The following is a 288,358-nucleotide window of genomic DNA, read 5'->3' as shown; positions in this document are numbered from 1 at the left end:
TAAGCCAGTTCTTTACTTCATTATAGTAGGCTATAGATGACCAATATTTTTAATGTACTTTTATTGGCAAAATTGTACACTTATGATGGAACGTGATATAACAAACTATGGTAATTGCTAAAAATCAGCTGTATTTATCATATAAATAGTAAAGTAAGTATTTTGAGATGAATTTAATGAGAATCTATAGTGATATGCACTACGGCACTACACGACAGGACAGAAAGCTCTCCGATTGGCTGAATCTCGATACGTCAAACTAATCAGCCAATCGGAGAGCTTCCTGTCTTGACGTGTTGTCGAGGAACCGGTAAGGTGTAAAAGCTTAATCAAGACCAATCAAGTTGACAATGAATGGGTTGCATAGCACTCATGATGGAGCACAATTAAGAAACTACATACATTTTCATAAATCTCGTCAAAGTTGTCTGGAGAAAAAAACAAGATTACTTGGAGAACTGCGAAATCTAGATCCAAGACCTTTTTCCTCAGATCATGCATATTTTACTATATCTTTATAATCTTCGTTAATATTGAATTTCATACATCTCTTATCATAAATTCTCATATTATTCACGATTCTTGTCAATAAAATCCACTGATGGCGATGTCTTCACACCCAGAGAAATCCATGAATTAAAATATAGCATTTTGTTGGTAGATGATAGTAATTTTGTGCCACAATACATGAGAAATCGTATCCACCACGCGCCAACGTTCAATAATCCAATAGTATTCCATGTGGTAGTGATAGTATATTGACATTATGCAGGTGTAATGTTAATAAGGTGTCTTTCCTAAGATATTTTCCTAAAACTCATAATCACACATCCATGAATTAAACTTTTTTCCAGAATGTTCCACAATCCACATGAATGTTCCACATAGAATGCTTCACAAATTCAATCACGAAAATATAATATATTTTATAATATATTTATAATTATAATTTTTATCGCCAAAATTAATACATGTTACAATTCATACTTAGAAGATAGAGTATAGAATCATTCCATAAATTCAAATACATCAAATCAAAGCAATTCAAATACACTTGGCATCACCAAGCAAGGGAAAAATCCTGTCCGCCATCAATCGATGCATGGGAATTCCCTCTGATGCACACTAGATCTCATGATCTCTTTATCATGTGATATCCCTCCGTATTACGTTTCATATCTCCATTTATATAATTTCTCCATTTTAAGGTGAAATTAAAAAGATGTTGTCACTTCCACATGTAAATTCACCTTACCTCTGAAATGTTCTACAACCGATGCGAATGAATTGTTCAGCTTTGTTTCTAGCGGAGTAGTGGGGCTCAATAATTCGAAAAGAAGCATATGTGGTGATAGGTGAAGCTGAAATAGGGCGGTACAGAGAATGAGTGATGGTGGCCTCAAGTAGAAGCTGGCGTTGCGCGGAAATATATGACACCTTGGATCGGTTATTTATTAGCTGTCTGTTGCACTCAGTTCTCGTGTATACGCGCGCATAGAAACCAGATGCCTCGCAACCGGAGACGCTACAAACCGATGAATCGTTCGTCATTTCGATTCGAATCTATAGTTCGTCATAAATTGCCATCGTATCCTGTCATGTGAGCGCGTATCCAATCCTCCACCGAGAAAGGCTCAAGCTTTGTGTTCTCTCACAAACACACACTATACTATCAAAATTTATACTGGTATCAGTAGTATAACTACTGTTTGCAAGGCCATTTCTTTCAGAAAGTGGACGCGCTAAAAATTTTTGCTCATATTTTTTCTCTCTTTTTTCCCACCTTCTTCTGTAATTCTTCCCTTTTCCGCTCCTTTTCACCTTCATTCACTGTTATCCCCTTTACCTGCCTTTTACATGGGAAACCATAGTTGGCTAGGTATTTTTCCTCCTTTCTTTCTTTTCAGTGCACCCCACCATGAAGTCTGTTTTTGTATTTTATTAGAAATTAATAAAAACAATATAAAAATCTTTTAGTACCCTTTATTTTTTGAAAACTTTAAAATAGTTCAACAATTACCAGTTTCGACCCTAACTTAGGTCATTTTCGACTATAAAAATCTTGTAGTATACCCTTTATTTTTTTAAAACTTTAAAATAGTTCAACAATTACTAGTTTTGACCCTAACTTAGGTCATTTTTAACCTAAGTTAGGGTCGAAACTAGTTGTTGAACTATTTTAAAGCTTTTAAAAAATAAAGGGTACTACAAGATTTGTATATTGTTTTTATTAATTTGTTAAAAAGTAGCCCATGTGAGTGGAGTGTTTTTATTAGAAATTTTTTTTTGATTGTGATTCTTTGTATGTTGATTTATTTCATGTATATTGTGTTGAATTGAATAAAATTATTGATATTGAAAAAAATATTAGTATTGGTCTTTTATCAGTATAAGTGTAGTGTTGGTTCTCTTCAGTGTTGGTGTACTACAGTATTAAAATACAAGTTCATAATAAATACACTACTACAGTATAATACACCGCAATGTACATATGAACCCCATCTGTCTTATACACTATAGTATCAAAAACACTTCATTCACATGGGTTATTTTTTAAATTAATAAAACAATATAAAAAATCTTAAAGCACCCTTTATTTTTATTTTAAAATATGTATTTTATTTTTTAGTTGAACTATTTTAAAAATAAAGGGTGCTTTAAGATTTTTTATATTGTTTTATTAACTATACTATCAATATTAGTACTAGTCTACTATCAGTATTGGTGTGGTGTTAATTCTCTTCACTATTAGTATTGGTGTACTACAGTATTAAAAAAAACAGTTGTTGAAATATATATTTCAAAGTTTTTAATAATAAAGGGTACTACAAGGTTTTTATATTGTTTTTATTAATTTGTACAGTATTAAAATACAACTTTGTAAACAATACACTACTATACACCGCCATGTATATATAGACCCCATCTGTCTTGTAAACTATACTATCAATATTAGTGCTAGTCTACTATCATTATTATTGTAGTGTTAGTTCTCTTCAGTATTAGTATTTATGTACCACAGTATTAAAATACAACTTTGTAAACAATACACTACTAAACACCGCCATGTACATACAGACTCCATCTGTCTCCACTACTGATTTGATTCATTTCTTTAATTGACACAAAGTGTGCAGTATACATGTAGCCAACGTATTCACTATCCGTGCCTATCTGCCTGCCTATCAATACTACACTGTCACCATGATAGATTGATAAGTAATGCACACACTCTATTAAAAAACGATCTATATATAGTAATACACATCTATAAGATAGATTGTACTATACATATATGCTTAGTGGATACCATGATATACAATCAGATACAGAAGTGATATAATATGATACAGATCTATGATATGATATAGATACAAAAGTAGTGAATCATAATTTTTTTTCCTTTTCGTACTAAAAGGTTTTCAAGCGAAAAAAACTGTAACATTTTATATAGGGGCATGGTTTTAAAAATGCAGCAGTTTGGACGTGTTATTTTAATTCAATTAGTTCTTGAAAGTTGAAGTCTCAGAGTATGAAGTCATATTCTGGTACTTTGACAACTGAAATTTGAACAGCTGTTGGAAATTTTGAACTGCTGAGAGGTTGTTCACCCGTAAAACGACGTACTATTGAAATGGGAAACTGAAGGCAATTCGGGACACAGACTAATAATTATAAAAATGTTTCACATTAATGATTTCGTATTGTTTTTCCCAATTTGATTTCAACGGACTTGACGCCTATATGGATTTTACTTCTCAGTGATGATGTACGAATATTAGAAAATGAGATTTATTACCTTTCTGAATAGAATAAAAGTGCACCTACAAAAAATGATCTCTTTCATCCATTCATCATTCGATAAGTAACAGTAACCAGTGAGGATTGGAAGCAACTCAAGAAATGAGATGGATATTTCTGTAGTGCGGTCCACGTTATAATGGGAGTGGAGAAAGATAGGAGAACAACGTTGCCGATCCTCCGTCTTGTCAATGCCTTCTATAGACGGCAGCTGGTACAGGTTTATTGATGTGATATTAACTGTTCATTCTCGTTCAAAATAATCAATTATTAGGAGTGGCCGTAGTCGAGTGGATCAGATGCTGGCTTTATGATTCAGAGGCCCGGGTTCAAATCCCAGCCCAGACAAGATATTTATCTCGGGCCACTCCTGTGTTTCGGATGGACACGTTAAGCCGTCGGTCCCGGCTGCCTAAAAAGCAGTCGTTAGGTCATGTCAGAGGCCCTGAAATTGATCAGTTGCGACCTGAAAACTCTGACACCAGACCTGAGCCAGCCAGGCCACTCGACATTATTATTATCAATTATATTTTATTAACCAAGAAATTAAATCAATAATTTCATGATGAAGATGTAAATATTTTGTCAATTTATTATTACTTATACATTGTTAAAAGACGATCTGGCAACAGAGCAAAGCGAGAAAGAGATAGCGCTATCCGCTTTGTTGAATGATAGACAAGGATCAATAGACATAGATCAAACACTGCCATCATAACGTGGACCTCAATATAGTGCATAGTGCTCTCGAATACTCCAATCGTCATACTTACCAAACATTTTTCGTACAGCAATTATTTTTTATTCTAAAAGACATTTGATCGCCGTTTGTGAAACGGCAACTGATATTTTACTGTTAGATATAAATTAAAATCACTTTATATTTTTTAGTCGGATACCGAGCGACATATAGTATGCGAGTAGAATATTATAGTAAATTCAATAGAATTAAAGTGGTTAGTAAGAATAAATGTGAGCAAAAGTGTACATACTATAGTAGAGGATGTAAGTGTATGGTGAAGTATAAATAGTATTTATTAGCATCAAAGTATAGTGGATAGTATTTATGAATCTGAGCTGTATTACTAATATAATAAGATGCATTGATACAACTTACAGCATATACTATACGGAGAGCAGGATTAACACAACTGAACATTTGATACATCTCGGACAACAAATATCAAAATAGCTGTCCTGTTGAAGTTGTTTTCAAGTTAGTATAATTGCATTTAGCGTAGACGACAGCCAGAAGACCACCATAGTGCTCTAGAATTGGGGAATCTCCTGATGAAATTGTCAATACTGTCGAGAAACAAGTACGTTACTGAACAGCGTACAAAAATAGGTTTCCAAGTGGTTCTACACTAGATGTAGCTTAATACAGGTAATGCTGTACTATGCGAATGTTTAAATTAGTGGTGTTTCTTGTAATGTTGCTCAGTATTGATCAATACAGTGCAAGTAAAACTGTCCGCAAATAGCTGACTTTGACATGATGATTACATAGCTGAGAATTCAGGTATGATCTATGTCTATTGATCCTTGTCTATCATTCAACAAAGCGGATAGCGCTATCTCTTTCTCGCTTTGCTCTGTTACCAGATCGTCTTTTAACAATGTAGAAGTAATAATAAATTAACAAAATATTTACATCTTCATCATTAAATTATTGAAAAATATAATTTCTTTCTTAATAAAGTATAATTGATTATTTTAAACGAGAATGAACAGTTAATTTAACATCAATAAACCTGTATCAGTTGCCGTCTATAGAAGGCATTGACAAGACGGAGGATCGACAACGTTGTTCTCCTATCTTTCTCCACTGTTATTATAACGTGGACCGCACTGCATTATATAGAGGAGGCTCTATCGTTGCAAATTTCAATACTACTTGCTTCTTTAGAACATGGTACGAAAGTGAATCATATTTATTATAGAGAGAAACTATTAATCGCATGATTTCTTCTGAACTACACAATTTTTGATTCCACCTCCGCTCGAGCTTTCTTACTCTCAGCTTTTCCCATTTTAGTACATTTTTCACTGTTTTTCCTTGTCCAACTTTCTCCCTTTACTTAGAGATATCAATCGAATTTTTAACAATATCTTCTCATCAATACCAACTCTATCTCCATCAATATTTTCTATCAGTGCTATTGAGATCGTTCGATACTGTACTAACTTCACTTTTTATCCATTCTACAATTTTTCATCCTAAGTATTATACTAAATTAGCATTAACAATCGGCATAGGATTAGCGTTAGCGTCAAATTACAATATACATCGCAAGTCTGTACTGCGAAACAGTCGGTTTTAATAGTAAATCGTGTGTTGTATTAGAAACATATTATGGAGTACTTGAGGAAATAATAAATTACATAATATTCTATTATTATTTTGATGCACTTCTAGTATGATACTTCCATACCAATATGGTGTGTGCTCTTTTTCATCTATGAATCACTCATGTTCCACTCAATTGACTACTAAAATGAATGAACTATTAAAATTGAACATTTTAATTGCATTTCAGTTCATTCCTCTACGATTTCAAAACTTTTGATAATAGATGATGACAATAGGTGTAAATATAACAGTCTTGTATAGAATCCTCTTGCCGTTCGTAGTATGGATTCTTCATGAAAAACCAATAAATCAATCCAGTGAGACACCTTTACATTTTTTAATAAATCCCTCTATCTTATTTATGTCTTTTCCATTGTATATTGGCATATAAGCCAGCTAGTTTTATCAGAAAAGGTATTGCATTGTGACAGAGGGAAGTGTGTATATAGAGGGAGTGGGAAACGGAAAAATGAATGTGGCAGTTTTCTTTCGTTCTTCAAAAATTGCGACGCCCCGCGAACAAGGGGAGGAGGAACATTAGTCCCCTCTTGCCACCAGCCATCGGAGGTTATGTTGTGCGGGAGAGAGCAGGAATTGAAGAGGAGGAGAGCGAAGTATTGCGACTGATGTCTGTTAGCAAACAGAAAAAGTTGGTACGATAGAGAAGAGGGAATTCGTCAGGAACGCAAACGTATTGTAGGCAGGAAGATGGAAGATAGACGGCTCAGAAATCGCGTCAGTCGTGGGGTGGAACAAGGGTATTAAGATGGGGGCACGGAGAGAGAACTTGATTGATCATCCTCTCGGTCTCTTACCTTTTTTCCTCTTCCGGAAATCAATTACGAACGGTAAAAAATAAACACGAAATATTTCTCTTCCATATCTACATGAGCGGGAAGAAAAGTAAGGATTCGTTCCTACTCTTGACAGTTATTAGGACGATCGCTGGCCCTTTTTCATGATGCAATTCCACTATGTCATCTTCCTGCAAACCAAAGGGTGTCTCATCGATTTTCCCTTTCTCATCTCGTCAACACGTCGCCTCACTCCCAATTCTCAATTCAACTAATCACTGGAGGCTGAAGGGAGCCAATCTGTTAACGAGGGACGTGCAATTTTATAAGCACCAGAAACTCGCCGGGGTGATCCAACACCTGCAAAGTATTCATGTTGATTCGCTATTGTGCCCTGATCCTTCGCCAAATAGCATTATTGAGCATTCTTATAATTATTGGGGCTTATAATCTTGAAATCCCAATTTAGAAATATCCACTGTTACTTCGGCCTATTTTTATTGAATAAATTGAAATTGGTTCCATATTTTTATATTTTAAAAGGTTCATTATATTACATAATTGCTCCGAATAACTCAATCAATTAATAGTATTAATAGGCCTGAGGTAAGACATGTGGTGGTGATGGAATATGCAGGAAAACTTGGCAATATATATATATATATTTTTATTGATCAACTCACCGCTATATATAGTCCTCATAAAACCGGCCGACACGATACGACAACGACGTATATGTGTTATATCTCCTTCACATATGAAGCACGTTCAGTTCTCAGCACATCATCATAACATACACGACCCGACACATACACGACAAAAACTGATAAGCTTTTTTTCACCGCACTTCCGAGATGTGACGTCACACTCAATTGCCAAATTAAGGAAGGGAATAGGATGGGTGGTGAATATAATTTGATATTTCATTCTATTTCGAATTACTTTAATTTTTTAATAATTTGAAAAATACTATCATCTGTAGAATATTTATTGTTTTGGGCCGATCAATTTATCAGCTGTATTGAAGGAGCGCTCTCTGTTATCGGCAATAGGAGATAATGAACTCAGAGATTGGCGCCTACTTTCAAAATTCTTTTGATTTAGGCTGTTTCTATTTTTATTGGAAAATATGCCGTGACATAATGTATAATCCCAATCATTTCCATTATTTTTTCTCGCGTAGTTCACAAGCTTAGAGGTGGAAGTCATATAAACATATAAAGAAACTTGTGAGTTTCAACATTTTGATATGTGAGAGCATTGTAAGTGGTTTTCTTAATACACAATGCATGGAAGATAGCAGAAATACATTCAATGATGAGCTTTAATGAAGATGATGCTCACTGTGATTGAAAAAAGTAAATATTTCTCCTGAATTTGATTGAAATATTTTTCAAATTATGGATTGAAAGTACGTTCATATTACATCGGTGTAATAACTAAGTTGGCTTGGACAAGGATATCAATGCATGAAAACTTGTTACTCTGCATTAAAACTCGTTATAATTTTGTCTATTCTTTTATTTGAGGAATTTCTCAGTTGCCAATCTATTTCTTAATGCATCCAAGGCTATAACTTTTAATTTATTCATTTAAACCATAAGAAATATGCATACTGGATACTGCATTAGACTATAGGTTAGAGTTTGGATTAGAAGACTATATAAGTATTTTCCGAGAACATTAATCTCGGAAAAATTAGTTTATTTGAATGTATCCCCTATCAAATTCCAATCAATTGAAAGATTTCAAACTGGAATTGATATCCCTATTATTATCCAATACTAATGACACTAGTATAAACCCGAAACAATTACAATGATTACACTAGAGCCAATTACAATTATTTAGCTAGATTATTATTTACAATTATTATCAATTAATTAACTAGCAATTGATTCAAAACTTCAAAAACACTTCAAATATTTATCAAAAGTGTCAATTTCTATTTGCTTGACTGAAAATGTTGTATTCATTGTGTTCATTGCCATATTTTCTGGTTGTATTCATAATATTGCTGTAAGGTTATAATATTTCTTCTATTCTAGTAACGTTGAATATCAAGGTACTTATATAAAATATTCTTTTTAAATTTTGACTGTGAATTTAGGGCACAGTTTACCCCTTCAATTTCCATTATACCAACTTACCAACTATCTATCAGAAAAATTCTAAGAAAGAGGAGCAAAATGTAAAACGATGAAAACTATACGAATAAGATTAGAATAAGATGAGAATATAAGCTATAAATCAAGATAAAATATGAAGCTTGTATACCTAAACCAAATAAGAGTCACTTCATGATTTTTTTTCTTTTTTAGCTCCAAAGTTCTACAGACTGCTGCCCTTGGAGATAAGGCAGTGCAAGATGATCAAGGTTTTTGATAGATGTCAAGATATTTGTAATGTTGAATGTGATAGTATAGATACCTTTTTTAGAATTCTCATGTAGCCTTATAAACTTGTATATCATAATATTGTACAATATACTTCAAAGCTAAAACTGATAAATCATCGATACTGTTATGTAATATGAGTCACTTCATATGTGACTGCCGGCCTCAGTAACCACTTTTTAGCGCTAGTTTTGTAATAAATTTTTATATCACCATCTCAAACAGGTTTAGTACCTCGAGATGCTAATACTCAATTGGCATTTAATTTTATTTTGTAATAATTTTTTCACATTTTATAAAATTTGTATTGCTTTTATTATGTATTTCTAAGATGTTGTATATTTTTATTTCTACCAATAAAACATTTCAGATGAGAATAGATTAAGAATAAGATAAGGATTAAGATTAAAATTAAGAATAGATTATAGATATCAACCTTCAATAGGCTCATGTCGGAGCAGTTGTTACTCAATCAAGGATATTTCGTAGATGTGGTGGGTACTAGATTTGTAAACAAATATATGCCTATGGATGTAATAAATATTTAAAAAGTTATTTATTTATTTCACAATGGAAGCAACAGGTAGAAACCTGAATATGCTCCCTTAACATCACAATAATACAAGTACAATTCGTAATCAAAACAAAAATCACTAAACTAAAATGAGAAAAAGTACTTAGAAAAAAAACTACTTGAAGTTTACTAGAAAACTAATGCAGTTCAAGTATCAGCAAAGACTAAGGAGTTCTCATGCCATATATTTATAATTTGACCGCTATTAACAGTGATTAAAAGCTGGAAAATTCATAAATCTTTATTATTACACAAGATACACAATATGCTCAGTTGCTGGCTCTTCCAAAACCATGATATGTTTCTGAAAATCATGGAATTGTTGTTTTAATCATAGCAAATAGTTGAAAATTACATGCTATCAAAGTACAGTATCTGTACAATTTTCCAATTTAGGTTTTTAATTAATGCATTCTATTATATTCCATCATTCTCTATTAAAATTTGACGATTTCCTTATACAATACTTATTGTTTCGGTTGACTTGTGATGAATTTATGAATGTAATTGACTACCCACATCTACATAATATGATATTTCCTCAATCATAATTGACTGTTCTTGAAAGAACTTGATATGTACTCTCTCAAATAATCCGATTGTTCTCGAATAATACACAGGAGATAGGTCTTGTTGTAGACATTTTATGTGAGCACATCCTAAGCAATGTTCTAAAGTTCAAACTCTAACCACTGAAAATAATCAACGTGTATAGTCCAGGCAACGAATGCTCAAAAAAGGTATAGAGAGAAAAGTTTGGAACACAATTTTTGACCCCGCAGCTCTTTTAAGGATAGTTAGGGGGTAAACATATCAAAAGTCCTCATCCCAACCCCCTGTGCTAAGGGGGTGGGGTGGTTTGAAAGTACAATATTTTGGTTTTTTGCATATATCTCGAACAATATGCGTCTTTCGGAATTTTTGGCCTTCATTTTCATTTTTTTTGGCCTTATAACTTTTTAAAAATTGGTTGAAATAGTCCGTGCTAAGAGATGAGGGTGGTTTGAAAGTTGCGTTTTTTCATTTCTGTCTTACAAGCATGTATCTTGGAAACAATACATTTCAGCGACATGACTAACTGAGCAAAAATGAAGGTAGATAAATTTCCTACAAGTTTTGTTCAGTAGAGTTTTGTGAAATCTCCTTCAGTTTTCGAGATAACTACTTTTAAAAGTGTGAAAGACAGTTTTTCAACCAACTTTTTCAACTTTAAGGGCTTATTAGTTATTACTCAACAACAATGCATCGAAAAAATAGGTACTGAATGTTGGGTTGTAGAGGATTTGATTGTCTTCAATAAATTCTATATATTTTTTTTATTGCAGATAATGCCCACGGTTTTTGTTTGTGCGTGGGTAATTGAAAGTGGTTGGTGAATTGATCGTCCATGCCATTGACGGGATTCGAACCCAGGAACCAGGTGGTGCTAACAGACAGAAGTTCATAACACTCCTTACCACTAGACCAACCATGTAGACCTAGATATTTATATCTATTCATTAATTATATCATAAACAAAATAGATGAAATAGCTTATTTTTGATTTTATAAGAGTTATTGTAGAATTGCTTGAGAGAGAAACAACAACCATGGATAAATGGATAAATGGATACAAGTTATAAATAATACGTAGAACTTGATTATACTCTTCAATCACATACAATAACCTATATAATTATAAAGAAAAATAATTTTTTATCACAACATGTTTCGGACATTTATGCCATTTTCATTATAGAATGAATATATGAGATTTTTATTATTCTTTATATTTATATTACAAGTAGCCCTATACAGAAAAGAGATAAAACCTATATTATATTTGGATGACTTGGGACATAATTAGTGAATAGAAGTTTTGGGCAATAGCCTGTTTTTCCGACTACTGTATTGTTTGCTCTATTCAATGAATGAATAAATTTTTGGGTTTTCTTAATCAAATTGATCAACCTGTAGGAGAATTACGGTAGTTTAGAACAGGAGTAGTTAATGGAAGTGATCAGCAGTGCAAGTGGCAGTAAGCAGTGAGATGGGTCTGTGAGCGGAGGACTGTGAGTAGGAAGTTGGAGCAAAGGCAGGCAAAGGAAGGACTTGCCCTTGCCCTTGCCCTGTGAAGAGCGTGTGACCATCTTAGGAAGGGCCTGAGGCTCAGGGCACCTGTTCTTGGTTCGATCCTGTTTGGTCAAACATTCTCTCACGGAACAGACATCAAATAATCGCAAGTAATTCAGTTGTCTTACCGTTGGCATCTTAATTAGCAATCAAAGGGAGAACAGAGCTCCTTTGTGCCTCTGTAACAGTATTTTTACAGGGTAGGCTATTGCTTAGAGGGGTGTTGTTTATTTATGGTCGGTTAGTGCTAAAGGATGAGAGAGCTGTTTGGATTTAGAACAACGCAACAACGCTTTGGCCCTTACTGTTGCCATTGCCCTGTTTCGGGGACCTGCGGGTCGGTCGCAAACTTCTTCCCTGCAAATATAAATATAAAGCGTGTTGCTCATTCTATCCTTCTCACACCTCCAACTTCAACTGTACTACGTCTAGTGAGTAGTTTCAAACGGTTCGCTATAGATACCTTTATATCACATAAAATAAATAATCACCTGATATTCATTTATCATGCAAAATAAACACAAACCAATCTTATAAACCACAATACTTTGTGTTTATTAATTACTAGCAGGTAACCCGTGCTTCGCAAGGGTCTTTCTTCAAACTTGACGTAATGAAATCTAGAAGAATTCAAAATAGGCCTTTAAGAATCCTCGGTTGATTGAGAATTTATATGCTGCATTTCAAGTAAATCAGTATGACCACCTTTCAATTAAAAAAGAAGTTGGATTCAAAATGGCGGAAAAAATTTGGGTGTGACGGAAAACCTGTTTCTATCATTCGAAAAGGATCCCCAATCATACCTATCTTCTAATTTACCTTTTAAGAGAAATCTTCAAACCATACAAACTGGAAGCATGACAAATAATTGAAAACTTGACAAACTGAAAACTTGATGTAATCAAATCTTGAAGAATTTAAAATTGGTCTATAACCACCCTCGGTTAAGCAAGAATCTATATGCAAAATTTCAAGTTAATCAGTCCAGTATTTCTGACGTGATAATGCGTCAAACATAATTTCCCTATACTTTACACCTTTATAGGCTACGTTTATAATCGAGTTCTTTCCTTTATTATAGTATAGAAGATGATACATGGATGGATGATCATTCTTATTCTACTAAAAGATAGAATAAGTTGAATAGTTTCCCTTTCAGAGGGGATTTTGACAACCCACAAAATTCATTTTTCATTATTCCAATGTTAAAATTTTCGACTGACTGTACAGTGAGTCTTTCATTCTATCAGGGCTCGAATAATTTTGAAATTTTAATTAATTAAAAATTAAAGAATATAATTTCTTTATGTAAATAACAACACGTTCATTCAAAGACATATTAATTGCATGCGTTTTCATATTGCCGATACAGCATTGATGAAACTGTAGACGTTTATTTAGCACTTTGTCTCAAAAATTGTTCTAGCAGAAAAATTAATAATCCATGCCACGTGTAGGCCCAAACATTGCATCAGGAAAACGAAGTTTCAAAACTATGTTTCTCAAGTAGAACGCAATATAGAAACAGATGTTCCTTTTTTAATTTCGACCATATGATTTGGTGATTTTTTAATGAAATCGAATGTACCATTAATGAAATTTAAACATCAATTCTGAAAAATCTAGAAGGAAAATTAAAATTTGGGCTTCCAGGTGCACGAGATTGATATTTTTAGAATCTATGTGCAAAATTTGGAGATCTAAATCATTCCCGTTTTTCCGGTATGCAATCCACAAGTTGACATGTTTTGATGCGAACAAACGAACAAACGAACACACGAACACACGAACAAACACAACCCTACTCTCTCTTATTATATAGATGGAGAAGTACTACAACGTCACTCATATTACAACTATCTATAATATTTATAATAACTGATATTAACACAAATCTTCGATATGTAGATGAACTTATTGCAGAACAATGTATGAGTCTCGGTAATGCAATAAAACTCAGAATACAAATAAATGGAACTTTCACTTATTCTATAATCAAACTCAAATTGTAGTACTCAATAAACATTTTTATAATCTCCACCAGCAATGCCATTAATATTAATAAGAACTAGGAATCTGAGAATCTGTTCTGTTCTGTTCTGTATATTGATGACTAGCAGGTCACCCGTGCTCCGAAGGGTTCAATTAAAAACTTTATTTCTCAGTAACCAGCTTAGCAACATAGCTAAACGTTTTTTGGGTGCAAATTTCAAACAGAAATTCTATATTTGGATTGTTTTTATGACTGTGATAAATTACAATTTGAAGCAATTTTGGATGTTTGTAATGGTGAAGATAATTTTGAAAATGTTTTTTTTTCTGTGAAAATTGTAAATTAAGTTTCAACCTTCTTTAACCTCAAAATTGTTCCAGCAATCAGTTTTTTATTCAAACATGTGTAACGCTAGTTTGCCTCCATGGGTAACGCTAAATGGACTAGCATGACGGTCAGACAAACTTATGTTCTCCTGACCAAAAACTACACAACATCTTGGAGAAATTTAAAAAATATAGTGTATATGTAGACATTTGAGACTCATGAGCTTTATATGTGTTGTGTATCTGCCATACGCTTAATAAATAAATAATTAAAAACTTGACAAACTGAAATTTAGAAGAATTTAAAATAGGCCTATAGCCATCCTTGATAAATTGAAAATCAATATGAAAAATTTCAAATTAACGAGTACAATAGTTCAGACGTGATGATGCGTCATCCGTGGATTTCCCATCCCCCACATGTATGAGCCGATTCTTTCCTTTATTATATTATAGATTATCAATACCTTTAAAATTATCTGTACTTTCATTTGTATTTGATACACGTTGAAATTCTTGATAGCTGACACATTTTATTTAGCTTTGTTCAAACTTGACTTATAAATAATAAAGAAAAGCCAACATTCTTTTCAGAAACGTCAAGAAACTGTTCCATCGTGAACCAAAAACACAATATATTGTTAAAATTTGTTGATTAAGAATTGAAATTGTGGGATTTTTCCAAAATTGAAAAAACACGACTTCATTGTCACATCCACATTAATTCTCTCTTTTTTTGCCTTCTCTCCATTTCTTCCTTTTTCCAATACCCTTTAGCATCCATTCCTTACTTTTATACACTTTACCTGCCTCTTACATGGGAAACCATAGTTGGCTAGGTATTTTTCCTCCTTTTTTACTTTTCAGCACACCCCACCATGAAGCCTGTTTTTGTAATTTATTAGAAACTCATTTTTGATTGTGATTTTTTGTATTTTGATTTATTCTATGTATTTTTTGTTGAATTGAATGAAATTATTGATTGTTCGAAACAAAATTAGACTTGTACACAGGACTGCAGTCTCATTATGAAACCAATAAATTTGTCATTAAATTTTGTAGCTGAAGAGAGCTACTGGACTTATCGAGATATACCCCTTCTGTTCTGAAGGTAAAATAATACCACTCGCTCTCCTTTCTCCCTATGAGCTGCTCCTAATCATATCCGGTAATTATACCGAGAATAAACCCTGATGAATGATAGGACAATAAATCATCGCTCTCTTATAAGCTCCGATATCATCGATGCTGCAGCACTGGTGCGTGAGTGAAGACGTATATAAGTACAGCGGCTGTTATTTATGAAGTCCAACTCTCCGAGCTTAGCTACATCTTCGACCGGAAGATAATCGAATAAAGATATTTATTGCCGACGGACAGAAGTTCATTGGATTGCGAGTGCCTAGTGCCTTGCCTGATGAATAGGGAAGAGGTATCCGGGGAGAAAGGCACTCATGAAAGTCGCATAGGGTCCTCTCACCCCCCACTCCTCTTTCCCCAGTTCCACCAGGAAACATTTTTCATTATAGAATGAATATATGAGATTTTTATTATTCTTTATATTTATATTACAAGTAGTCCTTTACAGAAAAGAGATAAAACCTATATAATATTTGGATGACTTGGGACATAATTAGTGAATAGAAGTTTGGGCAATAGCCTGTTATTTCGACTATTGTATTGTTTGCTCTATTCAATGAATTAATAAATTTTTGGGTTTTCTTAATCAAATTGATCAACCTGTAGGAGAATTACGGTAGTTTAGAACAGGAGTAGTTAATGGAAGTGATCAGCAGTGCAAGTGGCAGTAAGCAGTGAGATGGGTCTGTGAGCGGAGGACTGTGAGTAGGAAGTTGGAGCAAAGGCAGGCAAAGGAAGGACTTGCCGTTGCCCTTGCCCTGTGAAGAGCGTGTGACCATCTTAGGAAGGGCCTGAGGCTCAGGGCACCTGTTCTTGGTTCGATCCTGTTTGGTCAAACATTCTCTCACGGAACAGACATCAAATAATCGCAAGTAATTCAGTTGTCTTACCGTTGGCATCTTAATTAGCAATCAAAGGGAGAACAGAGCTCCTTTGTGCCTCTGTAACAGTATTTTTACAGGGTAGGCTATTGCTTAGAGGGGTGTTGTTTATTTATGGTCGGTTAGTGCTAAAGGATGAGAGAGCTGTTTGGATTTAGAACAACGCAACAACGCTTTGGCCCTTACTGTTGCCATTGCCCTGTTTCGGGGACCTGCGGGTCGGTCGCAAACTTCTTCCCTGCAAATATAAATATAAAGCGTGTTGCTCATTCTATCCTTCTCACACCTCCAACTTCAACTGTACTACGTCTAGTGAGTAGTTTCAAACGGTTCGCTATAGATACCTTTATATCACATGAAATAAATAATCACCTGATATTCATTTATCATGCAAAATAAACACAAACCAATCTTATAAACCACAATACTTTGTGTTTATTAATTACTAGCAGGTAACCCGTGCTTCGCAAGGGTCTTTCTTCAAACTTGACGTAATGAAATCTAGAAGAATTCAAAATAGGCCTATAAGAATCCTCGGTTGATTGAGAATTTATATGCTGCATTTCAAGTAAATCAGTATGACCACCTTTCAATTAAAAAAGAAGTTGGATTCAAAATGGCGGAAAAAATTTGGGTGTGACGGAAAACCTGTTTCTATCATTCGAAAAGGATCCCCAATCATACCTATCTTCTAATTTACCTTTTAAGAGAAATCTTCAAACCATACAAACTGGAAGCATGACAAATAATTGAAAACTTGACAAACTGAAAACTTGATGTAATCAAATCTTGAAGAATTTAAAATTGGTCTATAACCACCCTCGGTTAAGCAAGAATCTATATGCAAATTTCAAGTTAATCAGTCCAGTATTTCTGACGTGATAATGCGTCAAACATAATTTCCCTATACTTTACACCTTTATAGGCTACGTTTATAATCGAGTTCTTTCCTTTATTATAGTATAGAAGATGATACATGGATGGATGATCATTCTTATTCTACTAAAAGATAGAATAAGTTGAATAGTTTCCCTTTCAGAGGGGATTTTGACAACCCACAAAATTCATTTTTCATTATTCCAATGTTAAAATTTTCGACTGACTGTACAGTGAGTCTTTCATTCTATCAGGGCTCGAATAATTTTGAAATTTTAATTAATTAAAAATTAAAGAATATAATTTCTTTATGTAAATAACAACACGTTCATTCAAAGACATATTAATTGCATGCGTTTTCATATTGCCGATACAGCATTGATGAAACTGTAGACGTTTATTTAGCACTTTGTCTCAAAAATTGTTCTAGCAGAAAAATTAATAATCCATGCCACGTGTAGGCCCAAACATTGCATCAGGAAAACGAAGTTTCAAAACTATGTTTCTCAAGTAGAACGCAATATAGAAACAGATGTTCCTTTTTTAATTTCGACCATATGATTCGGTGATTTTTAATGAAATCGAATGTACCATTAATGAAATTTAAACATCAATTCTGAAAAATCTAGAAGGAAAATTAAAATGTGGGCTTCCAGGTGCACGAGATTGATATTTTTAGAATCTATGTGCAAAATTTGGAGATCTAAATCATTCCCGTTTTTCCGGTATGCAATCCACAAGTTGACATGTTTTGATGCGAACAAACGAACAAACGAACACACGAACACACGAACAAACACAACCCTACTCTCTCTCATTATATAGATGGAGAAGTACTACAACGTCACTCATATTACAACTATCTATAATATTTATAATAACTGATATTAACACAAATCTGCGATATGCAGATGAACTAATTGCAGAACAATGTATGAGTCTCGGTAATGCAATAAAACTCAGAATACAAATAAATGGAACTTTCACTTATTCTATAATCAAACTCAAATTGTAGTACTCAATAAACATTTTTATAATCTCCACCAGCAATGCCATTAATATTAATAGGAACTAGGAATCTGAGAATCTGTTCTGTTTCGTACATTGATGACTAGCAGGTCACCCGTGCTCCGCAAGGGTTCAATTAAAAACTTTTCTTTCAGTAACCAGCTTAGCAACATAGCTAAACGTTTTTTGGGTGCAAATTTCGAACAGAAATTCTATATTTGGATTGTTTTTATGACTGTGATAAATTACAATTTGAAGCAATTTTGGATGTTTGTAATGGTGAAGATAATTTTGAAAATGTTTTTTTTTCTGTGAAAATTGTAAATTAAGTTTCAACCTTCTTTAACCTCAAAATTGTTCCAGCAATCAGTTTTTTATTCAAACATGTGTAACGCTAGTTTGCCTCCATGGGTAACGCTAAATGGGCTAGCATGACGGTCAGACAAACCTCTGTTCTCCTGATCAAAAACTACACAACATCTTGAAGAAATTTTAAAAATATAGTGTATATGTAGACATTTGAGACTCATGAGCTTTATATGTGTGTGTATCTGCCATACGCTTAATAAATAAATAATTAAAAACTTGACAAACTGAAATTTAGAATAATTTAAAATAGGCCTATAACCATCCTTGATAAATTGAAAAAAATCAATATGAAAAATTTCAAATTAACGAGTACAATAGTTCAGACGTGATGATGCGTCATCCGTGAATTTCCCATCCCCCACATGTATGAGCCGATTCTTTCCTTTATTATATTATAGATTATCAATACCTTTAAAATTATCTGTACTTTCATTTGTATTTGATACACGTTGAAATTCTTGATAGCTGACACATTTTATTTAGCTTTGTTCAAACTTGACTTTTGAATAATAAAGAAAAGCCAACATTCTTTTCAGAAACGTCAAGAAACTGTTCCATCGTGAACCAAAAACACAATATATTGTTAAAATTTGTTGATTAAGAATTGAAATTGTGGGATTTTTCCAAAATTGAAAAAACACGACTTCATTGTCACATCCACATTAATTCTCTCTTTTTTTGCCTTCTCTCCATTTCTTCCTTTTTCCAATACCCTTTAGCATCCATTCCTTACTTTTATACACTTTACCTGCCTCTTACATGGGAAACCATAGTTGGCTAGGTATTTTTCCTCCTTTTTTACTTTTCAGCACACCCCACCATGAAGCCTGTTTTTTTAATTTATTAGAAACTCATTTTTGATTGTGATTTTTTTGTATTTTGATTTATTCTATGTATTTTTTGTTGAATTGAATGAAATTATTGATTGTTCGAAACAAAATTAGACTTGTACACAGGACTGCAGTTTCATTTTGAAACCAATAAATTTGTCATTAAATTTTGTAGCTGAAGAGAGCTACTGGACTTATCGAGATATACCCCTTCTGTTCTGGAGGTAAAATAATACTACTCGCTCTCCTTTCTCCCTATGAGCTGCTCCTAATCATATCCGGTAATTATACCGAGAATAAACCCTGATGAATGATAGGACAATAAATCATCGCTCTCTTATAAGCTCCGATATCATCGATGCTGCAGCACTGGTGCGTGAGTGAAGACGTATATAAGTACAGCGGCTGTTATTTATGAAGTCCAACTCTCCGAGCTTAGCTACATCTTCGACCGGAAGATAATCGAATAAAGATATTTATTGCCGACGGACAGAAGTTCATTGGATTGCGAGTGCCTAGTGCCTTGCCTGATGAATAGGGAAGAGGTATCCCGGGGAGAAAGGCACTCATGAAAGTCGCATAGGGTCCTCTCACCCCCCCACTCCTCTTTCCCCAGTTCCACCAGGAAACATTTATCTGGATAAATCTTCCGGCTCCACTCGGCCTGGTAGCTTTGCTTCTGCCAGTGCACTGCACTGTTCAACTGGCCAGGCAAGCATTAAACGCCAAAATCCACACGATTAACGCCCAAACTGTACTCTCCTTCTCGACAACAAACAGTTCTGGGCAGATTGTTACATTTTTAGAGGTTTTTTAGAGCAGGGTGCCACTTTCTATGAACCTTTGGTACCGAATTCAAATTTTTCACGAAATACAAAGCGAAACTATATTTTTCTACATTGCACAACTTCATTCATGAACCAGGACTTGTTTGTTTCCAAAAGTGAAATAAAGTAAGGTTTATTTGACAAAACAGCATACAATCAGTGGGATCAGTCATTATTGGTATGCATCTATGAATCACATGAATAAATTCATGTAGTTTATTTGATCACATATCATTTATGATATTTTTTCAGTAGCATGCCTAGATCATCTATGTACTCTTGATACCAGATTCGAGTTGGTAGTTTAGGAAATGATTTCAAGTTTTTATCAAAAACCAAAGAAGCTCTATATTCTTGTAGAACTTCATCTTGTTCATGATTCAGAGCTTGTTGATTAGTAAATCATTGCTGATAAATTCGTCTCAGTAGTTTATGGTTATACATGACCTCTGGTAGCGAATTCATGTTTTTCTCAAAAACAAAGCAGCTCTATATCATTGCACTTCTCTCACTCGTTCAGGTTTTATGACTTGGTTTTTACTCAATTGTGGATTCGAGGCCTAGTAAAAAGGAATCCCCTAACAAGTCCTGAGAACTATTCTGCTTAGAAATTTCCGGCTAAAAGTCTCAATGTCAAGCCGAGTGAACTGCGAATACATCCTGTATATTATATACAACTCAACGGCGATGAATGCTTAAACATTGAGCAGCAGAATATATAGAGTGGTTGAAGCCCTAAGATAGTTCATTGGCTATCTACCAATAAAGGCTGAGTTCTACTGCTATTGGCCGAGACTAGAGACACTCAAGTATTCCAAATATTTTAAATAATATCCGTGTTTCGGATGAACACGTTAAGCCGTCGGTCCCGGCTGCCTAAAAAGCAGTCGTTAGGTCATGTCAGAGGTCCTGAAATTGATCAGTTGCGACCTGAAAACTCTGACACCAGACCTGAGCCAGCCAGGTCACTCGATATTATTATTATTCCAAATATGGTCATGAGAACCGTTGGACAACAACCAATACAAAGGAGCTCAGTAACTTATATAACCAAAAGGATAATATCATAGCCACCTCTAAAAAGGGACCGGCATATTAATCTGACGATTTTGTAGTAATTGTTATGTTTGAACAACTGTCATTGAAAAGGCGGGAATGTTGTACATCGACAGGTCTATTTTTGCCATTTCAGTAGCCAGTATGTCGTGGTCAAGTGGACATCAAGCGATTGGGATTGGAGCTTATTTTTGAAATAATGACTCAGTTATTTAACATAAACGTCGCAAACATTTCAATAATTTAAATCGACTCACGCCTGTTCCCAGTGGGAATACAATCTTATTGTGAGTGAAGAATTTCAGGAACACGTTGTCCGCTTTAAAAACGAAACTAACAGGACGAAAACGAACCGTGAGAACGCCTGAAAAACGCCCGAGTAGCTGTTACACGGTCTCCACGACTTTCAGCAGTTGTTGTTCTAGCCATTTCTGATCGAAGTGTACGACGAATTCTTCTTTCCGACCTAAATTTCCATCAGTATAAGATAATGTTAGTGCAACAACTTAATGCAAATTATTGGGCACATTGCAATGCCGCTTGCAAGATCATTCCAGTGTCCACCAGGATTCCGTTACTCTTTCAAGTGACGAGGAACATTTTCATTTTTCGGGATTTGTGAATAAACAAAATTACCGTTATTGAGCAGCCAATAATACACAGAACTAAAGTAAGTCATTTAACGAGAAATTGAAGCAATTCCACAAGTGATGATTGAGCGAGCAATGGCAAATTTTAGAATTAGGTTAGTGCGTGAAAAGTAACGGAAATCTTTGGATGACATAATCTACAAATGAAAAACTTTGTGTGTAATCTACGTAATTCACTATAAATTGCAAAATTTGATCTTTAATTTGATATATTATGTGATTTAATTGTACGAAACACACTTTAGTTACTATCCCTCGAAAGTCGTCAGGTTTTTATGCCGGGCTCTGTACAAGGCCCCGGCCTACGATATCTCAGCGTCGCAGTGTAGGCCTAGAATCTAATACATGATTGGTGAAAAAGATCAGCTGGTATTTTCTCAAATCTTTTTCACCAATCATGTATTAGATTCTAGGCCTACACTGCGACGTTGCAATATCGTAGGCCGGGGCCTTGTATTAGAGGTGGCTATGATAATATGGGAAAGTTTATGAAGAATATAATGTTTGGAAATCAGTAAACACGTAAATACAAAGACTACATAGAGAAGCAACGTTTTAATTCAATTTCGAAGAGTTAAACTAAATTTTTTGACCCTGTACCTGCTGCTATCTACTGGCTATAATCAGAGTTACAAACATTTTAAACGGCCGACCAATCAGGAGAAAGAGGGAGTGTTCGGTGGCATAGCCCACTTCAGACCTCGCTTGCCATTGGTCGAAACTTCCATGGCGTTTACTCGTACACGCACACTTGATACGAAATGAACAAACACAAGTTTGACCAAGCATGTTAGTGAATGACAAGTAGGATTGGCAGAAAATTAGCTTATGTGCTGAGTATTGTACTGAGTAAGTTACTTTCTGAATACTTCCCTGAAAATTATTGTTTCTATTACTAAATCTTCCTCCAATCTTCCCACATTAATGTATTGTAATTCTGTTCTTAATGATATGCAAGTCACTCTGAATGATAAACTACAGCGTTGCCAAAATTATTGTCTACGTTTCGTCTACTCTCTCCAACGCCATGATCATATCACCCCAGCCCACATTGCTAGTTCAACATTGAAGCTTCCCGATCAGAGGCTTTTTCGAATAGTCAAGCTTGTTAGAGATATCTTGAAATACGGTAATCCGAACTATTTTAAAGATGATTTCAAATTTGTCTCTGAAGGTAGGAGGATAGATGCTTCACATACTAGAACCGGAGAAAGTACTTTAAGGATACCCAATCATCGAACTACTATTTTCACAAAATCCTTCTTAGTCAGTGCCTGTCGTGCATGGAATACACTTCCTGTTTCTATCAGGTCTATCGAGAGCCGAGCAAGCTTCAACCTGACTTTAAAAAAACATATTTTGGAACAAATGACTGAAACTGTCCGGCCCTAGAACGATCACATGACAACCATCCCTCACCCATTCCACCAATATAAACCTTTAAACCATGTTATAGAACGAATTGTATATATATATATATATTATATAAACTCATGTTATTTCAATTATCCACTGCATACTGCTGTATATTACTGAAATTTGATAACCCTGATCTACTTTCAGCCTACTTCATTTTATTAATCAATTATTTGATCTTATCTACCTATATAATTATTTTACTTTATCAATTTTCTGTTTTTTCTCTTCAATATTCATATTGATTAAAACTTTTACAATATTTCCATTAATAAATAAATCCTTAGTTTAAATAACGAAATTAACGTTTTGGTAGAGAGTTAGTGGGGAGGATATTTTTAATATTCTTCCCAAAGAATGGACATTGATATGTCCAAAGCTCCGCCAATTTATGTAGATGCATAACAATATGATTATTATCTATAGTTATTATATTACAAATTGCTTTTTCATATCATATACAGTTCAATAGTTATTTTCTTAGTCTATATTATGTAAATTCATCTATAACTTTGCTGTATTGTAAGCTATTGTATATGAGTGTATAAGCCACATATATTGTAATCTACATAAATAAAGTACTCAATCAATCAATCAATCAATCCAAGATGGGAAAATTTTAATTGATAGTGATATTCTATTTGGAATGAGACTGCATTGGTTTGAATTGATTCAATCAGTGTATATAAGCATGGGTAGTCCAGGCCTATAGAGTAATTCAACTATTCAACTACATATATCAAAAACTATATTTATACTTTTTTCATTATCTGCTTTATGATGAATACAAAAACTGTGTAATAGTTATGAATAATTAAGTCATTCTCCACACTCAAACTTATGTTATGAATAGGGTAGGATAGAATAGAACTTTATAAACACTATATTAAGAATATTACATTAAAAATGGGAATCAATCAAATAAAAAATGAACTAGTTTTCATATATTGAGAAGAACCTTTCAAAGCTTCAATCCTCATTCCAAACCATGATCTTTCTCGTAAGGAATATGCACATAATGATGAAAGTTTTGTCTCGCATTATTGCATTGTACAATAATTGTTGTGGATAAGAACTGATTTGATTTGATTCAGTTAGGCAGAAGATCATTTACCAATGCGACTTGTAATTTCGGCTGGCGAAACAAGTTCAAGCGAGGAGAAATAACATGGAGAGTTGATTCGATTGAATATTGCGATCATTGAGCACTGAGCAGCCATGAAGGAATCAATTGCAAATGGTGGGGGGGCTGCTGGGGTAGCAATGCTTGCACCGAAGTAATCCCCCAAGAATAATTGAAGAGATGGCAAGCGGAGATATGCGAGAAGGGGCGGATTCAAAACACCGCAACAATCCTAGTCAAATATAATACATTTTCTTAATTAAATCTGATTTCAGCCCCTCGAAGGTTTCGGGAAGAAAGACGGAGGATTTCCTATTTGTAGCTGAGAGGAGAAGCTGAATATCTCCCCGGAGGGTTCAGGGCTAGAGCAGGCTTCGGGGTCAATATTTAACACGCGCTAAAGTCGAAGTCTCAAGAAGGAGCGAAGGAGCAACCAACCCTCGAGTCAGGCCACGCCACGCCACACGGTTTGTGTTTGTGGTCACTCATTCATCACGCGCCCCAGGCTCCACCGCCTCAGACTCCAAATCTCACACGGCCCGCAACCTCCAACCTCCAACCTCCTTAATCGAACTCAGTCTTCGCGTCCGTCATCACCCAGCCTATTAAACATTCATACCACTCCCCAACTCCCCACTCCGTCCTTCATCAACTGTTGTCACTACTCAACTTTGAATAACTTAATCGATGGACAGCTCAACTTCCCTGGTAAACGGTTGTCACAGTTTGAATAATCAAATCGATACACAAGTTTCTCTATCTATACACCAACTCCTTTATACATAATCTTCTCCAAGTTTGCTGTAATTCCAATAGCCGACACAACTTCCTAGTAAATCGGTGATAAACGATTGTCACAGTTCAACTTTGAACAATCAAATCGATACAAGTTTCTCTATCTGTACACAAGTTTGCAATAATTCCGGAATGACGCCGTGTTCTGTTTGATACAGCGAACTTTGAATCCTTGAATTTCGTTGATAATAATAGTGGCGAAACTTGTGAATACACTCTCAATGGAGTAATTCGGTGCCGCTAATTTGTACTTCGAAATCAATTAATGTGTTCTTCTTTTTATCTGAACCTCAGTGCAATTGTCAGCCAAAGAAGTATTACATAAATATTTCAAGAAGCTTATTTCGAATTTGTTTATTCATCTTTGTGATAGTTGTTGCTTTACATCAAACTGTAATGTATTGTGAGACACAGACACAGCAAATTTGTCAAACTTGTATCATTATCACGATTAGCATTAATCCACTATTTAGCATAACTCAAATTCTGTTCAATACTCTCCAGAAACTTAACTTGAAATATGAAAATATTAGCCCAACAAGAAAAACAAGCTACTCGCACTCAAATTGACTGTAAAAGCTTGAACCTGTTCTGAATTTTTTTGGAAGTTCGAATCTCTATTGGGAAATATTCATTCAAAATCACTCCGTCAAAGAAAAAGAATCACGTTGAGAAATGTAATGTGATTCCCTTCAAGAGAAAAAGAGGCACACATTTTATAAATACTAAGTTTCTTAAAAATCCAAAGTCGTAATCGAAATCTTTCATTATAGCAGCTATTGAAATGTTTCAATAATTCATATTGATTAGTGGAGAGCATTATCGTTTAGTAGATTCTTCCACCACTGTACTTGGAATTGGCTATTTTAAGAAACAAACTAAGTGAGGAATGTAAAAGAAATTTTTGAAAGTTGAAACAAATTCTGAACATTCTACATAATTTAGTTTCACAAGAATATAATTTGAGTTATACTTAAGCAATTAAGTCAGATCAAGAGAATCTCAAATCTCCAACATTCACGTTTTTGAATTGAATGATACATGAATACCATTTGATTTTTTTAGTGGTCATGAAAAAAATTTTTTTGACTGCAATTTCGAAGATGAATGAACAATTTTAGTTCCACTTGTGTATGAAGGACCTACCTATCAGTGGAAAAAACCAGATCAAAATAACTCCACTGTTTTTTCTAGAAAAAGGAACATGAGCTAACATGGTCAAACAGAGAAAAGTAGTCCCCTTAATGTGAAATAACATTTTTTTATTCCACATATCCTAAAATACCAAACTTATAGAACCTCAATATCTAGCTACTCCTTGTACGCTGAAGATGTGGCTCAGTGCCACGAAACGCGTCCGACAAGCAACATAATCGTGAAAACTGTTGTAAAAGTGTAAGATAATAACATAATGTATTATAATTAATATTAACAGTTCAAGTAGGATGAAGACAAAAGAAGAAATTTAATAAATTTACATTTTATTCAGTGATCGAATCAATAGAGAAGGAAACGGAAAGCAGGCATGGCTCATAACTTCTCCCTTCCAGATTCATCATTTGGACACAATTTCTGCAAACACAATCTGTTCCTGAATAGCATTAAGCAATCGTAGCCATTTCAACTTGTGGGAACAATTTGAAGTTGAAGCATTGTGGGTTGTTGTCGACTTGTGTTGAGAGAGTTCAGGTGTTTGGCGGGTATCGAATAATATGAAATATGTATGGCGGGTGTGCTTGTGAGAGAGTGGTGATGTTTGGGGAAGGGATTGAGTTGGAGCCAATACCCGACCTCAAACGGCTAAACTTCATCTCGCGAGGTGTAAGATCGGTTCTGGACGGCGGTTTCGAGTAGCAGAAACTCCCACAAGATTTTGCGGTATTTTCAATTTTCGTGGTTCCGCTAAACTAATTCGAGTAAACTTGTGCGCGTTGCGGAGTAGGAGAGTAGGAGAGTAGGGTGGCTCTCTCAACACTCTCAGGCAATAGTCATTTCTTCCTGTGGCAATGTTGCCACACTTCCCCCTTCCCATTTCAACATCTCACCGCTGGAATCATAAAATTCATCAACTTTGGAAAGACCAACTTTCAAGAGTACGCATTCTGTTAGAACAACACAGCGCGATTGGTTTTCTTTCGACGATATTACTCGCTTTGTTTTGCGCTTCTAGCCACGTATTGTTGCATCTCCATACTGCAGCATCTTCAAATTTCCTATCTCTCAACCCAGCCTCTCATTTCGGCTCCAGTTGATCTCCCTGGAACAAACAACAAACTATCACCTCATCTCTCTACAAGTGCACTTTCAAAAAAGACTCTTATGAGACGCGAAACTACTCACATATTTCGACAACTGATTAAATCTGTTTTAGGCGGATGCTCGATGCTCAATTCGAAGTTGAGTGGTAGAGAGGGCTTGAAAGTCCTAACTCCGCCTGATAGAGAAATTTTTCTTTTTTTTCAATTATTATTTGTTGTACTGGAAGATATTCGGTGTTTAATATTTCAATCATCTAAGTTTAATTCTAAGTTATAAAATAGCAAACAAGTAGAAGCATGATTTTAAAGAATACTCAGAGAACCTTCAAGTGATTGTGTGATACTTGGTTATAAGGGGTCTTCCAAAACATATTTCCTAACCGTGAGAACCGATTGCAACCAGTGAAGCTACAATCGTGGTATTAAAACAATGCTCTGTACTTATTTCGCATAAAGGCAATACCAACGAAGTTCGTGTGATTAAAACCCACTAGACTAGACTTTCTTAGATCATAGATCTATGGAATTAAACCACAAATCATCGACCTAGGTACTGAGTGTCAACCTTATTCAAGCCATCAATGAGAATCTTTCTTATTTTTGAACTTAAGCTGGATTTAAACCTCTGTTATCCAGGCCACAACGCGAAGCCAAGGTAGGCATTTAATTGACGTTGTATTCCATGAATAATTTTGTTATTTGGATAATAGATAGAATAGATCTCCAATACCAATTACAAAATCTTTCTTCATTAATCCTTGAAGATGTGAAGTACTCACTAGAAAGTTATTATAATACAATATGTTGGAGGAAATTTCAATAGTTAATACTTTTTTAAATGATAATCCCAGAAAATCAGAATCTTGAAACAATACTTTAGACTATGATACTCCACAACTTGAAGTGAGTTGTAACACTTGATAAGTCATCCATTGAACCGATATACGAGTGTATTTTTTCAACCTTCTATAATATAGATTATATTATTATAATCATAAAACACGGACAAGCGGTAGAGGTATGATATACACAGAGCTGAATAGTCTGTCATCCCCACCAAACACTCTGTGATTGGTGCGGTCAGATCGTCAATTGTTGTCAAGTTATAGATCTCGAAACATGGCCCCCTCAATTGAGCCTTCTGCCTATATCTGCCAAGTGCTAGTTGCGAAACGTTATTCGTTTTCTCAAGCAAAAGGCAATAGTTAATCATAAATCCAGCTTAAGTTCAATATCAAAGTTCACGCAGAAAACGCTATGAGGTATGATATTGTGTGTGTGAATTGTGAATCGGAGAATCAGAGACGTCAGTTGAAATGACTTCTGTAATCGTTGTGATCCATGACAACTCGGCCTTACAGTGCTGGTGCAACCAGACGGTTTCTCCAGCAAATCAAATGGTGTAGTTTTGATCATCCTCCATACAAACCTGACTTGGCCACTAATAACAGATTCTACCCAAACTCAATGCATGACTTTCAGCGCAGAGCTTCCAATCTAACGAGGAGCTCCAAAAAAACATCATAGCCCACTTGAACTTATTTTGCGGCAGCATCTTATGAAGAGGGTTGTGGTAGGCTGGTCCACTGGTATTATAATGCCTCAACTTCCTTGGAAAACATGATCAACAATAATCATAAGTGTGAGAAACTTTTAGTGTTAAAATGATTATTTCTCTATTCGTGGATAGTCGAAGGTTGGAAAAAAATGACCCTCGTATAACATCCTTATCGTGTAAGCCTAACTTGGTTAACACATTTGCGTAATATATTACTCCATCACTATCATTCCAATGTAAATATTGTCTGAACGTAACAGAGATTACAATAATTAGTGTTGGTCAAAATCTTCCAGTTTGTAATTTATGTTGAAGATAAAAGCTTCATCAATAAAGACTACGCAACTCTTTTTAATATATATTTTTAAATAAAAACAACAGTATTAAATAACTTTCCAAGTTTTTCTATGTAGAGTGTTCTCGAGGAAAAATTCAAAATACTGTAGTCCCACTATAAATAAATAATTATAGCAATCAAATAAGCCAACTATCTCATCATTATGAACACTTTTGCTGGCACGAGTCTTAAGCAATCTCTAAAGCATGGACTGTTAAACACAGAATGGTTCTCAGATGAATAATAATCTTCTCCAGGAGTGTGAGGTTTCCACTTAACTTTGAAAAGTAGATTTTTCAACAGCTCCTCCAAAAATTAACTAATTGTATTAGTTTGTCTATGAAAACAGGCGAATTACAAAGAAGGCTGAGGGATAAAATAAAAAAGTACAACGGGGACCCTGATGGAGGAGGATGTGCCAAAGCGGGCCTTGAGGGGGGGGGAGAGTTGAGAGAAAAAGGACAGCCTCATGACGACGACAGTCACAGCTTTATCTAAGAGGTTGGTGAGCTGCTTGCGAACCTAATGTTTCAAATTGGAGATTGCAGGGTTGTGGAGGGGGAAGTGCCGGCAGAGCACCTCAGTTGAGTAGTTATAACACTAGCAACTTCTCTCGTTAATATAAAGTCAGTTTTGCAAATGGCGATAATTTCTTTTTTCGCCGGCCGGGCGGACGATTATTTATGCACTGTTTCTGGCGAAGGCGCAAAAGCGGATGAGACATTATTTCAAAAGAGATGGTTGGTTATCTTTTTAACACGGTCATTTTCACTTTTAATTACACTAATGCATCAGCTCTAATTATAACGATATATTTCTCAAGCGCCGCCACTTGCTCTTAATGAATATCTTGCGACGGCTCTTGAAAAGAAGCGCACGCTGGCTGTTCATCGTAAATGTATTTGGCTTGTAATTGAAGTGCGTTTGTCAGAGTGAGTCTCTTTTAAGCCGAGATTAGTCTCGTACAACAAGCCTTTCTTCCTGAAATATTACAGTCAGATTAATACACGCTCTTCAGGCGATTTTTCGCACTTATCTTAGTTCGTTTTCCCTTTGAGCGGCTGCATTTCTTTGTGTCCAAGTTAAGGCGACGCCTCACTCACTGATCCTATGCCAGTACATCACTCCACCCTTCCCCCTTTCATTCGTCACTCTTTGATTTCACCAGTCTTAATCGTGTATTTCGAGTCTTCTACGACAAAATTCAGCTCCGGGCTCAAATAGTGATCATGACGTACGCCCACAAAAATATATAGAATTGAGACTTTCTCCGAAAAGAGTTCTAAGCGTCATGAGATAAGATAAACCACGCAACACCGTTCTTAAAAACCGGGTTTTGTAACGAAATGTGGCATAGTAAGGATCTGGGGAGAGAATGATGGAGAATGGAGATTACTTCGATACAATTGATGATGGCATCTCTATAACAAAATTTTCTTAAATCCATTAAATTTCTTGGCAAATTCCAATGAATCTCCCCTTTAACAACTCTTCATGAATAATACTCCTTTCCATAAGAGTACCTCTCAGCTACAAAGTGTTTTCTCTGGATTCCATCTATTATTTCTAGAATCATCATCATCATCTCAACCAAAATCACCATCAGTGATCACAGTGATTAACAATAATAATCATTGTTGTCGGTATCTTCATACATTTTACAGTACATATTCCACAGAATAAACGAGAAATAACAGTCTCCAACATAATATATGTATCCTATTGGGATGAATATTGTTTACAGAGAGTTCCACTCATAGCAAAAATGCGAAAAACTGTTTCTTAATCATGATTTATGAATTCATATATTATTTACATGACTTGTAACTTGTATCACAAAATCAATTTAAACATCAATATTGTGATTTATAGAGTATTTTAAATAGTGTGTACTTTGAATCTAAAAAAGATATGTTAGAGCTAACTTGAGTATTCATTTTGGTTTGTATTCTTGATGATCTAAAACAAAAACCAATAATTTTGAATGAGTTATTCTTCAAAGTAGAGTATAATCCCATTCAGTAAAATGTCACTCATTCACAAAGCAGCCGATGACGTTTGAAAAATAATAAGCAGTGCAATGGAGGAGGTTTACTTTATAATACGGCAGCGTGGATTAAACCGAAGATGGCTGGAATCTCTAATGATCGGAGAGATACAATATCAATGATGTCAGAGTTTGTGAGGTGAAGGCTTTTTGGGGGTTCGAATAAACGAAGACCGGCTTTTGAAAGACAGGCCTCTCTGTGTCGGCTTGGCTCCATTAGAGGCAAACCAAAGGAAGCACTGTTGGCCCTCAAAAAAGACACCTCTCTAGGTAACACTTTCACGTTCAAAGGAAACAACTTGCGGTTTCTCCCTCAGATATTTTTTCTCTCCATTTCTGTTAACAGTACTGCTTTCAACACCTTTCGTTAACTACACCATGAATTTAGAGGTATTGGAATAAACCCTGTCAATAGCGTGAGAAACTTTAAATGGTTCGTGTTGAAAAAATACTGAATTAGGAAACCCTATTGAAACTGGATTACTGAACACTGCTGATTAGGAAATAGAATCAATTGTCGCTCTTCCCCGACTAATTCTTCCATTGAAGTTGCACATATTGTATTTGAAACGACAAGTACTGAAAGTTTAAAGATATTAAGGACCGTTTGCACAGTATAGATTTACTTAATCGAGTTTAAGTTAATCTGAAAGTGTAAATTTGAATCGGTTTTCTCAGTGCATTTACTGATCCAGTTTAAGTTAAACTAGTTTAGCGTTAAGTTGGTAATAGAGTGACATCGTTTATAATATCAAGAAGGCTGATTTTTACAAGGAATTTGTTATTTGTTATTTAACCCAACCCATCAGTAAATTGAGGTTATGTAGCTACTATTTCGTCGTTCAAAATCCACAGAGCTGTAAGCTGTACGGTAATGAAAGAGAAAAGCGATCAAGAAATTCTTCAAAAAATGATAAAATGCTATATTACTGTTAAATACAAACTCATATTTAGTTGGCACCAAAAAATATATTTTAGAATTTATGATAAAAAAGTTATTTGTTACGCTTAAATCTACTATGATCTCCCTCCTTTATCCGAGATATTTCTCGGAAGCAAAATATCTCAGTTATCTGTTATTAAAAACATACTATCTAATGAAATAGCACAGTTAAAAATTGTGTTATTTTCCATCAAGTGGTTTATTTAATCAAATACTAAATTGGCAGTTGCTTTACTCAAGCAAAGCCGTTTAAAAAGTTCTTCATCATCCCAGAAATTGAAATGATTCGTTTTTTGCCCAATTTTTCCAAGTTTCAAAATTTCTTCGCAGTCATCTTTATCGATCACATTAAAAACGTCTATCAATTCCTCCATTATAATTATTTTCACGTTTGAATAGTGATTCACTATAACCTTAGAATTATCGTCTACAGAAGCATTAAAAACAACCTTCGAAAAATAACTTACTATCAGCTAATCTACAAAAATCAAGTTAATTCAAATTATTTGATTCAAACCTCCTGCTTTGAAGGTTTAAACTTTCCAAGAGTTTAAACTCAATACAGAGTTTAAACTGATACTGTGCAAACGGAATTTTAGTTTAAACCAGAAAAAATCCAGATTTGGTTTAAGCTTCAGCTTAAAATTACACTCTGCAAACGGCCATAATTGTTCCCAAGAATAGTTTAAATAATTTGACTGGATATATTATTTTTACAATGATTTGATTGACTTGTAGATTGATGGAGACTGGAAATTTAGAGTAACTCATATTTTATCACAGATTCTTAGGAAATATTAGATATATCAAGTAACGATCCCTTCCTCCTTCCTCCTCTATCTCAAAAGAGTCTATTAATGATTGTTGGCTTTGTCTACTGATGTGTATGAAGTCGAAACACTCTCAGGAGAATTGACAGTGTAATTTTAACAATGAGCGATAGGCCTGATCCAGTTCTGACAAAAGCTGGGGGGAAAATTCAACAATGGGAATATTTCCATCGTGTATAAATAAGTTGGCACTCACTGTGGGAAGAAGACGATCTGGCCAAATATCGTGATCAAGAGAGAACAAACGGTAAGAAAATTAAGGTGAAAAAGAAGAAATAGGAGAAGTCGAAGAGGAGAAACAAAGACAAGGAATGGGAGCATGAAGAGTAGAAGAAACTGAAGAAGAAGGTGAAGTCGAGGAGTAGTTGACGGGGGGGAGGTGGATACGAACCAATTATTCGTTTCCGTCAAACGGCTTTAATGCAAAAAGCTAATATTGAGTTTCTTATTATTGCCAGTTCCCTTTACCCTTCGTCCATGGATCAAACCTTGATCGGAGAGCTGAAAATTATCGTAGGTCTCAAGAGTCGTTCCTGCTCCGATTATATCGAACGCATTGCATTCCACCTTTCTGTAAGTTTAGCCGCGTAGAAAATCAGTTTACATTGGATTACAACGTACCTAGTTCCCATTACCTACCAAGTAACCAAGCACATTATTATTTTCCAGTCCAATTGAGGAAAAACTGATTAAAATTAGGACTTGTTGAGCACTTACATGAGCTGGCAGTATTCCAAAAGCATCCAATTCCCGGCTGACATTTTGTTTTGTTCTATTCATTACCAAACAAGGAAGCATATTCATTACTGAATCCATGTATTTTGAACCAGATATTCCCCTGAAAAGAAGACGAGATGAGAATGAGATTGAGTTACTGTAAGTTGAAAATTTTCGGATTAAATTTTATATTTATAGTATGAGATCTGTGAATCACTTTGATTCGAAGTGAGAATCATTTCATACTGTCGGCATTGGTGAACATTGATTGTATGTGTACGTAATGCTGACAGTTCAGTTTAAAGCATGGAATAACCAATCTATGTATTGGTACCCCATGGTTTAAAGTGAATCTCACTATAGAGCATTCCTATACTATAAATTTGAATATTGGAAATTGGAATATTCAAATCACAATCTTTTCTCAAGAATAAACATGTGTTGATCCTTGCAAAAAACCATTTCTGACACAACGAAAGCTAAAACAGCACTGATAGTGAGACTAGTAGTGAGATCACTAATGAGAGACTAGCTCTAATGAGAGGCTGGCCACTAACGGTTGAACATGCATGCACATACACTAAATCAGCGAAAGGCTTCCAACGTAGAATAAACAAAAAATAAACCACTGGAAAATTACAATTTTTAATTTACCGAGCGAAGTGAGGTCTAAGATTCAAGTCGACGGTTTTGCATTTCTCTTTATGTTTAAATGTTTTTATGGTTGAATGTTCATATGTTGCGCATTTACAGCGAAACGCAGCAATAGATTTTCATGAAATTTGACAGGTATGTTCCTTTTTGAATTTTGCGTCAACGTATACATAAGGTTTTTTAAAATATTGCATTTTAAATAAATAAATAAATAAATAAATTTTTATTGTCATTAAGCAACATTGGCAATAGACAAAGTCAAAACTATACTAACATTATGCAAGTCAGAAGGTTATAAGTTAATGTAATTGAAAGTATATACGATATACATATATTAACACATAAACATAACTACATCTAAAGTAAGCCCAGAAGAATTCAAATATTCATTACTATACAAACAACAGTACAAACAAGGCCCTGTCAAAATGTTAAAACAAGAAAGAAAAGCTTTAAGCAATCAAGGAATCAAACATCAATAATCATATCGGAATCCAAGAACTCTTGTATACAATACATTGGTGTTTTCACTAACCAGTTGAAAAGTTTCATTTTAAATCTATCTGTAGACTAATTTATTAAGCTTAGAGGTAACTTATTGTACAGTTTCAGACCAATAATATTGTAGCTATTCATTGACTTTGAAAGCCTTTGGAATGGTATATTCAGTCTATTCTTATTTCTTGTTGCATAAGAATGTATGGTATGTCTTGGAATTTTCTCTACCTTTGTTTTTACATGTATTAGAGCAGTGTATATATAAAGATTTATGATTGTCAAGATTCTCAACTTAATAAACAAAGGTCTACAATGCTCAGTACACTATTACGCGCATCTGCTAATATCCTGATGGCTTTTTTCTGAAGTAAAAGTGGGATAAAGTTTTAAGGATAATACAAAAGGAAAACGAGTTTCCTTCGAACACCAATATTACTGTAAAATCAGACTATAGAATTATTCATCATAAATCAGCTGTCTAGTGGACTATAATACTACCCGTTTAAAAACATCGAACATCTTGAAAATGTATCTTTCCATCAACGTTAGTAGACAAATGTCTACTAACTTTGTCTTTCCATAAGCTGAGGCCATGATTCTAGTTTGGAGTTTGGAGTTATTTATAGGAAACATTTTTTTTACATTTTTCTTTTTCAATTCGATGATTGAAATTGCAACAAATATTATTGAAAAGAAATTGATTTCTAAAATCATGAAAAGTGAGAAATGAAGTTTGTAGGAAATCAGCATTATGGTAGTCTATTTTGTTAATTTCAACACACCGATTTTCGCCAACACGACAACACAGATGGGTTGATTGGATTGGCGTATCGACAGCAGCAGACCTGATAACAGCGCTCACACTCACATTCCGGGACGACACGTCTCGGTACGATAGGACAGAAAGCTCTATGTTTATTTAGGATTTCTTCTAGACATTTTAAATTGATAAATTATTTATTAATTTTTGAGAAAACATAACAGATCAATGTAACTTACTTAGCGCGAGGTCTACTGTTCACAGAACTACTAGTGATAGGAAAATACAACCTCAAATAAAACCTGTAATAAAACCTCAAATAAATAGAGCATCGAAGAAAACATAAACATATTAGTACTATCCTTTTAAACTTCAGGTTGCGTCCTTAATGAAACACTTGTTCTAGTAAAAAAATGCGGCATTGAATGAAAAACTTCTACCACATATTATATAGGGAAAGACGTTGTTCATACTTCAAGCTACTACCTACCAAACCGGTTCAACTGTACTGTGTGATTAGAAGGGGCTGTATAGGCAACCGTGCATAACTGCTATACTGTAGCTCCCTCCACTAATATCAAGTTTGATGTAAGTTACTAGTAATTCTGTGAACAGTAGACCTCACGCAGTTTTCCTATCCAAAAGTATCTCATGTCACCTGTTCTAGTTGATTCAGTTGAATCACAATTCACAGTTGAATCATAATTTACTCTTAAAATCTGTTATTTGTTTTCTCCAAGATCAAAAACTCACTTATGATGTTAATAAACTCTGTTCACGTTTGAATTTGTATCCCATATGATGATTTATCCAGTTTCATGATAATCTTTCCATCTGATAAAAATATTTCTCAACTATTTAAATTTTTTTTTTTAACAAGAATATTATTATTTCTTCTGCATTATTCAGTTCATTTAATTATTTTCTATTTTATTTTCATTCACCTATTAAATTTGTTTTTCAAATGTGAGAATATTGATACTGATGGGCACGTAGCCTATCATTGAAACTCTACCTTATAGAAATAGACACGGCCAGACATCTGTGTAATGCATGCAATGAATAATCCACTTGTCAGCTGATTGAATATGAATAATTCTATAGTCTGATTGATCCTATCTTTAAAGTAAATTATATATGATTATCAGAGTATGGAGGAATTCCTCTTCTTTTCATATTACCCTTAAAATGCAAAATTTCAAAAAACCTTGTGTATACATCGACGCGCAGTTGAAAAAGGAATATTCCTGCCAAATCTCATCGAATTCTATCAACGCGTTTGGTCGTAATCGCGTTACATATAGACAGACAAAATCAAATTGAAACATAGACCTCACTACGTTCGGTCAATTATGTATTTTGTATGAATTATTTCATTCATGGATGAAAAGGAGTGAAATTTGTGAATGAATGTTGAAAAGTTTGACTAGTATTACAATTGTTCATTTACAATTAAAACTTTTTTTAGAAGATCTCGTTGTTTTGATTGACATTCAATCTTTCAACGAGTTGATTGTTAATGTTAGTTCTAATTGTTCAAAATTTTTCCAACTCTATTATAGGAAAACTCTTGGTGCCTTCAATCTTCTTCCTCTCTTAATTTGTGAGAGTCTCTATACGTGAAATACAACAAAAAATTCTCGGTTTACATTCCTCGTTATGTTTCTCAGCATTATCAATCAAGATGTTGAAATAACACCCTTCTATAAGGAAAATAGCGTTTTATAAGGTTGCTATAATAATTACGCAATTTTCCTTATAGAAGGATGCTATTTCAACAACCACCATTGTCCAATCAATCTTTTCACTCAGATTTTCCTGGTAACCAAACCCCATACTCGCATATGAAATAATCTGCAACGGAAAGGGAACTCTATAAGCCCTCGTCTCGCTGTATGCATTTAATAGAAAATTGATGCTTTTGCATCCATTCAGGGAAAAGCATCATAACAATACCCTTTGTACAGGTATTAGGGACTCCAGGAAAAATCATATACATGTTGTCTCTGGAAGACAATAAACGACTTCGAAGAACGGAGCACCGCCTGCTAGGGGAGATGAGACGTTATCTTTTTCACAAAGGATAAGAAAATGGATATGGATAATCAATTTGCGTTGATAATAATTCCTCATACTCTTTTCTTCCCTTGATCATATTCCCTTTGATAGACGATAGCTTTTTATGCGTTTTAAGACATTACCCTTGTAATGCTTGAGATGGCGCTCTTCAAGATGAGAAGACGAGGTACATATTGCCTTTCAAGACTTTATTCGTTTAGTAAAAATATTTCCCATCAAAGGCTTTTAAAGACGTTCTAGGCTCTTACCCTCTCTCCTCGCTAACCAAACACCCTCATTCTTTCTCTCTTTCTACTCAGCTATTGAATTATTATTATCAACCTGTTTTGCACCGTTAACAAAGAAGGACTTATTGTTACAGACGCTGGGGTGAGAAATTCTCACCTTACATAAAAGTTGGTGAGGTTTTCGATCGCGTCGTGGAGTCTTCTTGGGAAATTGATGGTTGAATCATTAAGTAACAACAGTATCTTTGTATAAACCAACCTTGATACATTAATAGCCAAAATTATATTAACTTCGACTCACTCCCATAACAATGACAGTCTGTTTACTGCGAGAGTACTCAGCCATCTACGTTGACAAGGTAAATTTCCTTTGCAGTTTTTACATTGATTGACCTGAGAGTCGAGTATCAGATATGATGAATAGATTAAGAAACCTATTTTCCATTCTTTCGATTTGCATAATCTACACAAAAATCTCCATTTCAAGATCTCTTGTAATACATTGCATTGTTTCAATAATTTTGTAATTCAGCTACTGCTGAGAAATATAATACAAAATATATTTTTCAATACAATGATTTTGTAACTCAGGTGGGGTAATTAATACTGAATTTATTATGCTGTATTAATTGTTATAGAGTTGAAATTCATGTTCATCGTTGCATTTTACTTGAAATGACTGGAAGGAATACTTGTAGAATCTCGCAATTCATCGTGAGTAAATAATATATAATTTTCATGTTCAATTATGAAACTTGAAATCCTACTAGATGCGGCACAAACAAATGAACATTTTAACACATTTACCTTGCGAATAGAATAGAATGATGAATAGAAATATGAATAAAAATTAATAAGAGATTATAAAAAGTGGTCAAACAGCTTATTATGAAGAAACTGCAACAAGGATCTCTATGACAAAAATGTATTGAAAAATGAATAGAACAGCCTGAATAAACTGACAACTATTGCTGAACGTGTATAGTAAGTACCATAAAATCGGTCACAATATTGGAAGAATTCAGTTTCAATTGATTTCAGTAAGCGTAATATGTTATCTAACAAAATGTATGGAGTTATCCACTCAAATGGGGAAAATAATGTTTCCTTGAATGGAAAACATTCTTCACTTATGAATCAGTGATTGAGCATATACTCTTTCATTCATTGATCAGCTTTCCAAATCACAAAAGAAGCTGTTCAAAACTATAATACTAAATCATGTGGAGAAAACACGAAATCCCAACGTTTTCAATCACACTTGGAAATTTGCAAAATCCGACAAATCTTCAGTTGTCAACAGACACTGACAGCGGAAGCCTGCCTAAACTACGTGCTTTTGTAGACGGCTGATTTCGAAGTTGGGTTTGGTTTGACGTTTCACCACCAATGATAATAGCGGCACACCTTATCGAATGTCGAAGCGTTGAGTTTGGGCAAACAATCAAACTTCTACACATGTCTGCACATTTGAGTGAAAACACAGGCGTCACCGATGATTCTATTTGCGTGCTCTCACACCCTCTCTCTTCCTTTCTCTCTCATGTCAGTTGCACAATGCCGGAATATCTTTATCGATTTACCCGAAGTAAATAAGAGAAGCCCAGCGATAAGCGTATTAAGGCGCTACCGATGATTCCATACGGATCGGTTTTCCCGCTAAGAAATTATCAGTAAATATAGGGCCTGTCATAGTGTACAGTTGTTTTTTATTCTTTAAACTATATCGTGACACGCAATCTGCTGATCTTCGTGACCACATATCATTTTGCCGGGGATCAATCACAGAAGTGTATAGGATGGATACGTTTTTTCGATTTCTTTTCTTTTCTTCGTCAGGTCGAATCACAAGCACGCGCGGCGTGGTTCTCCTATTCCTCAGCTTGTAAAGCAAATTGATTTATCGCTCGAGAAAGAAATGAAAATACTAAGGAATCAATCATGAAAGCATGATCACATCATTGTTTCATCGATACCAGTTATAATCCTTACACAAAGAGAAGAGAAGTCCTATAATTCAAGAGAAAACAAACTTGAAGAGGAAAGAGTCTCTTTATAGAATCAAGATTTTCAACGTTACACATCAATTCATCAATTCCAATATTCCTGGAAACCAGATTTACAATTTCTTTCTATATAGATCTGATTCGATAGATATTGTGGAGAATAAAGATTCATCACATCATTTAGCACAACTAACTCATAAGAGATATATTTATAGTAAAGATATGTTTACTATATGGTAGTTGTAATAAAATTGATAGAATTGATGGTGATGTTGTGAAATCTCTTCATAATAAGGAAACAAATATATTGTCAATTTCACTACAATATTGTCGATTCACTATTATAGTGAAATTGACAATATCTTTGTTTTCTTATTATGAATATGGTAGTGACGTACTGGAATTAATAAAAACAATACTTGTGTTTTGATATGAGAAGACTTCTTAACCCTTCCATTTGTTAGTCATTTTCGATTTACATGTGGTTAGCAATCATTTGAACAAGTAAGGAAAATTGCGAGATACTGCAAAGTGTAGCTTCAAACATCATCCTTTGTATTTATGAACAATGATCCAATCGATTTGCATTTGGTTAGCGATCACTTGAGCGAATGAAGTATTCTTCAAAAAGTATTTCATTAAGATTTATTGATACGTATTCACAGACGATAAATCCGAATGATTCCAATTTTATACAGAATGGTTAGACGAGGAAGAAGAGTGGAGCTCAATTTGGTGGAAACGAAGAGGCACGTCTTACTCGCGAAGCATACGGACGGAAAGAAATCGTTGAGAAGACAATAATTCGTCCCCTAAAACGGCCTGCAGGCCCCGCATAAGGAGCACAACGAAATCGTACCGATATTGACATTCGCCCGCCGCTCGCCATTCAACCGGGTCATTAATTTTTACACACTCTTTTATGCGAACTCTTCTCAAACAAGATCTGGCCGGGCAGGACTTCATACAATATTACACAATATCAATGGCATTTTGATCAAACACGGCAGTCCCGTCTTCGGGCTAAGTCGCTGCTTGCTGGGGAAAAATCTATTGATAGCAAGCCGATGGGTGGGGGAAGCTTTCATTCACTGTAATGAAACATTAAATATTCAACAGCGTCTGATTCGAGTTGACTCCCTACCGGCTCCAGAAGCATTCCTCTTTTCAAAGCCTCCATCTCTCCGGACTGTTTCTTCTTTGGCATAACATGACGTCGCTCTCTTCTCAAACAGTAAGAGTTAACACTTCGCCTACCCTTTCTTCTAATCGGTCCACCCCTCCGTCATCAATCCTGTGATCCTGTGTCATCTCCAGCATTCGGTCTGCTTCTCATCTATAATCTATCGACTAACAACAAGTTCTCTCCCACACTCCACTATCACGATCACACATGTATCTTACAAATAATTATATGAAAACGAATTTTTCCACTCCAGAATATGCGTATTACACAATTAAAAACAAATTTACATGTGGTTAGGAATCATTTGAACAAGTAAGGAAAATTAAGAGATTCTGCAAAGTGTAGCTTCAAACCTCATCCTTTGTATTTATGAATAATCGATTTGCATTTGGTTAGCGATCACTTGAGCGAATGAAGTATTTCATTAAGATTTATTGATACGTATTCACAGACGATAAATCCGAATGATTCCAATTTTATATAGAACAATTTTATATAGACTTATCTATAATTTTATATAGATAACTTGTAGTTTAAATGCCACTATACTTACTTTAATGAGATATTCTGAAAAATATTATACAGAGTGGGTGAAAAGTCCGAGAAAGGCTTAATATATCATAAACAAAGCTAATTTGATAGTGGGTGTGATTGGGAATCCTACTCAAATTGAAAATACTACTTTACAATGACTTCAAAAATCGGGTCCGCCATCTTGGATCCGCCATATTGAATGCAACTTAACTTTTTTGAATAGGAAGGTGGTAATGCGATACATGATTTCGATACGAAATTTCAAGAAAAAATGAATGGTGGAAACCGCACATCGATATCTCGAGCTGTTTAGATGATATTCACATTATTAATCAATACTATTCAAAGCGGGAAGGAGAGAATAAAGTATGAGAACGGCTTAGTATCTCATGAAAGATTGTGATTCCAAGGTGGGTGTGATTAGATATCCCTCTCAAAATGAAAATACTACTTCACTATGACTTCAAAAATCTGGTCCATCATCTTGGATCCGCCATATTGAATGCATTTTTTTAAATGGGGAGGATCTCATGCGATACATGATTTCGATACGAATATTCGAGAAAAAATGAATGGTGGAAACCGCACATCTCAAACCGTTCAAAAGTTATTCACATTATTAATCAATACCACTTATGTATTTCATTTCTGATATGCATGATATTGATTAATAATGTGAATATATTCTGAACGGTTCGAAATATCGATATGCGGTTTTCGCCATTCATTTTTTATCGAAATCATGATCGCATGACCACCTTCCCATTAAAAAAAATAAAGTTGCATTCAATATGGCGGATCCAAGATGGCGGACCACATTTTTGAAGTCATAGTAAAGTAGTATTATCAATTTGAGTAGGATCCCCAATCATACCCACCGTCAAATAACCTTTGAGTATGAGATATTAAGCCGTTCTCGGACTTTTCACCCATCCTGTATATACCACACATAATCAAACAACACATCCACAGTAATGTATGCAGAATAATTATCTGGAGCTCGATCCTCTTCAGGTGAAACTTTTTTTAAACAGAGAAAAATTTACAACAAAAATAATAGTTCGTGAATTATCTAGTTCAATAAATGAATAGTTTTAAAGATACATCATTTTTCAGTTTAAGAATAAGAATATTTATTTGCCATTAAATACATCACTGTACAATAGGTCGTCATTTTGTTTGGAAAAGAACAAAATACAATATATACACATATATAATCTATGCTGTCATTGAGTGTCACTAGGCATGTCAGTGTAGTTCATATATTCATTTAAATCATAAAATGCTTTTTCTTTCAGCCACTTGCATATAACTGCCTTATATCTTGGTTCCGGTAGTTGACTAATTCTTTGGGGCATCTTATTGAAGATTCGGAACTGCTGGAACTTGTGACTCTTGAAGGTCTTGCTGAGACGGATATGAGGTGTTGTCAGGAACGAACGCTGTCTTGTTGCGTAGCTGTGAATCTCCTCTTGTCGTATGAAGTTGGTTTCATTTTTTCTCATGTGCATCAGATTACAAAATATGTACATGCAAGGCAGTGTCATCTGAAGTTCTGGGAAGGCTTGTTTGCATGATTCATCATTCCTCATGCCAACGATGCATCTGATTGCCTTTTTCTGCCATACAAAAACCCTCAGTTTACAAACTATATGAGATGTTTTATAACTCTTGCTTTACAGTAAAAATTCTTGAAACACAATAGAACGAGGTTGTATTGTTGGTCATTTTTTTCACGGGCTAATCTAAGTTAAGCAGTGAGATAGCTAGATGTCGTCTCCACATTATTTATTTAACTATTCATACTAAACAAATTATTCACTAGACTACATACAGTAAATCTACGTATATTTAAAATTTGAAATTTAAAATTTATTGAAAATCACATACAAAATCAATCAATAATTTCATTCAATCCAACACAATATACACAAAAGAAATCCAAATACAAAACATCACTATCAAAAATAAATTTATATAAAAATACATAAAATCAAGAACAGAATATAACAGAAGAAATATAAACAATGCATAAATATCAAATACAAAGTAACAGGCTTCTTGGTGGGGTGTGCGAAAATAGGGTCATAGATTCATTATCAGATGAGAATATTATAAAACTTAGAAAGCTTAGAAGATATTATATAAAGGGAACTATAGAAAGCTGAACTAAGAGAAAATAAAAACTTTCAAAATTAGAATGCAATGAAGCTTTTATTCTATATCCATCTCTATCGTACAGTCTGTAGTATCCAATAATAGAAAAGGGTAGGCCAGCTCCATCAAAATCGATACACATGAAAGCTTTGAATGGTAGTGAATGTACTAAGCTTGAATTTGGAGTGAATATAAATGATATACTTCATAGGCCTATATCAACACAAAATTTGACATCATAGAATAAAGCTGTACGGAATAGGCGTTTGAAGTGGAATACGACGTTTCCCATTCACAATGTGTCAATTAAACACTATTAGTCATGAAAATGTGTGTGTGTGTGTGTGTGTGTTTATTTGTGTCAAATTTTTCAACAGACATATTATTAATATGTGTTCATACGGAAGCTTTCAGCAAGCGGAAATTCATTTTCATTAGTAGACGATCTAGACTTATAATGGAAAACTTGATTTTCAGTTTGGCAGCATTCCAGGGAAGTGAATAACACCTGTCAGGGATGATGAACGTCTGTGATAGGAAATCAGGAACTCTACGTCAGGATTAGTAATATCTATTAGAATGCGCGATAAACTTAACAAAAAAGTGCGGGCCCAACCTTTCAATCTCGATCTAAAACAAAGATATATTAGGTATAGGAACTCGCTTCACTCTTTAATAAAAAATACTGAAAATAACTTTTATAAAAAGAAGATAGATTCCGCAGCTGGCGATCTAAGAAAATTCTGGAAAATCGTCAATGAGATTTCAGGGCGTCCAGTTGGCAAGGAGGTATTTCCAGTCGGGGCCTTTGGGCACAAAACTTGTGATTCGGCTGCCACAGCGCTCGAAACTTTAAGCGATTCTTTTAACGAATATTTCTCCTCTGTGGGAAAACAACTGACAGAGGCTCTGAACCCAGTAGGACCTGCCGAGGTGGATGATGCTGATCATGCTACTCAGTCTGTATTCAACCTACAGCCGATCAGTCCAGAAGAACTCATCACCCGGGTTAGATAGTATACCTACTAAAATGATTTAAAATAACTTTAATGAATTACAACAACCCTTAATGCACATCATAAACCTGAGTATCAATACAGGAAAATTTCCAACATCATTAAAAACAGCAAAAATTATCCCTATCTACAAAGCAGGACCAAAGTCAATAATAAGCAATTATAGGCCAATCTCTCTTCTTACAGTTGTTAGTAAAATAATAGAAAAATGTGTTAAAGTTCAGCTCACAAGATACCTTGTTAGGGAAAATATTATTGCAGACGAACAATATGGATTCATTACCAACAAAAGCACCTCAGATGCTTTGTTTGACCTAACCGAAGAGATAGCTACAAAATTAGGAAATAAGAAGAAGGTTTTGATTACATTCTTAGATATGGCGAAAGCTTTTGATGCGATTGATAGGACAAAGCTTTACAAAAAACTAGAAACAATAGGAGTGAGAAATAGAGAATTGAAGTGGTTCACTATTTATCTAGGGAATCGCTCACAAATTGTCTCAATCAATGGATCTCTTAGCAAACTATTACCAATAGAGTACGGAGTAGTCCAGGGCAGTACATTGGGCCCTCTATTGTTCTTGAATTATATTAATAATATAAGCAAATTGAAAATTAAAGGGAAACTGTTCTTGTTTGCGGATGATATGGCTGTGGTATCTGAGGGCTGCACGTGGGGTGAGGCATACAAGCACGCATCCCATGACCTTGCCAAAATTAGAAATTGGTTTGACCATAACTCTCTTACAGTTAATATTGAAAAAATCAAACATCTTCCATTTATTGGTCGACAAGATATTGACTGTGATCGCTATGTGTTGACTGTGATGCACACCTGTGACGATCCTCAGTCGGAGGCCTGCGGCTGTGGCATAATTGAACGGGTTGCTCATTATAAATATTTAGGAGTCATCCTGGATAGTAAATTAAGCTGGGTTCCTCATGTACAAGGGCTGAAGAACCGTTTGAGAAAATTAATCTATGCCTTCTCACGGCTGGGCCAAGTGCTTACTGTGGATCGCTGCAGGACAGTGTACTTTGCGTATGTGCAGTCTTTGCTGCAGTATGGCATTCTGGCGTGGGGAGGTGCGTCATTGGCGGTCTTGGAGCCTCTGTCGGTCGCCCAGAGGTTGATAATTAAAACCATATTACAAAAAAACCAGCGTTTTCCCACCAATCTACTATTCAATATATTTCCAGTAATGAATGTTAGGCAGATTTTCATAAAAACTTTAGTAATTTACATTTTCAATAATAAGGACACTTTTTTCAGAGAGATTCAACACAGTCATCTAACCAGAAACCAAACAATGTCACGTTCATTTAATCCTACTATTGGTATCAGTTTGCAAAGGCACAATTCATTTTACATTTCGCAATGGCTGTATAGAAACATTCCTCCAGAAATAGTTGAGGCTGGGGCGGGCCGAGTCACTGTAGTGTTAAAGCACAGAATTTCTGAATGGTTAATGTATGTTGGATGGCAGGATGCAGAGAATTTAATCAAATCACCTTATGTTTGAAATTCAAATTTTAATCTGTTTTTCTTACCAAATACATTTTGCAAAAAGCGATTCCGGCTGTTCTGGTGTGATGAAAATAATAATTATTAATAAATTATAAAAAAGGTATTATTACAAGCCGATTGTCTAATTTTCTTCCAATGGGTCTATCTTTTCTTCCTTCTCAAATTCAAATTGATTTTTTTATATAATTAATCCTAAAAATATATTAAATATAATCTATTTTTATTTCATTTACCGTATGTATCTTATACTTATAGCCCAATATTTTTTATTGAACACAACTAATCTTAAGAACTGCTCCCACACACGGACGTATAGTCTATGTGGGTTCTAATATTCATTTTATAATTGTAATTGTGTTGTTAAAATTGTATGATACGTGAATAAAAATAAATTGAATTTAATTGTAATACGGAAGAGTGGTAGATATACTTCATTCACGTGAAGTAGGAACGATAGAAGTTGTAAGTTATTGAGAAGTCATACGAATGTTAATAACTATCATTGCAGTTTGTTCAACTAAGGGCCGAATTCACCAAAACGAAAACTTGGTTTGAGCATTAGTTGATTCTAAATTAATAAAAAATGATATTACAAAACCAATTCAAAATCATCTGACTTAGAACCAACTGCCGCTCAAACCTAGCTTTCGATTCTGGTGAATAGAAGACTTGTCAGTTCAAGGAAACAAATTGATTGGAGTAATACATAATTTGGTTCAACCATTATGTCTTCTAATTCTAAACACCACCTTTAACTCTAGTAGAAGCTAGGATTAATTATTCCAACACTTCAACATCCATGAATATTATTCATGACATTCATGCTACCACCTATTAACAGTATAATTCTGTTGAAGCTTTCAGCAACAAGCCGTCTATAGGCAATGTGAGGTGAGCAAGGTGGATTGCATGATAGTAAAGTTGCCTAGTTATTTGAGGTCTCAGCACATACATATCAGTGTGCTATCTAATTCTATGAGATTTTAATGTAGAAAACTTGAAGACAATGCTTGAAAGCAGAGAGATCCTATGTGATTATCAAGCGAGTGACACAGCTTTGCGAAGTATTACGGTTGTTCGTCTCTCTCTTCCATTTACTCTCCAAGTGGCGCTGTCTTTCTCTCCGTTAGGCATCTTTTTCTGTTGTGTGCTACTCAGTTCTAGTAGGTAAGTCGTCCGCAGTAGGCCCATTAGAATATGGGAAGGAAGCTGTAGTGTGTAGCAAGCCATGAATTCAGCGCTGCACGGAAGAAAGGTTAATAACAGAGTAATTGTAACTCAGCAGTAATGCATGTACACTACGACCTCAGGATGTAAGTGAGCTTGATTCTGTGCTAAACAGGGCAAGCAGTTTGAGAGACGATATCTGCATACGGCTATGTTTTCGTTTGAATTTCAACCGTGATGCTGTAAGTTTTCCAGGTGGCGCTTTCCAACACAGTGGCGTCTTACCACCCTTGACAGTATTAATGCCATACATGGACCGACAATCGCATATCACATGAAGGAAGAGTCTGTCATTTACAAACTTGGCGTTACCGCCGTTTTATTACTTCTGGTTAGGCGAATAGTGCTTTCAATTAATCGCTAGTTTGAGCATCGCCCAATAATCTTTCCATATTCATATAATATTGTTCATATTACAATTATGGTGAATAGTGAGCCTGTATCTTCATGTTAGACACATTTTGTCTCTCAAAAACAATCACCAGTAATGATTGTTAAAATAATAAATAGGAGTATACGTTGTCATTTAGATCAGATCATTTATTTATTTGGTTAGCACAAACAATACAATGATCGGAAAAGAAAAAACAGGCTATTGCCCAAAACTTTTTCAATTTCCTGATTTAGTTTCAAATTGACCAAATATTATACTTAGGCTATGTCCATTTCAATTTTCTACACCATATCACAATCTGAAAATATAGATTAGAATAAAACAAACAGTTTCAAATTTGGATAGATTGATAGTAAAACTTTCATAAAAACATGAAACATACTTCAAATTCACAAAATGAATAATAAAACCACTTGAATTTTGAGCTCGAAAATATCAAGTTCACCTTAGCTAACAGCAAACACTCATATTATGAGTGAAATTGAAACTTTTGAAGTCTTTCAATGATTTGCATTATATTCTCCAGAATAGGAATTTGTCTTCCACAATAATATATCTCCCAGAATTCTTTGACATTCTTTCAATACCAACTTCAAATATGATTTATCTTCAATCATTGGCTCATGTACTCTACTAATGATACTACTCTACTAATGATTGGCTCATGTACTCTATTCATGATTTATATTACACAATGATATTGATGTTTGATCTCCGCATTTATCATATTATGTCGCATTCAACGAAAGGTATGAAAATATTAATTTCTCTGTACATGAATAGTTAGTTATGTTTTCCAGTGAGTTAACAACTAATGTGTGATCAATATGTGAGCATAACCTCCTTTTATTTCAACTCGAAGCGTGTTTTCAAGGACCTGTAAACTATGTTATACCTATAATTCAAATTATTTATTCTTTCATAATTTCAAATATACATTTCATTTGGATAAATGTCTATGTGAAGCTTATGTGGTCTTATATGGTGGTAGATATTTATGTTCATCAGTAGTGTATAATTATGATACTTTTATAATCAGAAATTTCTAATTCCTGTAAAAACTATTCTAATTATATCCATCTTATAAACCTACATTTTATAAGAACTTCAAAAATATCTGTTGAGATTCAGAACTGGGATTTATTTCAAACAATCAATTATGTACTCGTATTTTTCAGCAAAGGAATAAATAATGTTTTGTCAGATACATTCTTCGAGTGTTGATGCTTTAGAATGAAACAATGATATAGTGAGCATTTCAGATATCACTAGGCTCACCCGCAGTCCAAATCGACTTCGAACGATATTAACATTTCAAATAGGATCCACTCGAAAAGAAGAGAAGAGACGTTGCAGTTGTGTGTCGAAGGCTTTCCTAACGTCTACAGCAGTCTCAAAGTGTCTTATTTTACTCGCCAAATGTTATAAGATACGTTTTCAAGTATCTTAGAAAGAGCGTTACCAACGAAATAAATCTATCTGGAAGAGGTAAGAGCTATACATCCCCAACTACTATACATCAAGGATGCTTCGTTGAACTGACACGTACAACTTCTTTTCGGCTGCTCCAACTCCACTGGCTCACTCTACCACTCCAGAGCTGTTCAACAGCTCTATTATCGATTCCATTCGCTGATGGATTTATCATTCTGTTTGTTTCGAATAGTATCGAAAGTAAATGTGTAGTCAATAATAGGGACATCATAACTTTTCTTGTTATATGGATTGTTAGGATTGAATTCTATGAGGTCCACCTAAAGGTGCGTACAGATATCCTACGCGCCGAGAAAATGAGCAATTCACTTTTAATCAGCTGATGCCAAGCTTTTAACTTACCGTTTCTGTAAAAATACAGATATAGTCAGCTGATTAAAAGTGAATTGCTCGCGGCGCGTATATCTGTACGCACCTTTATAATGGCAGTGGAGAAAGATAGATGAAAAACGTTAACGATCCTCTGTCTTGTCAATGCCTTCTATAGACGGTTGCTGATACAGATTTATTGATGTAATATTAACGGTGCATTCTCGTTTAGAATAATCAATTATGTTCTATTGAGCAAGAAATTATATTTTTCAATAATTTCATAATAAATTTACATAATTAAGATGAAATATTTTGTTAGTTAATTATTAACTCTACATAGTTGTTTTATTACTAGTTATTATCTTCCCACACACGGATTTATAGTCTAAGTGGGGAAATATATTTCCTTGATTTGTTTTTGTATAACTATTATTGTTATTAGTTATTTTGTATAACTGATATGTATATGATTTTTTTGAGGAAATAAAAATTGAATTGAATTGAATTGAATATTATAGTATTAGTATTATACTATAGTATTAGTTAATAATATTAGTTATGATAGTATTATTTTACAGTATTGGTTAATATAGTTATTCTATTCTATTCTATTCTATTTGATCTGGCAGAGCAAAGCGAGAAACAGATATCAGCTTTGTTGAATGATAAACAATGATAGCAATAGCACTGCTAATCAAACACTGCCATTATAATGTGGACCTCACTTTAGGTTTGAAACCTCTACTTAGTTTCAAGAGGTATTAAAAATAAATGTGATACTGTAGTCAGTAATAGGAACATCATAACTAATTTGGCTGAATTGATTAGTTTGATTAGTTTGGATTATCACTTTTCCTTTGTTTCAAAGAGTATTGAAAGTTGATACAAAGCTGTAGCATAGAGAAACAATAGCGTAAGTAGATATCACATGGTGTAGGGCGTTTATGTCGCAACTTTTACTGTTATCTCAAGCCGATTACTGTCGATTATTGTCGATTTTTACTGTTTTGACCAAGTAAGAGTGTATGAACGGTACAATATGAGAGACTACCTGCGTCATAAAGCGTCACAGGAAATAACTACGTGGACTATCAGCTTGAGATAACAGTAAAAGTTGCGACATAAACGCCCTATACCATGGGATATCCTCTTATGCTATTGTTTATCTATGGCTGTAGTCAGGGTAATGATTATTATATTATGAAAATCAATTTCTTTTCATGAGTTTTTGATTCGATGTCTTGAAAATTGAACAGACAATGATCTTGATAAATCTGTTTTTAACACATAAGTCATAACATAATTTGAGAAGTCTGTGCCAACTTATTAATATCCAATATTGATTTCAGTTCTGAGAAGTTTATTTTCTTCAATTCACGGTATTCATCAATCAAACACTCAAACTTACAAGTTATATAACGTCTTACAAGTATCGTGCAAAGAAATGTACCTTCAAAGCCACTCAATTTTTAAACTTTCATAGAGCACTTTGTATATTCATCAATGATCTTTATTGAATATTCGTTTTTCTAGGCTTTGTTTGTGACGATTGAGATGGTGATATTATCTAATTTCTCACTACTCAACTTGCGCAATTCCTAATTTCCTGTTTGTTTCCAGAAATTCAGTATTCTAAATAAATTAACATTAGAATAATATATTATTTTATGGATGATATATCATCTAGGCCTATTCAAGATTCTTGATGATTCTTCAAATCGGAATGTTCATCATTGATCAAACTGCATAATTAAATTCACGATAAATAACGAGATGGACGTTGTCACAGAGAATATTTTTTTGAGCAGACTCTTGGGAATTCGAGAAAACGATGTGAGTTAAAAGAAGTACACAACTACTCTCAGAAGCAATACAAACTAGCACACGATTTTCCATGGCTATTCAGTATTGGAACAGGGTTGGATTAAGGGAGAGTCTGTTGGAGCACTCTGTCGGGAAATATGCGAAGTAGTCGGAAACTGTACTCCTTTTAAAACCTTCGAACTTATACAACGCTTTTCACGCTTTTCGCTACTTTTTCTTGAATATCCGCTGCATTTTGATCCTGGAACAAACAAATATTCTTTTCAGACAGTTTAGGCAAATATATTTAATCATAAAAGCAACACAGATGTAACTTCAAGTCGAATGAAACTGAATTTGAAGAATAAGTTATTGAGTAGAACAGTGTCATGCGTTGAAAAAAGCAACCTAATAATGGAAGCTCAACTCATAAATGTTAAATCAAAATTTTAACAATTCATTGGCTACTTGAAGACTGCAATTTATGTGAATAATATCACTCATTACCTAGAACATGCTTTTGGATAGCTTAGAAATTATTATTCATTGTTAACAGTGGCCTCGGTTGTCTGATGTTACTTCAAGAAATGTCATGTGATCATGAGCACCTATAAAGAACATATTCCATTCCTTTTCATTTATGTGAACGAATTTGATATATTTAATCATGCAAGATTCAACCATTTTCAAGTTGGAAAGCTAATAACTATGAGGATATTACTGATTCCAATAATGGGTAAAAAAAATATGTAATTTAAGTTAATGGATGCTTACATTCTAGAATGAAGTTTCATAAATAGCACTTACGAATATTGTATTCAATAGTATTCCAAGTAATTCAACTCTGTAGTATTATAGGAGAAACACTATACTGAAAATCACCAGAGACCCCTCAACAGAACAATGAATAATATTATGTTAATTAACAATTTGATAAATTATGGCTCCCAAGAACCATACTAGTTGAAAAAAGTTGCATTGTACTCTTGAAATAATTTTATAGAAGTACTCGGAATCAAATCTTTACGATATCATCAGTATTAGAAAGTTGCAGCTGGGAGTTGAATATAGAGTTTTAAACTCTAATCAGTTGAATCAACACTATACTTATCATTTTGAAAAGATATATAATAAATAAGGAAAATAAATAAGATATAGAGAAATATATTATAAAAGAATAAATATATTGTATTGAACATAGAAGATCTTGGATCACATTCATGTTAGGCTTTGGAGATTATATTATATTGCTGTGTGATAAACACTATGCTTTCATTTGATGAATGTATCAGAAACCATCATCAAAAAATGGGGACCTTTGCTTCTTATAATTTATTGCGATAAATAGGAATGTAATTTGTTTCATCTGCACTGAGAATAAGAGAAAATGAGAGTTGACTAACATATCGATCGTCATGACAAGGAGGAGAGGAAGGCTGTGGGTAAGAGAAAGAATTTATTAGTGGGAAGACTGATAGAAGCGCGCGGAAAAGATCAAAGTGATACGTAAATATGGCGCGAAAAGCCACTTTTGGCGCGCGAAGATCCATCCTGTCGTTTTTATTCTACGTTCACCCACAAATCATACAAGTTCAGATGCAGTGAAAATGGGGTGGGAGGAACAGAAAGAGAGAGAATAAGTGGGTAAGAGAGTGAGAATGAGCACTCACAGACGCGAATGTCTGCTTTTATTTATTGGCGTTAAGTACTTTCTGCTACCCACGAGCCGAGCTCGGAGAAAGTAGCAATTCCAATAAAACTTGCAGCTCTTTCTTCATCATACTTACCCTCCATCATGTATGACTCCTCCCATATCACCGCAGCATCAGTTTTAGAACTTGAATTTGCATTATTTTAGTCGAAAGTTAGATAGTAAGAGACCTGTAAGAGCATAAATAAAGGAAGCAACTACATTAAAGTTACTTAATTTGTTTTATCTACGACTATATTGTAATTAAAAATCATATGACCATTTCACAATAATTTATTAAAGGATGAACTCTTGTCGTCTAATAACTATTGAGTGACCATAATAATGTATAATAATAAGTATTTGATCATAATAACACGGGTGCAGAATAAGAATCGAGAATTTGTCGGAAGTGTCTTAGCAAGAAGAATTCCAGAGCAGAAATCTGAATGAAACAAATATTGGTCATTCCACAAATGATTTATACTTTGGAATCAGAACTTTCAATATACATGAAATTATCTTCAATCTGGGCTTAAACTTGATCATCAACTTAAGAATTGAATTTTTATTTTGCTTTGTTGAATCCAATTGAAAGAATCGAACTGTTCACCAAAAAAATGAAGTTTGTGGTATTACCAAACATAAATTCCATTTATAGAAATAAAAAATTAAATTATTTCAATTAAAAATATATTTAATTATTTGATAATGGCATCATGGCCAAAACATGTCGTAAATAAACAATTTTTTTATTTTTTATTTCTAATCAAAAGTGGCCTTTACAAAAAAAGATAATTCCATTCATGGTATGGAAACGTTCCACATTCCTGAATTTAATGAAGTCAGCTGATTGGATCATTTTCACGCCAGCAAAAACAGTCTACTATTGATTGAGTGGTTTTAAAGTTTTATAATTTTAATCGCAGTTTTATATTATAATTTCATGGCTTTGGAGCTCCAATATTTGATTCAACAAACATTTTGGAAGTACAGTACAACAAAGATTAAATTCATAAAAAAACATAATTTGTTGTTTGGAAAGTGTTGGGAAATTCTTGAAAAAACGACAGGAAAAAATCTACGAACACCGTGTTTTCCGTTTGCATTACATCTTGGTCAGGAAAACTCACAAGATTGTCGTCCTTCTAACTTATTTGAATATTTCAAATATCTTACTTGTACTATTCATTCTTGTACTAATGAGAGTTTGATCTGCTATTAACAATTTTTCCCACTCGAATCTAAATATCAGATTTGGGTCTATGTTCTTCCGCTACTAGTCTGGATTTTCCATGAAATGAAATTTGGTCTGGTCTTGGTTAGCCTAGAAGGGAGTGTGAAACAAGTGAGCTAGGGATTGCATTACAATGTCACAGACTGAATAGAATATCCCACAGTTGGAGTGAGCCTGAAAATAACTGTTTTTAACTCAGGTTTGTCGAATGAGGTCTATACATCTATCAAATTAAATCGCGATTAACCGCTTTTTGAAGTATCAATTCCTTTAATTATTTGACATCAGCTATTTTCCAAGAGTTCATCTTTAACACCAACCTGTTCATTTAGTCGCATGAGAATTCTGTAATACAAACATTTACATGTTTTTACTTATTTATTTATTCATTTACAAAAATGGATACAGGTATGTGAAAAACAGGCATTATAGCCCAAAACTGTTCCCGATTCAATATCACAAATTTCTTCATAAGTAACATGAGAAAAGAAGTTAATGAAAAACTGAAAATTAGTACAAATAAGAAATAAAATAATAGGAAATATTAAAAATAATAAAGAATATGAGTACAAATGAGTACCAATAGAAGAAATAATACACAATATGATTTAGTAATGAATATGAGAGTACAATAAAACAGAATTTTGTTCCAATGGAAGCAACTTAGTTTAGAGGGAAATTATTGTAGAGAATCTTATACTTGTTACGAGCATGTTAGTCCATACTGTCAAACAACATTATATCCTACAACCGACCACATTTTGATTTTGTCCACTAGTTGACTCTATTGTGCATACATTTCTATAAATTTGGAATAATTTTCCAAGATTGATCAATATTTCCGATGAATGGATTTCCACCAGCAGTTCGAACTAGTGTTTGGAATGCAATCATATAATGTTTTTTGCTCACTGTAGGGGATCATATACTTTTTAAGAGCATGTTAGTCTTTGCTGTTGAACAATTATTGTCTATTCTACTTAGTACTTGATCTTGCAGCCCTATGAATTTTAAATAATCGCCAGATCGATCAATCTTGCCGATGAATGGATTTCCACCAGCGGATGAAGTGTTAAAGTTGACCTGTGTATACAGCCCTATGAATTTCAAATAATTTTCCAGATCGATTAGTCTTGGGTTTAATCGGTGTTGCCGATTATGAATTATTATGGAAGCTTATTAGATCGACTACCCACGTTCGGGTGCCTAGCAACTAGTTGCTCTCGGATCGAACTGACAATTATCAGTTTGAGAGCGTATTCCCAGCCGATTTCCGCTTTAAATAATGTATGCGCCTCAGTTTGCCGTTACAGACTGCTCGACGCGGCAAGTTTGGTTTATTCATGGCGGTGTTGAGAGGACGTGTTGTTATTAAACCGGCAAGAAAATACGACCAGGTTGGGTTAGGTTAGGCGATCCGATACGAAGACTGTGTTAATTAGTCGAGGGTATCAAAGTCGACAATAGCTTCTGGGTCTGCACATTATCTGGGTATTGCTTCTATTATGTTCACCGACGTATAAGCCGGTTTATTTACACCCATGCATCACTAACTTCTTGTGGCAATCCCCACTCCACTCGGCCTGCTACCGATAACTTAATCTACAACATTAACATAAACGATGCTCTTCCACTCTTCGTAAATATCTCATAGGCTGATAATAGCCTGATAGGATAGTAGCTGTGCTGTTGAAAACTGTATTCCATCTAACAAGTCAACTTATATTTCATGCACTCAAACTCAATAATCATATGATATCTTCATTTTAAAATTGAATTTGATGATAATTATGATCTATCTTCATATAAAATTAATATCGGGGCACCGTGCTTCGCTCGTTATTTTTATTTATTGATAAACAGAACACAATTCTCTAAAATGATCGTGTTTATATTTCACAGCTATACGTCATCTTATGAATTTCGGGGATGCGGTATTTTGATTTTTCACATACTCACTTTTTACTATCCACAGCTGTTTCAGCCAAGGATGAATTATCCTTTTAATGTCGTTCAGCGAGTTTTCCCAAGGATGCGACCTAGAGCAATCGAATATTTATATCATAAACCTACTATGTTCCAAATTTTGTGAAAATCGTTGGAGCCGTTTTCGAGATCCGTTAAATATAAATAACCAGATATAAAAATAACCAGATACATAAATACAAAAATTGCTCGCTTAATATAATAGGATATGAATGATATGAAATATGAAATAACAGGTTCAACCAATCTATTCACACCTCCCACCTTCACCCATAGTCTTTCCCTACCACAGTAACCCTCAGTCCAAACCATCTATCAGAGTTTGTTCAATGTTTTTAAATCAAATAATGAAATTCATGTTTTTATCGTATAAATTAACAATCAATGTCTAATTTATTATTGGATATAATATATATCACACAAATTAACCCCTTATCCCCTTATCATGAGTACAAAGTAATTGATGTCAATGTTGTTGATAATACAAGTATGTTGCTGTGAATAATATATGGTGGATTCAATCTGAAATAATCAATACACGGTTAGTTTTAGAATACAAACAAAAAAATACCGTATACATCTAAAACTGATGCTAACTGTTGAATTGAGACTGAAGATGAATTTGAAAAATATATTTCTTTCATCCACTTTATTATCCACAATGTTGAGATGGATCTCAATCTATTCAGAGGCATGCTGGAGTTATTGATTAGTTTTTCCTCTATTTTTCACATGAAATAATGTCTACACCCATTTTGATCAACTTGTTAAAATGAATGTAAGTTATCGCTTCCATAATATTATTCTGATGTGCAACTGCAAATAATTATTTTCTGAGAAGTTGTGAAGTTGATATTGTGGTAATTATCCATACCAAATAAAAAGACTAGATCTTGTCCAACCACAGATTTATTATAAAATCGAGATAGCGGTTTCGGTTGTTACACCAATATCAATCTCTGATAGCAATCAAAACCATTATCTCCATTTTATAATAAATCAGTGGTTGGTCAAGATCTAGTCTTTTTTATTCAGTATGGATAACTACAACAATATCAACTCCATAACTTCTCAGAAAATAATTGTTTTACAATTCTTTATATTCATATTGATATTTGGGCAATATCTAGTATTATTATGTTACATCATAATGATGCAACAACCGAAACCGGTATCTCATTTTTTTAATGAACCTGTGGTTGGATAGTATCTAGTATTCTTATTCAGTCAAGTAGTTACTGTAAAACTATACTTTCAGATGCAACTTCACACGGTAAAACCATATATTTTTTCCAAACTGTAGTTCCAAAACGATCTCTTCTCACATCAGTTCCTTTGTTATCGTGGCAGATTGTATTAATTGCTGTTCTGTTGGAGTTTTTCCAGGGGTTGTGTGTGTTGGAAGAGAGGGCTGAAGTTTCCAGAGGCTGAGAACGAGCCATGTGCAAGATTAGTGACGATACCTCGCCGAAAGGAGAGGACAATGGTGGACGTTGACAATGGCGAGGCTTGTGGTCTCGCGGCAGAAGAATTAAGCCATGACAATCGTTCATCACTAAAAGGACAGCGAGGGTGCTCTTAGCACGCGACTATTCAGTCGATAATCTTCTTCATCGTTTGTCAAGCAGCTCTGCAAGGAGCCATCTGATGTATCCATTGTAATAGAGGAGATCTTCGTAATCCAGGTTCATTAATTGTTTATCCTAATTCGATATTCTCTACAATTAATTGAGGCTATACAGATGTAATTATTCTTACATTATCTGAAGGGCTAGACAACATTGAGCGTTTTTTTTCAGGCGACAACCCAATCAGCCGATCGGAGAACTTCCTGCCCTGCCGACTCTAAAATCACCGTCTGAAATCACAACGATCAATCCAGTTATCTTGATCCAGTAGCATTAAGGCTGTGCAAAGACTAAAAATAAACTTTCTACTCAAATAAACTTGATATTTTTCAAATTTTCACTTTTTGTGTAGTTGAGAAGTTGATATTGTGGTAATTATTCATATTGAATGAAAAAGACTAAGAAATTGTCAAAAAACCACTGATTTATGATAATTAGAAAGACCGGTTTCAGTTATTACACCATTGTCAATCTCTGATAGTTTATCTCTGATAGTTTATCAGAGATTGACAATGGTGTAATAACCGAAACCGGTCTTTCTAATTATCAATAAATCAGTGGTTTTTTGACAATTTCTTAGTCATTTCATTCAATTTTTCAAAGTTTTTCCATTTGTATATCATCAAGCTATCAAAATGAAAAAGTTTCCTCAGGAAAACATTTTTTTCTGATCATTAATTTTTGAGATATGAGCGCCTGAAGTTTGAATTTTTCGGACAGAACATTTCAAATTCGGTAGGATATAAGTCCATGAGATTTAGAGGATGGAGATTCTCCATAATATTTTTGATCTATTAAAACGAAAATTCTCTGAAAATATCAATTTTTGAAAAAGTTATTCAAATTTACTAAAAATAACTCAACTAAAAGTTATTTTTAGTAAAATTGAACAACTCTCTAATTTGATATTCTCAGAAAATTTATATTTTACTAGATCAACAATATCGTGAAGAATCTATCCTCTAAATCTCATGGATTTATCTCTTACCGAATTTGAAATGTTCTGTCCCAGAAAATTAAACTTTAAGCGTTCATATCTCAAAAATTAATGATCAGAAAGAAATGTTTTCCTGAGAAAACTTTTTCATTTTGATAGCTTGATGATATACAAATCGAAAAACTATGAAAAATATCACCAATAGATAGTTTATTTTTAGCCTTTGCACAGCCTTAATTGTCCATCCTCATTCAATACACCTGTATAATATATTCATTGAATCCACGTAATTGTGATGAAATGCATTCTGTCATAATTTAGAAACAAAAGCGAATCAGGTGTAGTTGAAAATTGTGGTGAAATGCACTGTGTGACTGCTACAGAAACAAAATCGAATCGAGTTTAGTTGAAAAGTATCCCACTACACTCGGTCAATAGTGTAATCGATGTTACTTTCCCTGACAAAAACTTACAGGAACTCTGGTACGAATTACAAAGAGAATTTCATAAAAATCTGGAAATTCACGTATATGTTAGGCGTTTCAAGAAGGAATGCATTCCTATCCTGACGAGGAGTTTTTTTCAGGAGTGCAATTCATTCAATTTTGCAACTTAAGAAGTGAGAGTTTTATTCAAATTTACTTTAAACACATGACCCAAAATGTATCAGGAAGGAATACTGACTGATGCAATATCTCTATCCCATATAATCGATACAGATTTACAAGCAGTATTCAAAAAGGCTTTATGAAGTATACTCACAGTTTTGACGTAGATATAAACTTACTCGCCAAAATAAATCTGACAATGATTTTTTTTTTTTAAATTTTATTCAGGTGTCATCACTTCATTAGCAAAAATTATTCGAAAATCACTAAGATTGAATTTTCAAAGCTAGCGTCTTGATTTTGAGAGTTCAGGTTCCATGACACTTTTATTATGAGCATTGAATCTTGTTACTGTATACTGTTGTAAACGCAAAACACATTCAAATAATAAGCAGTATATGCTGGTCGGTGAGCTAGTTTATGATGATAAGCATTTTTTCATTAATTGAATAATTTTATATTCTTCGAATGTTATTAATCGTTTCACAAATTCCATTTCTGCTGAGATATACCAAGTATGTTACACAACAGTCTGAATTTCTCATAAAAAAGTTATACGCATTTGAGATATGAAAGATATAACCTCAGCGAATGTGTCACAACATTTTAATTGTTTAAACGAGAAAAGTTTTGTTGGTAACCTTCTGTGGGTAGGTTGCCTTTGTCTATAGAGATTCCTAGCATTTGCCTTACGGTCTTACATGTATGAGCATTGAAGGCCAGTCTTAAGATGGGGCTGGGAGCTGGAAAATGTCCGAGATTCCTGGCGTGCCATCAACAGAGAGGACCCCTCAGTGAAAAATGCGTGTTTGTTGAAGGCATGCCTCAGCGTGGTCAACAGGCACCACAAAGACGCCCCCAACTCGTCCCACATTCAATGAACGCATTTAACAAATTCCCTAGTCAATTATGAACAACGGCTTGATTTCTTGGCCATCATCTTGTAGGCGCCACAAGTTGGCATGATTTTGTCCTACAAGAAAAAACTTTCATGAATTATTACAGTAGTCTAATCTGAGAAGTGACCTCCTGTATGAACAAGGTATAAATCATAAAGGTACAAGGATCTTCTGTATGTAATAATAATGAGATAGAGCAAATCATTATGAGCATCAAATTTCACTTTTAGAATTGCTATTGCAAAATTTATTAAGTCAAGGAACAACAAGTTCCATATTGGATTTTTAAGCTTCGTTGAAATAGCGATGGAAGAAGATAGTAAGAAGTTGAGAAAGAAGTCAAGATGACGGGACGGGTAGGTGTGACAGTTGAGAAGGGGGAATAGATTAGCGGTTGAGAGTGGTATATTTAGTAGGTTTCTACTATACTTTCATACAGATAAATAAGATATAATATAATATAATAAGATATTTATTGCCAAAAAAACAAATTACAAATACAAAATTCTTATGCAGACTGAAGCAACAAAGTGCAAAAAACAATATATACAAAATTTGACACAATACAACTTTTAATATTAACAAATAAAAATACTTGTAAGCCTATCTTGGCCTAATAATAGCACCTTATTAACTTTTTTGGCACTGCCGGCAGAAGTACAACTTGAGCGCCAGCAGTGAGTTCTATTTTACAAGGAAAGCATTTTCTATTTTCAGCAATTACAGCAATAGATTCAATACAAAAACAAAAGAATAGAAAAAAAATAAATTATAAATGAATAGCTTAAAATGAAAGGATAAAATAAAAGAGATAATTTTTATTTATAGACAAAAAAGAGTTTTGTAAGGCTTTAAAATTTTAGACAATTTAATTTGAGTTTAAAGATGGAAAGATTAAATAAATAAAGATGAATTCACTCATGACATAAAAAAAAGTTAACGTGAGATACTAGGCTTTTCGAAATTAATCTTAAAAAGGCAAATTGAATAAATAAATGAATGAACTAAAGATGAGAATACATTTTTAGGACAATAAGCATTCAATCACAACAAAGAGATAAAAGCACTTGGCTTTCGATGCATCAAAAATAGAGCAACATATAAGAGGACTAATATTACAATCATAATATTAGAAAAATAGAAAAAACTATCCTAAAACGTAATAATTATCAACCTAATAGGAACATCTTCATTATCATCCAGGAAAACAACAGCTTATCATCAGCAGAGATGAAAATAAATATTTCTCTTGATCCACTCATCAATTTCTATATGAAGCTTTTTTGTAAGTTTGCTAGTTATAAAATGATTTGGGACTCTATTGGCATAAAATTCTACATAGAATGAGAACTGATGTTTATTTATTGTTAATCTGTTAAATGATGTATTGAATAAATTGTTTACTGAAGGGCGAATATTATAGGGATTGGTATTTAGGGTTAATAATTCTCTATTTCTATTTATGTGAATTATGATGTTTTTTACAAAAACCTGTCTCAGTGTATGAACTCCAAATTCTATGAAGAGACATTTACTAGGGTAAAGTCTAGGTTTCCCAAGGGCTGCCCTGATTATATGTTTTTGTAAAACGGAAATTTTATTGAAATGGGAGTCAAAAGTACCACCCCAAACCTCTATGCAATACTGAAACAAAGAATGAGCATAGGCATGATAGATGGTTCTTATTATGTTCACATCATTCAATATTCTTAATAGTGAATATTCTTAAATAGTTAAATATTAGAGGGTGTGTTTATTATTAGAGTCAGTAGTCAATTATTTTGTATTACTAGACTATTGTAACTGGATTTTTCTATTATTTATTGTAGTTTCCAGATTGACTTATTTCTCATTAAATGATGAGAATGTATTTGTCAGGATAAAATATTCAATTCATGGTTTTTGATAACCAGAGATGTCCTGAGTAGTTTTCAGTCTAGTTTATGGTTCATCGCCGGTATATTGCTGGATACATTATGTAGACCGATATAACCCATTTATTTTGGCAATGTTTTCCATCAAAGCTCAGCCGGTGGGAGCTAATCTTGGGATTGGCACGTCGCAAACAAATGGGCCTAATCGATAAGCAGAAGATCAACCGAGGTCGAAAAGGGCCTCAGTCGCTGTCGTTTGACTTTTAAAGGAGAGCAGCCCTTGACAGCCCTTGAGTCGTCGACCTGGGGTCCTTTGATCAGGAGGGCAAGAGGGGCCCGGCCCTTCGCTTCACGAGTCATCTTCATCGTTCGTTCTCAAAGCGACAAATTATTCATCAAAAACCTCTTTCCTGTGCCCCTGCCCACCCTTTCGGCGATTGTTCGCTTAATTGAGGAACGTCTATCGACAAAAGATCGTCTAATCTCTTACGACTGGGGCGAGCACGCCTGTGTTTGAGACGGATGCGCTGGGCTTTCGTTGCATTCTCGACTGGCCATTAAAATTTCAACTCTCGGACTTGGTCCCCATCATCCTATCGACATCAATCTCGGTCCCAGAACGGAGAGCGCTGCTGTTTGTGGAAGATCTACTCCCGGGGTATTGGCAAGATCGCTTGTGTTTCGAGTCTACAATAGAAGGTTCATGCCACTTGAAACTGAATACTTGAGAAAGATTGGATTTCTTCATTCATGTAGGTACATTAAAATGCATATAGACTACTACATTTCAAATCTACACTATTCCAATCTCAATCATATTATCCTTCATACACGTTGCTGATGAAGAGATGGCTTGGTTTTTGTTTTACGAAATTTTTATTTCCTAAAATTAATTCTTGATAATGACATTATCGCCAAAACTAGTAGTGCTTGATATATAATGAGGGTACCAGTTATTTTCTATTATTAAACATTCAAATATCCCTCTCAAAACACTTTATTTTAACTACAATATAGTTTACACTAGCTGACTAGTACATGGTACACATACATATTAGAATGGCATACAATCTGCATTATAATTAATGATTAACATCACAGGTTCAATGAATCTTACAAAGTATAAACTGAAGAGTTACCGGAGAGTATGAAGATTGATTATTGCAATTCTAGATCGATCGAAGTGATGTATTTTAAGTAAATAAATGAATTCCCATCCTGTCCATGAGTAACAGATTCCTCTTGTTACTTTCCTTGTCCTATTACCATAGGTAAGGAAAGTATTGCTTCCCAAAAAAAATTAAGATACCCTGATTCCCAGTTTTCGATACGTTTCAAGGTCGCCTGAGTCCAAAAACATGATTTTTGGGTGAGTGTGTGTGTGTGTCTGTGAACACGATAACTCCATTTCTAATTAACCGATTGACTTGAAATTTTAAACTTAAGGTCCTTATACCATGAGGATCCGACAATATTCAATAAAATTCAATTCAAAATGGCGGATAATGACTAAAAAACCACGGTTTGTTCGAAAACGGCTCTAACGATTTTCTTCAAATTCATACCATGAATAGCTATTTACAAACCCTATAAACTGAAATTGGAATTGAAATCATCTTTATTCTTCTTCTTAGAAAGTACAAACAATACAGAATATACATATAGAAAACTTGAAGAAGGTTCCTCACATGGGCAAAGCCTGTGTGCGAGGAACGAGTTCTCTACATTTAAATATTATTATAAATATACAATGATAGATATGACAATTATACAATACAATTGAAAAACAAAACAATTTCAACCAATAATAAGCATTAAACAATAACATATTATCAAAACAAAAGAAACAGAGCAGTAATAATTATTAATTACAAGATATATTACTTACAGACGTAAAATGATAATTAATGGTATTAGGATACTACATGAAATTAATCCTAAAAGAGACATCTCAGACACACTCAAAACCCCTCAACACACCGTACATATTATATTTCGTATAAATCCATTTGAACTTCCCTATTTCTATGTTTTATTTTTATTTTTATTCATATTATATATTAATTTTTAATATTATTGTATACTTGCGATCTTATAACACCACTCGAGCTCGATCGATCAGAATAAATTGGTACTATGTAATTCTCCATTTCCTCACGATTCACACTAAGTATCCATTTGTTGACTATTTGCTTGAGATGGCTTATTTTATTATTTTCGGGATTATTTATAAACTCTGGTAGCTTAGGGAAAAGCATATTGATTTTATAATGCGAGGATGTAGTTGTGAACGTTTTAAGCAGTCTAGGAGTGATGATACCTGTGTTCAGAGCAGTTCTTGTTTGGTAATTGTGGCGGATATTAGTGAATAAAGAAGACTTGTGCTTAAAAATATACAAAATCAGGGTTTTGATATAGAGTTGAGTAATGTTAAGAACTTGAAATTGGTTAAATAGTGTGTCTGTTGGATATTGTTGAGGCTGACGAATTGCAGTTTTCATGATAATTCTTTGCATGACTGATAAAGGGGAAAGTATAGTCTTATATGCACCACCCCAAGCAATAATTCCGTACAGCAATATTGATTGGATATATGCGTAATATACCGTTCTAATCAACTCCAAAAGACTCCAACTGACAAAAGTCTCATTTCTGGGAAAATTGCAGGAGCTCCGTAATATTCTTGAGAAAAATGAATTTTGTTTAATTTCTATCACGATTTTCTCAAAAATTACTTGAACAATTTTTTTTCAAATTCATACCCTGTATAGTTATTTATCAGCTCTATCAACTGGCATGAGTCTCCTTCCTGGGAAACTAACAGGGGGTCCACCCCATCCTTGAGAGATGGACTTTGTAACCTCCTTCTCGTGCATGAGGTAGAGTAGTTTATTCATAAGAACACAAGTCAAGATATTTCATCTGTAGAACAGCTGTTTTGACGACTTTTAAAAAAATCATCAAATTTCACAATTTACATGGAGAAAAATGTACTCTGAAAACAATATATACAATAGTTTGATCATATAGTTTTAAATATGTAGCCGCCAATCGTCATCAAGTTATTCCCCTAAATTATTCTCGTTTAAGAATGAAGCTTACAGTTCAATGAGCAAGGAAAGTTGTGTGAGTGTACCACACCAGATTCTCTTAATATTGAACTGCGCCTTGATTGCGGCAAACCAATTAGCATCATTAATACAGAATGGGTTAGGATTTTAGGGGATTTCAATTTTTTCATATCACCCAGCGGAATTCCGGATAACCGGTCATAGTTATTTTATAGTTTACTTTATTTTTTTTCACTTTTACAAAAGTACGTTCATGAAAAAAAATGTTGTTTTCATAAAAGAACTAATAATAAATATTGTAAATGAAGTAAGTGGAAAAATTGAACCATAAAGCCGGAACCCCACAATAAGCATATCAGTCCTTGTCTGGTGCAGTGAAAATATTATTCTTCCCATGAGTTCAAATAAGACTATCCCCACCGAGCCCAACCGAGCAAGTATAAAATAATAATCAGAACGCATTAATGTAAAGAATATTTTCTCTGAACCGGACACGGTTTCTAAAACTGATATGTAGGAATCCAGCTCAACATTATTTATCTAACAATAGTTCAAATTGGGACAAAAACCTTGAAAGAAATTTGAATAAAAAACATAATAAAGTTTTGAATTTTCACACTGAAGATGACACCATAGGTGTTGAAACATGTATGTAACTTTTCAATGAATTTGTGATAATTTTAGATAATATTCTACTGTTTCATAATGGATATATCTCATCTATAATATTATATTCATTATTTTATCTATATTTCACCAAAAACAGTATCAGAAGTATTCAGGTTAAAATAAGGTTTATAAGATTAAATAATGAAACATGTATGTAACTTTTCAATAAATTTGTGATAATTTAAAATAATATTATTGTGTTCCATAATGGATAAATATAAATATATATCTCACCAAAACAGTATCAGAAGTATTTAGGTTAAAATAATGATTATAACGTTGGTTGAATAAGGAAGCATGTATGTAACTTTTCAATAAATTCGTGATAATTTTAGATAATATTCATGTGTTTCATAATGGATGAATATCACTATATATAAACAAAAACAGTATCAGAACAGTATTCAGGTGAGAAGAAGGCCTTCTTTCTCTATCTAGGCTAGTTAAGTACAAAAATATTCTGAATTTACCTAGTATGGTTATATGCTTATTTTAGTTTATTAAAAAATTTGATTGATTAATAAAAATCAAAATAAGCCTATATCCTCACACCCTCAGTGAATTCAGAATATTTATGTGCAATTGCAAGTTGATCACTTCAATAGTGATAATGCATCAATCGTGTATTTCCTATTAGAAGAAGGTGATTGAATATTGTTAACCAGGATGCCCAATCATATGACACCTTTTTCTCTACTGTACTTTCCAGAAAGCAGCAATGGGCTGAGGGAAGAAACGTAGCCGAGCGGCCGAGCGACGGATCAACCCTTTCGCCTCAATCAAGTATGCAGGCTCTCTTTCCTCCGATGATCAGCAGCTCTCCCTGGTGGTTGAGGGTTCGTAAGGACGGCCCGCATGGCTCTTCCGTTTGTTTTCGGTCCATTCCTCCTCGCTTTGACAATTACCTTGCCGGAGAGTCTGAATTACAAACGGGTATCTTAATTCTTGAGATACTCGTCGTTTCATCCCTCACACGTTGCTGCGGGCGGCTTTTTCATCAATCCGCGCCGCGTGTGTCAGGCGGGTAAGAGTAAACAGCAATCCGTTTCCGAGCAACCCTTTCTTGCACTCTTCTGTGGGCTGCCCTAATCAGGTCACTACCCCGTTTGCATAGTAGCGCTTGTCCAATAGAGATATTTTGACTACCGTACAATAGAACAGAAATGTTTACCTCTATATACTTATTGTCTTATTTCATGATAAAATACTGTTGAATATCACTTCATGAAACTCGATAGCACTTTAGTCTTTATATATACCGTGTCCCACAAAGATTTTTACACGTTTAATTGTATATTACGTGCCCATTCATGTAAAAAACAGTTCAAAATACTATTCAGAAGCCTTATAGTTAGTGCATTTTAAGGCTTCTGAATTGTATTTTGAACTGTTTTATGCATGAATGGGCACGTAATATAGAATTAAACGTGTAAACCTCTTCGTGGGACACGGTGTAGCCTACTTTTGACTGAGTATTCCGGTCATCATGACAATATAAGTTGAGCTATAGCTGTTATGTTTTATGGGTATAATATCTTCTAACAAAGTATTGGAATGACTTATTGATAATTTTTAGAGTATTACCAGTTGGCAGACTCGCTACGCCCGCCTTTACTACTAGCTGTGCTTTTTAACCTAGAGTGATAAGTTTGATGACAGTTGTGGAAAAAAATGACAAATTGCATTGAGTCATAACCGACCAAGGTCAGTTATGTTGAGTAGTATTGAAAATATTATAAATTAGGAGGCGAGTAGGGAATCATTTTTCACACCAGAATAGTCTATTACTATACAATAGTCAGACCCGAAAGTCGCGCACCTTTGCGTTTGAATGTCTGTAACTTGACTGGCTGTACTAACAGGAAATTGGTTCGAGCTTAGGATACTGAGAAATAATTGAAGAAAAAAGTACTAAACATTACATGATCATGCAGTGAAGCTAATGAAAAGCACACACAAGAAAAAGCTTCTTGGGTACTAGAGTACCCCAGCGAGTGCTGAGGTGTTAACAGATGTGGTCTGATAAAATGATTCCTAGTTTTTCAGTGCTATGACGGGTGGAAGTTGAAATGTGCATGACTGCTGTATTCTGCTGTATATATAATAGAATTACGGCTTATTGGCTGGTTGACTCAAATAGTTGGACACAATTAATATGGTTGATCGAATGTTATTGCTGAACATAGCAGCGTCTTCATGCTGTGGAAAGGGTATATCGGTCCAGGGATCAACTTGTGAGACCGTGTCTGTATGTTTTTTTGACCAGAAAAATATAAAATTTTTATTTTTATATTTATTATTTTATTTTAGTTTGGAATACAATGTTACGACTATCATAGAACACAATGTTCATTTGGTCACTTATTATCTCCTACCATAATGGATAATTCATTTTTACTTGTTTTATAGGTAATATTATTCATCATGTATGTTATTTTAACTTGAATGATATAAAATAATTTTGGTAATGATAAAGAGCAGAAAACTTACCTGCATTGTTGATATTTCTCATGGATATAGTCTTACTTATTTAAAAAATAACGACTCACAATTTATAGTTTTGAGTTTCTTCACTTTAATTTTCAATTGAACCAAATTTTGTTAATTGTCTTTACTTCATTTTTTATAATAAATTTATCAAAGAAAATACATCAAATACTATTATATGATATTTCAAAAATGTTCAACTCCTCACTTGGATATCTCAACCCATTATTTGTTTTTGTTTTTAATTTTATTCTGTTTAATAAAATAAAATAAATATTCCATCTCTGATTCAATTTTTGTATAAATTTTCTGTTATCTTGTTTAATGATTAAATGTTATTCAATTATTTTCCATTGTTACTTTGTCTAGAGTGAAATAGAATGACTTATATGATTAATTTATTAAATAGAATAGACTCATGTGGAAATTAAGATCATAAACCTAATGTCGTTATTTTCTTCCACTGGATATTGTATTTGAAATTGAATGAACTTTATATCGGTTTTTGTTTATTTTTCAAAGCAATATAAATTTTCACCTCATCTACTGAATATAAATTTCATTGCAGTATATGAAATAATATTCAAGTTCACTTTTATTTCCTCTTAATCGAATCTTAATTCTCAATTAGTAAAAATATTAATAACATTGAATAATAACACTCAAAAACTTTATGGTAAAGTCAATAATAATCAATAATCGATTCGATTATGCATAGGAATAGGAATAATACAACAAATAGGCACAAACTAAACTTGAAAAAGCATTATATTGAATTCCATGGAAACAATCTCATATATGGGAGCAATGATGGATAATAGATTATTTAAATGTTAAGCTACTGATCTTCATTCCAATTTATTCAACTTTGATGCTGTAACTTAATATTATATATTATTAAAATGCTTGAGAAATATACTTGATGGTAAAAGCACATACACATTTTTTTATGAGAAGTCTAAATCATTAATATTGATTTATTCTTTGTAGAAAAAATAATTTAATTTTTGGATTAAATCTCTTATACATCATAATTCATACAAATTAGTTATTACACAAGCTAATCTCAGGACTAGCATACTATACCCATCTTACTCTTCCTAAACATGTTAAAATCAATATTATGACATTGAACAGGCAAATATTATTAATTGTTGTAATGATTGAGTAGTTTGAAGTATGTTTCCTCTTCTCCCTTTTGATTATATACGGTTCTAATGACTGCTGACTATATTCAATATTCCAATCATAACAGAGCTATGTTATAGTAGCTTATTATTAACTAGTCACATATGTGACTTATTATTAACCATATGGTTGATACTGGTTCAATTACAAATCTTCTCCATCAAGGTAAGTAATAATTTAGCAAGGTAACCACATATTTGACACTAAAATTACAGTTTACTATACATTATAGCATGTGTTCTAGGACTTCATAATACTGATGTTTTTAATGAGCCTCTATACGGATTTTTTCAAGCTCTGTTTTTAAGTGTATGATCTTGAATTTATTCTCTTATAACAATAGTGACTTCCATTCTCTTTCAATAAATTTGCAAATGTTGAATAGTAATCAATCATTACCGGCATTTGTATTTGATCCACATAAATTGTAGGCCTATTCAATAGTATATTTCGCACCTAGGGCCGAAAATGAGACTTTTCTGGCTCGAAATCGGTTTTCAAGTCCGAGGCCGTAGGCCGAGGACTAGAAAAGATTGAGAGCCGGAAAAACATTTTTGCCCATGGTGAGAACGTTATTTTTCGCCACACAGAAAAATAAACAATATACATATGAGAATAATAATTGTCTATCATAAGCACTTCCGAAACCAAAAGTGGAAGGTCATAGCTCTAGCAAATCTGAGGTAATCTGAATATCAAGAAATTGTCCAAGTATTTTTATTTTTTATTATGATTGTCTAAAAGATTATGTAAGAGGTTGAGTTTATACTTTTTATTCTTTCAAATGACAATAAGATGATATTATTATAAATGTTTTAATTATTGAATGATAAACACAAATAATGAAAAATTTTTGATCAGCTGTTTTAGCACACTTGAAATTTGGCCAATCTGAATGTCACGGAAGTTTAGATTAGAAGTTCTATCCTACTCTGAAAATCGAATTATTTGAATAGTTAATAATATATATCTTATCTGTATTTTATTCATCCAAAAAATATGATAGTATATTATTGCAGAATACTTTATTGAATTCTAGAAGCATAAAATTATTCCGTTTATCCACCATGTTCCGTGATAAACGCTGTAACTAGGAGGTTTGAGGTTAGATTCTATTATACTCTCAAAATTGAATTTGAATAGTTTATAATATCTCATTTGTATTCCATTCATCCAAATAAAATTATAGTATCTTATTGCAAAAACTTTATTCAATTCTAGAAGCATAAACTGATTCCGTTTCATAAACTATTTTGTAAACACGTTCACATCAAATCAGAATCAGCTGACTTCAAGGTTATTTTACAGCCCTAGGGCCGTAAAAATTTTACCGGCCTGGTCAGAAAACAATCACTTTCGGCCTCCATATGACGCACGTAAACCAGCTCATTACATCCAAGTGGGGCGAAAATAATATTATTATATTGCATGGAAAACTCTATGTGCCAATTTGTTGTGAAACCCTCAAGCTTGATTCCTATTTATCAGTGACAGTAGACAGTAAAAATATAATTCACAAGAGTTTCAATTTATTGGACTACTTTATTCCCATTCGAGTATGAATAATCCCACTAAAGCTCATGTAAATTATTATATTTTTACTGCTCAGTAATACTGATAGGTGAGAATCAAGCTGATTAATACTGTATGTGACGATCTAATGAATGTTACATAAAGCAATATTCCGTCATAAACTAAACCACTGTAGGTACTTGAAAAGCAAGAAAGATATTGAATACCATATTGAAACCGTCTCATACATTGGAGCGATGTGAATCAATTTAGAAATCCAAGTACCCTATTTAAATTGTTCAATCAGGACATGATATTCATATTTAAGAGTAGCCCTAAAGAAAAAAACAGATAATTGGAGCAATTACTTACAAATAGGCCTATCAATTTCTCCACTTACATTTTATAGTATTTTTCCATGTTTTTATTTACAAAGGAGTTTAAAATAGGAATATTTGTTGATTTCTAATGCTTCTAGAAGGCTACTGTAAATCAATCTTCCTCCAGGATTATTTCTAAAGTACACCAGAAAATGGACTTTGATTGTGCACTTTTGGGAGATGATGAACAAAGAACAATTTCATAGTTCATATATAGTACTATATAAGTAAAAAAGTTCACTGCATCATAGATAAATAGATGGCCCACGGTTGTCGTACTCCAATTTGGAATTTTACATTAATCACATGAATATAAAGATCCAATGCGATTCCTTAGTTTTGTGTTGAGACTTCCTATAAATTACACACACACTGGGCCTCTGTCAGTGTTGCAGCTTTTTGGAATCTAAAATCGTCAACGGTGTCATAGAATAAATTGAGCCTTCTGCAATGGATAAATTATTTTAAACAATAAGACTAGAAACGTCCTTTAGTGAGGTCCATGTTATAATGGCAGTGTTTGAATGGTAGTGTTATACTCTACCACCTCCGAAACGTTGCCGAAACCTTTTTTAACTATGTAGAAATATAATTGATTGAGACAGAAAATTTGCAAAGCTGGTCTCCTATCTTTATTCACTGTCATTATAACGTGGACCTCATTCTAGATGGTTCCTTTGACCATCTATTCATAACATCTTATGGCCAATTGTTAAAGGGTGGCTCGCCATATTACATTTTTAATTTCATGGCACCCATTGACGATGTTGCACCAATGTGGAGGGTCCCTCTTGTAGGTACAGTAGTCATTGCAGTTGTGATTTTTCGTTATTTTATAAATTTATCATTATTTTTCAATATAAGATTGTCATTAGGAACGGAAATGTTACCTTTTACGATCTATTAGATTACTAAGAATAAAGAATTATCGTAAAGTACTATCGATATATGAAAATAACGATACTAGACTATATCGATAATAATATGTCGTATAATCGAAGTGGAGAGACAATCGACTTTGAATATCGATAGCGGATACCGGTGTGATTGTGCTATGTGCTGTGTTTTGTTCTGTTCTGGTAACCGAATTATGACCGTTTGAATTTGAATTTAAATTATTATTTGTGTAGTATATGTACTTTTAAAATCATAAATCATGACTTCAGAGTTTCTAAAAACTCCTGATGAATTGAAAGTTTACGGGACAGATCTGTATGATCTTCTAATACCCTTCTCTTCGGTCAAATATAAATCTGAACCAAAAACTATCTTACAAGTTGTGGATGATGTTTTCTACTTTTGGTCGCCAAAAGAATCATGCGTTGTTGCTGTATTTCAAATTGATTTAATTCCATTTTTCAATGGAAAATACCAGGTAAATATCCAATTCTATTTTGTAATGTTCACCGCCAATTTATAGGTTATGTCTCTGTTACCATTTTATACACCTCATGCCTCACGAAATATCAATTCTAAACAACATTAAACAAGGAAATAGCTGATTTCATGATAAAATTTTGAATAAAATCACAGTTGAAATATATTTTAAGTTAGAAAACATTTCAAGAGAAGCTATTGACCCAACGTGATCTTTCTAACCTCACTTTATGGTGTTAGGTGTTATTGATCTCAATAATAAAGCTGTTGTTATTAGACATTTCATCTCAGAAGTATTATCATCGATCATTTGTTAAGATGAAAATAAAAGCTCTAGTCATTATTTATTCTATCAATATTTTAATCTATTTCATAGCCCAATTTCTGCCGTTTACAATAAATGGATCACTAATGTAGATATCCTGTTTTAGGGCCCCATTATTACTCAGTTACATGTAGGTAGTGTAATATAAAGTCATCATGTAGTCGTAATCTGGTAATTGATAATCGTTCAAATGTCTTTTAGTCAAATATTTGTCTATCCAGTACCTTATGAATTCCCGGTTATAATTATTGTGGTTGTGTTAGGCTAATGTTTAGATTATATATTTTGTTTTTTCATCAGATATCCTGAAGGTATATATCAGGATTGTTTTGAAGTTTTGTCACTGAAACTCATTAAATTAATTTTTTTATCAGAATTCACCCTGAACCAGTTGTTGGTGAACCTGTTCACCCAGAAAAATGACTCATGCTTATGCTTATACAAATTGTATGAGTACAAACTTATGCTAATACGAGTTTTATAAGCACACGCTCATGCTTACAACCATGTTTCAAAGGCTGGAGTTGAAACAATGATAGTTTTTAATTCTTGTTGATTTGTGTAGGCTACATCAAATATTCCAATTCAGTAATTTGTCCACTATGGCAGCATATGGTTCAAATAACCTATCACACAATCATATCATAGAGAAAAGATACCATTAATCAATTGCATTACATTGCATACCATTATTGCATTGCATATAATCATATATCAGGTCAGAGATATAAGTAGGACTGTGCAAAAGAACCCATAACACAGTCATATGTATAATCATAGATTACATATATTTGACCAACTTTAATTGAAGATTTGATACTCTATTAGACTCTTGTTACTGTCAAATATTATATAATATATGATCGTTGGTAGTCAGAGATAATAAAATATTTGACAGTAACAAGAGTCTAATAGAGTATCAAATCTTCAATTAAAGTTGGTCAAATATATGTAATCTATGATTATACATATGACTGTGTTATGGGTTCTTTTGCACAGTCCAAGCTTAAGGCCGATCGGTAGGCTACACTTCTTTTCATTATTCAAATTGGATAATATTTTTTAATATAATTGTTATGATCATTATAATATGAATGAGAAAAAGTGGCAACTGAAATTTTTAAGTGGTCTAATAAGCGAGTTATGGGTTGTTGAAGTGCTAACTCCGTTTTCTTTCCAGATCATAAACGGTTTCGACTATATTATTAGAACTTCTCTTAAAAATTCAAAAAATGTATCTTTCCAAACTAAAACATTTTATTCCCCATATCGTTCATAAATAAAAAGTAACATTTTTTGTAAATTCGATAACTTGTTTATTTTGGCATTAATCGCGAAAAAACGCATATCAGAACAAAGCCAATGATATACTGAATGCATTAAAAAAACTCCAATGGAAAATTCGATACCGTTTATGATCTGGAAAGAAAACGGAGTTTTGTACTTCAACAACCCATAACTCGCTTATTAAAAAGCGAAAAATCAATAAAGTGGATAGCGTAACCTATAATTTTTATTCATTCATAACTTTACCTTCATTGTATTATCATTCATCCCATCATCATCACCTAGGCTTAAAATACTTCTAGAAAGTCGCCGTTGTAAAATAATGAAATAAATAATAATAATTAGGTAGATGACTTAAAAATTCCAGTTGCCACTTTTTCTCATTCTTATAATGATCTTAACAATTATATTAAAAAAGATTATCCAATTTAAATAAAAATAAAAAGGTGTACTAAAGAGCCTTAAACATACTTGAATCAGCTGCTGGTTTAAACTGAAAATGTAACACAAATATCAAATAAAATTCGGCCATTCAATCTTGCTATTAACATAGATTCTGCATACAGCCATAAATATATTTCATTTAATTTTCACAAAATTAAATCAAAACCATTTTATCTCTCATTCAATAATTCTTTGTATTGTAGGCTACTTCATTGTTTAAATTCTAATCAAATTACAAGCTTGTTTGGTGGGTTTATCATGTTGCCCTTAATTTTAAACCTGTTTTTCTTCATCTTCTCTTCTTCATCATCACTTTCTTCCATACAGACTAGGTACATCAACACTTAAATACTGTAGGCTCAGGTCTGATGACAACACACACATACAATTTTTTTTGAAAGTATATCCAATCATGACTAATAATTATATTCAGAGTTGGATTTCATTGTTTTATGATAATTGATAGTTGAATATATTAAAACAACATAATGATTTGCATGAAAGTAAATCATTAATAATAATAAAGGTCAGGTAGGCCTATGTATTGAGGTTGATGAAAGCAATGCAATACTTACATATCGAAAAGTATCCATTATTACCCTAGTCCAGTCATCTGCTTTGCTTGAAATTATTGTATTTATAATTAGAGTAGGCAATTTTCTCCAATTGTATTCCATGCATTATAATTTCTAATTTTATCACACAACTAACTGCACAGGTTATACCTAACAGAATCTGTAAGATATAATACCTATTCGATTTTTCCCTAAAGTAAGATACATTTATTATTTTAATTCATATAATAAATTAATAAACCTTTTTTGTAATGATAATCTTCTTACATTATCAGTATCCTATTAAAATAAGTGTTGATGCAAAAAATAATATTTACAATACTTTAAAGTGAATATTTTAAATAATACATTATATTATCTTATCAGCAACTAACCACTTCCAGCGCCCTGTTGCATAATAAAATTTATAATAATAATACCAGTAGTCAGCTGGTTATTACAATAGGGAAGTATTGAACTATTAGTTTGAATTTTAATATGCGATCGACTCCAGGAGTTGATTGTACATCAGGTAGAATCTTGACACCTCAATTACAGCTTTATCGATAGTGTAGGGTATTATACAATCTTCTTTCCACACTTTTTTTCAAATTCAAATTCAAATTTATTTCTCAAAAACACACACAATTTTATATTTTTTATAATTTTCTCCATTATTTTAGCTAAATTATTTATTAAACTTATTGGGCGATAATTAGAGGGGTTTGATTTATCACCTGATTTATAAAGAGGAACAACTTTAGCAACTTTGAATAGTTTAGGAAAATAACCTACCAAAAAACATTTATTTATTATCATTTTAAGAGGCTCTACAATATAGGAAGCTATTTTTTCAGACATGTAGAACTCAAATTGTCTACTCCAGGAGAAGAGTTACTTCTGAGAGAACTGATTGTTCTCTGAGAACTGATTGTTTTATTTGGCTGTATCAGCCAAATAAAATTATTGAATGAGGGGATTGACGAATCGGCATGAGTACGTTGTCTAGGGCTGTTATTTATTATTTTATTAGCATATAATTGACCTACATGCGTGAAATGGTGGTTTAGAACTTCGGGATCTATATACTTCTTTGAATACTCTGGTTATTTTGAAATTATATAAGTTGACGTTTCCATTAATCTTGGGTTACTGTCCATTGACTCAAAAATGATATTAACACTGAATCATAAAAATTATGAGAATCTAGTTTTGGTCGTTGCACCATTAATCTTTACTAAACTGTATTACTAGTCAGTTTTCTGTAGTAAACTCTGGTGTAAATCCCAAAATTGATTTATCTTTTTCAATAAGTCTGTTGGGGCATATTGAAATATTATATTTTTGTATTATTTTTTGTGGAAATAAGTTATGTTGTAAATTTAGTATTCATAATTCAGGAAATGGACTTCTTGTGTACTACAGTGTTTGCATCCATGGGTTTCCTTAAACCAAAATCTATTAACATGTTTTGTGATAAATTGCCCTTCTATAATGATTCTCCAAATTATAATTCCAAAGGATCAGTAGAACCATTATTTAATAGAATGGCAAATTTGATTGAAGAACAAAATTCATCAATCAAAGAAATTGGTAGGTTTATTCTCTAGTTGTATTTGTCAATATTTATTTTAAATACGATTCCAATTATTATTTGAAAAGTAGTTGTGATTTTACTATCAAATAGTAAAATTTGATCCAGGTCTGCTTACGAATTTTAGAAGGACCTGCTTACGAGCAGAAAACTACAGATACAGATCCAGGTCTGCCGATACGAGTATAAGGTGTTGCACCCTTCAGTCTATCTGTGCTACCTGGCCGTGGGTTCGAATCCCGCCGGTAGGCATAGACGTTTGTTCTTCTCATCAAATCACCCACGCACTTTCCATTACCCTCGCACAAGCTAAAACCTCATGTAGGCATCATTCTAAATTAAAGAATTATGGGATCCTATTTGAAGATAATTTATTTTCAGCAAAGAACACAATAATATTAATTATTGTTAATAATTATCATCCACAATAAAATATCATGGGATTCTATTTATTTGAGTTCCGTAATGCATACAATTTTTTCCCCTCCATTTAAACAATATATTATCTAGCTATCATCATGATAATTCGCTTCAAAAAGCTTGCTCGAACATAATATAATGCTCAATCTCCATGACAGACGATCTAACCTTAGACGAATACGATCATAGAGATGTCACACATGTTATCTAAAAAAATGAGGTTACCATTAGTTGCTAGTAAGTAAAGTGACCACTGTATTCACTAGTGAGAAAAGTAGTGATTTGTTATTCTGTTCCAGAAAGCAAAGAACCTTAAGGTGGAAGAATAAAGAAAACGTTTTTTCTAGTTTATTTGCTAATCAAGTACAATTTTTATAATGATACAATTTGTTGAATAGGAATTGATATTGTGGAATTTCTTCATAATTAAAAAACACAGTTTCATTCTTGTCACATCCACATTTATTAGATTTTTACATAAGTCTGCAATTTTGTGTTGAAATCAACACACTACAGGTGAAGATGTGTTGGTTCCAACACAACTGCAGTCCTGTGTACAAATCTAATAATGATATGGATGTGACAAAAATATAACTGTGTTTTTACACAGTTATATTCTTTTAAATTTGGATATTGTTTGTAAGGAAATTGTTTTTATTTGACTCCTGTCCTCCTGTGTATTAATAAATGAGCATAGATAATGCAACCGCTTATGAGCGTGTCTCAAAGTTTTGTCTTAATAAGTAAGCAATGTGTTTGTTTTCTATCGGGCAGCATCTTTCTTGAAGGAACGTGTTTCAAGGGGTTTGGTACCCAGTTGGCAAACTACTGCACAAGGGGGTGGGGGGTTGCCGCCATCACGAAGGCCGTAATTTATTGTAAAACTCTTCGCGAGCTCTCCGGCTGCGGCTGTAAGTGTCATTGTCTGGTCCAGGAAGTCTCTTCACTCTTGCCGGATCCTTGAGACAATAATTAATAATAACCGGCGCTTCCTTACCACATTGTATCCTGTTGGCAGCGCGCGCGCGTCTTGTTTGAATTTCCCGCCAAACCAGCACAGAGAATGGCCGTGTAAAAATCGATTGTACCGACTCGACACCCGCCACCCGCGACAGGCTACAACTTTCAACTAAACCTTTTGTATGGCTTTGCTATTATTCCGCGTTCTATTTCCTATTAGAGCACTAAGTAATGAACAGATGAGACCGCCATTTTGCAACTTTGGTAGCGCGCCATCTCTCAAACTAAGCACTTGTCTTGGAGATGCTACCATTCTACACTAATGTATACAATCAACCCCTTCTTGAGATATTAATCTGCCTTGTTATGTCACCATAGGCTACTCTTAGTGGTTTCTACAATACAAAATCTTACTACTACATCCAGGCAGTGATGCCCATATCAGCTTTTAGCTTGTGCGTGGGTAATGTAAAGTGCGTGGTCGATTTGATGAGATGATTAAACGTCCATGCCTACCGGCGGGATTCGAACCCACAGTCGGGTGACACAGCGCAAGCACACTGAAGGGTGCAACGCCTTAGTCGTCCCGGCAATCCCGGCTGAGAAAAAGTATATTCCTACGGCTTTCTTATTTTATTTTTTCAATTTTTCTTGTAGCTCCCCACCAACACTGTGGGAAGATCCCATCTTGCCTGAATATAATATAATTTAAGTTGTGAATGGGACTTACGATGGTCCATACTTCAGCCGGGACCGACAACTAACGTGCTTATCCGGTAATATAGGAATGATCTGGCTAAAACCTTTTTTCATATCTCGGTTTGAACCCGGTACCTCTAGGCTGCTATGCAAGCACTAAATCTTCTTTATAGACAATAAAGTCAATGAATGAATGAATGAAATAGAAAAATTCTAATCTTTGTTATAAATGAATGAAAATTCCTACTAACTACTCCTTCTAAACACAGACATATTGAGTGATTGCACAAACGTTCATCAAATTTACCCAGAATCGACGCCGCTGGTTGAAAACGTCATTAGCTTCTTTCATTGGTTCTTGTGGCATTTAACCGCGTTCAAATTTAATAGAGGTTTGCGCAACCGGTTGTTGATCTTACCCACCTAGGCTCTCCATAATGAATTCTTTTTATGCATGTACTATTTTACTTGTGAATGTTTGTGAAATGAATTGATTCAAATGTGATGTTATTTTGACTAATTATACGGAAATAATGCATTTTTTCTTACTAATGTGATTTCCTTACTTCTGTTTTTCAGGTGAGCTATAACGTCCAGAGGATAATTATGATTTTCTTACCCAATTGTGAGTAAATAGAAGAGTATGCATAAGAGAGTGCTTCTAGAAGATTATGCATGAACTATTAGCTCTTCCTTGTGTAATGAACATAAAATTATAATCAAAATGTAAATTATTAGAGGTAATCCAATTAGATATAGTTCAGCAAGACTAAGGCCCGGTTGCACGACAGCCGGTTAAATTTTAACCGTGATCAATTCCACGAGAACCAATCAAAGGGCGTTTTTGAAAAGACTGCTTCTCTGATTGGTTCTCGTGGAATTAATCACGATTAAAATTTAACCGGTTGTTGTGCAACCGGCACTAAGTATTATAAAGCTTATGTGGTTATATAGCAATAGCATAAATATATGCTTATTAGCAATGCTTAATGCTTATAACTCTGCTTATGTTTGCTTATAAAAAATGCTTGTAGCAATGCTTATAGCAAATGCTTAATAACTCTAGTTTAGCACCATTCAGTGATAGGCTGTTAGATAGTTTATATGGCCTGTTAACCTGTTGTATTATTATAACCATTATACAATTACTCTCAATACTGATTGTCTAGCTTTGTTTTTGGCCTGTTAACCTGTTGTATTATTATAACCATTATACAATTACTCTCAATACTGATTGTCTAGCTTTGTTTTTGGAGTATGTAAATAGATGGTTCAGAAATATGAGTTACATGGCACTTACTCTAAATTCAAACTGATATTATCAGATAGCAGAGTAACAGAACGAAAGCCGGTTATGCCTCACTTTAATTTTACTCAACACTATCAGCAAGAAACTTCACAAGCAGTATTCCATTTATAGTATATAGCAAATATTTTCAACAAATTTAATGAAGACAATGCTGCTTGGAAATGAGTAATGTCAAAATGTTAATATAAATTCATATGAATTAGAACTACCAACAAAGGCAACCTACTCTAGTATGTACATTACTATAATTGAGTTGGTTAATTTCCTTCACCATTTTACCAGCTATATATATATATATTATATATATATATATATTATATATATATATATATATAATATATATATATATATATATATATATATATTGAAAACACTTAAAAACTTATTAAACATGGGGGAAATTTTCGGAGACTGAGTCTCCTTTCTCAACCGAGTACCGAGCAGACTGCAGTTTTGAATCTAACGGTCGTGTGACCACAGAGTACGCACGGAGACTCAATTGTAGCAGCAGAGACCAGCAGAGGCTGTGGTCTCACAATTGAGGCTGCTACAATTGAGTCTCCGTGCGTACTCTGTGGTCACACGACCGTTAGATTCAAAACTGCAGTCTGCTCGGTACTCGGTTGAGAAAGGAGACTCAGTCTACGAAATTTCCCCCCATTTCTAATGTAATTTTTTAAGTGTTTTCAATCTATTTATATCGTGTCTCCTGTTTAATTTATATTACAAACTTTAAAGTGTCTTCTATATATATATTTTTTATTCATTTGTGGATACAATTTCAGGTTTTTTATTTCATATAAATCTATAGTATCATATAACTGGTAAATGGAAATTACCATTTTACCAGTCAATAACTAAAGCTATTATCTATGATTTCTTATTTAATATCAATTTATTACTACTTTACTACAATTTATATATAATTTTGAAGAGAGTACACATTTATTATTATCATTTAATAATATAATGTGTGAATCCAGATAGTTAACCATCTTTAATGGAGTAAGCAAATTGAAAAGTTGAGAAAATTAAAAGTTGTCATAGCTTTAGATAAATTCCTGCAATAAACAAAATACGTTAGCAGCGAAGAACCGTGGCATACCTTTCTGCTCAGAAAGCTCAACGTGTGAGCTCTCATATCTTTTCAAATGTATCACGGTTGAAAACCATTACCCAGTCATAACCATAAATTTTGCACAAAAAATAGAAAGCGACTGCGCCCGAGCTGTGTAATCTTATTCCCGGGGATTTGAGAAAGCTAATAAAATCTTTCGGTAGGAAGGTTTTTCAGGGGAGCACTGAAAGAATTGATCAGCTTTTGACTGGCAGAATAGACAAACAAAAATCCGCCACCGCCTTCTTTGAACTGTAGGGAGGGGAGGGGGTTGACAGGTAGTGGGAGGGGGTAGGATTCGCATTTGTCACCTTTCATATGCAAAGTACAGGATGTGGGGTGAAAAACTACGACTGATGCCTCTTCTTCTCGGCGTCGCTGTTCTAATGTACAAGTGGGTCTCGATATTCCTTCATAAAAATGACAAAATGACGCCTGGAATAAAATATGAAGCCATTATGAACCGACTCCGAAAGGATGAGAAATGTTTTTTCATATGCGGGGTGAAATGTGTACGCAAACCAATTTTCGTTTTTCTCGCGTCGCCTTATTGATGTGCTAAGGCCTTGCCTTAGCTCTCAGCTCTCAGTTCCCTCCACCAATAATAAATGAAACATCTCATCACTAGTCGAATTCGCGCCTTCGCAACTCCCAAAGCCCCGCTGCGGTGCCCGTGATACTACAATGGATAAATAACACAAACACCACACATGCCATGAATCACATTACACTGTTGTCAACTCTGCCTAGATCTATCACAATCGCAATTTTAATGCTCAAGTAGTTCTGTTAAACATGGAACGATACTTTAATGCTGACTAATCAAACATGACACTTCTGATTCCCAGGTCTTCTTCAAATAACATCAGACATGACATAACATGTCAATAGCATGATGGGTGGAAAGTAATAATTATTTTAAACTATTCCAAGGATTCATGTTACCTTGATTACTTGTTTTTTTTCTAGTAGATGAGAGTTTTTGAACTGTTGAATTTTTCTGGGATGTGCCGTAGCGACTTCCCGCTAAGTGAGGCTGCGATAGCAATTATTTCTTTGACAATTTTATGAAGACTACAGGAAAACCCCAAAACAGTCTCCATCAATATCAAAAACATTGAATCCAACTTATAGCGACAAATAATTGAAGTTGATAAACAAACGAATACAAAAAAATATTAAGTAAATAACTATTATTCAGTAAATTATTACATAAATAGTACACTCCAGAGTGACTTAGGAAATAATCATTTTAGGAAATTTCACTAAGCGCTTTTATTGACTTTTGAATACTAAGGCCCGGTCGCACAAAAGCCGGTTAAATTTTAACCGTGATTAAATTCACGAGAATCAATCAGAGAAGGCCTTTCTGATAAGACGGCTTCTCCGATTGGTTCTCTTGGAATTAATCACGGTCAAAATTTAACCGGCTTTTGTGTAACCGGTACTAAGTATAGTATTATGAAATCATTTTATAATAATAAGCAGATATTGTAGAAGCATATGTGTGTGATATCTAAGATCCTACTTTCGAGGAAAATAACTTTATGGATGTAGGAAGTGAAACAAGGAAAAATCCTCAATAAATTGGTTGATATGGTAAATTAAGTGTTTAGATAAATACCGATTGTGTTAGTCTTGCATTGAACATACTGTGACGAGTAGTAACGTATGTGAGTGTTTCGGGCCAATACAATGACATAGTTATCCGTGTAAGCCGAAAGGAATGATCAGTAATCTCATGCATTCTTGATACGTTTCTGGATGCAAGAACAAGCCATATCGTTTGTAGATGGAATCGTTGGGGTGGAAGTAGAAAAGGTAGGGGCGGAAACCGAAACGAAACTCGGGGATAAAAGATTCCAGTAAATAGGAAGGAAGCAGAATGTACATATTATTGAACTGTGCTTGAGGGAACAATATGAGTAATATTAGATGAGAGAATGCGTGATATTGAATATTCCTGTGCTGAGAAAAAATGATAAAAATGTTGAATATTGTTTAGATAGCAATGAAAAATGTTTTATTGCCAAACTCCTGAATTTATTAACAATATTGTTGTTGAAATTTGGAATGAACAGTGTGAATGTGTGTCTTCAATGCATGATTACTTAGTTATTTTTTAATATTAAATATTAATTTGTTAATTTAATAATAATAATTAAAAAATCTTTATTTCACTTTCTTACATAATTCATCGTTGAAAAGAGTACATTTTTTACAGCAATGGCCACACGGCCGTTTGCCAGGAGTTGGCTTTTAAGTAATACAATTTTTCTTTATTTTTTAAATCATACATACATTTTATTTACATTTTATCTGCAAACCTGAAAAAGAAATTACAAAATAATAGATATATATTATAATTAATCAATCATTGTGTTCTTCTTATTTCTAAATTCCTATCTTATTTCTATTTCATGTGTTAAATTCCTCAATGAGTTGCGAGCGATATCTCCTTGCAATTCTCACATATTTTATTAATTTCTCCCAGCTCTCACCATTTAAATGCTCTATTATTTGCTGCTTGGTCAATTCACGTTTAATTTGTCAATTTCACAGTTATTAGCTGGAAGTACTAGTTCGGGAGATGTACCTTATCAATTGAGCTTATTATTGAATTGATAAAAATGCATTTTTAGACTAAATGGCAATATGAAGGATGAAAACAGATTGAACTGATCATTGATGTAACATGAAAAATCATTTTAATTACGACATAGGAGTCTGATTTTTATTATTAAAAGCTTCTCACATTTGAGGAGCGCTTTCGGATGTCCATTTTCATCACTGGTTGAAAATCTTGACAGTAGATAAATTTTATTTAACCCGTCAATCAATTGAAATTGAAATTTCAAACTGAAAATCTTTAACATGAAACATATTGGCAATAAATTATCATTTTTTAATTTAATTCAACTTACTTTCACTTAAAAAAAAACAAAACAATTGTTACAGAAGAAAAATTAAGGAATTATTTATTCTTACTCTTGATCAGTATGTAAATTCTTGTCTCGATAAGCTTTGAAAAATAAAATTTGCTGTAAATAAATCAGATTTATTTCTTGAAAACTTGTGAAATTTAGCCTAGAAATATTAACACTATTATCTCAATTAATAGATTAGATAAAGAAGATACTCAAAATCTCAAAAGAGAAGACTAATTTGATTTTGAGAAAATACCCATAATTTCATAAAAACCAAATTTGAAATATGAATTACAAACTGAATATTGTTGTAAGATGAAGAGTTTGTCAATAAATGAATTTGAATTCCACTAATAACTTACTGTAGACCGCTCAATTCCACATACAATCCATTGTGAACAGTCGTATTCATCTATGTGCTTTACAAAAGTGACATCGCCGTCCTGCATTTCCATCTGCGGTGGCTCTAATATTATGTAACTTTCTTGAGTTATACCATAGAGACAATCCCCTTGATGCCAGATAGAGCGTATGCAGCGGTAGTCGTAATTCCGGTGGTGGTTTTGTTTCCTCGCCTCTTTTGTTTCTTATCGAACTGGCAGTGGAAAGAGAAAGGCAAACAAAAGGACACCCGAATAAACAAACAAATAAGGAGGTAGGATGAGATGAGATGAGGAAAGGGTCGCAATTAATATGGATTCTACTAATAATAAAGTATGGGTGGTCGGGGGAGATGTGAGGTCCGGTTGGAAAGAAAGCGAGGCACTAATGATGACGGCCGACTCCAATAACTCACTGGTCGTAGGGCAAGGGTGATATCCAGCACCACGCAGTTACTCCCTATCTATTTTGCATATCAATAAAAATAACCCCCGGCCTCGAACAATAGGAATATTGTCCATCCTTCTTACGGGCGAACGGCCTTATTGTTTTTGAAATATAACGATGCGGTGGACTTCGGACAACGACTGTAGAACAATGGCCGCAGCTCGGCCTCCGATAACTGAATTTTACGCGTCGTTTAAAAATTTGCGTCGTCGGCAAGGGAAGGAAGTCGGCTGAGCGGATTGCTTGTCTTCGCATTTGAATGGCCAGTGCTGGCTTCAGGTGAATCCAACCCACCCACTTGCAATTGACAAAGCCATCCACCCTCGTGAACCCAGAAAAAATATACCCGGATCTCTCCCCCAAAATTTAATCTAATTACAAGTATTTCAAAGTAGGATATATAATGCAAGAAGTATCCATATATCATGTAAGATATTAGGAATAATAATAATCTCCAAAGCAGTTTAAAAAGTAGTCATTTATGTGGTAGTTTGGATAGTTTCTGTGGTTGTGAGTACAGCACTACCAGAGGAGTTTATGCAGAAAGATTGACATGAATGTATTTGTCAAGGAAAAAATGCTATAATGCTAGATTGACATGAATGTATTTGTCAGGGAAAAAATGTCTATAATGCTTATAGACAGGGAAAGTATAGTGTCACCTTCGTACAATTTCCATTGTATTCCAATAGATACCTTATTGGCAAATTGGCACTAAACTCAGAAGTCTTCTTCATGTAAAATTGTTTTTTGATCCGTATGAGATGCAGAGCATGTAGTATTCCAATAATTTATTATCAGTAGTGAATTAGAAAGTATTCCAAGATCTGTTCTTAATCCTCACAATTGGACAAAACTTATAAACTGATAAACATAACCTATTTTTGGAAAATGTCTATCCAAATTTGGGAAAGAAACAGTTTTGGGCTTTAGACCTGTTGTGTCTTTCCCAATCATTCATAGTTGAGAATGATATTGTAACTATCAATGTATAAATAAATAAATTCCACTCAATTATTGAATAGTACCTACAGAGATAATGAATAATAGTAATACAATACTATAAATCTATTTTGATTTAAAAGCTATATGAGATGATATCAAGAAAAATTATCTTGGGTCTTTTCTCACCATGTAATTTGTATTCAGTACAATTATAAAAGATATACAAAATAATAGAGTATACAAAATAATAGAGTATATAAAATAATAGAGTATATAAAATAATTCCTTTTTTCAAATATTGTGTAACCCTGAAGAAATCGAAAAAATAAATTTTATATTTTTGAGAAGTATGATAAGGAAACTCATCATCAGTAGGACCATTCTTTCAATATCTCTCATTTGTTAATGGTATTTGGAATGTCACATTCTTAATAAATTAAAAATAATGACGTCTTAAATTATATATCCTGGTATATCGTGGTGAGATGGGCTGAATTATCTTGGCCAGTTGAGGTGGACCTCTTCAGTAAAGTTTATCGTATCATGAACCCTCCTCTTGCGTAAAACCTCAGACCTCTTGAACCCCCTTCTTCCATGAAAGCCACACTCTTATTCATTGTAATGACGCGTAGTTTGGCTTTGGCTAGCGTGTTGCCCAGTCTCAGTGGTAGTATCTAGTGCAACCTTTGCTCAATTAATCACCCTCTAGAAACCAGCATTTGTTTTTCCACTACTGAAAAGCCGAATAAGCCATAGTCGTAGCCACTTTTTAATTGTCCTTGTTTATTTATGTCCTTTATTAATAATTTGCGCTCGCTTGGGACATCAATTCACTCTGGTCCTTTGTTTGTTTGGAAATCTGGATGGTCTTCGATAAAACTTTTTACAAGCGCTTCCATATTTTAGTGTCTCCATTTGTTTGCTACAAACTTTGTCCATATTATTCTTGTATTCAATTTGTCCTACTTCTTTCTCAAAATATAGGCTGCATTATCTGACGCATTTCTGTATCACTGAAAATTTCATCTCCACCTTACCACTCATAATATAAATTATATTTCCTCTATCAGCCATAAACGAGATACTATCAATGGTGTACATTTCTTGATAAGTGTACCTGAGAAATTATGACAAAACTTCAAAAGATCAGCTTCATTCAATTATACTTCAATCTAGTATGCTTTAATTAACCCCTGTCGATTCTCATATACAGTACCACCACATTCAAATAATTATATCTTAATTTGTTTCTTTCATTTCAATTCACTCTGCTTTAAGACAGCAGCCTATTCCCGAAGTACTTATTTCTGAATACTTATTAATGAAATGCTTATTTAAAATACTGTATGTATTGTCTAAATGTGTATGCAATTCATTTTCTCTTCAAATTGAAAGCAAAATAATGTAAAACAGAAAAAAATATCCATTCAAGTGTGAATATAACTGTAACTGTATTTTTATCACTGTAAGTTGCGCGAACCCATGATCGCATGTGTTTCTTAATTTGTAGTGTGTGACTTTTCGATCATTCTGTATATAACATACTTTTCATAATTTGTAAATACTGTGAATCGTAAACATATTGTTTATATTGTATCGTTCATATTGTTTTTGTCATACTTACTCAATTGCAGCTGTTTTCCATGCATCAAATCAAGCCGGTAAACAGCTGTTTGCAGAAAAAGAAAACATGTGATTTTCATTACAGCATACTATACTGTAAAGAGATCATATGTTCTCTTTACAGTCGAGTATGTTAGGACTCTACTGAGTCCCAATAACATCTGAGTAATTAATATACTAACTCAAATAATTAAAGAACTCATTTAAGGAGTTTCAAGTCATAAGAACTCATGTGAAATCTTATAATTTAGGCCTTTATTATTTTATTCGAGCTCGAAGGGTATGTCTGTTATGAACAAGGCGCTACAGAGTAGGTCATGGTTATAGAATGCAGTAGCTCGAGCTGCAGCAGGTAATGGTTTCTGTTTCTCAGCAATATTATTCTTTCTCAGATAAGTATGACAATAGTTATTTGTATATCTAGAGTGAAAAGTATGACTTTTTCTCCCTGTGGGAAAAAGTTTGAAGCCCGAGGCGAAGCCGAGGGCAGCAATTTTCCTGAGGGAGAAAAAGTATTTTTCGCTCGTGATGTACACAACATTTTTCCTCCATCTACATTTTTTTATAGAAACTGCAAATAAAATCATTCTAATAACTTACGTATTGGTGACAATGATTCCTAACAACATAACCTAAATCTAAAACCTAAAAACCGGTCATCTGATTGGCACTGCCGATTGCGCTATCTATAAGTTGTAACAATTATATCAGATGAGCAGCTACCAAAAATGGCTGACTCCAGATCACGCGGTTCAGATTTCAATTGCAGATCAAAAATATTTGTTGGCTGGTATTTTGAATAGAATAAAATATTTTAAAAATTGTATAAATTTTTATTGTCTACTAATATTAAGAATATAATAATTATCATACAAACATATATTTCATGTTGATCAAATTTCTGGTTGTAGCATTGAATTCAGTTGACTCAATGACAGACACCTCTATTATGCTTTCTCATCTGAGCTTAGACCTTCTAACCTATTACAATGTAAGTTTCAAAATAGAGATGCTCCCCATGTTATTTAAATGGAGTCACTTTTACTCCCTAGGGAGTTTTTCTGTTTTTTACTACCGAGAGCGAAAAAGTGGCACTTTAGTATTAGGTTTCAGGGAGTAAAGTAAGTACTTTAGACAGTAGGTGGAGGAAAAAAAAATTGTACGTAACTTGCACGGTAACGTATTTACCGCATTCGTATGATAATACTCAACTACGTTTCGGGCAGAAACAATCATACTTATGCGGTAAATTATCGTTACCGGACTTGCTACGTAAAGTACTATTCTTACAATACCAGGTGAATATTTCATTGTCCATGATTAGAAAAAATGATGTTTCACTAAAACTCAATAATCTTACCTGCCAACTTTCTTATATAATCTTCATCAGCCGAATTCCGGCTAAAGATAACGCGAAGCTTGCACGAAGAAAGTCCGTTTATTGTGACATTATTCGATTGGTACAGAATATGAATATCAACTTTTCCTCAATTATTCCAATATACTCTCTCATAGAACACTGCACTGTATTGTCCTTGTAGATTTTAGAAGGTGGAATCATGTTGCAAGAGAGGCAGAGTCCTCTGAAGGTAAAAGTTAGGATACCAAGTAATCTAAATGACCATTGACTCTCAATTTCTTCAACGCACAAAAATTATTGTCGAATCCGATATAATGTATCTCTCTACATTTGTAAATTGGTTTTGTGTGATTTAGAAATAATGTTTGCCGATATAATATATCTCTCTTCACTTCTAAATTTGTTTTGTTTTGAAGTGATTTAGAAATATTGTTCGAAACCGAGAATTTCTAAAGTCATGCTCAAAATATCCGATACTTAAGGAATCTCTAATACGGATTTAACTATTTCTATGATATTCCCAATGAACCACAAGTGTTATTGTAGGAAGTACAAGTGTAGGGATGTGGTGAAGATTATGGAATCTAATATTTTCATTGGGGTTTGTCTCTGATCATTCTCTCTGTATTAACCCATTAAGGGTTAGAGGACCAGGAGTCCTAACTCCGCCCTAATAAAGGCATATAATCAATCAATCAATCAATCTCTTATTTCCTTTGTTGCCAATATTTGCTGTGTACAGAAGCCTTCAGATAATTTAATGCAACCTATTCAGACGTTGGCTTAGATAATTACTGTAATATTCATTTCATTAATGTGAGGATGAATGTTCAATAGATATGATATTGAAGCAGTATTCGTGATTTTTGTTGTATTGAGTAATGATTGTGAATTTTAACCTCGCTTCAAATCCATGTCAATCTGTGTTGACCTAGTTGCATACTAGTCATACTACTACCGCCTGCAGTGAATATTTAATCTAAATTCGAATCAAATCTTCAGAGTTGGGATTTGGGAGGTGGAGAGGGTGGAGTGGTGGAATTGTAGGTAGGAGTAGCCGATCGGGGTGACAATGAGTGAGCAGTCTCTGCTGCCTCACCTTCCGTAAGCCGTATTTCATTTGTGTTAAACGTGAAAGAAGAAAGTTTAGTTGTGACAGGCCTAATAAATGGGATGATGTGAGCCTTTGTCTTCTTTCGCTTGAGCTTAAGTTGGGGTGTTGGGGGGGTGGTGATGGGGGGCTCACATTTCTGTCCAGGAAAATATTATCAACACGGCGGGGAGAACACAAGTTTACACTTATCTATAGCGGCAGAGGACCTCAGACTCGGATAATTAACAACATACAAACCCTTTTAAACAGGGTGCTGCGAGGCGAAGATCTTATATCGGAAACATTAAATAATCTCTTGTCGCCACATCGCTCGCCAGATAGCAAACTTTTCGTCCTGCTGAAACTTTGCGTCCTTTCTGTCCCGAAAGGAAGAGCAGCGACTCTTGAAATACTCAAAGTTCAATTCTGTATACAAAGTTAAATTACGTTTTTATTTTAATGCCACCACCCGGCTCGGTACTAGCGCCTGTTATTATTTATCCCTATTGATATTAAAATGAAAACATGGCTTTCTACTCCGTGCCACCAATAAAGGCCGTTACGCGTCACAAACACGGCGCTAGCGTCTCCACTTAACTACCGGCCAAATTTTAACAATGCCTCTCTAGTAATCTACTCTTGTCTCAATTCTCTGCTTCAACTCGAATTGCTGTTTTCCGTTTTAACTTTGTGTATACACCCTATTCACTGTTTGCATAGGGTGTATTGTTTCGAAAAACACTTCCATACGGAAATATAAGTACAGATATTATCTGTAATAAAGTCTTAAAATTGCACAAGTTGATTCTCGAAATATTTCGTGATTCTTCTCTCATTTTATTCAAAAGTATGAATACAGATATTATCTATAATAAACCTAGAATCTATAATAATTAGAATTGCATTGCACGTTGATTGGTTTATTGTTAATTGAAATATTATTGCTAAATACTCACGTAACTTAATGATATACTTGTACTTCGGTAATTAGATGGAATGATCAGAAATTTATGTGCTTAGCGAGATTCGAACCCACAACTCTTCTGTCGCTAGTTGTTAAATTATTGATAGCACCTTCTCTTACTGTGCTTACGCGATTGTCTGTATCAACGTATCCACTCAATTTATTCACGAAATCTATATAATGAGAGAGAGTAGGGTTGTGTTTGTTCGTTTGTTCGTGTGTTCGTTTGTTCGCATCAAAACATGTCAACTTGTGGATTGCATACCGGAAAAACGGGAATGATTTATATCTCCAAATTTTGCACATAGATTCTAAAAATATCAATCTCGTGCACCTGGAAGCCCAAATTTCAATTTTCCTTCCAGATTTTTCAGAATTAATGTTCAAATTCCATTAATGGTACATGCCATTTCATAACAAAATAAAAAAATCACCAAATCATATGGTCGAAATTAAAAAAAGGAACATCTGTTTCTATTATTGCTTTCTAGCTGATACCACTTAACCTCAATAATATTGTTTTGATCTTTTATAAATATTTTTAATAATAATGATAATATTTTTATTATAGTTATAATAATAGTATTGTTTTGATAATTAATAAATATTTTCATTTTCACAAACTCGGTATAATAATATGGTGAATGTGAATCAGCTGCATCAAAGAAATTATCTCAAAAACATCTGTTTAGAAAAAACTTAGTTTTGAAACTTCGTTTTCCTGATACAATGAAATGCATACACGTGGTATGCATTATTAATTTTTCAGCTAGAACAGTTTTTTGAGACAAAGTGCTAAATAAACGTCTATAGTTTCATCAATGCTGTATCGGCAATATGAAAACGCATGTATTTAATTAACTTGAAACATGTCTTCGAATAAATGTGTTGATATTTACATAAAGAAATTATTCTCTTCCATTTTTATTAAATTGAAATTCCAAAATTTTTCGAGCCCTGATAGAATGACTGACTCACTGTACAGTCAGTCGAAAATTTTAATATTGGAATGAGGGGTATTTTGGCAAGCTGAGCAAAAAAATAAGGTCATATGCACCTTTTCGTTATATCTTCAAATGAAAAATGAGTTTTGTGAATTGTCAAAACTCCCTCTGAAAGGGAAACTACTCAACTTATTCTATCTTTTAGTAAAATAACAATGATCATCCATCCATCTATCATATTCTATACTATAATAAAGGCAAGAACTGGATTATACACGTATACAGGTGTAAAGTATAGGAAAATTATATTTGACGCATCATCACGTCTGAACTACTGGACTGATTAACTTGAAATTTTGCATGTAGAATCTTGCTCAACCGAGGATGGTTATAGACCTATTTCAAATTCTTCAAGATTTGATTACATAAAGTTTTCATACTGTCAAGTTTTCAATTATTTGTCATGCTTCCAGTTGTTGTATGGAAGCAACAGAACATTTCTCTTGAAAGGGAAATTAGAAGACCGGTATGATTGGGTATCCTTTTCGAATTATAAAAACAGATTCTCCGTCGCACCCAAATTTTTTCCGCCATTTTGAATCCAACTTCTTTTTTCAAATTGAAATGCGGTCATATTTCGATACAGGATTTCCAGAGAAAAGGTATGGTGAAAACCGCACATCGATATCTCAAACCTTTCAAAATTTATTCTCACTCATTTCCTTCATTATAATATAAAAAATTATAGATAGATGGATATATCATCCATCTATCTATCATCTTCTATACTATAATGAAGGAAAGAACTGGCTTAAACACGTATACACATGTAAAGGATAGAAAATTATGTTTGACGCATCATCACGTCTGAACTACTGGACTGATTTACTTGAGATGTTGCATATAAATTCTTAACTAACCGAGGATTCTTATAGGCCTATTTTCAATTCTTCTAGATTTCATTACTTCAAGTTTTTAGTTTATCAAGTTTGCAAATAGACCCTTGCGAAGCACGGGTTACCTGCTAGTTATAAAATATATGCATTGTCTTTTCTATTTTTTCTTTAGGGCTAATTTTAATATAAATCCAAGTACCCTTTTAAAATTATTTAGTCACTTGAAAGGGTAATTTAAGAACGGTACTTACATTTCAATTTGTATTTATAAATAGATTCAATTTATTTACAGAATAGATTTGTTTGAAACCTTGATTTGTTTGTATGAACTTTGAACATTGCAGATTCAGCAGTACAAGTTTCTTAGCTTGATTTGTAAAAATTGGAAAATGTGTATGCCGTCTTTATGTCCTTGGACTGCGGATACAAATCATGTCATCTCATTTATGGATTTGAATCATATTATTGAAATAATGTTTATAATCTGTACTAGGTTTTTCTGCTAGAGAAAAAGTTGGATAAACGATGGCCCAACATGAGCTTCATGGAATGTATCCAAAACAATTGTTCCAGTTTGATGGATAGGCCACAAAACGGATCGGAAGCAGCAACTCGATTTGACGAATTGAATTGTTGGTGGGGTTCGGCATGACATTCTCCTCTATGCAGGAAGGATTGTGCTCTTGTAGACTCTCAAAGCTTGCAAGAGGCAATAATGCAAAGTGAGTCAGATTGTTTTCCCAAGGTGGACGTCTCGTATTGAGAAGCGAAATTCTTCTCTTACCCTCCTTCTGTTCATGAAAATATTTTCATCTATGTCTCTCTTACGTATTTCGCCCCTCTTCTGATTATTATTCGCCCTATTTACTCGTATGTTCGGTTTTCCACTACATTTTCTTCGAATATGTTTTGTTCGTCTCCCCTGCTCTGCGGTTGGAGTAGGATCTCAGTGATGTATTGAGATGTTCAACCAGAATTTTCGCTCCCCTTTTCAGAAAAAGATATTTCAAAAGAATTGACTGTCAATCGTAATAAATAGTAGGCATACATTCTTTCCATGTCGTGCGTTTTTCCAACTCTGTAGTTTTCCAGTGCATGCGAATTGTAAACAGTCAAAAAATGTTTCTAGACTACTTATAATATTGTCATACTGTATTTTCTTGGATGAAAATTCAAATAAATCATAACAAATTACCATGTTGTTATGAAAAGTTGGAAATGAAATTTGTTAATGAAAACAAAATTGAACATAATTTTGTTGTACGAAGTACAAAATCATACTGTCTTAATCCGTTAGTGTTGAGATTTTCTTGGGGAGTTATCCAGTCGTAGTGATAAATATACAGATATTCAATTCATACATTTTACATGTGTAATGACGACATTGAATGATTTTCAACGTCAGTATAGGCTACATAAAAATTAGATAAATTCTATTTTTCAATCCATGTTGAACTTATTTACTAGCAAATTAATGAAATATCATTTCTTCATTATTATTCAATTCCAGGAATGTCTATAACAAAATTTATCAGTATGTACAGCTTTCTTTTTCTAAATCATCCTTGGTATGCATGTATGGATGGTATCATTAAAAATAACTTGAACAGAAGTTGAAACTAAGACGGGCACGTTGCGCCCTTTGGAAATCCCTTCATCCACGACTTTGACTTGCCGTTATTAAATGCAGTGCAGAGGGCAGACATTCTTTAAAGCTAGCGTTTTGTTGGTGAAACACGTACTTAGTGCACTGGTGAGGTCCGGCAGTGTCATCTCATTATAAGGCCAGGTCTTCTTTCGGACTGTGTGGCCTTCCACCCTTGCCAGCGCACCGCTAATTGCCGCTGCGATGGGATTTTCAAAACCCGTCGTAGTCTCTCAAGTTTGTTGCGATACGTGAGTCGGGTATCTAAGCGCAGCTAGCGCGTCTCTAAAAGGTCATCAAGCCCTTTAATACGGACTCGCCTAATCCGACACAGCTCCTGGAATGCGTAATCGACTCTACTTAAAATGTAATAAAAATTAGCCGACGCTCTGTGCATCTCTTGTGTCGTTACAAGCCCAAGGCTTTGTTTTTCTTTCTTCGCCATACTAATCCCTTGCCTTCTGTTCTCACAATCCCCCCCTCCTTCCATCATCAAACTTATCAGAGTTTCATATTTTGGGCCGCTCTATTCCCTTGGTGCATTTCAATTCTGAATGTGTCTCCGGCATCTCTCAACAATGAGCCATCTTCAACATCAACAGAACCCTTGAAGTGAAACTTATCCATGAAAGTAAAAGTTCAAATGCATTTCATTCATTTGAATTAATTCGTCTTATCGACTGAGATAAGTTTTATTGAGGAATATAGTACTGGAATTTACAATTTAGTCAGTCGTTGGATGTCAACTATAGACTCATTTATTATGCAAAAGTTTAATTGAATTATTTGTATATAAACTCTCAATTACCCAACTTGCCTTATCGACGTTGTTTATAACGTTTTTATTTGAGACTGAAATAATTTACAATTACATCAGTGACCAAATGCAAAACATGGAGTTATAGATATTTTTTTCTGTGAATTTGTATATTAATACTTTCGACTGTGTTATGGATTATTGTATGCTCTAATTAGCTCGTTTCTCATATGAATATTTTCTTTTTTTTCCAGGTGAGTGTTCATATCATACAAGACAGTTCTTATGATAATAGAAACTGTATATCAAGGATTAATTGGTAAGTACACCAATCCTTGATTGTTCTGATAATTATCTAGAATTAATTATTTCTGGAAAATGTTACAGACGCGAATAACACTATAATATAATATTTCGTTTCTACGAAAACATAGAACTGAAACATGTCACTTCCGACACAGGTGTGATCTTGAATTTCAGCAGGTCTTTGTTAACCTGTCAGTCGAAAATATCCGATGAAACGTTAGTGGCTTCCCTGTCTCTCATTACTAATCACTCACCTCCTATGGCTGTAAACTTAGCACACAATCTAGAACAATTAAATAGTGATATAATGATATCTAGTTAACGCTTAGAAATATGTACATGTCCATTCTCTTTTGGGCATTCATACCTTAGCAGGGTGTCATGAAAGATTAGCGTGCGCATTTTAGGTGGCCTTGAAATAAATAGCGCGTCATCTCCTGCACGAAGATGGCTGGTGGTGAAAAGGCTGTGAAAGCAGCCGGTGGACATTAATAATGAAGCGTTGATCGGTTTTATTACGCCGGAGAAAATCGCTGGACAGAATAAAAAATATAGTAACGAGTGTAGTGCAGAAATAAATATCGTCGGCTGAAGTGAGCGCTTTTGTTGTGGACAAAAGAAGCATTAGTCTAGGTAGCATTTTCGAGGCGGGCATTGTCCACTCCGTCTCTTGAAGCGGACACACTCACGCCTAAACAAAAAACATCTCTCACGTTCGCTATTAAATTTCATTTCGCTTCGTCTTCACACTATCCTGTAGATTAATTAAATCCGTCTTCGTTTTGGGTGCAGAATTTATGTCATTGCAGACGCTCAGTGGTCATTACCAGCAATGGCATCGTTCACGCTATCCTGTGTACACCACATATATCCTACCACATCTTCGAACAACAGCAGCATAATAGGTCATGGCACGGTATTCTGTTCCCCAATTGAATAAACGGGCTCATCAATCTTCTTGCATTCACTTTTCCTCGGTCCTACATCAAACAAGTGTTTCCCACAGTACTGTTGTGTTCGTGGATCACAATTTTAGATTTCATATTCCAATTTTTCCGCTGGATGATGTTCAAATTTATATATACAATATAAAATTCTTCACATATTATCCATTTATCGATGGTTAAGCACCCAATTAAGATTTAGTTGATTTAAACAAAATATGTACAAATACTGTATTCTGAATGCCACCTGCATGGAAACCAAACTCATACAGTATATTTTTTCTTTTGATGTTCAACTTGAATATTTTAAAATTTCTTGTTTGTGTAATTTTTTTCTTCTATTTATACATAAAATATTGTTAATGCCCAATACAGGAATACCTTTAGGGCATTCAATGTTAAAATTGTATTTTCTTTTTCTTTTTTAATAGTTTCAATAAAGTATTTTGGTTTTGTCAGTCACTATATTTGATTCAATTTGGCATCGAAGTTTGGCTGTTATTTATTGAAGTTTTTTTCAGTTATCGTTTGATAGTTATGTTGTGGGACCGGACTCCCATTATGAACCGGTTGTCCGGCCAAGTGTAACTCATTTCTAAATTCAGTTTAATCAAAGTATAAGTTGAAGCTTCTCTTTATTTCTTGTTCTACGGCTCCCATAATAATATTTGGAATAGTTGAGCGTGTCTAATCTCGGCCAATGACAGTCGAGCTCAACCTTCATTGGTGAACTGCTAATGACCTAATAATGAACTGCTAATGACTAGGGCTTCACCTGCACTAAATATACTGCGGCTCAATGTTACTTAAAGTTTCAGTTCACTAGAAATGTATAATGGTGTAACAACCTAAACTATTATCTCATTGTTTTAATAAATTATTGGTTTTAACAATATAAGGTGTTTTCCATATAATATGTACCACAAGATCACTTCACAAGATGGTTGAATAATTATCCTTCAATATCCATAAGCAATTGAATTTCGCCTGAACTTGACATTTCCACGGACTCTCTTGATTCTTCTTTTTCTGGCTTCATAAGATACACAATTGAAGAAAGTATCGTTTGTGTAGATCTTATTGAATCCTTGCCACTCTATCAGGCTCGGATAGGTGGTGAATTCAGAGGGTCCTAGGATCGGCCTATTTTTCATCTCGAAGTCAGCAAGTATAAATTGCATTTTCTTAGCCTCTCCCTCACCTCTTGTTTATATCCTGTTATTTTTCACTTGCGCACTCCCCTCCTTATAAATGTAGAAGTAAGTTCTGTAGTTTATTTTCATAAAAGTATGTATTCGGTTAGTTTAGAAGAAAAACGACATATTTTAGATTTTCATCGTTGAGATGATCTTGTTTGGATAAGTCGTGCCTAGTCTTTCTTGGCGTTTATGTATTAGAGCTGTTACTGGTGGAGGGCTTGTACCATGATCATTCTTTTTTAGGGTGATGCCCACATGAGCTCCAGGCTTGTGCGTAGGTAGACTGATGAGATGAATGATGATGATGATGAGTGGACCTATAGCTTAAGGAGGGTTTCGACCCAATCATCATACATTTATCTTGTAATTTACACTATTTTCTAGCTTTCTGTGAGAATCATTTAAATGGGTCTCCTGATTTTATAAATTTCAATTGAGAGAGTAATTTTTATGGTGATTTGTGGAATCTATTATTCTTTAAGCATAATAATACTGGAATATCTCTAAGATATCATTTTATGAAATTCAATTGATCTTATTCATATCATTCATATATTTACGTTTATTGTGTATAAGCATATAAGCATAGGTGCTCACCCCCCCCCCTAAGGCCAATGACGCAAAAACTGAAAAAGTCGTTAGTTGCTTATAACACTGCTGATTTTTTTTAAATATGTAGATTTAGAATTGCAAGGACACACAGTCTGCGTCCTCGACCCCCCTCCTTCCCATGGATAGGCTACCCCTGGTGTAAATATTATAAGTAATTTGAATCACTGTCTATTATTACAATTAATTGTTGTTAAATTGTTAGACATGAATTTGAATAACTAATTCAATAGTAAATTGATGTAAGTAATGTTCATTGTTCGATACGATAACTAATGTCTCTGAATGGATTCTCTCATAAGAAATAATGATGAAATTGCGAGTACCGAGCAATTTATTCCATTGATTTTCAGCGGTGGGTAGGACCTAGATGCAATAAATAAGAGCATGACAAAGTACGGATATGTTTTATTCTTTGAGTGAAAGTAACGAGCTCCAGGATGGTAGGGGAGGGAAGCGTCTTAAGAAGCTAGCGATATGAGCAATACATTTGAGAAGCGTGTTTTCGATTTAAAGACGGGTTCATTTTTCGTGTGATGATCATGAGGAGGGGGGGTTGGGGGCTTAAATAATCGACCGATAGCTAGGCGGGTAGGCGGCCGCCCTAAGTATCCGTTAGACGGGCGCATCGGTATTTGTCATGATCAACGCGCCCCTCTCATCTATTCTCTCTCTCTTTCTCATCTCTTTTCTCCTCCTGCTTGCACACTAACGACACCGAGCCGCTCATTTTGATAATGCAATTTTCTTTCGTCTCTGCTGGGAAATACTTGGGCTCGGATCACGTATAGAACAGGCCGATGAAGAATGGCCCCGAGATAGAGACGCTCGTACACTACGCCGGGGGAGGCTAACTGAGAAAAATAACGGCCAAGGCTTTCACATAGGGGTGGGGGGTGAATGCTCGCTCTTTTTATTAGGAAAAACGCAACCTCCGGCTATTCTCCAGCCTCCACCTCATTACGATTACATTCCGTCTGTCGATGAGCTGAACTCAGTTCTCCTCTCCTCCTCCGCTCCTTAATGGAAATCAGTTCCCGTGTCGTGGACAAGGAGGAGCAGGGGGAGGAGGAGTGGTTCATGAAAATTAAAGCGGAAAAACAAAACGCATCCAATGTATTGAGGATACCCTAGCGGGGGAGCAAAGTTGGCAAAGTTGTTGGGCCGAGTTCGATTGGCGGATTGTGCCAGCTGTCCTGTTGGGGCGATGAAGCGGTAAACCGAATTCCAACTTTGTCGACAGCTCGTTTCCGACATTTTATTATTTGTGAGCGCATCAACAAAAGTATTGGTCGTTTCCACATCATCATATTCTAATCCCCTTACGAAATGTGCCGTTTTATATGTGTATTGAAAAGTTTGGCTCATAAAAAGGAACGGAGTGATCACGGATGTTCTGAGTTTTACTCTTTTTTATGTCAATTTTATGATTAAGTTGGCGTTTGTTTGTAGCAGACTCACAAATTGAATCAACTGATCATCTCAGGATAGTATTTTATATTCAGAAGAAACTTGAAAATAGTTGATATTTATTTATTTATATATTGATACATAGGCTACAATATCATTGTCAATTATGAATGATATAATAATAACTCTTTAGTAATAAAAAGTTAACATTTCTGATCATTCCGTAAATTTTTCAAAAGGTAACTGATAATCTCTTAACATTTCATAAGGTAACTGATAATTTCGTATATAATATGAGAATAATGATTTACAATCATAATCCCATTTATTATTCAAGAATCCTAATGGTTTTTGCTCTTGTTCCATTCCTGTGAGGGCCCACACATCGGACATCACCTTGTTATAAATAGTGGCATTGTGATCCGATTTCTAGATGTGAGAAGTCCGAAGACAACTGAGAGGTTTTCCATTTAGTGGGTGTCCTTTGTAGCGGGCTGCTACAGGCGATAGGACCCAAGATGATCCCCAGGGTCTCAGTTCCCCCTCAAATCGAATTACCTTCGGATAATTTTCAGCGTCTGGCTGTTCCATTTTCTCTGTAAACGTGTCAGTGTTTTCAACGTGCGTTATCGGATTCTGCGAAATTAATATGTTTTGGTTCGTGTTAATCAGGTTGTGTTTTCTATATTCAGTAAGCTCACAGGATTCATCAGTATACAAATTGAATCCGAGTTTTCACGAAAACGCAGTAGAACATTTTTCCCCACGCTCTCAAATTTGAAGAATATAGAAATTCTTCAGTTTTATTTATCAATTGTATTTTCAATTTAATAGACTCTCATTACAATATTAATCTTCGTAGGTTACATCTGCTTTCTCACATAAACCTTTCTTTGTTTCTAAATTGAATCGTGGGATTCAAAAAAAAAAACGTTGTATGCTTTAGTTATTCATTAATTAGCCTGCGTTCTCCTCTTGCATGAATTGCCCATTGAAATATTGTTCCAATATTAATAGATTAGATATAATTTGTTGTATGTCTTGTAATTATTACTATCGATGATTTACTATCACCTATCATCGACGTTTGTACTGCTGTTAACAATTAGAACAACAGCAATGAAATCTAATTAAAACTTCATACTAAATGTGATCAGATAGTCGCTGGAGTTCATAATATTACAATGCTTCCTGATTGCGGCTGTCCTATCTTTGAAAATGTAGTACTGTATCCATAAAATATCTGGGTGTTATTGTTGATGAAAACTTCAGATGGAATCATCACATAAATTTTATCAATAAAAAATAAAAATTCATTAACTATAAATTTTATAAAATCAATAGAATATTGGATAGAGAGCAAATAAAAACAGTCTATTATGCTTTAATTGAGTCCATTTTAAGATATGGGATTGCAGTATGGGGAGGAACTTATGACACACACCTGAATAATCTATTTATAACACAAAAGGCTGTAATTAAAACCATACTCCGCAAACCCAGAGACTATCCCACCCAGCAAGTCTTCAGGGATTTCCAGGTTATGACCTTAAGACAAATATATCTGAAAATATTAATAAAATACATAACTAATTATAAAGATAATTTTTAAGAGGCTGATAGGCCGACATACTCACTCAGACCAAATAGTACAAGGAAATTCAAAATTTTTTATAGTAGTCTAAGTTTGTTGTGTAGACAGCTTATGCACATTAGCACAAAATTCATCAATTTAGTACCGCCTTTATTTCTGACACATCATAAAAGGAATAGTCTAAACGAATGGATTTGTATGAATTTTTTTCATGAATTGAGTTTCATTTGAATTGACATTCTCATTGAATAGCCTAGCAAGTACATAATCATCTTAATCTCTTCATTCTCTTGTATTTTTCTCTCATTCATATTCTCCTTCTTTCTTATTTCATTTATTTATTAATTTTTTTTCTACTCCGGTTTGTTTCATTTGTATAAATTAGATCAACTAAATCAATAACTATATTATTAGGGTTAGAATAAAGACTCCCACCAGCGAGCAAGTTTTACTTTTGCTGGTGGTGCCATGGCGAATATTGTTTTGTTAAAGAAAAAAAATGTATTCTTATTCATAATAATCACTTGTTAAGAATTTTTAACGAAATTGTATTTTGTTTTCTATGGCAATAAATTTTGATTTGATTTGAATTATAAAATCATCATTGGTAATTTTTTATTGATAAGGTTGGCAAGTTCAAATTGAAAGAAATAGATGATCTATTAAAAAGAACGTTGGTTCTTCCACCGCCTTCTATAATACTGAGTTGTGTTTCAAGTCATCCTGGTATATCTGATCGAATATTGATTGCTGATTCTCATCAATAAATAATCATTTCTATATTATGTAGAATATATGTATTATTATTCTATATTATATCATTTATATATTTCATCTATCTATAGATGAAAATCGGTTTGCTATCCTTGTCTGTCATTAGACAAAACATAACTCCATTCTTTTCCAACTCAGCATCCATGCCAAATTGTTTTGTAGGCTATGTTATTTTCGAATATTGTTGTAGGATGTAGGCTATTCTAACACAATTCTACAACAATATTCGAAAATAACATAGCCTACAAAACAATTTGGCATGGATGCTGAGTTGGAAAAGAATGGAGTTATGTTTTGTCTAATGACAGACTAGGATAGCAAACCGATTTTCATCAGATGATGACTTTGAAACGTTGATATCTCTATAGACTATATCACTCGGTGCAAATTCGGGAGACGCACTGACAAGCGCGTCAGTGGGTGAAGCAACCGTTGATCACCAACTCTTCACGTTGGTGTGAATCAACCTCTTTTCTAGTTTCCTTGCCCTATTAATACTTTCCTTGCCCTATTACCATAGGTAAGGAAAGTATTGCTTTCCAAAAAAAATCAAGGTACCCTATTTTCAAGTTTTCTTTACGTTTCAAGGTCACCTGAGTCCAAAAACATGATTTTTGGGTGTTGGTCTGTGTGTGTGTATGTGTGTATGTCTGTGAACACGATAACTCCATTCCTAATCAACCGATTGACTTGAAATTTTAAACTTAAGGTCCTTATATCATGTGGATCTGACAATAAGAAATTTAAAAAAAATCAATTCAAGATGACGGGAAAAATGGCAAATAATTACTAAAGAACCATGTTTTTCACGGTTTTCTCGAAAACAGCTCTAACGATTTTCTTCAAATTTATACCATGGATAAATCTGACGAATAGGGCATGAGCCCTAAATGAGTGAATGAGTGTCATTTCTGGGAAAATTGCAGGAGCTCCGTAATATTCTTGAGAAAAATCACGAATAATCACTAAAAAACCTTGTTTTTCACGGTTTTCTCGAAAACGGCTCTAACGATTTTCTTCAAATTTATGCCATGGATAGCTATTTATAAGCCCTATCAACTGACATGAGTCTCATTTCTGGGAAAATTGCAGGAGCTCCGTAATATTCTTGAGAAAAATGGCGGATAGTTACTAAAAAACCATGTTTTTCACGATTTTCTTAAAAATGACTTGACCGTTTTTTTTTTCAAATTCATACCCTGTATCGTTATTTATCAGCTCTATCGACTAGCATGAGTCTCCTTTCTAGGAAACTAATGGGGGATCCACCCCATCCTTGAGAAATGGACTTTGTAACCTCCTTCTCATGCATGAGGTAGGTAGGTAGAGCAGTTCATGAAAAGAACACATAGTCGAGATATTTCATCTGTAGAACAGCTGTTACGACGACTTTAAAAAGAATCATCGAATTTCACAATTCACACAGAGGAAAAAGTACTCTGAAAACAATTATATTATATACACATATACAGAAGTCTGATCGTAGTTTCAAATATGTAGCCGCCAATCGTCATTATGTTATTCTGCTAAATTTATTATTCTCGTTTAAGAATGGGGCTTACAGTTCAATGAGCAAGGAAAGTTGTGTGAGTGTACCACACCAGATTTTTTCTGTTCTTTTCTCCTATTATTTTCTCCTTTTATTACGGACATCTCAGTAAAAAAATCGTTATTTGTCAAGTATCTTAGTTTTTCTACGATTTTGGTGAGGTAAGATGGCGTGACAATAGGAAAGCCAGGTTGATCGTGGGGAATCAGTGTCGGGGACATGAGGACGAAAACAAACGAAAGCAGGAGAAATGCTTTGTGAGGTGAAGCGCTAATGGGCTCGGTTGATCTAGTGGGCAGTGGACAGTGCTGTAATCCGGCTTGATCGCCTCGGCTTGGCCTTATTGGGAAATTTCTTTGCTTTTGCCAGCCAGGCCCGGCAGAGTGCCATCTATTTTTCTCCGTCCGACGCCTCGACATATAACAGATGGATTAAGGCATCCAATATAATAGTGAGACCGCATCTGGCTCATCTGCCCTGCTCTGGTCACCAATATCTCCCTTGTCGTATTCTTCTTTTTCTCTCAATCTTTCTCCTCTTCTTCTTCCTCCTCCTCCTCCTCCTCCTCCTCCTCCTCTTCCTCTTCCCCCTTTACACTCTCCTCCTTCACGTCCTACTCCTCTTTCTCCTCCTTATCACACCACTTTTTCTCCTTATCTCCTTATCTTCGTCTTTTTTCACTGTTTCTGCTCATTATCCTGTTTTTTCCCGTCCTCTTTCTCCTCCTTATCACACCTCTTTTTCTCCTTATCTCCTTATCCTCGTCGTTTTTCCACTCTTTCTGCTCATCATCTTCTATTTTCTGTTTCATCTTCCCACTTCTGTCTTCCATGTCAATATCTGTATTATTATTCTTCATCTCTCCTTTAGTAACTACTTGTGCATTTTACCTTTCCTTCTTCACTAATTTCATACTTATGACCCTAATTCTCCTTTTCTCTTCTTGTATCACCCTGCTCCTTCTCCTTCTTCTTCTCTAACTCCATTTTTCCTTCCAGCAGTGTCCTATTTTTTATTTCCTCACACATCTCTTTTTATGAAAATCTCCTTATACTTCTTTCTTCTATTATCTTTTTATCTAACTTCCCCTGTCACGTCTTTTTATTCTACTCATTTTTCTTCTTCCTTTTCACCTTCCATATTCCCTTTCCCTTATTCTTCATCTCCTCCTACTTTATTCCCACCTCACCTCTTTTCTCTTTCATACCTCTTCCACTTTCTCTTCGCCTTCTTCTTCTCCTTCCACTTTGTGCCCTTCTTCTTTGCTTGCTACTCTTCCTTCATCCACCTATTTTCCTCTCATTCTTTTCTACTTCCTTGTCTTCGTTTCATTTTCACCTCTCGCATTCCCTTCTCCTCATTCTTCATCTCCTCCTACTTTATTTTCACTTCACCTCTCTTCTTTCATTATTCTTTCATCCTCTTCTCCTTTCACTTCGTCCCCTCCTTCTTCACTACTACTCCTCCTACTTCTCTTTATTTCTCTTCTCACTCTTTTCCACTTCCTTTTCTTTGTCTCTTTCCACCTCTCATATTCTCTTTTCCTTATTCTTTATCTCCTCTCACTTTATTCCCACCTCACCTCTTTTCTCTTTCATACGTCTTCCACTTTCCCTTCGCCTTCTCCTTCCACTTCCTTCCCTTCTTCTCCACTTACTACACTTTCCACCACTTCCTCATCACAGTCCCCATCCCCCTTATCAATCTCCTCCCCGCGCCTACTGGTTCGTCTCCGGGATTTACTGGGCCGATCATCATTCCTCTCCTCCCCCCTCCAACTAATCTCCTTCAGCCTTCAAGAGGTAATTACGACAGGGAAAAAGGGAAAAAGAAGAAGAGGAAAGAGTGATCACACTGATATTCATCCACGACTGAGAAGACAATAATAACTGTCGCATTTGACATCCACTGGAGGGAGAACTGAAAGAGGACGAGGTAGAGGAAGAGTATGAAGGAGAGAAGGAGGAGGATGAGTAGAAGGAGGTGAAAGGTGAGGAGAAGGGGAATGATGGAGAAGAGGGGGTGGAGAAGTTTATCTGAGACTGGTTGGTCGCACTGTGATCACTTCTTTCTCTTTAGGCTTCTGTTAATTCCCTGTCTTACAAACCTTTTATTGTTGTGAGGGATACTTCATGTGACTAACGTATCATACTCATTCCATCAATCCAGATCTCAGGCCCGTATTGCACTATCAATGGCATGATTGAAGATACTATTATCTCTTCTGAAGATCCCAGATCCTCAATCCACAATCAATGATGGGATGGATAATTCAATTGAATAAAAATCTGGTGTGGTACACTCACACAACTTTCCTTGCTCAGCATTGATCTATAAGCCTCATTAACGAGGGTAATTTAGGGGAATAACAATATGCCGATTGGCGGCTAAATAATTAAAACTACGATTATACTATTGTTATTGTTTTCAGAGTACATTTTCCATTGTTTGAATTATGAAATTTGAGGATTTTTTAAAAGTTGTCAAAACAGCTTTTCTACAGATAAAATATCGACATGTGTTCTTTTGAATAAACTGCTCTACCTACCTACCTCACGCACGAGAAGGAGGTTACAAAGTAAATTTCTCAGAGATGGGGTGGACCCACCATTAGTTTCCCAGAAAGGAGACTCATGCCAGTTAATAGAGCTGATAAATAACTATACAGGGCATGAGTTTGATAAAAAATCGGTCAAGTCATTTTTGAGAACATCGTGAAAAACATGGTATAGTAACTATCCGCCATTTTTCTCAAGAATATTACGGAGCTCCTGCAATTTTCCCAGAAATGAGACACATGTCAGTCGATAGAGCTTATGAATAGCTAAACATGGTATAAATTTGAAGAAAATCGTTAAAGCCGTTTTCGAGAAAACCGTGAAAAACATGGTTTTTTAGTGATTATTTGCCATTTTTCTCAAGAATATTACGGAGCTCCTGCAATTTTCCCAGAAATGAGACTTATGTCAATTGATAGGGCTTATAAATAGCTATCCATGGTATAAATTTGAAGAAAATCGTTAGAGTCATTTTCGAGAAAACCGTGAAAAACATGGTTTTTTAGTGATTATTTGCCATTTTTCTCAAGAATATTACGGAGCTCCTGCAATTTTCCCAGAAATGAGACTTATGTCAATTGATAGGGCTTATAAATAGCTATCCATGGTATAAATTTGAAGAAAATCGTTAGAGTCATTTTCGAGAAAACCGTGAAAAACATGGTTTTTCAGTAATTATCCGCCATTTTTCCCGTCATCTTGAATTGAATTTTATTGAATTTCTTATTGTCGGATCCTCATGGTATAAGTACCTTAAGTTTAAAATTTCAAGTCAATCGGTTAATTAGGAATGGAGTTATCGTGTTCACAGACATACACTAATACACACATACACACACACACACACAACACACACACACACACACACACACACACACACACACACAGACCAACACCCAAAAATCATGTTTTTGGACTCAGGGGACCTTGAAACGTATAGAAAACTTGAAATCAGGGTACCTTAACTTTCTTTGGAAAGCAATACTTTCCTTACCTATGGTAATAGGGCAAGGAATGTAAAAATACTAAGAAATTGTCAAGAACCACAGATTCTATATAATTCAAGGCATTATTAAGATCCAAGGCCCATTTATAATTATTTTTGATGAATAAACTTTGATTTGATTCTCAATCGATAACATAATGCGATATTGAATTTACATTCAAGATTCAAGCAAGGCCCATATTTTACAATATCATGAACATTCAATTTCTTCTTGTGAATTCAACATTCTTGAAGGTTAGTAGCCTACAACCTTCTGTTAGTAGTCATTATTCAATTAAAATTATCAAATAGTAGCGATTTTCCTCATTTATAAATGATGTTCTCCAGACTGTAGTAGAAATATAACAAAACAGTTTTAAATTTGAGAATTAGATACCTCTATATATTGCCATAGATTATATGATTATAGAAGATATTTTACAAAGTATCATTGGTGAAATAGTAGGAAGGGATATATACCATATCTTCTAAAAATGTATTTGATGATTTCTAACTCAAAGTTCTTACATTGCACCATCTAATATGATTTTCAATTAAAGATGTATTCAAATAACTATTCGAAAGCCTATTCCTTTTTCGTAGGAAGTCAACAATCATTTGATTCAAAAATTTCCAAACAAATTCCAAATGCCATGTCACTATTTGTTAATTGATAGAGTTTACAAATAACATTCATTCGAATCAAAAATTTTCATTGAAGTTCTTCAATGGCTCTCCAATGTGAAGTCGATATTTGTGAATTTATGAGTAAAAAAGAGGCCAAGTTCAGAAGCAACATTAATTCAATTTGAAAAAATGCATAGGGAGTATTTAATGATATGGTATCACTTCAACTCCTCAATATCATGTCACTGTTTGTGAGTTGACGAATGAACGCACATATTTACATAATGCCTGTAAAAACAAATCATGTAGAGTTGCACTATATTCTTATACTTTATGTAGTGTATTATCACCGTTATATTGGAAATAACACAGGCAATAGTAGGCTGGAATTATCACTCAGCCATCACCACGACTATTACCAGATGGCAAGAAAAGAAAAATGTGGAGATCCACTGTTGACCAGAGGGGTAGTTCAGGATTGGCTTTTATCGTCGGCTGGCGAACACGGAATTATAAACGTGTAGGGTGGGTGAGAGACAGAGAGAGAAAGTGTTATGAAAGTCAGACATAAAAGAAGAGTGGAGAAGGAAGAAGAATGTGAGGGTAGAGACAATGGCAGAGACGGGAACCTGGTGTAATGGAATTTGATGTAATGTTTGAGCAACATTTTTCAAGATTAACACCAGTGGACAATATGGTGACCGCATCTCCTGAGCTATTATTAGGTTAATATCGGGCTGTCATCAATCGCCCTGTCAGCCCGGGCTTAGCCCATGGGAGTTGGTCTCCTTTCCTCACCAAGCCACCAAGCCTTAATGAAATTACCTTCTTACACCGTATTTTTCATTTAATTCCATTTGCTAGTTATGAATTCTCTTTTGTTTCACTTTCTTTTTCTGTCTTTAACAGTGTTCAACTTCGCCCTAGATAAATAAATCGATCTATATATCTTAAGATGTATTCTATTGATCATTTCCATTGAACTCCATTCATTGTATTTCTTCCTCTATGTTTTCCTGTCTTTAACGGTGGTGTCGTCCTAGATGAATAAAATCAATCTTACCAATTAATTATGTATCTTATAATTATATTATTTCTTTCCCTGTTTTTGTGTATCAGTTTTTAACATCTCTTCTTTTTGAATAAGAACTGAGATGTTTGAACTTATTCAAAAAAAAGAGATGTTAAAAACTGATACACAAAAACAGGGAAAGAAATAATATAATTATAAGATACATAATTAATTGATAAGATAGATTGATTTTATTCACCTTGGACGACACCGTTAAAGACAGGAAAACATAGAGGAAGAAAAACTGAGTCTAGGTGAATAAATATCCATCAAAAATGAATAAATAATCTATAGAATACTAATGTACATAATCCATATGAAATTAATTTCAAATTTTAATAACAAAACAAACGATGGAGTGAATCAAATATTAATCATATATGGATCATGTCCATATTCCATCTAGAGATGAAAAAAATTACTCCATTGATTGTTTTGTTATTGACATATTGAGATGAATTAAATATGGATCATGTTCATTAGTATCCTATAGATTATTTTGTTATTGAGATACCTGTTTCTTTGTATTCTGTTTTAACACCTCTTCTATGTTTCCATTCGGTCATCTTATTCCATCATTAATTTGGGTGGGTATGATCTGTTTTTGGCTTATATTCTTGTCTGATTTCCTTTCCTCTTGTGTATTCAATTTCTGATTCATTTTTAATCTCAATTTAGATACTTGGAATACGTTTTAATAGATGTTCATTTTTTCCATTTTTTCCTACACACAAATAGGCAATTGTTACTAATTAATTATTCATGGACATTTTGTAACAATTCAGACCTTCATTACTATATATGGAAACTATTATATATTTACTATATTTCCAACGGTCTTTTTTGTACACTGTTAACCTATATTCATGAAAGATGAAGATCTAGAATTAACGTTTTAGTAAAAAAACAGTTGAGAATTGTTTATTGTTCATGTTGGAAACATATATTTATAAAGATCTGGATTTTAAGTTACTGTTGAAGCCGGTTGACGTTTGAATGTTACATTATAGGGGACAATCTGAATGAAAATCTTGGCGGAATAATGCGGTTATAGAGAGGGCACATGATTGATGGGCGCTTGGCAAAGTCTGTGTGCAAAACGAGATTGAAACGAGGTGGAGCGAAGACTGAGAAAACCGACTGTGATTTCGATAAAAACTTTGGCCGTTATTGAATTATCAGTTACAAAGAAAAGCGTAAAGCGAAATCGAAAGGTGAAGTCAACAGCGAAAAGAGATTAGGCGCAATCAGGGGGTTAGTCATGTCGTTTGAAATTTACAAAGAATATTGACAGACACTCTTCGGGCCTAGTTGCGACGTGGGAGGGAAGTTATCGGCAAAGCAGCCAAATCAAAAACCCTTTTTGACCGACTTGCTGGATGAAGGGCTCGAAATCCTTTGCAAGACAGAGGGCCAAATTCAATTAAATAAACCTAATACGAGAGGAATTCTGTTTGGTCTTTACAACCCATCCATTTTTATAATAGAATTCATTTCTGCCGCAATCTATATACGCCTCTTTGACTTTGCCCCATACAAGGGGTAGCTGCGAGATCAGTGCTTGATGCCAATCTCAGGCTTACAGACGTCCACCTCCACCTCCATCTCCACCTCCACCACCACCGCCACCTTCCACCCAGGATTTGTTCTGCTTCCCTCAGATTCTCTTTTGCGTTGCTTCCCCTAGTCATTCTTCAACTACCGGAATTAGTCGATGCATTCTGCGAGTCAGATTTTGTTTTGTAATAACTCGTACTTTCATCAAACATCATCTCAACACTGAAGAGTTTGCGAATTATCACCTCTAGAAGTATTATTATGACTACCGTTTTTGTATTTTCAATTTAATCTGATCACATATTACTGCGACTTTAAATTGTTGAATGACTTTGTAGCTTGTGCTTCATATTCGTCTCAGCTTGAGCTGATGTTCAAGAATTATTATTGTTTTGAGAGAGTTATGATCATGCATGTTATGTAAATTAACAATGCGATAAATGTTCAACTATTCTTAATAATGGTTATTATTCATAATATAAATTTCAAGTATTATGAATAATACTATTATAGGTCAGTACTAGAATTATAGGCTAGTATCATAGATACATAAGTTTTAACTTACGCTATTGTTTCTCTATGCTAGTGTTTTGAAACTGAAAAATACTTGCGAATTAGATGATCCACGTTTCAGATAATTTTTTTAAATACTGTTCATTATTTTATACTTTTCCTGGATTTTTAGGTTAATGTCTTTTCGAGTTATTGGCAGTTATCGAAGTAGGCATTTGAAAAGAGATCGAAGTATCTCAAAAACAGTAATCGATAGTAATCGAACAGTAATCTCGTATATTCTTGAAGGCTATTACGCCCTTGATGGGAAATGCTATTGCTATTGCTTTGAAATATAAATGTTTTCACAAAAATTGTATGAATAGTAACTCTGTCTTCATATATGTTGTTGACTTGATTCATTCTAGATCAAAAACAAAATACTGTTTATCAGAGATTGACAATGGTGTAACAACCGAAACCGGTCTTTCTACGGTCTTTTTAATAAAGTCTGTGGTTCTTGACAATTTCGTAGTATTTTCATTTGAAAAAAATATGTTGTTAGGCAAGCATTGGATCTTTCCATTGATTTTTCCCTCTAAAATGTGTTTTTGGAGTAAAAAGGGTACTATATTCGTTTTATTTTCAACACTAAAAGTAGCCTTTCATATTATTCATAATAATATTTCCTAATTGTTTGTCGACCTTATGTCTGACGAAATATTCAGTTTTCAATTTCAGAATCAATAGTAGTTCTATCAATGATATCGGTTCAAAAATAAATATGATTCCTTCATAGAATATTTGACCGATTTGAAAGTGTTTTATGAACTAATGCCTTCTTCTTGAGATACTACACATATCCGGAACATAGGAGAGCATCTCGAAAATCGTCAGCCTACTCGTGATCCCGCGATGCGCCGACATAAATCTCCAAATGTTGCCCGAGAGACAGATTTACTTGCAGAGCTAGCTTGCGAGAGGGGAAGCCGTCGCCTTCCTGCCATTCCTCAGCTCAACATTTCCAGACTCCATCTTAATAACAGTGAGCAAAAACCATAAACTTCGACAGCGAACTTTGACAACGTAGGCCTTGATAAACTGACAGTCAGCCCACATTCACGAAAAGCGCTTCACACACTGAGCCAGCTTAGTAAATCGAAATCCATTCTAAGTAAACTTTGTACTAGTTTTAACTGAACATACTAAAAATCTGGTGTGGTACACTCACAAAACTTTCCTTGCTCATTGAACTGTAAGCCTCATACTTAAACGAGAATAATTTAGGGAAATAACATAATGACGATTGGGGGCTACATATTTAAAACTACGATCATAATATTGGGCCATATAAATAAAGTTGAGCATTTGCTTATACTTCTAAAATATGGAGCATTTGCTTCATTTTCTATGAATAAACGTGAGCAAAACCTTTTGCTCATGCTCATCAAAAAAATAGTTTGAGCATTTGCTCAAAAGTAAAAGCTTTTGCTCAAAATTGTATGAATAAACTAGAGCATTTGCTCAACTTTTGAAGCAAATGCTTCAAAAAGGTGAGTCTAGTCTAGAGCAGCTTATCACCTTTTGCTATGAGCAAAACTAATAAAATGGCTCAACTAATCCGTATGAGGAAGAGGAAACTATACCAGATACGATCACAACCAATAGTTGAGAACTATAAAACTCTTATTAGATTCAACCATGATATATATCACCATTATCCCTACAAAAGAATAAATACAAAAGATAGTCATCACAAAATAGTAGATAGGCATTTAAGAAGATGAAAGTGTGGATGATTATAAGAAGGCTATTGATATTATAAGAATATGCTGAAGATTATTATAGAGATTACATTTTTTTGACGTTATTATTTCAAAATTCTAAACTCAACTAACCTAAAACTCTATTCATAAAAAATAGAAAACACAGCAGACGACGCAAACGCAAGCGGTGCACCCTATTTGCATATTTAGCGCTTCCGTGAGCTATAAAAACAAACTAAGGTTACAAAAGCGAATCAGCTGATGAAATATCTCTAAAATACGTGAGCATTTGCTCCAAATTTCAGGAGCATAAGGTAAGAGTATAAGGTAAAGCTTATTCATATAAAAATGAGCAAATGCTTTTGCTTCTACCTCTTGTTCATGAGCAAAACCTTATGCTCCATGCTCTTGCTCATAAGCATTTGCTCTGGTTTTATTCATATGGGCCATTGAATTGTTTTCAGAGTACATTTTCCTATGTGTAAATTGTAAAATTCGATGATTTTTTAAAAGTCGTCAAAACAGCTGTTCTACAGATGAAAGATCTGGACTATGATGTGTTCTTTGAAATAAACTGCTCTACCTACCTATCTACCTCATGCACGAGAAGGAGGTTACAAAGTCCACTTCTCAAGGATAGGGTGGACCCCCTGTCAGTTTCCCAGGAAGGAGACTTATGCCAGTTGATAGAGTTGATAAATAACTATACGAGGTATGAATTTGAAAAAAAATCGGTGAAGTCATTTTTGAGAAAATCGTGATAGAAATTCAACAACATCCTTTTTCTCAAGAATATTACGGAGCTCCTGCAATTTTCTCAGAAACGAGACTAATGTCAGTTGATAGAGCTTATAAATAGCTATCCAGGGTATTAATTTGAAGAAAATCGTTGGAGTCGTTTTCGAGAAAACTGTGAAAAACATGGTTTTTTAGTAAATATCCGCCATTTTTTCCGCCATCTTGAAATTAATTTTCTTGAATTTCTCATCGTCGGATCTTCATGGTATAATGAACTCAAGTTTAAAATTTCAAGTCAATCGGTTAATTAGGAATGGAGTTATCGTGTTCACAGACATACACACATACACACACACACACAGACCAACACCCAAAAATCATATTTTTGGACTCAGGGGAGCTTGAAACGTATAGAAAACTTGAAATTGGGGTACCTTATTTTTTTTGGAAAGCATTACTTTCCTTACTTATGGTAAATAGGGCAAGGAAAGTTAAAAATATGGTTTAAGTTCCAAGTAGTAGTAGTAGTAGTTGAAGGGTGAAATCATAGTATTGTCAGAAATATTTGGAGCGGCGAAGGTAGGATAGAAGGTAGAAGGAAGCGGAGACATTTAGGGGAATTCATATTAATATACTCAAATACCTTCCATTAAGCCTGGTTTTCATTATTAGAGTTAGTGGTAGAGTTTTCTGGGCAAGTACTAACTATCTTGTTAACTCTCCCAATGAAAATGTTCATGGTAGAGTAGAGTCATTGTAGAGTACTAGTTTTTAGTAGAGTGGTATAATACTCACCACTTGCCTTCCTCCACCACTGCTTCTCATTCTACTCTACCACTACTATGCTAATGAAAACAGTCTCGAGCTAGTAGAGTAGAGTCATGCCGTAGGCTATAAAGTCTAAGAAGTATTGTTATTTATTAGAAAGTATTAATTTATTAAAATTTATGAAAAAGTGTTAATTTATTACACTTAAGTATTACAATACTTAATAAAAAGAAAGTATTGACATTTTAAGGTTAGTTCTGTTCACTAGACAACACACTTCACTTACTATTCTCAATTGTAGTGAAAACAGTCACTCGACCAAGTAAGTAGAGTGGAGTTAGCCCGGTAGAGTTAGTATGCCAGTTACTCGACCACTAACTCTACTAGTGAAAACCAGGCTTTATTCTCAAATACAGTACCTTCTCTGATGCACTCGTTCTTCGCCGTTCCACTTTGTTTCGACCCTTGGTAAAAATTTGAATAGTATTTATCAAGTTCAAAGTAATAATTATAATAATTATTATTATTTATAGTTCAAAGTAATTGTTAGTAGTGTTAATAACATTTGGTGTGGTTCCTATTGGTGGGTAACACCATAGAATAAGTAAATAATATAGATCTGTGGTGAGTTTAGATTAGGTTAGATCTGTGGTAAGACCTGTCGGTAGAACAAACCTTTCGTCTTACCATGTTACAGAGAACATAGTTTTTTTGCTATTTCAGGTAGGTGGGTTCCAAACACATCCATTATTCATTTTCTGAGTACTGGTACCTAGTTGCGAAGATTATATTATTAATACCTTATAATCAAGTTTTTAATAGTCATATCTATGTCATATCTTTAATAGTTTTATTATTCAACATCAATTATTGTTCGTCTTATGTATTCAATCACTCAGTTACATTAAGAACACTAAACAACTCAATAACAACCCAATTACAATTAAATAGATGATTTTTATATGAAAAATATTGAACCCGACCAAATAAAAATCAGTCATTCAGGTACTTAATAGGTAAATGGAGATGTAATAAATCATTATATTTCATGTGATAATCGGAGATAATTAATCGGAGTAAATTAAAACACTGATTAATGTAAACACTGATTCTCATACGCAAGCGTGTATATCTGAGATTGATATCTCTCAGAGTTCATTAACTTCATTGAGAAAAAATATTTTGTCAAACTCGTATCAGGTTTCCCATCGACGTGGTTCATCTAAGCGACGTCTGATCTTTGGTCGTTTAGAGTAATTATTATCATGGCCATGATAAACGTTGATAGCTTCTGTAGGAGCTGCATCAACTCTTTGAAGTACCACGGATTGAATTCTGCTCTCAAAGAGAGACTGTAGAAGACTTGGAGTTGACATTTTTCTGAGGGGAAAGATATCTTGTTGCTCTTTAATTATTCTGGTATCGGCAGTTAGGGGATCATTAATGCTTTAATCGACTGTAAGCAGTACAAGTATATTTTTTGTAAATTAGTGCTTTTCCTAGTACAGGAAATCTTTCCAGAAAATGCATTCCAAATAGTTGAAATTATAGTTGAATATTAATTTACCATAGTTTAAAGTATCTCATGAACAGGACAAGGAAACGTTCAGTAGAATTAAAAAGTTTGCAACACTTTCCTTTTTCTGTAAAACGTTTTCCTTTATTTATAAACTAGCAGGTAACCCGTGCTCCGCAAGGGTTTGATTAAAAACTTGACAAACTAAAACTTGTCTTACTGAAATCTTGAAGAATTTAAAATAAGCCTACAACCATCCTCAGTAAATTAAGGATCTATATGCAAAATTTATGTTAATCAGTCCAGTAGTTCTTACGTGATAATGCGTTATTCGTAAATTTCCTTTCCCGTACTTGTATAAGTCAATTCTTCTGGCATTATTATAGTAATTGTTCAATTCCAATTCTTCTGAAGTATCGACTAATGAAGCTACAAAATCTGAATACAAGTAATCTATTTCCCTCAACATATTGCTAATTATTTTCAATTCTGTCAGTGGTTTGTGAGTGTACATCTCTGATAAATTGGGAATTAACATGTTCTGCTTTTTAAAAGATAAATACTCTATTATTTCTTTACTTGAACTAAAGAGTATATTATAATATATTACTCCACTATGTTTTCTATTTTTCTATGCTGAAACTATCAATTCAATGTGTTGAATTCCTGCTAGAATAATGACTATTGTAACCACGAAAATACTATATATCTACAATAGAAGATAGATTAAAGAAGAGTACATTGAAGCCTGATGTACTATCAATCACTGATAATTCGTTGGAAGTAAGGCGGGCCTTACACTGAACTTGATATCACTAAATCCCTGCCCTCTAATCCTGTTAAGAGCTGAGGGGAACCCAATCGCACTGAGCAAAAACTTATTGGACTCTGCTCCATCTGCTAGCTTATTGTTCTACTTACACGTAGCGTAAGTCGGAAGGGATGTCTGTGATTAACTAGGTAATTAACCGGGCAGCTACCGGTTAAATTTTTGAGAACGAGATCACTTCCCCTAGCAGGGACATCTGCTTGACAATTCCACTTGAAGATTGTTTTGGAGGGGATAAGAAAGCTGAGAAGGCTTCTTGTGGACCAAAGTGTTGACTTTCCGCCTCCTAGCCGCTCTGCACAAAGTTAATCAGAGATCGTTTAGAAAAACTAGGAGAAGAAAGGGTTAGGCTGAACGGTGTCTAATCTCCTTCTGAACGGACGATTATCTTAATGGTTTCACATCTGTTTTCCGCTCCAATATAAACAAAGTCACCCCTGATCATCCCCTCTCCTTCCCTCATCCAACACAGGTTCGTTACTGTTCGCCTTCTAATCGAATTTTTAATTATCCGCTTCTCTCCCCACCCCACCCCACCGTAAGGGAAAAGAGCTTATTGTCTTTCTCCAAATATATATTCGCGTCAACTTAATTCCCCTTACGTTAATGGTTTGAGCTCTTGAAAAGAAACGGCTGCATTTTCGCCCACCAACTCCTTCGATGCTTTTCCCTGGGCAATACGCAAGGGGCTTTTGATAGAATTTTTAAAAGTTTCTTCTTCTGGATAGACTTTGTGATTGCTTAGAGCTAAATAGGAGAATGTAACAGAGAATTTTTCATTCAACAATCTTAGCCTCTATCTAGTCGCATATTTATAAGCTTATATCAATTTAGTCTTCTATACTTACTTTATCTAGTCGCATAATTAAACATATATCAATTTAGTCATCTATACGTATTTTACTTCACGGTATATAAAAGAAGACGGTAGGTGTCACGCGCATGTTTGTGCTAAATTTCCGGGTAGCTGACGTCATTTTATATCCAATCATCTATTTTTAACAAATAAGTTTTTTAAATTGCCAATAGGTGTTAAAAACCTCGGTTGGTGGCGATGACGCAATCTAGCTGGCTGGCCACTGCGCATACATTTCATGACCACTACCATTTTCATCTAAATACCGTGTTTTACTTTATCTAGTCGCATATTCATAAGCTTATGTCAATTTAGTCTTCTATACTTATTTACTATTTTGACAAGAGATAAATGAATTTTGGTAATTTAGTCAAAATTCTTTTTACTATGAAGGTATCTTCTCTCATCTCAATTTTTTCCCAATGGTTATAAACAGTGATCAAAAAATCACTCAACCCAAACCTCGAAAGTGCTACTTTGAGTCACATGACTTTTCGACCAACCTTTATTCATCTCAAAATACTTGTATTTCCTATCTCTTCATTCGTATTCACTATTCAGAATAACTTGTAGTTTATTGAAGAAAGCCTATAATTCATGTGAATACATTAACACTACTCTCGTCGTGAGGGTGATACCTTGAAGATTCGATTCCATTAAATATAGATTATTAACGATTCCATCAACGTTTGAAAAATCGTCTCCCGGTAGTTCGGAACTCCACTCATCTCTCATCATCACCGTCTTATTACCCACGTACAAACCTGAAGCTTTTCTGTACATCGCACTGAGCAAAAACTTATTGGACTCTGCTCCATCTGCTAGCTTATTGTTCTACTTACACGTAGCGTAAGTCGGAAGGGATGTCTGTGATTAACTAGGTAATTAACCGGGCAGCTACCGGTTAAATTTTTGAGAACGAGATCACTTCCCCTAGCAGGGACATCTGCTTGACAATTCCACTTGAAGATTGTTTTGGAGGGGATAAGAAAGCTGAGAAGGCTTCTTGTGGACCAAAGTGTTGACTTTCCGCCTCCTAGCCGCTCTGCACAAAGTTAATCAGAGATCGTTTAGAAAAACTAGGAGAAGAAAGGGTTAGGCTGAACGGTGTCTAATCTCCTTCTGAACGGACGATTATCTTAATGGTTTCACATCTGTTTTCCGCTCCAATATAAACAAAGTCACCCCTGATCATCCCCTCTCCTTCCCTCATCCAACACAGGTTCGTTACTGTTCGCCTTCTAATCGAATTTTTAATTATCCGCTTCTCTCCCCACCCCACCCCACCGTAAGGGAAAAGAGCTTATTGTCTTTCTCCAAATATATATTCGCGTCAACTTAATTCCCCTTACGTTAATGGTTTGAGCTCTTGAAAAGAAACGGCTGCATTTTCGCCCACCAACTCCTTCGATGCTTTTCCCTGGGCAATACGCAAGGGGCTTTTGATAGAATTTTTAAAAGTTTCTTCTTCTGGATAGACTTTGTGATTGCTTAGAGCTAAATAGGAGAATGTAACAGAGAATTTTTCATTCAACAATCTTAGCCTCTATCTAGTCGCATATTTATAAGCTTATATCAATTTAGTCTTCTATACTTACTTTATCTAGTCGCATAATTAAACATATATCAATTTAGTCATCTATACGTATTTTACTTCACGGTATATAAAAGAAGACGGTAGGTGTCACGCGCATGTTTGTGCTAAATTTCCGGGTAGCTGACGTCATTTTATATCCAATCATCTATTTTTAACAAATAAGTTTTTTAAATTGCCAATAGGTGTTAAAAACCTCGGTTGGTGGCGATGACGCAATCTAGCTGGCTGGCCACTGCGCATACATTTCATGACCACTACCATTTTCATCTAAATACCGTGTTTTACTTTATCTAGTCGCATATTCATAAGCTTATGTCAATTTAGTCTTCTATACTTATTTACTATTTTGACAAGAGATAAATGAATTTTGGTAATTTAGTCAAAATTCTTTTTACTATGAAGGTATCTTCTCTCATCTCAATTTTTTCCCAATGGTTATAAACAGTGATCAAAAAATCACTCAACCCAAACCTCGAAAGTGCTACTTTGAGTCACATGACTTTTCGACCAACCTTTATTCATCTCAAAATACTTGTATTTCCTATCTCTTCATTCGTATTCACTATTCAGAATAACTTGTAGTTTATTGAAGAAAGCCTATAATTCATGTGAATACATTAACACTACTCTCGTCGTGAGGGTGATACCTTGAAGATTCGATTCCATTAAATATAGATTATTAACGATTCCATCAACGTTTGAAAAATCGTCTCCCGGTAGTTCGGAACTCCACTCATCTCTCATCATCACCGTCTTATTACCCACGTACAAACCTGAAGCTTTTCTGTACATCACCCTCAGCAAAGACTCACTATTTGATGTTATATTGCAATATATTGTTTATTAATAAATTGAAACATTTCGGGTTGGAAAGAGTATTGTTGTACATAATTGTCAATTCGTACCTTTTCAGTCATAATATCGATTCTAAATAGATCAATTAACGCCGGAAAAATTCCAAACCTTGTGTGGTAAAAGTGTAAAGGATGATGATATAATGACTTTTAATTTGGCTCTTGAACCCTTCAACTTTATTGATGCTGAGAAGGCTTCTTGTGGACCAAAGTGTTGACTTTCCGCCTCCTAGCCGCTCTGCACAAAGTTAATCAGAGATCGTTTAGAAAAACTAGGAGAAGAAAGGGTTAGGCTGAACGGTGTCTAATCTCCTTCTGAACGGACGATTATCTTAATGGTTTCACATCTGTTTTCCGCTCCAATATAAACAAAGTCACCCCTGATCATCCCCTCTCCTTCCCTCATCCAACACAGGTTCGTTACTGTTCGCCTTCTAATCGAATTTTTAATTATCCGCTTCTCTCCCCACCCCACCCCACCGTAAGGGAAAAGAGCTTATTGTCTTTCTCCAAATATATATTCGCGTCAACTTAATTCCCCTTACGTTAATGGTTTGAGCTCTTGAAAAGAAACGGCTGCATTTTCGCCCACCAACTCCTTCGATGCTTTTCCCTGGGCAATACGCAAGGGGCTTTTGATAGAATTTTTAAAAGTTTCTTCTTCTGGATAGACTTTGTGATTGCTTAGAGCTAAATAGGAGAATGTAACAGAGAATTTTTCATTCAACAATCTTAGCCTCTATCTAGTCGCATATTTATAAGCTTATATCAATTTAGTCTTCTATACTTACTTTATCTAGTCGCATAATTAAACATATATCAATTTAGTCATCTATACGTATTTTACTTCACGGTATATAAAAGAAGACGGTAGGTGTCACGCGCATGTTTGTGCTAAATTTCCGGGTAGCTGACGTCATTTTATATCCAATCATCTATTTTTAACAAATAAGTTTTTTAAATTGCCAATAGGTGTTAAAAACCTCGGTTGGTGGCGATGACGCAATCTAGCTGGCTGGCCACTGCGCATACATTTCATGACCACTACCATTTTCATCTAAATACCGTGTTTTACTTTATCTAGTCGCATATTCATAAGCTTATGTCAATTTAGTCTTCTATACTTATTTACTATTTTGACAAGAGATAAATGAATTTTGGTAATTTAGTCAAAATTCTTTTTACTATGAAGGTATCTTCTCTCATCTCAATTTTTTCCCAATGGTTATAAACAGTGATCAAAAAATCACTCAACCCAAACCTCGAAAGTGCTACTTTGAGTCACATGACTTTTCGACCAACCTTTATTCATCTCAAAATACTTGTATTTCCTATCTCTTCATTCGTATTCACTATTCAGAATAACTTGTAGTTTATTGAAGAAAGCCTATAATTCATGTGAATACATTAACACTACTCTCGTCGTGAGGGTGATACCTTGAAGATTCGATTCCATTAAATATAGATTATTAACGATTCCATCAACGTTTGAAAAATCGTCTCCCGGTAGTTCGGAACTCCACTCATCTCTCATCATCACCGTCTTATTACCCACGTACAAACCTGAAGCTTTTCTGTACATCACCCTCAGCAAAGACTCACTATTTGATGTTATATTGCAATATATTGTTTATTAATAAATTGAAACATTTCGGGTTGGAAAGAGTATTGTTGTACATAATTGTCAATTCGTACCTTTTCAGTCATAATATCGATTCTAAATAGATCAATTAACGCCGGAAAAATTCCAAACCTTGTGTGGTAAAAGTGTAAAGGATGATGATATAATGACTTTTAATTTGGCTCTTGAACCCTTCAACTTTATTGATGCTGTTCATGTTGTACTGTACGGTGATAAAAAATATGTTATTGATCGATATATGATAAAATAGGGAACCTATGGAACCTAGGTAATCTATGTGATTTCCAAACTACCGTTAATTTGTTTTCATGCTCAAATTTTTTCGGGGTTAGCCTCAAACTTCGTACTGAGAGTACTCTTCATCAACTATCCAATCCAAGCTATTAAAAATGTGATACAACTTAGTAAGCCGTAACTCAATGACTTGTACCTCTTAACTTTCATAAATCAATTTATGCATAATGTCTCATTACCCAAGCACAAATCTAGAGCTTATGTGGGCTTCACCGTCAGCAGAAAAAAATATTCTAATTAATTCTTTTAAACATTTTCGAGTTCAAATCAGTTTTAAAAGTTCTCTAAATAATCCTGTTTACGTGAAGAGAAAGCAGGAAGCATCAATGAAAATGTACACCAATGTAAAGTGCATCAATGAACACGGTGTAGGTGGAATTTGCCAGCATTGCATTATGTAGAAGACGGGATTGAAGGTGTTGACTGAACCGATGAATGACGAATGACACTCTGAGCAGTCGTAAAGACGCCAAAGTGGCGAGCACACGCTGGGGCGGAATTCGTCTCAATTCCTCTTTTATTTTATTAATGTTACGATCGTGGGGCCTTCGTTGCATGCACATCAAAACACTACTCCACTACGATTTCAAATGCATCACGTGATCCTAAATGTATCACACGTCGCGGAATAGCGCAATTTCGTTTCTTTCAAGCCGGCATCACAACTTTAAAAGTAGCTACATCTTGCTCCAACGAATTAATTTGTTTTACAATATTTGAACCGGAGATAAAACAGCCTTTAAATTGAGTTAAATGTTACTGACATAGATGTGTCAGTTTTAGGAGATTACTTTTGTCATGGGTTTGGCTGTAAAATGTCTTGAAGAAGATCTGTAAACGCTTTTTAAGATGGTTCAATTTTTCTAGAATTGGATCAGATGCAGAATCTTGCCCATACCAATGGTTGCATTTATTCTTTCGTAATAAATCCTCTTCATTGCCATCTTAAGCTCAACTCACACTTACGCGACTTGGGGCGAGAAGAGACTCGACTCTATTCGAGAGCATGTGTTTTCAAATGAGTGACGTCGCGGAGACTAGAATCGACTGGTCTGAGTGTCACCATTTGGAAACACAATGCTCTCGACTAGAGTCGAGTTTCTTCTCGACCTGAGTCGCGTAACTGTGAGTTGAGCCTAAATATACATATTTGAAAAAACAGCTAAAAATAAAAGTAGCGTAAGTGTGAGTTGAGCCTAAATATACATATTTGAAAAAACAGTTAAAAATAAAAGTAGCTTAAGTGTGAGTTGAGCCTAAATATACATTTTTGAAAAAACAGCTAACTATAAAAGTATTACCCTGGGAAAGAAAGCGTTTGAAGTAATTTAAACAATTTTTAACATGTTCATTGCTTTTATTGAAAGAGAGATTCAAGGTTGACACGCATATTTGTTCGACTGATTAATTAATAACGTTGCATTCGTAGAGTTCCTTTGGTATTGGAATGAATTATCAGCTCCTGTAAAAGTCTTTCATGACGTATTCTTTTGACATGTAAACGCGACATCCCAAATATTTTTCAGTCGATTAACGGCACTCTTTGTGATCGGGTGATATTGAAATTTCTCGGAAATGGGAGATGTGGTGAGGGGGGGGTGAGGATTGGTTGACATGTGCGTTGGAAGCTTTTTGTTTAACGAGTATCATCACCGATCGCTGGAATATATGCGCGGATGATCGACCATGTGACACTTTCTCCTCTAATTAATTGTTCATTTTGCTGCCTGTAGTCCATACTATCGGGATCACCACACCCCAATATCGCATGTCGCTACCGCATTTTTATTATGAAGGGTTGGTGGTGGTGGGGGGAGAGAGAGTACCGTGAACCCCGATTATTGCCACCGAAAAAATAATTAAAACCGGAAAGACTGTGTCCCTTTAATATCAGCTTTGTTCTCAATTGTTAATTGAATAATGCTTGCTCTCTCTCCCAACTCTATCCAAGTGCTGTCACACTCAGCTATGTCCATTGGCCCGAGGGCCACTTCATACGTCACAGAGGAGGATCCCAGAATCCCTGATTTAGGTGCTATGATTGAAGGAGCAAAGGTCACCATCACCACTAGTGTAATCAATGGCCCCAGTTTTTTTAGCTCTCATAAAGCAATATTGGAATGGAATAGATTGGAAAATATTTTGTGGATCTTGATTTGTGTTGTCACAACCACATTTATTGATGAAAATCCCATTTTTTCATGCCTTTAATAGAAACCTTTTGAACCTGGAAACAACGTTCTATATTTTAGCCAATTTTTTTTGGTGACTCCTTGACTATAGTAAGGTCCACGTTATAATGGCAGAGTTTGATTAGCAATGGTATTGCTATCCTTGTCTATCATTCAACAAATCGGATAGCGCTATCTAATTCTCGCTTTGCTCTGTTGCCAGATCATCTTTTAACAATGTAGAATTAATAATTAATTAAAAAATATTTAATCCTAATTGTGAAAATTTATTATGAAATTATTGAAAAATATGATTTCTTGCTTAATAAATTATAATTGATTATTTTTAACGAGAATCAACAATATTAATATTACATCAATAAACCCGTATCATCTACCGTCTGTAGAAGGCATTAACAAGAAAGCGGATCGGCATCGTTCTTCTCCTATCTTTCCCCACTGTCATTATAACGTGGACTTCACTATAGATTGTGTTTACAATTTACAGTTTACAGAAACTGCCTTGAATTACGTGCCTTTTAAATCAGTTGAAAAAAGATATCGTATTTTTCTGTTTTGTAAATGTATTAAGAGTAATAAAATCTTATGTAAGTTTGATGAAGCTTTAATGTAAGTTTCTAAATCCTTTTAAAAGGGAAGTGGTCTAGAATTTAATTATCTTTTAAAAATAATCATGTTCTTTATAAATAGTTTACAAATACAAATTAATCATATTTGTGCCTTTGTGAGATCTTGAAATTTTCTTATTTTTTGTTCCAGGTATACTTTTTGTCATTTAGTTGTACTCATAGTAATTCAACTTTGATCCGTAAGTATAATTCACCAGTTTCATATAACATAGCTCAAATATTTCTTTTCTTTTCCGTCTCCTTCATTTATTTCCACAATCTCTGTTCTGATTTCTACCTTAGATCATGAATAGGTCCAATCAGTATTGATAATGGATGTATACAGCACAATAGGTATCATCATTATTAACTTTTTTCAGGATCGTTCATAACTCAATAAATTGTTATTGATGTTCTATGCGAAATTTATGATGTAAGGAACGAGGTGAACAAGAAGAGCATTAATATCCTCCCCTTCAAAAAAGTCTGATAAAACTGTTGATTCCCCTCCAAACAAGGTTCGATCATAAAAAAGTCTTCGACGTTCTCCCCATTCCTTGCTCCCAACGAATGGCTGTATAATAAGAATATAAATTGCTTTCTTTATTCAATATACGAGTAATCTATTACCTTCAAAATATTGCTAATTATCAATTTTGTCTCGCTCTTATAGCTGTATCTCAGAAGAATTGGGAATTAACTTGTAACACGTTTTCTGCTTTTTGAAATATGACTGCAGTATTGATAATTCACTCTCATAATTATGATATCTGTGTTATATCATCGTAAAACTAAAATGAATTACTGTATTATTACTCCTCATTATTTCAGGAAACGATTATTTGAAAGTTCATGAAATTTCTTTCTTAAAGGATATTCTGATATGTGATTCGCTTTGAATAATTTTATAAAGATGCAGAAACTTAATCTTTTTCCAGCTGATATCATACATGATTGTTATTTATTTAATTGCAACAAAACTTAGTCAGTTTATCAATCGAACTTTTCAATGTGTGCTTCTCAATGGATAACCGATTTCTACTAAATTTCAAAACTTGTCCTTCAAACTACACTCATACTAGTTTAACTAGTCATGAAATGAGTTAAACATTTTGAAGAGATTAGGAGGAACTGAGGCATTCAGGTCTCACATATTCTTATTTGGTGTTTTATTATATTCTCTTTATTATCTTTACTCTCACGTATAATGAAGCATCAAAATATATTATCGATAAAATTATTCTAAAATTTATATACTTATAACTTTTCAAGTCATGTAGTAGATCTATAGTCCAGGCAATGAATGCTCAAAAAAGGGACTTTAATATGTTTACCTCCTCACTACCCTAAACAGAACTGCGGGGTCAAATTTTGTCTTCCAAACTTTTCCCTCTATAACACTTCGTTGACTGGCCTACTAAATAATAAAAAATACACACTTTCAAATTGGATTCTGCTTCATTTTTGAGAAATTTGGGTTATCCAAAATCTTAGCTCTTCAAAGAAATGAAATGCATTATTTATCACTGTATAATAATTATTTCAAATATCCAATGAAATGAATATTATATACTTACAGTAATATTTATATTTATTTAGAGTAATATTATACAGTGATAATATTCCAGCAGTGGGTTAAACTGCAATTTCTAATTGAATCGTCCATGTACAATTTATATACAACTCAGCTACATTATTATTGAATGGTTGGTTTTTCTCCATAGTTCTTCCCCAAGTTTGTCTTGATGTAGGAATAATCATTGATCACAAAATACACCATCTCAGTGCCAAATAATATGGTGTTGGTATAGAGCTGCTCCATGACTTTCTTCCTTCCCCCTTCCCCTCAACGTTTTTCCCATTTCTCTCTTCCTTCAAACCCTTCCCGTCAATTCCTACTCTCTTTCTTTTTAACTCTCTCCCTCTCTTGTTTACTTTCCACTAAAATCTGTGTGTGGGAGGAAGAGGGTCGGTCTTGATCGTTCTGCAATTGTTTTTCGATCGGTGATGCGTGCTCTTCTCTCTCTCTCTCTCTTTTTCTCTCACTCTCTCCCCACAGCTGACTGGCTCCTCACATCTGTCGACGCCGATAACACGAACGGCTTATTAAATGTTATTGACTCCCCTCGTTGGGTATCCGAACATAATGAAAATCTACGATAAATTGCGCGGTTCCGGGGTAAATATTTTCGAAATTTTATTTACATTCGATACGTGTTGAGTGGACTGGTGGCTGCTTGCCAATAAATCATATACTTGTATCAAAGGGGTTGCAGTCAAAAGCACATGGTACAAGGCGTTCAAGAGGAGATGAGTTTCATGTCTATACAGGGACAATCGACGTCCTGTCCAATCATATAGTAATAATTATAATAAATTTTATTCCCATTAATATACAAACAAGCAATCTAAACAAGATGTGACTATTGTTCAAACAGAGTTAACACAATGTTTGAGATTCAGATGAGGAATACAAAAAAAAGTTGGTGTCAAGTACAATATCAGATTATTTTGATTCACGTCTATTCCAATTAATTCTAAACCCATTTTTTTACAATACAATTGAGAGAATGGTTATCTTGGGCAAGACCGTCTCATCTCATAGATTGTTATGAGCTCCATACTTCTGGTTCTCCCGTGTGTCTGCTAACGGACGCTAATAATCGTCAAAAACACTTCCCAGTGGTTCGGAATCCACGTAGAGGCAATAGGTCCATTCATCACTCACAACGTTTCGATACTCACCAGTAAAACAAGGTACAAGTACTGAAGGAAACTTCTCTGATCTAACCTGAGTTTGGAAAAGAAAGTTAGAGTTAGACATGATAATATGGAGTAGGGGGAGAGTGGGAGAAAAATAATGAGAAGTGAAAAGAGAAAGTGGACGAGGAAGAAAGGAGATACTGTGATACATTTTCCACTGCAAACATTCAATGCCACCAACAATACTCACTGAGAAAAAACTCCACATTGAGAGCAATGTGTTAAATGTAACCTACTACAGTGCTGCTATCTGCAGACTAAATGAGGCGTTAGCACCAGCAGCTAATTGTGCACAGGCAAATTTCCAAATAGGAAAGAAGCAAAACAGAGGGAATCCGGGTAGCGATTGCCGTTAATGGCTTTTCGACTGTGCCGCTCATTATTAATCGTTTTCTTATTGCAGGCATACCCAAGCGCCTTGGAAATTGTCAGCACCAGACTCTGATAAATCAGTTCCCCCTCCAGTTAATTGTGTTCCGATAATACCTCCGCATCAAACTGCTTCAAATCACTGGCTTCCTCATCCTCGCGCTCTTAGCAGCGCCCATGTTTTTGTATTCCACAACCCACTAACAAGGGAGCAACCTCTATATCATATCGCTCGAGGAAGTGTGCTCATTCCCTCGGGAACATATTATTCGCATTAGGCTCTGAAACACTGCTGGTATTGATTTCTAGCTATATTTTAGGTGTAAATTGTTAAAAAAATGTCATGATTTAGTAGAATTAAAAGTAGATTTAGTAGAAGGTGTAAATTGTTACAAAAATGTCATGATTTAGTAGAATTAGGTGATGGGAAAGTGCAGTCAAAGTAAAATCTTATTGACTACAATATATTTTTCCTACAGTTACCTTGAAAAGTGACCATTCCTGCACTGATTACAGAACGCAAAGATTCACTTTTCCGCTCTAGTGCGCAAAGTATTACTTTGCATACTCTTAATACTTTGCGTATTATCTTGCAGCCATCCCAATCAGCTGTTGACATTGTTGGCATGTATTTTGAATGCGAATTTGTTCTATCTATATTTTTTCTGATTTTCAAATGAATAAAAATGAGAACTCATTAAATTATACATTTTGAATATTATTAATTATTCATTATTTCAAAGAATATTTTTCCATTCATAAATTGATTGGTTGAAAAATTATATAGAAAATAAGATTTACTCAAAATTATTCAAATGTTCAAATTGATTGGATTAATTTAATTTTAAATTTGAATAAATTATCAATTATTAATTTTCAATTAGATTATCAAGTTTAAAATAAATTAAAGTTGCTATTAATAACAAAATTATAGACAAACATTTGATGGATTTCACCCATCATTTTACCCATAATCAACACTTTTAATATTCAATGGTAACTGTAGGAAAAATTTAATGTGAAATACGTGCGTAAAGTTCCTCTGCTGCACTCAAGAAACCATTCCGCCCTCGCCTACGGCTCGTGCGTCAACGTTTCTTTCGGTGCAGCAAACTGTCACTTTGCGCACTAGTTGCACAAATAACTATTTCATTTTCTCGTCGTCATGGAACCCATGACCAGAGGTATTTTTCAAACATGAAAAATTATATAAGTAAAAGTATGTTTTTGCTTATAGCCTATTTCTCTTAAACTATCTTTTAACATTCTGCTATAGAGACTATTTTTCTTGAACTATCATGTAACATTGCATAATAGATAAATGAGAGTATTCCACTACTGAGAGATTAAAAAACCTTCCGCTCGGTTTTATCGTTGGAATGGTGACTAGTTAAGTTCAGCTCCACTAACTTACAGCTGATGATGAGTGAGCACACTCGAAAGTATGCTCCTGAGAAATAATAATTTTTATTGAAATAAAGTGGATTTGTTGACATCTCAATTCTCTTCAATTTTGACAATTTTAATTTTCAAATTCATCCCCAAGTGGTTGATAGATTGGTATCAGCTTATTGCTTTCTCATTGTTCTATTACCCAGGCACAATCCTATGATGTGATAACCCTCAGCGTAAAACCGAAAATCCCGGGATGGGTGTAACCACTGTTTTTGTCATGTCTTGTTCGGGGCGTAATCTGCTAAGAATCAAATCAATGACAATTATAACTCCACTTAATTGAGTCGAGCTTCTATTAATTCTATTAGTTCAATGCTTCCTCAATTGGGTCATGGAGTATAGAAAAAGGCATTACTGTAATTTCTGTTTGTTGAACTTATCAATGCTGTTACATTGTAAAAATTGTTGAAAAATAAATTTCTGATACCATCTTGAAGTTAACTCTGTAAACTGGTTAACAATTTGGTTTTCAATGTCTCGGTACTTTCAAATTTGAAATGAAGTGTTAGGTCTGTTTGCACAATGCAAGTAGTTTAAACGGAATCTCAGCTTAAACTGGATTGAATCAATGACAAGTTCAGTTTTCTATAATGTGATTCATATTAAGATTAAACCACCAGCTGATTCAATTCAGTTCAAGCTTTCACTGTGCAAACGGCACTAGAAGTAATAACTCAACATTTTGGTGAATTCATTGTATGGAATATTTTCAACAACCAAGAACCAGGCTCTCTCACGTTATCGGACTTGAAGCCTATAACGCACGGTTTTAATATAGTTTACATTCTACCCCACTATGCGTTGTCAAGAAAAACCTGCATGGGCTCTTCAAACTGAGACTTGTGTATCATATCTACTTTTTGGAAACACTGAAATAAAATTTTATCCGCTCTTCAGATAATGAAAAGCAAGCAGGATATTGCTTCTCGTCAACAAAGAAGATCGTTACATTCATTGCCTGGTTTCGCTATAAAATATCGGCATGGGTGATGCCGTGGTATGATGATATACGTTCTTGTTATTACCACTTTACAATAGAAAAGCCACACAGCCTCCGAATTTAATTTCTATTCAGCTTGAATTTTATCCGATAGCTAATATTAGCTATTGAGCTACTCTTTCATCCTGTTATTTCTCAGTAATCACCTCACTTATTGTGTACTGAATCTGTTTAATGGATTATTGAAACTTGAGAGCATTCAATATTATATACTGGAGTAAATGATTTCCTGAAGTAAGGTAACAATACCCTGCTACATTTCATAATGGAAAACCCCCTTTAAGTCGGCTGTTCGAAATTCGTGGACAGTAATTGGATTATCTGTATAGTAATGGAGGATGAGAGTGAATTATTTGGATACATTCATCAACATTACTAATTTATTAAGTCTACGGTTACTATGAATGAGAGTTCTGACAGAAATAATTTGCTCTGATGGGCTATAACGATAATTTTCAACAGATGCCTACTCGAATGCAAGCGGCACTTAATTCTAAACCAACTAATAATAACTTGATACTAAATATTGATACGTCTGACTCACAGTAATATTCTTCATTAAGTAAACTGTAATTCGGTGCAATATTTTCCAATAGTAATCCTGAATCTCTTCATTTATATTCGTTCATTCTCCTTAGAACGGACAAGATATAAACTCTCTACTCGCGGTTGTGAGTATCTTTGATTATTTTATAATGTATCTTTGTTACACTTCACCATCACAATATTACTTATTCATTCTTCAAAATATTATGGAATTGAGTGTAGATCATGCACGATACTGACAATAATCTGTGAAGTCCGGTCCATATGCTCAAACTATTGTTCAACGTGTATGAAACTGTCTCACAACCAAAAATATATTGGACTACTCTTCAACACTGAAACATTTGTGATGATTCGAGGACGCCGAATCCAAATCTGGAATCATAATCACAATTTTACATACCGTATCTATCTCAATTTTCACACGATTTAGGATTTCGCTTGACTTAGACACGATTTTGTAGACATAGTGCCGGTTGCACAAAAGCCGGTTAAATTTAAATCGTGATTTATTCCACAAGAACCAATCATTCTGTAATTGGTTCTCGTGAAATTAATCACGATTAAAGTTAAACCGGCTTTTGTGCGACCGGGCTTTAGACTATAGGGATGATTCGTTCAAAAAAGAGGTGGAGAGTTTTAGCACATGTCTTGAAGTGCCTGTGTAATGCCTCTTCATCACGATATTAGTAGTTTACTAAATTATGTGATCGTGGAAACATTCTACCACTGTTGTAAGCTGCTATACTTAATATGTATAATATCTTTTGTTGTTCTTGAAGAAGTGTAATGAAGAATTGGACCATTGACTGTGTTGAGGTAGAACAGCTGTGAGGAGAGCATTGAGTTGGAGGTAGGCGCAGGTCGCGTGAGTGTTGTGGTGGGCCGTAAATAAGAGCTAGCGGCGGCAGATACACACTGTACGGGTACTTCTAATTAGAGACCGGAATAAACGTCTTCCATTGTTCGGTTGCAATATTGTTGTTCTGTCAGCAAAGTTTCACATTTGAACTTTAATTTAGGCTGGGCGCCTTTTGTGTGTATTCTTCTGCGTGCTCCTTTGTCACGTGAAATTTGCCGTCTAACAAGCAAGACATTGTTCGTCCGCGCAGATATATCGCTCGCAGACCATTTTTCAGCGACCACGCCCGTGCGGCAGAAGCGACACAAGAAACTTGGTCTCTTCGCTGCCATTAATCGGCCGCTATTCACCGGCGATCCTGCTAATGGTCGCACTAATCGTCTTTACTTAGGCTGATGGCCAGTTGCCGCCAAGACCGATTGTCCGTCTTGCAAGACTGATACAGGTCATTCCGCACTTGGACACCGACCGACAATATTGTTGGCCGAATAATACAACTGATTTGTCACAACCACCCCAAAAACTCACCTCCTCAATCGCCACTGTAATTAAGGGTGCACCATCTACTCTGCCGCTCTTATATCATCTTAATCTGCAATATTTACTAATTACAATGACGTAGTTGTGTCATTACTACCGTTTGCCCCACACCCTGCACAGACGTCGCAATGAAGAACCTTTATTTATAGCGTCGCAATAACGCTCCCCACCCCTTCTTATTTCTCATTTCTCCCTTCGTCTTATCCGCCCATCCAAAAACCCCCTGCGATCTATAATGCTCGTCTTCAGACTTGATCGTGTTGTTTATTAACATCAGCCCACTACTCCTGCTATAACTTACACCCTTCTGGTTCTTGCATACTCATTAACGATATTTTTAATTATATACTCAAAATGTAGGCGGATATTTCACCGATTCCAGCTACATGGATTGCTAATCAATAATATATTCACATACATACAAGATAAATACAAATGAATACATGCAAAACAAACAACAACAATCACAATAAAACAAAATAAAAGAATAGTGGTTCAAAGAAAAGGGGGAGGATTGAAGGGTTTTACAACTATGGTTATCCATTAACTAGGAAAATCTCCAATTCTTGAGAAGGTAATTATAATAGAATAAATAATTGGCTTATACACGTCCGTGATAGGATATTCACGAATGACTCATCATCACGTCTGAACTACTCAACTGATTAACTTTGCATATAGATTCTCAATCTACCGAGGGTGGTTATAGGCCTATTCTTCAAGATTTCAGTAGGTCATGTTTTCAGTTTGTCAAGTTTTTAATCCACTCTTGCGGAGGGAGCACGGGTTACCTGCTAGTGGATAATATATATATATATATATATATATATATATATTATATATATATATATATGCAATACAATGTAGCATTTAATCAGCTGCATAGAGTGCTAACTTATTCAATACTTCAATCAAATCATTGTACCTCTTCAGCCTGTTCTGCAAGTTTCGCTTTGAAAATTTCATTCCTGTCTCACGTTTCAAAACAACTTTTAGAATTAGTTTAGGCGATGCTGTTTCATGAATTCTATTTACAAATAAAATTGTCAATCAGATCATGTTATATCAAATTAACCACCTTTAATACATAGATTCTAAAAGTAATTACTGTTGTTCGTTTTTTTTTTTTTGATAACTTATTGATTGCTAACTTATAAGATCTTTGATCTTGATATAATATGTGATATAATGTATGGCATTTGATGTTGTGCTATGTTGCAATGTAATAATGTATCATTTTGACAAATCTACTGCTCCTGTAGAACTCAGAAGTCGTTACAATAGAATGACCTATCTAACTAAAATAATACAAATACAGATAATGCTAATGGATTGCCATGCATAATAATTATTGTCTGATAAAAGATTTGAATTTGAATGGGGAATATTTCGGGATTTCAAGTATGATTGCACTACAAAAGAGCTAATCGACAAGCACAAGTAATAACAAACAATTATTTGAATTCAACTTTATCAATTGTATTATTTTGACGGATGTATTGCTTCTGAAGAACTCAGAAGCCGTTGCAATAAAATGATCTATCTATGTATCATAATACAAATACAGATGATGTAAATGGATTGCCATGCATATTAATAGTCTAATGAAAGAGTTGAATTTGAATGGGAGGATATTTCGGAATTTCAAGTATGATTTCACAACAAAAGAGATAATCGACAAGCACAAGTAATAACAAACAATGATTTAAATTTAACTTGGAGTTGATGGAGAGTGGACGTGCAGTTGGCTGTGGTGTAAACTTCGGTTTTTCATAAATCGAGCAACGATGAACATCAACCGCGACCTCATTCTGCTGACTTAGCGTTCTGCAAAACTGCGCGCTAAGTGCGCCCTCAAAAAACGACGGCCAGTTGTTTTGCGTCGACGTATCGCAAATTTTAAACGTTTTTACGTTCGCATGGCTATTAGCGATTCCAAAAGCAAAAGTTACGGTCGACGAGAGGAGTTCGAACTCGGCACTACGCAAACAGGAACGCGGCTGATAACGTGCTCCTGTCAGTGCATAAGAGCCGCAATAAAAGCTCGATAGGCGGCGCCACCGATTAAAAAAATATTCGTCGCAATTTTATTTGCGATGATAATTCTGCACGACCCACCAACCACCAAACGATTACAATCAACTGTCATACAAACGAGCCTCAAATTTGACGCCGCCACCATACTATTGACTATCATACTGTTCCACTTCCAAAATGTACCAAACAACGTTGATCAACACACAGCTTATTATCGTTTGTTGCATCCCAACAAAGTGTTAAATCCCATCATTCATATTAATAAAACATTAAAAATATCACCATGTCAATATCATAGCTTACACATATATTTATATATAAAACAATTCATATTTATATTCAGGGACATAATATCAAACCAAATCTTTAATATACTTGAAACATTAAAAAGTCACAACGTCTTAGCTTACAAATCTCTTTTCATACTAAATAATTTTCAACATTATAACCTGAAAATCATAAGCATCTTTTTAAGATTGTTTGTTCTATTATTCCACATTATCCGATTAGTAGATTCATTCTTAACTAGGAACTAGAACTAGAAAGATCATAGAGGTTAGATCATATAGTTTGACTGCAGCTGTTGTATAATTAGAGTATTCAAATCCCTAATCACTATTAATTTCTTAGATATTGAAATCCTAATAATTCACCTCTTATTAGAATTTTATCAATGAAATATCAAGCATGCCAATATATGAAACGATGGTGATGTTAATAGACCCATTCTTCCAACTTCTTGAAAAGCTGTTTTCTGTAGATATTCACCATGTACCAGATAAATATTTTGAGCTCCTACAATCAGTATACATTGTATTATACAATCATTATAAATTATTTTAAATTTGTATTATTCGCAATTGTAGATTTTTGTGTTTGTAGTGTGTAGTAATTTATGTTTGTAGTTTTGGCTTCAATAAGTCAGATACATTCCATACAAGAAATGAAAACAATAGAATTAATCGAAAGGCTATCCCAATATCGATTTTGAAATGAAAGATTTCAGGTGCAAAAACACACATACGAAGTGGTAATCCAGTCTCCAGCTGATTACAACCAGCTAGAGGTTGATAATAATCAGCGAATTACGTTTCGTTGTTTGCTAATAGAATATTGATTGGAAAATTCGAGTCTGAATCAGCAAAACCTCAACTTTTAACCCAATTCGAAAACAGTCAATTCCTATCGTGCTGTTCAGTTTTCACAATCAGCAGTTTTGTTTTGTCTATCATCCAGGTTTAATAAGATCATGATGAGCTAAATAATTCTGCGGGTTCATGTTGTATAGATAATTTTACTTCCCATGTTCATGGAATGACTAGAGAGATGAATGGATAATCATAATACATGATAGATTTCTTGCATATTAAACAGGATTCTTTGTGATTTCAATGTGTAATGAAGATATAGTACAGTATCACTACTAGGTATGCATCCAAGTACGTTTGTGATATTCAATTGAAAAGTTTGTGTGATTTTCATCCCATTTGCTACATGAAAAGATCATCTAAAGATAGAGAAGTTCAATTCAATTCAAATTATCTTCTCCACGAAATTCAATAATTACAAAGTTTTCAATAAGAAGTAGCCTCCACGTAGTACACTGGCTGCTACATTCTACTGACTCCAGAGAAATGCCCCCGCTACGATTAAAGTAGGCAACCTGCTTAACAAACGGTTAAGCTTTTGAAGGTCTAGTTCCTCACAGGCGAATTGGTGAGTTGGGAACTCCGAGGCGCTAGGCAGTAGCTCTCTCTTGATAGAACCGGTTTCTCAATTAAACTCTTGTTCAATTGTTGTTGAACTGAATGAACTGTTGTTCATTTAACTCTTCCCCTTGTTCTATGTCCTCCAAGTATTAGAGAATTCATTTCATCCTGCAAAACTTATCTGAAACTATATTTGAAAGTGTGAGACTATCTGAATTTAACTAAGCACTGATAATTCTACCCATCAAATATCGTATAATTCAACACTGAAATCAATAAATGAATGAACACATTGTATTTGAATTCTTATCTTAAACTGTACTTAAAACTGTATTTCAAAATCTTCAACTGACTACGTATTTAAAAAAATCTAGTATTCAGAAAGTGTAGCAAGAAAATGAAATCTTACTTCATTTTTCGTCCCTTAGATTATACTTTTTTCCGATAATATATTACAGTAATTTATTTTTGGTACTACTTCATTTGTCTTGTTTAGAAGCGTATGAATTATGTTGCATTTCCTTCCATGAAGATACACAGAAAATAGGTTCTATTTGGTACTAAAACGCTTAGTACGTTCCTAATTACATCCATACTTTCTGTCGAATATGTTAATACATATTCTACTTCTAGTTAAGCTGGGTTTTCGTTTGTGCTTAAATGCCGTAGTCGACCACGACAGGGTGAGGATCTCAGGTTGGGTAGATTTCAATTTGTCTAAATAACCTAAAAGATTATGTTTAATTATGTTTTAATGAGGGAGGTTGAGTTTATACTTTAAAATGGCAATATGATGATAGTAGTAGAAATGTTTTAATTCTTAATCAATAAACACAAATAATGAAAAGTTATTTGATCAGCTGTTTTAGCACTTTTGAAATTTGGACAATATGAAAGTCAACAATGCTTTTCGCTTTTCGTCGTCGACTGCGGAAGTTTACGCACAAACGAAGATTCACTTTTAATTGTGGTTCCCCCAACTCTAGAAAAATAGTCATTCTCTTATATCACCAGGCACTAAAAATACATAAATACCAAGCATGTTTAAATTATGCTGTTTTTCGTCAATGAAATGTGTTGGGAAAAAATGTTCACATAATGAAAAAACTCAAAAAATTTAACCAAATAAACTCGGGAGAAAATTGTTGAATGGTTTTGAAAGTTGATGCAATAACAATAATTTATTACGATATGGCAATTACAGATCATAATTATAATAAATATAATATGATTGGGAGAAGACAACAGTCATAGCCCAAAACTGTCTTCTACCAAATTTTTACAAATAAAAGTTTCAAAAAAGAATAAGGTTAAGATTTCACTTTCACTTCAAAAAGTCCAATTTCCACTTCAAAACTAATGACTAAACTAAAAATTTTGAATTTAATTTTGATGTAATATAATCTTAGTATCATGTGCATTATATTTTTAATTGATTTGACTGTACATGAATACATGTAACTCTTCTTGGCAAATGGATTTTATTCCATTCTGATCAGCAGATAAGACTATCAGTTGAATGTTAGTTAGACCCCTTGACGCGTGAACATATTCTCTCCATATCCCCAAACAACTACCAGTTTCAACCCCTTTTCAAGAGACACTTTTGACTTCTCCCTGTAGACATGAATACAAAATTTATGTAGGTGAAAACAATTGAAAGCATTCCATACGGTCGGGAGTGAATATCGAAACTGGTAAGACATGGATGCGGTGGGTGGGGGGTGTAAGACGTCGCGCTGTTTTCATGGTGGGGGGTGGGGGAGTCGGTTACGGAATGTGAGGCAGCAACTGTAAATCTAAACCCCTCGCACTCCGCACTCTCTAATGCGCTATTAATGAAGAGCAAGAATTTCATTAAAGATTACTGCACTCGACCGTGTTGGAGTGTGAAGCCGCTACTGTCCACTATATTATGTGCCGACTGTGTATATAGATATAGGGAACGTGTGCTGCGATATACATAGTTCGACGAAAACTAGAGGCAACATCCCCCCGAGCTCCCGTCACTGGAGGAGACCTCCCCATCACCACCTCGCCTCCCCCCCCACCGACCATCATTGGATCGATGTCATTCTAGGCGCCTCTCATAGACACAATCGCAATAATATCTCAAATTCAGATTTATTGCTCCCAAGGAATAAACTACTCCAAAAATGAAATCCCACATGAAATTGCAGCTACAACAAAACGTTATGAATAGGAAATCTACGATACGTGTATGGAGTGACGGTACATTAGACCTTCAGATCTCAGAGATCCGCTGCATATCTTTCTATTTAAAGAATGTTTTAATATCGTTTCCTTCTATGTAAGTCATTCTATTCTATTCTTCATCATTTGTATTATCCATTACTCCATTCTCTTTTAAAAAATTGCAAACGTCGGTCATCAATTCTACTCCCATTCCTCCTGTACACTTCATCCTGAATATCATCCTTCATGCACAAATACAATCTCAAAAGCAAACTCAGTTCATAGTTAGGCTCAACTCACACTCACGCGACGCAGAATGTGTTTTCAAATGGTGACACTCATACCAGTCGACTCTAGTCCCCGCGACCTCGAGACTGGGAGACTGAGTCGAGCGTCGACTCGACATGTTGCTCGAGCCTCGACTTGAGTTGCAATGTACCATGTATTTTAATAAGAGTGAAGTTATGTTTGATGAAAGTGATATTTTTTCATTTTAGATAAGACAATGACAATATATTCATCATAATTGTTATAAAATTTGTTACATGCTAAGTAGTGACGAATTAGATCTTATATTTTTAATAATGTAAGGTTAGAAAATGGAGTAGCAAGAAAGAGACAATGAGCAAGAAAGTCGTAAGGTCGAGAGACTAGAGTCTCCTCGACTGGAGTCGTACGATTTTAGTCGAGCCAGTGTGAGTTGAGCATTACGATGCTAATGTCATCTGATTGATTCGGCTTACAAAGCACTAGAGCCAATTACACACACATAGAGTTTGCTCGTACAATTTTCTCCGTCCTTACGAACAAAAATGTATGTAACTGGCTTAACCTACCACATATGGTTTGACTACCTTCTATATGCATAAATTGTTAACTCATGTGAATTAGAAAATATCTTCAGTGAAATAATTAAGGACTGCAAATTTTTTGAAGCTAACAACTACAAGACTTGACCTATTTCAGACTTTGTGTAACTTTATCTAAATTTGGGAGAGGAATAGCACAAGGTTACCTTATTTTTTTCTCTCCCTATCATTTTTTTACTCTTAAATATTCATATTGATTAAAACTTTTACGATATTTCCATTAATAAATAAATCCTTAGTTTAAATAATGAAATTAACGTTTTGGTAGAGAGTTAGTGGGGAGGATATTTTTAATATTCTTTCCGAAGAATGGACATTGATATGTCCAAAGCTCCGCCAATTTATGTAGATGCATAACAATATAATTATTATCTATAGTTATTATATTACAAATTGCTTTTTCATATCATATACAGTTCAATAATTATTTTCTTAGTCTATATTATGTAAATTCATCTATAATTTTGCTGTATTGTAAGCTATTGTATATAAGTGTATAAGCCAGTATATATTGTAATCTACAGAAATAAAGTACTCAATCAATCAATCATTTTGATGATGTACTTATTGTATGAATCAATAAGGAATAAATGAATTCCGATGAGGAAATCATCCGAAACTGCGGTTATCGAGTCCAGGTAGGAAGTTTCCATCTGAAATGGCATGCATGTTTCAGTGTTCGCTCGTGCGTTTCTTGAGAACAGTTGGGGACAAACCGAAACAACTGCTTTGGTAGGCTGATTTGTGGCGATAGGGTGTGAGCGGTGTGCGGCTTATCCGTCACCGCAAATACAGAACCAGAGCTGTTGTGAAAGAATGAGATGGAAAGCGATCGGCGTTGGCGACACTTTAATAAAAGAGAAGAGAACTAATTTTACGCAATGCTCGCTGCCTCAACGACCAACGATACTAACGCGAGGGGCTGAAAGGAACGGAAAAGAAATTGAAAATATATTTTATAGCCTCGGCGAATATTAATAAGAGAGGGGCGTCTTACCATCGTTTCCCTTGCACGACTAAGAATCCGTTTGCATCACCTTTCCGCATAGCTCTAGACACGCGTAAACCCAACTTTTGTTTCCACTCAACCCCCTCCTCTACATGATGCTATACATTTTTCAGCCCCCCTGTAACTATCTAAATCATTTCGACTCACGTATGTCTTCAGGGGTGGTGATGTTGTTTAGCGATTTGTCTCTCAAAACTTCAACCCTTCCTCTTTTCGAGATCGATGGTACCTTACCTTAAATAAAAATATATTTGAAATAGGATTGCAAGCTTCTTAGGGTAAGCCCTATCTGAATGGGGGCATGGAACGGTCAAGGGAGAACAGTACAAAATAATAATGTAATTTACCGTAATGTATTATTTTATTTTAACTTGAGGTATTTTTGTATCAGTTTTTGTGAAATAAATTGAATTGAATTTTTCGTAATGTATAAGTAAAGAGATTGGACAACATTCCTTTGTCAATATTTGCAGTAGCAGAAGTCCTTAGTTCTATTTATATAGCTTTTATTGGATATTTGAAATAATAATTATCATGAAGCTATAAAATTCCAGCAGTTGGTTAAACTGCAATTTCTATAGAATGTTCCAACATTACTTTGTGTTAATTCATTATTGTTCGGCTAAAGCTCGATTCAACTAGATAGATAGCAGGAAAACCTTACAATACAGGATACGGAATTCAAAATTGAACAAATGAAAAAAGAGTAGAATAGGGAGAATTTATAAGTAAATGGCGATATAGGTGATAAATGGTGATGAAAGTTCACTAGGGTTTTACGACGATGGATGACCATTTTCAAAATTCATCACAATGAACCTGCTCGATTCGACCAGTCACCCTCCAACAATAATAGTCTATCGAGCTGTTTTTCACGGTGTAAGCCTATATTTATGCAAACAGGTGGGGGTGCAGGCCAGTTTTGAAATCGAACAGCTGTAATAAGAAGAACAGCGGTCCTACTAGAATATCCACTCCATTGGACGGTGTCAAACTGCCATCAAATCGTCGGCGCGAAATCGGATCTGTCAGCTGGCGTCGGATGACGATGACACGACCATCTAAATGGCAGTGACCATTGACACGTTACACAAAACATCAATAATTTCCATACAGCTCAACGTCAACGTCATTGACAATATGCTTGGTGTGTACTGTGTCTCATATCAGTGATGATGAATAATAAAATTGGCACGCGTTCATACTCCAGCAAAACCTGCCGATCCCACTCACTACATACATGTATCCATCACCCTTCCTTCACACACACACACTCGCTCACACCCTCTTAAACACACACTCTCACTCTCTCTCACTCTCTCTCTCTCTCTCTCTCTCTCTCTCTCTCTCTCTCTCTCTCTCTCCCCAACCAGTGTCCGAATCACATCAAACCACAATCTCACACTGTGTTTGAAGGGGGAATCGAACCCTCTATCTTGACGTGGTCTAGGAATGTTCTGATAGCCTAGTTGTCTATCACTGGTTCACTACTTGTAGTAGGGAATCTGGGAAGCTTTTATCGTGTTACTGTAGTCGGTGCAAACCTTGGATTGCAGCATTGCTCGTATGGAGTACAGTGTTTTTATTGACTAAAATACAGTGTTTTACAGAATCCAGAGAGCCTCTGAGCTAACTGTGTGAGAGAAGGAGCGAAAAAGAGAGCAGGGAAAATATAATAAGCATAAAACGGCAGCAGTGTGCTCCTATGATTATATATAAATAACATTGGTCATAAACTTGTGTGCTATAAACTAAGGTTTGACTACAGCTAGTAGTATTTTGCAAGATACCCGACTGTAGATCCAGCTTTCTAGTTGGATCGAATCTGGTGTGGTAGATAACCAATGTTTCTATTTTCCACAGAATAGGTTTTAATATTTTTCTAAAACCTGATAATTTGAAACATAATTCTTTTATTTAAATAAATACGAGCTTGACGTAATAGTCATAATTTTACCAAAATCTATCAATGATTTTTTCCCTATTAGACCCGTGATTGACTATGAAGTATGTAATAAAAAATGTGACCTATTACATCATCAACAAAGATCGATCAACGATTAGACCAAGTATATGATCATATGATCATTCCAATTATTTTAGGAATAATGTGGCAATTTCGAATATATCTGTAATTTTCATTTCCTAAATAATTTAAATCCTTTCAAAATGTCATGCTTGAACAATGTGCCACACTAATATCAAACGATTCTTGTTTAGAACCTTTGAATTAATTCAACGTTCAATCCAAATATAGCTGTTTTATTGTTTTTACAACTCTTTAGAACACACATTATATCAATATTGTAGCGACACATTGAACATTCTTTGTTTAATTAATCATAAATTTGTATAGTCGAAGCACAGTGCGACTTCTCCCAAAATCAACAAAATTCTGATACAGCGGCTTCCTGCTATAGCTGCAATTTGGTTTAATGCCGATTTAAATGCTGCAATTCATTAAAAGAGCGGAGAAGGGGCGCACTTTTACTGTAGCCATTAGATTAGTGGAAAGCAATAGCAATCAGCATTTCAACGATCATGAAGTCGGACGATTGGTCACGCTGCCAGCGCTCCAAGCGAGTTGTTGAAGTTGATTAATACGGCGCTACTAATAGGCAGTAAAAAGTGCGTCGAAAGCTGTTTTGGCGAATGTTACGAGGAAGGGGTGAACGAGTATAAATAACGGGTGGGAGGTAGTGATCGCTATTCGATCGCGCGACTGTCGCGCGGGTATTTGTCGAATAATTGCGGCCGGGGATGCGACCACGTTTAATTCGGACCCAGTCTTGAGGTGTAGTTTGAGGAGTGCTGCGGGGAGGGGGAAGATGATTACAAGCAACGATGCGTACAATGCACTGTTTATTACCGACTCGGCGTTTCGGCCGTGTGTCGACAGTCAGAAAACATTGAACGATTTATACCCGGAGCGTGAAATATGTACATTCCAGTCCACCCGCCTCTCGCTGGGTCCAACACCCGATACGCAAAATCCAATTACAATGGCAAGTCGTTTGAATAAACGGCCTCCACGCCTGCACTCATGTTGCACTGTATGGTCCTTCTCCAAATATCTTGTGGATCACGCCATTAACCCCATCATGTTCAAGTTTGGATAATCAACTGCTGCATTCTGATATCAACTCTAATCTAATATTATACTACCATGGAAAGTATTGTATTTAGAATAGAGCTCTGTGAATAAGTGAGCTTTATGAATGAATGAGTAACACTTCGACATTTTTGAGTTTCATTGTCACTCGCTAAAGGACCAATTTATATATGATTGATTCATTGAAATCTTCAATTAACTTTAAAATATTGATATCAACTCCAATTTACCATAGAAAATAAACATTTATTTGTTATTGAGCTCGATTAATGTGAGGAGCTCTATAAATGAATGAATATCACGTTGACATTCTTAGGTTTGATTTAAACTCGCTGAAGGCCGAGTTATGTATGGTTGATTCATTTAAATCTTTAATTAATTGTTTAATTATGATACTGTATCAACTTCAATTTACCATAAAAAATATAATATTCATTTGCTATTGAGCTTGATTAATGAGAGAGCTCTATGAGCTAATTAATGAATGAGTATACTCATTCAATATACGTGATACATCACGTTGACTTTCTCAAGATTGATTAAAACTTGCTTAAGGACCGAGTTATGATTATGATGATTGATATGATATGATATGATGATGATTATGATTACGAGTATGATTGATTCATTTGAATCTTTAATTTACTGCTTGATTCTGATATCAACTCCAATCTACAATGGGCTTATTTTTTAAAGTAGAATAGTTATTTTGAATAGAGCTCGATCAATGAGAGAACTCTACTCATGAATGTATTAGTATTAGTAACACATTTACATTCTCATGTTGGATCATTTTCATGTATGAGTAATCAACTGCTACTTCCTGATATCAACTCCAGACTAATATTGACAGGAATTTTGCCCCCTATTAATTTCCAAGGTATTACTATGAAAAGTGAAATATTCATTTCAAATTAAGTTTGGTGAATGTGTGAGTTGGTAACACGTTGTCATGGATAAGTTGATGAATCATTATCGTTCGAAAATATTTATAGCTAGAATGGCACCGCCCTTTCTAAACACATCCACACCCAATTTGGTATCTAATGCACAAACAGAATCGATCTATGTTTATTTTTGACGCTTCCTGACTAGCTAATTCTTTCAGAGTTTTTTTCTGTTGGCTACTCTTCCATTGATAGCAGTGTAGGTGATGTCATTTTCGAATAAGGTTTGAGGCTTTATATAGGGATTATGAATATGAAGGTTTCAACAGTATGATCGTTCAAAGTACAGAGTACTGCATTTACCGTATTTTAGCTCTGCTGTTGATTTTAATGATAGTTAACTGTAGTCTACTAGGAAATTGTGGGCGAGCTCTCAAAATTGTAGGAAATTATTTCAATCGTGGGTAGGTTCATTATTTGTCATGAGACTCAAATTTTACGTTCATAATGACATTTTTACACATCCAAACATTCCATAGATTTTCTTTATTCATCCATTTTTATCTGCTTCTTGTTTTTTGTTAATTTCGAAGTATTCATACATTATACGTTACATAAAAGCTCTCCTAGCTTTAGGACGATAGCCTTATTTGACTTATCAGTTCGTGTAAAAAATTAATATAGGTGCTCAGGTACTCTTCTGAACACTATAGTTGATTGGACTCTTCTTGTGAAATGTTTTCAACTGAAGGTTCTGTGCCCTACATTGTAAAAGTTTAGCCAATTTCAGTTTTCTATCTGCTATGTTCCATCCGAAGGTCAACTATTTTGCTCCTTTCCGTATTCGAGTAGCACGCTTGTCTGATTGACTCAATGGAATGCTTTCCCGAATGTGTTCGCTTTTGAAGGGCATTGTATCTTATTTGAAAGTTGGCTGGAAAGTTGAGAAACTTTGTTACGGAGTCATTGTATGGGAAGCGTGGAGAGGAGTTTCGAGATTATAAGTTGTGTTTTTCGAAAAGCGAACTTTCCCCAAAGGAAAGATGATGTGACGAAGTTTTCGCATAACGGTGGTGTTATCGGAAGATCAGACCGTCTGGGTAGTGGGGGGGAGGGGGTGAGGCAGAAACAGATTTATATATTTTGAGGTGGCTGGAAAAAGGCAGGCGTAGTGCGTGTATCTTTTCGCCGGTAACCTGTAGAATGATGGGATTTCGATATGGAATTTTCATCGAAAAGGCATAACTTGGAGTAAGCAGACGGGGAACACTCTTTTTCTCTCTCCTCCCCTTCTTTCTTCTTGTTCTTCTCCCTGCTATTCGGCAGCCAGAAGCGAGGGCAATGATGCAGAACCAATTTCAAAGTTTGCCAGACTCATATTGCCTCGTAGCGCACCTTGTTAACTGGAGCCCTTGATTCGTAGCGCCGTCTTTTTCTCCTTTTAATAATGCCTTTTTATAGGCGGAAAAATCTAATAATGATATGCATTAGATTTCATCTCTTCGATGGGGATGTCCCTGCATCGCACTGGTGCCAAAACTTCAGTCGGAACATCGTCATTGGATTCTTAAGCTGTTTCAAGGAGAGTATCTCCAAACCTCAGACATTGGTAACTGTTGGTCACATTCCTTCTCAGGGGTCTGTTTCACAAAACATCTCAGCACTGTGCCTATAAATGAGGAACTGTTGACTCTGTACCCACTAGACAATTGTGTTATAAATAATAATAATTCCTCTGATAGAGGGTACAACACGACCAGAGCAGTTTATTCAAAATATAGATATGATTACAAAAAGCATATAAGCTACAATTATTCACAAAGTATCAAAACAATTGGTTGGTTATTTGCTGATCTAAGAAAATGTGGCCCCCACTATATATGAATATGTGTCATATGTGTATGATTATGAATGTGTCTTTTTGGTGAATGTTAGAAGTCTGTGAATGTAAATCTGTCTGATGCTGAGGAGGCTGAGCTCCGAGAATAGCAGTACTGAATAGCCCAGTCAATAAAGGTTTTGTGTCGGAACTAATTAGTGAAAAGCTGAAACTTCACCCAATGTTATATTGGTATAAGAGAAGTTTGTACACAAAAGTCCCCGAAGTTCCCCCTCTTGCTTCACCCCCCACCCCCCTTTGAAGTTGGAAAAAACAGGTAGTTACTACAAACGCGATATCTCAGGTACCAATCATCGGATAGAGTTGATTTTTTTTTCAAATGGTTTGTAATATAATAGTCTAAAATAATGACTCTATTCACTTTCACGATAAACCCAACAGTTATCCTGATAAAAATAAATATATCTAAAAAATTGCATTTTTACAACTAAATTTTTTATTATTTCTCAATTAACTTTCTTGTATGCCATTTTATCGAGAAAAGCCTCCAACAAAGGTTATAGATCTATTCTGTCTCAATCCAACGATGTATAATTTAGCATACCAACGATAAGAAATATTGCGTTAGGAGGGGGAATAGCAACGCGCTACGCTTTGACGCGACCCTTCATTATCATCATTATTATTGCATGTTATATGATTAACACATTCACTCGGACGGAAAATCTTTCTTCAGTTGTTTTATATGTATTTTTGGGCGCTTAGCTCAAATTTGATACTACCAAGCTCATTAAACCATGAAGAAGGGGTAGAGGGGGTCCCTCAACCCCCAAAATTAGATCTCAGTGTTTGGCAGTAGAAGCATTTCAAAAGTTATAAAGAGAGCCAGTTTTGGTTCGGGGGATTATTCCTAACCCTCATTTAGGGTTGTTCCATCATCCACCACCTATGGACCCGCCGTGTCCCGGACTGGCTCAAACCGGCAGGTGTCAAACACCATCACGGACCGCCCACCCACCACTTAAATTAATATTCACACTATATACAATAGTCATTCTCTCAAAATCACTCTCCCTCTTTTTCCTTCTCCTCCCCTCCTCCTCTTATTTCTCTTCTCCTCCCCTCCTCCTCTTCTTCCTCTTCTCTTCTTCCTCCTCCTCATTTCCTTTTCTTCTTCTTCTTCTTCTTCTTCTTCTTCTTCTTCTTCTTCTTCTTCTTCTTCTTCTTCTTCTTCTTCTTCTCTTCCTTCTTTTACTGTTCTTGACAATCCAATTCAATCTCGTGATCAATAATTTCATCAATATTAGGACTATTTTCGCAAGAAAGACCATCACAGTGCTCACACATGGCAGAGCAATCAAGTCCCACTTTCCGACACCCACAATATTTAAGACATGATGTCTTACAGCTACAAGACACAAGGTGCAGAAGGTCATCAGGTGCAAAGGGTTTGGTGCTTTGTACCGGTTTTAAACTTTTCTTGTGATCACCATTTTTCTTCACCATTTCCATCTTCCAGCCCCAATCTGTAGCATCCATTCTATTTCCAAGCCATGTCTGCACTTGCAAATACACTCTAAATATATGTTGATGTGCAGCTTCAGACGTTGGAGGAAGCTTAGCAAGATCAAAATTAGATCTGAGTTTTGATTTTCTTGCTAGTTTTGTAAACATGAAGTAACGTGCTTCATTGAGGCTTGTGTGCTTTTTCTGGCCATACAAATTCAGAATAGAATCTTCACCATTTCTTTTCAGTTCTTCTTTAGATGAATTTTCACAAATGAACACTGATGCTTGTCTTTGAGCTTCTTCTGATTTTTGAACAATTTCTAAAGATTTTATTTTTCCAAGGCCGAAAAAAGAAGAAGTTGTATCACAGCCTGTTATTGCATAAGCAAACAGTAAAAGCTTCCTTGTATTTTTCACCTTATCTATTATCTTTGAAATGCTGTAGAACACTTTTCCATGCAATCTTCCTGTTATCTGTTTGCAGAAGTAGATTTCTTGATTCTCAGGGGCAAGAGCTATCAACAGTATCAACAAATCAGTGTCTGTACCATACAACATAACAGTTTTGTGTCTCTTCAGCTCCTCTATTCCAGTCGTCACAATGGAAATATCAGCATCGTCTTTTGCAACAATTGTATTGATATTTGAACTTATAAGCTCTTCAGAAACTGAAAATATAAGCTTCTTCTTGTTTCTTCTGTTGCCTAAAAATTCTTCCTTTGATGTTAAGCATTTTGTGTTCCTATCAAAATCTATGTCATTTGAGGATTTTTTTTGCTGCTCTTCTATTCTGCTCTTCTTGTTTAGTTGTACAGTCTTCTGGATAGCCATCAAATACAACCGTTACATTTTCTCCAAAGTTTTCTACAACATATTTTCGATAAATGTGTATGATATTTCCATAAGTGGAGTCTTGTGGCCAGGGAACATAATGAAGGAGAAATCCTCCATCAATAATCACACATAAATTTGTTTGATCAATTTCTTCTTCCTCTATTACAGCATCTTGAAACACTTTCAGGATAGATGATTTAGTTCCTTTTCTTAGTGAAACATTGTCGAAGAGAGATGGTGGATGTGAAGACAGTTCATATTCAAGATACAATTTCAATTTTTGAGAGCTATCATTGTCTTCATAGCAGCACAACCTATGTCATAGGCTTGGTCACAGTTGACTGACTCATCACTGATGAAACCAGATGATAATGAAACTAGCTCTCCAGATTCCTTATTTAATGGATTGTGTTGTCTGAACCATGTGGTGAACTTATCAATATCAGCTTGGTCTCTGAGTTTTCTTGACTTTCTCAGCTCAACATGTTGTTCACTGTAGGTAATAGAAATGTCTAAGAACTCCTCTAATGCTTCATTAATCTTTATGAAGTATGGTGTCCCAAGAATCCATTTATTCACAGTACTTTCATTCATTCCCCTTCCATGAGTGAGTCCTCCTACAGATTTCATTTGCCTCATCAGACATTGCTCTATGCACATGTCTGTCCATGTTCCTGACCAGTATCTTGTTGTTCTTTTCACAGTAAAATATCCCTTGTTGATGAAAAGATCTAATTCTTTTTCAGAGAGTTTTTCAGTTATTTTGGTCATTTCTTGGGCATAAATATGTGCAGACTTTGCATAAGGCAAGTGGCCTGATGCATGGAAATATGGAAGCATATCTGTTGTGCATTTTAAATGCATAATCCAATCTCCTGTCCTCTCAGCATACACAAAATTAAGAGCTAAATCTATAGTGTGAAAAAGCTGCAGCCACAACTTAGCTGTCCTGCTTGTCTTTTCAATGGTTTTCATACATTCATCCAATTGATTGAGTTTTTCTAATAGCAAGGGGTTCTCTAATGCATGTTTTGTTGACATTTCTCCTGAAATAATTTTTCTACATACTTCATCAACTTCATCAAAACAGTGTTGGATATCAGGAAACTGCTCTCTAGCAATGTTCATTAGAGCTGCTACTGTTAGTGTAAATGCTCGAAGACATCTGTCATAAGCATGCCCATTCATCATATGACTTACTGTAGCTTTTCCATACACTGTGCCCCAGAGATCTTCTAGACCACTTCCATTTTATGCACATTGTCAGTAAGGCATAAAACATTCTTTTTACCAGAAACATTTGTTAATGCTAGTCTATCTTTGAAATGCTCTTGGAGAAGCTTTCCTAAGTGTTTGTCAGAATAAGCAGCATCATCATCAGCTAAAGATTTAAAAATATCCTGAACTTCTTTTATAGTATATTGGCACTCATCATTGTTTTCTATATAGTTACATACTTTGGTAAATGTAGAAGCTAATTTGGTTTGAGGTCTACCTTTTTGTGTTTCAATCGGTTTAGATTTAGTAAATTCTGTGTAGCAATGTTTGTGATAGCGCGCTTCTGCTGCTACTAAGTCTATTGCACTTAGAAGTCGGGCTTTTACATTTTCACCCCATATGTCACTCCTTACGTTGCACTTTTGTAAAAAACTTTCTTTGAACTCGATCGTCGTTACTTCGTGAAATGGTTTTCTATATTGAGTTGGAATTTTAGAGCTGTAATTTGCTGATTTTCCACAAATAAAACAACACAACTTAAAATCAAAATTGTTCTGATGGGTTCTACGAGTAACTCCAGTGGTTGATGTACTGGGTTCATTTTGTTCATCTAGTGTCTTTATAGCTGCTTGAATACTCGAAGGTCTTGTGTATTGTTGCCTACATAACTTGTGTAATTTAATAGTACTCTTTCCTCGTAGTTTTTCATGTAAACTGTCTCTTCTTTTTTTGCTGGCTTCAGAAATAGCATTGATTCCATTCTTTACAACTACAATATTGTCATCTAGTTTGTTACCACAAATTAAACAATTTAAGTCCGATTCATCCATCACTAATTGTTTCAAACTTGTTTGGAGTAACAGGAGCACATCACGCCGAACTGATATTTCTACAAAACTATATTTTTGTGTGTAATCACTCAGAAGGGATCACAAATAAATAAATTCATAATCGAACTGTGTGAAAAAATTGTCACCATCAATGCACTAACTACGAAAAATCTACCACGTGTTTCACTATGAAAAATTTACCACGTGTTTCACTATGAAAAATTACGAAAAATCTACCATGTGCTTCACTACGAAAAATTACGAAAAATCTACCACGTGTTTCACTACGAAAAATTACGAAAAATCTACCACGTGCTTCACTACGAAAAATTACGAAAAATCTACCACGTGCTTCACAACGAAAAATTACGAAAAATCTACCACGTGCTTCACTACGAAAAGTCTACCACGCACGTCCGAACTTGGCAAACTTCCCTCTGAAACTGACATGAGGGATGAGAATGCCACTCATACGAGAATGCAAAGAACGAGTTTCTTTTCTTTATTTAGCAACAAAAACAATATTGAGAGGAGCAACGTTAGCGCCGCACCCCTACTGCCCGGCCCAGCCATAATAATAGATGTCATCTATTTCTATGGGCCCAGCTCACCACTGTATTGTCAAAATGTAGCATACAAAATACTGAGTCTTTTGTATATAATATGGTTATATGTTATATAGTTATGCTATGAGCCTCACTCTGCATTTGTATCTTCAAAAATATCCATATTATGCATTCTATACAACATCTAGTCACAATGGTTCTCTTAAAATCTAACAATATAATTTTATGAACTTAAAGCCACAAAAACAAGCTACTTTTCTATTGAACATAAAAACTATTCTATCAATCTGAACTATGAGTATTGAAGAATAAAATATAACTGAGAATCTCTCGTTTTTCAAATAGACGCATGGCTTGTGCGAGCTTGATGTGAGGGGACCGCGTAGCTCGTAGCGTAAAAGTGTAGCGCGTTGCTATTTCCCCCTCCCAGAGCGACATTTCCGATTTTTTGTAAGCAAGATTTATATCGTTGGATTGAGAAAGAATAGATCTTGAACTTTCATTTAAAGTTTTTTTCGATAAAATTGCTTACAAATAAGTAAATTGGGAAACAAAAATGAGTCTAGTTGAAAAAAGTTCATTTTTTTAGATGTTTTTGTTCATATCAGGATAACTATCATTTTTATCGTGAAAAAGCATAGACCCATTATTGTAGACCATTATATTAGCAACCTTTCTAAAAAAAATTCAACTCTATTCGATGATTGGTTACTGAGATATCGAGCTTCTAGTAAACATCGACATTTTAACTTAAAAAGCGGGTGGGGGGGGGAAGCAAGAGGGGTAGGGTCGGGGACTTTTGTAGGGGAACTTCTCTTATACTAATGTAACATTGGGCAAAGTTTCAGCTTTTCACTAATTAGTTCCGACAAATGCCTATTTTTTGCCTTCATTGACTGGGCTATGAAGGGAAGAGTGAATGTTTGCGTCATATTATCCTCAAAATTAGCTTCTTGAACCTTGAAATGTAAAAATAATCTTCAATTTTATGGATAAACTCTTATCTATTTTGTAGTCATTGGATATTTTAATCAATCCTCTTCTCGTGATTCAGTCAATTTTCAGAGATCAAAGGAAACGAAACTTTTGTTTTTTAATATTGATTGAACATGAACAAGATCGAATTCAGCCAGGCTTCAGTAACTGAAATAAATGATAACAAAATAAATTGGATACATCACAAAATTGAAATGCTTCACACTTGTTTGTTCTGAAAAGGAATATTCATTTGTAGTTTCTATAATATTATTTCTCTACTATTCTAACTAAGTTTCGATAATATAAATCGATTATTGTTCAAATTTATTTTGTTTTCCATGACTAAAAACTATATTAAAATAGCTTTGTTGTATTCTAGATACTGTGTATCTACGTTTCTAACATAGAAACACATTGTCTAGATTCCAACAAAGTTATATTGTTCACTTTCAACACATTTTTTACGACACGTCTAATTTTACCGTAGACTATTTTCTAGTTTGAAATAGCTTAGTCCAAATGAGACTACTATGTTGTAATATTCCATCAAGTTATGATAGAATGAAATTGAAAGAATGCTATATTATTCAAGTTACGAGACAAGTGATTGATTAGACAATCACTAGTCGTGTAAGTTATAATAATATGAATTAAATAGCAGTTTGTAATGAATGGGAATTGAACGCATTTTTTTGTTAAGTTGGAAGGGATCCATTTATAACAATGAAATTATGTGGGATATTCAAACTGCAATTATTATGTAAAAGATGAAGATGGATAGTTCCAAGTGTTCGAATTGCAAGCGAGCGAGAATTTTATATTGTAATGGCTCCCCAGTCTCCCCTTCCATTTTCTTTTTTCTCTCTTCAGAGAGGAAGGGTTGCCCCTCGATAGGTGGTAGAAGAGAAAGTTCCCAGTCATAAAAGGAAGGGATTCAGACAAGAGATAAGGCATATGGAGAAGAAACGAGTGCATAAATATCGAGATTTTTATCTGAACCCTTTTCTCCTGGTCCCTGGTCCCTTCTCGGCAATGAATAATCCTTCCCGGACTAAAAAATCCCCCAACAATTAAATGTCCAAAAGTTAAATAAAACAGGGCGAAAGCATTTAGACCGCTTATCCCCTGAGAAAGCAAAGGAAAGGGAAGAGCCCTTCTTCAGTCATAATTTATACAAGACCGAAGAAATTCATTTAAATTAAGGGACATCCCTTAGGACCAACCGCCACATCGGCCACAAACGACAGTCCGCGAAAGGAATTCCAGTCCAGATGAGCCGCAGACGAAGCTCCACTTAAACTTCAGCATTTGCAAATCTTATCCCACTGCACTCGGAGATGAGTTCAAGTTGGACTCCAACATCCAACATCTAGTTCGTTCACCAGGAAAAGAGGAGAGATGTAGCATGATGTGATTCGAGCCACATATTTAAACAGTAATTATTTAAGATCTCTTGATCTATCACGAACTGCGATGTATACCCTTACACTCAATATTGACATGTGGTCATCATTTCAAATGTAAAAACAACTTGTTTACTTACTGGCTGGAGCACTTTCGAGTTTCATCTTCGAAGTTCAGTAGGATCGTTGAAGATTCAGTATATCTTCAGTAGGCACTACTATCAATAGGCTCTTGAAGATGAACTTCAAATCTTCGGTATTGAGGTGAAAAATTTAAAGCTAAATAAAAATTATCACAATTTCACCAGTTATTCATAGATTTCAATTTTTTCCAACACTTATCCTGCAAATTCAATCATTTTTATTCATAATGTAACAACAAACAATGAAATGAATTAATCATCCAACTACTCATAACTCTACACCATGTCTTACGACACTATAGTCTTGTAGTAGTATAGTCAGTGATTTTTATTTTGTAATACAAAGTATAATTTTGTAATAGTTATACATTTTTTCAGCAGACCTCCGATAGTTAATTTGCAATTACTGTTATACAAATAACTATCTATTGTACTACAGTATTCCAATATTCACAATGGCTGTTACTATTTCTGTATACTTTCTCTCCTAGTTAATGATCGTAAACTTGATACTGTCATAAATGTTACATCCAACTTGCAAGTCTCAAGTATTTCTAGTGTCATTGTATTTATTTTCTTAGTCATTGATATAGCTATTGAATCTCTTAATGAATGAACACGACTTAATATTTTCAGAACCACTAATTTATTAGAACAATTTGAGATACTAGTTTCGGTTGTTACACTAGTAGCAAGACCCTCACACAATAACTCATGGTTGATCTCTTAAAGCACTGTTATTTATTTATTTATTTATTATTCGATATTTCTTCTTTTGTTTCAGTTGCTCAGACCAACTCGATCATTGGATGCCGAAATGGAGGTAAACAGCATATTAGTAAATGTAGATTCTAGCAAGTTGGCTCTGGTGTGTGATAGTCACATTGTGATCCTCAACATCCCGGAAAGGAGTGGTCCAGGCTGCTATTTCCTATCAGGAATGGACAACATTCTATGCAAGTAAGTGGAAATTCAAATGAACAAGTTTCCTCTCTTTATTTATTTATTATTCTACTTAATTGTTTAGAGATTGTCAGGTTGGTTTAAGGGTGAGCATATCTGACTAGCTACAGGGTTCGATTCCCGGGCTGGCGGATAATTCTTGGATAGTCATCGAATTCCCATTTAGCTGTTAACAATATTGTCAATATTTGCTGTTGTCAATATGTGCGGTAGCAGAATTCTTCGGGGTGGTTTACAGAATTCATAGAAGTAAAAATAGTAAAACTTCAACTTTTAATTTACGTAACTTTGAATTTTCGATTAATAATAATTATTTATCGATTAGAATTTGCAATTTCTCATCAGTTTCCATCTGTTATTTGTTTTATTTCAATAAGTTTTACTAAATTGCCAAGGTTTTGGATACTTCAGTTTATATTTTATCATGTCTATATTTTCTTTATATTCCTTGGTATAAGGAATCCTTCCTTCAATATAATCGTCAACTTAACGGGATCTTCAGCCCTGAAGTTTCAATCGTTATGGAGAATTTCAATACTAAATCATTCTACATAATATTCAAAATGGCATTAACTAATTCTTGGGACCAAATTAATCCCTATAGTCAGATTCACGTTAAGTCAGTATCTAATCAACATTGGTTTGCAAACCAATGTTTGTCATAGACAAACAACTAGTTTTATCCATTTCCAACTCCGCACCGTTGCCGAATTGTTTGTAGAGTTATTATGAACTTCCAAAAAATTCAATCTCAATATTTTTGCAATGTATTATTAAATCATGAAAAATATAGTCTCTTGGCGAATAATAGCTATTTGTATATCTAGAGTGTAAAATACATCCTTTTCTCCCTGAGGGGAAATTTTGAATCCAGTTCAAACAATTGTTGCAACAATTTCCCTGAGAGACAAAAATCATTTTTCACTCATGATTTACCCAACATTTTTCCTCCACCTACATTTATAAAAACTGCAAATCAAATAATTTTAATAGCTCATGTTATTGGTGACAATGTTTTCTTTTACAATATAACCTAAAATTCGAAAAGTAAAAACCGGTCGTCTGACTGGCACTGTCGATTGCGCTATTTATCGGCAAAAGTTGTAACAATTATCAGCTTGAAAAACTATGGCCGACTCCAGTTCGCGCTTTTCAGATTTGAATCACAAATGAAAAATATCTGTTGGCTGGTATTTGAATAGAATAAAATATTTTAAAATATGTATTCATTTTTATCGTCCACTAATATTAAGTATGTAATATTATACAAACATATATTTCATGAGTTGATAAAATTTCTGGTTGAGGTATTTGAATTCATTTGGCTCAATGACAGGCATTATTATGTTTCCTCATCTGAGCCTCGACCTTCCAACCTATTTGTAATGTAAGTTTTTAAAATAGAGTTGCTTCCCATATTATTTGAGAGCGTGTAACAGAGCTCGAGCTTGTCAAGTTCCTAGGTAGAACTAACCAATAGTTGCGCATGCTCGGTTAACGTTATTGTTTGTAACGTTTGTTAATAGTTATGATCTTTGTGTTAGCATATAAAATTATCATAATTAATTATAAAATGAACAAAATTATAAAAATATTTTAATAATAGGTACCAGCTTATTAGAATTTAGAAGAAGAAAGAAGCCGAATTCCCAACCAAGCCTTTCACCTTCCAAAACATTGACAGATATAACCTTTCTTGTAATAAAACTAACATAAGTGCAATAAACATAACTATCGTCAATATATTATATAAACATAATTTATTATTAGGCTACCCAGCAATCCCTTGGTCAGAATATTTTATTTAGTTTTGTCATCCGATCAGCTGGATTAAACGTTTAGCACTTGTAAGATTAGGTTGTAGCGAAGTCAACAATACGACAAGCGCGCGGTCATCCTTCGAACATATTTCGAGCGTCTGCGAACCCTTGCGTAGCATCTTGCGTAACGTTCATGATCGGAGCGTGTGCGGAGCGTGTTCAAGGCGCGCCATCTGTACGCACCTTGAGGGACTACCTCGTGATATGTCAACAAAACACTCTTCTTCAGGTCTTTGATTGAAAATTACATGATAATCTTCACTCAGAAATGGAGCTTGCCATTTAAAATCCATTGAAAATTCAGTTATAAATCTTTAGCTAAACTTTCATCGTATCCATGTCTCTAGCAGAGATAAGACATTTTTACATATTTGATGATAACTCATTGTTAATATCAATCAGATGCTGACTTGTAACGTGAATCTCTCCATAGGAAACCGCAATCCCGCTTCAAGACAGTGGACATTGCGTCGGTGTCATAATATAAAGGCCTGGATTCCTAGATCTCGCTGACGTGATCTAGGAATCCAGCCCTTTATAAATGGGAGGAAGATGTTGCCAGTTTAATTCATGAGGTCTGAGCTCTCTCACTTCTATCTCTCACCCCCTCTCTTTCTCTCTCATAGACTCTTTCCTGTTTCTAATCGTTGATGCCGAGAAAGAAAGAGTTACGGCGAGATGCGTTAAACAAGCGGAAAAGTCTTATCTGGTCTACTCGCATGAATTGTCGCCTCTTGCCGAAAAGGTGCTGATTCTTTTATTTATTCATCTTCACATCTTGTTCTAAAGTAGATGAATAGTCGTCCCCGATAAGAAAACCTCCTCCTTTGCAGTATTTTTTCAACAATGGATGTTTATTATCTCCACTTCACTGATTCATTCTTATCATCACTCCTTCCATACCCCATCTTCTCAAATCTACTTCACTTTCTTCCATATTCCACTGGTCATACTTTACTTGTTAAAATTCGAACTTTACTCCTTTTTCACAATTCCCACTATTCCCATCATATTACATATTTATTGGTAATCTTATACATAGCAAGAATCATCGGTAGCATGGCACTTTCTACGATGGCGTTTCCCACGAACCAAAATTCATTCGTGGCGTTTCCTACGAAGAACTACTACTGCTAACAGATACTTCAAGACACAAGTAACCGTAACAGATTCAAGTTGAGAACAGGTATCAGTTCCTCGTTGGAAACGCCACGATAAATAGGTTCGTAGGAAACGCCACCGTAGGAAGTGCCATGTAACCAAATTATCTGCGATGTAGCTCTTTCAAAGTCTCTTAAGAGTTAGGAGTAGTAAATATGAATAAAAGAGAAAATTTCCCGTCAAATTTTATTATTCACGATTGTATCATAGAGCCTATAGTCTCATAAGGAGTGGAAAGTTGGCCCTTGAAATCACAATATGTGAGTAGAGTTGCAGCTGCAGGGCAGCTGCAATAGAATGTCATAGAATCAGGTCTATCTCAATGCTTAATGTAGGCTGGAAGAACATTTAGAGGTGGGATAAGAAGCGACCGGATCAGGGAGGAAATTGGAATGAAAGATATAAAAGAAGTTATAGATAAGAAAAAAATTAGGATGGTGGGGTCGTCTAAAGAGGATGGATGATGAAAGAAACGTTAAGCAGTATGCGAATATGGTTGTGGGTGGTAGGAGGAAGAGAGGACGTCCCAGGTACTCGTATGATGATAACATAAGAAGATTGGGAGAGGAGAGAGGAAAGACGGTGGGGCAGATGCGGAGGCTGGCTGTGGATCGGGACAACTGGAGGCGGTGGTCCGAGGCTACCCCGACGCTGTGAGGCACAACGGGACAGAGATAAAGAAGAAAACTAAAGTATTTTGTACAATGTCGAATATTACCGATTGGTAAACTTATACCATGATAAAAATTAACTATTGGTAGTATGTACCATTCAGCTCTCTTCAAAGTCTCTCGTGAGTTAGGAGTAGTGGAATATGAATGCAAGTGAACATTTACCATCAAATTGTATTATCTATAATATCATGTATTTAAAGAAATAAGAGTAAATTCATTAATTTAGAGAAAACACATAATCAAGTCAGTTATTATTAATCAACGATATCTTGAATTGATTACAAATTAAGGTTTTCTGAATATCATTCAAATATACAACAATATTGAATATTCAATTACAAAAGAAATTGAACGTTCAATATCATACTCATAATCCCTTTTATTAAATTTGAAATGTTGGCTAACTAACTCGCCATTGATCCACGCAGAACAACGTCCAACGTCTTTATTGAATTCCATGATATTATATACTCGATTACTGGAGAAATTGCACGTTATTTACCTTGTGAAACTAATATGCCCGACTTCTTTCGATAAAATATTTTCGTCGACTTTGTCTAAACGACTTAATTAGGCGGATAAGGAGGGCTTGCCCTGACTTGCAGTTTACATTTATTAGCCGTTTAGTTGCGCTTGTAGCCGGTTGGCGCGTTATGGCAGTTTGAAAGAGCGTATAATATATCAATTATTGCGGCGGTGGATCGATGGAGGGCGCGAGCCACGCCGTTAGTGTAGAATTAATCGGCCGAACAAACGCTATAAAATCCAGGTGCCTCTAAGGAAGCCGCTTTATTGGATCGCTGTATCATGTAAATTAATCCGAGACCTTCCTTCGCTTGTCATTAGGGCCTTTTTTGTCCCTTTGCTCCCGTATAATGATCCGAACACAAGTTCGGACCGTAACACACAGTTTTATAGCTTTCTGCTGTAATCTTCTGCCCGGGGCAAAGTTTGCCTCTAAATCATGCGCGCCAAACCAAACTTTCTTCTTCACTCGCCTCACAGGAACCGCCACCTGTCTTCGAGTAATTATACCGCCACCTCCATACTCCATATATACCGCCTCCGTCCTGCAAGTGACATAACCGATCGTCCACATAACTTCATCTACAAATTCTAATCGCACATGATCAAAATTTGAAAATAACATTTTTAAAACATGTAAGTACTGTTGTAAAGTGAAAGTTTGACAATGCCTTAGATCGACCATCAGTCGATCAAGACTTTGAAAACGAGGAGAATAAACTATGGAACGTTGAATACTAATAACTTTTTTTAATAACGTTCATTCGTAACTTATATTATGATAATGTGAATGCATCTGATAGTCTTTTTTCAGTTGTCTTTTTTCGTTAGAGCTTCTCTTGAATAGAAATTGAAGTAAAAATCCAAGTACACTTTTTTAAAATTGTTACTCACAACATGTTTCGGCTATGATGCCATTATCAAGACTTGATAATGACATCATAGCCGAAACATTTTGTGAGTAAACAATTTTTAAAAAATGTACTTAGATTTGTATTATTTATTTATTTCCAGTCATATCAGCTATATCAGATCTATTAATCAGCATACTGAAGATAGTACATTATGTTGATTCGTAGTAAATCAATCTTGTCATATGAACATTATGATACTTCCATTAAATAAATGGGTTTTTGTCTTCCAAATTCTTTGAATCTATCCAAATCTCTTCCATGTTTGAAAAGTAATTGCAGCATTTTAGGCAGCATTTTTACATTTTTGTATTTTGTTTTTGGCAAATAAAATTCATTCATTCATTCATTCATTTGAAAAATTGATCGACATGGGACATCCTTTTTCAGGTCTTCTTCAAGATTGCACAATGTTGAATGTTAAGAAAAATATTTATATATTCATTTCCTATTTCAATTCAATTCAAAAAAATAATTTATTCCGCACAACATAATATTATTACAAAACATTGTACCATCTAACAATACAAAAAAAAAATACTAATGAAAATTATATGTTTTGCTTCAGATGACAAAAACATAAAGCGAAATAAATATGAGCACACCTAGGCATAAGCCCTATTGGAGTGCACTTCTCTTAAAATAAAATAAATTTAAAGACTAGAGTAGTAGGATCGCTACGCTCTACACAAGAAATAAACTTTATTTATGTGAAAATTAATAATTATAAATTTATCAGTGCTACGGTCTTCATAATGCGTATTATACAGGTAATCTATTATAACAATTGTAATGTTATTGAATGAATTTCCATTGATTTTCATGGAAAAAATTAAGTTAAATAAAAAAATAATGTAGTAAAATAAATAAAATTATTCAAAAATGTTCTCAGTGGACAGCGAAGTAAATTATGAGAACAGAAAGACAGGGAAAAAACCACTTAAGAATAAGATTATACTGCCTAATATTACTAATGTACAATCCTCAAAAAAGATTCACAGTCATTCAATGTGAACAGATAGAACTTCAAATTTTTAAGAAATATATTGAATGGGACTGAGGTATTAAATTTTCTTGAAATCAAATTAAACATTCTAGGTGCATTGAAAGAAAATGAATGTTGAAAAATTGTTAAATTAGATTGGGGAACTTGAACTAAAACCCGTCTGAAGTCATATCTGATATCCCGAGTAAGATTTGAAATAAATGTAAGATATAGATATAATAAGAGTAAAATTTAAAATAAATGTATCGTTAACACATGACTAAATCCGATTTTCTCAAAACTTTTTATCAATATTCAATCATAGGACTCACTGATTGAGTTATCAGTCTACTATTTCGAATGATTATGTATCACAAAACTTCTTTTCTCGCTTGGATTTTCATGGTGAGTGGAATGTGTAGTGATATCATTAATTTCTTCCAACGTTTCCAGTTGTCTCCAATTGTTAATGGTTAATAATCTGATGTAGTTTAAAATGTTCAGCGATATCATAAATTTCTTCTAAGATTCATATTTTTTAAATTTTAATTATAAATTAGGTTTAGTTTTTAATTATTATTATTAAACGAAAATCCCAATTAAATGCTGTAAATCACCCCGAAGACTAGATTTAGTTTTTAATTTAGAATTTCTAGGTTCAAATTTTTAGCGATATCATCTTCTAAGGTTTTTATTTTCTCCAAGTTTGGTTGGTTAATGATATGATGTAGTATAAACTTTCAGTTCGATAGTTCTTATAAAACACATGAGAGATCTTGATATCATGTGTTTTTAATGGATTTATTCATAATTTATTCGATTCTCATGAGCATCCACGTACCCTTAATATTACTATAGTATGAAGAAAGACTGTAGGCTGAAGATTGAGCACAAAAGCGTCCGGAATTCACTATGATGTAAGGACGCTTGTAAAAGTTAAAATTGTCTCTGCATCAGATATCATCAAGTTTATCAACCGGCCGTAGTGTATAAAACAGACTGTGCTGAGGACAGGCATTAATGTGGCCTTGGCGTGATTAGGTAAGGGTATCGATGGTGTGCTGTGCGACCGTTCTCTATCAGGGCGTGTACTTGAAAAAAAGCGTCGACGGGCGAACAGTCAACCGACAGCTCGTAAATAAATTGGCGTTTTTTGCGGCTCGAAGGACAATAATTTAGGCGGGTGGCCAAAAGAATCGCCAATAAAGGTTAATAATTCGCGGTGCTTGACACACGCACGGTTAGGCGAAGATAAGGCATGTGTGCGTAGGTCTTTTTCATTAGAGGGGCACCGAATATATCGTCGTACGATTTTCCACCGGTCATAGGAAAAATTGTGTTTGTTTAATAACACACCCTTCTCGGGCGTCAGACGCGTCAGCTGGTCAGCGTTACGGTTGATAAAATTGAACGCTTATCCGAGTGCTAACGCCTCCGTGCACTGCCAGCGCCAACCGGTACCAGCGCCACCTAAAATCGAATGCCAGTCAGTCGTTCGATCCTATTCATTTGTTCGTCCCGATGTCACATAACCCTTCCTTCTCCCTCTCCAATTATTTGCGCAACCAAAACCTATTCTATTGGAAAACAGCTCTTGAATCGTTATGAACTCCCACCAAGTCATTATTTTGTATTATTGAAACTCAGGATGAAAAAATTACTTGTGGTGAATGAACGATTAGATTTTCTAAGGAAAGTACTTATTCTTATGAACCGCTTCTTTCCCCACTCCTCCTCCTTTTTCTTTCCTTTCTCGAATTCTTGTTCCGGTTGATAAACCATTTTCAATCTCCAGTGATCTTCATGGCTTATTCAAAAAAAAAATGTAGTTTTGACTAATTGTCAAATTATTACTCTTGATATTTTGGTTTAATTTGTATATCGTCTACAACATTTTACCTCTCTTCTGTAAGCTATTTTGTATAAGACAGTATATATTGTAATCTACATAAATAAAGTACTCAATCAATCAATCAATCAATCTTTCACACCAAATCAATAGACCTTGTACATGATTGACTAGATAAATTAATCAGTTCATATTTTCATTTTTTTCAACGACTTGAAAATTATTATTCTTCACTAAGATATCACTTCCATCTCTCCGTTATTGGTGGCGTCAATGATGTGCATCCGACAGACTGGCATGAGTGAAGAGTAGTTCATGTGTAGTTAAAATTTTTTAAATCGTTATTCTCGAATAGAAAATAGTCGAGATATGAAATAGAATAACTTGACCAACCTGCAGCTGCAGTGGAAAGGTGCGGCGATTATCTGACGCCATCTTCGGTGCGGAAAAGCGTTTACACGACGCGTAGATTGGAGTTTTTCATCAGACCTGGATGGATGCCGCCTTTGATTTGCGGAGCGATTAAATTTTTGAGGGCGGTGGCGGTGTTATGTGCCAAGAACAATCCACTTCAGGTGGGTTAGCTTCTGTTCTGACATGCGAACAAATTGAATTTCAACTTTTACGCGGCGCGCAAAATTCGACGCAATCGTTTCTTTGCCAGTGGCGAAATCGGAGCGTTTTCCGAAAAACGACATTTCAATGAATTCATTCGTTTGACTTTTATCGGCGGTCACCAGATTTTTAACCTCTAGAATTAATTTCGATCCTGCATGTTGTAAGCCGCCGGCCAAACTCCACCCTTTTTATCAATAGATTTCGGCACTGAAACAAACGAAAAATTCCAATTCGCCAACAAAGCCAGATGATTCTTTTTAGTTTTTGACCAGCTCAATTCCCATCAATGGCACTGTTGAAAAAGTGGAAAATAATAAAACAACAGAGCTTTGCCAAACCTGTGTGTCAAATATAACCTTTATGTATCGCATAGACTTCTAATTGTTTATTGCAATTTTGTCAACTGCGGGCCTGTTCCATAAAACTTGGGATTTCAAACAATTCAAAAACAGCTGAATCCACTGTTAATATGGGGCATTTAAACAGGATCAATTTTACTGTTGATTTCTACTACTCTACTGATTATAAGGTTTTTGATACTAAGAACTGTGATCTCTTTCAAGTTGAAGTTTGAGTTTTAAGTTAACAAATTCTACGAAAACAACTGATCTTACTGCCCATCCGAATTATGTAATAAGAGTCAAAGTAAGTAATTTTCGGTGATTCACCTCTATTACGCTTTAACTTTACTGTGGACAGAACTTTTATCAAAGACAATATGACAAACCAGCTTTTTAAAAATAGTTGATTATTCTACTGTAATTTTCCATGATCTCATTAAACTGTATTATCTAACTATGACAATTTGTATAAAGTTGAAAAATTCAAGCAGCAGTGCTTTACATACAGTATTATATCTGTATCGAAATTGTGATACTCTTTCTCTCCAAATCTGGAAATACTGTAAAATATAATACAATATTGAACCTGACAGAGAGGGGAAGGAACATTAGATACAATAATACCTTACCTAACCTGTATTTGGTTATCTTATGTCTTTCCTATGCATTATCTTGAATCATACATGAACTCATCATTGCGACAGTTTGGACCCATTTAATGAAGTTAGGAAGTAAGCTGTTTGAAATAAATCCGATTGAAATTTTCTATAATATTCAGTTTATTGTGTTTTTTTTAGAAGTGAAATCTTTGGAGAAATTATAATAACAATTATTACATAACCTACATTTGGAGGATTCATCAAATCAGGTAGAGAAGAAGTTATGAACTCCATCTGTTTTTTCTTGTTTCCTATTGTATTTTATTGATTCCATAGATAAATAAATATCGACTTTTGAGAAAATTCTATGTATTAGATCCTACAATTAAATATTACTTGACAGGGAAAACTATCTCGTTTCTTGCCGTTGTCTCAACACAATTTTTCAATTCATTCACTCTCGACATCATTTTTGAAGTTGAGTTGCTGCTATCAAGAAGTTCAACTATCAACATTCAACTGTCTCGTTTCTTCTGGTTGTCTCATTACAAGTTTTTTCAATTCATTCCCGCTCAACTCCTATGAACTCATTCAAACCATTGGTTATAAAAATTTACGTTATTGTAACACGAATAATTTTGGCAATAAATGGCCTGGCTTTCAAACGATTGTAAGAATGCATATAGAAAGTGGTAAACGTTTGAGCTTTTCGATGGTTCGACCGTTGCGTTGCAATGCAGTGCTAACCTACCAGTACGCTAACCCCCGAATTTAAATGACAATAGCTGGCGGCGCGCCTAATTCCGGCGCTCTTGCGTCTAACGACAGCAGTCTTCGCAACTTTGTAATCCTTTGGCGCGGAAAACACGTATAAAACTATATTCCCGAGTCTCTGATAATTGCACAGTCGGATTACTTGAATTGTTCCGCCGCTTCTTTTGGTAAACGCTCTTTCGCGCGTCGTAAATAATTTCGGCGCGAAAATTGCCGACAGGATGCGAGTAGGGTGCCGATTCGCTCCCTCACCACCCCCTTCCCGCAACCACCACCATCTTGCTCTCAAGCGTATTCCTGAGGTGAAAAATTGTATTTCTATACCTGTGTTCCCTTACCTTCTTGTACATTAGGCTTCTAAAGACCATTTCACTCACTACTGATACTAGTGTTAGCTCAAATATGTTGTAGTATAATCAAATTAACACTCAGGCACTGTACTTTTTTATACGTTATATTCTATTTTTTATGAAGTAATAACATATTAAAAGATATTTGATTCCATTTTTATTCCAATAAAAGTGGTATCTATAGAACTAAGTGAATATTGTGGGATATTCTTATGGGTGACATTCAATTCATATCCTGTATTTCAGTTCATGCTGATCAGATTTTTTGTCAGTCCTCTTGGTTTTTGTGTTTATTATCTAAATTTATCAAAATATTCGAAAAATACTAACATATTGCCATTTAAATGCAAAAACCTAACCTCCCTAACCTACCCTTTTACCTTTGAAACATAACTCAGAATAACCTTTTAGGCAGGATAAACTGAAATCCAAACTGACACCCTTCCATTCTTATTTTATCATTTTAATTATTATCATCCCTTCGAGTTGGTGTAGTGCTAGTGAAGTGATAAAAGTATATTAAATAAAAGTGTAATGAAAGAATTTGAAGTAGTGAAATTATAGATTAGAACTGTAGGCTTCACTGGAAGACTTTAGCAATAAAAATTTATATTTCAGACTAATAAATGAGAGAACAAAATTAATGGTTAGTCCTAGTGACTAGTTTTAATAGAAATAATAAAAAACATTCTTATTTATTGCACAAAACGCTGTAATTATATTATCTCTTTTCTATTTAGGGCTACTTGTAATAATATAAATAGAAATACAAAAATCTCTGTACACTTTTTTGAATTATTTTATCACAACATGAATGTTAAAATGGCATGAATGTTGAAACATGTTGCGATAAAATAATTTAAAAAAGGGTACTGATATTTGTATTTCTATTCACTGTAATTATAATATAATTATGAACATAGAAGAAAAAATAAGCTGAGCCTGTACCAAATTTTAATAAATGTTAATGTTGTCCAAAGTATTGTAAGGTTATGAAATGATACGATACTGTTTTGCCACTTAATTTTCGATCCAGGAATTTCAATTTTCAAGGTTGACGTGAGAAATATTGCACTTATTTGAAAAATCTAAAGACACAAACCTACTATTCAATATTACACGTTTTTTTACTCCACTATATTCTTCCTATTTTATATTTACCATTATTTCCACTATATTCTATTTTATTCTTTCTATATGTTTCTTAAAATCTACAAAAGTGTCTACAATTGAATTGAATAATGTCCTTTATAAGGTTAGAGTTAGGACTTTGGGTCCTCTCTGCCACACAACCCTCAATAATAAACCTACAACATACAATAATTGAATTGAAAGTTGCAATCTGCGATCAGCTGACACATTGGCAGGTAGCGTGCTACAATAGTTGGATATATTATCTAGTGGATGCCTTGACACAGAAGTATGAGTGATGCTTTGCTCTGGTGCAGGGGTGGAGTGGGGGTGTTTAATGAGGCCGTGCATTAGTGGCGAAATCCCGCACGTCTTCAGCTGTGCAGCTCGCATCTTGACAACATGCACCGCTAGTCGTTTCCAAGTCCATTAAAATCCCAGTCTGTACGCGGCGGCGACAATAAAGCCAAGTCGCAGAGTTAGGCAAGTTTTAACGCATCTAATACGCTTCCATTATTTACAGCCTGTTTTACTTTACATTTCATTATTAAAGCGAGGTCCCCAAAGTGGCGTATGACATGTATCGTTATTCTATATTACTCCGTGCATTACTCCCGCTCCCCAAGGTACTGTGCCTTTCTTCGCAAATGTATTCCGTCTCTACGACTGTTTGCAGTCTTGTCTAAGACGACTGTCAATATCCTTTCATTAAAACTTGGACTACCTATCATATTTCACACCCTCAGCTACGTCTCGAAATGAGCCTCAGCTCAGCGCCGTACCTCCAGCGTAATTCACATGTCGTCTTTGTATCACCATCCACATCTCAACTTCTAAATCAGATCAACAGTCCCTCCTTTTTACTTTCCTTGCCCTATTACCATAGGTAAGGAAAGTATTGCTTTCCAAAAAAAATTAAGGTACCCTAATTTCAAGTTTTCTATACGTTTCAAGGTCCCCTGAGTCCAAAAACATGATTTTTGGGTGTTGGTCTTGTTGTATGTATGTGTGTATGTCTGTGAACACGATAACTACATTCCTAATCAACCGATTGACTTGAAATTTTAACCTCAAGGTCCTTATACCATGAGGATCCGACAATAAGAAATTCAATTCAAAATGGCGGATAAAAAACCATGTTTTTCACGGTTTTATCGAAAACGGCTCTAACGATTTTCTTCAAATTTATACCATGGATAGCTATTTATAAGTCCTATCAACTGACATGAGTCTCATTTCTGGGAAAATTGCAGGAGTTCCGTAATATTCTTGAGAAAAATGGCGGATAATTACTAAAAAACCATGTTTTTCACGATTTTCTCAAAAATGACTTGACCGATTTTTTTTTAATTCATACCCTGTATAGTTATTTATCAGCTTTATCAACTGGCATAAGTCTCCTTTCTGGAGATTATCTCTAAACTATTGGGGGGTCCACCCCATCCTTTTTAACCTCCTTCTCGTGCATGAGATAGGTAGGTAGAGCAGTTCATAAAAAGAACACATAGTCGAGATATTTCATCTGTAGAACAGCTGTTTTGACGAAAACAGCTTTTAAAAAAATCATCGAATTTCACAATTTATACAAAGCAAAAATTACTCTGAAAACAATTATATATACATATTATACAGTAGTCTGACCGTAGTTTCAAATATTTTGCCGCCAATATCGTCATTATGTTATTCACCTAAATCATTCTCCACTTTAAGAATAAGGATTACAGTTCAATGAGCAAGGAAATTTGTGTGAGTGTACCACACCAGATTTTTTCAAAAAACTTTGTTCATCCTATTCCAAGTTACGTATTTCTTAGTAATTATTGTATTTCTCAGTTATAGTGAACTATGGTAAGGTTTGACTTCCTCCAGCAATCAACTGTCCCCCATTTTGTAAAATTTAACTTTGTTAATTTTATTGAAAGTTACGTATTTCTTAGTTATTATTGTATTTCTTAGTCATATTGAAGTATGGTAAGGTTTGACTCCCTCCAGTAATCCATACGTTTTATCTAGGCTACTATTATAACTCCAACATAAGAATGTGTTTTCTTTTAATTTGTATAGTGGAATTCTTTTATAGAATATTTTATAGATTACTCTTCTATATTCCATGAAGTATTATATTATATTCTATATAGTGTAATAGTGACGTAAGAATGTGTTTTATTTTTATATGTATAGTGTGATTCAATTCAATTCAATTCAGTTTATTTCCAAAAAACATAATACACGAATAAGAAATACAATATACAACATATTTTGGAATTCCCCTACTAGACTATCCATCTGTGTGTAGGGGGATTCTGTTATGCATTAGTATTTGTAATCCTATGTATATTATTGGGTATAAAATTAAATTTTATAGTTCCTATCCTTCTTGTATTGTTGTGGTAGATAACCATATTAAATTGAAACGACTTGATATTGTTGAAACCACTCATCAAACAGTTTGAGTTACTAGTTTATGTTATTATTACACCATCCAATCAAAACCTCAAATAAGCTTCATTGAGCAGCAATGAAGGAATGAAGCTCAATATGCTAACATTAAGAAACAATATATAAGAAACAGGTTGTGGAATCTCTCCATATTGAGATAAATTCAATAAGTTGGTTTCAGATTTGTTGGTCTCAACATGCAACCATGTTTCTATCTTTGAATGGCAATATAATCAATATCTGAATTAAACAAAATTCGAAATTTGTGTACTTGGATATCCCTCTGTAAGAAAAAGTTTCAGTTTTATTTTGAAGATGTTTCACTTGTACAAGTAACCTTGTGCTTGAGTATAAAAAACGTATGCGACATGCATGTAGTGAGGGGCTGCAAGAGCCATTAAGGGGACAAAGAGTTGTAAATATTTTTGAGGCGTGGGGGTCTTGGACTCTAATGGCCGAGACATGTATTGTATGCGTAATTTCACGTCCATTCACCCTTTTCTAATGCGCCCGTACTGATTTTACCCAGCTCTAATTAGTTTTCTACTTGTAAAACACAGCTTTTCCTATATATTTATTGCTCCCAACCACCGGACTTTCTCTGGAGGCTAGAGGGAGTAGCAGAGTAAATATTCGGAAAAGTGACTAAGAAATTCGGTTTAATCTTGGTTTCTTGCTACCCCAAGATCGCAGCTGAAGTAACTCTATCGCATTTCTTCCCTGCCTTCTTCTGTATTTATCCCTGTAATCAGTCATGGTACATGTACTATAGTGATTGAGAAAATTAATATTCGGAAAATGTTGTGATAATAATACCTAACAAGTAGTTGTGTGAACAGAGTTAGTAGATCTCGCGCAGCTATCTCAACCACCGCATCCTTTAATAAAACTCCATCCCCTTGGGATAATTGCTATGTAGTCCTGTTAACTGGCCAGTCCAAGTTGAAAACACTAAAACGATAAGAGAAATAGTTCATGTTGTATTTCATTCAAGTTTGTAGCGTGAATGTTGATTTTGTGAAACTTTTCCATAATTGAAGAGACTTGAAATTTTGTCAAAAATCCACTTTAATTAAATACAAATTAATATTTTACAGGAGCATGCTTTCGTGGGTGCTCACACATCATCAGCTGTAATGTGAAAATAGATAAGTTAACTAAGGAGAGCAACACAGTCAAAAGAAATAAATCGAAGATAAATATGCAAGCAATCAACAATACCCAAATACTCCAGTATAATGGAATAAAAATTATGAATATTCCTAGTGTTGAGAGCGAGAACGTAATCAAAATAATTAAAATGATTACGAAGAGTATTGATTTTTCCCTGAATGAAAACACAATCAATCGATGCTACCGAATGCCATCTCGGAACTCGAAGGTTATTTTCCCTATTATATTGAAATTCAACAACGAATCAGACAAGAGAGGATTTAATAATCTGAGATTCTGCAGACTGGGCTGTCGGGTATGGAATCTAACAAACCAATTTTTGTTCAAGAATTGATGTCATCCTACTTTTATTCGCTATTCAAACGTGCAAAGGGTTTTCAACAAGAGGTGTGCTCAAGTATGTGTGGTTCAGGAATAACGAGCTGCTGATTAAGAAATCAAACTCAAATAAAACCATTCAAATCAGATGTGCTGAGGACATAGGTGCTTTGGTTGGGGATAATCCTCAGTACTCGAGAGACGATTTGAAATGTTGGAGGATTGTGTAATGTGTTTATTTTATTATGTGTAATTTATGTTTGTTTTATTTAGTGAAGGCTTGAGGGCAAGCCAATTTGTCAGAATGGCCGTGTGTAGGATATGAGATTGTAGTGATGGTAATTCTATTTTGACGTATGATGTTATCATCATATGAAAGTAATCATGTGATTAATTCAAAAAGCAACATCGTTAATAAAATAAATAAACAAGTTAGCTTTTACGAGAAAAGCTCAATGTATAGATCAAGAGAATGTGGAATGTGAATGTGTGAAATTAATAAAAGTTATTGATTTATAACAGGATATTGATTCATAGAATAATATCCTACTTTACAAATAGATTAAGAACAGTCAGTATACAAAACTCACAATCTTGCGTATTAATAAAAATGCGTATTTGAAGTCAACCTCAAATTAGTAATAATAATAATGTTGCTGTTTTCTACACTAATAAAACACTTGAGGTGATTTATACTGATTAGCTTTATTATTTATAACACTATAACACTCGGGAATAAAACTAGGCACAACTATAAACACTGATAAACTACCTTATAAATTACACAAAAATATCACAAGCGTACGTCAAGTCACTAACTAGTATAAATAAATTAGTCACCATTACAATAATAATATTTGTATATACTCTTGTTAGGCAGGAATTTCTTACGGATAGGTCCCACATAGCCTCAAAATATAATTCATTCCGTCAATGAGCCTCACAAGTTCTACTACAGTTTAGACCGACAATAGAATTAGTAACTCTAAACTGTATCAAAAACTTTTGAAATAAATGGTAGAAAATAGAAAGTGAATGTAAGATTGTAATGGACTTGAAAAAAGAGTGCATGATGACAACCGTAAGAAAATTGTCGTTTTCACACTTACCGATTGTCTGCAAACATGTATTATACCCAGAATTTCCTCCGATTGGCTAATTTTCACTAACAGCTCAGCCAATCGGGGGACATTATGGGTGTGGCATCGGCCGACAATAGGTGTGTGGAAACGGGCATAGTTTGCGTGCTTGTCAGTTTTTGTGTAGTTCATACTTAATACGTGCTAGGTACAACGGCAGAAATTAAATTCTTCATATTCATCAACTAAACTAATCATACTCATTATATTATTATACTGTGACTTCAGTGAGGTTTCACGAGATTTCCGAATCAAGGGTACAATCTACAATGCCTCAAAAATGTGTGCCTTTTCAACCTTGCAGTGAGCGATGACTATAAATAATTTCGGGAGATACAATTTTGATTGTGTGCTCAGATAATGAAATCTGAGAACGACATTGTCTGTGGTTCGTGCCTGGTCAAGTCCCTCAGGGATAGGAGGGGAAGAGGTCAAGTGAGGCGGCACTAAGCCAAGTGCATCTCTCATCTCGAGTCAGGATTCCGCGCACGTCTCAGATGCATGGCGATAATCACTAGTCACCTGGACACCAAGCTTGAATAAACATCTGAGAAACATTAATAAACGTGTATGTCTAATTGCCTGTGAGTTACATATCTCCGAATGTAAATGAAACTTGGAAAAAAGTTCACAATTGTGTTTCAACCACATTAATAACGAAGTATACTCATTGGAAAGTATTTATTCTAAAAAGCATACATATAACATAGTTCCAATGAGATTCATGGACTATTGATTTGTTATGTTGTTAAATTTTGGCAATAATGAATTGAATTGAAATTGCACAGGGATGAGATGTACTTTGGTAACTCTGGTCTAATTTATGAAACCAGAAAGAGACAATCGCCAATCTGAAAAAAGAGACAGTCGTCCCTGAAGCATCTTCAACTCGACACCATCTTTATTCAATGTATATTCCAGCTGAATAACCCATTTTTCCCAGGTTTGCTACGGAACTCACCAGCTTCCGACTTTCGAAATTATTTGCTCGCATGAGCATTCCATCACATACATTTTTCACAGTCGTTCCTTTATTTTCTCGGCTACAAAAAGACACAGGCGACCAACGCAAATGAATAAAAATCAGGACGCGCTTGGCTGTGATTCTAATTGGCGCTCGCGTTTTTCTACAGTCTTGGCGACGTGGAAAATACACGACTAACAATGCTTGAGAGGGAGATTTGGGTGTGGAGCAGAAGCAGCCTCACTTTCAGATTTGCTGGCTAATTCCGTCTTCCGCTTAGAACCAAACGAGCCGTACGGACGAGCCGGTTCTCGTCCTTGGGCGGAAACAAAAATGGTAAAAAAGATGCCGAGAAAAAGGATAAAGCGAGAAAAATAATAAAAGAGCTCGCAGAAAAAGGTGTCTGCAAAAACCTTCCATGCTATCTATCACTCTCGAATGAGATGCAACAAAGATCTACGAGCATTTTTTTTCTTCCAGAAATGCCATCATATCTTGAGGAATTTGTCGATTCCAGCACTACTTCCTACATACATTGGTTGCGATTGTTGTTAAAATTTGATTTTTTCTTCCAACCAGGTTATTATGGTTGAAAATAAACTAGACGAAACCTGTACATCGAATATTAATTATTCGTATTCACAAATAATGCCGAATACATTTAAAAGAAAAATATACAAAATCAAATCTGTGAATGATTAATTTGTACTATAAATAAAATAAAGAATTGAAATTAACATGTACTGGATGGGAAATACATGTTTGAGGCATCATTAGTTCTGAGGTAGTGAACTTATTAACATGAAATTTTTCATGAAGATTCTGAATTAACCGAGGATGGTTATGTTTTATTTTTCAAATCTACAACTCTACGAAGACTACAATGCACAAAACAGTCTTCATTGATATCAACAATTTGATTCCAACTTATAGCGTTATAGGCTTATTCACATTTTTATTGACCAATTCTTATTTAGTAACTTAAATTATTTTATTCAATTTGTAATTCAAAGTTGGCTTAAGATAAAATCCCAATCAGATAATGATTGGTCCTTTTCTGATCATGTATATGATTTGTGTATTATGGAATGTAAAATAAATAAATTATCTACCAACCGAATTGATGTGGATCTCTTGGTCTTGTGGTGGTGACGAGCGCAACTTGTGAATTGATGATTTGGGTTCAAGTTCAACTTTTTGCAAAAAAACAAGATTTTTCAAATTCAATTTATTTATTCATTCATTCATGCAATTTAATATTCATGCTATTTTATGTGTTGTTACAGATCTATAAATGTGGGATGGTCGGAGTGCCAGTATGTTGGGAGAGTACGCTGGATCAACAACGATTTGCTGCTGATATTGTACGGTGAACACATGGAGGTACGCGACTGCAGCAAGGAAAATGCACCACTAATGCATAAATGGCCTGCCAACGATGTCGTCGATTTTGAAATACTTTTTCCACTCAAGGTTTGTTACGGTTTGTTCCAGTCAAGGTTTGTGCTTTAATACCAGTTTTTTGCGTTTTATTTTCTGTTTGGGTACAGATGTGACTGGTGACCGGATCTTTGGGACCAGGAATTTTGACCGGCTAGTGAAAATGCGTGTGAATCTAGTTAAAAGATGAAAATGCAAGAAGAGGAAAGATTTTCAAGATCACTCTAGTACAAAGCATTTGAATAGATTTCCGCATTTATAAAACTTATAAACTCTCATTAGTCTAGTGTAGGAAAGGTTATAGAGGGAAAAGTTGGGAAGACAATTTTTGACCCCGCAGTTCTATTTAGGGTAGTAAGAAGGTAAACATATCAAAAGTTCCCATCCCTACCCGCTGTGCTAAGGGGGGTGGGGGTGGTTTGAAGGTACCATTTTTTGGTTTCTCGCATAAAACTCAAAACCTATGTATCCTAAGGACTTGACTGTCATATAACAAATGGAAGCTTACATAATTTCCTACAATATTCATTTCACAACTTTTCTTATATCTCCTCTAGTTTCCGAGATATCCGCTCTTGAAGGTGTGACATTTTTGAAAAAAAACACGTTTGCCACCATTTTTTTCCTATTTTTGCTTTTATAACCTCTTAAAAATCGATGGGAAATATACATGCTGATTATGAGCTTGAAGAGCATTAAATTCTCTTCAATTTGATGTATAATTTCACACTTTTACGAATTTTCCTACACCTTGTGCAGTATCTTTAGTGTTGAGTGTGAAATCTCCATTTTTGCAACAATAGACCAATTGACAAAGGAATTTGGAGGGAATGTTTTAAATAAAATTTTTCACTTTGCAGCATTGTTGGGACTAGTTGGGAGAACATATCAAAAGTCCCCATTCCTAACACATGTGCTAAGGGGATGTGGGTGGTTTAAAAGTTGAATTTTTCAGCGTTTTTCTACCACTATCATATCTTGAAGACAATGCGTTCAACCGACTCAAATAACTATTGAAAAATAAAGCTTGATAAATTCTCTACACTTTTTGTTCAGTGGAATTTTTTGATATTCCTAACAGTTCCCGAGATATTTGCTCTTGAAGATGTGTAATTGTTAAAATAAAAGGTTTTTATCCAATGTTTTGCTCTTTCAGGGCTTATAACTCTCCAACAATGCATCCTAAAAACTAATGCTGATCGTAGGTTTGTAGAGCATTGAATTCTCTTTAAAATGATATATTATTTCAACATTCCAAGTGTCCCTTTCATTGTTATAGAAGCTTCAATGTAGGGGGTGAAATTTTCATTGCTGCAACAATTGATCGTTTGACAATGACATTTGAAGGGGGTATCTGTGACACAATTTTTGACTTTTCAGCTCAATTTGGACTAGTTGTTAGGTGAACATAGCAAAAGTGCGCATCTTTATCCCGTCTGTTGAAGGTGTGGAACCGCTGAGTTGACACTTGTTGAAGCAAAAAAAATGTCATCCTTGTTGAGCTCATAATCAATATGGATTTTTCTCATCGATTTTTAAAAAGTTATAAGAGCAAAAAAGAAAAATAAAATGGTGGCAAACCTGTTTTTTCAAAAATGTAACACCTTCAAGAGCGGATATCTCGAAAACTAGAGGAGATATAGAAAAAGTTGTAGGAAATTATGTAAGCTTCAATTTATTATATGACAGTCAAGTCCTTAGGATAGATAGCTTTTGAGTTTTATGCGAGAAACCAAAAAATGGTACCTTCAAACCACCCCCACCCCCTTAGCACAACGGGTAGGGGTGGGGACTTTTGATATGTTTACCTTCTTACTACCCTAAAGATAACTGTTGGGTCAAAAATTGTCTTCCCAACTTTTCCCTCTATGCCCTTTTTTGAGCATCCATTGCCTGGACTACATAAAAAGCTACAAGATCAATTTTTCCATGTTTTCCGAATTGATTAAGGAATGTTGAAACTGTAAACTAAAGTTCAATAGACGAATAGCTAATAGGATAGTAGTTGAAGATGAATAATCTGTTGGGAACACACCTGAAACTGTTGAACCATTAATTTCCTTCAACATAATTCCGTTACACACTTGACATCATTAGATTTCTCCAGCTTAGACTCATTGAAAAATGCTGTGAAACTCTTGCCATTGATTTCCTCATATCAAATTCATTTCAATTTATTTCACCAAAAACACAAAAATAATACAAAGTTGTGACAGTTAGACGAAAAAAATAATTATTCTAAAAAGCTATATCAACTATCTTATTCTTATACGGCTAGAGGTGAAGACTACTGACATAAGTGAAACACTTGTTGCCAGTAGAAATTGATATTGATTTATGTAATTTATTTCATTCATTCATTGAAATATATTGCTTGAATACGATCTCTCATTAGTTTACTTGACCATTTTTCTAATTCAATGTATGTATAAAAAACAGTGTGTGTAATAATGATGTATTGAAAAAATTGTATTTCCAAATTAAAAACACAAATTCCACAAAACTAATTCTGTTCCGAAAACGTTATAGGCCACTTTATTTTCACGTTTACAGTCCAGAACTCCCACAACTATATTTAGTTTAGAACTAAGAACTTAATTCATGGTAATGTAATATTACTCAACTTTATTTGTTTTTCTATTTGATTTCAATTTGGTTTGTTTCATATTTACAGAATGAGAACTTTTACAAGCCGAAACATATCAACCGAATACGTGTTTTTCTATTGAAAGAAAACGGAGATGTTCACACAGTGAATGTTTATATTAGTGGTGACGGTATGTAAGTATCCGATTCACCATCATTTTTTAGTACCTTCATTTTTCACTTAGCCCTAGATTATCTACTAGCCGGCAGGCTCGCATCCCTCGCTTTATACATCTAGCCAAGGAGCTCCGCCCCCGCCGGCTGGCTGAATCATCCACAAATGAGAACAGCATGCTCGCTTCACTCTCCTGCATTTTTCATTTGAGCATGCTTTTTCCGTAAAAGCTGGGAAAACGCATAAAAGTTCTGGAAAACAGCTTATTTTGAACATATTTTTGGCATTATTACAAAGCCACCTCATGCTGATTTTTCACAACTTAGTCAACTTTTGTACCAAATTTGAAAATTTTCTCTCAAAAAAAGCTGAGGTGATGCAGAAAATGCTAATAAACGCTGTAAAGTCCCGATTCTGGGCGTATCTTAAACATCATTCCAAAACCCTCACAATACAATATTTTCACACCTTATCTGAGACTGTGTAACAAATTTGAATATTTTTTTGTGAATTGATTCTTGATAAAACTGAGAGAACGCAGAGAATATTCGATTTTGGGCGTATCTTTGGCGTACCTTCTAAGCCCTTTCAATAGAACATTTGTATCCTCAGCTGAACTCGTGCACCAAATTTAAGCATTTTATATCAATAATCAGTTCTTGAGAAAGCTTAGAAAACGCTAAAAAAACCGCCGATCTTGGGCATATCTCTAGCGTCATTTCAAAACCCTTATAATACAAAAATTTTATATTTATTTATTCACCAAAAATATTTACAATACAATGTATATACAAAATTAAGCCACGGGATACATCCAAAACAACTTACATTAAAATGCATAGTTAACGAAAAACAGTTCAAGCTTGGTAACAGAAATCAAATTACACTATCTCAAATTTAGGATACATTTCTTTTTAAACTCCGGTAAAGAATATCTGTTTATGTCACAATTGTGAAGCATTTTATCATTAAATAGTTGAAGCATAATAGATTAAAAATGAAGAATTTTGAAAGCAAGTGATATTTTACACCTTAGCTGAGAGTGTGAACGAAATTTGAATTTGAAAAAGCTGAGAAAACGCTAATTTTGGGCGTACCTTGGGATTTTTTTTTCAAATCCATTCTTAGTGCGCCTCTAGAAGAATGACAACTGTATATACCTACCAATTTTTAACGTATTTGGTTAAGTAGATTTTAATTGTGTTCATGGTGAATGGACCAGTGGCATTTAGGTTTAAACATTTTATTGTTGTGCGAATTTAAATAGTTATTTTCCTACAGTTACTTTGAAAAGTGACCATTCCTGCACTGATTACAGAACGCAAAGAATCACTTTTCCGCTCTAGTGCGCAAAGTGTTACTTTGCGTATTATCTTGCAGCCATCCCAATCAGCTTTGTACAATGTTGGCGTGTATTTTGAATGCGAATTTGTTCTATCTATGTTTTTACTGATTTTCAAATAAATAAAAATGAGAACACATTAAATTATACATTTTGAATATTATTAATTATTCATTATTTCAAATAATATTTTTCTCATTCATAAATTGATTGGTTGAAAAATTATTTAGAAATTAAGATTTACTGAAAATTATTCAAATTAATTGGATTAATTTATTTTTTAATTTGAATAAATTATCGATTATCAATTTTCAATTGGATTATCAAGTTTAAAATAAATTGAAGTTGTTATTAATAACAACATTATACAGACAAACATTTGATGGATTTAAGCCATCATTTTACCCATAATCAACCACTTCTCATATTCAGTGGTAACTGTAGGAAAAAGTTAAAGTGAAATACGTGCGCAAAGTTCCTCTGCTGTACTCAAGAAACCATTCCGCCCTCGCCTACGGCTCGTGCGTAAACGTTTCTTTCGGTGCAGCAAACTGTCACTTTGCGCACCAGTTGCACAAAGAAATATTTAACAACAAAACCATTCCGGTTGTTGCACCATTATCAATATTTTGTAGACTGTTGGAGGAAGCTAAATACTTCAATAAATAATTGGTTTTGAATATTTAAAAAGCTTTATTCAATGTGCGGATAACTTCATTCTCACTACAACACAGAAAGGTATACAATTATTTTCCTAATCCTGCTCATTTGTTTAAATTTCAGTACAATAAGTTTTCGGAAAACTGATTATGAAGGTATCGTGAGAATGCTCCCTCCACCTGAAGATAACTATGGAGTTGAAGCATATTCCCTTATAGTTCTCGAAGGATCGCCTAGGAAGCTTGTGATTGCAAGTCGAATCGGGGTGTTGAATCACTTCGTCATACTCATCAAGGAGAATGAAGTGAGTTTTCATTCCTCAGTCAAAATGTTGTATTTTTCATTTTTCGGTTATATGTGAAATTTCATCATGTTTCATGTTATTGAAATGTCATCAGGTTTGCAGAAATTGATAATGAGTTCAATTAGTTCAAACTTACAAAAAACACATCACTTGGTATGAAATAGTACTTTACGTAACAAGTCCGGTAACGACGATAATTTACCGCATAAGTATGATTGTTTCTGCCCGAAACGTAGTTGAGGGCAGAATTATCATACGAAAGCGGTAAATACGTTATCGTACAAGTTACGTACAATATTTTTGTCATACTTATCTGAGAAAGAATAATATTGTTGAGAAACAGAAACCATTACCTGCTGCTGCTCGAGCTACTGCATTCTATAAACATGGCCTAGCCCGTAGCGCCTAGTTCATAAAAGACATACCCTTCGAGCTCAAATAAATACAGGCGTAAATTCTAAGATTTCAGATGAGTTCTTATAACTTGAAACTCCTTAAATGAGTTCTCTAATTATTTGAGTTAGTATATTAATTACTCAGATGATATTAGGAATCAGTAGAGTCCTAACATACTCGACTGTAAAGAGAACATATGATCTCTTTACAGTATAGTATGCTGTAATGAAAATCACATGTTTTCTTTTTCTGAAAACAGCTGTTTACTGGCTTGATTTGATGCATGGGAAACAGCTGCAGTTGAGTAAGTATGACAAAAAATATCAAACATTAGATTATTAGTATCGTATAAACCTGGATTCCTACTATCAGTATTAGTGATTGTGTCGGGCACAGTAACAATATAATTTCCATACGTTCTACTGGGACAATTCATACTCGCTTGACCGGGCTAAGTGGGAATATACTCATTAGAAATCATTGGAATAATAATTTCAATGTACTGGACACGTACACTATGTCTTGAGATATTCTATTAGCTCAACTCCAACATTTGCTTCTTTAGGAACTGTTCAAAGGTGTGTTAAACACATCATATTGCTGCAAAGATCAATGTTAAATTGTTAAATAAACTTGAAAACAAAAATAAATTCATACTATGAATGCCATTATGGAGTTATAGATTCCATGCAAGTGATGTTCATCTACGATTTATGGTCAAAAGTAGCTAAGTTACTATTGTTAAGCGCACTCTAAACTTGGCATCACTATTTTGTACTGCTTATTCCAACAGTATGCTTCATTTCACAAGGCATCTTACTCAAAATAACTTTGACAACAATTGGAACGGAATTCATAATTCTGTACTGATAAGTAAAAAGGGGTTAAGTCACAAAATGTCGATTTTGACTTTTCTACATGTTCTTATTCAGAAAATTTGCTTTTTTCTTATTCAAGGATTTAAGTCTATGTAGTATTGTTCTATAGTTATTCTCATAGTGAAATGGATACATATCAGAAAGGAATCATTCATGTTTTATATAAATGATACAAGTCATTCTGCAATAGTACACAAATAAATCAATTGATCAGTACATTTACGTTCTACTGACAACATGGATTTTCTAAATTCTGCAATATGATTATACAATTTTTTGCCATTTTTCAAGAATATGCTATTGTTTTGTTATTCACAATGGCAAATGGACTTTACACCATTTAAGCATTTAAAGATCAGTCTACATATTTGCAAATCAATAGCAACGAAAACATAGTAGCAGGTGTTGTTCCACTACATCACGCTACTAATAAAAAATAACACTTCAAACAGTGGCAACTATTATTCCAACTTGATTATTCCAACTTCATTATATCGATTGATATGAATTTTATCTAACTATTTTTATAGTTCATTTAATTCACCCAATTCATTATTTTCTCAATAATATTGATTTATACATACAATTTGACAATTGCTATTAAGTCTTATGAAACCCATAGTGGTGCAAAAACAAAGTAGCACTGTAAAAAAAACATAAGGTAAAACTAAATTATAATAAATAAAAATAGTAGCAACGTCGATAATAATAAAAAGAGAAAAATATAGACAAGTGAAATATAATACAGAGAAAAATACATTAATGACTCTATGATTCACTTTGATCACTTTAACCTTTAAAGAATGGTTTTTTATTAGTAAAGTTAGTGGTAGAGTTCTCTGGGCAAGTACTAACTATCTTGTGAACTCTCCCAATGAAAACGTTCATGATAAAGTAGAGTCATGTCAGTGGGATAGCACCATGGGGTAGTACTCTACCCAGAGGCGGCCCTACATGAAGGCGAACAATTCGGTGCCTGGGGCCCCACACAGAAAAAAAATTAAAACTAAATTTGCCATTTTTAAAATCGGCTGTAAATCACTAATGGTTCTGAAATCGAAAGTATTCTTCATTGTAGTGGGAAAATGAAATACTTTTCCCCATCCTTACTAGATTTTGAAATTTTATCTGAAGTATTTCTCAAGATTCGCAGCTTCCAATATGGTCAAATCAAATCAAAATCTTTATTTTGCCAAAATACAAAAATACAAAATCACTTGAAATACTTCAAATCATTAGTACAATAATAACTGAAATATTCAGTAGATACATAATCATAAAAATGAATAAATTAAGAAAGAATTTTAAAATTTAATACAGTGTATTTCAATTTAAAATATTCTATATAATCGGCAAAACTTCGATCCTATGTACAATTAATTTCCAGATTATGATTATTGTTTACTCAAACGCACTTGGAGTGGGTGGGCATTAACTATTAGCTGCTAGGTTAACTGTAGTTTCGGCGTTGGCCGCACTGGTGACTACCGTCTGCGTCGTCTGTCTTCTGTTATACCGTCATGTGCTGCAGTCTACCGGCAGAGTGTTTCTCTCACGACTTACGTCTCAAATGGGGTCGATGTCAAACGAGGCAAACGACAGAAGAGACCAGCGACAGTCGAGACCAGCGACGGTAGACACCGGCGACATTTGAGGCCAGTGACGGTAGAAAACTCCTGAAAAAGTGGCCTCAAATGTCGCCTGCGTTAGGCGACAGTTGAGGCCACTCTAATTTTCGTACACTCCCGACAGTCGAGGCCTACGACCGTAGAGGACTGTAAAACAGTAGGCCTCGAATGTCGTCGGTCTCGACTGTCGCGCCCCCCTCAAATGAATAGGTTATAGTTATGTTTAGGTTATGTTTGCTCAAGTTGAGTGTTAATTTGTCATTAATTTGTGCTAAGTGATATCTAGTGTGAGTACGGTATTATCAAGTTACTTAACTTTGACTAAAATGTCAGAACCAGAACGTGATAGTGTTAGTAATAAAAGGGAGAGAGATTTTGGGAGAAGTTACGAGTCGGGAAGTGCTAAACGAAAAAAGAAATCGTCATGGTAAAGTTACAAATCAAAGTTAAGCGGTGCAATGGATCGATTTGTGAGTAGTTCCAGTTCTAATGCATTAAGTATAGAGAGTAATATCGAGGAAAGAACTCAACTAGAAGCAAATAATTCCCCCAACATTTCCAGGTGCGGATCCACTTTCCAAGTGGTGTTTGAAAAAACTACAGTAAGTCAGGTCAATATAAAGAGGGTGTGCTTGCATTTTATATTGTAGTTCTGATTTTTCAATATATTGTTTGGATACATATAATTATAAGAAGTCCAGAACCAATATTTTTTCATGCAAAATTTCCTTGTGCTAGATACACAATGGCCCAAAAATCTTGTATTTTCAGTTAATTTTCCAGTTTTCTGTTATTTCCGCCAAATCCTGTAATCGGACACAAAAATTCGTTTTCGCCTTTTTTTTAGATCATGAAATTCTTGATAAAGAATTCTCCATTGTCATCACATTGAGATTTCGCACCATAATATAAGTTCATTAGATCATGTTCTATGCGAATCACCCGTTAAATGCTTTCAATTTAGTGGAGAGGCGCACATAAGGACACCTCAAGGCAAGAATAGTATATATATATACTATACTATATACTATCCTTGACCTCAAGGATCAAAAGTTCAAACACTCATAACTTTTGACACAATGATCAGATCTCATTGTACCACATCTTGTTCTTCTCGGCTCGTCAAGGCGGTTCAAAATCATGCTTCATTAGTGAAATTCAATCAATAAATAGAAAATTCATCCCTGAGTGTAGTTAAAACATTATTTCAATTCACAAAGAGATGACCAATAATTCAGAGCTATGTATCTCGGTAACCCGTTATTATAAAAAAGACTTGATCTTGAATTCTAGAATTGAATTTGAATTTTTTCTCCTCTTTAAGTTTCTGTAAACCATTCATGGAAGAATATGTTCATAATGTGAGATTTGATCATCAAAAGAACTCGAGAAATCGAAGATACTTTCCTCATATTCACGTTCTAAGCAGTGGTATGATAGGAACAGTGATTCAAGATGAATTTTAGGCAATTGAGGTCGTAGAGGATGGAATTGCCTACAATTTGGAATTAATCATGAGTTTCTATGATGTATCAGACTCTTCATTAACAGAAAAATCGCGAAAAAAATGGAAAACTAAAATTGCCATTTTTAAAATCGGCTGTAAATCACTAATGGTACTGAAATCGAAAGTATTCTTCATTGTAGTGGGAAAATGAAATACTTTTCCCCATCCTTACTAGATTTTGAAATTTTATCTGAAGTATTTCACAAGATACGCAGCTTCCAATATGGTCAAATCAAATCAAAATCTTTATTTTGCCAAAATACATAATCATCAAAATGATTTCACAAGATTCGCAGCTTCCAATATGGTCAAATCAAATCAAATCAAAATCTTTATTTTGCCAAAATACAAAATACATAATCATCAAAATGAATAATACATTTCGATTGAATAAATAGAATTGGCACAGCTAGCAAAGCGAACTTGTGCGCTAGCTGTGAGTTCATTTTCGATATATATATTTTTTAAACTTTCATACAAAATAATAAAACTACAAACAATAAGATTAGTATAAAGGAAATAAAAATATAAAGGTAAAAACAAAAATAAGATATCCCATCCGGCTACAAACCAAAACAACAAAATGAACTATCAATAAAAAGTCAATATTCTGACAAACAATCATTGCTCAATACCACGTGATATTATCAATGCCATAACTGTTTGACAACAGTATCGTAGGCTACATCTATGAGAATAATTGTTTATTTATTCACAATATCACATATTCACAATATTGTTCCATATCTTTACATTATAAATTATTACATTAAATCACAATTACACTTGCTGCAGATCATCTTACTTGGTTTGAGTTTCACGAGATAAGAACTGAGATAAGGGAGCTACAAAAACACTAGTTGCCTCTTCGACAGTCTCAACTGAACTGAACTGGTAATTGGTCATTTTTTGTGAATTGAAATATTTACTGGTTAAAGTGCACCTTAGGATAAATTTCCTATTTTTCGATCGAATTTCACTTATGATGCATGGTTTCTAACCGCCTTGACGAGCCAAGAAAAAATGAGCTTTGGTACAATGAGATCTGATCATTGTGTCAAAAGTTATAAGTGTTTGAAATTTTGATTCTTGAGGTGTCCTTATGCGCGCCTCTCCACTAAATTGAAAGCATTTAACGGGTGATTCTCACAGAACATGATCTAATGATATTATATCATGGTGCGAAATCTGAATGTGATGACAATGGAGTTGCTAATGATGATTGAAGCTAAAACTTGGGTGTTTCCAAAATACAAGGAGCATTGTTGTCAGGTTTACCTGGAAATCTATATGAGATAGAGTGCTCCACTTGTAGAGCACAAAATTACGCCCAGAGGAATTTTGAATTATACATTTCAATGTTAACAATCGGAAGATATTGTTGATCAAAAACTAAAATTCATCAAAATTGAAATTTCTTAAAATTTTACTCATTTTTGAAAAATTGTAACTCAGTACCTATACAATGAAGATAGTAAATTCCGAATGATCTCATATTATTAGGAATTTCATAATCTGAATAAGAAGAAGAAGGCGAGGGCATTATTCTCTAATAAGGAGAGAGCAAATTTTTGGCCCATCGTGTATCTATCACAAGGAAATTTTCCATGAAATACTTGGTTCTGAACTTCTCTTATGTATCCAAACATTATAATAAAAAATCAGTACTACAATATAAAATGCAAGCACCAATGTATATAGTGACTGGACTACTACTGTAGTTGCAGAAATAAGTATCATGACCTTGGCATTTAAATCAATTTCAAAAATACAGCTCACAAATGCTGTTTTCGATTAAAAAATTCAATAATTTCCCGGTGGGGGGTGACAAACGGGGGGGGGGTTTCAACTCCAAAATCGCCCCCCCAGATCAGGGTCCTGGATCCGCGCCTGAACATTTCCAACCCCAATATTGACACAGTAACGTCAGGAACACAAAGTGGGGTGAATGACAGTCACAACTTAATCTTAGACAGTTCTGAGGAAAGAGATATCCTATCAGGTAGTACCAAAGTAGGCCCAGGCTCAAGTCAAAATTATCCTGTAGTTTCTACTGAAGTAGAAGATGAATTATCACCTGCAGGGCCAGAAACGAATAGGCCTACTGTTAGTGACGATCCCGGTGATTGGGTATATCCTATCAATGACAAAGAAAGGGCTACTTTAGTAACTCAAAGCCCAGTAAGACCTCAAATTGTGACTATCCACTTGATAAGAATAACAGACACTTTTCTAATTTTTATTACCTTGGAATTTTACCCAATAAAGAAAAGCAGGATAGACGGTATCTAGTATACTCTCAAAAACAAGACAAAGTTTTTTGTTTTGCCTGTCGTCTTACCCTCGATGGCTTGTATGCCCTTAACAATTATTATTATGATGATAATAAATGTATAGTACAAACTTATTTCTTGTTCATTGAATCAGCACTTTTTTCCAAGTGAATAGTTGACAATTATTTATTTTAGATATTAAAAGGGGCCCACCGTTAAACTTCGTCAGGGCCGCCTCTGACTCTACCACTTGTCTTCCCCTACCCCTACTCACTCTACTCTACCACTACTATGCTAATGAAAACAGCCTCGAGCTGGTAGAATGTTTGGTATTGACATTTTAAGGTTACTTCCGTTCACTAGACAACACACTCTTTCAATTGTAGTGAAAACAGTCATTCGACCAAGTAAGTATAGTAGAGTTAGCTCGGTAGAGTTAGTATGCCAGTTACTCGACCACTAACTCTACTAGTGAAACCCAGGCTTTAAAGACTTTAGAAAAATAATGCATACATTATTAAGAATAATTTACTAATATCGAGTGAATTAATATTGGACATGTATTTTATTTAGAAGTCAAAAGTGCATCGAGATTATTTGAAACTTTGAAATGTTCAAGAAAATAATTTCGAAGAAGCCATAAAGATACTTCTATATAAATCCCTATTTGTGGCACGTCGCAGCAAATATGCATTTAATGCAAGTGGAACTACTCTATACGTATGTCTCCTCTTTTTCATCATATTATTTCTATTTTCTAATACAATTTTCTGATTGCCTCAAATAGTATACTATTTCATGATTTCGTTATTTACCTCAACTGAATTACCTTTCTACGACTTTTTCAGAACCCTTCAATCCCTACACCAGAAGTTTACCTGTATGCGATCGGGACTGTGGAGTTGGATATCAACGGCCTGAGGTTTGATGTTACCAAAGAGAAAGCCGCTTCTGCCAAGGGAAAGCAGAAACTGAACGTTAGTTCCTGTGAATTAGATAATCCGAAAGGGAGTCTTGATGAAATAAGCCTGGAAGAGGAAAATAATGATGATTTTATGACAGCTATTGCTCTAGTACCTGATAACACTTCCGATTTGAGGTAATTATTTTTTTATATGTTATACATTTTTTTTTAAATTTTTATTACGTGAAGCCACAAAGCTGAGCAGAGCTCAAGTGGCATGTAACATGTCATGAACATTTTTCCATGCAAAGTGTATGCATCTGTATAAACTCAAAGTATGAAGGCACCACAAAATTCCTCCATTGTATAGGGACACGCTTCCACAAGTACATTAGTAATTGAATACAAGAAAAGCCTATGACTACCACATAACCGTATTCTTTCAGGTAGACAATTGAAGAGCTTCAGTCCCGAATAATATGGTCCTTTTCCCAAAAGTGTCAGTCTGTGAGCGGGGTACTGATATAGGCTACAGCTGAACTCTTTGCTCTTGTGCTATAGCCATGGCAAACTAAATTTCTTTCAAATCTCTCTGAATTTCCGAAGACAAAATTTACAGTCTCAAGGAAGTGCAATGCTGGGACCGTGAGAAACCTATATTTTCTAAAAATGGGCCTACATGAATTGGATGGCCGCAAGCCCTCCAAAACACTAACAGCTTTCTTTTGCATCTTAAATATTTTATATAAATTATTTTTACTATTCCCCCAAAATAAGATGCTGTAGCGTATTAGGGCTAAAAAATATCCATGATACACCTTCTGAGCTGTCTTTATAGTGGATGCTGTCCTCACAGTTCTCAGTGCAAAAAGTGCATGATAGAGCTGTTTTATAAGTTTTTCCAAGTGTTTATCCCATTTCATATTTTTTTGCAATTCCACTCCAAGAAAACTAGTCACTTCAACAGACAAGCACTCCCTCCCATTTGAAGCATTCCGGTTTGAAGGTTCAGCATGATGTCCCGTCACGGCAAACCTGATATAGTTGGATTTAGTCATATTCAACTTCAATGCATTATGACCAAACCAATTGTTGAGTTGATGCATAGCCGTTTCAGCCCTAATCATAACTTCTCTATCATCCTTACCAGTAACCAGAACCGTTGTATCGTCAGCATATAAAATGAGCTTGCCATCTTCATTATTTGGCAGGTCGTTTATAAATAAATTGAAAAGAGTCGGTCCAAGCACAGAGCCCTGTGGCACACCCTGCTTTACTCTTTCCCATGCTGAAAATACCAGTGAACTCCCATTACTCAATTTAACTGACTGATATCTATTTTCCAAATAGGACACGAAAAATTTCCCTGCACTACCAACAAATCCATAGAATCCAAGCTTATTCAACAACAGCTCATGGTCTATTGAGCATAAAGGTGTTTTAAATCAATTTCCAAGATATTATTACAATTTAGGTCAAGGCTAGAGCACATAACCTATAAATTCATTAGATTCTATGAGTTATTGGATTTTTATGTTATTATTACAATTTACATTTACAATTATTACAACACTCTGTAGGTCTAGGCCTACAGAGTGTTGTAAATAAATATGGCTGTTACAACGCTGTAGAGGCCAAGGATCAGGTAATCAGGCAGGCGAACACGATAAAACGGCCAGCGTTAAGTTGCAATTCCCTAGAGGCGTGTCGAGACGCGCCGCTCGAAACGTGCAGCTATACGCAGGCGTCTATTATAAGCAGGCAGCTCGAGACGCGTATTTACAGCCGTCACGGCTAGAGCACATAACTTATAAATTTATCAAATTCTATGACTCATGGGATTTTTATGTTGTATGAACGTTATGGTGACAGATGAATTTCGGCTACTATATTGCTTTTACGATTCATATCTAATGAATTTATAGGTTATGGACTATATCCTGCTTATAACCGCGCGTCTCGAGACGCCTTTGAGGAATTGCACCTTTAGGCAACTTCGAATCTTCCTTTCATTTCTAGTTGTGAACCCAGTGTAATCGTGGAAACAGCTCCACGCAAAGTAGATTACTATACCGTCATATATTATTTGCACAAGGCCCTGATTCACTTATCCTGGAACCCTGCAGATAATAGGCCTACATTCATATACCCTTATACCCTGATTGATCAACGGACGAGTCACGTTTATTTTCTAATATCTATTGCTATATTCGCTACATACAGTCCATTCCGCCTATCGCCAACGCTATTATCGCTCCACCAAAAGTTTTATGTTTTTTTTTTAATTTATCCCAATACTGTACCTCAATATTTTCCAATTTCAAGCGATATTTGAGTGTAATATTTCAATTCACATTTTGTTTTTTTTTCAAGTCATATAAATTCAAATTTCCTGGTTTGTATACTTTTGTACTGAAAATTAGACTAAAATTGATTTTGTGATAGGTTAAACCTATTTTTTCCTTGCAATCTTTTCAATGATTAGTGTTATTGTAAAAATAGAGTAAATAAATAAATGATGGAGACACATTTCACATTGATAATTTCAACTCTACTCTAATATTTGTCACCTGGTCATATGGGACATATATATGATTCATATATTTATCTCATATTGATCAGGATTTTAGAGTTTTATTTTACGAAAAGTTTAATGAACGGTGTTTCTGCCTTTGAACAGTTTTGTCATCGACAGAAAGATTGTTTATTTCACTTGTTATAAAAATTATTGTAGTTTCTCTTTTGTTTTTCATAACAAACGTGCTCGGCTTGTGCGACTGATAAAAATATGTATTTGAAATGGCTTCATGTTTGGCATTGACTGAGTTATATATTAATACCCAAAATTTTTCTTGTGGTGTGTGAGCTCGTTCGTTAGGACTGAGAGTAAAGTCCGGCTGTTCTGGTGAAGGGGATAGATTTTGTTCTTGTTTTATAATACAGTTTTCCTGTCACAGTTCGGGCAGTTTAAAGAGAATTGTATTATTGAATAAGAAGGGATCTGAACCCACTTCATTAGATCAGTTTTTTTATTTATTTTTCATTAATAATTAACGTCGCGATTAACCAGTGGATGCCAAATTGGGGGCCATTATCATAAAGGTAGGTGACTACTGAGTCATTGTTTTAATTTTTCCATAACCACAACGAATTTAATCTTCACTAGCAGCCAAGCGAGTAGCCCTTGAAATATTTATCTATTTATTGTTATTTCATAATTTATAATTATAATTATAATTTTTTTGTACAAATAATTTATTGTTTTGTTTTAATAATCAAAAACCAGTACGATCATATCTTGTTTTTCATTTTCCCACGCTTACATACTCGGTGAAGGCAGATCTTGCTTACATATTTGGTGGAGGTTTATCCTGCCGTCCATATATTGCTTACATAATTGGTGGAGGCTCAAAGGGTTTATAATCCAGCTTTTAAAATTTGGACTTTTTCGGTTACCTCATTGAAGATTCAATTTTTGTGGTCGCATTTTTCATTATTAAATAATTATATGTTTTTATTTCAGTGAAATTATGGGTGAAGTAGTTGAGTTTAAACCTTACGGGGCTCTAGAAACAGTTAGTAGGATGAATTTCGAGGATTTATTGAATTTGTGGAACAATAATTGATTACTAATAATGGATTTTAACGGATGGAGAATGATAATTATAATTGAACAGATTAATTTTGAGATTCACGATATTGGAAGATTTACGATTATTGATTTGGAGATTTTGAATTGTAAAAGCTTTGGCAATTGAAGATTTTGTATGATTGCAAGATTTATTATCAATTCTTATTAGAAAGAATTGGATATTTATGATGATATGAGAAATTGATGATTATTAAGATATGATTGAATAGGTTAAATTATTATTATTGAAGAGATTTTGAGATATGGAGAATTTATGATTATTGGAACCAGATTAATTGGAAATTTATTATTTATTATTGAATAGATTTGGATTGGAACAGATTAACAATGGAAAAACTTAGACCGTTACTATTACCGAAATTTTTTGATGGAAAAGATGAAGAATTTGACATTGATGATTTTTTCAACTATTTTGAAAAGGTTGCCTTAGCGAACGGTTGGGATGAAAAAGATAATTTATTATACTTGCGGTTTTGTTTGAAAGGGAGTGCTGAGAAATATTTTGACGTTATTGAGAATGATTTGACTCGACAGGACAAATTTGAATATATGCCAGTGAAAGAAAAATTGGTTAATTTCTATCGATCTCCTCTCAAATTGTGGAAACTAGAAAAGGAATTAGATACTTGTAAAATGGAATTTGAAGAAGATGGTAGAGATTTTGTAGCACGAGTCTTATCCCTATGTAGAAAAGTAGATTCGAATATGCATGAATCTCGGATTATCAGGATAATTTTAAGAGGTTTGTCTTCAAATATATTTGAAAGAATTATAATGTTATCAAATAGTACTATCGTAGAATTGTTTAAAAATATTGAGAAATATGAATTATCATGTCAGTATTTGAATGAGTGGAAATTTGGACAGGTGCAAGTAATTGATGATATTATGGAACCAGAATTTGAAGAACTATTGGAAATCGGAAATGAGTTTGAAATTGAGAATTGTTTAGAAAATGCTATTATCTCTGATGATTTTGATTCTTGTAATTATTATGTTTCAAATGAAGTGGATGTATATTGTCATGTTAGTAACTTCGAGATTGAAAATGGGTTGGATGAAGTTCTTATTTGTAATGATTGTGATTTGAATGAGGAAGATATAATTTACAAAGAGTGTAAAGATAGGGAAATGATTAAGGAAGAGTTATCAGATTTATCGGAAAGTGATTTGGATTTCTCTTTTACGATTGATAACAGGCCGTTTGAACATTTTGTGAACTCTGGTATGCGTAATGATTGTGAATCTAGAGGAGTCAAGATGCATCAGAATGTTAGTCTCGTGAATAATAGGACTAATAGAAAAAGAAGACGTAAGAAATGTAAAGTTTGTGGTAAACATAATCATTTTACGCGGAATTGTTTTTACAACGTTAATTATGCTTATCGGGTTTATAAAAGGATGCATAGAATTTGTGAAAAAGAAGGCTATGATATTAGAGTGTGTTCTTTTGATGGCAGAAATAAGTTTTCGGAAAATGCTAGACGTAAGAAAGCATATTTTACTGATAGGACACAGGAGTTTAGTACTAGGCATATTGATGAAAATGTTTTAGACGGCGGTCCATCAAATATTGATAATTCAAGGAATGAATTAGGAGGTTGTATAGTCACTGAATCAGGTTCTACTTTGGAAGGTGTTAGGCACAATGGGATATATGTTAGAAGAAACTATTCTAATACTGATGATAAGAAATATTCAATCTCCCATAAACACGAGATTGATCTTGTAGATATTAAAATTAATTATAGCCAGAAATGTGGATCAGCAAATAATGGTTTTGAACGAAATATTACTGACTCATGTTCAGAGTTGAAAAGTGATGTAGATAATAAAAGTTTTGTTAACAAGATGAATGAATCAATTATTGATAAACAAGAACCAGGCCATGGAAATAGTATATTAAACCGATTACAGAAAAAATGTGAATCAGCGATTTGTGTGAACAGTGAAGGTGAAAATACAGAGTCAGATTTGAATTATTGTAATTATCCAAAAGATATGAAGAATAATAAAATTGAAACTGATGGAATTGTTATTAATGAGAGTTCGGTAGAGAAATATGATGACATAATTTTGAATAGTTTGGAAAGCGTGTCCCAGTTAAGCGTTAATAGCGATGAAATATTTATTGAAACAATAATTCTGGAGAGGTTTGAAAAACGAACTCAGACTCAGCAGACTCAGCGAAAGTATTACATGAGACAATATTGCTAGTAGAACGAGGCCTTTTAGCTGATTTGCAGTTGTCATTCAATGAAGAACGCTGAACTGTTTGGGACTAATACATCATTCGATGTCAGATAAATTGAAAATAATCATTGTCCGATATGAAGAATGATTAATATTATGTTATGTGGAAATATTATGAGCTAAAAAGAATAATGATTAGAGTAGAATAAGATAATTAGAATAGAATTTTTATTAGATTTTGATATTTTTACTAATAATGAACTTTTCAATTTTGGGATTTTATGATTTTTTTTCACTGAGCTTGTAGGTAGTGATAATTTCAATCGTTTATGTCCAATAAAATTTTTCGATTAGGGCAGTAGTTTTCGAGTTAGGTATTTTCAATAATTTTCAAAAATTTTCTTTTTGGGGTTTTGTGATTTTTTTTCTTCATATAAAGTTTTGTTTTAGTATTTTGAAACATATTCTGGAAATTCAATGTAATTCACCGAACGAATCTGTTGTGAAGGAAGTTTTTCAAACGACGATTTTGATAGCGTTCGATATTGATTGACTTCTACTAGATTTTTGCTCTACTGGCTGCCAAGAGGCGAAATTATCGAAAAATTCAGAAATCTCCAGTTCATGGAAAACAATTTTGTGATTTTTTGATTTTAAGCAATATATAACGTCCATATATTGCTTACATATTGTAACTCTTTTGACTTTCTCACAGGTATTTTGCAATGCACAAGGCTGGCATCCACTGCATTACTACACCAAGAATAGACGACTATCAAGCATATGTAAAAGCGCTTGGTAAGTTGCAATCAAATGACTGTTTCCTTGATCCGATTCAAATATTCCTATATTCGAACTATAATCGTAGAAGACAGTCATTGCAAATAATCAAGTTTCAGTAATAAAACCCACGCTTCTAAATTGTTGAATTAGATTGTATATTGTATCCAAGAGCTTACTTCCAATTATCAACAGTTATACTTTTCAAATTTCAAGTTGTTTTTGGCTAGTTACACACACATCGATTTTTGGACGTACGATTTTATGTCGTACTTATAAATACTTTAAGATTATACAGATGATGTCAAACAAATGTTTCCATTTCATTTCAAACAGATTATGTTTGTCAAGTTCCGTTTAATCTGATAGAATTCGTAAGGACGGCAAAAAATCGAACGTCCAAACATCGATGGGTGTGTAACTGGCTTTAGGGTTCAATATAGTTTATTTCCCAATAAGCATTTATATGCTATTTGTAATTCACTAAATACATAAATCACAGCCTGTCTTTTGATTGAGTGGACATTGATTGCTTTAACGCTGGGCTTTAGTCTTTAGTCTTTTTAGAAGCTGATCCCTACTGATATACCTACTAAACATTGTGCTGATCCCAAGATTGATTTCGCTTAGTATAAGCCATCACTAGAATTTATATTCTTCAGACTTTCTACAATAAACTTCAATTTGCAATGTAGGAATAATAATGTTATAATAATTATGATAATGTTATTGTGATTATGATCTATGATGAAGAATTCAAAGAACAAATCATAAATTCCAAGAGCGTTAAAAAAACTAAGGACAAGATATTTTTGTCAATACTATAGCTATCTATAGTGAACTCCACGTTATAATGGCAGTGTATAAAGATAAGAGAACAGCGTTGCCGATTCTATGTCTCAATTATATTTCTACATCGTTGAATACAAATTTGGTAACATTGCAGAGCTAGAGAGGGATAGTGCTTTCTGCTGTGTCTGCAGATAGACAAGGATAGCAACACCGATGTTAATCAAATACTGCCATTATAACGTGGACCTCAATATAGTCTTAAAATTAATGAACCATTTTTTCGATGACCTGTGTGGCTACGAAACCATGCTCCTGTACAAAAAATGCTAATGTAATTGACAAAATCAACGAGTTATCATTTCAAATTTGTATAATTTGAGTTTGATCTATGCTAAAACATACTACTTGAGAATGAAACCGTGAGCTTCTCATTAGAATCTCTTACTGCTTTCATTGAATCAATATTTATAGTCCAGGCAATGAATGCTCGAGAAAGAGTATAGAGGGAAATGTTAGGGAAGACAATTTTTAACCCCACAGTTCTGTTTAGGGTAGTAAGGAGGTAAACATATCAAAAGTCCCCACCCCTACCACCTGTGCTATGTGGGTGGAGGTGCTTTAAAGGTACCATTTTTTGGTTTTTTGCATAAAACCCAAAAACTATGTATCCTAAGGACTTGACTCATATAACAAATTAAAGCTTACATAATTTCCTAAAATATTTATTTCACAACTTTTTTTTATATCTCCTCTAGTTTTTGAGATATCCGTTCTTGAAGGTGTTAAATTTTTGAAAAAACACGTTTGCCACCAATAATTGGTCTATTGTTGCGAAAATGGAGATTTCACACCCAACACTAAAGCTGCTGCAAAAGGTGTAGGGAAATTCGTAAAAGTGTGAAATTATACATCAAATTGAAGAGAATATAATGCTCCATAAGCTCATAATCAATTTTTCCCATCGATTTTTAAAAAGTTGTAATAGCAAAAAAAAAATGGTGGCAAACCATTTTTGGATTTTTTTGAATTTGGAGGGAATGTTACAAACGAAATTTTTGACTTTGCAGCTCTGTTGAGATTAGTTAGGAGGAGAACGTATCAAAATTCCACATTCCTAACTGATGTGCTAAGGGGATGAGAGTGGTTTAAAAGTTGCGTTTTTCTTCCACGCTCATATCTTGAGAACAATGCGTTCAACCGGCATAGCTAACTATTTTTGTAATTATATATATTTTATAACACTTTTTGTTCAGTGAAATTTTGTGATATTCCCAATAGTTCCCGAGATATTCGCTATTGAAGGTGAGTTGTAATTGTTAAAATAACAGGTTTTTATCCAATGTTCTGCTCTTTCAGGGCTTGTAACTCTCCAACAATGCATCATAAAAACTGATGATTATCGTAGGTTTGTAGAGCATTGAATTCAAATTGCAGAGAATTCTATGCTCTATAAGCTCCATAATCAATATGAATTTTTTCCCATCATTTTTTAAAAAGTTATAAGAACAAAAAAAAATGGTGGCAAATATTGTTTTTTCAAAAATGTCACGAGCGGATATCTTGAAAACTAGAGGAGATATAAAAAATGTTGTGAAATGAATATTGTAGGAAATTATGTAAGCTCCAATTTGTTATATGACAGTCAAGTCCTTTGGATACATAGTTTTTGAGTTTTATGCGAGAAACCATAAAATGGTACCTTTGAACCACCCCCTTAGCACAGGGGGTAGGGGTGGGGACTTTTGATATGTTTGCCTCCTTACTACCCTCAACAGAACTGTGGGGTCGAAAATTTTCTTCTCAACTTTTCCCTCTTTAACCTTTCCTTGACTGGACTATTACTCTTATTGACTGCACTAGAAGCTGGATTTCACTCAACCAATGTTCTGCTTTCTCACTGGACTCTACTTGAAAAGCACTACACTAGTTCAAACGGTGTCCTCCTTTTGAGCCTCCGCACCAACCCTCCATGGTCTAGCAGTTGAATCGCCTCGACGTTGTCATGTTGGTCGAGTCGCCCCTCGTGTTTCTCTGCATGCCTCTGGATTTCGGTGACGTGCAGATCTCTAGGAAGATCGCTGTTCCTGACACACCAAGGAGAATCTACAATAGACAAGGGACAATATATTATAATAGATTGAGAAAGAACTTGATGTACCTCAATAGGGTTTCAATTTTTAGAAAAATATTTGGGTATTATCTATTAATTGTTTATATTTGTCAAGATTCACAAGTATTTTAAACTTTTCACTAAAATTCAATAGCGCTAGACTTGGTATACAGTAAATTAACAAGTAACAAAAAATATAAAATATTCCAATTCTAAACTTCAAGTGGAGATCGAATGTTTTTCAGTTTTGGAATATTTGTTTTGTGTCATGTCTAAGTTTCGTATACTTGAGACTATATCAAAATTAATAATCTTTTGAAATAAGATTTTCATTAACATGCGAGTAGTCGCACGGACTTGCAGAACGTCAGTAGTCGCGCGTGAGCATTTTGCTCACACTCACCCTTATGGCTCCCTAGACTATAAACAGTTGGTTCTCACAATGCTCTTTCAATATTTATTAATTTCAAATCTTTCTCAACGTGTTTTATGTTATTATATACTATTTAATAGTTTATAATAACATATATACATGGAGGAGATTCCAAAAATACATATTATTTATTGTTAGAATTTTTCATTTTAATAGGATAAAATAATCTACTCATGAATGGAATGGATTTACCTTCTTTATTTGTTTCATTTTTCGACATTTAGATAGAATAAAAAGATAATGAAAGTTTAAATCAGAAGATGAAATATAAAATGGGAAGATAATACCTATACATTGAAATTAGTCAACGTTCATTCTGTCATCCTCAAACTGTTCAAGGACTCAAACTGTTCAAGATTGTCTAGAGGACAGTCACAGCGAGGATTACATGAGCTGCTAACCTTGGAAAACGAAAATTCCCAAAGCTACATACAAAAGTTACAATTGTGCGGCAATTTGCCGCGGGCGCGACTACTCGCCTGTTAAGTGAAGAGCGTTCTCTTATCATCGAAACAGCCAATAACAATTTGGCAAATCATACATAGCCCACAAACAATTCCAACTCAAATTATTTTGTTGTATCTGACTGTATTACAACATTGTGCAATGTTTAATTTGTTCATTTGGAATAGTAATGATTGAATTTTATCTTTATTTCAGAGAAAGATATTGACAAATCGAATGTGACAATCACAGTTGACTACATAGTGGTAACGCGGAGCAATCTTAGCAGTACACATAGTCATGCGCCTTTTGGAGTAGTTTGTGTCGACGTGAAAAACCCATTTCTAATTATGGTTTTCCAAAACAGCATCAAATCGAAGTTCTATCACAAAGGCTCCTGTATGGTAATATATCCCTAATTTATCCTTATTTTCTTGTTATTTTCATCACTTCTCGAACAAAATTTTCTATCTTTAGAATAGAAAAAACGTTTATTGAATAAATAAGCTACCTTAAGCGAACCTCAAAGAGGCTGCTTGACAAGGTACCAATATACAAAACATGTAAATTCAAATATAAATATACACATATAAGTGAACTTTATTTTTACTTAACAGTTAAATTTACTTATCAGTTTATTACACTGTTAAATTTACTTACAGAATCTACTTAACCAGTTAACAGTTGAATAAATTTTAGTTCTAGTAAATTAAGTTTATTAAATTTTGTTTAGTAAATTAAAGTTCCAGGGCCCTGTTGCATGAGAATATACAATGCAATATTTTAGTAATTTCCCATTCTAATGTCCAGTTGACTACTAATATTATTAGTTTGTATTTTCTCATGCAATAGGCCCCAGATGTATTATATCCTATTTTATCGTGGGCTGTGGGGACGAGCTAGTGGCGGGAGAGCAATGGGTCGTCTCGTTTTCCAGCGATAGGAACACCTACGGGGAGGTGGGGTGTTTCCAGCCCTCAGCCGTCCTTGAGCCCGCGTCGTCCTCTTTACTGGGCTGACTGGGACGCCGCTGAAGACATGTTCCAAATCGGCCTGCCATGGCCTCTTTCTACAGTGTCAGCAGGTCTAGCAACGCTTCCCCGTTCAAACCCGGGTAGGCCGTGTCGTATGCTGTCAGAATGTCGGCACCGGCTGGAGTGGGCCCACTAGCTACCCCACTCACCAGTAAACCGCGGTAGTTCCCTTAGGTTCCGCCACACGGTCTTTAGGCCGTGGTGCCCCCAAGTTAGGTACCTTTCAGAGATTTACCGGGAGCGCCTCACTAGATACGTCCTCGTCGAGCCGTTGGAGACGTTCCTTCAGCTTCCTTCCCTGTCGCCGGAGCCTCTGGGCTCGGCGTCGCTGAACGGAGTGTAAGCTCCGGGTTCGCTTTGGCATGTGGCAGATTAGAAAGGAAAAGAAAACACAAGTTATGCTTCAACTCGGCTTGGCCCTTCAACTTCACCACCTCACCGCAAGTAAGAGGAAGCAATCACCTTTCGGGTACCTCTGCTCCAAGGACCAACTGGTTCGCCAGCAGGGGAAGAACTCACTTGTCTCGCTTATGTAGAAGGAGCCCGCTTATATGGCCGGGTAGTCTCCTCCAGCGAGCTAGAGTTAGCTGACTGGGTAGGTTCTGCGCGCTGAAGTTGCGCACCAGCAAATAAAGGGACTGTTGGTCGCCTAGGCTAGAGTTCTGCGCTTGGGCAGTGACGGTTGCCACGATCTGGTGGTTCCGGGCTGAAGCGAGGGTATCACCTACCTCAATTCCAGACTCTGTTTCAGAGCATTACTAATGTTCTTTAAAAAAATAAAATGATAATTCAGTAAATGTCTTAGTAAAAACTTTTGAGATTCGCTAAGAAATTTTGAATTAAAAACAAAAACAATGCCCTATAACGTCATAATAATTCTCAGATTTCCAGCTGTGAAAAGTTAACTTCTTATTTTATGGTACTGTACCCTTCTATTCTTGTTGTATTGACGCTTGCAATGGAACACGGACTTGTTCCATATTAGAGGAGTAATTTTCAGGGGAATGTATTGTAAATTGTACACTTTCTGAAAATAATATTTGAATCTGAAATAGAATTTGAATTTTGAATCAAAATATATAGTTTTTAGTTTGATCTAAATGATCTCATACTATATTATGTGTTTAAAAACTTGGTCTGCCTGGAAAATTTGTTGTTCAAAATAAGCTTTATGCATATTATTCGCTATATTTTGTCTTTCCTTCTAGATTCGATCATTGTCAATTAAAAGGTTCTATTGTTATGAGATTGTATGAAAACCAAATATGGCAGGTTATCATGTGAGAAATAATATAATGTAAATTCAAGAAAAAAAAATTTTTCAAGGTGTATAGAATTGAAAAGATTGATGTCAGAGATCCAAAGTTCATAAGTTGGCCTTCGCCTTCAAGTTCTTGAATTCTGAGGGCACTGAAGGGTAGTCAGATTCTCAGGGTTCTCAGGTACTTTAACTTCTTGTCTTATATTACTGTTGGGGTCGTGACATCAGTTCATGAGTTGATTTTATCGTTCGGTCATAAAATTTATATAGTTATATATCGTATTTGCTCGCGTACCATGCGCCCTCGTGCAAGACGCGCACCCCAAAAATGAGAGTAAGTGTTTTTATAAAAAAAAACTAGGTTATATTAAAGCTTTCATTGAAAATTCCGTTCAAGGATAATTATTCATCTACAAAATATGAATTAATGAATGATAAAACGTGAATTACTATACAACAACATCGACGGTATTAGCAATAGAGAGAACCAATGTCAATAGGAAACATCATTGATAAACTGTTCATACCGGTAATGTGTCTCCATTTGGAAAACCCCATTTGCACACCAATGAATTTTTAGGAAAAAGTGCAAGCAAATACGATAAATTCCGATTTCCTATATCTATTTTATATTAATATTTTTGTAATGATTCTTTTCATTTTTATAAAATGTTTCATTTGAAATGGTTCCTTCAACAATTTTATGGAATTGTATATTCAATTGAAGTCCCAATTTAGAGTTTGCCGTACTGTATTTAAAAGATTGATAAGAATCTTCAAATAAGTATTTAATGTTCAGCCTGTTCAAGTTCATTTTCAGATTACATAAATCCATTCCAAGTAATGTATTTTCTATTTATATTTTTCTAAACCTATGTAGCATTCTAATGTAATAATATGAAATCTATCAATCAACTTATGTACAAAGTGCGCCAGAGAAACTTACTTATTTGAAAAAAAATCCCGTGCGTTGAATTGGTCGTGTAGAGAGACAGGAGGGGGCGCATCTGGAGGAGGAAGTTGTAAAATTTATCCTTCCTCAAGTAAATAGCCATAATTCTCCGGTCTAGAGAGCAGCGGGCCTTCGCAGTTGAGAGCTTCTTTTCTAATGGTCGATCACCTTCCGCGCTCGATTTGAAATTCCTCCCCACAGACTCGTTCCTGGCCATAATTTGATTCTGTCGGGGGTTAACTTATTTCAGGAGTGTGGAAGTGTCGCTAAACCCCGAAATGGACTTCAACGAACCATCAGAACTGCAGAAAATATAGAAAGAGTGAGGCAGTCAGTTGTGCGTTCTCCCCAGCGTTCGGTTCACAAACACGCAGCTGCTATGGCGATTTCTGACTCCACTGTTCGACGAATTTTCCATGAAGACCTTTAACTTCATCCCTATAAATTGGCTGTTGTTCAAGAATTGACTGAACGCGATTTTGTTGCCCGTCAAAATGCATGTGATATGCTAATTGACAACCTGCCTGAAGACACGGTCATTTGACAAGGCTCATTTCCACATGCGATTCTTCTATATATTTATTTGAAATCCCTGGTTTATGTCGATCAACCACCGACCATAGCACACCTCAAGAACAACATTCGCGACGCCGTTGCCAACATACCGATTAATATACTGTAAGGAAATTTCAAAAATTGACTCTATCAGAGTATGAGCAATGGGTGTCGCCATTGGTCTGATGTCATTTTCAAGACTGCATGGACAAAAATTGGGATATTGTATTCTCATATAAAAAAAGATTGAAACAATATCTAAAGTACTTTTGTTTTTACTGACCTTTCAAATAAGTAAGTTTCTCTGGCGCATTTTGTATAATATGGTTTTCTGTTCTTGATTGTTCATCCTCAACGAACTCAATCATTCTCAATTAAATTGAGATCAAACTAACTTGTTCACATCTTTCCATCATACCAAGCGCTATGTATAACACTGAAACGATTTAAATTGTATTTTTTATTTTCTAGCAAATACGCACTGCACCACATGATCTTTATTCAGCTCTTGACAAAATTCCAACCACTCCTTATATTGACCTTGATGAAAGTGAGTCTATGACACCCATGACGAAAATGGAGGTAAGCTATCATCAATATTGACCCATTTGAATATTGTTTCATTTCTCAATTATTTGACTGCTTCTTATCAAATTCGAGCAGGGGTGACCCGCGCTTCGTAAGGGTCTGTGAAAAACAAATAGATTTTGGTTTTATAACCTACTCTAGAACATGGTACGCCATAGTGGAGTAGGTCAATTTCCACACAAAAAACTAAAATGCTGTAGTTTTAGTTTTTTTTGGAAATACACATTTATTTATAGTTCCATACTGAAATTTAAAAGTATTATCCTATCAAATTTACTTGAAAATCAAAAAATATTGAAAAAATAGAATAATTGAATAATTATACATTATTTTGTCAAAGTTCTATATTGAAAAGTTGAAAATTCGCAGCAAAAATTACTCTGATTGGACTCGAATCCACAACATTGCATTCACAAGTCATTCGTATGATCATCTGCTCCATGATTGCACTTGCTTAAAGGTTTATTTGATTGGAATTTCATCGTTACATAAATTAAATAATTTATTTTTATTATTAAATTGAAATTAATACAAATTGAAATATACCTAAAACCATTCTCCGTAAATTCAGAATCTTCATGCAAAATTCCAAGTTTATCAGTTCGGTACCTAGTTCAGAAGTGATGATGCGTCAAACATGTAATCCCTTACATGTTAATTCTAATTTCTTCCTCTATAAATAGGTTGGATGAGATAGAATAATCATTGAAAATCTCTTGTGGAACTGACAATGAAAGTGACTGTGAAAATGACAGTCACTGAGGCGGTAATATCACTGAATTATTAACATCTTTATTCAAAATAATGATGTTATTTTGGTCAATTTACATGTGGTTTTTGCCGAAATGAAGGTTAGCGGCTATACATGTGCAGGTTTCATTATTATGAAAACATTACTTAATTGTATAAATATGTGAAGTAAGTGAAAGTAATGGTGGTGCAATCTCGTTTATCCAACAATGCATTGAAATAAACGCTTGAATTTTATTGCTATATAGACGTTTGAATGAAGCGACTGTAAATTCAACAATGAAAGCGGCGTTTTTCTCTGTGAGTTCAAGCTAGTATCATTTAAAAAATATTTAAATGATGCTATCAGATAATTTTTTATAACCATAATCTTGTTTTCCAGCTTCTCTGTTTGATGGAAAATCATATCAAAAACAATGTGATACCTCCGCACAAACGTGTCAAGAAAATGATGAATCATTGGTGAGACGGTGCTATAATTATTATCATTTGCATTAATTTAAGGGTCCTGATAATTTACATTTCAAGTTTAAGAATTCGAATCAACATTATTGACTTTGGTTCATCGTATATTATTAATACTGATTTATTGACAAGTGAAAGTCATGATTGTGCTTGTTAATTACTTGTTAGTGAAAAGATCATCTGAACAGTACTGTAATAATTTCGGATGAAAAAATTAATGGTACGGTGATGAGGCTTCCTACTCATTTGAGTTTGAAATTTGAGTTTCATCGCATCAGTTTAATTTTAATTGCTCATTTGTAACAATTATATTTTTACTCACAATATGTTGGCAATCATAGGTTCCTTAGATATCCCAGTCTACCAAATAATACATTTTATTTCATTTTTTAAAGGTATTCTATCAACAACTGACGTTGTGCTAACCTTAATTTTGTGACTGATTTATGGAAAAATAACTATTTTTTACAAATGCTCAAAAAAATCCTATTGCAATCTTTTAAACTGACTGATGATAATAACTTCTAGTTTATTGGTAATTATTTAGACAAAACAATATTATATTATATTTATCTCTAAATTCATTGTTATATGCAATTTTAGCAAGGCGAAGGCAGCGAAACAAAAATTGCAGCAGCAAGTTAAACTTCAGGAGATAATGGAAGAGAAAAATGAGGTGCAATCCAAAGCTGAACAGCTTGCCGAAAAATGTGAAGAAATCCATGAGAGGAATAATATTCTGTCGCAGAGGTAAAATTGTATTCTATTTAAATGATAAATCTTAAACTGCTCACTGCCACGCCATGTGGATACTAATATACCAGATTAATCTCGTGTCTGATGTGGTGGACCAATACACCTAAAACCATTCTTCAGATTAGATAATTTTTTTCTAGTTGGATACAGTTTCAGTTTGTCAGTAGACTGAAAGCTTTGTTAACTGGACATCCTGACAGATTGGCCAGTTGACGGGGTGTCACCCAGACGTCTACCCGGTCATGATTGCCGAGACGACTAAGACTGGCCACTAACGGTAGAACATGCATGATACACATGACGTCATACATTGTTGCATCATCACAAGGAAAGGCTTCGAGCAGAATTTATGAGGCTAGGCTTTTCTATTTCCGACTTTTCATTGCTCTATTTGAGGTTGAATTATTTTTTATCATTATAGTTTGTAATTTTCCATGGTTTATTCATTGTTATTGGTTGTTTATTTCATGTTGGAAGCCTCTCGATGATGGCAGACATGCATGACGAACATGTGTGTAATGTGTATGCATGATAAACATGCATGTGCATGCATGTTTCACCGTTAGTGGCCATCCTAAAGCGTTCAGTCTGTGTTGACACTTCAGTCTGCTAGGGCTACCTTCTCGTGGGTTCGGATCCCACCGGTAGGCATGGACGTTTGATCATCATCTCATCCCAATACCCACGCACAAGCAAAAAGGTCATGTGAGCATCATCATACCTTCGCATTAAATTGTGCGCAATAGAAAAGCATATCTTACCTTCAAGGCGCTTTCTTTTTGTAAACGAATTCAAGCTTTTTCTATTGTCATGCTCCTATTTAATGCTTGATATGAAATTTAGATGATTTCCAAGGTATTGTAATGTTCAGTTACAAGCGGGTGAAGCCCTGATTTCCAAAGAAACTCTGTTCTGTTGTGCAGGAAGATAAAACCATTGGTTCTCACGGCAGTGTTACACACTGGCAGACTGCAACTTTGTGAACACTGCTATAAGAACCAATGGTATTGTATTCCTTCTCAGTAGATCAGAGATTCATTGGAAAGCAGGCCTAACAAGAGTGCTTGTGAATGGACTACCGACCAGATCTTATCATACTCCATCAATTCCATCGCCACAAAGCAGTGCTTCATTCTATTCATTTATATTATGTACATTAAAAAGTATTATACATGCATTTCTCGAATGTATAATGATGACATTTAAGATAATAATGCAATTGACGCTAATGGAAATAAATTACAGGAATTGGCCCAATGTCGCTCTAATCCCGGATTTTAACTGAGCAGTCTAGAAATCTAAACATTGTGCTCGTGATTTGATTCACTGATTCACGGATTGCTGATTTGATACCTGGGCTGGAGAAATAGCAGGCAAACTACTAATTTTCGGATTGGCAACTTATAGATTTCAGCCAAAGGTTTCAACTTCTTAGACACTGTGTAGGCTATCTCTTCTTAGACTGAGTTTAATATACAGAGTGAGTCATATGTATGGGAACCCTTCAATAAATGGAAGACTGTTGTAGATATAACTTAATGTAAGATAAACTTTATATTTATTTCTTTAAAAACTAAAACTTCAGTCAGCCGCCATTTTGAATAAAATAATCATAGAACATTTTTATTGAAATCATCTTTCTGGTTTTAGAAAGGCTTTGAAAATGACGTATCGCACAATGGGTGTTAACATTCAAAATATTTGAGTTACAACCCCTCATATCCTTAAAAACTAAAACTTCAATGAGCCGCCATTTTGGATACAATATACAAGTATCATAGAACATTCTAATTGATGTTATCTTTCTTGTTTTAAAAAGGCATTTAAATTGATGTACCACACAATATAGGTGTTTACATTTGAAATATTCGAGTTACAAACCCTAAGTCACCCCCTTATAAGGGGTTGTAATTCAGTTGTACGTCAAAAGGTAGAGTATTGGACCAGTAACTTATGCTGAAAGTTACAGTATTATATCTACAACAGTCTCCAATTTATTGAAGGGTTCCAATACATATGACTCACTCTGTATAGCTGACTCCATTAAAAAAAATGAAAACTTACTGTGATGGAAAATTACGATGACTGTGAAGAGAACCATGCAATCTTATGTGCAACCATGCGCCTGTTATGTCATTTCTGTTATAACTCCTTATAATAGTATATTTCTTACAGGTTATATGAATGTGTAAAGCATATCAACCAATTGAACCCAAGCCAACGCGCTGAGAAAGTCATAAGCCAAACTTTACAGCTACAAGCAAAGAAACTGGAAGTCCTCAAAATGAGATTCGATTATTTCCATAAAAAGGTGGAATTATTCAAGGCTGTGGTGCAACAAGATATAAAAAATGCTGGCATTGATCAGAATGATGTGAGTAGAATTTTGTCAATTGTTGCTATTCATAATCATTATTTATATAGCCTACTATCCTTTCTGCTATAAACCTTGAATCCAGTTTTAATTGCTGAGATTGCTGTCAGATAAGGCGCTATCAATTTAAGGCTTATCAATCAAGTTTTTGATCTCACCGTGCACATGGTTGTTTGATCATATTATCCTGTCTCATTACCCAAGCAAATATTAAAAGCTTATTTGCGCATCTTAGAGCTTAAATTTCAGAGTAGAGATTTTATAAATAAAACATATCGGTTTCAAAAAAGTGTATAAACTTATAACGTCAGTCTTATAACTGCTGCTCCATGCTGCTCATATAAAAGGCTCAGGCTAGACAGTAAAATCACATGTTATTTTATTATAATTTTCAAAAACAGAGTCAGGAATCCATTTAATCCCATAATTCAGGAACAGCTGTCTGTAGGTCTAAAATTTTACACACATCGATCTTTGGATGTACGATTTTTGTCGTCTTTATAAATTTTATTTTATTAAACAGATTATGTTTGTCAAGTTCCGTTTAATCTGTTAGAATTCATAAGGACTGCAAAAAATCGAACTACACACCTAACATGCATCTTTACTTGTTAAGTTTGTGAACGGTCATTTTTTACGGTCGTACGTAGCTCATATTCCCGTGCTAATATTTGCTATTTTCGTTGCCTGTTCTTATCAGTTGTTTTTAGGAATGAGCGTGAAAGCACGCTTCAAAGATAGATGCAGCGCACGAACTTAAAGACGCGCTTGTTACAGCGTGAAAACAAGCTCGTGTGCCATACTCCAATCACATTGAATGTTGCCCAATCATGGGAATTCAAGTGGCGTGAAAGCAAGCTGCGTTCGCATATGTAACTAATTCCCGGTCTAACAAATACGACAGTATCTTACAAAGTCAGTGGAAATGATAGGACGGCATCTATTATTATTCTTTATTGACATACAACATCATCATAATGATAGGTAGAGAAAAATAGGGGGTAACCTTGTGTTATTCCTCCCCCAGATTTAGATAAGGCTACACATAGGTTGTCATGTAGGCTAGTTGTTCACTTCGCCAAATTTTCAGTCCTTAATTATTTTTACTAAGTAGATTTTTAAATTTAGATGCTTCAAAACTAAACATAGAAGACATATTTCACATTATTATCATTAAAATAGGAAATACTTACATATTAAAGAAATAATTTTGAAGAACCAAAAAAACAAACTTGTGTGGCATAGTTTCAAATTTTCATTTTTCACCGCCTTCTATAGTAAATAGCTGTGAATCAAGTCATTCTGGTTTAACTGATTTAATCTAATGGTTGATTCTTGTTAATAATGATCAATTATAACTCAGATATTCACCAAGAATATCTATATTTTCATGATTAAATAATACATTTTCATAATCATAAATTTTTATCCAATACTGCATTTGTAGAAAAAATTGTGTGTGTAATTCGAGCGGAAAGCTTCTTTTCCTACAGTTACCTTGAAAAGTGACCATTCCTGCACTGATTACAGAACGCAAAGAATCACTTTTCCGCTCTAGTGCGCAAAGTATTACTTTGCGTACTCTTAATACTTTGCGTATTATCTTGCAGCCATCCCAATCAGCTGTTGACATTGTTGGCGTGTATTTTGAATACGAATTTGTTCTATCTATATTTTTTCTGATTTTCAAATAAATAAAAATGAGAACTCATTAAATTATACATTTTGAATATTATTAATTATTTATTATTTCAAATAACATTTTTTTCATTCATAAATTGATTGGTTGAAAAATTATTTAGAAATTAAGATTTACTGAAAATTTTTCAAATTAATTGGCTTAATTTATTTTTTAATTTGAATAGATTATCGATTATTAATTTTCAATTGGATTATCAAGTTTAAAATAAATTAAAGTCGTTATTAATAACAAAATTATACAAACATTTTATGGATATCAGCCATCATTTTACCCATAATCAACCACTTTTCATATTCAATGGTAACTGTAGGAAAAATTAAATGTGAAATACGTGCGCAAAGTTCCTCTGCTGCACTCAAGAAACCATTCCGCCCTCGCCTACGGCTCGTGAGTAAACGTTTCTTTCGGTGCAGCAAACTGTCACTTTGCGCACTTGTTGCACAAATAACTATTATCGCTCTCGTCAAAATTACCATGCAGTCGCGTGGTAACTGTTTTGACTCGAGCGATAAAGTCGCGTTTTACGCTCTTAATACATAAATAACTATTTATAAACAGGCTTCAGGTGTTGTACTGACGCTATTTATTTTTGACAAAATATTTGAAGGACTGTTCCTATGGTAATATTCATTTTCATTCTGAAAGGAATTATGAGTTCAGGAATCTTAGGTTATACTCTAGATTCCTTGCTACCTTCAGGATTTATCTCAGGCTATACAGAAACCTTGGATTTTAAAATAAGATCTAGAGGTTGAGTATGAGAAACCATTACTCTATTAAAATTCGCTAATTTTTAATATAAATTTATAATTATTAATTTGTGCATTGGCAGTATACTTTAAAAAATACATCCAGTGAAGACTCAAATGTGTTAGGCCCATTTTATGCTCCATCCACGTTTAACGCTGGATTAAGATTACATGAAAGTAATGGTTGCGTTTATCATAACATGTTTCATTCGTGGCTTAAACCAACGGCTGATCTATCTCCGTTAAAGCCGAGATGGCGCATAGGACTTGAAAGCGTTGTCTTTTAGAGAGTGTTTATACTTTAAAATTAACGTCACCGCTTCATTTACAGTTTGAACAAAACCCAGAGACTGGATTGACCAAGGAACAACAGAATCGTATGCAGAATATACTCAGCGACATGTAAGTCACTAGAAAAGCATGCGTCATTTTTTTTTCAAAAGTTGGGATTTGCAGGTAACCCTGAATGTCACTCACGTTTGTTCACAACACCTTTATAACTCTTTTCATTTCTGACAATTTTCAAATGTAGAGAGAAATATCTACACCATTTGAAAGTGTATCTTGGTAACGCATTGGCAGCTGTTACAGTTGCTATTCGTGCCACACTACCTGTTGACAAACCATCCAACTACAATACCAAGTACAGTAGGCGTCCCCCAGCTTTACCTCCGTGACATATACGCTAGGTATGGTTCGCGGGCTAATATTCACGGCTTTGCAAAAACATGAAGTTTCACAGACCCTAGATCCCTAGATGGAGGAAGCTCCCTACACACAGAGAGTCTTCATGAATGAGAGAGTTGCAACGTCTGATAAGGAAGAGGAGAAGGGAATGCTTTATCTGCATCTTACTCTATCAAGTAATCTGTGAAACTCTAATATCACTTATTGGTTGTTCATTACTAATTCCATTTTTATTTTTACAGGGCAACGCAAATTGAACAGAACATCGAAAGCGTAAAAAAGTTGTCTACATTTTGTTAGTCGTGAATATCATATTTCATACTTTTCTTTTATAAGTTTAGTTTTTATTGACTACTGTTTGTTGTTCATTCACAATGAACAAAAAAATCCCAGCAACACTGGTCTGTTGCTCTACTGTCAAATATTACAATTTTTAAGTTTGTTGTAAAGTATCTCGAACTCTAACTGATCTGAATTATGTAGCATATAACCTTTTTATTTATTAAGACAGCAGGTTACCCCTTATGTGTCTCCTTCACAAATATAGCAATATAAAATCATTATAAAATGGAAATACAATAAGCAATTTCATTAAAAGCAATGTTATAGGTAATAAGTAATATTATTAAAAGGATATTGATATCATAAACGGGGTTTACAAACGGGGTTTACTACAGTATTCAAGAATTTATGGATGGAGAATGAGGCTTTTGGGAGGATTAAATTACAATGTACATTGTGGAATGTGATGTATATAATATATGTTTATATGTATTCCTTTATTTTTTGACAAATAGTCCTTGACGATTTCCTATACTCTTTAAATAGTCTCCAGGGAGAAAATTTAATCAAATCAAATCAAATAATCGCTATCAATCACTGGTAGAAATACCCAAGTGACTGAGATATTAGCAAATGAGTCATAAATAAAAAAAATTGTGTTAACCAGAATCCTGTAAATCCTGCATTCTCTACAGAGGTAAACATACCCAAAGATTCCCCTTTGCAATTTTTAAGTTTGTTGTAAAGTATCTCGAACACAATTACAATTTTTTAAGTTCGCCTATTACAATTTTAAGTTTGTTTTAAAGTATCTCGAACCCGAACCGATCTGAATTATGTAGCATATAACCTTTTTTTATTTATTAAGACAGCAGGTTACCCCTTCTGTGTCTCCTTCACAAATATAGCAATAAAAGATCATTATAACATGGAAATACAATAAGCAATATTGTTAAAAGCAATTTTGTAGGTAATAAGTGATATTATTAAAATGATATTGATATCATAATCGCTATCAATCACTGGTAGAAATACCCAAGTGACAGATATTAGCAAATGAGTCATAAATAAAAAATTGTGTTTACCAGAATCCTGTAAATCCTGCATTCTCTATAGAGGTAAACATACCTAAAGGTTGTTTAATTGTTAATTAATTGTTGGTTTAAATTTGAAATTTGATTCAGGATAGTACAGCCACCTCTGGATATCTATCAATACTGCTGTTTTTGGAGAATCTTTGCCTATTTTTGTGGAATGTGCTCTGCACATGACTCTTGAATCTATCTTACAGTTTGATTTTCATAGAATTTATTTTTATATTGTGGTTCGTTCTATGTACAAAATATTTCATTACATTTTTTACTACGATTACCTTTCTTGTGTTCTATCTACCTCAAGTTAATAATCGAAGATTCAATATTAGACATATAAAACTGTCGATAACTATACTATTAATCTTATTTTAGTAAGTATATTTATCTGTCAAATGTATCGTTCGATTTATTTCAAATTCGTTTTTTAGAGGTTCTGTTTGTTTCTTATAACCCAAATAGATGGGAGTCAATTATGTTATTATTCCTTATTAGAGTTCATTCACGATTCAAAGCCAATGTTTCATTTATCTTATTTTAGTAAGTATATTTATCTGTCAAATGTATCGGTCGATTTATTTCAAATTCGTTTTTTTAGAGGTTCTGTTTGTTTCTTATAACCCAAATAGATGGGAGTCAATTATGTTATTATTCCTTATTTGAGTTTATTCATGATTCAAAGCCAATGTTCCATTTATCACGTTTATAAAAATAAAAATATAATGATTAGAATTTGTTTTCTGTTTTATTATTGAGATATATTTATTTATTCATTAAACTACAGTATTTATTTATGGAGACAACAGGTGACCCCTTATGTTTCACTAATATAAAATATAATAAGCAATGAAAACTCACAATTGCAAATATTTTTTAAAGAAATCTATAGAAATACAAATCTAATGATAATCTCATTAATGTACAATTTTCTTTTTTGACTTAACATAGATAATCGGTCTGTATAGGCGTATACTTCAGGGTGGCCACCTACCGGGGAAACCGGGAGAACCTTGAATTCCTCATGATTTTATAAATACCGTGAATTCCTCATAAAATTTTCCAATTACTCATGAATTTCAATTAATTTTGTAAAGAAGTGTACAGTAACATATTTAATTAGTAAACTTCTCATAATTTTAGGTTATCCTATGTTTTTATTAATGCTTCTCAATGTACCGAAAGTTGCTCTGGTGCAATAATAAAATTTTTATTGTCTAATGGTGTAACAGAGGACTGTTGGCCTATTAGGTTCCACTTTTATTTTTGGTTCAATCGATTTGTTAGCTTATTTTGAGTATGAAACAGTGAAAAAAAAAATTGGCGCTCGCTTATTGTTTATTTTTAAATGATCATATTTTTAGTCATGATATAAATCAATTACATTCCAAAATTGAATATTTTGATGGTTTCATTCTGTTTGGAATGAGACTTTCTCCAAGGTTTGAGGAGTCACCAACAGCCGGAATCAGCTATGGTACTGTACATACTACATATACAGAGTGTCCCACAAAAGGTGTAACAGCTGAAGACCATAGAATCTATTTATTTATTTATTTACATTACAATATGAGGGCACCAGGAAGAAATACTTCCCATAATAGCCCTCTTGACACTAAAGAAATTACAATTCTAATATATTAATAGTATAATATAATATAGTATGAGTCTAATCTAATATAGAAAATTCACTAAATTAAAGAGAGATAGAAACTACAATATTTTTTAATTAAAATAGAAGATGAAAATGAGGAATATGATGATGATAAGTATAAATTAATAAGAGAAAAAAACAAGATCATTATGTCAATATTTTGAACCAACAATTGAAGATGATAACGAGGAGTATGACAATGATGATGATGATGATGATTATGATGATGAAGACGATAAAGATGATGATGATGATCATGATCACGACGACTATGTTGTTGAGTGTGAATTAAAAAGAAAAAAAAAACAAGATAGGCATATTACCAACGAGCAATTGACTCCAACATCAATCTCCTTACTTCGAATTCCGATTCAACCAAGTGTGACCCTCTACTCAGCCCATTCATCAGTCTCTGCACTCTAGTTAGAGGCGAGAAATAATTATGCACAGTCCTGCTTCTAGGCAGAGAAAACAAGACAGAATTCCTGGCATTGAAGGAGGGCACATAAAAGTTAAGCTTTGACAGCAGCACAGGAGAATGCACCACTCCATCAAGCAGCGACCAAATGAAAAACACTGAAGCTCTATCCCTGCGTGAACTCAAGGAATCCATCGAAAACATATCTCTCAGTGTGCCTGAAGGAAAACCAAGAGGACAAGCTCTTCTAAACCTCTTAAAATACAGAAAACGAATCAATTTATCTTGAATTTTCTCAATTGCACGATTATCTTGGTCAGTATGAGGACTCCAAACCATGGAGCCAAACTCAAGCACACTCCTCACAAGAGAGACATAAACACTTATTATAGCATCAGGGTTACTGAATGTGCATCTACATTGAATGTGCATTAAATAATGTATAGTAACATTTTCTTATATTGACTTTAGTTTTCAAGATATATATATTTTTCGATATTTTTTATAAACGACAATAACTGGGAAACTATCAGTCAAAATCTAATTCTAAGGATATAGTTAGGAAGAGGAAGAAGTTTCTAACAAGATTCATTCAATTTCTTCCTTTGTTTGACGTTTTTGAACTTTTTATTAGCGCTCAAAGGTGAAAATGTTTATTTGTCAAGTTCAAAGATAAATTTCAAACAGTTTGAACGCTCATAAAAAGTTCAAAAACGCCAAACCAAGGAAAAATTGTATGAATCTTATTGTCCCTCTTTATAACCATATCCTTAGAATTGAATTTTGACTGACAGTTTTCTAGTTATTGAAGTTTTTAAAAAATATCGAAAAATAGATATATCTCGAAAACTAAGGTCCATGTAAGAAAATTTTACTGAACATTTTTGTTGCAAATTTCATGTTGAATCTATGGTCTTCGGCTGTTATTCGTGGGACACTCTGTATATGGCTTCATTAGTAAAAGTATGACTCAGAATACATAATACATGTTCAAATGTATTGATAACTTCGGCATTGTAGTCTATTTTTGTGAGGAATTTTTTGTTTTGTAACTACTCACTGAGTATTGAAAATGGACCCTGTCCGAATGCACTCCACACACATGAGTAGTACAAAAGAACGTACTAATTCCTCACAAAAATAGACTGTAGTATCAAAAATTATCAATATATTTGGAAATGTAAAGACGCTATTCCCAATTCGTCTTGGGAGATCAAACTGAAGATTTCCATAATAAATTCTTTACGAATGTATCTTGTTCCTCAAATACCGGAACTCTCTCTACCTGGAAAATTTGAAATTTTACTCTGGAAAACCGGGAATTACTCATGAACTTTTCATTTTAAAATGGGTGGCCACCCTGATACTTACTTGTTCGAATTACAGCTACGTCGTTCCTTTAAATATGGTAATTTTCAATTTATATCAATGATTTGTTTGTGATTCGAAATTACATTTCCGTCCTACTTATTCATCCCTCAAACTATACTCCGTACAAAATTACCTCTGACTTGGAGGAATATGCGGCGAAGAGAAATGGAGGAAGATCAGCCAATTACAGTGATAGATAGAGTCATAGGTAGAAGCGCAGTTGCCAATTTGTCGATTAGAGTCAGTCGACTGATTCAGTCGACGCTTCCAGAGAGGAAACTCCGTAAGTTTAACTTGAATACTCACTAGAAGTTAGAGAATGCTGATCGTTTCAGAACGGTAACTTCGCCGTCGTTGTATCCCTACCTCTGAATGCCTTATCTGCTGAACATTTCCCTCCCAAGTCCAAAGGAATTTTGTACAGAGTATAACTTTTGGTGTCTAGCGGACACCAGGTCACGTATTTTACGTGATATCTCTGTTCAAGCAGGAGGTGGCAGGAGATTTTCTTGTCAATTTTAATTCAGATAGCATCAATGTCAACATTCCCCTACATTTTCAAGATCAGTTGATGTATGACAACAGAGCTGTGACGATATTTTTCTTGGTTGGGGTTTGCTGAACCCCAGAAGTTCGGATTAAGTTGTGAATGTGAATCTGCAAGTAATAGTTTATACCATATGTCCATACTGGCTTTAGTATCTATTTGTACAAAAGTACTTTGTTTTGGATTTGTAAGTTGGAGTTTTTCTCCGATCTCCGATCAGCCAATACAGCTTCTTATATTTGATTCCAAGTTCCTCTCTCTTCTTCTTGACATGGGCCTTCCAGCGAAGCTTTGCGTCCAAGGTCATACCTAGATACTTGGCATCATTGGCATATGGTACAACTTGGTTGTTAATTGTTATTGGTATGGGCAGGTCCTTCTTATTGGTGAAGTTGATGTGAATCGACTTTGCTTCATTTAGTTTCATCCTCCACTTTCTAGTCCAATCTTGAATTTTGTTGATGGATCTCTGTAGTTTTTCTGTTGCAATATGAATATTACTGTCTACTGATAATATGGCTGTATCGTCTCAAATGTTGCTGTAGTATTCTCATCATGGCTGGCAATATCGCTGGTATAGAGTAGGTAGAGAAATGGTCCTAGAACACTTCCTTGAGGAACTCCTGCTTTTATTTCCTTCAAATCAGAATATGAATTTTCATGCCTGACTCTAAAGTATCTGTCAGTCAGATAGGATTTTAATATATCTGTAAATTGCTTTGGTAGCACTTTTTTCAGTTTGAAAAGAAGACCTTCATGCCACACTTTATCAAAAGCTTGCCCTATATCAAGGAAAGCTGCTGAACAAACTTTTTTCTCTTCAAGGCTCTTCTCTATTACATTCACAATCCTATGCACTTGGTCTATTGTTGAGTGTTTCACTCTGAAGCCAAATTGGTGATTTGGAATTATGTGCTGTCTCTCAATTATTGGTGTTAGCCTACTCAGTAAAATCCTTTCAAACAACTTGGCAAGCACAGGTAGCAATGATATTGGCCTATATGATGATACTTCATGTGGCTCTTTACCTGGCTTGAGTAGCATTATAACTTCTGCTACTTTCCATATTCCTGGTACAAATTTGAGTCTGAAAGAGGCATTCAAAATGTGTGTTAATTTTACTATTGCTTTTCTTGGTAGGTGCTTGAGGACTAAGCCAGTTATCATTTCGAATCCAGGGGTCTTTTTGTTATTCAGATTTCTTATTTCTCTTTTCACCTCTTCTACTGTGACACACATTATTTCTTGATTTGGCTGTAAGATGTTCTCCTCTGCTTCTAAAGTGTCTTCTTCAGTTGTGTTGTTTGGTTTAAAAACGTTCACAAGATGATCTGCAAACGTCTGTGCCTTTTCATCTTTACTCCTTGCCCATTGTCTGTTCTGCTTCCTGAGAGGAGGAGATTGATGAATGGGTTTTTTTATTTTTTAGCTGCCTTCCAGAGTGAGTAGTCTGTACTGCGTTCTGCTGTTAAGTTTATCAAGTAATTATTGATTGATTCATTCTTGATACATTGAATCTCTCTCCTTAGTTCTTGAGTTAGATTGTTTAAAACTCTTTTGTTTTGAGGGGAACGTGATTGCTGCCATCTCCTTCTTGCTCTTCGTTTTTCCACAATCATTTCTCTGATTTCCGCAGGGTAATTATTTCCAGTGGTTCTTCTTCTGAATTGTGGAGTATTACACCATGCTGCCTGTTGGATATCAGTAACAAACTTCTCTAACTCCCGATCAATCTGTTCTTCGTTTCTTAATGGCGAGTTCAACTCTATTCTTTCATCCAGCATCTTTTGGAAACCATCCTAATCCGTGTGGCTGTTGACTAGCTCAGGACAAGCATTTTCCTTCTGTAGAATTGAATCACAGAGAGTCAAAATGATGGATGAGTGGTCCGAATTTAGGTCGAAACTATCCTCTAAATGCAAATAATTTACCGATATATTCTTTGTCAGAAAAAAATCTATAAGATCTGGGATTTTCCTCGTATCGGTGGGCCAGTAGGTTGGTTTACCAGTTGAAAGAGCTTCGCACCTCATCTCTCTCATTGCTTCATAGAGCTGTCTTCTCTTGTGTGTTGTTAAGCGCGATCCCCAATGCACGTGCTTTGCATTGAAATCTCCACCAAGAATGAATTTGTCTCCTAACATATAAAGCAATGATAAATATTCATCTTTTCTGATGGAATATCTGGGAGGACAGTAAATAGCTGCAACAACAAAATGATAATTGACTGCTTTCACTGCTTACACCTGTCAATTGTATTCTATCACTTTCGACTTTCACTTGTTCATGATGTTGTAGATTGTCTCTGATGATGATGGCACTCCCACCCCTTGCGACATTGCTGGGATGTAAAGCATGATAGATCCTATAGCCTTTGAATTTTATAAACGACTGCTTTGTAAAATGAGTCTCAGATATAAGACATATCGATTTTTTCTATGTTTAGAATTGCTTCCAACTCCTGTTGCCGTTGTAACAATCCATTTGCGTTCCATTCCATTATTTTTAGTGAATGAATCATTTGAATTGCAGTAGTTTACTTTGTTCTAACTTCTAGAATTTAGACTGCAGTGAGGTGATTATTTGTTCTTGTCTATCCAGTTTTGCCAAGATGAGCTGCAAAATATTATTGTTATCTCCTACTTCACTTGTTGGCTCTCCCAATTTTGGTCTTTTTTCTTTTGAGACAATCTGGGCGAAAGTTAATTTCTTAACCGCGCTTTCATTGTTCGGATTGTGTATTTTCTGTGATTTTTGGTGGAATATTCTTCACTGTGTTCTTCCGTAAATCTGGAATATTTTTTGTTTTATTGGAGTTTCTAATCTTTTACAATTCGATTGCGACAGTGCAGCCTCGATAGCTGGCTGGATGTGCTTCCCCGCAATGAATACATTTTGGTAAAGCATCACTGGGTTCTGTACAGTCTTTTGTTTGATGTTTACCTGCACACTTTACACACCTAGGCTCCTTGTTACAGTACTTTTGTGTGACTGTATGCTTGGCATCGTTTGCATTGCGGTATCAGGTTGGCCTTCTTCAGTGCTTCCACTTCCACTTTGCAACCAAGTATATTTTTAAGTTCAAAAACTTTTTTATATTTTCTTCCGCGCTGAATGAGACTATGTACATATCTAATGGCTCTCTTGTCTTCCACTTTAGCTTATTTACAACTTCTAGAACTTTCAATCCTCGTGTCTTCAAATCTTCCAGTATCATGTCTGTACTACAAGAGTGATGAAGTTTTTTAATCATTACTCTTATTGGTCTCGACTGCTTATCTTCATAGGAATGCCAGTTAAATCCGCCATTAATCAGTTCTCTGGTAACATTCCGATAAGTTTCGGAGTCGACTGCATTTATTTTGAACGTTTCTCTACTCAAGAGTTTTATTCTAAATTTGTCAGCTGGCGACACTTTTTTCAAACTCTTAAGGAGTCCATCTAGATTCTTGATACCATCCACTATGATTGGGGGTGGTGGCATTTCTTTCTTCTCTCTCTTCTCCACGTCAGTGGTTTTAGAATTTAAGTTCTGTTGAATTCTTTTTGCAGACACATTTTTGACTTCTGGCGATGGAGTACTAAGCTTCCTCTTCTTAGCCCGCTTAGTACGAGTCCTGATCCATTCCGTTTCTTTGGCCAATTCTTCCTTATTTGTTGAGTAGTTCTCGGCTGCTGAGCTGGTAGGCTGTGAGCTGTGAATCTTCTTCTCAATATTCAGAAATCTTGCTTCCAAATCCTGCACTTTTTTAACAGTTCTAAGTTGCTCTTCTCCAATTCCTTCCTCTTCTTATCGGTCTCTTTCCAGGCGATGAAAAGTACCTGCTCGGTTGAAGTTTCGAGTTTATTTAATTTGATATATTTATCCGGTGAACACTGGATTTCTGATGTATTTAGCATGGTGTTGGTGTCCATACTGTCGTTAGTGGCTCCCTGTTCTCTTTGCTCTTCTGTAGGAATACTAGGTGGCTTCACTAAATTAGACATATTTTGAAACATACCTTTCAAACAGCCCTCGTATCAACATTCACGCACACGGAAACGCGAACGCGAGCTTTAGAACGGCCGCGAAAAGCAGGTCGCTTTGCTTGCATGAATTCCGCGGTCGACGACCGATATTCGATGCAATATTTTGTTCCACTTTTGATGGCGAACAAACTGCTGACTCACTACTTCTACACTACACTATTACTAACTACTCCACTATACGTCCGTTCTCTACGAGTTCTAACGCAATACTCAATGTTCATGATGAATGAAAATAATAACATGTACAATATAATCCGTCCCATAAAGAAAAAATGTGTGTATGAAGAGTTTATGTGACAAAATTTAAAAAAATAGTTATCATTGTTCATGGATTTATGTGATACTCTGACACGTACTCTCCAAAGGCTGTATTTACTGAAAACTCAGAGCAGTGAAAGAGGTATGTATTCACAAAGTGTATGCTCCATAGTCAAGAAGTTATGTAATAAAAATGAAGATATTCTCTGGTGAATGAACGAGTTATGGTTACAAAAAACCTAAACATTTCTTGTACTTTTTTGCAACTCTCACCAGCGGGCAAAGAGTTTCTTTTTGATGGTGATGATTAGCTTTTATATTTTATTTTATTTAAGTATATGTATGAATAATTATGTTTATTTATATTTTCAATGATATGTCATATTGTAAAGAGTTTGTAATATGTCTTGAATATTTTAAATTGGCAATAAATAAAAATGAAATAAAAAGTAGAATTTTATTAATAATTCAATTATTTCAGAAAATTATAATTTCGTAGCCCTGACCTCTGAATAGGCCTGCTCATTATTAAACAGCATACTACAATTTCGGCTCCAAAACAATTTTTCAATGATTAAATGATAAATTTTCATAATTGAGATTAAACATTTTGTTGATTTATTATATTTCTACATTTTTAAACATTTCTACATAGGCTTCAACGGATCTTTCTGAGGTTACTATACTCGTCAGGCTGTTCTTAAGACCAGGACTGTGTGTACATCAATGGAACTGGACGCGAATAATATAAAACAAAAATGAATTTGTGGTTTGGCACTTTACTCTTTCTATTTATTCATCATTGTTGCTTGACCCGATCTTTTCATTCTTCACAGAGTGAAAAACCAACAGTTCATCTGCAAGAATTTCCTCTCCTACTCCCAGAAAATTGTTCATGGGTAGGAAGAAAAGATGAAACATGAAGAAGAGTGAGATGATTAGAAGAAGAAGGAATGAAGGCCAACCGTACATATCCAATGAAATTGGAAAGTCGGGGAAGTGATGAGATTGGATATTGCATTTTTAAATATTTGAAGGCCAAGACACTTTTCCTGTTTAGGCCTACAGATAATTGTGGCAGTCTGAATAAAAATTGGAATATGATTGCCATGTCATATCTGACATCTAATCCAAAACAAAAAAATTGAACATCGGTTCCTGATATTAGGACACTCGCTTCTACTATCATTTTCAAAAAACGAAAATTGTGAAGAAACAACCTCCCTAATGTATAACAAGACCTTGCAGGATAGACAGAGTCGATTTTGAAATGTGGACGTAATAAGAATTTATTGTGTGTTAAAAATGATGCAAGATGATGTTTTTGATCTAACATACTGAATTCTAGTAAAAAAATGCATATTGAAAAATGTCAATAACCCAATAAATAGTCGCATACTTCCATTAAAATAAATTGGTGAGTGAATATAATATGAAGAAATTAGGACAATAAAAAGAGAAAATCCATCAAAGATGATTCTGGAAACAAAGTAGGTCTAAGTAATATTCAGAAGAAAAAAATGCTAAAATAATTTAATTAGTTGATTAAATCCCAAAGATTTACCTTGATCTAGTTGCTGATTCAGAAGACACTTCAGAAATAGAAGACCTTGAATAACAGATCAATATTTTGGGAATGCTACCTAATAATATTTTCTGTCATTGCAAAAACTTTTTTACCAATATTTATTAATGTTTTTTTTTTAATTCTTGTTTCTTGATAGAATTTTCATGCTCAAATACATTAAATCAAAAATGATTATTGAAATCAAGAAGATGTAAATCGACCTGAAATATTTCAATTTTGAGAATATTCTTGTTTTGAAAAAGTGCCAAGCCACAATTTGTGTTGTTATATTATTTTAAAGATGCAGTTTAGGACATACTCTATATGAATATGCATGAGATACAACGTTTGATCACTTCTCAATGAACCAAAGTAATAATAGAACCAAAAGTATTGTTGACATTAAATACACAATTATTTCAGGATTTGATTGAATTTTGAAACTCCTCTAACTCAAAATATGGAAAATGTGGCTTGGCACTATCTCACCTCGACCCCTTCAATTAGATTAGATTATGAGGGCCGTACTAAGAACGGATTTTTGAAAAAATTCAAAGATACACCTAAAAACTGCGTTTTCCAGCATTTTTCTGCGTTTTCTCAGCTTTTTCGAGAACAGATAGACAAAATATTATTAAATGTAGTATAGAGAAGTTCAGCTAAGATAGGCCTCTATAAGTAATAGAACAGTTTTGAAACAATATAGGCTAACATTTGTAGATAAATAACAATAATTGATGCTTTTAATTGTTGCCACACTGCAACAGATGAAGATTATTTTCAACTACACTATTGAGTTGAAAATGGTATAACAACGTCAACGGTTACTAGATGCTCATTCTATTATAAACAAATGTTTGTGGCAGAAAACAAAATGTGTTTTTTGAATGTGATGCCCGCTCAAGCTCCAGGCTTGCCAGTGGGTAGTGGGAAGCACGATGATGATAGATGAGTGTGGGTTGTGAACCACCGGGAAGCGACTTTCAGACTCACAATGATATTCAGGGGAATTGAGCCATTGAGCAGTCGTGGTCATCCGAATATTGATTGAAAAGTAGCATCAGCACGACTGCGAAACCAACCGCTTACTAAAGTTATCCATTTCAAAGGTCTCTAACCTTATTATCAATGGAGCAATAGAATCGACAAAAATTATTAATATTAGCTTGTGTTTGAGCCAAGCAAGCCTTTGAGTAGACAACATTTCATGAGACTTGAAATATTTATCTGTTTATCTTCTAGGCCTAATTACAATTAATGGAAAATTTATAATTTGATCAGTCAATTTCAGCAATTATTATCGATATACTACTGAAGGCTGTATCTACTTCAATTGATATCTTCAACACTTCTTTCTTGTAGGGTAGATTTACTGCCAATATGAAAATTTCCAAGATGATTCCAATTTCCAAATCTGGAACACATATACTGACATTTCTAATTAAATACCAATTAAAAACACATCATGAAGAGATTAATCGGTTTTTACAACCAAATAAAATTTTTCAATAATAAGCAGCTTTTCTCAAAGAATGTTTCAAATTTAAGAATGTGCATTTTTATGAACCAATTCCGCTAAATTGAATGTGGGAAGAAATTTAAGAGTGAAAAATGTACAATATAATACATTCATATCGATCATAATTAAGCCTATGGTTTTCTAAATTATCTCTCACGGCCTAAATCAAAATTACTATAAGTTATTGTCCATTCACTAATGCGTAGAATATAACTATATTCTTCCATTTACGATGGAAATACTTTGATTTCGAAAAAACTGAAACATAATTTTTCAATATCAGAGTCAACCTCTCCGGAAATTTCTGGAAGAATTAGGGATTGACAACTATTTTTATAGGTACCTATCCCAAATATTTTACCCAATGTCTCATGGAATGTGATTTTCTACTAATTGCAATTTATTAATGACTTTCATTCAATTTATTATTTGTCACAGACTAAACAATGGTAAGCATAGTCACGTACATTAAAAATATTAAAATTTTAACATTCAGATACAAAGTTAGACTAGATAAATTTTTAAAATGGTGAAAATATAATACTTAAAAATAAATAATATGTCAGTTACAGCTCACACTAAGGCTATATAGAAACAATTATCAATAAAATCTGGAAACATGAAAATTGCACTCAAAAGTAACAGGATAGATTCTTAATACATTTCTTCAGTCATATTTTGTTTTTCTCTAATCAGTTTATTTGGGATTGCCAACTATTGGGGCACTGGGCTATCAACCAGCTTTTCAGTCTTGTCCTAAAAATTGTCAGTGTTTGAGCCTCTTCCAAGTGGTTTAGCAACGAATTAAATATACTTTCTTACCCATATGCTGTGAGCTGGATTTGGAAAAGGTCGTTCTGTGTGGTTCAATTCTCAATGCACCTCTGGATCTTGTGTTATGATTATGGATAAGGATATTTGACCCTGTTGTCCAATTTGTCTTGTATTTGAAGGCAAAGATAGATACGTCTATATATAAAGAGAAGGGACAGTCATTATTGCTGCTGCTGATTCGAAGAGGGAACGGCATGAGAATCTCGGTGGCTTTCTGAATATAATTCGAATTATTCTATTTTGTGCCCTAAAAACCGGCAGTGAGTTTCCTGAGCCCCCCAAAGAAGTATTCCATAGGACAGTAGTGGCTCGAAGTAACCATGGTAGGCAGTGACAACTGCCTCTCGGTCGAGCATACTAGAAAGCCTCGATACCAGAAAAGCTGCAGAGTTAAGTTTTTTTTCAGGAGTGAACAGTCCATGACAAGCCCTGGTATATTGCCAGTCCCAAGAAACCGGCAGAAGAAAAGGACTGCACATCCTCACCATCTATACTGAATTGGACCAGGCTTGGAGGTGATCTATGAATCTGAAATTCAATGAAAGATGTTTTAGTAATAGTCACCTCCAACTTATTTGCCCTGCACCAGTTAGTCACCTCACAGAGAACAACATTTCCAGTCAACTGAAGTTCCTCTATATTTTTAGCCATTACAAGGAAATTTGCATCATTAGCAAAAAGAGCAGACTTGGCTGAATGAACATTAGCGGGATGGTCGTTCATTTAGATAAGGAACAGCTGTGGACCCAGTATTGAACCCTGTGGAACTCCTCTTCCTATATTATAGGACAAAGCTTGGATCTAAATTTAGCATTCATAACTGCACCCTCCACACCCTCAATCTCCACAACTTGGCTCCTCCCATTCAGATAGGATCTTATTAGAGATAGGCAGTTACCATGGATCCCATAGTAATGAAGCTTTCTGATAAGAATCTCATGGTCTGGACTGTAAAATGCTCTTTTAAGATCAACAAAGAAACCCAGTACTTTGTGACCACGATCTAGAGATGAATAAATATCACTTATGAAGTCCTCCAGAGTATCAACAGTTGACTTCTTTGGCTGAAAACCATACTGAGACCCTGAAAAGAGATTGTCTCCCTGAAAATGTGCAAACAAAAGGTCATAAATTCCTCTCTCCCAAATCTTTGACAATGAGTTCAAGTTAGCTACTGGTCTATAATTATTAACTTCCTTCCGAGAGCCTTTTTTGAAAACTTGTTTGAGTTTGGAAATTTTGAAGCAAGACGGGAATGATCCAGAGGTAAGTGACTCATTCAGTAACTGGGTCACAGGACCACTGACACATTGAAAGATCTCCCTCGGTATCCCTGATGGGATGTAATCAACTCCACTTAACATTTTCTTCTTCAACCTAACAGCCATAGACATAACCTCCTGTTCAGTCCACACTAAGGGCTCGTAAATAACGTCATTTTCAGAATCTGAGTTTGCAAGCAGTGCAATGAAAGAGGGGTAATCCATAAGATCATCATCATGTCCAGAAGAGACCACTCCAGAAAAGTAATCACTGAATGCCTCAGCAACTTCACTCAGAGAGTTTTTGGAAGGGAGTTCCTTCTTAATCAACATCCAAATCGCCTTTGACTTGTTCTCAGCTTCATCAATCAATCTTCTTGAGTAATCTGTCTTGAGAGATCGAATAAGCTGCCTGATTTCATAGCTGATCCTTTTGTATAGGTCACGATAGAGCTCTTTCCAAGGATATGCTTTCATAAACAAATGAAGGTCTCTCTTCCTATCACAGAGATGACTTAGATGAGCATTTGACCATAATGGTCCTCTATTGTGCTTGTGAACCTTTAACTCTTTTACAGGAAATGGCATTTCAAAGGCCCAAATAAAGTTACTGACAAAGTAATTCACTTTAGCATCCAGGCACATCTCCCTCAGAAAGATAGGTGACCAATCACATTGGCTCAGAAAGGTTGAGAACTTCGCCTTGCTTCGATTTGAGAAGGATCTATTCCTAACAAACTCATGAGGATTTGTGAGATGAAGAGGCAACGGAATGATCACTTCCTGAGCAAAGTGGTCACACAAAGACAGGTTCACAACCCCTGAAGATACAGCGCCGGCAAGGTCGTCAGTAACAAATGCATTATCCAACAAGGAAGAGGAATGTGATGTCACTCGAGTAGGCTCCTTAATAAGATCCTGCAAGACATAGGCCCCAAATACAGACAACACCTCCCGCTTGGAGCTAGAGTTACACATGAAATTCACATTGAAGTCACCAATAATAAGTAATCCTTTGAATCTTCTAAATGCAGAGGACAAGAGTAGGTCAAGCTTTTCAATAAATACATCAATACAACTGTCCGGATATCTGTAAATACAAACAATATTATTGAAAAACTATTATTTACGGTTACAGCTGCTGCCTCAAAGTCCGACTCACAAACACCTGTCAGGGAAAATTCATAGGATGACAGCTCATGTCTTGCATAAATGGCAACACCTCCTCCCTTACATAATTCTCTATTGGAACAACATACAAGGTTGAAGCCTTCAACCTTTACTGATTCACTGCCATTTAGCCAAGTTTCAGAAAGGCAACGGAGGTCAATCCTACTAAGAAGACTATGCATCCCATTGAATCTTCAATCGAGAATTAGCATCTATTAAGGGTCGGTTTTCATTTAACAACCTCTCCACCAGAACAAACTTACAAACAACTTACTATTATTGCATTTATAGGTATCTGGGGATAATTATTATCTAATGATCTGGGAGCATTATCTAATGGAGGGCTCACTATAGAGACGTACTCTTCCAGTTCAACTGTAGTTATATTGAGCCCTGCATTTGTATTGGGAGTAGAGCAAGATCTGCCATTGATAGAATCAGAAGCATTACCATCTGGGGGAGAATGATTATGAGTGACAGGGAAATCGATTATTCTAGATAGGTTTCTATCTGTTTTTAGAGAAGCTTTACAAGCTTTATTAAGACAACGCCACTGGACATCTCCAGTAGCTGTGTCAGCCGTCCTTCTGAAACTAAAATTCTTGAATATGAGTTTGGGGTTACCACGTTCTGGTTATACCTATTGTGAAATTACTCAATGTGGAAGTGATACTCGAAGAAAAGACTTACTCACTAAGATAAAATAACCAAGACAAGAGTCAATATGTTTCAGTGAAAATATGTTGGATTTGGATTATGTTGGTCACCGAGATTAAATCATATTGTGCTTACATTTATGAACTCTTAGCTTCGAACAGATTCCAAACATGGACATTACCATATTTGTAATGTAATGTAAATTTGTAAATAAAATTTATTTAACAAATATGGAAATGTCCATGTTTGGAATCTGTTCGAAGCTACGAGTTCATAAATGTAAGCACAATATGAAGATGTAAACATTTATACAAGTCCAAGAAAACAATAGCTGTAATAATCAACGGAGATAGCCGCGCGCTTAATGATTACTATCCAATCAAGAGTCATCAGACTTCCTTCTCAATAATTATTCAGTACATACAGTTCGTAATGTACTGTTTCTTCGATACAGTACATACCTATATTCTTCCACTTTCGATAGAAATACTCTGATTTCCAAAAAAACTGAATCGTAATTTCTAAAAATCTGGTGTGGTACACTCACACAACTTTCCTTGCTCATATTTGAAACTATGATCAGACTTCTGTATATGTGTATATATAATTCTTTTCAGAGTACTTTTTCCTCTGTGTAAACTGTGAAATTCGATGATTTTTTTTAGTCGTCATTTTTTTAAAGTCGTCAAAACAGCTGTTCTACAGATGAAATAACTCGACTATGTGTTCTTTTTATGAACTGCGCTACCTACCTACCTCATGCATGAGAAGGAGGTTACTAAGTTTATTTCTCAAGGATGGGGTGGACCCCCGCATTATTTTCCCAGAAAGAAGACTCATGCCAGTTGATAGAGCTGACAAATAACTATTCAGGGGATGAATTTGAAAAAATCGGTCAAGTTATTTTTGAGAAAATCGTGAAAAACATGATTTTTTACTAATTATCCGCCATTATTCTCAAGAATATTACGGAGCTCCTGCAATTTTCCCAGAAATGAGACTCGTGTCAGTTGATAGGGCTTATAAATAGCTATACATGGTATAAATTTGAAAAAAATCGTTAGAGCCGTTTTCGAGAAAACCAAGAATAACATGGCTTTTTAGTCATTATCCGCCATTTTTCTCAAGAATATTACGGAGCTCCTGAAATTTTCCCAGAAATGAGACTCATTTCAGTTGATAGGGCTTATAAATAGCTATCCATGGTATAAATTTGAAGAAAATCGTTGGAGCCGTTTTCGAGAAAACCGTGAAAAACATGGTTTTTTAGTGATTATCCGCCATTTTGAATTCAATTTTATTGAATTTCTTATTGTCAGATCCTCTTGGCATAAGGACCTTAAGTTTAAAATTTCAAGTCAAAACACACATATACACATACACACATACACACACACACACACAACCACACACACACACACACACACACCACACACACACACACACCACACACACACCACACACACACACACACACACACACACACACAACACACACACACACACACATACTGGAACAAGGCCACTTACGGGGAGGTGAGAAATGAACATACAATGCGGGGAGGCTGATTTACACACTTCTACACACATGTTAGAGTTTCAATTTTTGTTTTAGAAGTTATATTAATATGTTTTTAATACAATTGTGACATTTTTTTATGTTAACTTGAAAAAAAAAATTACGCATTAAACCTACAAAATGGGGAGAAATGTGTGTACACTTTCACTGCACAAACTGGGGAGAAATGTGTGTACACTTTCACTGCACAATCCGGGGAGAAATTGTGTGTTTAGTTCAACTTACATAGCGGGGAGAATACCGGTTCTTAACACAAGTTCTGGCTGCAACACTCATTTTGCGAGGCTAAGATTTAAATTTGCAGGTCTGCCTATAGCGTCTTATTCAAATGATAGTGAATATTTTTTTTACAAGTCGAGAAAATTCAATTGGTTGATTTGGAATAATATTGAATAAGAGGGTATAATTAATTGATTATGAAGTTCTAAATAATTGAATTGAATGAAATTGCTGGAATGATCTTTCTAGAATTCATTCATTTTATTGAGGACTTGAAGGGTCTCCTTCATTTATGCAAGATATGAAAGGACCATCTTGAAATATGAAATACAGAGTGGCGCAAAAATATGGGAACGTTTTGATGTGATGTTGGCAGAATTAAGAGGGTCAAAGAAACGCGATTTGCATGGCAAGTTGTACACTGGAGACACTGGAGTGTACATTGGAGATTCATTATCCATGTAAGAGTAGACCGTTCAAGAACGTGTACTGTTAATTGACTCAATATAATATCTCTATAGACTAATTTTTGGAGGTCGAGTTTTTAAAAAAGCATAGTTTACACAGCTTTTCCTGTAAAAAAGGTTAAATCCTCAAGTTTACTGTAATAACATAGTTCTATGGACGTACAGGAAAATTTATTGTTTTCAATTCAGTTACTATAGTAATTTCTATGTTTTATATTGATCTTATAAGTATTTATAATATTGTAATTGTACTTGACGTTGTTAAACAAATTTTGTAACGACATTAGGACAATCAATTATTTTGATTTCGTTTGACTTACGAAATAACTGTAACAGGACGGTAACGGTCTTCGGCTTCCTCTCTATTGTTATTATTCCGTAATCCATTTCATTTGGGTTGAGCTCTTGAGATGTGTATATATCATGCAAACAGCTATGGAGTGCACAGCTTCATTTTTTTATTTTTAATTCAATGTTGTCCAGCTTAATAGCATCACGGATCTCTCACTCACTACTTGTTATTATATTCACAGTCACAATATACGAAGTGAAATAAACTAATTATTGACCGAGCGAAGTGAGGTCTAAGATTCAAGTCGACGGTTTGGCATTTCTCTTTATGTTCAAATGTTTATATGTTGCGCATTTACAGCGAAACGCAGCAATAGATTTTCATGAAATTTGACAGGTATGTCCTTTTTGAATATTTTGCGTCGACATATACATGAGGTTTTTTTTTAAATGTTGCATTTTAAAGATAATACGAAAGGAAAAGGAGTTTCATTCGAACACCAATATTACCGTAAAAATCAGACTATACAATAAATTATTCATCATAAATCAGCTGTCTAGTGGATTAGAATACTAACCGTTCAAAAATATCGAACATCTTGAAAATGTATCTTTCCATCAACGTTAGTAGACAGTTGTCTACTAAATTTTTCTTTCCATAAGCTGAGACCATGATTCTAGTTTGGAGTTATTGATAGAAAACATTTTTTTCTTGCATTTTTCTTTTTTAGACTGATGATAAAAATTGCAACAAATATTATTGAGAAGAAATTGATTTATAAAATCATGAAAAGTCAGAAATGAAGTTTGTAGGAAATCAGCATTATGGTAGTTTATTTTGTTAATTTCAACACACCGATTCTTCGCCAACAAGACAACACAAATGTTCTCTGATGGGTTGATTGGATTGGCGTAACGACGGCAGCCAGAACTGATAACAGCGCTCACACTCACATTCCAGGACGACAAGTCACGGTACGATAGGACAGAAAGCTCTCTGTATATTTAGGATTTTTCTAGACATTTCAAATTGATAAATTATTTATTCATTAATTTTTGAGGTAAAATAACAACAGGTCAATTTAACTTACTGAGCGCGAGGTCTAATGTTCACAGAGCAACTAGTGTTTATATACAGTCAGCACTGTCAGCAGTCTTGCGTCTTTGACACTGTGATATTTCGTTTTAGGATGGTTATAAATTGTCTTGTCTTTTCGATAGGAATTGTACATTAAAACACAAAACTCAAACACAAAAATGTATTCTCCTTGATTTGGCATAAACAAACGTTTTTAAATTTTCTCCAATATCCAGTTTCTTTGCAATTTCATTTTCAATCGAGAGTATCGCGAGTGAATATTGAGCCTTTCTTGTGCCATTGTGGAGCGCAAATACATTTTAATAGGTTTGACTTTGCTAAAACTACGTTTTGCACTAACCACGGGAATTGTCAAGAAATTGAATTGTGCAACCCAGCAGTTTGTGAACATGTCTTCACTGTTGAACTTTTTAAATTAAACCCAACACTTCCCTCGCTATGAGGAGATTGAAGGAGATAGAAATGCTTAGAAGGAGAAAACAATAGCCTATTCTCAAATTCGGAGAATTTTCTGGTGCCTCTGCTTGAGTACCGTACAAGAACATGAGATCAGTAAACATCACATGCTCCTGTTTCCAAAGAAATCGCTTTAAACAACAAATACTATACATTGATCTAATATGCAGATAATATATAATGAAAGGCAATTTGACAATTTTGGTGGGACAACTTTCGAACCACTTTTGACAATTTTGGTGGGACAACTTTCGGACCACTCTATACCAAGTTCAATCACTCTCCCAATCAATTTCTTGTGTGTTATATGGTCAACAAAAGTTTCGCCTTGGGCGCCTTAGAAGAACACGATGGCCTTGTTCACTCCCCCCCCCCACAAGGACATAACTTTCAAGTAGCTTGACCCTTCCCCTAACATGATCCTAGGTACGCCTATGTTGACAGAAGAATTGAGAATAATGTACCATATTTATGTTAATGTTTTTGGAGGGACAGATTCAAGGATCCAAAGGTTCAAAGGTACCTTATTCAGAAGGGTGGATGCATTAAAAAAAAAACAAGTTTGAAAGCTGATATTCCTAGTACTTGATAATTTCATGTTAATCAAGCCTTCAATAACTGCAAGAGATATGCTGTATGTTGCATACTTTCCGTAAAGAAATTATGTACAATAATAAAAAACTAATTCAATATTAATGGTGTATTGTAATAGATTAAAAGAACTCAAGAAATTCGTATTCATGTTTCACGAGTCACAACTGAGCTGATTTACAAAATTTAATTATTTGAGTATACAATAGAGCTTTTCATGGAGCTTTTGTGAGTACTGACATAAATGCTTAGAAGCTTACATTTGGTTTTGATAAATTATAATAACTTAACAAGTTTTTGATAAGGATTTTAATGTCAAAGATATTTAAAATTAATATATACATGATCTTGCAAAATAATAATCATAATAATATTATGTTGATCAGATATGAATAACTGCAAAAATTTGTAGAAAATGTCTCATACTTTTGCAAATAGAATAAATTAGAACATCTCATGACACTCGAAACATACAATGATTAGAGCATTCAAAAAATAATATTATGTTGATCAGATATGAATAACTGCAAAAATTTGTAGAAAATGTCTCATACTTTTGCAAATAGAATAAATTAGAACATCTCATGACACTCGAAACATACAATGATTAGAGCATTCAAAAAATAATATTATGTTGATCAGATATGAATAACTGCAAAAATTTGTAGAAAATGTCTCATACTTTTGCAAATAGAATAAATTAGAACATCTCATGACACTCGAAACATACAATGATTAGAGCATTCAAAAAATAATATTATGTTGATCAGATATGAATAACTGCAAAAATTTGTAGAAAATGTCTCATACTTTTGCAAATAGAATAAATTAGAACATCTCATGACACTCGAAACATACAATGATTAGAGCATTCAAAAAATAATATTATGTTGATCAGATATGAATAACTGCAAAAATTTGTAGAAAATGTCTCATACTTTTGCAAATAGAATAAATTAGAACATCTCATGACACTCGAAACATACAATGATTAGAGCATTCAAAAAATAATATTATGTTGATCAGATATGAATAACTGCAAAAATTTGTAGAAAATGTCTCATACTTTTGCAAATAGAATAAATTAGAACATCTCATGACACTCGAAACATACAATGATTAGAGCATTCAAAAAATAATATTATGTTGATCAGATATGAATAACTGCAAAAATTTGTAGAAAATGTCTCATACTTTTGCAAATAGAATAAATTAGAACATCTCATGACACTCGAAACATACAATGATTAGAGCATTCAAAAAATAATATTATGTTGATCAGATATGAATAACTGCAAAAATTTGTAGAAAATGTCTCATACTTTTGCAAATAGAATAAATTAGAACATCTCATGACACTCGAAACATACAATGATTAGAGCATTCAAAAAATAATATTATGTTGATCAGATATGAATAACTGCAAAAATTTGTAGAAAATGTCTCATACTTTTGCAAATAGAATAAATTAGAACATCTCATGACACTCGAAACATACAATGATTAGAGCATTCAAAAAATAATATTATGTTGGGCTGTTGTTGAGCCTAGAATGCCAATCTCATGCCAATTCATTGATGAAAACAATCAATGGATTATCGAATGAATGTATCCATTCATCAGAGGACTGGAAGTGAGGAAAATAGTATGAAATAGAGTGAAAAGTTTAAAATATGATATAAAAATTATCATTCATTACAATAACTAAGTTATTATGATGTAAAACTTTTGTGGGTAGCCTGCTGTAAGGATATGTTGAGATATTTTTGAGCCTCGAATGCCAAGCTCAAGATTTTAATACTTCAGATTAAATCAAACACTCAATGGAATTATCGAATGTGCAACCATTCATCAAGAGATTGAAAGTGAGTAAAAAGTCTAAGTAGATAGAAAATACCAAAAGATAACACAATAAAAAGGATTATGACTATCTACAATAAAATATTGTGATGCAAAACTGCTGTAAATATTATTCACATGAGAATTAAAAACAATGTAGCCTATTCAGAAGAATGGATGTATGCAAAAAATACATGATATGGTATTATACATAGGCCTACTGATTAATTCCATGTTGATCAAGTATAAATATTTATTAAAAGATCATTCATTTTGAACTTATTTATCTATTTTTGTATTGGAGTTTTTCTATTGGGAATTTCTATTGATACTCGCTGGCATTACCCATGTGTTATTTAGATTATCGAAATTACTTTTCGTGTGTAATTGCAACGTCACGTCTGAAACTGAGTTGTCACCTGTCACCTGTGAGCTGAGAAAACCGTAAATTATGCTGAAAATGAACTGACTGCTGAATCATCAGTTCACTGAGAGTTCAAGGCCAAAGCAATAGCAGTTACTTCGAGCAGTGGATGCAAAATAATTACGCATTAAAGCCACAAAACGAGGAGGTTTTTGTGTACACTTTCAACATACTATCCGGAGAGAATTTGTAGATAAATGAATAATTTTTTTTGAATTATATCAATTGATACTTCCATGATTACCTTGCTGATGAGAGGCTAACACCAATGACCATGATACTATTTTTTATTATTACGATAATATATTCATTGCAAATCAAGGAGAGGATTCTTCTTTACAATTCGGGACTAGATAAGTTCTACTTTCAATAACCAAAAAACAAAACCCGGTAGCCCTTGAAGATATTATTATCTTATTATTGGAATGAGATATTATACTTCTTTGTTTTGAAAGATCATAATTAGACAGTTGTTGAACATAAGTGTTTGGTAAGGCATCAAATTCTCGATAAATTCATTTATTTATTTTGCCAGAGGCTTTGTTTTGACATAAATGTCAATAGATTATCGTAGAAATTGAGATAGAATTTCGACTTTTGAGGGCACTCTGTAATTCGCTGTACTCAGAAACCGTTTTAAACCTATATTATATTAGACTTATCAAGGATGCATCAATTGGAAGATCATTTCCAGCCCTCTCCGAACTTTTTATTCGTGTGAGGATTTCCTCGCGACAGCCAAGACGACAAACCGCTACTCTAACCCCAACCATTCTCGAGTGAATCGACTGAAAAAGGCTTATTTTGAATATCAGCTGCAACATAGATAACAACAATGAAGTTGTTCAGATTAGCACTGAACTTCTCTTAAGGCCCCCTTTCACGACAGAGCCAACGGAGCCAAATACACAGAACATATCCTCCGATTGGCTGATTCTCACCAACAGCTGTTTCGTAGCCAATTGGAGGATATGTTCTGTGGATTTGGCTCTGTCGTGAATGTGGGCCTTTAGAGAAGTTTCATTTCGTTATAACTTTTCATTAATGTTACAAATCTCAATAGGCTTATTCCTCAATATATATATAAGATATATAAATAGAGAGAACGTGGGTGGCTCGTTGGAGTAAGTCAGTGGTTCTCAAACTTTTTTTTCGAGCCCCACCTGCATAATTCAGCTGTAAGCCGGGCCCCCCTACATGTATAGACTACGTACTGTGCATGCTGTACATATACGTATACGTACGTATATTACCTACATATTTTACACTCAATATTTATTTAGTTGAGTTTAGCACGTTCTATACATAACCCAATGGGGCGATAGTCTCAATCATAATAAAACAACTAATTCTATAAAAACAATTATCATTTATTCAGGTACTATCGTACATAGCTGTTATTTTTGTTGCAATTGAACAATAAAATGAGCCTAAGTGTGAATGATGAGGAATGATGAGCTCGTTTTTCCGCACAGAGTCTTTTGAAACGAGGTGTCAGCTCTGATAACGCTACTCTAAGTTCCTGGGTCACAACCAGTCTTGATCTATATTTACTTTTCATGGCAGTTAGAGTAGTAAACCCAGTCTCACACAAATAAATTGTCGCAAATGGAGTCAATATCTTTAATACATTATCACTCAAAATTTGGTGTTCCATTTGCATACCAATCCAGAAGGATGTGAGAGAATATTCTTCAAACTTCATTTTGAGCGCAGAGTCACCTTGGAGATCAATGTTTTTCTTACTCATTGATTGAGAATTTAAATGGGTTTTGAATCCATGCCAAACCATTCAAGTTTATATTTATATTGAATGAACAAATTATATTTATATTTATACAAATATTTTCCGAAACTACTTTTGAGGATTTCTAAATTTTCAAAAACGTATTTCTTCTCATTGGCTGGAGTTAGATACATTTGTATGAAATGTTGGATACATTTCTTCAGTAATAATCTTAGATTAGGATATAGCTCCAAGTTGTCACTTTCGAAACCGCACTCGTACAAACTTAGCTTCTTCACAAAGCTTTCCATCATTTCAGTCCATTGCAGAATGTTTGCATCTTTTCTCTGCAAAGACTTGGCTAGGACATATATTTTCTCAAAGATATCCACCATGCATGCTAATTGCAGCAAAAAATCTGAGTTGGTGAAAAACTTCATGTCTGAGCTCGAATATTCTTGTTGAAGCCTTTCCTTTGGATAGCCAGCGAGCTTCAGTAAGAAACAGTAGAGCTGTGTGTTCTGAGTCCATGTCTTCACAGAGAATCCTAGAAACTCATGAATTCATGCCCTTTAATGCTGTTTGGGACACCTTTTTATTTTTATTTAAATTGAATAATATTTTTCAATATAATTGTTATGATCAACCCATAACTCGCTTATTGGACCACTTAAAAATTTCAGTTTTTCTCACTCTTATAATGATCTTAACAATTATATTAAAAAATATTATCTAATTTGAATAATAAAAAAAGTGTACTGAACAGCCTTAATGAGATTGACTGTTTCAACTACCACATGTAAACCTCCATCAAGTTCAAGAGTCACACCTTTTGCAGCTAAAGTAGCCTCCCTATGAATCATACAGTGTGTCCATCTAGCTTCTGGTGCTACCTTTTTGATCAACCCTCGAAGTCCAGTGTACTTTCCTGACATAGCCGGAGCTCCATCTGTACAAATTCCTACACATTTGCTACAATACATGTCAGTGTCCTCCAAAAATGTATTAATCATTTGAAAAATGCTTTCACCAGTATGTGGGAGACTGGTGGGGGGGCTTCGGGAAAGTCATTATTTTTTCTCTCCCTTCAATTTTTATGATGTACTTATTGTATAAATCAATAGAGAATAAAAGAAAGAGAGAAGAAAGATGCTTATCGTAATCATTTTAGAAGTAAATTCAAATAATTTTTCAACCAAGCTTCGCGCCCCCCCTGAGGAATCATCGCGCCTCCCTTTAGGGACGCGCCCCACACTTTGAGAACCACTGGAGTAAGTGATTACGCAACGGTCTGACAATCAAGAGAACCCGAGTTCGGTCTCGACCCGGGCAAAAGTTTTTGACCACAGCACAATCACATGGATACGGCCACTCCATCTTTCGGAGGAGACAATAAGTCGTCGGTCCCGACTACCCCTAAAAAGTAGCCTAGTCGTCATCTCTCATCATCATCCCTTTCACTCAATACCCACACACAAGCCTAAGAGCTTATGTGGGCATCACCCTCAATATTATTATTATTATTATATATTTCGAAATTGTACGTCCTTCCTTTCGTTACATATCCTGCGTACAGACGTACACAATTAAATATAATATTGTTCAGTTGAGTACTAAATAATATGAAGTATGCTTCTTTCTTGAAAAGATAGAGATGTAACAGTAATTATCAAGGAGGCTCATCAATTAATTCATGACTTGGAAATGTAAAACTCCGCATTGTAGAATCATATTCCTATAAATATAAAACGATCAAAAATTGGTTCTTTTATTAGCCTACTTATATCCATGGTTGATTTTTCAACACTTTAGACTTGACATCTTATTCACATATCTATGGAACAAAATTGGTTGAGAACTCACAAAGATATCATGCATACAAGAATCTCACAATTATTTCAGTTTTATGTAAAAATAAAAATTAGAGTACAAACTGGCAAAACTGATTAAGTAGTTTCAATCGAATGAATGTTCCAATCGGAATTGTGGTAGGAGAAGTCCGTTGCATGTGGTCTACTTTTGTTCAATATTCAACCCCATCACACATTAAGGTGAATCACAATTCAAAATGAATTATATAGTTAGAACATTGGCAAAATGTCACAAAAACGTCAGCTCACATATCAATATCAACGATATAATAACACATAATCAAATCAAATGAATCTTGAAATGATTCACATGAGGCACAAATTAAACTATAAAAACAATATTATACTAAATAAAAATAAAACTCCTTGATAATTAGTCTTCAATAGTACAATTATGATATTATCACAATAATAAACCATAAAATACGACTTATTTGGATAATTATCCATTCATAATAATCCATTCAAAATGCTCCCCAAGAAGTGGAATTCTTTAAAGAGTAGCTAAGAATTCAGTCATCTCATCAGAAAAGCCATCATCATGACCTGAACTAGTCAACACAAAACTGACTAATCTAATCTGCAGTTGCAAAACTCTGGTCCAAATCACCTGATTTGCGTCTACGGAAATCGATGAAACTCCAAGCAGCCCTACATGGATTTGCAGCCTCTGATATATGAATAGCGCATTAGCATTTTTCTTAACTTCTCTCAATCTGTGTCGTCGGTATGCTCTTTTCAGCCTACCCGCATGTAGCACTAGATTATACCTGGTTCCAGACAAATAATGCATTATCATTAATTCTTAAATGAGATATTTGGAAATGATAGTCTATCATATCAAATCTCTCATTGGTTAAGCTGCGAACCAATCCTTTACTGTGGAGCACTCTCTATTCTGGCCAAGATCGATTGAATTGAGGTTTTGAAATGCCAAAGTAATAAACCAGAACTGCCTGACAGGTGCTTGTTTATAATTCAATGTATAATACAACCCCACTTACAGTTTTCCGAGCAATTCTACAACTGAACATTTCTACAGTATTTGAATGAAACCTGGATACATGCACCAACTTATTTTATTCATCTTTACAAGGACCACAAGAATAGGATTCATATAATTTTCTTTTTCTTGATTTCTATTCAAGATTAATATTGAAGCTAGGATAAATAAACTGGGAATCTATAACGCTCTCCTGATTGATAAATAAGTTATTTTTCTGATTGAGAAATAAGTAGTTGATATATGTAGTGTTTATATAAATTTCCTTCGCAAATTTAACATGTGATTGATGGAATCACTATCCTTCCCCACGTTTATAAATTATTTTTATTCCAATTCATTGTCGGTTATGATTGTGACTTGTATAGGTGGAAAAATCCATAAACTGGAAATTCTAAATTGATAATTTTACTTATCATAATAATCCATTCAAAATGCTCCCCAAGAAGTGGAATTCTTTAAAGAGTAGCTAAGAATTCAGTCATCTCATCAGAAAAGCCATCATCATGACCTGAACTAGTCAACACAAAACTGACTAATCTAATCTGCAGTTGCAAAACTCTGGTCCAAATCACCTGATTTGCGTCTACGGAAATCGATGAAACTCCAAGCAGCCCTACATGGATTTGCAGCCTCTGATATATGAATAGCGCATTAGCATTTTTCTTAACTTCTCTCAATCTGTGTCGTCGGTATGCTCTTTTCAGCCTACCCGCATGTAGCACTAGATTATACCTGGTTCCAGACAAATAATGCATTATCATTAATTCTTAAATGAGATATTTGGAAATGATAGTCTATCATATCAAATCTCTCATTGGTTAAGCTGCGAACCAATCCTTTACTGTGGAGCACTCTCTATTCTGGCCAAGATCGATTGAATTGAGGTTTTGAAATGCCAAAGTAATAAACCAGAACTGCCTGACAGGTGCTTGTTTATAATTCAATGTATAATACAACCCCACTTACAGTTTTCCGAGCAATTCTACAACTGAACATTTCTACAGTATTTGAATGAAACCTGGATACATGCACCAACTTATTTTATTCATCTTTACAAGGACCACAAGAATAGGATTCATATAATTTTCTTTTTCTTGATTTCTATTCAAGATTAATATTGAAGCTAGGATAAATAAACTGGGAATCTATAACGCTCTCCTGATTGATAAATAAGTTATTTTTCTGATTGAGAAATAAGTAGTTGATATATGTAGTGTTTATATAAATTTCCTTCGCAAATTTAACATGTGATTGATGGAATCACTATCCTTCCCCACGTTTATAAATTATTTTTATTCCAATTCATTGTCGGTTATGATTGTGACTTGTATAGGTGGAAAAATCCATAAACTGGAAATTCTAAATTGATAATTTTACTTATCATAATAATACATTTATAACATCCAAATAAACATTCCACGTATGGATATAAGCTACTTAGTACTGGGATTCAAGAAAGTGCTCGTTTCACAGTGCCTCCCAACTCTAAATTCCGGGTTGGTCCTCGACATTGCTGGTAGGTGAGGGAGTCCGTAGAAAGAAACATTTTTTTTTGGGAACCCCTAGTCTACATTGCGTTTTTGCTATTTGTGCTTATTTGAAAAAATTGAGATTCCGGAACTGCTATATCTTTCTGATCATGATAGATTACCGTACTTCATTTTATGGTGCATTGTTGAGAAACTTTCAGCTACCAAAATCGGTTTATTTAATAATATGAACTGGAAGGACTCACTGCTCACACAACTCTGATTTCTCATTCTTCATTTTCTCAAAGATAAATCATTTTGGAATGCCTTGACTCTTTGAGTAATAGCCCGCGCGGTCACCCTCCTATTTTAGAACTAGTGACTACAATTTTTTTGAGCAGGGTATGATTCTTAAAATCTTTTCTCCGGAACAAAGTCTTTTTACACGAAGTGAGCATATCATACACAAGTAAAATATTCAATCTGAGGATCACAATACAGTTTTCGCAAGGATATTGACAGACTCAGAAGGAAATGGCAATATGGGGAGAAGCAAAGAGACAAATTTCATTTTATCATAGGCTATCCTGGTCTTGAGATACAATGTCAGGTTACCAACTTTTTACTTTTCTGTAAATCAGTAAGTGAATTCTCAGTGAAGCCTGTTCGAGAATATAAACTTACTGATGTGCTATTCTTGAATCTTAACAAATTTCCCATTCCCATCATTCTAGCAATAGCCCAAATTCAATTCGGGAAATTGTGTTTCAAAGAATCATGTCTCAGTCACCATTGATTATGTGGAACCTAATTTGGCATTGAATTGTAGAGGATTTTGTGCTCTTGAGAACGGTTCTGGATTTTTTCACTATGAATGGTTTTTGAGTTATTTGGAGAAAAACAGGTATTTTCAAAGACTGTGAGGTTAGCAGAGGGTATTTTTTGGTGAAGAAACATTTACAGACTATTTGTACCAAATAACTAAAAAATCAGTACTACAATACATTCTGCAATCATGTATCCTCGCTCCCTTCGTATGTCACAAGTGAATGAACAGAAAAATGAACTATGAATTCTCTAAGCTGTGAATCGATGAGTCTGAACGAGACAGGAAATAAGCTGCTGATTCATGAATTCACGGCAAATTCCATAGCAAACCAGTTACTTCGAACAGTGGAGGAGACAATGTAGATTTGCAGGGATATGCAAGTACCCCGCATTGTATGCTCAATCCATAAATGAGTTTTGTGTGAGTGTGTATTAGCGATCGTAGCACAACGTGGTGGCAATTTTGGGAACTGGAGTGTATCCCAATTAGGTAGAATACTAACAAAATGGGGAGATTTTTTTTTATTACGTTTTTACATGGTTTTAAGCATGTAGAAGTGATTTTTACTAAAATTGAGCATTGACACTACGGGGTCTCCCCGTAGTGTACACACCTCCCCTTAATGTGCTGTGTATACTTGATTGTCTCCCCGTATTATACCTTGTTCCAACACACACACACACACACACACACACACACACACACACACACACACACACACACACACACACACACACACACACACACACACACACACACACACACACACAGACCAACACCCAAAAATCATGTTTTTGGACTCAGGGGACCTTGAAACGTATAGAAAACTTGAAATTAGGGTACCTTAATTTTTTTTGGAAAGCAGTACTTTCCTTACCTATGGTAATAGGGCAAGGAAAGTAAAAATCAGAGTTAATCTCTCTGGAGATTTCTGGAAGAATCAATCAGGTATTGACTACAACTATCAATAAGTATCCCGAATATTTCTCACCCAATGTGATTTTCTACTAATTTGATATTTTTTATTATTTATTAATTTTAAAGGGTACTAGAATTCTATTTTATAAATTTCAATGTAATTCACACAAATATATTAATTATATAATATAAATGAAATCTCTCGCTTATTCTAGTTCTCATAAAATATAATGATGCTTTGAAAAGAATCGAGAAAGCAGAGACGTGATTTACTTGGCTGTGGATTTAAATTTATTGAAATCTTTTGACGGTTACAAAGGCGGGTTACGACTTACGTCAAAGTATCTACACTCTCTACAACAGCCATTCCATTTTTCGTCTGATTTGGATCACTTCAAGATTGAGTTCATAAACCTGTCAACTAATTAATTGGTGAGTCTTTTAATCAATCCATTTTTTAGTTGTTTATCCTCAATGAATAATTAACAAAATTCTTTTCAATCATTTAATACGAGCATCGTTCATTGTAACTTGTTAATGTAAATTTGAGAGTTGAATCACAGATGCACTTAGGCTATGATTGCAAATCGAAAGATTTCAAAAACAATATTCCAGTGTGTTTTACGTTTATCATTATTTCTTTGATAATTCTATAACAGAAGTTTATATTCACATGATATGTAATAAGCAAGCGATAACTTATAAAGTAGACAGATACAATTATTTATGAGTCATTTTCCAATTTGGATGACACATGATGCCATCTTGACTTATTGCGAGCTGTGAAAAGGTATTTGTGGGTTTCGGCGTTCAACTGTGTAAGCGATAAGTTAGAAATAGCAACACTCCAAAACAATAGATCATACCTATTGGTATCATATTCATTTAGTTGATATCATATTAAGAATTGAAATTACTTTCATATTAAAGGTGGTTTTTAGTTTTTACGTAGGCCTGTCCACGTTCGATGGTTCGACTGCGTGTATGGGATTCAAAATAGCAACAATAATTCAAAACAATGAATCGTATTTTTGTTTCATATTCATTCAGTTGATATCGTATTCGTACGTCGGTTCATTTAAGGGGAGTTTAGGGTACATTAGTCAAGTTTACTTGAGTTCAATTTCTGTATAAAATGGATGAATTCTGCAAACTTGAAATCAAGTTTACAAGAACTGAAACTTGACCCCACTATAAGCCTAGCAATGTAGACTCTTCTGCAAGTTTCGTAGATGTTGAAAATGTTTAACTTTAGGATTCCACTTGAAGAATCTTGAAGGTAAAATCCAACTTACAATTGAGAAAATGAGATGAAAACAGTTGTCAGTCAATGTAGGATGTATAAAAACAACTAAAAAGAAAATTATGATGTATGAAAAGTAAGAAGAAAACTACATTATTAAAATAACATGCTCTGAAATATTTTATTCATTCGATTTTTGGATCAGGTTCAGTCAACAATCTATGGGGAATGAACATTATTAAATAATTCTACTTTCAAATCATTTGTAATTTTTCATTGCTCACATTACTTATACAGCCTTCAATGGAATTTTTCTCCTTTTATTTGTTAGATTGTCTGCAACTAATTAACTAATCGCGCTTCGCGCTCGGCAAGGGGCTTCACGCTCGGCAGGGGGCTTCGCCTCCTGCACCCCCAGTAGGGTGGGTTAGCAGCCTCCGCGCTTCGCGCTCCAATTGGGAGGCGGGCTTCGCCCGCCCAATCGCCTTTTATGACTATACCCAAATGAACCGGAATGGTTTGCTAAAAACCGTAGAATAGGAGAGATCGCTTTGGGTCTTCACGTTGTTGATTCTTGGACAGAGCAACTGTTAGATTTTTTACAAAAATTTTTATTAATTTTGGTCGTAGAAACAAAACTCAAAACAAAACTCAGTGAGTCGATTAAATTATTAGAATATTACCAAAAAAAATATCTCCAAATTGACGAATAAAGTTTTTTGATATAGGGAACAATAAGCAGGCAAACAAAAGCTACTGGCCCTCCTAAAGTTGTGAAGAATGGGCTCCGGTGACTAAACTCTACCAGTGTAAACGGTTGTATGCAAAAGCATATGCGCCATTACTATCGCTCTCCTCTGAAAATAGGACAGGTTCTATTTTCTGGCAATTATTTTTTATCGCCGTTGACAGTCTGAAGACATTTAGAAAGTACATGTTCCAACTATCGGCCGACGTAAAACTCAACAGTATGAAGCCAGCCTTTGGAACACTGCCAAATATCTCTCACCCACACAGACACAAACACACACACACACACACACACACACACACACACACACACACACACACACACACACACACACACACACACACACACAACGATTTCGATGAAAACTCCCTTTCCCGGGTCGCCATTTGAATTTGATTGAAATTTAGCTATTGCTATACACTTATCTTGACGAGCTGAACAAAAAAGCTTGTAATAAATTTTTTGAAAGAAACAAATTTAAATGTGTCCCAAATATTATTACTACAATTACTACAGTTTTCCCATTCATTCATTCATAACATCATCTGAGGCTTGGGAGCGATCATACGCGCTGACGCATGATTTCAGCTGGTTAATATACATTCAAAACTTTTACATCAAGAAAATTATACCGGTTAATATACCAATGTGTGATTTTCGCCATTTATTTTCTCTTGGAACTCTGCATCAAAATCATGTATCACATGACCACTATCTCATAAAAAAAATGAATTTGGATACATATGAAAGTAAATGATGTTGAAGCTACAGAGTATTTTTTATTTCAAATAGGATCCTTAATGAAACTTACAAATACTGTCAAATTATTCTTGTAAGAGAAATATTTAGCTGTTTTCATATTTTTCATCAACTCTGTATAATTAATACCGGGTTTTGAATATTACAATACAACAGCTCTTGAGCGAGTCCTCCAACCCAGGGCGAGCTTGTTATCAATTATTTATTTACAAAAACAGATAGATACAATTCCGATATATCAAAAACATTTCTATTCAAATCATCGCTAAAAATAATTTTAATTGCAATTATGACGATACCCCACTATAATAATATTGGTATTTAACGTATACTTTGCGGGTATACAGCGTTTCTCATTAACAAATGAAATGATTTACATGATATTGAAGCCAATTTCCAAGATTCAGTTCTTTTCTTTTTCAGATTGAAATGGACTTCTCGCGTCAAAAAGATGAAATCGAAGCTATGGAAAATATTTTTAGCCTCGAAGAACTTTCAGTGTTCGACCTGGAATCTGAATCCCAACACCAATTGAGATTCAATGCCTTCCAAACAGCTCCTCAACCAATTACTCTGTTGTTTAAAGAACCGGAAAGCAATAGTAAGTCATATCAGCTTTGAAACATGTTTTCTTGAAAAATGACGTCCAGCGGATTCACTTGATTCATTTTGTCTACCTTTTGTTTAATGGTCACCTTCTAAATTGCAGGTTTTTAACTAGTAGTACCTATTCTGTCCTCTGTGAACAGTAGGCGCAGTTATCTTGAACCAAATCCTTCTCTAATAATATGCTAGGGAGAATGACTAATAGTATGCCATAGGCTAGGGAGAATGTTACGTTGGCAGTTGCTGGCAATGCTCAGACCGAATTAAAAGCAGGTAAAAGTAGAGAGAAATACTCCAAGTTTACTTGGATTATTGATTATATGCATCATTACATTCAATTAATAATCCTGCTGATAGCTGAGTAATATATTTTGTAAGGGTGCCTATGGGGGAGGGGTTGTTTTCACTGCGACATTGGAATTATTGGATGAGGGGGATGCAATAACTACTATTCTTGAGGGGGGTTGAACTCCCAGAAAAGGGGAATGAGAAGAATTTTTAAAAAAGGGGGTGTGGTAGGATTTCGCCCCTGAATTTTCATTAATTTTATATTCTGAAGTTTCCAATGTTCAGTAGTAGATAATGTACAAGGTAATATTTGAATGTGGAAGAAATTCCTTTTCCTTCATATTACTCTTGCCCAATCAGTTTTTCAGTATGGAATTAGGGTCTGGGGTGGTGCTTTTAATGCTCATTTCAATAAACTAAATATTATTCAAAAGAGTATCCTCAAGGCAGCACTAGGAGTGCATAGAAGGTACCCTAGCCAGCAACTTTTTATGGAGTTCGGAGTTCTGTCAGTTAGGCAACTGTATATCAGAAATCTTGTTAAATATATCAGCAACCATATACATCTTTTTACACCTCATTCAACTAATTATAGTTTTAGATCAGTAAATAGATGCTTTGTTCCTCGAACAGATCTAACTATATGCAGAAGACAATTCAACTATACAACAAAAAAGCTTATTAATTTTATGCCAGAACATTTCATTGCAGGAAAACCTACAAAAGCACTTAAATTAAAAATTGAAAGCTGGATAAAGACAGAAGATATCATACCTAAAATATTTTAATTTTGATGTACATATACTGTCTTCCTCAGTTCCTCTGAATTTATTATTAGTAGGGCTATACTCCCAGATTAATTTTCTCTCTCTGAGTTTAAGTTTTATTTTTTGTGTCATGTGTACTGTATTGTATTGTTTTTCTAATTCTCTCTTTGCTTACAAAAGGAATTGCATATATGCTACAAATGAATTACATTATGTTACTAAATGGATTACATATGTACAGTGAATTGTAGATTAATAATTACATGAATCATCTCTTTTTCTTTTGAGTTTTTATATTATTATGAATTCATTCTAGTTTTTCTGCTCTCTTAGTATTTCACTCTTAGTACTTCTTCTTTTCGGATTGAGATTTTATTTTTTTTTTTCTAGTTTTTCATACATTCCATATGTTTCTTTTTTCTTTTTTATATTTTTTCTGTTTTCGACTGAATCTCAAGCCACTAATTATAGCCGACTGATTACTCGTTGCCATCGCTCAAACTACTTAGTTTTGCTGGTAACGCCAATGATAATATTATAATCGATGTTTAAATGGAAAATATTTTAATTTTAAGTTTTTGTAATGTATTGTATATGAAAATTTTTATATTTTTCACTTTTGTAAAGTTTGTTTAATGATTTTGGCAATAAATATTTCTTTCTTTCTTTCTTTCTTTCTTTCTTTCTTTCTATCATTAAAATACAAAATTTCAAAAAACTTCACATACACATCGTCGCGCAGTTCTTTAATTTCAAAATGAATATTTCTACCTATTGAATTAAAAATTTTTAAAGACACACAGTCAACTTGTAAATTCATGTGTAAGTCTGGACGCGTTTCAGGGCGCTGAGCTCATCATCAGCAGGCCTTAATAGGCCTACTGATACCTTACAGCCTACCTTAATAGTGGAACTTGTAAGTCTTTTTGGGGTTAAGAGATGGAGAATATGTGGAGAAATTGGCAGCAATATGTAGCTAGGTAAATCTTGTGAAAATCTATCGATTGAAAATGCGTCTCATTCATACATAATATTATATGCATTCATAAATACATGCAGACAAAAGCAAATCCGGTCGAGGAATAAAATAGTCCTCACAGCGTTCGATCAATAATTATCGATTAATTTCTTGTTAGATCCGTTTTCAATTGATAATAATAATAATAATACATTGTTTAATACACAGACTCATTAATCCTGTGCCAAACAAGTTTAATAATAATATTCGTTAGTACTGTTTCATTAATCTATTTATTTTGCAAGCAATTCACATCAGCTACCTTAAGACAGAATTACGGCTGTTCTGTACTAGACATCAATTCTACATAATATTTATTGACTTGTTGGATTATGTTCTATGCTTTTTTGTAAAATTACAAGCATGTTTCAACACCAATGAAGTCATCATCAGCGTGGAAAATTCAAAACATCCCAGTGTTTTCATTATGGATATATATCACAACATCTCGCCAGCAACAGTATCCACATACAGTATACTCTTATTTCATGTTATAATTATTGGTAATTTGATTAAATTAAATTTCTCATGAAAAATTCTAATTCTAATTCTAATTTATTCATTCTTAATGATAATTACAAAGTTCAAAACTTAAAGTATAAAATACATTACTTGATAGTTAGATACAGTAGGTATTATAATAAGTAATTATAGAATATATAAGGAGGGTCCCTGCAAGGTAGAAGAACCTGTGCGCAGAGGCCAAGTGTTGAAAATTTTAATATAGGTAAATTTTTAGCAAAAAAAGATTCTTAGATTAAAGATATAGGCTACTAGAAGATTTCCTTAGTATAACAATGTAAAACTTGAATATTTGATATAATAATGTGGTAGTAAGAAAGAAGATATGGAGTTATGCAGAAGAACATTCTTGATATAAAAACATGAAGATACAGTTAATGGGAATAGAAAAAGATGAGTGCAGAGTTCAGCTAATAAGAGACATGACATAGTTTAGATCGGTACGAATCCAATTTTCTATAAGCTTTTTAACGTGCCCAAACAGGCTGGATGTGATGAAATTTTGTAGAATACTATTAAAAATTCTATTACGATTATAAATATATTTTTTTCTGCAAATGGATAGATCAGTTCGGTGACATTCTACTCTTACGCTTCGGATATTGTATGGATTTGGGTGGGTGGTAAATGATTCTGAATTCTTTTTTATGAATTGGATTAAGCTCTTAACATAAAGCTGTTTTAGAGTGAGAACGCTCATTTCTTGGAAAAGCTCGGCACTAGGATACAGCCAAGGCTCACCCAAGGCAGCTCTAAGAATATGTTTTTGGACAACAAACATTTTATTGAAATGACAGTTGAAAGCCCCACCCCAAATCAAGATTCCATATTGGAGCATGGACTGTGCATAGGCAAAATATATCAGTCTTATAATTTTATTATTTAATTTATTAATATTATAGAATTTATGAATGATATGTTTCAGCTTTTGGCAATTATCATTGATATGGTGTTTCCTTCTTAAATGAGGATCCAATGTTATCCCTAGATACCTCACTTTCTGTACCTTTCCTAGAGCTGGAATGTTGCATTGTTGTGGGAACATTACGGGATAGTTTTCTCTATGTATTCTTACATACAAGTTGGAACTCATTGATCTGGTACTGGGAGAGTATTGCATAAAACACTCTTTTTCTCATTCAATGTCAGCAAATGGTCGGATAACCAAGATCGAACATTCCTCAGCCCATTCTCAGCACTCCCAATCACCTCGTCCCAAGTTGAGCCTGTGAATGTTGAGGTTTTGTCGTATGCAAAAGAGAGCACACATCCCATGTCTATATCAAGGTTTTATCAATTGAAGATAAAACAGTCCCCTGAGGGACCCCATAATCCATTAAATTTCTGTGATATGTGATATTATGGCTGTTAGAGTATGGAAGATCTGAGATCTTCCGTGTAAATAGCTTTCAAACAAATCCAAGCAGATTCCACGAATTCCTATATTTTCCAATTTAGTTAATAGTCTTGTATGTGGGACAGTATCGAAGGCTTTGGCCAGGTCAAGGAATACTATAAGAGTTTTCTTATCATCAGATAAATTATTTAAAATAATTTTAACGAGGTGAGCAATTGCATCTTCAGTACTTTTGTAGGATTGGAAGCCGTATTGATTCTTATGGATAATGTTATGTTTATTCAGGTATTTCATTAGCCTTACTTTGACTGTTCTCTCCATTATTTTTGACAAGCTACTGATTAGGCTAATGGGGCGATACTTGAATGGAATCATTGCATCACCGCCCTTATGTATTGAAACTATCTTGGCTACTTTAAATTCATTATAGGGAAATGATCATGCTCGAAGCACTCATCTTTTATAAATTCAAGAGGTTTTTCAAACAGGTAGTATTTACATCATCTATACCTGATGAAGAGTTATTTTTAAGATCATTTACCATTGCAATTACCTCATCTACATTAGTTGGAAAGAGAAAAAAGGAATTTATGGGAGGAATACTGTTATTAGGGCCATGAAAAAGTCTAGGTACATTTAGATTTTCTGCTATTAACTTTTCAACGTATGTCTTGCCAACTTCTGTAAAGTGCTTATTCAAAATACGGGGATCAATGTTCTCAGGATGAGTTTCCTTTTTAATGTCTAAATAAGTCATTAATATATTGCCAAACTTTTCAGCTGTCAAATTAACTTTATAAAATCATAATTATTTTATTTACAGTTGCAGTTGATATGTAAACACTTAGATGAAATGTGGAGCGACAACTGCGAAGTTTTGTATGAATGGTTTAAGTTCCTCAGGGATGAAGTATTGTCTATAATAGCAAAAAATTTCCAATATTCTGTAGAATCAAAAGTCGACAATAATGAAAAATCGCATCATTCTCAAATGCAAGACTCGAAAATTGGAGAAAGCTCAGGAAATTTCAATCAGAAGTTTATAAAAGACCATTTGGAAAGCTATAATTTTGAGAGAGAAATGTCTGCGTTCAGAAGAGAAATTTTCGAGTGCATCATTTGTTGCGAGGTTAGTACAATATTTCACTCAACACCTGATTACGATACTTGAAAATATGAAGAAATGGAGGGAGTATTACTATGGGTAGCGTACTTTCTCGTATCTGAATTGCAACATCTGCAATTCTATTAATATGTAGCTGAATTTTGTGTACCTAGTGATTGAATTTGCTTCTAGTCCTTACATTCAAATACTCTGATCTCTGTGTCTCTTCAATAAAATATTTTCAAGAATACTATTAGCATTTGTTTTAAATCAAATAAAATTGTAAGATGGAAATAGTTATTTGTGCAACTAGTGCGCAAAGTGACAGTTTGCTGCACCGAAAGAAACGTTTACGCACGAGCCGTAGGCGAGGGCGAAATGGTTTCTTGAGTGCAGCAGAGGAACTTTGAGCACATATTTCAAATTAAATTTCTCCTACAGATATCATTGAATATGAAAAGTGGTTGATTATGGGTGAAATGATGGCTGAAATCCATCAAATCTGTATAATTTTGTTATTAATAACAACTATAATTGATTTTCAACTTGATAATCCAATTGAAAATTAATAATCGATAATTCATTCAAATTGAAAATTGAATTAATCCAATTAATTTAAAAATTTGAATAATTTTGAGTGAATCTTAATTTCTAAATAATGTTTCAACCAATCAATTTATGAATGAAAAAAAATATCATTTGAAATAATGAATAATTGATAATATTCAAAATGTATAATTTAATGAGTTCTCATTTTTCTTTATTTGAAAATCAGAAAAATATAGATATAACAAATTCGCATTCAAAATACACGCCAACAATGTCAACAGCTGATTGGGATGGCTGCAAGATAATACGCAAACTATTAACAGTACGCAAAGTAATACTTTGCGCACTAGAGCGGAAAAGTGATTCTCTGCGTTCTGTAATCAGTGCAGGAATGGTCACTTTTCAAGGTATCTGTAGGAAAAATATTTTTTTAGTCAATGTGAATAGAATTGATTCAGAATTTTCAAAATAAGGTGAACAAAAGTTGTCCATTTTTTCAATTTGTCTGATACTTACATTTACAAAAATATTTTTAGTGCTCTATCCTTGTTTATTCAGTACCTTTCAATGATGAATAATTTTCTATTTCAGTTTAAAACTGGTCTAAAGTGCGTGCGCCTTGAACCTTGCCGTCATGTTCATTGCAGAGATTGCATACGGTCCTACCTGCAGACACGGATTGCAGAAGGATCGGTATGTAATATCATGTGTCCTAGCACTGGCTGTGATAGTCAATTACTCCACGCGCAGGTGAGTCATATCAATTCAATCATGACCTTCTTCAATTTATATTGTAATTACCTTAATCTCGCTAATGGGCTTATCAATTAATCATATCTGCTCTTATCTTAATCGAGCAAATCTTATCTAAAAATTAATTAATTCATCATGCAGGCATAGAGCTGGCCAGCCCTGGCGAGTTCTCCTCATACCCTAGTCTAATCAACCATGTTATCAAATTTCAATGTTTGTTGGCATTTCCTGTGCATCATTGATGATATCTGTTATGATGATGAACTGATGAATATCACTTTAAAAAATTATTGAACTAAGTGTACACTCTCATTTGAGCACTCTCAAATAAGTTAGACTATATCGTATTCAATGTTGAAAAGAGTGTGGGTAGAACCAATGATGGTATATTCTTGGGTAGAACCAGACACAATTAATGCAATGGTACGGTATCTTTTATATATATTATGGTAGAACTTACATCCAATAAGTAAAAAAACAGATTGTTGCTGCATTGCATCGACTCCACTAGTCAATATTATAATCAAGAATTTATATTCATATAATACTTCTATTCTATTCTATTCTAATAAGTAATATTATAATTTCTGCAAGATACAAGTAGTGATATAAGTTTATTGTTTTTGGTGTAAGATTGTTTCCACAATTAAATGAGATGGAAACCACTTGAAAAATTAAGAAATGCTTAAGATTAGGAAAAAATTAAGATTATGGAAATGTTTAAAAAACAAGCATATTTTTCCTATTTAGAATGTAACATATGATATTAGATTATGAATTTTTCTGTGAAATGATAACTACATGATGTTGAATTTGAATGTGTATTATTGTACTACTATTTGTAGGCAAGATTTTCTTCAAGCAAGCACTACTCTATTCAAACGTTCATTTCAGTTATATCCACTTGTATGTACTTTTGGATGATTCATTGGATAAAACTTGATTGGTGTCGTCCGATGAGCGATCATGTAGAAAGTAGTCCACTGAACGATCCATTGTTCAGGATAACAATAATGATAGGCAGACGTTATGAATGGGAGGACTTGGGTGTCATTCATCATCAGGGACAGTGACGGAGGAAGGCCACAAGCGTATGTGTAGGCTAGGCTATACTCTGATGATGATTGAATCAGTACCTACCACCTCCCATAAAAAGGAATCAATTGTTAAAGAATATTGTATCCAATGAACAATATATTCACAAAGTGTTGAATAATTCGATTTGGGTATTATTAGTGGTGATAGTGAAAACATTCGATTTGGGTATTTATCAATTTATCAAAATGAAAAGAATCTCAGGAAATTTTGTCCAATTATTGATTTTGGGATTGAAGCTCTTAGAGTTCAAATGCAGACTCCGAGCTCTGTTGTTTGAATAAAATATGGGAGCCATTTCGCTTTTTTATATGCTAACTATAACGATTGTAGATTGGTATAAACTTAAAATTTGTGATTGCTTGTAGATGTAGATTGCTTCAGATGTGAAGTTGATCTTGAATCCTCTTGATATCTGTGAGATACTTTATACTTATCTATTTGCAGTAATGTTACTTATTCACTGGAAGAAATGCAGATGATTAATAGAACTTGTTGGAATTGTAAATTTTTATATATAAATATATTATATATAGGCTATTATGAAGATGAATTTGAACTGTTCGAAACTGAAAGCTGTTCGATATTCGCTGAACAACTGATTCCTTTTTAAAGGAGGTGGTAGGTACTGATTCAATCATCATCATCATCATCAATATAATATCATATTGCAAGTATACACATGACACTACTCATTTCTCATTTGTGGTCTTCCTCCGTCACTGTTCCTGATGATTAGTGACACCCAAGTCCTCCCATGCTGCGTATCCGTATTGTTATTCTCAACAATGGATCGCTCAGTGGACTACTAAACCCCAAAATCGCTCATTGGATGTAACCACTTGATTGATGTAACCACAAAAATGATGTGTCATGTCACGACACCGTAAAAAAATGGGCTTAAGCCAGTTACACAAACATCCATTTTTGGACGTTCTATTATTTGTTGTCCTTATACCAGATTAAACGGAACTTGACAAACATCTTCTGTTTAATATAATTTAAATCGATGTGTAACTGGCTTAATTCATCGCTGAATGTTGAATGGCCATATGGCCAGTGATTTAAAAGAGATTATTCACTGACCGCTTCAACAATTGGTTTTGCAAGATGACGGCATTCAACCGTGTTTGAATGGAATAGACGCAACCGACAGTATATTTGTAAGGCTGGCCACTAACGGTAGAACATGTACAATCATGCATGTTTATCATGCATACACACATGTTCGTCATGCATGTTTTGTCATCAGCAAGAGGCTTCTGTGAGCTAGATCGCAGGCCTCCACCAAATATGTAATGGTAGTGAGGAGGACCTATCTACCAAATATGTAACAGGGGAAAAAACTATATGTAATAGGTTTTGGTGGTTGTAAGGATAAAATCAAAGGTGAACAGTTATTATAACATTTATCGAATCGTAATTGTTTTATTTACAAGTAATATTTTTATTAGAATATACAATCAAAATTACTGATTAGAAGAAAACAATATTAAGGGCTACTCGCTTTGCTGCAATGAATACATTTTTGTGGTACCATGGAATTAAATAGAAGAAATCTCAACAAAAGAAAACACTTACCTTTTCGAAGATGTTTTCCTGCTTGGCAATCACTGATATTTCGCGACGTTAAATTATTATTTAAAAATCAAAATAACTGAACCAGTGAATCAGATCATGTCTCATTATTTAATAATACAATTCTCTTTAAACTGCCCGAACAGCGACAGGAAAACTGTATTATAAAACAAAGCAATATCTATCCTCTTCACCAGAACAGCGGGACTTTTACTGACAGTCCTATCAAAACGATCTCTGCCCCAAAAAGATAATTTTGACATCAGTCAATGTCAAACATGAAGCCATTTCGAGTACAATAATAATATTTTTCTATCTATCGCACAAGCACAAGTTTGTTATTAGAAATACTGACAGAATCCAAAGTCAGGGCAGTGGACTGTAAATGATAATTGATATTAATACCTACAAAATAAATCTCTGGATTCTGTACATAAAAAACTGATAGCATGAAGTGCTGGGAGTATGCCAATAAAAGACAAAATGAGTAAACAAAGTTGAGATTTAATATTAATGAAATAATAGGCAGATGGCCACATACAAAAACAAGTGAATGGAAATTGAATCAAATAAAAATCTTTAGATCGATCTTAATGATACAATAAAGTTATTGTTGAAAAATTCAATGTTACACAAGTTCAGAATCAACGTTACATACATTGAAATAAATTGCATGTCTTGAATGACATTAACACAAGTAAATCAGAAATAATAATGCTCTATATATTGAAATAGTTGAATGTCTTGATTGATACCAGTACAAATAACCTTAGAGTAATTGAATGTCTCGGTCGACATTAATACAAGTAAGTTCAGGAATGAGAATGTCTTGGTTGACATTAACATAAGTAAGTTCCAAAATCAATACCATACACATTGAAATAGGCGTCGGTGGCCTTAAGATAATGCTTGTAAGCCAAGGATAGCTATGAAATACAACGAAACAATTATTAATGTTGAGTACACTAATAGAGGCGACATGGGCCTTCAATGAAAACACTTCTAAGCCAAGGGTAGCTATCAAATACAATGAAACAATTATTAATGTTGAGTACATTAATAGAAGCGACATAGGCCTTCAATGAAAACGCTTGTAAGCCAAGGGTAGCTATCAAATACAATGAAACAATTATTAATGTTGAGTACATTAATAGAAGCGACATAGGCCTTCAATGAAAACGCTTGTAAGCCAAGGGTAGCTATCAAATACAATGAAACAATTATTAATGTTGAGTGCATCAATAGAGGCGACATAGGCCTTCAATGAAAACGCTTGTAAGCCAAGGGTAGCTATCAAATACAATGAAACAATTATTAATGTTGAGTACATTAATAGAGACGACATACGGCTTCAACGAAAACACTTGTAAGCCAAGGGTAGCTATCAAATACAATGAAACAATTATTAATGTTGAGTACATTAATAGAGACAACATAGGCCTTCAATGAAAACGCTTGTAAGCCAAGGGTAGCTGTCAAATACAATTAAATAATTATCAATGTTGAGTACATTAATAGAGGCGACATAGGCCTTCAATGAAAACGCTTGTAAGCCAAGGGTAGCTATCAAATACAATGAAACAATTATTAATGTTGAGTACATTAATAGAGACGACATAGGGCTTCAATGAAAACACTTGTAAGCCAAGGGTAGCTATCAAATACAGTGAAATAATTATTAATGTTGAGTACATTAATAGAGGCGACATAGGCCTTCAATGAAAACGCTTGTAAGCCAAGGGTAGCTGTCAAATACAATGAAATAATTATTAATGTTGAGTACATTAATAGAGGCAACATAGGCCTTCAATGAAAACGCTTGTAAGCCAAGGGTAGCTATCAAATACAGTGAAATAATATTAATGTTGAGTACATAATAGAGGCGACATGTGCCTTCAATGATTTGAATGTCAAGTTAGACATCAATACAAATAATTCAGATATGAGAATATTAATTTGAGGTTAGAAATTGAAATGCTTCACAAATAAGCCAACTGATAATTGAAAACAATAAGATGATCAATAATACAATTATTATAACCTTGAAATATTGTAGGACAGTGCTCTCAATGAGACATACACTGTAACATATTGAATTCATGTACATAGGTTCGATTGCCGAATAAGTACGGACAATTAAATGTTTCTAATTGCCGTAGAAGCTGAATAATAGCTACAAAAATAATATGAATTAACATTGAATTGTTTGAATACAAAATAAATTAGAAATAGAGAACAACGTGGTCCAGTTTAGACACGCTGTTAATTGTTTCATGAACAGTTATGCAATACATGAGTAAAAAATGAAAATTGGATAAGAAGATTTACGTAACCTGAGTTAAATTTTGAAGAAAAATATGCGGCCAGGCAGACAGGCAGGGAATCCACGGTACCCCAAGGAACAGCACGTTCAGCAAGCTCCAACGATGACCACGCAATGGCGAAATGAAAGCATCAAACACAGTGGACAATTCCCCCAATGGGAATGTGAACAGGAACATGTAGAACTCCAAACAAATAATCTGAATTCCTAGTTGTGGAATTTTTAGATCGATTTCAAAACGGTAGAGATAATGAAATTGAAAGTCTGAGTTTCAAGTGGTGAAGCCATGTTGTTAGAAAAATGGCGAGAGATGCCAACACAATACTATGGAACTTTGACAAAGTCTATCAGCGTAAATACACAAAGAAATTGATAAATAGTTGAATCACAGTTGATGAATTCATTTGAAGGAATATTTCACATTTAAAACGTTCAATAAGCCAGATGAATTTGGATGAAGAAAAGGTAGACCAGAAGAGATGTGCACTACCGATGAGAGATGATCAAAAGATGAGAAGCTAGGCCAACGCTCGACTAACAAAGGACAAGCCAGAAACGCCAGACACGTTACCAAACGTTCGCGACAATTTGATGAGAAGGTAGCAATTATCTTGAAAGTAAGATGCCTAAAGGACGAAATAAAATACCAAAAATTGAATAATAAAAATATTAAAATTGAAACGACGAATAATATTAGAAAACACAATCTTGAATATGAAGTATGCCAAGCACCATGAACCATGCTAACTGAGAAGAATATGAACCATGCTAACTGTAACCGTGACTGTGTAGCTACAAAAATAATATGAATTAACATTGAATTGTTTGAATACAAAATAAATTAGAAATAGAGAACAACGTGGTCCAGTTTAGACATGCTGTTAATTGTTTCATGAACAGTTAGGTAAATTGGATAAAAAATGTAAATTGGATAAAAAGATTTACGTAACCTGAGTTAAATTTTGAAGAAAGCTATGCGGCCAGGCCGACAGGCAGGGAATCCATGGTACCCCAAGGAACAGCACGTTCAGCAAGCTCCAAAGATGACCACGCGATGGCGAAATGAAAGCATCAAACACAGCGGACAATTCCCCCAATGGGAATGTGAACAGGAACATGTAGAACTCCAAACAAATAATCTGAATTCCAAGTTGTGGAATTTTTAGATCGATCTCCAAACGGTAGAGATAATGAAATTGAAAGTCTAAGTTTCAAGTGGTGAAGCCATGTTGTTAGAAAAATGGCGAGAGATGCCAACACAATACTATGGAACTTTGACAAAGTCTATCAGCGTAAATACACAAAGAAATTGATAAATAGTTGAATCACAGTTGATGAATTCATTTGAAGGAATATTTCACATTTAAAACGTTCAATAAGCCAGATGAATTTGGATGAAGAAAAGGTAGACCAGAAGCGATGTGCACTACCGACGAGAGATGATCAAAAGACGAGAAGCTAGGCCAACGCTTGACTAACAAAGGACAAGCTGGAAACGCCAGACACGTAAGCAAACTTTCGCGACAATTTGATGAAAAGGTAGCAATTATCTTGAAAGTAAGATGCCTAAAGGACGAAATAAAATACCAAAAATTGAATAATAAAAATATTAAAATTGAAACGACGAATAATATTAGAAAACACAATCTTGAATATGAAGTATGCCAAGCACCATGAACCATGCTAACTGAGAAGAATATGAACCATGCTAACTGTAACCATGACTGTGACGTCACCGGACAGTGTAAATGGACAAAATAATGACAACAGAGTAACGGAACGAGTATCGAAGTGGACCCGTTCCAATAAATGCTTTGTCAGATTTTACAAATAGAGAGAAGCTACAGTCAATATCACGCAACAACAAATAGACACACACTTCCAACCTAGAATAAACAACTAATATAGCAAAAACAAACCACTTGAAAATTACAAATTATTATGATAAAAAGTTATTCAACCTCAAATAGAGCAGCAGAGAAAAAACAAACAAAAAAATCTGGTGTGGTACACTCACACAAATTTCCTCACTCATTGAACTGTAAGCCTCATTCTTAAACGAGAATAATTTAGGGGAATAACATAATGATGATTGGCAGCTACCGTATTTAAAACTATGATCATACTATTGTATATAATTGTTTTCAAAGTTCATTTTCCCTTGTGAAATTTGATCATTTTTTAAAAGTCGTCAAAACAGCTGTTCTACAGATGAAATATCTTGACTTGTGTTCTTATGAATAAACTACTCTACCTCATGCACGAGAAGGAGGTTACAAAGTCCATTTCTCAAGGATGGGGTGGACCCCTGTTAGTTTCCCAGGAAGAAGACTCATGCCAGTTGATAGAGCTGATAAATAACTATACAGGGTATGAATTTGAAAAAAATCGGTCCAGTCATTTTTGAGAAAATTGTGATAGAAATTCAACAAAATCAGTTTTTCTCAAGAATATTACGGAGCTCCAGCAATTTTTCCAGAAATGAGACTCATGGCAGTTGATAGGGCTTATAAATAGCTATCCAGCCTATAGATTTGAAGAGAATCGTAAGAGCCGTTTTCGAAAAAACCGAGAAAAACATGGTCTTTTAGTAATTATCTGCCATTTTTACCGCCATCTTGAATTGAATGTTATTGAATGCTTATTGCCGGCTCCTCATGGTATAAGGACCTTGAGTTTAAAATTTCAAGTGAATCGGTTGTTTAGGAATGGAGTTCACAGACACACACACACACACACACACACCCAAAAATCATGTTTTTGGACTCAGGCAACCTTGAAACGTATAGAAAACTTAAAAGAAAGGTACCTGAATTTTTTTGGAAAGCAATACTTTCCTTACCTATGGTAATAGAGCCTCAAAAAAATGTTACTCAAAGCCTTTCGATATGATGATGCAACAAAATGTATGTATGATAATCTACCGTTAGTGGCCAACTTAAGACAAAGCATTCTGTTATAGGTACGTGAGATAGTCAGTAAAGAGGAATTTGACAGGTACGATCAGCTGCTGTTGAACATGATGCTGGAGACGGATCCAAACATGGTTCGCTGCCCGCGACCTACATGCCAGTACCCGGTCACCAAAGACCAAAAAGAAAAGGTGGCCGTCTGTCCAAGTTGTAACTACGCATTCTGCGTCCTGTGCAAGAAGGGCTACCACGGAGTCGAGGATTGCGACATAAAATATTGTAAGTACCTACAACCACTATTAATATTCGCAGCTCCCGAAATACTCACACTTTATCATCCCAATATTTATTTCAATTTTCGTCAGATAAACTAATATGAATTTAATACTCTATTATAATGATACTGTAATTTTTATATATTATAACTAGTAGTTCTGTGAACAGTAGACCTCACGCAGTATTCTCATCCACAAGTACCTTATTGAAACTATAGACCTTATTGAAATACAGCAATAGACTGGCTTCTCCACACATCTGTGTAATCACTTGTCAGCTGATTTATGATGAATAATTCTATAGTCTGATTTTTACTCTTATATTGGCGTATGAAGGAGGCTCCTTTTTCCTTTTATATTATCCTTGAAATGTAAAATTTCCAAAAACCTTGTATATATGTCGACGCGCAATTAAAAAAGGAACATACCTGTCAAATTTCATGAAAATCTATTACCGCGTTTCGCCGTAAATGCGCAACATTTAAACATTTAAACTTCAAGAGAAATGCCAAACCGTCGACTTGAATCTTAGACCTCACTTTGCTCGGTCAACTAATAATTGTACTCCCTATTCCATTTTTAACACAAGCAAGTTTATCAAAACAAATTCTCAAGTGTTTTTTGTTTTGTAGAATTTGAAAATTAATAATTCCTTTTCCTTTTTTCTCAGTTGTTGGTTTTAGCAAACAGAAACAGATAACTATTTGAACATTACTATTAATAACCGATATTATATTGTCTGTGGTTCTTGTTTGGCCCTGGTTTACATAGTCCACTGAAATTGTACACCACAAAGGTGAGGTAGTAAATTTCTCCTCGGATTTATTTATATAATAGTTGTTTCTATCGGTTTATTGATGTGTGGGATCTTCATTTCACAGATGAGGAGAAAGCATTAGTGAAAGAGTATTTGGGAGCTGATAGAAAGAAAAAATTGCTAATGAAAGCTAAATATGGAAAGAAACTGGTCAGATTGGTTAACACATCACTCAATGAAAAATGGCTTGGAGAAAACAGTAAAAGATGTCCCAAATGTAGGGCGTCCATTGAGGTCAGTAATTTTAAACTTTTTTTATTGATTACATTCATTTATTTATTTGATAATACATGCCATTCATTCGCATATTGCAAATATTTTTACTATCCCTTAAAAAGTAAAATTTTCATAGTTTTAATTTCTTTTTTTCAATGTACTCATCTCATCTTTGTATGATTTATTAGTATCTTTGAATGTGAATAACTTCAAAACGGTTTCATATAATTATCAAAGTGTGCTTATTGCTAATACTTTTCTTTTGAAATTCTGCATTGAAATCATTTTTCATATAACCATCTTATCATTTAGAAAAAAAAAATCATGTTGGACTTGGAATCCAAGATGGCGAACAAAAATTTTTAAACAACAGAAAAGTAGTTTTTCAATTCGAATAGGATCCCAATGAAACCTACTGTCAAATTATTGTTGTAAAAGAAATATTTAGCTTTTTCCACAATTTTCACCAACCCTGTATGTAATCTTCATCAATCATGTTTTATCATTTAAACACAATTTATTTTATTTTTTCCAGAAATCGGCAGGATGTAATAAAATGGTCTGCAATCTTTGCAGAAGCATTTTTTGTTGGATCTGCCTTGATCTGTTAGATGACAATGAACCTTACAGACATTTTTATGACAGGAAATCTCCCTGCTACAATAAGCTCTTCGATGGTGTTGCACCTGATCATGATGCTTTTTTGAAGAGGATGTATTTTTCGAGGATGAAGTTGTCTAGAATGAAGTTGTCCAAAGTTAAGTGATTGGACGACACGACTGAGTTTTTAAAAATTGAAACTTTATTAACACTACAACTACAGAAAATACCGAATTAAAGAATTTCGGGAGCCAAGTGCTCTCGTCAAGAGTTTGAGTAGAACTAAATGAAAATAATTAATTGAGACATAAAGAAGACAATGCATAGTCAGCTATATTCTATAACAATGGGGTTGTATACTACTACTATAGATATTTAACTCCTCCACCCCTAGACTGAAGCTGTCCTCAGCGATCAGAATTTTGGGTTTGGAGGCAAGGCCCAAGAACAAATGTTGGGGCTTGCGAATTTGCTGCTACATTAACATTTCTACAATGATTATTTTGTAAAGAAGTTACATATTTAATAAAGTTATATAATTTAAATACAATAAATATACTAAGAATAACAATGAAACATATAATAAAAATCCAAATATAATAAGTATCATCTTTTGCAATGCTAAGTTCTTCTATTGCTAGTAGTGGCAATCTTAATATTTGCTTCATGTATAATATCAAATGAAAAGTTTGTTTTCAATTTACGAAATGGAACTTCAGATGGGATTGATATATCACTATCCCAATATTCATGTATTTTAGGATGTTCGAATAACTGTTCTGACTTATTAAGATACAATAATTGAGTTGATTTTGGATATTATGTAGTGTTTTGTTTGTCTGATAAAATAATAGCTTTGTCAATTTTGTACAGTAGATATTGATTGATAATTGGAATGAATTTTACAAAAGAAGCAGATTCATTAATTACTAATTGTTTACAGTGTTCTAATTTCTTATCTTCTAACACTTCACTTATACACTTATTTTGTATCAATGTCACATTTCTGCAGTAGTAGTTGTCACACAAAAATTCACATTTACCAGATAAAATTTCGTCATATCTCAGGATAAGGGAAGGATATTCATGAATGGTGGTAACTTCAGTATTACGATAAACAGGATAGGATAATAAGAAGGTTTCATAAGTAGGTGATTTTAAAGGGAATTCAATGAAGTAGGATATATATTCTTTATATATTGAGCAGTGTACTTTTGCTAATTGCCATAACACTTCTGGTTCTTCAGAAATCAATTTTACATTAGATTCAGAAATAATATTATTTATTTCTTTATGGGATAATATACTAGAATGTAGAATATTCAATCTAAAAAACTCCAAACTAGTATCTAAATCACTTATTTTATTAAAGAGCAAACTTAAGAGGCATGTCTAGGAAGGCTGTTCAAAAAGTGTAGTACTAGGTAAATTTAACTGATGAGATGGGGAACGGGGTGAAAAAGCATGCTGGCTCACAAACATTGGTCTTCATAGCTCTACTCTCTCTCAATCGATGCGCTCTCTCACACATCAGTCTTCTCTTTCTAGAGAAAGAAGTTCATTACTTCAGTACCACCACTATCACAATTGACACGCGCACTCACGCTCACATCAGTCTTCTCTTCCTAGAAAAGAGGCGCACTAAGAAATCTTTTGGCGATATTTTAACTCTAAGGGTGGTTTTTAAGTGTTTAAAGTTCGACTTTCAGCATGTATATTCTTCTTATTCCAATATCTTAAAATTATAATTGAAATGTCCATACCATAATTATGTTATATAGAACTATAATCTAGAGAGAGTACCTCTTCGAAACAGTTCTGTGGGTAGATGACACAAGCTGACAAGTCATGATTTGTAAACTTTTCAGGAGAGCAATTTGAAAGTTTGGCATAGCTGCAAAAATTATCTATCATATTTTTTCTTACCCATTTTTTCACTAATATAATCAGCTGATCATTGACTATTTGAATATAAAATATCAAGGAATAAAACATTTATTTAAATTAACTATTGAGGATTTTTGTTAGTGATGCAGAGATATCATGTTTTGCCATCTGCCAAATGTTTCAAATCACAATGTAACAGTATAGGAAATATCTTCAAAATCGATTATTGAGAAATTTGAATATATTTTTCAATAATTAATTGATATTATTTACAAGTTATTATTGATCAAGTTAAACAAACTTGAACTGTTTGCAAAGTTGTATGGGTTATGTAGTTCTCAATAGAGGTTATTGATTTTCAGATTTTATAATAGCCTACCAGTACATACACTTATCAAATTTTGCCATCTTTTGAAAATTGGATTATAATACAAACCGGTAGAAGAGTGTTGAGATATATGTACTTATCAATATTTGTCAACTTGGGGTTTAGAAGAAAATGCTCTATCAGGCTTGAGCAAGGCCTATATCTCAGCTATACAACATATTTAGTTACTAGCAGGTAACCCGTGCTTCGCAAGGGTCTTTCTTGAAACTTGACGTAATGAAATCTAGAAGAATTCAAAATAGGCCTATGTACAGTGAGTCAGTCATTCTATCAGGGCTCGAAAAATTTTGAAATTTTAATCAAATAAAACTGGAAGAATATAATTTCTTTATGTAAATAACAACACCTTCATTGAAAGACATATTAACTGCATGCGTTTTCATATTACCGATACAGCATTGATGAAACTGTAGACGTTAATTTAGCATTTGTCTCAAAAATTGTTCTAGCTGAAAAATTAATAATCCATGCCACGTGTAGGCCTAAACATTGCATCAGGAAAACGAAGTTTCAAAACTATGTTTTTCAGGTAGAAAGCAATATAGAAACAGATGTACCTCTTTTAATTTCGACCATATGATTTGGTGATTTTTTAATGAAATCGAATGTACCATTAATGGAATTTAAACATTAAATCTGAAAAATTTAAAAGGAAAATTAAAATTTGGGCTTCCAGGTGCACGAGATTGATATTTTTAGAATCTATGTGCAAAATTTGGAAATCTAAATCATTCCCGTTTTTCCGGTATGCAATCCACAAGTTGACATGTTTTGAAACGAACACACGAACAAACACAACCCTACTCTCTCTTATTATATAGATACCATCTTATAGATCTAATTTTTCTGAACACAACCATATGCATAACTCAATATGTTCAAAAATGTGACTTATCAACTTGTGTCATCTACCCACAGAGTTGTTCTGGTAACTAAATTAAAAATTTTGTCAGATTGGCATTAAGTTGAGTTGACTTTGTTAGGTTGGCACCAAGTTGAAGATTGAAATGCATTTATCCAGGACCTCCTAAATACCAATTTATCCAGTACCTCCTAAATACCTATTTAGGAGGTCCTGATTTATCGCGGAAAAATTGATTGGGTACTGCTACTTCAATCAGAGCTATTCCTGGGAATATTATATTACTACTAGCCGTCAGGCTCGCTTCGCTCGCCATGTCCGTCTAGCCAGGGGGCTCCGCCCCTGGACCCCCGACTGGATTGTCCAAGAATGAGATCAGCAGGCTAGCTTCGCTCGCCTGCATTTTTCATTTGAGCATTTTTATCATAATATGTTACGACGATCCAGTCGGGGGTACAGACTAAATGTCAGGCTAAACGGATATGGCAAGCGAAGCAAGCCTGACGACCAGTATTATATAGATACAGTAAGTGCTGAAGGCTGTTAATAAAAATGGTTCATGCATAGACAAATGAAAATCATGATTCTTCATTCTTGAGATTTAAATATATTTATTTTGATTCTAGATAGGAATTAATTTTTCCAGTAATGATATTGTTTGGAGTACATGATCAAATATTTCAATGTATTTATGTATATTATCAGGGAAAATCACAAACAAAAAATGATTCCAATAATATAATAAATCAAATCAAATCTAATTGGTTTTTATTAACCATGATAACATGAAACAGCTGTTATATAGCTAAGGTGAACGTTATACTTTCGAGCTCAAAATTTAAGTGGTTTTATTCTTTATTTTGTGAATTTAACGTTTTTTTTATGTTTTTACAAAAGTTTTACTATCAATCTATCAAAATTTAAAATTGTTTGTTTTATTCTAATCTATACTCTCAGATTGTGATTTGGTGTAGAAAATTGAAATGGACATAACCTATGTATGATATTTGCACAATTTGAAACTGAATTAGGAAATTGAAAAAGTTTTGGGCAATAACCTGTTTTTTCTTTCCCGATCATTATATTGTTTTTGGTAATCTAATAAATAAATAAATAATTAACAGGGCACAAAAATTCAAATCATACAACAACGCTAAATATTATAACGCTACAATGATTCATAAGCATAGTTTTATTCAGAAGCAAAGTACTTGTGACTGTATTAGCACGATTCAGAACTGGGCTAATATACGGTAGCAAATATTACGAGAAGTACCTAATTCCTGATTCACCAAAACAAGTGCAGATCACCATGTACAACGGCCTGTAAACAACTGAACAATGGACAGTTGATAACTGTCTATTTTTCTATTTTATAAACAATCGAATTCATTTCTGGTCAATTATGAATTTAATAGAATCTACCGCGCAGGCGCCAGCAGGCGCCTAAACCCAAAAAAAAGTTATGATTCATATAAGCATAATTTTATTCAGAAGCAAAGTATTTGTGATTCTGCACGATTCAGAAAACATTCCAAACAAGAAGATCGTCAGTCGTTACAATATTGACCCTATTGGAAACCCCCCCTCGCTACTATGACAAGGACGCAGTCTGCTCAATCTCCCCCCCCCCAACGTTACCACTCCTGGACAATGACAATGTACAGTGTTATACTGTACATTAGTTTTTGCATTTCACCTTTCTTCCAATTGAATACTTGTACCCTATTACCACTTCAAAGAAAGTAAATGTAAATGAAAAAAAAGTGAACAGAGAATTGGCTTATCTTGGAAATCTTGCAGTATACTAAAAGTATTTTTTTTATTGCAGAAATTTTCGTTGAAGCATGAACTATTATTCATTCATATTATCCAATAACTTACTTTTTCTCGAGAATTTAGGAATGATTGGTTGTTTTCTAATTACAGTATAAGAAAAAAACATGTAAAACTTGATCTCTCCAAAACTAAATTTTTCCCGGGTAGTATCATGTAAAGTTCTTGGGTTGAATTTGAATTGCCATGCATGGCCCAACATGGATAATAAAGAATTCGATGAGAGAAGAATGAACCATGTCTCCAAAATAGCTGTACAAATAGAATATAGTACAGATTTCATGTGATATTGAAATGAAATGGGAATAAATAATAATATGGATGTCAAACTACTGTATAAGCATATAGAATAATAGAGCATATTATATGAATATAGTATATAACATAAAACACAATAGCGCAGACAAGAAGACGGGCAATATCTCATTGAACAAAAACAATCAATTGTTTCCACAACCGAAAACCAGTTTTCCGGTGTGAGTGTGTGTACTGTATAATCATAGCAGTTGGGACTGTGTTAGTGAGTTCGACCACACTTTTTCGAAAGGCTAGTAGGGAATTGAAGCTTTCTCGATTGCGAGTTCTTTGCAGGTACTTTGTTCTAGCGTGTTTCGGACGCTATTTTCCAACCGATAATCATGAAAATGGTACCAAATTGTTCAGAAAGATTTGGACATCTGGCGCCGTACCGCCAAATTTTGATATCACTTATCAATTTTTTCCTATTGAACGTCAAACTTTGCCAAATTTTCTCCAAGTTCATCAAATTTTAAAGTCATTTTATAGTTGGAAAATTGGAATTTGGCGGTACGGCGCCAGATGACCAAATCTTTCTGAACAATTTGCTACCATTTTCATGATTATCGGTTGGAAAATAGCGTCCGAAACACGCTAGAACGAAGTGCCTGTTTCAGCCCTTTTTCCGAATTATAACATTGCTCTTAATGAGCTAAATAAAAGGGAAAATTGCTGGTTCAGCTGTACAGTCATAGTTTCATTTGAGAGAGTTTTGAAATAATTAATAATTTTCAAATTATTCCCATGAATCTTTTTCACATCAGCATTAAAATCGTCAATGAGCCTTTTGTTTACTGAAAATTGATTCTCAATATTTTGCTGTAAGCGGTATTCATTTGACTGAACTTGAAATAATATTTTGTCATATTTTTCTTTGTCGTTCGCATCCATGTTACCGGTTACCCATGAAATAGCTGAGCCAAGTCCATTGAAAAGTCCAAGCTTATTTCTATTTTTGCTGATAATGATGTGATCTAGTTTTGTTTCTGTGTATTTTAAATGCATTGTTATGATGTCTAGACGGCCTTGATCGATATTGTGTTCACGCAAAGTGAATATTGTTCTTTTGATTGTATTTAATTCGATATGCAACATGTTTACATTAATATTATGCATGTATGTGAAGGTTTCATTTATTACGAATGAGTCCTGAATTTTGATAGCTGAGTGATGGGTGATGTTTTACTTAGATGAGTGAATGTATATCTATGTGTCGGGTTTCCTGGTGTTAGCAACGCCACAGCATCAGAAGAACAAACATTGTTACCTCAAACACATAAATTAGTTGATTTCTTTTTCTTTCGAGCTCGCTTCACTCGATTCGGGTGAAGTTTGAAGGGTCGTTTCTGAATCGCTCTTGGATTAGTAGCTAATTGAGTTTCCTTATTGTAGTTCACTTTGAAAAATTTGGGTTTTTCCTTTTTATTAAACGTTGTCTTTATGAAGGGTTCGTGAGGCATTTCAAAATCTTTTTCTCTAGTGTGATTTAAGCGATCAGTTCTATTTTGTTTTTCTTGTCCTACTTTATCTTTTACTAGTTTGTGAATAGTTTTCAGTTTTTCTAGATAGGCGTTTGTTCTTTCTTCAGCAATAAGGGGTTCCGTTATTTCATCAACATATGGATTTTTTGATACACCAAAAGTCATTTCCATAGGAGTTAGTTTCAAAGTTGAATTTATTGTGTTATTGAATGCGATAATTGCAAGCTTCATATTATCTTCGGGTTTGTTGTCTTTATTTTCCATTTGTATAGCATTAAGGAGTTCAATGAGTGTCGAGTGTGCTCGTTCCAATAAACCCTGGTAATCTGGATGTCCCGGTGTTATACTGTATAATAAGGTTCTATCTTATGTAAACACAAAAAAATCTCGAAGTCCAGCATTGTCGAATTCACGACCATTATCCATTTGGATTGTCTTAGGGCATGGAAATAGAGAAAAGTAATCATTCAAACAAAACTGTATTTCAATTTGGTTCAAACTTGTTAGTGGATATGCCATGAGTTTTTTTCGAAAAGCAATCTATTATCGTGAGGAATTTTATTCTACTGTATTGAAACGTGTCAATCTGTAATTTTTTGAAAGGTTTGTCAGGAGTAGGGGTAATTTTGTATTCAACTTGAACTGGTCTTCTATCATATTTCACTTTAGCACATACTGAACATTTATTTATGTATTCTGTAATGTCTTTAAGCATGGTAGGCCAATAGTATTCTCTTCGAATGTGGTTATAGCTTTCATTAATTCCACGGTGATACGTTTTTCCTACAATGATAATTGGTTACAACTTTTTGTTCCTCTGAATCAGTTATATCCAAATTCAGTTTCTTATATCTCCTAAGTTTCACAGAATTAAAATTAGCAATGATAACATTCTTGAAATTTTCGAAAATCATTTCATATTCTTTTTCCAATAGACCTGTCCTGGAGCAAAGTATCCCATAACGTGTGTTGGGTTTCAAGTATTGTATACACACATCATTTATTTCTTCAGGAGTGGATGAACTTTGAAGATATAGAGTAAATCTGTTTTTTGTAAAAACTTTTCTGATAACAGGTTCTTTGTTGCCACGTTCTAAAATGATTTGATTTTGTTCAACATTGATTATTTTGTCATCTTCCGCAATAACTACTTGTTCGTTCGAGCTCTCCTGTGAATGTATTGTAACTAGTCTACGATTATCAACTTCTTGTTCATTAGCATCATTATCATTAGCATCATTATCATCAGCATCATTATCATTAGCATCATTATAATTATTTGCAATATTGTCGCGATCGGAATTGTTAGTTTGTTCGGCAGATTTGCTTGCATGTTGAAGAAAATCGTCAAGTGTGACGGTGTCTACTGAGGGAATGTCTGTGTTAGTGTTAAATCTAAGCAGTTCGTCCATATCAAATTCGTGGGGGTCATCGAGATCATTGTTATTCTCGAGATCCTGTAAGTCATGATTGAAACCACGAAAACCACTTTCGAACCCTTGGAAAGGTTCGTCTTCATCATTTTCCATCATGTGAACGTCAGCTGGGCGTATTCTTGAAAGAGCGTCCGCTACTTGGTTTGATTTTCCTTCCACATACTGGATTTCTTCTAGAAAGAGTTTCATACGAATTAATTTTGAATTTGGTTCTTTAATGCTGTCGAGCCATTGAAGAGGTTTGTGATCGGTTTCGATTATGAATTTTCTACCATAGAGGTATGGTCGAAAATGTTTGCATGACCAGACTATAGCTAATAATTCTTTCTCAATCATAGAAAGATTTTCTTCATGACGATTAAGTGTACGAGAAGCATATGCAATGGGTAAGGTTTTACCATTGAATTTTTGTGATAACACTGAACCTATAGCATAATTGCTAGCATCACAAGTCAGAATAAATGTTTTTGTGAAGTCAGGTAGCTGTAAAATTGGATCGTTTTGTAATAGAAGTTTTAATGTTTCGAATGACTTTTGATATTCTGGATTGTTTGGATTGATTTTAACATATTTTTTTCAAGGCGTGTGTGAGAGGTTTTGCAATCTTAGCGTAATCTTATATCATTTTTCGATAATAGCCTGTCAATCCTAGAAATTGCCTAATTTCTTTTTCAGTTTTTGGGATTGGAAAGTTCTTAATAGCTTCTAGCTTTGAAGGATTGTGTTGAATTCCGCGTTCGGATATGATATGTCCTAAGTATAGTAATTCTCGTTTAAAAAACTCTGTTTTGTCCAGTTGGATTTTTAGATTATGATCTCTAAGTTGTTTGAAAACTGATTTTAGATGTTTCAAGTGTTCCTCGAGATTATCGGAAAACACAATTATGTCATCCATGTAGACTAACACATTGGGCATTCTGGAAAACAAAATGTTCATTGCACGTTGGAAAGTAGCTGGGGCGTTCTTTAATCCAAACGGCATTCTCAAAAATTCATAATATCCGTTCTTAGTTGTAAAGGCAGTTTTTGGAATTGATTCCTTTTCCATTTGAATTTGATGGAATCCAGAAGCTAGATCTATCGTTGAAAATTAGGTAGCCCTACAAATTTTTCCAAATAAGTCCTCAATATTTGGGAGGGGATATTTGTCTTCAATCGTTAATCATTAATCATCGTTATCATTAATCTTCCTGTAATCTAAAACGACATATATTTTACGTTTACCGGAGGCGTCTGGTTTTTTGGGCACTACCCAAATTGGACTGTTATATGGGGAGTTGGAATGTTGAATTATTTTATTCTGAAGAGGTTGTCAATTTCTAATTCAACGTCCTTCCTGAACACTTGAGGGGATCTATAATTTTTAGAATATACAAGGATTTCGTCAGTAGTGTTGATTTTAAATTTAAACAGATTAGTACTACTTGTCAATTCATCATGTTCACGTTTGATGATTTCAGGAAAATTCCGTATTAGATTTATGATATGTTTCCGCTCTTCGACATTCATATGGTCCGTCCGAAGAAGTTTGGTAATTTCTCTCATAATATCCGATTTGTTTGATACATCTGAGTTATCAATTTCAACATGGGCAAAAATGTTTTTTTGGCTCTCAATCTTTTCTAGTCCTTGGCCTATGGCCTCAGACTTGAAAACCATTTCGAGCCGGAAAAGTCTCATTTTCGGCCCTAGGTGCGAAATATACTATTTTGTGAAGTCAGGTAGCTGTAAAATTGGATCGTTTTGTAATAGAAGTTTCAATGTTTCAAATGACTTTTGATATTCTGGATTGTTTGGATTGATTTTAACATCTTTTTTCAAGGCGTGTGTGAGAGGTTTTGCAATCTTAGCGTAATCTTTTATCATTTTTCGATAATAGCCTGTCAATCCTAGAAATTGCCTAATTTTTTTCCAGTTTTTGGGATTGGAAAGTTCTTAATAGCTTCTAGCTTTGAAGGATTGGGTTGAATTCCACGTTCGGATATGATATGTCCTAAGTATAGTAATTCTCGTTTAAAAAACTCTGTTTTGTCCAGTTGGATTTTTAGATTATGATCTCTAAGTTGTTTGAAAACTGATTTTAGATGTTTCAAGTGTTCCTCGAGATTATCGGAAGTAGATATAAAATGGCGACTCTGGGACACAAGTGTCCCAGAGTCGCCATTCACCTCAAGGTCATCCAGGTCAACCACCTCAACCTCAAGGTCATCCAGGTCAACCACCCTAACCTCAAGGTCATCCAGGTCAACCACCTTAACCTCAAGGTCATCCAGGTCAACCACCTTAACCTCAAGGTCATCCAGGTCAACCACCCTAACCTCAAGGTCATCCAGGTCAACCACCTTAACCTCAAGGTCATCCAGGTCAACCACCCCAACCTCAAGGTCATCCAGGTCAACCACCCTAACCTCAAGGTCATCCAGGTCAACCCCTAACCTCAAGGTCATCCAGGTCAACCACCTTAACCTCAAGGTCATCCAGGTCAACCACCCTAACCTCAAGGTCATCCAGGTCAACCACCTTAACCTCAAGGTCATCCAGGTCAACCACCTCAACCTCAAGGTCATCCAGGTCGACCACCCTAACCTCAAGGTCGTCCAGGTCAACCACCCTAACTCAAGGTCAAAAAAAAAAAAAATTGAAAAAAAAATTAAAAAAAAAAATAAAAAAAAAAAAAAAATAAAAAAAAAATTGAAAAAAAAATTAAAAAAATTTGTGTGAGAGACAATGCTTATACCTGGGCAATAAATATTCAACTTTTGGAGAGAATGGTGATGAAATTGTGCTGACTGACCCTGTAGATCAGGAAGAAAAGACCTTCACAGCTACATTGGGACTTTGTGAGTTGATTTTCAAGAAGAATCCAAATCGTGTATTAGTTGAATCTGCTGACAGACAGGCCTATGGAGAAATATTGAACTGGACCAGTGTGTACAGACAGAACAATGATCCAAGAGGTGAGATTGTTAACTACAACAAAGCCAAGTATAAGAATACAATCAACGCCTTTTGGATGATAGCAGAGATGGTGGTCAAAGACATTCTGAGAGACAAGTGACTGGGAGAGGATCTATTGCTCCAAGGCGTGATTTTAGTAAGGGAAAAGTCAGAAGATCTATAGAGGAAGAGCTGTTCTGTCAGCTATCAAGGGAGCTGCTGGTACAATAGTTAATAAGGCAATCGACATTCTACCAGTTGAACTTCATATCCCTGGCTATCAATACTGTGGACCAGGAACAAAACTTCAGAAGCGATTAGCACAAGGTGATCCAGGAATCAACAAACTTGATCAGGCTTGTAAGGAGCATGATATTGCCTATTCCAGAGTGGTGATACAGCAAGCAGAGCAGTAGCAGACAGCATCTTGGCAGAGAGAGCCTGGGACAGAGTGAGATCTGATGATGCAGGGGTGTTGGAAAAAGCTGCAGCACTAGCAGTCACCAACATTATGAAGGCTAAGGCAAAATTGGGGGAGGTATGAAAAGATCATTGAAGGAAGTCAGCAGGGTGGTTGAGAAGGGGAAGAAACAAAAGATTCAACCATCAAAGAAAAAATCAATGAAAGGAGGTCGAGGTCTTTACTTGAGACATCAGAAACCAAAGGTTGGTACAGGTCTTACTTGAGACAGCAGAGATCAAAAGTTGGTGAAGGTCTTTACTTGAGAAAGCAGAGAACAGCAACACCTTAGACATTATATTGAGGTACAATCAAAATCATAATGCTATATAAATATGGATATATATTGGATACATAGCAGATTAGATTCATTGTGCTGGAATCATCTGTGGAGAATAGACATTTTGTTGATCAACTGTGTATCTAGAACAATAGAGAAGATGGTACTCCTATTCTCAAAGTGGGCCGACTATGGTGAGACAAATTTACCATCAATCTCCCCATTTGATCTGAAGGTGGTTGAGGATCATGTAGAAGATGAGGAAGAGGAAACTGATATGGAGGAGGACAATGAGTAGAGGTGGAAGAGGAAGAGGAAGAGGAGGAGGAGGAGGAGGGGGAGGAAGAGGAAGAGGAGGAGGAGGAGGAGGATGATGTAGTGGTGAGACATACTACTACACCTATACTTTTGACTCGAAGGAGCATCAATTACCTGAAGGAAAGAGGTTGTGAGGTGATTCAACATCAATGACAGGGTATTGTCTCCAACTGAAACAGTGTTCTAGAGGTATCATGAATATCATCGAAGACTATCAGACAACATAGAAGACTTACCAAGGACTAGTGCTGGAAAAGGAGTCTACTACTGGGACATCACCTGCTTGACATGGACCAAGGAGAAACATCATGGATACATCACTTTTCTGCACACTCAATATGATAAACAACTTGGATTTTGGAACAGAGATATACCTGCTTGTAGTAAACTTTTCAATGAAATGGATGTTGAATTGATCAATAAATAGCTAATTGTATTCCAAACTGTTTACTTATTACCTACCATCTCCTTAGATATAGTTTAGCTATAAGTATATTCTGAGTGCCACTGACTGCACTCAGAATGCTCATGCTCAGCCGACGGGACAATTGCCAGCCGCAGCAGGTCGACTGTTGGTGGCGGTCAGACGACCGGCGAGGCGACCGGCGGGGCGACTGGTGGCCGGGCGACCGGTGGCGGCCAGGGCGACCAACGGCGGCGGCCAGGGCGACCAATGGCGGCGGCCGGACGACCGGCGGCAGCGGCCGGACGACCGGCGGCGGCGGCCGGACGACCGGTGGTGGGGCGACCGGTGGGGCGACCGGCGGCGGCCAGACGACCAGTGGGGTGACTGGTGGCAGCCGGGGGACCGGTGGTGGGGCGACCTGCAGGGCGACCGGCAGCGGCCGGGCGACGGTGGCGGGGGCAAACGGCGGGGCAACCGGCGGCCAGGCGATCGGTGGCGGCCGGATGACCAGTGGCGGGGCGACCGGTGGCGGCCGGGCGGGCGGGTGGCGGGGTGACTGGCAGTGGTGGGCCAGTCTACCCACTACATACAAAAATATATCCTCTGGTTCTGTTGATACTGACCTTTAATACTTACCTTTACCGCCTTGGATTCGAGCCTAGAACCTCCAACTTGGGGAGCTGACTTGCTAACCACTACCCATAGAGGATTATGTTTAAAGACTTAAATTATATGAAATATTATACTTCTTCATACTAATGTTAACGAAGAATTGAGAAGTGAGTCATGATGGGGTGGCATTGTCATAGACCTTTTGACAAGGAAGGTTATCACCACCACCACCACCACTGCTCCTGAGTTCAGAGCCCCGAGTTCAGAGCCCCAAGTTCAGAGAGTTCAGAGCCCAGAGTTCAGAGTTCAGAGCCCTAAGTTCAGAGAGTTCAGTGCCCCAAGTTCAGAGTTCATAGCCCAAGTTCAGAGTTCATAGCCCCGAGTTCATTTTTTTTCCATTTATTCCCGATTTTATGTGGTTTTTTTTTTGAATTTTTTTTTTTTTTTTTTTTTTTTTTTTTCTTTTTTTTCTTTTTTCTTTCAAACAAATACATGAAAATCACACACACACGTACTGGTGGCACCACACGTATTGGGACACAACTGTACAAGACACAATGTCCCACTCCTTATAGAACAACTCCTTTTATACCCCAGTTCAGGATCCGGAGGGAATTTTTTTCCCTTTTTCCTTTTTTACCATTTATTTCAATTTTATGTGTTTTTAATTTTTTTATTTTTTTTTATTTTTTTTTTCTGACCTTGAGGTTAGGGTGGTTGACCTGGATGACCTTGAGGTTAGGGTGGTTGACTGGATGACCTTGAGGTTAAGGTGGTTGACCTGGATGACCTTGAGGTTAAGGTGGTTGACCTGGATGACCTTGAGGTTAGGGTGGTTGACTGGATGACCTTGAGGTTAAGGTGGTTGACCTGGATGACCTTGAGGTTAGGGTGGTTGACCTGGATGACCTTGAGGTAGGGTGGTTGACCTGGATGACCTTGAGGTTAGGGTGGTTGACCTGGATGACCTTGAGGTGAATGGCGACTCTGGGACACTTGTGTCCCAGAGTCGCCATTTTATATCTACTATCAGAAAACACAATTATGTCATCCATGTAGACTAACACATTGGGCATTCTGGAAAACAAAATGTTCATTGCACGTTGGAAAGTAGCTGGGGCGTTCTTTAATCTTAATCCAAACGGCATTCTCAAAAATTCATAATAACCGTTCTCAGTTGTGAAGGCAGTTTTTGGAATTGATTCCTTTTCCATTTGAATTTGATGGAATCCAGAAGCTAGACCTATCGTTGAAAAATAGGTAGCCCTACCAATTTTTCCAAATAAGTCCTCAATATTTGGGAGGGGATATTTGTCTTCAATTGTTTTATCATTAATCTTCCTGTAATCTAAAACGACACGTATTTTACGTTTACCGGAGGCATCTGGTTTTTTGGGCACTACCCAAATTGGACTGTTATATGGGGAGTTGGAATGTTGAATTATTTTATTCTGAAGAAGTTTGTCAATTTCTAATTCAACGTCCTTCCTGAACACTTGAGGGGATCTATAATTTTTAGAATATACAGGGATTTCGTCAGTAGTGTTGATTTTAAATTTCAACAGATTAGTACTACTTGTCAATTCATCATGTTCACGTTTGATGATTTCAGGAAAATTCTGTATTAGATTTATGATATGTTTCCGCTCTTCGACATTCATATGGTCTGTCCGAAGAAGTTTGGTAATTTCTCTCATAATATCCGATTTGTTTGATACATCTGAGTTATCAATTTCATCATTGTCAAAAATAGTTTCTAATTCTTCTATCTCCATTGGCTCGGGGCTTATGGTCATGAGATCATTGGAATACACTACGCACTTTTTACATCTATTTTCTTCTAGACTAACAATACTTTCTTCAACGTAATAACTTTCATGAGAAACAGCTTTAAGTAGTCCTGTCTTGAGATTAGGAATCGACCTAACTGGTACAACAGTAACAACATTAAATCCTGGTTTCAATTGAATTTGTTCATAAGAGTTAATCACTGATAACAACGGTTTCGAAATAGTACAATAATCTAACGTGTTGTTTGTATAATTTACATTGGCTTTGAATTCTTTCAAAGTTTCGTGACCTAATAAGATATCGTATATTGTCGAAAAGTCATACACGTACATCTTGGTTTGTGAACTTCCTGGAAACACAGTATTTGAGTTCATAAAAATGTATTCATTTCCACCACTTTCACCGGCTGGTGTTTTTACTACGAACTTTTCTTTATATCTGGTCACATTGGGTGGTATGATAGAGGGGTTCACATAGTTCTTTGACGACCCAGTGTCAACCATCCATTTACGGTTAGCGTGGTCATCAAAATATGGGAGCGACTTATTTATGATATTCAATTCAAATTTTTTGGGGGTGTTTCCGCTGAGTATGTTGGGCCTACCCCTAAAAAATGAGCCTGCATGTTGTTGAATGCTTCAGTAAGTGAAGTTAGCTGGTTTTGCATGCTTTGGATTTCGTTTCCGAAAGGATGAGATGAGTTGTCTGTCAAGTCATCGTGCATTTTTTGGATTCCGTTTCCGAAAAGATTAGATGAGTTATCTGTCAAGTCATCTTGCAAATGATGCACTTCAAAGGGAGATTTTGAGTTCAGTTTGAAACGATTAGAAGGATTTGTTTGAACTGTGCGCATGCTGACAGTGCTTTGTGAATCCCACTTACTATTATGTGGTTGAGGATTGTTTTGCACAGGCCTCGGTTGATGAGGGAATTGAGCAAATTGATTTTGAGGAAAATTTTGTTGAATGTTTCTGTTCTGGGGGAATGTTTGCTGTTGGAAGAAATTCGGTACTCGAGGTTGCGAGAAGTTGTTAGAAAAAGGTCTGTTGCTTGCTTGATAAGCATGAGTGAATGTGTTTGATCGCATTGGCGTTTGATTAAAAGCTCTTGAATCAATTTTATTGATAGTTGATTTGAAGTTTAAGCTCCTTAGAACAATACTATAGTCATTAATAATCTTATGTCTAGCATCGTCAAGATCATGAATTTGGAGGATTTGCAAATGAGAGCCCAAAGTTGGATGTACTCCGTGAATCAATGTATGGGTGAGGGTTGCGTTCAATTGCTGCATTAGATTAGTCAAAAGTTCACCTTGGATACCATCTAGTTTATATTTAGTCAACACAGTTGTGCGTTTTTCATCGAGGCGATTAATGGATTCGATTGGGTGTTCATTGGAATAGGATTTCATGATAGTAATTTCCGCAATTAGGTCTGGAATGGACCTGTTGTCAGCGAAGTTTGTTTTTAGAGCGGCTATCAGCTCTGTTACAGTTGTACAATTGTTATTAAAAACAACTGATTCTGCGGGTCCTGAAAGACGGCTGCCCTGAAAAGGAGCCAGTGATTTTCTGATTTTTCGACAATGTTTTCACTGCAATAGGACACTAATAATTCATTACCAGTACTAATAAAATGTGGTAGCTTATAGCAAGTACCATCATAATGGGGTATGAATTTAAGAATGTCATGAGGAATTTGTTTCGAGATATTAGGCATTGTAGGGTTTGGTTGAGGAGGAGATATGTTGGGTTGAAGAAACAACGAATATTGAAGTGAAAGAAATTTTATTTGGGAACATGAATTATTATAAGCACATAATACAATATGTAATAGAACAGAACAATTTAGGCTGAAGTTAACCATGAACAAGAGAAGTTGAGAAGCAGAGAAGAACAAGTCCAGTTCACACTGATTGTAATTAATTTTAGCAATATGTATAGAATTGAAATCAGTGTTTGAATTAATTGTCTTTGTATTTAGATTGTAAATAATGTAAATAAATGTAATTGTGAATAAATGTTAATAATTGTAATAAATCTTCAAAATCTCTCATTCAGTGTTGCCAATGTGTTGCCAGCTATGGCGGTAAGTTTAATCATAACACCTCCCCCATCAAATGTTGTCGAGGCCTAGCGGACCCCGGATCCAAATCGGGCAGAACTGGAACCGATTCAGGAAGGCGTAAATCAGGGATATTGGTAGTCAAATCCGGTGGGATAGAAGTAGGTGTCAATTCAGGTGAAATCAAATCCGGTGTAGAAAAATCAAGTTGCTCAGGGGCCTGTGGTACAGTAGGAGAAGTCATCACAGGTGCAGGAGTCATCACAGGTGCAGGAACATTGAATTGATCTTGAAAATCTAATGTTGCATCATCATCATCTTGGAAGCCATGTGAAATTTTCCTTATTTGATCCATATGCCATCTCATGATTCCATAACGTGTCTGGATGAGAGCAATAGCACTGCCATCAAAAGAAGTGATAGAGTCTGTGTTCCATGTACAGTCAGCTGTTGTATGGTCACGGAAAGCAACTGTATCACCAATTCGTAGTCACGAATCTGGTTTGTCAGCTGGAGGTGTGACGTTTTTCATGAAATCGAGACGAGATCGTATGTCACGTCCAAACATCACTTGAGCCGGTGAAGTGCCTTTACAGCAATAAGGTGCTTTTCTGTAGCTGAGAAGGGAATTTTGAAGAGCCTGATGAATGTCTCGAGAAGGCTTGCCAAAGAGTGCTTTTCAAATTGCAGCCTCGAGCATCTGAACATACCGTTCAACTTATCCATTCGAAGCTGGATGTTTCACTGGAGTTGCCATATGTCAAATACCATTTCCTTTCAGAAATGTCTGGAATTCAGCTGAGGTGAAACAGCTGTGGTTGTCAGAAACAAGTACAGAAGGCATTACAAAACGAGCAAATGTTTCTCAGAAGAAAGGAATATTTCTTGTAGAAGATAGATTTGGAACAATGAAGACCTCGATCCACTTGGAATATGCATCCACTAAGATGAGAAAGTATTTGTTGAAAAATGGGCCAGCATGGTCCACATGAATATGTTGCCATGGAGCATCTGGTGGAAGCCACTTATGTATCACTCTAGCCGGTGATTTTGAATAGCGAATACATGCAGGACATGCTTGAGTTATGTTGGAGATGTCTCTGTCGATGTTATCCCAGTAGACATACGAGCGGGCCACAGACTTCATCTTCTGAGTGCCCAAATGTCCATCGTGTAATTCATGAAGTATCAACTTGCAAAGTGTAGAAGGAATGTATATGCGATTGCCTCGGAAAATACACCCATCCTGAATAGTATATTCCTCAGAATTCTTCAGGTTTCCCTGTACAATCGAATAGTAGAGATCCTTAGAAGCGGGATCTGACATAGTTTCCCTGGCTATGTCAGTGGCAGATACTGGAAATTCACCAAGCTGGTTGCACTGGACCACCTCAGGTTCATCTGTGATGTTGGTTGTAGACATGCTGGAAGCACGAGAAAAATAATCTGCATTTGAGTGATGATTGGTAGAACAATAAGTGATGTGATAATCAAAACCCCATAGAAATACTGCATAATGACCCAATCGAGTGACAGTCATAGTTGAAAGCGCCTTTGCTGGATTGAAGATATGTGTGAGAGGCTTTGGATCTGTCTGTAGAATAAACTGCAGTCCATAGACATAATGAAAGAATTTCTTTACTCCCCACACAATAGACAATGCTTCTTTTTCTATCTGTGGATATTTCTACATTCAAAGTCCGAGACGCATAGATAATAGGACATTCAGATCCATCAGGAAACACATGGTATAATACAGCACCAATTCCATGTGAAGCTAGAATTCCAAGTCTGCTGCTAGAATCAAAGGTTTATTTGGGTCAAAATGTGCTAAAACACGAGGAGAAGCCAATTCTTGTTTTACCAAATCAAATTGTATTTGAAGATCTTTGGTCCATTGAAATTCAACGTCTTTCTCCAGAAGATTGTAGAACTTATGTAGTAACTCGGCAGAGAAGGGAATGAAGCGTCCATAGTAATTTACTTAACCCAAGAAGGATCTCAATTCTTGAAGATTTGAAGGTGGTTTGGCATCAAGAATAGCTTGTGTTTTACTTTCGGTTTTGTGAAGGCCATATTCATCGATTCTATGACCAAGGTAAGTAATCTCAGTTTTCATTACGGTATCTTACATTTTTCCTTGTTGAGACAAAGACCATTTTCACGAAAAATCTTGAAGAACTCCTGAACATGCTTCAGATGTGTTTCAACATCCGGTGAAGTGATACTGATATCATCGAAAAATACAGAAAGATATGAAAATTTACCAAAAATAGCATCCATTCGTTTTTGCCATTTTGCTTGTGCTGAAGCTATTCCATACATTAGGCGGTTTACTTTATATAGACCTCTAGAAGTGTTGATTGTTAATATCTTTGCAGATTCATCATCAACTGCCATGTTCAAGTATGCCTGACGAACATCAAATGTCGAAAAATATTTGTTGTTGGCCATTTTAGAAATGATGTCTTCAAAATTAGGAATTGGGTAGTCATCCACTATAAGATGTTTGTTTACTGTTACCTGATAGTCGCCACACAGTCGAATGGAGCCATCTGACTTGACAATCGAAACAGTTGGTGTTGCCCATTCTGAACAGGAAATCTTGGAGATAACTTGAAGTGATTCTAGACGTTCTAACTCCCTCTCATAAGCGGCTTGGAGTGCTAGAGGTACCTTTCTGGCCTTGAAGTATTGCCAGCATCTGGTTTCAAATGAAGTGATTCCACAGTATCTTTCAGCTTTCCAATTCCTGGTGAAAATAGATCTTCATATTATTTTAAAAGCTCATTGAATTGTACAGAAATATTCTTATTTGGAACAATATTAACATCAGCAATATTAGGTAATTTAAATTTGAAAATCCAGTCACGTCCGAAAATTGAATCAAAGTTTCCATCAATTAGATATACACGACCTTCATTTGTTTGGTCCTTGTATGAAATAGTTACATCTGCTCATTTGTTTATTCTCAAGGGTGAATGATTATATGTTTTCAATGGTATATCACATTTTTGAATCACTGCCGGTATTTGAAGAACATGAAATTTGTTAGAATTGATTATTGAATATGTCGAGCCAGTATCTAATTCCATTTGAACAGGAACATTATTTAATTTCACATCTAGAATAATTTTATCATGCGGATTAGATGAAAGTTGATTTATGTGCACCACTTCATCTATATCATTGCTAGAATTTGAATCAGATATCTGCTTACACTGTCTTGGATTACTGTTAAAAGTTTTCTTTTGTTTAACAAATTGTTCTCTTTTGTTTGAGTTTTGATTCTGATATTTTTGAAATTTACCACAAACCTTCGCCAGATGTCTGGTTTTGTTACATTTATTACATTTAAATGTAATGAATTTACATTGTGGGGCAATATGGTCTCCTCCCCCACAATGAAAACATACTTTGCTTTGTTGTGAATGATTGGACGAACTTGAATGCTCTACCTTATGAACGGTAGAAGTAGGGTTAGGTACGAACGAAAATCAAACAAAATTCTTGGCCTGTTCATCAGCTAAAGCCTCTGATACTGCAACTTGGAAGGGTAGTTTGGGCATTTTCAATAGGCGGTTTCGAAGATCATTGCTAAGAACACCATGAATAATCTGATCTGTTAATTCTTCATGAATCCTATCCATAGTCTTGAAATTGCATTTAGAAGCTAGATTTTTCAAATCGCATAAGAATACATTGAAAGATTCTCCATCTTGCTGTTTACGAGCACGAAACCTTAACCTTTCCAAACTAGGAAGAGGTTCAGGGTCGAAATGAGCTGTTAGAGTAGATTTTATTTCAGCAAAATCCACATCGACACAGGTTTTTGGGTACAGAAGCTGTTTCAAAGTCCCATATAATGTTCCCATTGAAGTAATGAAAAGTAGATTCTTCTTTACCTGAGTTACATCGTTAAGTTGACAGTAAGCCTCAAATTGTTCAACATATGCCGAGAATTTTTCAATTTCAGGCTGGAATGTTTGAAACGACAGACTGGAACTTGCCATGGCTGGAACTTGAACTGGTCTTGCCGTGGTAGGATCACCTTCATTTACCATTCTGCTTTATCCTCGTCGCCAGTTTTGTTGTGTTGAAGAAACAACGAATATTGAAGTGAAAGAAATTTTATTCGGGAACATGAATTATTATAAGCACAAAATACAATATGTAATAGAACAGAACAATTTAGGCTGAAGTTAACCATGAACAAGAGAAGTTGAGAAGCAGAGAAGAACAAGTCCAGTTCACACTGATTGTAATTAATTTTAGCAATATGTATAGAATTGAAATCAGTGTTTGAATTAATTGTCTTTGTATTTATAGATTGTAAATAATGTAAATAAATGTAATTGTGAATAAATGTTAATAATTGTAATAAATCTTCAAGTTCTCTCATTCAGTGTTGCCAGCTATGGCGTTAAGTTTAAATGTTCCAATCTCACTATCATAAAAAGAACGAAATTACTCACAGTTGATTGAGGTTGGTGGGTGATGTTCCGGTTGTCGTCAGCGTCGGCGTCGGCGTCGGTGTCGTCTTCTCCTTCAGATGATATAAGGACAGCAGGAATCCTCCTGTAGGTCGCGAGATCTCGGTCCCTCTGTAGAGTCCTCTCGTCTCCTGCGGTGGCCAGCGTGGGGTTGAACTAACTGCTAGGCTGGATACGGTTACAGCGTGATGGTGATAACAGCTTGATGGTGGTTTTCCATTCAGAAGTACTTGAAGTTGATTTCGTTTTTGTAGTTTGAGTTGATTTGCACTTACTAACACTGGTTGTTCTTGTTGAAGAAATTTTCGAAAGTTTGAGTTTACTCTGATAACACTTGACTTTGTTTTCTCATTGGAGGATAATTTTGTAGTTGAGTGGTAGATTTTGGATATTGAAGTCGAGTCACTTTCACTATGAGTTTCTCGTTGGAGAAAAATATATGGGTTGGTACACGGATGAAGAGGTGAAACTCAAAGTTTTTTCGTTGCACAAGATAAGAAGTCTTGTATCCGAATTTAATGACGTGGATGGATACAACAATAAAACTTTCCGCGACGTAAGTTTGGGCGCCAGTTAAGTGATTGGACGACACGACTGAGTTTTTAAAAATTGAAACTTTATCAACACTACAACTAAAGAAAATACCGAATTAAAGAATTTCGGGAGCCGAGTGCTCTCGTCAAGAGTTTGAGTAGAACTAACTGAAAATAATTAATTGAGACATAAAGAAGACAATGCATAGTCAGCTATATTCTATAACAATGGGGTTGTATACTACTACTATATATATTTAACTCAAGATGAAGTTGTTGAGGATGACTTTGCCCCCGTAGCAGAGGAATGACTTTGCCCCCGTAGCAAAGGTTGCCACCTACCGGGAAAACCTGGAGAACATTGAATTTCTAATGATTTCACTAACCGGGAAAAATATTGTGAATTCCTCATGAATTTTTCTAATTATTCATGATTTTTTCATAAATTTTAATTAATTTAGTAAAGAAGTGTACAGTAACATATTTAATTAGTAAACTTTCTATTTTTAGGTTAGCCTTTTTTAAATGCTTCTTAATGTACTGATAACAGTTCCTCTGGTGCAATCATTATGTTTTTATGGTCTAACAGTGTAATTGAAGACTGTTGGTCAAGTAGATTTCACATAAATTCCCGGTTTCAATCGATCTGTTAGCTTTTTGCCATAAAAATTTGGCGCTCGCCTATCATCTATTTTAAAATGATCATATTTTTAGTCATGATGTAAATCAGTTACATTTCAAGATCAAATATTTTTATGGCTTCATTCTCTTTGGAATGAGACTTTCTTCAAGGTTTGAAGTCACCAACAGCCGGAATTGGCTATGGTACTGTTCATACATACAGAGTGAGTCATATGTATGGGAACCCTTCAATAAGTTGGAGACTGTTGTAGATATAATACTGGGTAACTTTCAGGATAAGTTATTGGTCGAATACTCTACCTTTTAACATACAACTGAATTTTAACCCCTCATGAGGGGTGTGACTTAGGGGTTGTAACTCAAATATTTCAAATTTGAACATCCATTTTGTGGTACATCATTTTAAAGGCCTTTTAAAAACAATAAAGATTACATAAATAAAAATGTTCTCATAAGAGGATGAGGGGTTCAAATTCAGTTGTACATCAAAAGATGAAGTATTTGACCAATAACTTATCCTGGAAGTTATGGTATTATATCTACTACAGTTTTCAACTTATTGAAGGGTTCCCATACATATGACTCACTCTGTATATTATGGCTTCATTAGTAAAAGTATGACTCAGAATACATAAATGTTCAAATGTATTGATAACTCTGATATTGTAGTCTATTTTTGTGAGGAGTTTTTCATTTTTTTTCTACTCAAATTCAATTTATTCCAGACAATCTATTTAACATAAGTATTTCAAGTCTAGTATGAGCTGGATGATAATGATGATGGTGCTAGACATGAAGAGAGAGTAATGAAGAGACATGAAATTCAACATGAGTATTTTAATAAGCCCAGTATGAACTGGTTGATAATGATGAGTTACAGTGAGACTATACAGTTACAATGAGATGAGTTACAGTTGATATTAATGAGTGAGTGAGTGAGTTACTAACAGTGCATCACTTATATTACTAATGAAATAACACAACATACAAACTCTATGCTAATAAAATTACCAAACTAAACAGTCAGACAAATCATTTTACAACACTAAATTAACTTACTTAAAACAATAATTAGTAATTCTAATAATTTTATCTAATTAGTAAGTCAGATTCACTACATTCATTACGGTACATTCTGTGATGGAGTAAGAAGCCTTGCCCTTTATCTAGTTACCCAATACTGACTTGAACTTCACCAAGGGTACTGTACGGGCACTGGCGGGAAGGGCGTTAAAGAGTTCAATACCTACATAATTATGACTTTTGTGGATTTTAGTTAGCCTGGAATAAGGTAGATCTATTGTGTGTTTTTTCTGGTTTTATGTGCATGAATAGAATGTTCTGGTTATACAGGGTGTTTCAGAAGTAGTGTCGAGAATTTTAGGGTATTGTACCTGGATGCTAGGAGACTACAAATGTCATATTTGAAGTGTCCAAAACTCAGCGGTTATCCTTATAGCTGCCATTTTGTTTTTTTCACTTAAAAATTTTTATCTCAAGAACGAAATGTTGTATTGATCTGAAATTTGGCATGAATATTTATGCTATAAAGACTCAACTATAAAAATAAAAAAAAATTTTTTCGTTGAAATTTTTCAAAATGGCGGCCATTTTAAATTTTTGATGGCGAATATCTCGAAAACCGTCCATTTTACAGAAAATTTACAAGAGACAAAAAAGTTAGCAAATTTTTTCACAATTCCAATAATACCTTATTTATTAAGATTGGTCGAAGAATAACAGAGAAATTAATTTTTTTCGTACTGCATGCATGACCACTTTTCACCATTTAAAGATCAATATTAATTTTTTAATTCCAGATGTATTTAAGATGAAGCTTTGAAACTCGGTATGGCTCCATATGGGCAAACAGATGATTTTACAATGGTTTTCAGATGATAATGTTTGTCTTGTAAAAGTATTGTTGTTTCATTAAAAGTAAAGAACCAGATGTAGTGCTTCCTATTTCTTAGTCTCACGTTTCCTAGGTCTTATTTCTATCTTAAATTTCCAGTTTCAATATTTTCTTACGTTGCTTCTACACAAATATTTAATTATTGTAATGGAATTTAGTTCGCTGGAGTACACCGATATTCACTTCATGTATGGAGCAGCTCTTGGCAATGCGACCGAAGCAAGAAGAATGTATGCAGCTGCATTTCCAAACCGCCGTCTCCCTTCCGACAAGGTGTTCACAAGAACTCACAATCGGCTGAGAGAAGTTGGTTCATTTGAACGGAACAGGGTAATTGCTGGTAGGCCTCGAGCAGTTCGAAATGTTGCTTTTGAAGAGGAAGTATTGCAGAAATTCGATTTCAATCCTAGAACGAGTACGAGAGCAGTTGCAAAGCAAATCAATTCAAGTGCTTCTTCTGTGTGGCGTGTACTAAACAAGGAAAGACTTCACCCCTTCCGCTTTCAAAAAAATCACTCATTGGTTGAACGCGACTATGAGCCAAGAGTAAACTGTGCCCGTTGGTTTCTTCAGCAAGACATTATCCAACCAAATTTTCTAGAAAATGTGTTATTTACCGATGAGTCCAGCTTTACAAGAGAAGGAATCTTCAACTCTCGCAACAGTCACGTCTGGGCCTTAGACAATCCTCATGAGGTCAAAGTGCGTGGTTATCAGCATAGATTTTCGCTGAATGTTTGGACGGGTATCTTAGGTAATCGCGTGATTGGACCATACATTCTTCCTAATCGTCTGAATTCTCCCACGTACATTACTTTTTTAAGAGACATACTACCAGAACTTTTGGAAGATGTGCCTCTTGCAAACAGATATAATATTTGGTTTCAACATGATGGTGCCCCTGCTCATTTCGGAAATGTTGTTACGGACTTTCTGAACATGACCTATCGTCAGCGGTGGATTGGGCGGGGTGGACCAGTACCGTGGCCCGCACGTTCACCTGACCTCAACCCTTTAGATTTTTTTTTCTGGGGCCATATGAAAGACCTTGTTTACAGAAAACGAAGAAGACCTTGTGGCAAGAGTGGTTGCTGCAGCAGGTGCCATTCAAGATGATGAAAATGCTTTTATAGCAGTTCGACGGTCCATGATTGAAAGGTGCAGACTGTGTAATCAAGTTGAAGGACGGCATTTTGAGCAATTGCTGCATTAGTATCAGTGAACCGATTTGAGTGAAATTAATATTTTTCAATGTAAAATAAAATTTGGAGGAAAGTTATTCTTGTATATTTCTGTAATAAGAACGGTTTTCATGAAATTATAAAAAAAATTAATATTGATCTTTAAATGGTGAAAAGTGGTCATGCATGCAGTACGAAAAAAATTAATTTCTCTGTTATTCTTCGACCAATCTTAATAAATAAGGTATTATTGGAATTGTGAAAAAATTTGCTAACTTTTTTGTCTCTTGTAAATTTTCTGTAAAATGGACGGTTCTCGAGATATTCGCCATCAAAAATTTAAAATGGCCGCCATTTTGAAAAATTTCAACGAAAAAATTTTTTTTTATTTTTTATAGTTGAGTCTTTATAGCATAAATATTCATGCCAAATTTCAGATCAATACAACATTTCGTTCTTGAGATAAAAATTTTTAAGTGAAAAAAACAAAATGGCAGCTATAAGGATAACCGCTGAGTTTTGGACACTTCAAATATGACATTTGTAGTCTCCTAGCATCCAGGTACAATACCCTAAAATTCTCGACACTACTTCTGAAACACCCTGTATATTTATTGATATTTTCTTTAATGTAAGTTATACAGCTATGTATGTACAAACTGGGAACTGACATTATTCCTAATTTCTTTAAATACTCCCTGCAGGAATCTTGAGGAGACAGCCCACATATACACCTCAGATCTTTCTTCTGCCATTTTTAAACACTCTGTCTGAGCCAGTAGAATTACCTCAGAGTATTATGCCATATGTTAGGTGGCTATGGAAAAACGCCAAATAGGAACTCAGCAGCAAGTTGTTACTGACATTACTTTTTAATTCAAGCAACAGAAAATTAACTCGTGCAAGGCTAGAGCAAATTAAGGCCACATGATCCTCCCAGTTCAGTTTTTCATCCAATTTTATCCCTAGAAGTTTTACAGATTTATTAGATTCGTTGCTAATTTTCATATTAAAAATTATCTCTTCACTTTTTCTTTCATTAACATGAAGGCAGTTAGAATTGAACCATTCTGTACATCTTTCTAACATAAGCTTTTTCTTAAGAGCTAAAGATATTTCACATTTGTCAGTGAGACGACAAATCACTCATTAACACTGACAAATGTGAAATATCTTCAGCTCTTAAGAAAAAGCTTATGTTAGAAAGATGTACAGAATGGTTCAATTCTAACTGCCTTCATGTTAATGTTCTATTACATATTGTATTTTGTGCTTATAATAATTCATGTTCCGCAATAAAATTTCTTTCACTCCAATATTCGTTGTTTCTTCAACACAACAAAACTGGCAACCTACCACGGCAAGACCAGTTCAAGTACCAGCCATGGCGAGTTCCAGTCTGTCGTTTTGAACATTCCAGCCTGAAATTGAAGAATTCTTGGCATATGTTGAACAATTTGAGGCTTACTGTCAACTTAAAGATGTAACTCAGGTAAAGAAGAATCTACTTTTCATTACTTCAATGGGAACATTATATGGGACTTTGAAACAGCTTCTGTACCCAAAAACCTGTGTCAATGTGGATTTTGCTAAAAGCACATTTCGACCTTGAACCTCTTCCTAGTTTGGAAAGGTTAAGGTTTCGTGCTCGTAAACAGCAAGATGGAGAATCTTTCAATGTATTCTTATGCGATTTGAAAAGTCTAGCTTCTAAATGCAATTCCAAGACTATGGATAGGATTCATGAAGAATTAACAGATCAGATTATTCATGGTGTGAACCTTCACCTCCTCATCCTCTTCTCCTCCTCCTCCTCCTCCTCCTCCTCCACCACCTCCTCCACCACCTCCTCCTCCTCCTCCTCATCCTCCCCACTTCTCCTCCTTCTCCTCAATAATAATAATAATACTAATAATAATCAAGAATACTGCTTATCAAGTGAAGAGCGAATAACTATTATATAATTATTAACTAATATCTATTACATTACTATAGAGTAAATAAAATAATTATTATCCATTAAAAAATCTTCCTTGTTTTTGAGTATTTCTGAGAATTGACCTCGTACTTATTTAATTCGAGGGTGCTGAATCCGAATCTGAAATCGCGAGTTCTCTATCTTGATTTTGAAGCGATTCAGGTTTTGATGGATAGATGAGACATCGTTTCCTAGAAAAATTGACGCAAACCTGGCTGAGATTGATTGAAGAAAGCACAAACCTTCAAACCTCATTAATTCACAACGATCTCCCGTCTACACGACGCAAACTTAGCGCAAACCTGGCAGGTTTGCGCTAATATCGTTGTCGTGTAGACCGGGCATAACGGGGAC

At 34.6% G+C, this 288,358-nt stretch overlaps 3 protein-coding genes across 4 annotated transcripts; 2 read left to right on the top strand and 1 right to left on the bottom strand.

Annotated features, from left to right (window-relative positions):
• Positions 1-73,065: 73,065 nt before the first annotated feature.
• On the top strand, positions 73,066-210,245 carry LOC120354793. 2 transcript variants are annotated; one of them, XM_039442495.1, is made up of 14 exons: positions 73,066-73,426; positions 154,915-155,090; positions 174,151-174,337; positions 176,979-177,085; positions 179,191-179,371; positions 186,902-187,152; positions 193,518-193,600; positions 197,578-197,765; positions 201,635-201,745; positions 202,884-202,963; positions 203,570-203,716; positions 205,898-206,096; positions 208,879-208,949; positions 209,477-210,245. In XM_039442495.1, the coding sequence occupies exons 1-14, from the start codon at positions 73,208-73,210 to the stop codon at positions 209,532-209,534; spliced, it is 2,058 nt and encodes a 685-aa protein (XP_039298429.1). In that variant the 5' UTR covers positions 73,066-73,207; the 3' UTR covers positions 209,535-210,245. The 2 variants fall into 2 exon arrangements, with proteins under 2 accessions (XP_039298429.1, XP_039298430.1); XM_039442496.1 differs by lacking the exon at positions 208,879-208,949 and having other exon boundaries at positions 73,082-73,426.
• Positions 210,246-248,844: 38,599 nt separating this feature from the next.
• LOC120354390 (E3 ubiquitin-protein ligase RNF14-like) lies at positions 248,845-277,549 on the top strand. Its single transcript, XM_039441458.1, has 7 exons — positions 248,845-249,113; positions 250,230-250,388; positions 258,350-258,578; positions 259,456-259,625; positions 260,143-260,321; positions 272,911-273,360; positions 277,279-277,549. Exons 1-7 carry the CDS (start codon positions 248,976-248,978, stop codon positions 277,547-277,549), a joined length of 1,596 nt encoding a protein of 531 aa, XP_039297392.1. The 5' UTR covers positions 248,845-248,975.
• Positions 277,550-278,127: 578 nt separating this feature from the next.
• LOC120354389 (uncharacterized protein K02A2.6-like) lies at positions 278,128-280,195 on the bottom strand. The gene is made up of 2 exons (XM_039441457.1): positions 279,786-280,195; positions 278,128-278,686 (listed from the first exon to the last, which is right to left on the bottom strand). Exons 1-2 carry the CDS (start codon positions 279,815-279,817, stop codon positions 278,128-278,130), a joined length of 591 nt encoding a protein of 196 aa, XP_039297391.1. The 5' UTR covers positions 279,818-280,195.
• Between the last annotated feature and the right edge of the window lie 8,163 nt (positions 280,196-288,358).

Source organism: Nilaparvata lugens, chromosome X (assembly GCF_014356525.2).
Source record: "Nilaparvata lugens isolate BPH chromosome X, ASM1435652v1, whole genome shotgun sequence".
Taxonomy (NCBI): domain Eukaryota; kingdom Metazoa; phylum Arthropoda; class Insecta; order Hemiptera; family Delphacidae; genus Nilaparvata; species Nilaparvata lugens.
The sequence above is the reverse complement of the archived record's forward strand: the minus strand, read 5'-3'. Positions and strand labels throughout refer to the sequence as shown.

Excerpts from the sequence above, each read along its gene's own strand:
- LOC120354793 (XM_039442495.1), top strand. The coding sequence starts at position 73,208 with ATGACTTCAGAGTTTCTAAAAACTCCTGATGAATTGAAAGTTTACGGG. Across the intron at positions 177,086-179,190 it reads TATATTAGTGGTGACGGTAT|TACAATAAGTTTTCGGAAAA; the intron begins GTAAGTATCCGA and ends TTTAAATTTCAG. Across the intron at positions 179,372-186,901 it reads TACTCATCAAGGAGAATGAA|AACCCTTCAATCCCTACACC; the intron begins GTGAGTTTTCAT and ends CGACTTTTTCAG.
- LOC120354390 (XM_039441458.1), top strand. The coding sequence starts at position 248,976 with ATGCAAGACTCGAAAATTGGAGAAAGCTCAGGAAATTTCAATCAGAAG. Across the intron at positions 250,389-258,349 it reads GTCAATTACTCCACGCGCAG|GTACGTGAGATAGTCAGTAA; the intron begins GTGAGTCATATC and ends ATTCTGTTATAG. Across the intron at positions 258,579-259,455 it reads GGATTGCGACATAAAATATT|ATGAGGAGAAAGCATTAGTG; the intron begins GTAAGTACCTAC and ends TTCATTTCACAG.
- LOC120354389 (XM_039441457.1), bottom strand. The coding sequence starts at position 279,817 with ATGGCTCCATTCGACTGTGTGGCGACTATCAG. Across the intron at positions 278,687-279,785 it reads GACTGTGTGGCGACTATCAG|CATGTCTACAACCAACATCA; the intron begins GTAACAGTAAAC and ends TCGTGCTTCCAG.